This window comes from Pteronotus mesoamericanus, unplaced genomic scaffold (genome assembly GCF_021234165.1).
Source record: "Pteronotus mesoamericanus isolate MK-2021 breed Mesoamerican mustached bat unplaced genomic scaffold, CSHL_Meso_final scaffold_167, whole genome shotgun sequence".
In the NCBI taxonomy this organism is placed as follows: Eukaryota; Metazoa; Chordata; class Mammalia; order Chiroptera; family Mormoopidae; genus Pteronotus; species Pteronotus mesoamericanus.
The window spans coordinates 35890591-36159964 of record NW_026555308.1 but is presented as its reverse complement, the minus strand read 5'-3'; the positions used below and the strand labels follow the sequence as shown (position 1 = coordinate 36159964).

At 37.7% G+C, this 269374-nt stretch overlaps 3 protein-coding genes and 2 pseudogenes across 4 annotated transcripts; 2 read left to right on the top strand and 3 right to left on the bottom strand.

The window, feature by feature from the left end:
- Positions 1-84846: 84846 nt before the first annotated feature.
- LOC129083493 (ras-related protein Rab-9A-like) lies at positions 84847-85451 on the top strand (annotated as a pseudogene).
- A 41264-nt stretch (positions 85452-126715) lies between these two features.
- CDO1 (cysteine dioxygenase type 1) lies at positions 126716-138717 on the bottom strand. The gene is made up of 5 exons (XM_054589940.1): positions 138183-138717; positions 135090-135167; positions 133344-133498; positions 128020-128189; positions 126716-127165 (listed from the first exon to the last, which is right to left on the bottom strand). Exons 1-5 carry the CDS (start codon positions 138350-138352, stop codon positions 127136-127138), a joined length of 603 nt encoding a protein of 200 aa, XP_054445915.1. The 5' UTR covers positions 138353-138717; the 3' UTR covers positions 126716-127135.
- Positions 138718-140536: 1819 nt separating this feature from the next.
- ATG12 (autophagy related 12) lies at positions 140537-168793 on the bottom strand. Its single transcript, XM_054589939.1, has 4 exons — positions 168355-168793; positions 163886-164022; positions 144854-144916; positions 140537-144153 (listed from the first exon to the last, which is right to left on the bottom strand). Exons 1-4 carry the CDS (start codon positions 168515-168517, stop codon positions 144094-144096), a joined length of 423 nt encoding a protein of 140 aa, XP_054445914.1. The 5' UTR covers positions 168518-168793; the 3' UTR covers positions 140537-144093.
- Positions 168794-168888: 95 nt separating this feature from the next.
- AP3S1 (adaptor related protein complex 3 subunit sigma 1) lies at positions 168889-236412 on the top strand. 2 transcript variants are annotated; one of them, XM_054589938.1, is made up of 7 exons: positions 168889-169084; positions 189744-189835; positions 193375-193486; positions 212013-212084; positions 226458-226565; positions 229799-229839; positions 235718-235834. In XM_054589938.1, the coding sequence occupies exons 1-6, from the start codon at positions 169016-169018 to the stop codon at positions 229832-229834; spliced, it is 489 nt and encodes a 162-aa protein (XP_054445913.1). In that variant the 5' UTR covers positions 168889-169015; the 3' UTR covers positions 229835-229839; positions 235718-235834. The 2 variants fall into 2 exon arrangements, with proteins under 2 accessions (XP_054445913.1, XP_054445912.1); XM_054589937.1 differs by lacking the exon at positions 229799-229839 and having other exon boundaries at positions 235718-236412.
- Positions 196297-196608, bottom strand: LOC129083890 (cytochrome c-like; annotated as a pseudogene).
- Positions 236413-269374: the final 32962 nt, after the last annotated feature.

The following is a 269374-nucleotide window of genomic DNA, read 5'->3' as shown; positions in this document are numbered from 1 at the left end:
ACATGAAAAACAGAGACAGAATCGTGGATATAAAGTGTTTTGATGGTTGCCAGATGTGAGAGGGGTGTGGTGGAATGGATGAAGAGGTTATGGGGTTAAGGAGTACAAATAGGTAGTTACAGAATAGCCATGAGGATGTAAAATACATTATAGGAAATGGAGTATCCAAAGAATTTATATGCACGACATGAACAATGGTGTGGGGACTGCCTGAGGGAGTGGGCATTGCTGGGTGGAGGGGGGCAGAAAGGGGAAAATTGGGACAACTGCAATAGCATAATCAATAAAATGTAATTTAAAAGATATTGTAGGCTTTCAGATGTCTTCTCTCCCCTTCAACTCTCACTCTTCCACGCCACCAACATCATACTGGCCACTAGGGGGTGCTGTTCCCTTTCTAGCATGTCTGCCCTACCACAAGCAATTGGTTCTTTTTTCATCTGGGATTTACAGTAGCAGAGCTGATATATTTAAGCAAAACTTTGCTAAAGGCACCAGGATAACAAAAGGAAGATAATATTTAAAAATGGTTAGTGAATGGGTCACAAATCTCCTGGAAAGTCATATTAATAGATTTGGACTTCTTCCCAGGGCAATGCAGAACCATTAAAAAGTGTTAAGTATGAGAGAACTGAATTAGAGTGGTGTAAAAAGAGCATTCTAGTAGCCATATAAAGACTGCATTAGAGAGGTGAAAATATTTAAACAAGGAGACCAATCGAAAGACTGTTACAGTAACCCAGATAAAAGACCGTGGTAATCAGAACTAAAATGATGTGTCTGTTGATGTCTGACTAGCACCTGTTGTGATGGCTATAGGATGAAATAGGATATGAGTCAGTATAGTAGAAGGTGAAAATATATTGGTAGGGAGTAATGACTAGAAGGGAGAAGGGACAGAAAGAGAGGGAGAGAGATAAAAATGATTAGACTGATTTTCCCTGAGGTTAAGAAGGTTTTTCTAACCGAAGCCAAGTTACTCAGGTATTCAAAGACATCTTGGTGATACAAAAGAAACAAGCAGCCTAGCAGTAGAGAGCAGAGAGCAATAATTTATTGGATAACTGTAAGGTGGCATTCCGTAAACAAGTACTTCTACTTTCTAGGCACTGTGCTAGGTGTTAGAAGTACCAAGAAGTCAAGCATCCTTATTTTTATAATAATTTTCTCCTTTAAAAATCACAGTATAAGACAGAAAACTATCTCTCTTTGCTCCATTATTAGGCACATAATAGGTTGTAAATAAATACTGGCTAAAGTTTGCTAAATGGATGGGTGAATGGAGAATAAGAAGGATATTGTCTGGATGTGGCACACCATTCCGAACCCAGCCCTTTCCTTTTATGTTGTATATAGCAACCTTCTTTTCACCATGTGAAAATACTAGGATTATAGAGCACTTTGAAAATACATTTTCAAACAACTGTATTTACTAGAGTGCCCCTAATCAGATATGATTTTTTTTATAGGGATATTGCAGTTGGAAACTAAATTACATTGACAAATGCAAATGAACAGTTCCAGATGGGTGGTCCGGGCAGAAAGCAATTGTAGATGATATTAGTTCATTTGCATTGAGCTTAACTGGCAAGGCTTACAAAACAGGATGTCCTATATACCATATTATATAATTAGGTAGTGAGAGCTAATAATTAAACAATGTCTTTTAGCTTACAATTGGCACTTGGAAAAAAAAAAATCAGCTGCACTCTTGCTGAATGAGGCAGATAATGCGGCATAATTAGGAAGAGCCTCATTAGATTATCCTTTGAAAAGGTCACCCTGTATGATCCTAAAGACTATATTTTATGCTGGATTATACTGCTATATAAAAACCATAAAAGAATGCCAGTCTGTCTCTGAGCATTAATAGTCTCATTTTATTGTCATATCTATTTCTAGAAATCTAGGAATCATCCTTGATTTTCCTGTATTCCTCAGTATTGCTTTGATTTAGTATTTTGAGCTTCTTAGCATAACTTTTCTTACTCCCAGGGTCAGGAGCCAACCTGGACATGTTGTCGATTGTTGTTGCTATACCCACCAGCTAGTAAGAGGCTGAAAAAATAACTACAGAACGGATCTTGGGCCCAACTGGGGTTAGGGTGATGAAGAGTTAGATTAAAATCCATTTATTACTCGGTCCCTATCTGATTGGTGAATCACTATGATTCACCAGTCCTCAAAATCAGAATTGTTTCTCCAGGTGTATGGACTAGCAGGATGATCATGGAAAGTCCAATGTGAATGTTCTTTGAAGTCTTTGAATCCCTTCCCCAACCTCATACAAAGGAATTTGCTGCCCTTTGATACCATTTAACAGTCATTCAGTGCAGGCGTGTATTTGCTGGTCCAACCAACACACTTTTAGGATCACACTTTAGGATTTTGAGACAGATGATCACCTGTCTCAAAAATACCCAACATCTTATTCCAAACATTCTAGGGCTGGGAACTGACTCAGATCTGGAAATGGATGAAGACTGCGATTCTCTAGTGTGGACATTCAGGTCAGGTTTCTCCTAACCTTCACCTCCTTGGAGTCTGTGACTATATAATTCAAGTAGGACCTTAGTATGTGGCTTATCAGTTTTATTCTTGTGGACTCCATGAATCAACTACAACCAGAAATCTTTGCATATTATACCCTACTCTAGGTCTGATTAGCAAACCTACCCTGAAGCTTATTAAAATTAGTGAAGCCTTATTCTTTAGGGAACTGTTTTTGGGGATCCTGCCAGTACCACTAACCTCAAGGAGCCCATTTTTATTCAGCTTTTCCTACAGCCTTTCCAGCTTACTAAGGACAGCTAGTAAAGCATATTTTAGTGGTGGTGGTGCTCTTCTCACCAATCAATTTATGGCAAGAGTGACGTCTTCAGGGTGCAATGACAGAGAGAAGGGATATGTGTGGCGGTGGGGCCGGTGGAGGATGGACACTTAGAATATTGAGTCCAATGTGAATGTTCTTTGAAGTCTTTGAATCCCTTCCCCAACCTCATACAAAGGAATTTGCTGCCCTTTGATACCATTTAACAGTCATTCAGTGCAGGCGTGTGTTTGCCGGTCCAACCAACACACTTTTAGGATCACAGTTAATATCCTGAGTCAGCCCAAAGCACAGCAACGCCTGCATCAAAGGATAAGCTATCTTAAAATATTTCCTCTTCAACTGAGCACCTTTAAAATCCATTTCCATTAATATTCTCCACTTTTTATGCCATGAATTAGTAAATTCCTGCAATTCCTTATTATGTAACTTCTCTGTAATGTTCCCTACTCTGGCTCTGTACTTTACTCTATTTGAGTTTGAATTCTGGTTATCAGCCAAGCCACAGTTGAGACGTAGGGCATGGTTTGCTAGTTTCCTTCTGCAAAGCAGCTGGGCTTTCCCAGCAAAGGCAAGCAGCGGCCAAGTATTTCAGAAGATGTTAGGGGTTCTGATGTCTCCAAGATCTAATTGTGTTCTGATAGTTGCTCCTCTAAGTGCCAGTTTTTCCTGGTCGTTATCCTAATTTACATAAAAGATGTAGTGAGGTTGTGATTTCAACTAACATTATACAGCAGTGGACAAAAGTAGGTATACAGTTGTATTATTGTTTATTATTTCTTGTATTATTTTCTACTTCAACAACTGTAAAACTACTTTTGCCTACCCCTGTAATAAGACAGCCTGAGAATCTCTAGGTGTGTGTTTCAGTGACATCAGGCTCCATTAATCACGGGAAAGGTTTTAAGTTTTGAGTTTTGTATTGTGCTTTAAGGAAAAAAATTTTAAAATTTGAAATGTGTCATTCTTTCACTTTATCATCCCACCTGCAAGAACTACTCTTCTGCCTAGTACCCCAGAGATTAGCCCCTGTGAACACAGATGGAGATTTAGCTATCTCACCACTGCATACCAAGGGCTGTTGACCTCACAGCCTGAAATCTAAACATTTGTCACTGCCTCAGTTTGATATTTTAGGGAACATGTATAAAATATACTATAATAATCATTTGCATTGGCAGAAGGCTTGTGATTAAAAACAGATAAATAAAATTCTATGTTATTGGGCGTTTTAATATTTATGCTGATTATATGTGAGCTTTTGGACTTGTCTCCAACGGTCCTGGCAAAATGATGATGGGCCATTTGTTCTGAGAATTTAGGTCATCAGATGTTGTGATAACATATGCTCAGAAGTTTATATGATAATCGCCCTTCTTTGATTCATTTTAGAATATGACACACATAAGTTAAAAAAAACTCTGGTAATTAATGACTCATACTTTTGTTACCTTTAGCTTTACACTGATAATTTCTGTGACTTCCATGGTGCAAAATCTATCCTCATTATCCTCATTTTAAAAAAAGCACAGAAGGGTTATGTACTGTATGTCAGATAATCACCTTCAGAATATAAATATGATTAGACAACTGCACACTGTCCTTCCTGAAGAGATTAAAAAATTGTTTGTTGGTCATGCCCAGATGGCGCATTAGCTATTTGTCCACATATAAATTTTTCACCATGGTGCTGACTAAATAGGAAGAAGAATATCCACCAGTAATTTGACAAATGTTATATACAATAGTGAGTGTTCATATTTCATATTTTATGTATTTACTTAATTCAGATGGAGAATAGGTTAAACTTTTATTTTGAGGCTATATTATTTGTGATGAGAATTAACCCATTCCTGAAGGTTACATGTGATGAAGTAGTTAATCTTGAGAGTGGGTGAATTAACTGAGGTCTCCTAATGTTAAACCAAAATAAGTTTTTAAGTGGCTTTTAAAATAGGGTGAGGATACAGATTGTGAGTTAGACTTTACCATACATATGTATATTTCTAGTTTGAAACTTCACTTCAGAAATAAGACAAGGGGGGAAAAAAGAAAAAGGACAAAATAGCAAGTCAAAGGTGAAGATGATAATGAAAAGGCAAGGGTCCAGATAGTAATCTTACATGAGCTTTCTTACTATACAGGAATAAAAAAATATATTATTTTTATATAACTCTGGTCTAGTTAATGGTAATTTTGTCTATATATGGTACTGTGCTATATACTATATACTAAATACTGTGTTTTCCCTCAGCCCATACATAGTGATACTTTATACATACTTATAAAAATAAAACATGTATAGCAAGCAGACTAGCTTAGAGGACAGAAATCAAACCAGGAAGTTCTTTCTGAGGAACCGTGATCACAATGAGAGGTCCAGCCACAAAATGTGGCCAGAGCTGCAAAGAGGACGGTGAACTGAAAGTATTTGGGGAACATGGCATGGAGAATTAAGTTTGAGTAAGAGAGGCAAACCAAAGGATACGTACAAGGGGCAACCATGAAGGGTTATGCCAGATTTAACTCACATGCCAAATAGAAGTGTGTTCCTCTTCACCCTCAAAGCTGTTATAGCCTAAGGAACCAATGCTCCAGGCTGCAAAAGATTCTCTTCAGTTCCTCCTTTGTTATTGCCGATAGCATGGAAATATTTTAGATTTGAGAGGGAGATAATTTTAAGAAATAACCAAATATCTTTGGAATGTGAATAATTTAGCTGGGTATTGCTATTTTTTTAGAGGAAGAAGGGGAAAGAGAAAGGTGATTATAAAATAATGAAGCTTATTTTCTTTCATATCTTGGTAAAGTTATTTTAAAATAATTACATTATACAGCACATATATGTATGTTCCTATGTATAATGCTCACCTACTAAAAATTTATATTTATATAACATAATCAAGTTGTTCTTAAAACAGGAAATGTAACTACTTTCAATTTGGATTACAGGTTTTACATGATTGATTTATATAAAATATGTTCTTAGTGTCCATGTCAACCCTAGGATGGATAAGAATGATAGTGAAACAAAACACAAGAATACAGTATAAATTGGTGTCAACATCCATAAGAAATAATAGCTTTAATAGCATCAAACTAGTAGACATGTAGAAAGGAGCTGGCACAAATCAGCTCTCAATGCACAATACATAAGATCCACCCGTGGATAGAGCTGCCACTGTGTACTAGACATTATCAACTGCTTTATACAAGTTGTATTGCTTCTTTTGCAAGACAGCCCTTTTATGTGGTAATTACCATTACCACTTTTAATCAAGGGACATTTAGAGAGGTTAATTTAACTAAGGTCACAAAGCTTATTGTGGCAAAGCCAGTTTTGGAAACCATGTTAGTCCAGCCTCAGGTTCTGCACTTTTGATTCCTTAAATCTTTGTTTAATGATTTCATAACAAGTAAATAAGGAGGTGAAATGCATTTGCTTTGCTTATATTGAAACCATTACAATGAAAGTCTGTTTCTTGGCCAAAGGGTATGCACATGCACGACCTTTTCTGTCTTAATACACACATACTGCCTCATGCAGCTAAGTGAATCCCTTCCCTCTTGCATTTTATTTTATTTTTTATCATTTGTGTTTCTTTATATTCCGTCTTCAATATTGCCCTCCCATCACATTCTGCCTCAGCTCAGCTCTTCCCATCCCTTTCACCAGAATCACACCTTCACTTCTTTCCTCTCCTAAAGGCAAAGACTTGGGTGGTGGGGGGCAAGAGGAAGAGAACCTCCACTTCCTGGTGTCCTCCTCCCCGGCCCCAGGCCACACATCCATTTGTCCGGGTCTAAGCCTTCTGGTTTCCCCAGCAGCCTTCTTGCCTCATCCCTAAGCCCTCGCCGGCTCATATACAGAGATGCCCAGAGTAATATCAGTCTAGTGTTTCTCTGAATTGTAGTTTACCCTCTTCCTTTGGATCCTCTGAAGCCTAACTTCTCCATCTGTTTTCTTAACAAGGTTAGGAGGAGGAAACACAAGGACAGCAAGCAGGAGGAAACCTTTGCTACATTTAGATGGTTTCTGTGTTATTCCCAGATCAAGATAAGCCTTGTTAAAAGAATATTCAGTAAGTGGGGCTGCTCATCTGATCCAGGACACTCTGGGCACCCAAGTCTTGACCAGGTTAGGCAGGTGAGGTCAGTGACTATGTCCACACTCCCAGTGCCCTGGGGAAAGGGAGTCGGGGGTGGGGTTATTTAACTCCAGATTTCAGTAAAATACAAACAGGATTTCTGAGAAACAACTAAATCCATAGTATGGCATAAGAACTAACTTAACCATAATTATATATAATAAACAAATGGTATACAATGTTCCTAACATTAATTTCCAATTCCTGATTTTTTTTTATTGATAAATAAAAATTGCTTTAAATATGCCCTTGGCTAACAATGGTTAAGAGAATAGCCTCTGTTCCACTCTAGTTTAAATGTCTCTTCTCTAATATGTTGTCCTAATTCTGCTTATTTCTTCTGTCTTTCCTTTTCTTTCTTTCTTCCTTTTTTTTTTTTCCTTTTTCTTTCTTTTTTTTCTTTTTTTTAATACTGGCTTGTTCCTGTTCCATGCTGGGATGTCATGCCTGTCTATGCCAGGAACCTTCTTTACTAATCAGTTCCCTACCTCTATCTGCACTTGCTTAAAGTTCAGATTTTAAACCATATACTCATTACTATATAACTGTAATGTTTCTTTTCAATATGCTCATGAAGATGCTAAGCACTAAGTGTTTTTTATTCCAGGAACAGTGTCAGGCAACTAATAGGAGCCTGTTGGAAATAACTGGTGGGGGTGGGGGTGGTGCGGGGGTGGGGAGAGGCAATTTAATAGAAAGATACAGGGTTAGTTTACGGTCCCTAAGGACGGGAAATATAACTTGGCTTCTTCAGAAGTCAAACTATGAACTGGAAAGTTATGAACCAAAGTTACTCTGTTTACATTTACACGATCTCATGTTTCTGCTTCTCTCTGTGCAAATGTTCCATTTTCTCTCTTCCAGGCTGGCTCTTTCTGCTTCTCCTGGCACATGGGGGAATACAGCCACTTTTCCAGCCCAGGTTGTCCATGTTTCCAATTCATGATTTTACTGAAGATTTTGAGTCTCTATAGTCCAAATCCATATTTGTGGGGAATCAGGTTTCCACTCTGGGTCCAATGAACTCAGGGCATAGGCCAACGTGGGAGCCAGATTTCTGAGAAGGAGGTGAGGGAAGGTTCTTTCAAGAGAGGCCTTGGGATTGGGGTAACCATGGCTACTCTCTGAGACAAATGGCTGCTTTCTGATGGTATGGTGGTAATGGGGTTCCTGCTGCCACTACTACTTCTTTCTGACTCCTCTCTCCTTTGTGCTTCTGTAAACTTTGTTGGGACAAAGAATTTTCTGACCAAGCCATTGGGCTTGATGACTGGAGGACATGTCTCAACAAGGTAGTTGTTTAACCATGGTTTTCTCTTGCTTCAGAGAGAGAAGAATAGAAGCAAAGAGGGAATACCAAAATCTCTTTCTTCATGAGCCACGAATGAAGGAAATAGCAGTTAGAAGAAAGTTGTTGTGTCTCACCCCCCATTCTCAGTTGTAATCTCTTATCAGGATTTAAATCATATCCCAACAGAGGTCTCTCTTCCTGGTAGTTGAGGTTAGGAATTGGTCAATTAATTAAAAAAGTCAATTAAATTGGAAATTATTTTGAAAATACACACATACTTCAAATATCCATTTTAATTTAAAATATGCATATTCATCTGCAAATGTTTTGATGTAGGTCCAAGGCCTTTTCTTTGAATATATAGAATCATTGCTTGGTGTTCTGTTTCATGTTTTTTGCCTAAACCATATTCATTTTCTATGATCTTTAAATTTGGTTTAAAGTGGAATGAATATTTAAAGACTCTTATGAAACAGACTTAGTGCAAAATGCTAGATCTTTCCTATTTTTTTCTCTCTTTAGAGAATACTTTTTTTAGTAACTTGCCTTCATCAAGTCTTTCTAAAAGATTCAATTTAGTTTTCATAAAAATAACAATTCTTTTCACTTTACCCTCATATTTCATTGGTAAATATAATAATTAAAACATGTAAATAGAGTGACAAGTGCCTGGTATAAGCAGGTGTGGACACAAATCCAGCAATCTCTTGGTTTGGCTACAACAACTCAGCTGGTGAGGGTGAAGCTTTGCAAACTTCAGAGTATGTCAGTCTTCTGGAAGGCTCGTTAAAACACAGGTTACAAAATTTAAGCTGACCTGACCTGATCTTGCATTTCTCACAAGCTATTAAGATATTCTGATGTTTCTTGTCTGAAGAGGGGGTAGGGATATTTTGCAAACCACAGTTCTAGAGAGTGACGTAGTAGTCATCAGGGGCAACAGTTTGGATGTTTTCAGAGTGATTGGAGATTGCCAGATAATCCAGTAGGCTGATTAAATGAAGTCTGACTATGAGCTGATCCTGTTACTTCTCTATCAGCCTATCAAGATGCTTATCCAGGTATTCTGTGCATAGTTGTAAAGGCTCAATCACCCTGGGCAATGGTCCTGTCATTGTGAGTAAATGATTGTGTGATCTGGGATGGTCATGTAACTTCAACAGTCCCCCAGATCACAACAAATCAAATGACTTATTTTCTATAGTTGTAGGAAGATGTTGCTAAGGTCTAAGCCTAGGGTTAGACCGTTTATGACCTATAGTTAGACCTATAATGGTTGCAGCACCAATCACATGCTCAAACCCATGAGGTCTGTTATATTATAAAAGGAGCGCTTATGGGGAAATGAGTGGGATTCTGACCACTGAGCAGAAAGGCAGAGACAAACTTTACAGCAAAGAATATATGACAATGAGTTTACACAACTGTAATTCACTGGGTCCAATTTCTAAGAGTCAAGTGAATCACTAGAAGAGTGCAATAGCCTACTGAAGACACAATTTTGGCACTGGCTCAAACAGAGTACCGTCAAGGTTAGGGTGCTATCCTACAGAATAGGACATATGTTTTAAATAAGCAGCCAATCCATGGTGCAGTTTTCTCCACAGTTAGAATGCATGGGTCTGGGAACCAAGCAACACTATATTTGAAAAATTCCTTATATACTAGGCCACAAAGCAGGGTTTCGTAAGTTCCTAAGAATTCATGCTATACTATTGTTCTCCAAAAATAATGCAGCAAAATTAGAAACTAATGATTAAGAAAGCAGAAACTCTCATATGTTCTGAAAATTTTAAAAGCGCATTACAAAAAATTCAGGGGTGCAATAGGCAAGAAGAAAAAATACTGGATTGGCCAAAAAGCTGGTTTAGGTTTTTTTGCCATAAAATAAAAGACACATTTTTCATTTTCAGCAATAACTTTATTGATTTGGGTATTTTGAGTATGTCAGCCCTCTCCCATGTGGTAGAACATTGACTGTTCTCAATTAATATCTTTATTTGATCACTATCAACTTCAACTGGTCTACCCAACTGTGGAGCATCATCCAGTGAGAAATCTCCAGCTTGAAACTTCGCAAACTTTTAACACATTTGATCAGTCACAGCACCTTCTCCATACACTGCACAAACCTTTCTTTTTGTATTTTAGTTGCATTTTTACCTTTCTTGAAATTATAAATCCTAATGTGCCAAAAATGTTGCATATTTTCTTCCATCTCAGTGTAAAATGTGTATACCAAAATTCACCACTTTTGATGTTTTTTTAAAAAATTCATGCTGGTATGATAACTGTCACAATACAATCTAAAAAATTTGTTTAGAATGAAGTTAAAGACAACTAAGTGCTACTAGGGAAGGGGCATAAGGGTACTCTTTGACATACTGGAAATAATCTACATCTTGATCTAGGCAGTGACCATACAGGTGTATACCTGTAAAATTCATTGGGTTGGTCACTTAAGAATGTGCACTTTATGTATAGTATGTCTCTGTGCACTTTATGTATAGTATGTCTCTGTAACAAATTTTTTCAGTCATGAGATAAAAAATAATGAGAATTATAAAATATTTAGAGATGAAGGATGCAGAAAGCACTGCTTGTTAAAATTTGTGGGATACAGCTAATGCAGAACTTAGAGGGTAATTTATAGCCTTGATTGTGTGTATTAGAAAATAAGAAAGATGAAAAATAATGAGCTATTCAACAAAAAAATTGCTAGAAAAAGAACCATAGAGAAATTCTAAAGAAAGTTGAAGGAAATAAGTTGAAAGCAGAAATTAATATAATAGAAAACAAAAATGGTAGAACTGAAAAGAAGAAATGTGCATAGAGAAAGTGATAAACAGAAGCCATGAGGCAATTGAACTCATTAGAGAGAAGAAAATGAACAGGAGAAATGAGTTAAAAGCTATAGAAGCAGAAGAAACAGAAGCACAAAAGTAGTCCAGTCTTATAAGAGGGTGCATACCACTATCTATTTTATGACTCCATGATGTGGCAATTTCTAGGGTGGCTGTTTAGCTCCAGAGTTTCATTTAGACTACTGGAGCTACAGCTTTATTGGGATCTGTGCTTTATTTCTCCATGAAGACTTGATTGAGACTGTTTCATGCTCATCCTTATTCCCACATGAATTCTTGCAATACAATCTTACCACTAGAGGTAACTTAAACTTGTCTCTAGTTCTTTCAGCCTATTGTGTTTACTGAACCAATACTGTTTCGCCCTTATTTTGCTAAAAATATACCATTTAGCCTTCTGGAAACCATTACTCACACATTCTTATTACATATGGTTTTGTAGCCTGAGATGGTGATGCAATCCTACAGTTCTACATTCAGCCCATGACCTAGGCATGGTTAAGTAAAGTACAACCTTACAGGTGTTTGGTATAGGGATGGGCACCCGCCCAGCCAGGCTAATCAATGTGATTTCCATGAATTTTCCTGAAGTCATTGGGAAGGAGGCAAACTGTTTCCTTGAGGTTACCAGTCTGGTTGAATTAAGCCTGGAACTGCTGATGACCATCTTTCCAACTCAGTGGGAAGAATACCTTGCCTGAGAATGAAGCCAACATAGAGGAAAGTATAGCAGGAGGTGGAGAATGAAAGAAGGTGTAAGAGAGATTGCTAACAGTATTTTAGGAGGTCCTGAATCCAGCAGTGGCTGAATTAATAATTGGCTTTTTTGTTTAAAATAATCTGTTCTACATTTCTGGACTTGAAACCCAGCTGACTTAACAGCAACAGTTGACCAAAACAAAAACCTGTCTTAAATACTTAAAAAAATAAAATAAAAAGATCACAGCGTTCAGTATCCCACAGGATCTCCACATCAGTTTTTCCTTACTATCACACTTATTTTTTTCTTTCAAATTAGTGCTTACAATAGGTTTGTACATCACATGCATCAACATATACAAATTTGTTGCTGATTGTATGAATTTTTAGTGGAAACTTTAGAAGATTCGGCCAATGACTTAAATTTAAATTTGGGAGATAAGTAAAATAATTTGGCAGAATCCACATACATTCAGTATCTGTAATAAAAAGATAGCTTCCCTGAAAAATTCTTCTCTCTCCCTTGGAGTCTCCTAGACATAGGCTGCTAAAATGAGATTTACAGTTACTAGCACAATTAAAATGCTCAGAAAGATTAGGGCTCTTAGAAACTGGGCTGAGTGCTATGATTTTTCAAATTACTTGGAATACAGCCCTTCTGAGTGTTATCCTCAATTTCCCCACAGAATCCATGAGTAAAGGAAACAAAAACTGAGCAATACCAACAGAGCCAGCAAAAAAAGTGCTGAGTTAACCTCCATTTCACTGTGCGATCTGCTCCCAGGCCCAGGCCTTGCCTAACATTCTCACTGTGTGTCCTCTCTCATAAACGTTGTCTCGTCCAGAGAAAAGCCCACACTTTTATACCATAAAAGCTTAAAGTATTCTCTGGTGCTTTCAAAGGATATAACATGGCACTAAGAAGGCTTGCAGTTTTCACTGTTACAGTTTTCAATTCCTGTTTTAATAGGATGAATTTTGACAGCAGATATTTCTTCTTAGTTAATGCTAATCTAGTTATTCGGACAGAATTTTGGAAACTACAGATGGCTGGATTAGTCTTCCTTCTAAATTAGAGTCTTCACTAATGAAATGTACACCTTCCTGAGGGAGACTATTCAAACACTAATCCCACAGTCGCCAGCACACAAATTCTCTAACAATGGCTTTGATGGGTCTTGTTTTCAGATTCCCTCCCCCGACCAATGGACTAAGCAAGGTACAATCCCATTTTAAGAGATGCTGAAAACACACCACTTTTCAGCAAATAAGCAATAGGAGTATTTCTGTTGGCTTGCTGCCTTGCTTGTTTTCTTTCTAAATACTGAGAGTATGACATCAATGTAAGGCAATACGGCGAATCAGAATTACAAATATGTAAGTATTGGAATAAATTCCGTTCAGACTACGTCTAAAGTTATCCAAAGAACTGAAAAACAAGAAAAATATCTGTCTTTTATCAGGAGTATCTAGGACTTAATACTTTCAATTAACTTTTGCTAAAAACACATTTTTTCTTTTTACTAATGCTTATCATATGTCTAGTGTCTAGTATAAATTTATCTTGAATATGTAAATAAATGAATGAATGAATTCTAGTTCACCATGAAAATTTTATTTTTTTAAAATCATATTCTGGCATTTAAAACAAACTTTTCTTTATTTGTAAAATTTTAACAATTTTGGTGTCAAAAGGTTTGCAATCATACCTTTGGTGCTTGAGGTCAAAAATAGGAAACTTTGGTTAATCACTTGTTCAGATGTCTTCCTTTTAAGGAATTTTTCCTTTCTTAGATTTTTTTCTCAAAAACCTAGAGTAGCAACTGAAAAGGAAAATACAATATTCATCCTCTTTCTTAGGACTGGCCAGTAATTGCATAGCCTGAGAGAATTTCCCTGTTCACTGATTGGTGGAACTCTAGTAGATGGGTAAACAGTTCTTTGTAAGATGCTGGTCTGCAAAATCAAATCAGACACAGAGTGGCAAATTAGAGGCAAAATTCCATTTTCTCCAAGGGGCAATGTATTCTGAAGAAAGAGAGCAAACATTTTCAGAGCTCTTTATATTCTCTACACATCATGCCCAATATGCTTCCCATTGGGAATTTTTAATACGGAAACGAAACTTTTTTTCAAGCACTTTTAAATTATTTGTTCAGCCATCTGTCTCTTTTGCATAGTGATACCCTTTTTGAGTGAGGATTATGCTTAAGGTGTGTGAATGTGTATATGTGGGTGTGCGGTTTTCAGTGAAGGCATTTGTTTGCTTGGTTTCAGATCAGCATTTCTGGCTTTAGCCATTTCAGTAATTTCCAGCATCTATAACCACCAGGTTTTCTTTTCTTTTTTTTAAGATTTATTTAATTATGTTTACAGGGAAGAGAGGGAGAAAGAGAGGCAGAGAAACACCAATTTGTGGTTGCTTCTTGCATGCCCCCTATGGGGGACCTGGTCCTCAACCCAGGGATGTGCTCTGGGAGTGGAACCGGCGACACCTTGATTTGCAGGTGGGCACTGAATCCACTGAGCCACACCAGCTAAGACACCACCAGGTTTTCCAAGAGCTCAACTTTTGCCACCGGGCACTGGTCCCACTGCCTCTTTTACCTTTATTAAAAAACAAAACAAAACAAAACAAAAAACCCTCCTGGACACACCACCCTGTCAGGCTTTAGTGTTATGTTTTGATCTTTTTGAAGCATCAGAGCCAAATACTTGTGGTAGCAATCAACTTGTCTCTCTGCCCAATGATTTTGCTCACCCATCCTTCCTAGAGGATCAATTCTGATTCTTATACTAAATGAGTGATTTATGGTATTCATTTCATGTAAATTATGACTTCATTTTTAAAATAAAGTTACTTTTATGAAACATTAAAGTGTTTTCTCTTCTACCACAACTTTTTTACTGCTATATTTCGGCTTCCTGGTCACTCTCCCATGAGGTCCATGCACTTGGCTCAGTCTTCTTCTTCCCTAGCTGGCCCATCCTGAAACATCCGACTGCCTGTCACCAATCAAATACTCCAGTTTCTGAGTTCCTCGATCTTCTCAATGCCAATGGTTTTCATCCACATTCCACAAAAACAATTCTCACAGGTAACACTCTAGACCATGTTATAATTTAAAGCTAGTATTTCCCGGATATTCTGAGCATTAATAGTATACCCAATCCATTACTCTTCTAGCTTTCTCTTTTGCTTGCAATGTAGCTAAACTTATCCATGTTCAGTTATTTGAGCCACTTAATTTTCTTCCAATTTAGTGCCTCTTCTTGGGTAACATTTTTGGTGCATCACTGTATTTGCTGTTTTACTGGACTCACAAAACCACAGCCAGGATCAATGCCATTGTACTTTTCTCACCTGCTCCTATCCATAGGTGGGGGCATATGGTGGATAAGATTGTTCAACACTATAAATTAGAAACAGTGGTAACTAATGGCCTCCAGCCACAATGCTAAGCCCTCTCTTCTATCCGGCCTCAGTCAGCATTATGACGTTGTTCCTGACTTTACTGAAAAAAATGCAAGTCATCCCTCAATCATGACCACTTGCCAACTACAAATGCATTTAACCTGTACCCCCATCTCCTTCCTTTCATGCTATTTCAGTAAAAGAGATATCTTTGCTCGTGAAAAAAGGGGTAATCTGTCCACTTTAATTGTTATCCTGTCCCATCCCCCATTTCTTTCCCTTAGCTTTCCTACTCCACTAGGAAATTCTTCCTCAACAAATATATACTGAACACTTAGTTCTCACTTTACACCACATTCCTACCACCTTCTGGGTAAATCACCACCTTTCTTGAGAAATGCTTCTGCCCACCTCATGCCCCCCATCTCACCAGGTAGCTCAACATCACTTGCCATGTTTTCTACATGCCAGTCACAGCTGACTCTCAAGGAAAATTTCCTAGATCAGCACTGGGAATAAGTTGATGAGACCCCAAAGACCTGAGTATTCGTTCGCAGGTGCCGTGTCTTCAGAGAAGTGTCAGACTCTTCTCTCTGAGAGAAAGGGATGAATGAGGTTGTTTGAAACAAAGGAGAGAAGAAAACTATAAACAGAATAGGAGAATCGAGAGGCGCAAACAAGATGGAGACCGGCTGGGACTAGGTGAGGCGTGCAGGTGACACTCCAAAGTTGAGGGAGATGGACAGAGAAGGGAGTGGAGGGAGAAGGAGGTGAAGAGTAGTTTAAGAACGGGAAACCTATTCCTTTATTTGACAGTGTTTGTGTTACTGTCATTTCACTCCCCCTCCATCTTCCCACATGTCTTTAAAAAAACATCTTTCTGAAGGGATTTTGTTTTCAATGTTGGGATCTAAAGAGGAAACTGAGTTTCTTATCTGCAGTACTATGAGGCAGTACACAGACCACTCACATGGAAGAGAGAATCAAAATATCCTGAGACTGTAAAATGTGCCCATTCTGAAACTTAAATTATGAGAAGAGCTTTGGAAACTTATAGGCATTATGAGAGGAGCTTTGGATTTCGTGTGATTGGGTTTCAGGTCAACTTTACCATTTTTTCTGTAAGGACAGGAAGAAGGTCATACTGACACTGGGTTATACAGTATATACCCAAGTAGATAAATGGCAATACATGTGGGGGTGTAAAGCAGTGATTCTCAAAATAAGGTTTGCAAAACACTGATGGGATTCGGGACTCCTCTTTGTGCAAGTCCTTTTTTATTATTGGTGATTAGTGCACAATTATATAGACATTTCATTCAGTGAATACTAAAATTAGCTAGTTAGCAGAGTTTACTAAAGAATAATATAAGACAACTGGCTGCCACTGAATGCTGTAAAATTCTATGTCAAAAAGAGCAGAATTTCCATAATTCTCAGACTGAACTGTGTTATCTGCATCATCAGCCCTGCAAGAGTGGGCCACAGTTTTATTTGCCGCTGTTCCTGAAATAAGAGTTTACTATGGTAGATCATTTTGTTTTCATGTAATTGTAATTTTTTGTGTGTAATTGCTGTAATGTTACCATTTTGACTTTAATTTAGGTCCTTTCTAAGTTTTCATTATCACCAAGTTCCTTTTTCCAGTGGGAGATGGGAACAGCTTGGGTAGGTAGGCCACAGTGCCTTCTGTTCCAACGGCATTGGCAGAGGTCCGAGCAACTTTAAAACTGCTAAGCTTAGGGGCTTTCTTCATTCTGTGCTTCAAGGAGAGCGGTGCTGGAGGGTGGGAAAGTTGTGCTCACTCGCACTTTGGAAATGTTGGCAGCCCCATTCTGACGCATCCTTTTATATTTCTCTGGGGTCAGTGGTGCTGTCTACTCTTTTATTTCTAATTTTAGTAATTTTAGTTTTCTCTATTCTTGACCAATCTAGTTGAAGATTTACCAATTTTTATTAAACTTTTCAAAGAACCAACTTTTGCTTTTGTTGATTTTCTCTGATTTTCTATTCTTTTTCATTAATTTCCACTCTAATCTTTATTAATTCCTTCCTTCTGCTTGCTTCTAGTTTAGTTTGCTCTTAAGTATCTTACGGTGGGAGGTTAGGCTATTGATGTGGAAGCTTATTTATTTTTTATATGGCATTTATACCTACAATTTTTTTAATTTTTAAAAGTTGTGTTTATTAACAGCACAAAAGCAATTTTCTCACAAATTTTAGAGACTTGTCAGTGGGCTCGATGCTTTATTATTAAACATCTTACTTTTAAAAACATTGTAAGTAAACTTTTTATTCATTTATTTAGTGTATAACATACATGGAGAAAAGAGGACAGATTTTAAGTGTCCAGCTAGAATTTTCACAAAGTGAACACAGCAGTGAATTTAAAATAGGACACCTATAAATTCTAACTACTACTTTAGCAGCATCCCATAAGTATTTTAATGTTGTGCCTATACTTTTGTTCATTTCATAGTATTTTTAAGTTTCCCTTATGACTTTTTTGATCCCTGGGCTATTTAGGCCTATGTTGCTTAATTTCCATATATTTGTGAATTTGCCCATTTTTTGTTACTGACTTCTAATTTCATTCTGCTATGTTTGGAAAGCATATTTTGTATGATTAAATGCTCTAAAATTTATTGAAGCGGGTTTTATAGCTTAGCATGATTTATACTAAGGAATGTTCTATTGTCACTTGAGGAGAATATATATTCTGCTGCTGTTGGGTGGAGTGTTCATTGAGTATTACTTTCTTACTCCAATACAGCTTACTCCTGCCTGTGCCCTTTGTGCTGTTATTGTAAAATATACTGCATTTCCATAAGTTATACTCCCAACAATACAATTATATTCATAGTTTTATAAGAGTGCTTTTTAAAAAGACTTTTTTTTTAGAGCAGTTGTAGGTTCACAGCAAAATTAAGAAGAAACTACAGAGATTTCCCATATATCACCTATACTCACACATGTATACCTTCCCCCATTATCAACATCCCTTCACCATAGTGGTACATTTGCTGCAAATGATGACTCTATACTGACATATCATTCATTATCACCAAACCCATAGTTTATATTCAAGTTCACTCTTGGAGTTGTACACTCTAAGGGTTTGGACAAATGTGTAATGACATGTATCTATCAGTATGGTATCATACAGTATATTTTCACTGCCCTAAAAATTCTCTGTGCCCCATTTATTCATCATTTCCTATCCTCTCACAACCCTTGACCACCACTTTTTACTGTTTTTATAGTTTTACCTTCTCCAAAAGATCATGTAGTTAGAATCAGTGCGTGGCTTTTTCAGATTGGCTTCTTTCACTTAGTAATATGCATTTAAGATTCTTCCATATCTTTTCATGGAATGAGTTTTCAAACTGATTTCTTTTTAGTGATGAATAATATTCCATTTTGTGGGAGTACCAAAGTTTATATTTCCACTCACCTACTAAAGGATATGTCTTGATTGCTCCCAAGTTTGGACAATTATAAATAAAGCTCCTATAAACATCCGTGTGTGGGCTCCAGCATGAACATCAGCTGCTTCGGGTAAACACCAAGGAACATTTTTGCAGGATTGTGTGGTAAGAGTATATTTAGTTTTATAAGAAACTGCCAAACCGTTCTACAAAATGGCCTTATTATTTTGTATTTATATCAGCAATGAATGGGAGTTCCTGTTGCTATAAATCCTTGTCAGCATTTGGTGTCAGTGTTCTGGATTTTGGCCGTTCTAACAAGTATGTAGTGGTATCTAACTATTGTTTTAATTTGAATTTCCCTAATGATATGTTAAATGAAGAATCTTTTTATATGCGTGGTTGCCATGTGTATATCTTCTTCGGCAGGATGTCTGTTGAGGTCTTCCACCCATTTTTTAATTTAGTTTTCTTACTTTTGAGTTTTTAGAGTTTTGTATATTTTAGATAACAGTCCTTTATAAAATGTGTCTTTTGTAAATATTTTCTCCCAATCTGTGGCTTATCTTCTTATTCTCTTGACATCATTTTTTTATGGAACATAATTTTTTAATTTTAATAAAATTTATCTTGTCTTTCAGGGATCATGTCTTTGATGCTGTAGCTAAAAGTCATTGCCATACCCAAGACATTTCCTTCTAGGAGTTTTATTGTTTTGTGTTTTAACATTTAGGTTTATGACCCATTTTAAGTTAATTTTTGAAGGGTATGAGGTCTGTGTCTAGTTTCATTTTTCTTTTCTGGCATGTGGATGTCCAGTTATTCTAGCACCATTTCCTGAAAAGACTATATTTGCTCCATTGTATTAAGATCTCCAGGGTAAGATATAGAGCATACAGTTAATTTGTCCTGACAATACACTCAGAAACCTCATATTTTCTATTTGATTTTACAAATAATTTAAGGGGAATTTGTTTTGGGCTTGAAGTATCCAGAGCATGTTTCTATGGAGGGAATATCCTTCCAGAAGTAGTTGATAGTGGATGTTTAAGAGTCAAATTTGACTCTACAATTTTCTAGTTGCGTGGTCTTAAATAAGTGATGAACAGTTTTGAATTTCAGTTTCCTCATCTTTAAAGGGGGGTCAATATTTTTCTTATAGGGTTACTGTAATGATTAAATAAGGTGCTTTTTGTAAAGTGCTTTCCATGTTAATAAATATGCAGCAAATGAGAACCATTGCTATTATTTATCCTAGGGGAATGTTTCTTTAGCAAAGGAAAATCACACAATATTTAAGTGTTGTTTTCTTCCCTAGAAAGTATAATAATTAAAAATTCCAGCCAATCTATTATTATATTTGAGCCTTAATCCATAGAAACCACAGATGTTCAAAAAAACTCTGGCTGGGGAACAAAATCCTTTTGAAAAACATGAAATATTGTATAAAAGTTAAAAGTGGTGTATGTACACAAAATCTTTTGGTGACACTCTTCATACAGAATGAAAGTAGGAGATAAGTATGACGAAAGTTTATTTCTGGTGTACATGCTGTATTTTGCTATTAATTATGTGTACATATTTGCCCACATTTTTTAGTGATAATGATTACATACCAAGAGTATAATAACGCACATAATAATCCCATGTATAATGCGCACAAAACTTTGGGTGTGCATTATACATGGCAAAATATGGTATTATTTTTTGTATTTTGCCTCCAACTCCCCTACCTCAGTCCTCCCTCTTCTGACTGCTTTTTTACTCTGGCACTGCTACATGAGGGTTTTCTACAAAGAAGCAGTAACTGTTGCAGAAATATTCCACTTTCCACTCTTGGTTAGGTTAGAATATGGATCAACTATGAAATTTATTCATACATGGAAAAGTTGGAATCTATTTAAAGTAGTATCTGTCTGTAAGGAACTTAAATAGTGTAATGGAGCTGGGTTGTTGTAGGCATTGGAGAAAAATTGATGAATACGATGGACAAATAAATAGTTCACAAAACTTCTATGAATTAATGCTATAAAATTACTAAAGTTGTTACAAATAGTTTTTTGAAATGAAAATTGTGAAGCAGGGAGTGATAAGAATATTCCTATCACTTGATTCAAAAATAATTAGTTACTATTATTATTAATATTTTATTTATTTATTTTTAGAGAGAGGGGAAGGGAGGAAGAAAGAGAGGGAGAGAAACATCAATGTGAGAGAGAAACATCTATCAGTTGCCTCTGGTATGTGCCCTGACCAGAGACCAAACCTGCAATCCAGGCATGTGCCTTGGCTGGGAATTAAACCCATGACCTTTCACTCTGCCATACCAGTCAGGGCTTGATTAAATAATTATTAACACATGCCCAAACTTGTTTATCTGTAATTCCTTACTTAAAGACTTTTTGAAATGCACAGTAAAGATATTTTATAGATTAAAATATTTAATAGACTTTTTTATAGATTAAAATCAATACTTTGATTTTAGGTCATATGACCATCTTTCTGATTTAGGATTTAAAAAATAGGGCACATCTCTTAATCTTCAAACCTTAACATCATGAGAATAGCTTTTTATTTTTTTCCAGCAGGCCAGCCTCTCATGAGAAGCCCAGGAGTACCCAGGACTAAGTCATCCAATCCTGCACTCAGAGCCACTAGAAAATTGGATTGGCCTTATCTTCTGCTGTCTTACCCCTGCCACATGATGAATCTGAAGAATGAAATTAAATTTGGTAACCCAAGAACTTGATAACCTAGGTCTTAGAACATGTCTCTCTCCATACAGTTAATTCTAGACATGGGACTAATGCTCTTAAATCCATAATAGGTCTTCTGGTCAAGATGTCAGCATAGACAGACATGGCTCACCACCTCCCACAACCACATCAAAATTATAACTAAAATATAGAACAACCATCACTCAGAACTGTCAGAAATCATATTGAATGGAAGCCTGACAACTACGAAATTAAAGAAACCATCTCCATCCAGACTGGTAGAAGGGATATAGGTGTGGAACATGGCTGGTCCCCACATCCACATATGGTGGATAAAAATTTGGGAGGGATATTTGGGAGCGAGGAGTTCCAAGTCCACACCAAGTACGCCAGCCCAGAGTTCCAGTGCCAGGAAGATAAGTCCCTACAACTTGTGGCTGCAAAAACCCGTGGTGATTGAGTTGGTGGAAGAAACTTCTGGAGCCCCAAGCAGTTCCTCTTAAAGAACCCTCACATGGACTTACCTACTTAGATTCACTCTCTCTGAGCTCCAGCACCAGGGTAGCAGCTTGAAAGGCTGCTAGCATAGAGGGAGAAACTCAAGTTTTTGGCACCAAGGGAGGCAGACGCCATTGACCCTTTACCGAACCCTCTCCCCACAGAATCGCAGAGCCAGCAAGCTGGTGCCATATCTGAGACTCCATCAACCTGGCTAACACTGTTTGCCCAAACCTGGAGATCCCCTGAGACTCCACCCCACCCCAAGCTGCTTTTCCATATGATTGGCTGGTCTTAGTTCATGCTTCACAACTTCCTAAACCCTAACAAAAAATCAACAACTGGCCTCGTATGGCCCTATGTATGGCACTAGTATCAGCCAGACTAGATTCACAGCTTGGCTTCACCAGGGAATCTCCAAGCCCAGCACTAGTAGCAGCCTTCTTAGTTTGCTTTATAGATCACGCAGAGTGGCCCTGGGCAAAATGCAGGTGGAGGATGACCTTGCCCTGCACCACCCAGGAAACCCCAGAGCCTAGGCACCCAGTGGGCAGCTATAGACCGCATAAGAGCACCATTGCCCTGTTGCTGTATAGCTGACCCTCCACAAAGGGCAGAGGTTTGTGGTCTTTGGTCACAGCTGGTCCTTGCAGCTGAATGGCCTGGGAAAATCCCTCCCATTCACCTGCTAATAGCAATTAAGGTTTAAATACAAGAGGAACGTGTGCTCTGCCCCACAAAGGGCATACCTCGAGTACCCAGCTTAGGTGACAGTGGAGGCTGTGCCACTGGACTCTACAGGACACCTACTACATTAGGGCATGCTAAAAGACAGGGAGTCATAGTACCTCTGTTTAATACATGGAAACAAACACAGGGAGGCTGCCAAAACAAGGAGACAAAGAAACATGGCCCAAATGAAAGAACAGATCAAAACCCAGAAAAAGAGATAAATGAAAAGAAGATAAGCAATCTGTCAGCTGCAGAGTTCAAAACACTGGTTATAAGGCTGCTCAAGGAACTTAGTGATAAAAAGGATAAAAAAAATCCAGTGAGTAACAAAGGATACGCTAACTGAAATAAAGAAAAATTTGAATTAAGATGGTGGAGGACTGAGTGGAAGTCCCACTGACCTCCTCCCAGGACCAACCTGGAATTACAACTAAATTGTGGAGAAATCACCTGGAACAAACAACTAAACAATAGTGAGACAGGAGCCTTGTAACCTCAGACAGACAGAAGAATCAGCTTTAGCACGACCTAACAGGTAAGGAGTGCAGTAGAGACACAAGAAGGCAGGCGGGGCACACACAGGCGGCAGCACTGGAAGGATATTAAGATAGCCAGTTGGCTGACCCTGAGATGAGCGAGATCTAAACCATAAGCGGGGATTTCTAGCCTGCAGCACCAGAGCCCAAAAAGTACAAAGATAACAGCCAGCTGCGAAAAGTGGCAAGGTAGCTCTCTGCCAGAGAGGGGCAGTGGGAAATGCAAAGAGGCTTTTAAAGGGCAACACATACATTTTTGTTTTCAGCCACTTACCCTGGGCTCTGGCAAAGGCGGGGGCAGAGTGGGCTGGAGACGCCTGAGGAGAGACTGGGGAAGGAGGCTTTAGGGAGAGAACTGAGAGAGCAGCTGGTGGGATCCTGCGGCTGACTCATCCCCCATGTAGCTGCAACCATCTTGTTCAATAGACCATTCCCCTGAGTGGCAACAAAGTGAGAGGACCCAACAGCCCCGCCTCCAGGACTCAGCCAAGGCCCAGTAGTGCTAAAAGCTGATGGCTGAGTACAGAGTGGCAGCCACAGATAGTAGGACCCTGGCTAAAGGGGGCACAGAGTGGTCTAGAGACACTTGAAGAGAGACTAGAGACAGAGGCTTTGGAGAAAGAACAGAGAGAGTAGCTGGCGGGATCCTGGTGCTGACTCCTCCCCCATATGGCAGCTGCCATCTTGCTCAGGTAGACCACTCACCTGAATGGCAGCAGATGAGAGGACTCAATAACCCTACCCCCAGGAGGGACTCGGCATCACCCTGTGCTATCTAAGCTGGCCTGCTGAGTGCCGAGTGACTAGATTAACAGCTGAAGGAGACAGTGACAGACAGTAGATTCCTGAAAGTCTTAAACACAACATTTGACATCATCAGAGGCAGATCCAGAAAGAAAGAAAACCAGCAGTCTCCTACCATAGAAATTAACACCACAAAGTCAGGAAATGAAGACAGATCACCTTAAGAAGCAGAAGCAAAACAAAGAGACTCATAAATAATGGGAAGACAAAGAAACACCCCCCAGTCGAAGGGAAAGAAGGAATCTCCAGGAAGAGAAATAAATGAAATAGAGGCAAGTCAACTGTCAGATATTGAGTTCAAAACAACCGTTCTAAGGAAGCTCAATGAAATCAGTGAGAATTACAAAAAACTCCAGGGAAACTACGAGGAACTTACTATAAATTATTATCAGCATGAAAAAGGATATAGAAACTATCAATAAGAGACAAGAGGAAATGAAGAATACAGTTTCTGAATTGCAGAACACAGTAGAAGGAATCAAAAGCAGGTTAGATGAAGGAGAGGATCAAATCAGTAAGCTGGAGGATAAGGTAGGAAAAAGCTCCCAGAAAGAGCAAGAAAATGAAAAAAGACTCAAAAAGAATGAAGAGGTGTTTAGGGAAATGCAGGGCCACCTGAAATGTAATAATATCTGTATAATAGGGATACCAGAAGGAGAAGAGGAGAAGGAAGGGATAGAGACTTGTTTGAAAAAAGTAATGATTGAAAACTTCCCTAATTTGAGGAGAGAAAAAGTCACACAAGTCCAGGAAGTACAGAAGGTCCCATTCAAGAAGAACCCAATGAGGCCCACTCCAAGACACATCATAATTAAAATGCCGAAGGTTAAAGATAAAGAGAGAATCTTAAAAACAGCAAGAGAAAAACAGAAAATTACCTACAAAGGAGTTCTCATAAGACTGTCAGTGGATTTCTCAAAAGAAACTTTACAGGCTAAAAGGGATTGGCAAGAAATATTCAAAGCCACAAAAAGCAGGGACCTACAACCAAGATTGCTCTACCCAGCAAAGCTATCATTTAGAATCAAAGAGCAGATAAAGTTTCCCAGACAAGAAAAAACTAAGGGAGTTCATTGTCACCAAACCATTATTATTTGAACTGTTAAAGGGACTTATTTAAGAAAAAGATCAAAATTATGAACAATAAGATGGTAATAAATACAATCTATCAACAATTGAATCTGAAAAACAAAGTAAGCAAACAAGAACAGAGACAGAATCATGGATATGGGGAGCATTTTGATGGTTGCCAGATGGGAGGGTGGAGGGGGAGAATGGATGAAGAGGTGAGGCAATTAAGAAGCACAAATAGGTAGTCACAGCATAGCCATGGGGATGCAAAGTATGGTATAGGAAATGTAGTAACCAAAGAACTATACTCATGACCCGTGGACATGAACAACGGTGTGAGGATTGCCTGAGGTAGTGGTGGGTGCTGCGTGGAGCGGGGCAAAGGGGAGAAATCAGGACAGCTTCAATAGTATAAACAACAAAATATAATTTAAAAATAAAAAGTAAATGCATGTATGTATAAAAATAAACCCGATTAATAAATGAATAAATATATAAATAAATAAATGTCATGCACTCCATCCACCACATGAACATGGCTATAGATTTCACTCCCTATGGGTCTTGACTCTGTTTTCTTCTCCAGCAAGTCTGCATTTTACCATTTCACTTGCTCTCAGTCATTTCCCTGAACACAAGCCTACTATCTCAATGGCTGCACTGGCTTAGGTCCTGACATGTCCTGCTTCATGCAGTACAGCTACCCTTTGACCACCATGCCTCTCTGCACGTCTGAGGGGAAGGTAAAACGGTCCCTGTAATGCCCAGGCCCATACTCATTTCCTTTCTCTAAGTGAGTGACACTTCTTTTAAGGGTAAAATTACTCATTAGATGAAATAGATCGAAGAGGAAAATATTATGCAAAAATGGCACACTTTGATGTCAGTTTAAGATTAAAGCCAAATAGGAAATACATCAGTAAACTAACAAGGTTTGTCCAAAGATGTTAAGATTTGGGATATTTCTTATTCTTTATTGTTATGTCATTTTGCACATTTTCTAACATTAACATACATTATTTCAACAGCTTCTTCCTGTTGAAAAAGGCAAACCACTAAAAATCTCTCCAAAGTGAAAGCATTAAAAGTTGTAAAAAAAAAAAGGTGTGACTGTCGTGGCTGAAGTGGCTGGGCATTGTCCCACAGAGTGAAAATCTGCCGCCTCACTTCCAGGGTTGGGCCTCTATGTGAGGTAAACAATTGATGTTTCTCTCTCACATTGAGTTTCTCTTTCTCTCTCCCTTTCTCTCTATCGCAAAATAAATAAATAAACTCTTTAAAAAATTGTAAACAAAATTAAAATGATATTAATTCATTTTATAAGACTTACTGGCTGGAGGCTTTTTAAAAAATCTGTTATAATCAACAACTCACTATGAAATGGCATAGTTCTAAAAACCTGGACATAAAGTACTTTTGGAATTTGTGCTTGTTTTTGTTTTTCCTGATTTTAGAGATAATATATGCCCATTTTAGAAAATTTGGAAAATACAGTAAAGCACTAGAAAAGACTAAACATCACCCCTAGTAAATATATTGCAGCTACCAAGAAGCTGGTGCAAGAAGTGGTGTGAGCTGACAGCCTCCAGCTCGAAGCTTTCAGGATTCTCTGCCTCAGCCAGCAGAGGCCATGCCCCTATCCCCTTCCCAACCAATGGTGGGGGAGCTGTTAGAAACAGGCCATTTCTGCCTGACTCAAGACTCCCCTGACAAGAATCTTTATTTACATTTATGCTCCCAAGCTCTGTTAACCATTCTGCCTTCCATTGTGATATAGTCTAATGTGATCTGGACTTCCAGGACAGCGTGTAGAACATTACACTGATCCATTACCTCAGTGACATCATGCTGAATGGTCAGGTAGAGGCACCTAGTATGCTCGGGGCCTTGGTGAGACAAATGCCCTTCATAGAGTAGAGGACAAGCCCTAGGAAACTCAGAAACCCACCACCTGAGTACATTTTTTAGAGGTGCAGCAGTCAGGGCTTTGCCAAGACACCCATTCTGAAGTAAAAGATGAATTCTAAATTTTGCATTTCCTACTTCAGAGATGGACATATAATGCTTGGCGAGCCATTTTGGATTCTGAAGGCAACATATTACCCATCTAGGAATACTTCTCTTGATCTAGTGATGCAGAAGGCTAACTTTGAGTAGAGCCCAGGGTAAGGTAAGAAAAGTCACCATCAAGGTAGGAAACTGACCCTGACCAGCAGAAGTATGAATTAGGATGGGTCATCTCTTGCTTATATGTGAGAGCAGGGCCACCCACATAATCTACCTAGGTTCTTCTTGGTATCCTTTTCCCAGCTGAAATAGTGAATGAACATGTGCAGCAACTCTACCTTGAAATGGGTGCAATTACCAAGGGCTCAGAATCTGCAGAAATGAGGGTTTGGGTCACAGTACCAGATAACCCATCAAGATTTTACCCCTGGAAGGGAGACCTACAGTTCCTGGAATATATGGAGCAAAGGATGTGTGCAGCACAAGGTATGGACTGGGGCAGTCATGAGGTTGCATACACAGAACTCCCTTCGAGAGAATCTGCTGCAATGAGAGTAGTTAACTGTCCAAGCTGGGTCCATGTTCTTCCCAGGCTGCACCCAGCCAGTGACACAGCATTTTTGGGGTACTAGAGGTGGTCCATTTCTGCCTGATGGAGGACTCATCTAATGGGTAACTTCTGCTCTAGGGTTGACTGACTTTCTTAGAGCTGTAATGTAGTCTGAGTCTCTTCTACCTCATCCTCCTTCCTGCTCTCCTTTCACAGGTGTCAGGCCTGATTGCAATCTGAAGTCTCTCCCTGTGTACTCCAACTTCCTCCTGCTTTTAGCCCTCATAGGCATTTCCCTCAATAAATCTCTTGAACTGCTTCTCAGAGGACATGAACTGACATAGTAATGTACAACAGTAAACATTATCAGCACTGTGAGGTATTTGCTTTCAGTCATAAAGTACTTATTTGGAACTATATTGTATCTACTGAATTAATGTCCATAGATATATAAAAGCAGATCCACAAGTTGTTCAGGCTAGGGCACATAAAACCACCCTGATCCCAGTGATACTTATTTTGTGGTTGAGGTATCAATTCCTGTATTTGCCTTAGCTTTCTTTCCTGTGCCACATATATCATATTTCAAGGTAGATCTTTTCATACTTCTAATATTTGGGTCTCTATTATCACATTATCTGAATTACTGGGCCGGAGTCTACATCTACCATGGTAAATTTCTGAAAAGTTCATTTTGCATCAAGTAATGCAGAACTGGGAATAGCAAGCAGCTGTAGTCATGGGTGTGTGATATTTTATATTCAGTCCTGGTTCATGATGGTCAAAAGACAAGATTCTTATTTCACCTCTTAAAAGTTATCAAGTTACTAACTTGGGGGTCACGTCTGGGATGCAGCTTAGAAACAGAGGGGGACTCTGGGAAGGAGCAAGGGTGGGCAAGAATTAGAGATGCGGGTGGGGGCCAGGTGTGGATGCAGGAATTGGCTGTAGGATGAGGCTACCCATTGCACACATTATTTGGCAATTTAAAATAACAGGTTGTGTGTTTTTTAATTGCAAAGCTTTTCACACACAGAGTTGGGATTGCCACGATTTTTAGATGAGACACCTTTTACTGTGCATCAATGTCAGCTTGAATAGGACAAAGATTTCAATTAACATATAAGGTTATGTTAATAATATATGTGTATAATTACTGATTTTACATGTTGATCATTTCAGATTTTTTCAATTACTTTAATAAGACTATGTTAATTATAATGTTGGCCCTCTCCTAATTCTTTGTAATCCCCAAATTCTTTTCCCAGCGAGAGGTTGACTTAGGTAGACAATTGGATCTCTTAACTGAACAGAGCTTAATAAAGTCAAAAAAGTTTGAAAATAATGATCCATAAGACTTTCAAATACACTTTGAGGACAGAGACACTGTTGTCTTCTCTCAGTCATTAAGGATACTTCTTTCAGGTGAAAACCCTACCCAATTAGATGATACAATTACTAATAAATTTGAAAATGAGGTACAAAGTTACATTTACAATTTAATTTGAGCTAGATTTTTTAAAAAAGAGTGTAGAGAAAAAGTTCTAGAAGAAAACATACCAAAATATAAACAAATGTACCTCTTGGTGATAGGATTGTGGGTAGTACTTTTACTGCCTCTTAGTAGCATTATGCACTTTCCAAATTTCCCACAATGGCCATATATCTAATCAACAGGAAAAAATGGTGTGAAATGCTAGTAAACAATGCAAAATATAGTGTTACAAATCATTGTACACCAGATAAAGTTGCAGTGGCAGAGGATGCACATTTTCCAGGATAAAGACCCTTGTGGCTAGGTGTGGTCACGTGACTAATATGAGGGGAAGAATGAAATGAAGGAGTTGATCATCTTAGTTCCTCCTCTTACTATTCCTAGGCCATCACCATGTTAGCCCTGTCAGGGTCTTCCTGCTCCACTATCTGCCACCTCTGGCATTGGGGGGTCTCAGGGACCCCTGAACCTTTTGCAGCAGTGCTATTTTGCATAGATTTGGGGCCGTGGTGCCTTCTGCCTTTTATTTTTGAGGAATTTTTTAGTCTCTGGTCTACTAAGAATACTCCTCTTGTTTCAGCCTGAGTACAGATTTTTCAAAAAAATCTTTTCCCTTGTCATGTCTAGGTATTTAGGGAACTATTGACATATTTATGTGAATAGATACTCCTCTTGATTACCTAAATTTTTATTCTAATCCACCAGTACTGTCTCTGGATTGGCTTGGGTGAGTTAGGTGGTCTGTGGACTCCCTGAAATTATAGAGCAAACTATTCTATGTTTGTAAACACATGTGCATTCCTAGAGCATGGACCAATAATTTTTACTTTCAAAGAGAGCCATGAACTAAAAAAAGTTTAATGACTGTGCAAAAACAAAAGATAGTAAAATAATGATTTCAGAATTTTAGACCTGGTCTGAAAGTTTAGATTTCCTTTTAATTTTTATTTTAAGATATGAGCAAATAAGAGGGGGGAAAAAAAGCAGGGATCTTCTATAGCTTCAACAGATTTTTATATAGATTTGGAGCTCCTTTATAAGAAAAACAATCTGTGGCATCACTTGTATACAAGTCGAAACTAGAGAGAAGCAAGATAAAGTTCAGAATTGAGTCAGTGAAGGTGAGAGAGCCAGCAGCAGCATTGCTGGATTCCCACAACACACACTCAGCCCAGCCAGGACAGTAGCAAGCAGCTGGGGACGAGCTCTGTGCCTTTTCAATCTTTTGTTTCCTTTAACAATAATTTCTTAGGTCACTTTGCAGGAGTGATTGCAATTGCAAATAAAGAAAGCAGATGAGAGAATATAATTTATTTTCTTCTCTTCTCCATATAAGGCACACAGGTTAAATTTATAAGAGGACAAAATAAAATATCAGCATATAGATGAACCATATCTATTTTAATAATTGCACTTGGGATCATGTAAACACAAAGCATATGGGGTCAAGTAGCATGCTGCTTTTTGGAACTGTTTAATGGATCCTTATCAGCAACCTAGAAGGAGAATCTTAATGGTGATGACTGTGAGTAATGGGACACAGCTGGATTTGGGGAGAAGCTAACTTTGCCAATCTCTAGAACAATCAAGAAAATGTCTGGAATTCATAAATAAGAGTGGGAGGAAAGCATGAATGGACAGAAAGCTGTTGTTCCTCTGTTTAGCTCTTAGCAGGGTCTGAGGAATTTGCTTGGGTTATTTGAGAAATTCTTGTGGTACTTATGATATAATCAGGCAGAGTGTTTCATAGCTCCGTTTGCTTTCCAAATGCTCATGATTACTGGATGAGAGTTGTATAGTTGAAGGAGCTTTCCTTCACACCATCTCTGGGGTGTTTGGTAATATGAGCATCCTGATGCTGCCAGGGACACCAAACCCCCAAACTCTTTTCTCCTCTGGAGGCACCAGGCCCCATTTACCTCCCTGACATCTCCCAGAACCTTAAAGAGGTTCTAGAGTGTTTGGTGGCATGGCCACAGGCTCTCAGTTGGAAACTAAGTAGGCCTAAGTAGTCTTTGTCGCCCCAAGGATTTTGCCTCTCCACCTTCCCTGTTCCTCAAGGGTTGTGCCCACAAGTTGCTCAGTCTCTTAGTAGCCTCAAAAGCAGCCATCAGAGAAAACTGGCAGAGCTTCAGCCATATATGCAAAAACTCAGCCAAATATACAGCCTGGAGAATGTTAAGTAAGCATTCTTTCGTGGATTCCAGAACTCACCCGCCCGGCCGGCCACTGAGCATGCCTTCTTCTCGAGGTTCTACACGTGGCATCGGCTTTGATTGTGAGGGGAAGTGAGCCCCTGAGAATATATCCTTCTGACCCCGGAAGTGAGATGGTGAGTGCGACAGTGAGAAAAGGGTACCTAGGCGGGTGTTTGATACGTCATCGTAGTCGAACCACTCGGACCAGTGGGTCTCCGCCCTGGCTGCACGTTACAACCACCTGGAAAGCTTCAACTCCAACAAAAAGCTATGCCTTGATCTGACCCTGAGACTCAGATCTAATCATTCTGGGATGGGGTGCCAGCACCGGCAGGTTATTAAAATTACCTGGCAGCACAGATGATTCTGATCTGCACTCAGGCCTGACAGCCTCTGACTGAGACCTAGATCACCCCCAGGTTTTACTGTTACTGAAACTGTTCATTGAGATAATTCAGTCTCTGCCCTCTTGTTTGTGCCTGCGCAAAGAACAAGGCAACCGTATGTGGAAGATAGTGTCTGCTGGGGAGGTGGAAAGGACACCCCATCCTCTAGAAGCAGTAAGGGTCCCCCAGGACTCCGGGTAGGAGTTGGCTAATGTGTTCAAATGCTTCCGCATGTTAGTTTTCTTTTTAATTGAAAGTTTTACTTAGATAATTGTGGGCCATGTGCAGTTCAAAGAAAACAATACACATTCCATGTATCCTTTACCCAGTTTTTCTCCATGATAACATCTTGCAAAACTATAGTGCAGTACCTCAGCCAGGATATGACATGGCTACTCTGCTGCTCTTATTCAGATTTTCCCAGTTTCACTTGTACTGTATATTTTGTTATATACAGTTTTATCACATGTAAATTCATGTGTCCACAACCAGTCAAGATACAAAACATTTCCATCACCACGAAGATCCCTGTGTTACTGTTTTATAACCTCCCTCACCCCTCCCCATTCCTGACCCAGGCAACCACTAATCTGTTCTTCATTTCTAAAGCTTTGTTATTTCAAAAATGTTTTATAGATGGAATCACAGAGCATATAGCCTTTTGGGATTGGGTTTTTTCACTCTATGGAATGTGTGCATCACAATTTAACTATTCACTTATTGAAGGATCTCTGGGCTTTTTCCAGTTTTTAGCTATCATTGTGACAGGATAGTAAGAAGCTAGGAAAAGTCGCTGGCAATTGGAATAGGGAAACTGAGACAAGAAAATTAAACAAGGCCAAACAATTTGAACAAATTACAGTTGTCTAGTGAATCACAAGACCTTCTCTTCCCTAACCAAAAATGCTTGAGAGCAAATGATTTATATCTTTCCTCCCTAACCAGAGAATGCATAGCTTAAATCATCCTGGTTTGAGAAATAAAGAATGGAGACCCAATTAATGCCATTTGTGCCAGCTAAACCCAAGGACAGATAAAGTCAAAGGAACAAATATCAAAAACCCTATTAGAGCCAGACAGACCTAAGGTAAAAGTAAAACAGTAAAGCAGACCAAAGAATAATCCCAAACTTCCCTGTATGCTCATTTTGATGTATCAGCATATTAAAAGTACCTGGAAAGCTGCTGAAACCCTCCCCTAAGATTCTCACCCACATAAGTCAGATAAAAACCCTCAAGACAAAGACCAGGCGTGAGCTCACTCCTGCCTGTTCCCGGACATGAGCTTTTTACTTCCTCCTAAACTCTAAGAGTCCCCATGTAATGTGCAGCCCGCAGGGTAGCAGACAGAGGCAGCTCATTCCAGGCTCACCCCCATCCTGTCTCCAAGGCCCCCTTTTCTCTGACTTCCCAGTGAGTTAACAGCGGCCCTGCCTTGGCTCACTTGTTTCCTACATTTCAAGAAAACCGAAGCAGAGCACCCCCTTGGCTCTCTCCTATTGCTTCTCCTACCCTAAGTCCTTCCTTTGTTTCACTGCCCCCAGCTTTAATAAACACTCTCAAAATCACCTGGACTCGTGTTGTGGGATCTTTCCTACACGAAGTCAAGAGCCCACACACTATCGGCTTGTCATAGGCAGACCCACCCTGGGCTAGTCCGTCTGGTAACATAAATAAAGCCTCTCTGAACCGTTGTTTTTGTGTGAACATAAATTTTCATTTCTTTGGAATAAATAACCAAGAGTATAATTGCTGGATCATAAGGCTTAGTTTTATAAGAAATTGCCAAAATACTTTCCAGCATAGCTATACCAGCATTAGGGCCTACCGCTTTCACGCTATTGTCAGAATTTGGTATTTTCACTGTATTTTAGCCATTCTGATAGGTGTGTAGTTGACATTTAATTTTGGTTTTAATTTTTATTTTTCTTATGTCTAATGACATAAAACATCTTTTTAAGTGCTATTTGTCATCTTGATATCCTTCCCAGTGAAATGTCTGTCGTATTTTTTGCCCATTTTCTAATTGGATTGTTTTTTGTTTTTACTATTGTTTTGAAAGGTTTTTTTTTATTGTATTGTAGACACTAGTTCTTTGTTGAATTCATGTAGCTTTTAACATGTTACTGATTAAATACACAATTACATTTTTACTGTAAAATGATACAGTAGAATAGCATTTAGCATAAAATTTGTATTTACAAAGTTCAGATCCTTCTTTGCTCATAAATGGCTTGATCTCTATACATTTCCAGCAACTTAGTTTTTTGTTTGCTTGTTTATTTGTTTACTTAACATCTTGACATGTTGGGAAAAACATAACGTTACTTTTCCAATCATTCAGCTTTTCAACTATTCTATAATCTGGAAGGAAAAACAGTAACACCAACACTTCCTGTGTCCAGGTATCTGAAAGTTTAGAACATTGTTTTCAGGAGTGTTTAAAACCTTAAGTTGAAACAGAAAAAGGAGAACAGGTAGATGAGGACTGCCATCCCAGGTGAGGGAAGAGAGAGCCTTGCCCAGCCTTGCCCTTCCTCGCCCCAGCTGTGTATGACCAGGAGACTCAATTCTCTCTCCTGGTGCTGCCAGGGCTACTGGACACAAAGCTTCCCCAGTGTCCTGCCAGCTCAAACATACTGTCATTCAATTCTCCATAGAGGTGGAGCAGATACTAGGGTCTAGCACAGAATGTTGAGGCCTATACAGAGAAGGGTGGAATCCATCAGTTCTTCTTTTATTCTTTCTGCAGATTTCCCAGGGAAAAGAGGAGAGCTACGCTGTCTGTAATATAGGTGAGCCTTGGAGAAAAAGGAGTTCTGGTTCTCTGAGCTGCTCTGCTACACCTTATTTATTTATTTATTTATTTATTTATAAATTTGTTTATTTTTAGAGAGGGGTGAAAGGAAGGAGAAGGAGAGGGAGAGAAATATCATTGTGTGGTTGCCTCTAGCGCGCCCCCTACTGGGGACCTGGCCTGCAACCAAGGCATGCGCTCTATCTGGGAATCAAACCAGCGACCCTTTGCTTCTCAGGCTGGCACTCAGTCCATTGAGCCACACCAGCCAGGATTCTGCTACACCTTATTTGATATATTTATTTACTTAACAAATATTACTGGATGTCTGTGATGGGCTAGGAAACTGTCAGACAATTATATACCATGGTGACCATATATATTGCGTCCTAAAATCTTCAGCATCAGGAAACGGTCCAAACACTGGACTCTCTTGCTCACATGGCTTATTAAGGCCTTCTGGAAACATCCATCAACAAACACAATCTTCAGGACAAGGTGAACTCATAATAAAAATCAGAGTACGTACAAATGAGCACTCTACCAAAAGGGCTCAGTGCTTCAAAGCTGCTCTCCTGGGCTTGCAAAGTGTTCAGTGAAGGAGAGCACATGGGGAAGGGTGCTAAGCCAGTATGCTAGGGGCAGAAGTGTCCAGAAGCCCAAGACTCAGAGCTGGACACTCTGGATCACATCCCAGCTCTGTCCCTCTTATATGTAACATTTTTGTCATGTGGCAAATTCATGACCACAGTTTCTTTATGAGTTGATCTAACCTTAACTGAGAACATATGGTTTCAGTGATGGAATAAGGACAGCCTGCAAATGTCCACTACTTTCACAAATGATTTTAAGATAGGTTGAGGCAAGAGTTGCTAATGTCCTATGAAAATGTAAAAAGCTCTACTTTTTTATGCTGTTTGGTTATTAACAAGGTGTGAAATACTAGAACTGTATTTGAACAGTTTTATACAATGACAATACATTGTGTTGAGATAGTTTGGTATTTTCTATGGGAATCCTGGCACATTCACCTCTCAGGGAGAGACAAACATCCCATCTATTTTTAGCTAAAAGAAACTGCTACAGAACTAAAACCACATGCTAAGCTGCATACTGACTATGTTCAAGCAATATACCACTGCTTGTAATACTGAAGCCCTCAGTATATACTTGTACTTCCTGTCTTCTCTCTGCGTAGAGGCCTGAGTTGATCTGTATTAGATTTTTTTCATAGATAATTTCCATTACAAACTTTTCAGAAGTCATGAGCTATTGAGTATCCAGCTATTGTGAGAAGCCAATAGAGAAAAAGTGTTGCTCGGGGCAGTGATAGGGTTTTTTCAGGGAAGAAACTAGGTCAGAGAATTTTTTTTTTGAAAGGGGTTTGGAATATGGGTGCGTGGACATGGTATGCTTTTAAAAGGGATGGAAGAAAGATCTTTAAAATATCTGTGAACTTTTTTAAAAATTGAGATACAAGCTCATTTGGGAAATTCCTGATACAGAAAAAGTACTCACTTTCATGCCACCAGTTATTTCCATTTCCAGAGTGTGGAATAATTTTGTACTTTTAATTCAATGTCAGGAAAATGCTTGAGTGTCTTTCCTTCTTGTTTTCCAGGGCTTCCTGATTTCAAATCCTCCTCTTAAATTAGCTAGCTCTACATTCAGCGCTTCTACCAAGGCATCTGGCATAAGAATACTTGTAGCTTTCTTTTTAATTTTTTGAGGAACCTGCATACTGTTTTCTATAGCGGCTGCACCAGTTTACAGCCCCATCAACAGTGCACAGGGGTCCCTTTTCTCCACAACTTTGCCAGCGCCTGCTATATCTTGTCTTTTTGGTAATAGCCATTCTACTAGATGTGAGGTGATACCTCATTGTTTTTATTTGCATTTCTCTGATGATTAATGATGCTGAACATCTTTTCATGTACTTACTTGTTGGCCATCTGTATGTTTTCTTTGGAAAAATGTCTATTCAGATCTTCTGCCGGTTTTTAAATCAGATTTGGTTTTTTTTTGTTTTTGTTTTTGTTTTTTGTTATTGAGTTGTATGAGTTCTTTATATATTTTAGATCTTAGCCCTTTATCAGATATATGATTTGCAATTATTTTCTCCCATTTACTAGGCTGCTTTTCATTTTGTTGATGGCTTCCCTTGCTGTGCAGAAGCTTTTTAATCCTACTTGTTTATTTTTGCTTTTGTTGTCTTTGCTTTTGGTGTCAGATTTTTAAAAATCACCGCTAAGGCTTATGTCAAGGAAGTTTATTGCCTGCCATTTTCTTCTAGGGGGTTTATGGTTCCAGTCTTAGATTCAAGTTTTTAATCTCTTTTGAGTTAATTTTTGTGTGTGATAAAAGATAATGGTCCAGTTTTGTTATTTTGCATATTGCTGTTTAATTTTTCCAACACCAACTATTGAAGAGACTGTCCTTTCCCCATCATATATTTTTTGTTCATTTGTCATAAATTAATTGATCATATATGCAAGAGTTTTACTGCTAATTACTGTAGCTTTGTGATATAGTTTGAAATCAGGGAGCTTTTATGACTCCATTTGTTAGGCTTACCTGGTGTTTCATTTTCAGAAATGAATCCTTGATGCTATGAGGGATTCCTTTGGAGAGAGGTATCAGTAATATGCATAGGTGGTAAGCATCCACTTAGCTTATTGTAAAGGAGGAGAATTTCTACACAAAACCCTAGAAAAAAGTTTTTCTTCATCAGCTTAGTTTTAGCATATATTAGAGAGTTCAGGGAATATAAAAAGTAGAGTAGAATTCCAAAGCATTAAACTTGGCTAGATGTTGGTGTGACATTAAATGAGAAGTGTTTTTTTTTTTTTTAATTAGAAATCTAAGAATGGTAGGAATTCCTCAATTGTAATGTGCAATGTTCTGCCCCAGTAGGGGCTCCTAGAGAGATCAGGAAAGAATAATTTCCTCTGCCAGGCAGTATTTATAACATATGCATGCATAACAGTCATGTGAAATCCTTTTGAGTATGTTCATATTTACTGTTGGGACTATTTCTTGAGGTTTATTGGCTTCACATATTAACCATAGGTTTTGTCCCAAATGTATTGAGCTTACATTTAAAGAATGAACTCTTACTTTAGCAAAATAAACACTCAAGAAAATGTGGTATAGTGAAAAGAGCATTAACTTTGAAGTCAGAGCAACCTGAATTGAAATTCCAGCCTCACCACCTCCCTGCCATGTAATCCTGGGCGTGCTACCTGAGATGTTGGTACCTTCACAGTGACGAAACTCCTAGCTTCATTTGTTTGTTTTTGTTTTGACTGAGATAATAGATGTAAAATTTGGGTCATAAGTAAAGAGGCCTCCTCACTTTAAAATTTTAACCCCCAGACATGGTCTATCCTTCTATGATTCTTTATGGTTTTTCTCAATTACATTTATTATTTACTTATTTGATTGTCCATCTCTTTTACTAGATTGAATGCAAAATGATGCAGACACTTTGGAAACAGTTTGACACTTCCACAAATAGTTAAGCATAGTTACCTTATGACACAGAAATTCTACTCCCAAGTATATACCCAAGAAAAATCAAAACATATACATGAATGCTTGTTGCAGCATTATTCATAACAGCCCCAAAGTGGAAACAACCAAAATGTCCATCAATTGATGAATGACTAAACAAAATATTACATATCCACACAAGGAATATTATTCAGCAATGAAAAAGAATAAAACACAGACACATGCTACAATATGGATGAATCTTGAAAACATTGTGTTACACTTATTAGAAGACTAAATTCTGAAACACTGACAAATCAACTGCTAGGGAGAATGTGGAGCAACAGGACCTCTCATTGCTGGTGGGAATGCAAAATGTCACAGCCACTTTGGAAAATAGTTTGGCAGTTTCCTGTAACACTAAACATACTCATACCATACCATCCAGCAGTCTCACCCCTTGGTATTTACCCAAGGAAGCTGAGAACTTATGTCCACACAAAAACTTGCACATGAATATAGCAGTTTTATTTATAATTGCCAGAACTCAGAAGCAACAAAATTGTCCTACAGAAGGTGAATGGATAAACTTTGGTACATTTGGTTAATGGAAAATTATTTAGTGCTTAAAGGAAATGAGCATATTAAAGTACTCATAGTCATAATGAGCATGTTAATACTTAGCTTTCTTCTTAATAACACTTATTAATATTTTCAGGAAAAATTTCCTACAGATCCCATAGCTAATGAGTAGTGAGATCCTTTATATCCTTTCAGCTTAAATAGTAATTCAGTTAGTGACCTTTGTTAAGTGTCATAGCATATGACATTTTATGCTATAAGTAAACAGCATATGATATTTTGCTATCCAAGATATAATTACATCACAAGAAATATGATGTGTCTCTGCTTGTTTACACTCTACTACACTAATGATGTATTGATATTATATTTTAAATATTGTAAATTTATTAATTTCATTTACCTTCTAAAATACGTCTAAAAATATTGAGCACTGTTATTAGGAAGGTATGATGCTTTTTCCAACAGGGGTGGCTATTTTAGCATTTATCCAGGAACTATGATAGTTAATTTTACACATGTCAACTTGGCTATGCTATAGTACCTTATTAGTCAAACAGTAATCTGAGTGTTGCTGTGAAGATAATTTGTGTATGTGGTTAATATCTGTAATCATTTGACTTTAAGTAGATTATGCTTGCTAATATCATGAGCCTTATTCTACCAGTTGAAGGTCCTAAGAGCAAAATCTGAGGTTACCCAGAAGGAAGAATTCCTGTCTCAAGACTGCAGCATCAGCTCCTGCCTTAGTTTCAAGCAAGGCTGGCTGCCCTACAGATTTTGGACTTGCTGGTTCCCCACTCCCCCAACCATGTGAGTCAATTTCTTAAAATAAATTTGTGTATCTATCTATCTATCTATCTATCTACCTACCTACCTACTTACCTTCCTACCTACATATCTCCTACCTACCCACCCACCTACCTACCTATCCTATCCTATCCTATGCTATTGGTTTTATTTCTCTGGAAAACCTGAATATAAGGATTGATTTGCATTGAAGTTGGCTAAGGTTAGGGGTCCCTTCTGTGCCTGGAGAAAAGAGGTACTCTATGGAAAGCTGGCTGAAGCCATTTAAAAACCAAATCCATTAACTTGATTTCATGTGGCCATCCTATTTTACAATAAGAACCCAAAATGATGAGCCCAAACATGTTTTTAAAAAAAAATAAAGTCTTTTGTTTTTTAATTGAAATATATTTGTTTCCAATCAGAACATAAAAACTCAGAATGCCATGACTTATAACAGTGGAGCTCTCTTTGCCCCATTTATTCAGTTTAATGCTGACCAGACAACTTTTCCGGTGACAGATCAGGCTGTTTTATGTGTGCTGCTGTAAGAAGTGGACCTTATTTTCTATATCAGACCTCTCCCCAAATACTGAATGCTCCAGAGAAGTAAGCATTCTAAAATCAGCAAAACAGAATTGGAAAAATGCTTTTTAAAAAATTATAATCATACATGACCACAGTACAGTTTTGTTTTCTTTTGGAGGCCACATCTATTTCTGTTCCAACCACCAAGATCAGTTAAGATGCTACTTCTCTGTTCTCACTACAAGAAGTGATTTCAATTTTACATTCATGTGTATCCAAAGTCTTCAGATAAAAGTAACTTTAGAAACTTTTCTCATAATACTATTGTATAATTAGTTAATTCCACAAAACATATAAGGGAGCAAGGGGGCTTTGAATGACTTCTAGGACAGTTTCAAAGATTAACAAAGGGATTATTCTCCTTCAAATAATTCCTCCAGTACCCAGTAAAGCAAGGCTTCATTTCTAGCCTGTCGTTAGCTTGTTTCTGCCATTATCTGAATTTAAAATACTAGATTGAATCCTGGAAAAACAATACACACACACACACACACACAGACAAAATTTGTGTATAAAAGGTGAAATACGATTAAATTCTGTAGTTTAATAGTATTGTACTTATATTAATTTCTTAGTGTTGATTAAGTGTACTATCATTACATAAATGTTTGAAACCAGACAAAGGGTAAAGGGAAATCCTCTGCAAATCTTACATAAATGTAAACTTATTTAAAAATAATGACTCTTATAAAAGTGGAAAAAGGAGGAGCTTATAAAAAATACACATTCCTATATCACAGCTTATACATATAGAACAAGAATAAGCATGGGTATCTGTATATTAATTACGTACCCAGGTGATTCTGCTGCATGTCAGAGTTTAAGAACCAGTATTCCATGTACTTTGAAAAATGTTTTAAAACTAAGAACCATGTTTGAAAAAATTAACAAGAATGTATTAATGCATTATTTGTGTAACTAAAAAGTACATGAGAACGTCAATCTTTTGGACTCCTGGTAAAGATGGCAGAATAGATAAATGCTGTGCTTACTTCCTCCCACAACCACATCAAAATTACAACTAAATTATGCAACAACCACACTTGAGAACTACCTGCAGAGAGGTTGAACAGAACTCCTGTAACTAAGGATATAAAGAAGAAGCCACGTTGAGACTGGTAGGAGGGGCAGAGACACATCCATATATGGTGGTTAAAGATTAAGAAGAATGGGGGCTGTGGAATCCCCCATTTAAAAGTGAGGGGCCCCAGTCACACACCAGGATGCCCAGCTTGGGGCACCAGTGCTGGGAAGAAGACTCCCCACTACAGCTGGCTGTGAACATTAGTGGGGATTGCATCCAGTGAGATGGAGGGCTACCGTAGATGAAGATGTCCTCTGAAAGGGCCCTAGCACAGACTCACTGGCCTTGTTGTGGTCTTTATTTCTTGCTAAGTGGCTCCAAGCCCAGCACTAGTGGCAGCCAGCTTCAGTTGACAGCATAGCTTCTGTCAGGCACCTCCAAGCCCAGGACAGAGAGTTATCAACCGCAAATCACCTTGTAGCTCCTAGCATGTTGCCCTGGGCCACACACAGGCAAAGGCTGACCCCTTAGCCTGCAGTGGAGCCCCTCCTGAGAGGCCCCAAGACTAACACACCTGGTGGTCAGCTTCAGATCACACAAGAGCACCACCCAATTTGTGCCAAAAATGATACACCCACAGGTGGACTCAGCAGGAACAAGAGCACTGCTAAAGCAATCCTGCTCTATGGTGTCAGCCCCGACACAACAGCTTGTCTGCTGTAGTCACAGCCAATTCTCACAGTGAGTCAGCCCAAGAGTCAGTTCAACTCACTGACATGCCAACCGCAATCGAGGCTCAATTGTAACAGAAGAGCATACACGACTCACACAAGGGACAACCCTAAAGCACCTGACTCAGGTAACCAGGGAGGCTGTGTCACTGAGCCCCACATTTCACCTACTACGTAAGGTCACTTTGCCAAGACAAAGCTGATCCACCTGATAGACAGAAACAAACACAGAGAGGCTGCTAAACTGGGGAGACAAAGAAACATGTTCCAAATGAAACAACAGAACAAACTCCAGAAAAGAACACAAAACAAAATGGAGGCAAGCAGCCTCCAGGTACAGAGTTCAAAACCCTGGTTATAAAGATGCTCAATGATCCCTGGCTGGTATGGCTCAGTGGATTGAGCACCAGCCTGCAGACCAAAGGGTCACCAGTTTGATTTCCAGTCAGGTCACATGCCTGGGTTATGGGCCAGGTTCCCAGTTGGGGGCACGCTAGAGGCAACCACACATTGATGTTTCTCTTCATTTCTTTCTCCTTCCCTTCCCCTCTCTCTAAAAAATAAAAATAAATTTTAAAATGCTCAGTGAACTTAAAGGAAAAATAGATTTTCATAGGTTATCTCAGTGGAACTTCAACAAGATATAGCAAACATAAAAAAAAAGATAGAAAACATAAAAAAGAACCAGTCAGAAATGAGTAATATGATACTTGTAGCAAAGAATACATTAGAAGAAATCAACAACAGTTTTGATAAAGCAGAGGACTGAAGCACTAACTTGGAAAACAAGGTGGTGGGAAACACCCAATCAAAACAACAAAAAGTAAAAAGAGAGAATGAGAATAGTGTAAGGGACCTCTGGGATACCATGTATATTTGCATGATAGGGGTACCAGAACGAGAAGAGAGAGAACAAGGGTTTGAGAACCTATATTTTAAAAATGACTGAAAACTTCCCTAATTTAGTGAAAAAAAATATCTGTATAAGTCCAGGAAACACAGAGTCCCAAACAAGATAAATCCAAAGATGTCCACACCAAGGCATAATTAAAATATCAAAAATTAAAGACAAAGAAAGAATCATAAAGCAGCAAAAGAAAAAAAAAACCCAGTTAGTTGTCTACAAGGGACCTCCCATAAGACTGTCAGCTAATTTTGCAAGAGAAATTTTGCAGGCCAGAAGTGATTGGCATGAAAGTGATGAAAAGTTAGGACCTACAACCAATATTACTCTATCCAGCAAGGCTATTATTTAGAATTGAAGGACAGTAAAGAGCTTCCCAGACAAGAATAAACTAAAGGAGATCATCACCACCAAACCAGTATTACAAGAAATGTTAAAGGGGCTTCTTTAAAAAGAAGAAAAATCAAAAATATAAATAATAAAATATTGCAAAGGAACAAAAACTCTCTGACAAAGGCAAATACATTATAAAAACAGTAGGTCAAAACTAGGCCTTGCACCCACCTCATACCATGTATAGTTATTACAGTAATATTGACTATATTACCTCTGCTGTACTTTACATCCCTGTGACTATTATGGTAACCACAGAACAAAGCTAGTCTAAAGGTTAAAAAGCAAAAGCAGGAAGATCATGTGTAATTACAACAATAAATTAAGGGATACACAGAAATACACACACAAAAGAAATAAAAAACAATGACAAAAATATGCCCTGGCTGGTGTGGCTCAGTAGACTGATCATGGGTCTGTGAACCACAGGGTTGCTGGTCTGATTCCCAGTCAGGGCACATGCCTGGGTTGCAGGCCAGGTCCCCAGTTGGGGGCATGCTAGAGGCAACCACACATTGATGTTTCTCTCCCTTCTCCTCCCTCTAGAAATAAATAAATAAAATCTTTTTAAAAAATGACAAAACACAAATGTAGAAGAGGCAAGCAAAAATGGGAGCTATTTTAGAATGTGTTTAAATGTAAGCAACCATCAATTTAAAATAGACTGCTATAAATATAGCTTGATATATCTTTATACCAAGCACATGGTAACCACAGAACAAAAATCTCTAAGGGTATATAAGAAATAAAGAGAAAGGAATTCAAACACAACACTACACACTACAGAAAGTCATCAACATACAAGAGAAGAAACAATAAGAAAGAAACAGAGAAGAAAACAATAAGAAAATAAGTAATAAAATGGCAATAGCTTATATACCTATCAATAATTATTTTAAGTATAAATGGATTAAATCCTCCAATTAAAAGATGAATGGTAAAGAAGTGGTACATATATACAATGGATGATGACTCAGCCATAAAAAAAGAATGAAATATTACTATTTGCTATAACATGGATGGACCTAGAGGGTATTAAGATAAGTTAAATAAGTCAAACAGAGAAAGACAAAATATGATATGATTTCACTTATATGTCAAATCTATAAAACAAACAAATAAAACAAAGACAAACTTACAGATATCTGTACAGAGAACAAACTGATGGTTGCAAGATGGGAGAGGATTTGGGGGGCTGGGTGAAAAAGGTGAAGGGTTTAATAAGTGCAAATGGATAATTACAAAATAGTCACAGGGATGTAAAGTACAGCAGAGGTAATATAGTCAATATTACTGTAATAACTATACATGGTATGAGGTGGGTGCAAGGCCTAGTGGGGGGATAAATGTCTAACCATATGCTGTACAACTGAAACTAATGTAATATTGAATGTCAACTGTGAAATATAAACAAAAAAAAAGAATATGAGAACAACATAAATCAGTGCTTCTCAACTTTTGTTGGACATTAGAATCACAAGGGGGAATTTTAAAACACTCCAATGACCAGGGCACATCCCAAATCAGTTGCATCAGAAACTCTGGCCATGGGACCCAGGCATGAGTAGTTTTAAAACCTACCCAGGTAATTCTAATATGTAGTCAAGTGTGATTACCACTGACTTAAATGTTCAAACACAGAGAGTCAAAGGAAAAAGATGGAGAAAATATAGCCCACAGTGTTGGCAGAGATTGTCCTAAAGAGATGTGAGATAGTTTATTGTTTTATTGCACTTTAAAATATATCCCAAAATGTTAGTCTCGTGTGCAGTACTTTTTATTCAGAAAAAGTAACGTAAGTAATTTTAAACCAGAATGAGCTATTGGTCCTATTTCATAACAGCGAAAAAGGGAAGCCTAGTTCTCTCATTTTTTAATTGAGTCCTCATTCTGTTTCAGGCTCTCAGCCTTCTAAATGTCACTTGGCAGAGGTATCTGCTCAGTTCTTTTTGAAGAACAAAATTGTTCAATCCATATATATGGATTGCAACAGAAGCACCCATGTATTATCTTGATCCAACCCTACACCCATTCCAGCCAGGAGATCGGACCAAGAGTTGGCATTTGATCCAAGTTGTGTCTGAGAGAGCTTTCCTGGGATTTATTATTATTATTATTTTATTTTTTTGTTTTTTATTATTTATTTATTTTTGGTGTGTGAGGCAAAACATAGGTAACCATTCTTTGGGGCTTGAACTATAAGATATTAAACTTAATAAAATAAATTGAGTACTTTCTCTTTCCCCAGTTGCTGTTAAGTACAATAATACATCCATGTTCCCACTGGCATATGAAAATCAGAGAATTATAAAGTATACATCACACATAAATGCATTGTCAACAGTGATTCTCTTCTTGGTAAGAGAGTGGAAGTAGGGAGGCAGAACATACTTTTTTCAATCTTATTTAGAAAATTTTCAAAGACAATAGATCAGAATGTTACCTGAATAATCAAAATTCCACAAGGGTTAGCGAATTTTACCATTAGTTTCTGGAATTCCATCAGAAGCCTAGAAGTGTTCCCTTTGAAAGGACAATAGCACCTTTGTTAAAGGCTGGCTGATTCATAGAAATCCTTTCCTTGACTCAATTAAAATTTAGTATTCAAGAAAAGAGGCTCAGAGGGAGGGGAGACATTAAAGTCAGAGGTGCTTCAGGCAGATTTTCTCAATTTGTGGCCCACCAACCCCCCAGGGATGCCTATGAATAGAGTTCATGGATTCCAAAGGCCTGCATGGGAATAATTGCATCTCTATTTTTACTAACCTCTATTTGAATACTAGTTTCCTTTGATTAAGAATATAGACAATAAACCATAGGTATAGACAACTGTGTCTTCATCTCCTGTGGAAATGAGATATATTCATCATCATTATAGTTGATGCAGATATCTCAAAATACTGTTCCTGCTCACTACTTCAAAATTGTAGTAGCTAGTGGAATGGCTTCTAGACTATATTTAATGCATTAATAAAGAAGCATGTGTATTACTATATCACAAATTTGACTTGTTATTTGGGTAACTGTATTTATAATTATTTGTTTTTATTTGTCGCCCTATACATGGTGTTTTTAATGTATTTAGAACATTATTTTAAGAAGGGGTCCGTAGGTGTCACCAGATTTCCAGAGAGTTTCATGGCACAAAATAAATTAAGAATCCTTGCTTTAAAGCAAAACAAAACTAAATAATAACTTAACAAATAAAAGCAATAATGGTCTTTTACTCTGATTAAAGGAAAAGGAGTTACAGGCATGTGAAAGTCCATATGTCATACAAGCCTCTTCATCATGCAGAGACCCACCATAAAGGAGACAACATTCCTGCAGTCATCTGAAGACAAACCATTTTCCTTCATCTCTAGAAAGATCCTTTGTTTAGGAAAAAATGCCTAAGCAAAAATCAGTTTCTACAATAAAGATGATGTTTTTATTTTTAAGAAATAAGAAGTATTTGATTTATGATACTTCTGCTCTTTCAAATGATGGAGAGGATGCTTTGGAATTTCAACTGGATTTATCCAAACAATAGACTAAATCTCATTTTATTTTTCTGAATTTTTTTTTATTTTGACAAAGAGAGATAAATATAGATTTGATGTTCCACTTATTTACGTACTCATTGGTTGATTCTTGTAAGTGCCCTGGCCAAGAATGAAACCCTCAGCCTTGGTGTATCAGGACAACTCTCCAACCAACTGAACTTCCCCGCCTGGGCCATCTTTCTGAATCTTAAAAAGAGGAGCCAGGATCCATGCAACCAATCAAAGTAATATGCCATGTATAAGTACTCAATTTAGGAGTTCAAGATTACTGCTTGTAATCACTGTATTGAGGTTTATGGCCATTTCATTGCTCAAATCAAACATCTTTAGAAGGACAATGCCAAAGGACCAAGCAGTAAGCCATTAACATTTGTCTGTGTCAGTACATTCCAGTGTTCCCTTTGGCATTAAAAAATTCATGGAAGAGAGGCAGCGAGGGAAATAAAGGATAACAACTTCATGAGGGGGTATTAACAGAGGTTGGGGATGGGGAGAGTCTGCAATATCATGTGAGGCCCTCATTATACAGTATCAGCAGAGCACATAGTGTAATCACCTTGCTTGCCCAACACATAGTCTGTCCTCTTGCTAAGTTGCATAAGTAGAGATTTCAATTTTTTTTTTACCTTATCAGTGATGATGATGTTTATGACAGTAAGGGCATCAGGCCCCTTTTTCTGATTTATGGGCTAGGAAAACACTGCTCACTCTGCCCTCGCCTCCCTCATTTCTCAGTGGTCTGTGTTGGTGGCAAGTTGCAGGGCATCTCAGGTTACCATAGGAGGGCAGTCCCATCTGAGAACAAATATGAGAGACACCAAGTATCAGGGCTCAAATATCAGGGATGGAAAAGTGTGGCACCCACTGGTAGATACGCTACATGTTTTTGAGGTTTGTTTACTTATGACCACCTTGGCTCCATCAGACATATTTATCAACATATAAGGAGTGAGTCACGAAAGACACTCAAAGTGTGGCCCGTGGACAGGAAGCGTCCTCTGGGAGCTTGTTAGAAGTCTGGGTTCTAGGGCCCCAAACCAGACCTGTAGAATCAGAACCTCTGGAGGTGGAGCCCAGAAATCTGTGTTTTAATTAGCCTTCCAGCTGATTTTTTTAGGCACGCTAAGGTTTGAGAAACCCTGGACTAGGCAGTCCTCCATAGGCTGCTCTTCTGAGGCAGGAGGATGTCACAGTGTCATTGGGTAGCAGCAGTGTGATGTGGGTGTTTATTAAGTGCCAAAGCTCCACAATGAAGTGCACAAAAGCCATGATCTTATTGGACATAGACCAAGAGGGAAAATTCATTAGTTTTTCTTTAACTTTCCCAAGTTACATCCCTGCCAATGAGTTTGCAAAACATGACACACCCCCACTGTGACTAATTGTTTTGAAACTGTGGGCAAGAGGTGAGGTTGAGAAATTCAGAGAATTCGGCATGACAACTTGTTTGGCGAGTCAGAAACCTTTTCCTGTTTCTTCCACTGACTTTCTATAAATATGATGAGAACTGGGACTGGATCTTTCTTACTTTTATTACCAGCAATAATAAATTGCTTCAGTGTCTGGTTCACTATAGCTGCCCACTGGATATTTGAAAAATAAATAAAAGACCGAATACATGAATAAATGAAATTAAATGAAGCTTTTCTCTATACCCCTGTGTATTACTTTTATATTGCTACCAAAACAAATTAACACTCATCTAGGGGCTTAAACAATAAAAAATTATAGACTCTTACAATCCTCCATGTCAGAGGTCCAGCATGCCTCTCACTTGGCTAAAATCAAAATGTCAGCAGGGAGCATTTCTATCTGAAAGCTCTAGGGAACAAATCATTTCCTTAATCATATGGGATGAAGGCAGAATTCAGTTTCTTACAGCTGTAGAACTGAAGTCCCTGTTTCTTCGTGGCTGTCAGTTGAGGGCCTTACCAAGGTTCTGGAGGCAACCTACGTTCCTTGGCTCATGGCCTTCTTCCTCTTCTCCAAAGCAAGCAGTAGCGTATTGAATATTTCTCAGGCACTGAATCTTTCCTCTTTCTTATTTGGCCACATCTCTCTGACCCTTTTGCCTTCCTCTTCCACTTTTAAGGTGAAGATGGGTCTTACTCAGATGAACCAGGATAATTTCCCTGTTTCAAGGTTCATAATATTTATTACATCTGCAAAGTCCCTTTTGCCATGCAAGATGACATACTTACAAACTACAAATCAGGACGTGTGCAAGTTTGGTGGGTCATTATTCTGCCTACCATACTCTACTGGAAAAAAAAAATGTATTAAAAGCATCCAAATCCTGGGAATTTGGTGGGCAACAGGTATGTTGTTCTCGAAGAATGCATTGCATGAGTTATCAACACCTAGAATTGGTCCAAGACAAGAGAAATTTTTAGCTTTCACTATCATCACTTTTAAAACTCTTACTCCTGCACCTCCTCCATCTTCCATACAGTGCTAGATGGCACCCAAGCCCTTTGCCCATCCTCTTTCTTTTTGCTGCCTCTCAATTAAAACATAGTAAAAATAGTTCATTAGTATTGATTTCTTTACTATACATTGACTATTTTCACACAAACCATTTCATTAAATTTTTATACGGTCTCAAGTAATTGTATTCACATTTTAGAGAAAGAAGAGGCTTAGAAAGTTTAAATAGTCTATTCAAGATACTAAAAAGTAGAGCTCAGATTCTATCACAAGACCTGCTTTTTAATCATTACAAACATCACCTCCTGTGATGCCCCATTTTCACATTTCCTTTACTCCAAGAAATAAATAGCAACCCTAACATGTTCATTAGCTGATATGAAAAGAAGTATGCATTAATCAGGATTCTCCAGAGAAACAGAATCAATAGGAACATATATATGAAAGAGGAATTAGCCTGTGTGATTTTGGAGGTGGGAAAATATGCAGTCTGCAAACTGGAGAACCAGGAAAGCCAGTGGTATAATTCAGTTCCAGTCTAAAAGCCTGACACTCAGGGGACCAATGATATAAATGCCAGTAAGAGTCTGAAGGCCAACACTCTGGGAGAACCAGGAACTCAGATGTCAAAGGATAAGATGGATATCTCAGCTCAGGTAAAAAGAGCAACTTTGCCCTTCCTACACTATTTTGTTCTGTTCAGGCCCTGATGGATTAGATGATGCCTACTCACACTGGTGAGGGGCCCTTCTTTACTCAGTCTACCAATTCAAATGCTTATTTTGTCCATAAACACCCTTACAAACATACTCAGAAATAATATTTTACCAGCTTTCTGGGCATCTCTTAACCCAGTCAAGTTGTCACATAAAATAAACTGACAGGGGGTCTTTAATAATAAGATCTCAAGCTATAAAGAATAATCTTGATAGTGAAAATCAAGACAGAGAAAAAAATCAAAACATTTGGTTTCACTTGGTACACAAACCTTTATAAAGCCCAGCAGAGTGGGAGTTTAACAGAAGAGCACTGGGGAATTCTTTTGTTCTTTTTATGCCAGAAAAACAAAGCACTAGTTGTATGAATAGTTAGGAAGAAAGTCTAGGGGAGGTCTCAAGAAACTGTTTATTGCTATAGACACATTATTTGAACAAAGTCCCTCATGTCTAGAGTGAAATTCTATTCCTACCAGAATTGAATCCAAATGGTCAAAGTGTTTCCTCAATGTGGAGACAACTATTGAGTAACAGAGTTATTTTGCCCCTCTTTTGAATATTTCTTGTCTAGTTTTATTAATCAGCATTCAGTGACTCATTATTTGTAAAAACAAATAAAATATTTTGCTATTTGCAGGTACCATGCTAGGTACAGAGGTTAAAAAGAAGGAATACAAAGTTAACCACAGATTGAGATATACTCACCAACGATCAAGTATAATATGACATGATCACATAAAAGTATAATCTCATTTTTGGCCTTGTCTTGGACAATACCTTACTCAAAAAACCCCAAGGAAATACAGATTTAATTCTTCATGGCTTGTTGGCTTGGAGGCCAAGGCCTGCTCCTAAGAGATTCATTCCTAACAACTGTCTCATACAGGGCAGGATAGTCCACTGCCCCTTTGCTCCATCATGTTTTTTTCACAAAAATGACTGTGTCCCTGGAGGACAGGAAGGAGTCTGTTCCTCAGCACTCTGTTCCTGCCCACCCCAAAGGTTATTTCACCTTTAGATTTTCCACAAGCTTTACTGAAAGAAGAGCAATCAAATATAACTTTCCTGTGACTTACATTTTTATTGAAGCCATAAGTTAAGTATTTACCCTGTAGTATATGCATATAATTTGTCATGAATAACCCTGTGGCTATGATGAGCATTTGTGGTTTAGTATTTTTGCTTTAGCAGGGTTGACTCTATAAAAATGATAATGTAGGTGAAATATGTCTTTACCCATCTCTTCACTCTCAACACCGACTGACTCCTACCATGAAGACATAGGAGGCTATTGGATCCATCTTGTATAACTCCCACCTCCAGACTTCACCTGCCTAGAATGTGCTTCTCTAGCATGCATTATGTGTGGTTCTGAAATTCGTATTGCTAATTTCAAGCCCCTACTCCTTAAAATTCCTTGCCTTATTCAACTCTCTGTTAAGATCTTAACTCTATAGCAGAACCAGCTACAGGGCAGAGTCTATGACATACATTTCTGTATTCCCAATGTCTTAGGTCACTGCTGGCTATAGTGAGAACACTACAAATAATAATAGTAATATAGCATACATTTTTATAGTATTTACAATGTGTTAAGCAATTATTTATACTATATATATATATTAACTCATTTCCTTTCATAACAACTGTAGGAGACAGGTAATATTATTATACTCATTTTACAGAAGAGGAAATTAAATCTGTTTGTTGAGCTAATGCATGAAATAATGGAAGGCTAACACATGTAATTAAATGGACCATCTTGAGACAATTCCCCCAGTACAGGGGATTTGGGTTCTGGAAAGATGCCTGTGAGTGAGGGAGGCTGGGGCAGGGAGAGGACAAGTCTTTCGAATCCCTTCAGTGACACGGTGTCCAACTCAGTCCTTCAGGGATCTCTCCTTGTCTATGGTCTTGCTTCAGACAATTCTGCTCTATCACTTTTCTGATTTTAAGGAGTTCCAGGAGTTAGGGAGGTTGTAAACATTTGCTGAAGTCAGGGAAGTTCTGTGGAGAAGTCACAGCTTCGCAATCCAAGGATCCTAAGGAATGTGTTGGAGATGAATAGAGGAAGCCAGCCTAACCAGCTACAGGAGCCTGTGGGACGGTGCTGGGCCAGGACACCTCTCTTGTCCATGGGATCTCCATATTAGTATTCTACGTTACTTTAAATTATCACAATCTCAGCAGCTTAAAACACCACCCATGTATTATCTCATAGTTTCTATGGGTGAAGAGTCTAGGAATGACTTATTTGGGACTCACTCAGCTGCAGCCAGAATGTCAGCCAGCCAGCCAGTGTTCTCATCCAGAGACTTGCCTGGGGAAGACTCCATCTCCAGGCTTACTCAGACTGATGGCAGAATTCAGTTCCTTGCAGCTGTAGGCCTGAGAACCCTGACTGCTGGCTAGTTATTTCTCAGCTCCTTGCCACATGAGCCTCCTAACATAACTCCTTCTTCAAAGTCAGCAAGGGAGTTTCTACAGTAAGTATGTAAGAAAGGTGAAATCACACATACCCTACTGTAATCACTGAAGTGACATTTCCTCACCTTCACCACATTATATTGCCAGAAGTGACAGGTCAGTCTGTAATAAGCAGAGGACATGAGTAACAGAAGGTGGAATTGTTAGGGGGCATCAAAGAGTCTATCTGCCATAGCCTCTCAGGACTGTCTTGAAGGTTCGGCAGAAGTATTCTGTCTGCTGCATTCACCTGGCATGTGAACAGGTGAGACCAGGGACTATGTCAAACTTGTTCACAGAGGTATTGCAAGTCTGAAACAGTGCCTCATCCTCAACAAACATCTGTCTGTGAGTGAATGAGTGAATGACTTCTAGTACCATGCCAGTGGTAAAGAGAGGGAATCCACATGGTAGGCAGGAATGAGGCTAGAAATCGTGCTTTCCATTAATCTGATGTATAAAAGATGGCTCTTTCCTACTATTTACTCCTAGTGAACTAGTTTGTTTGCTACCACAAGAGACCATAAACAAAGAAATTGTTTAGAAAATTGGGTCAAGAGATAAGAGAGGAGAAAAAACTCCCTCTGGGAGGCACCTTCTCTGGGGAGTAGGAATGCAGTCTGCTCTCAGCAGGGCTTGGTGCCCAGACTCCTGGGATCTTCTGGTTGGCTCTGAGCTTTGTAGAGAAACTTTCAAACAGTGATACAAATGTTAAAAGGGGTGCTATGCCTTTCTTTTTTATAGAACTTGTAAACTGCAAACTCTCGGGCATAATTTTGAGTCTCAATCTGCAGGTAACAACACTGGACACAAAAGGAAAACAAATGAAAAGACAGACAGACTGAAATGATAAAAGTTTAGCATTAAGAAGGCCTCCAAGATTGAGCCAAAGATCAAGCAAGATATTGCTTGGAGCTATTGAGTACTTCACTGTCACTGTTGTGCTAAATTTGATCCAGGTAGTGAGGCTATGGGCTTGGAAACTTATGGAAACAGGACACAAGGACAAGAGCAGAGCAGATATTCAAGATGTGAGCTTTGTCATTAATTTAAAACATGTAGAAACAGAATAGAGCTTGGCTGGAAAATGGCCACAGGCAAGACAAGTTTGATATTTTAAAACACTGGTTGTTGTCATGTCCATGTGCCAATGCATGGGTACAGGAGTTACAGAGGGAATGCTCAGCCTCACTTCCTATTATTCATGTAGTTCTGAAGGAGAGGAATACGGGACTCTAAGAGAAAGAGAAAGCATTGGACAATCCAACTGCGCAGAACTTTCAAACAGAATAAAGAATCTATTCACAGGCTGAGTATTCACAGAAATTTATGAATCAGAAATATTGTATAACCAAGAAGTAAGCCCTTAAACCAGGCCAAAAAAGACTCCAAGAGGGAGGGATTGATTCCCAAGGAGAAACAGTGGCCACAGAAAACAAAAATCCAAAAATCAGCAAGTAATCATCATCTTTCCACCCATGACTCTGAGCTGCTCTTTATACCAGTGGTTTCTAATAGGCAAATCTTGTCTTCTGTGTCACTGGGAGATCATATGGACTTACCAGAAGCTCTAGGGATGTGAGTGACCCACTATTTATCTGGAGGCTGCAGGCATTCTTAGACTTACTCTTTTTCCTCCTGTATCTGCCTCATGGTTGATGATGAGACATGTTGCTTATCTCTAACACTCACCCATTACTCATGAATGAACTGGTTTAATAAAAGACCTCAAATGTTTCTTTTCTTTCCATAAAACACCCAAACATCTTCTTGTCTCAACTCAGTGGTTAGCCAAGAGGCACTTAATATCCTTAAGTGCTGGCCTCTCTGGCCAAAGTTTGTGATTGTTGATGATATTCAAAGAAATCATATTTGAACTTTGAACTCACAGGGCTAGGAGAGCTCTCCTCAAGAGACAGAATGTACAATGGCAAATACATTAGACATTAATTAGGGACAGTCAGAATTCTTGGAGCAAGATACACACAGCCACAAAGAGAATGTCCACTTAGCCCTAGGTAGGAAAGCCTTTAGATTCCTGTTGTGCTGCATGCTTTGGGTACACCATGAGCAGAAAGAATGGATAATGAACTTAATGGACCCGAACACTAACTGACACTTCAGTAGAGTGCCACACGTGTCAAGGATGGCTGGAAATGCATGAGAATGGTGGGGAAAATTATGGTCAGAGCTTTAGGTTAGTGCCTTTAGTTGACACAATGATGATAAAAAGGAGGGAGAGAAAAAAGTGAGAAAGGAGAAAGGACACAAAGATGGTAAACAGATGTCACCTCAGAACTTATGGATGAGACAGAGCTTTAACAAAGTTGAAATGCTATTTTTAAGGAATACAAGTGAGGAGGAAAAGATCAAAAGAGGAAAAATAAGGTTATCTGGCACTTGAGCAGGCTAAGAAACAATTCTATTTTGACATTTAAGATAATCTTACTCATCAAGATTACATAAAACTTCACTAAAATTTGTCCTTTAAACTGAAAAAAATAACCGTCTTTTCTAGACCTTTATTTTGTCCACTGCAGAATGTAAATAGCCAGACTGAGAGAACGGCAAATGAGAAAACATATGTATAAAATCAGACAACCCTGGCTCTCTCAAATACACCAGTCTGTGTGTGACATTGAGTGTCACTGCTGGTGAGTGATGAAATATTTAGTCCTATTCCCTTCATTCAGATGGAAGTATTGACTACATAGTTTGCTAGGGCTGCTAAAACAAAATACTGCAGAATGGGTGGCTTAAACAATATAAATTGTCTCACAATTCTGGAAGCTGGAAGTACAAGATTAAGTAAGTTGTTGGCAGTATTGGTTTCTTCTGAGGTCTCTTGGCTTGTAGACAACCATGTTCTTCTCCCTGTGCATTCACATGGTGTTCCCTCTGTGTGTATCTATGTCTCCATCTCTTCTTATAAATGACAAGTCATATTGGATTAGGATCCACCCTAATGACCTAATTTTGACTTAATTATCTCTTTGAAGGCCCTATCTCCAAGTACAGTCACATTCTGAAGTACTGGGGTTATTCAGCCCATAACAGACTCTAAGGAGGTAGAGACCAGGGTGGGGGTTTTCAAAAGGACCTTCCTCTCCTGTCTCTCCCATCACTTGTGGAACACCAGTCCCAGCTGAGAATTCCGTAGATGGCGAGTGTTCCCACCCTCCTCTGAGGCCAGGAGTGATTTCTTAATCTGAGATCCTATTGTTCAGTCTGGGATTTCACCTCAGAGTTCTTTGTGGATACTCAAGCAATAGTCAGAGGGAGCCTATAGCAGTTCATCCTCTCCTTTCTGCTATGACGAAACTGCACTTTCTAAGTGGATATTTTGCCTGTACAAGATCTGATACAGTGGTATCTTTGAGGTGTATCTGCCATTTCACTAAGGAACTCAAAATCTTCACAAATATTATCTCAGTTTTCTAATATGTGACACACTTGCAATCAGCAATACCTGAGACAATATTATGTGGCACATAAACAAGGCATTAACTTACATCAGATCAAATTGTGAAAAAGTTATTCCCTTTTGATTATTTTTTCAGTTATGTTGATTAAGTAAAAAGGAAATTGTCAGGCTGGGGCTAATATAGCTTTAATACCTAACAGTAATCTTTCTTTTTAACAAAGAGAGCAGATCTGAGGTCAGAGACTTTAGCAGGCAAAAATACCCCAGCTTGAATTTAGTAACATTGTTTAGTCCCCATTATATTTATTTGTATACTTAAATTTTATCATTGGGGAGGTGATAACAGTGTGCATTTACCACTAAAATTAGTATGTATTAAAAATTGAGTTAATTTAGAGAAAACATTAAGGTGTTTTCTTTAAATTGCAGTGATAGAAGATGTTTGACAAAAAAAATTAAAGGAATAATAACACAGGTGTATTAAATATGAAAAAAATTGTCCAGGCAAATTGTAAATGATTGAAATTTGGGGAAATCTGTTTTACTTCATTTAATTCTTCCAGCAACTTATAAGGTAGATATTATTTGGCACATTTTAATAAAGAAGAAACTGAGACTCAAAAAGTTTGTTGTTGGCCCTGGCCAGGTAGCTCAGCTGGTTAGAGCATTGTCCTGGTACACCAAGGCTGTGGGTTTGATCCCCAGTCACATACTTGCACATACTTGCACATACAAGAAGCAATCAATGAATGTATAAATAGATGGAACAACAAATCAATGTGTATCTCCCTTCCTCTCTCTTTCTAAAATCAGTAAATAAAAAAGTAAAAAGTTTGTTGTTCGGAATCACCTGTCTAGTTAGTTACAGAGCCAGAGTGCATGTGCAAGTGTGTTTGACTGCAAAGCTTATGCTCTTAACTACTAAACGCCACTTGTTCATCAGGCCCACAACAGCTTTTTGAGTAAAAGAGGGCTAGTGCTTAAAAGAAAACACCTCAGGTATGGAAAATGTGATGAAGGAGGGCTTGGGGTTTGACCAGTTTGTGAATAACCATTTCCCCAGTCAGTCAATAAACTTGTATGGTGTCTTGAATCCGCCAGCCAGTAAACTTGGCACTGAATTATGATTTTTCTGGGAGTAACCAAAGATATTAGTTCCCAGACAAGAAAAACAAAAAGCAAACCGCAAAACAAAACACAAAATAGGGTGATTTATTTTTCCACAGGGGTCACTAAGTGGCTTAAGAATGATAAAATAACCAAAAGATCACCAAGACTGTCTGTGGCAAAGTGTACTGGCCTTCTGTTGTGGACCAGAAAGTAAATGTTAGTGATCTCTTTTCTAAAAGAACATTGCGCCATAATTGTTTTAAGGCATGGGACTTTAAAGAAACAGGTAGGAGGTTCTCTCATATCCAATCTCTGCTACTGTGAGTTCCTTAGTGTTGGCAATAGTCTCTAGTAATTTTGCCAGGAAAGTCATTGCAGCCTTTTAAAGACTTTACTTGTGAGGGCTGCCAAGACAGAAAATTAAAACTGTGACAGGAACCAAATCCAGCCCACTCATGTTCTGCTTCTCCCCACACACATACTGCCATCCATTATCAAAAGATGCGTTCTAAGTAAGAACTTATACCTGCTTGTTAGCAACTGACCATATGAAGAAAAATTTCATAATTTCTATGGGGCCAGAACAGCAGCAGGGACAAGGAAATCAAATGCTTCTTCGCAGCCTCATCAGTAGCCACACCCACAAGCACACAGAAGTCCAGCAGCAGCAGCCCCAGGCTGGGCCCCTCTGATCTTGCAAATCTTGGAGACCTTCTCCCCGTTCAGTGAGATCAGAGAAACAGCAGTAACATTGGCTCCCGAACAGAAGCCCTTTCTCTTGGGTCAATTTAGGAATTTCCCTCTATGTCTTTCTTCTTCATGTAGGGTTCCCAACCGTTATGGGAGCACCTGGAGACTTCTGATTAAATACTCCTTGGGCATCATCTTCACACTGCATCGTTTTGGTGCTGACTGCTATTCTTCAGGGGCATAATTTCCTGAATGCCTAAGGAGACACGATAATTTGAGTTTCCATCAGACTATACTACCACTCCATCAGTAGATCCAGGCAATTTGACCATAAGAAGCTATTTCTAATATCCTCCAGAAAGTGTTGGGGACCACCACATGATCACATTTATTTCCTTAATATTGGTTGAGATGATATGTATTTAAAAAAATATGAAATAAGGAGTCCTTCTAAATGATTTTGGCATTTATTAATCCCAAAGCAGCTATGTATGTTTTAAAAATAAAGCATATATATTTGAGGCAGAGTATTTATTCAGTCTGATGAACAAATAGATTTTCAGAGAAAGGTTTTCCAAGGTCTTCAGTCTATAGGTGGAAAAACATTACATGTTGTTATGAGCTCCTTGAAGAAAAGGCTATGTTTTGTTGCCTTTATGTCCCTGTTGGCTAACCCAGTGCCTAGTGCATAACAGGTGCTTAAATAGATATCTGGGAGGAGTTTTGCTTCAGCTAACACTGTAACATTCATGGAGCACTTACATGTGTCAGCCACTGTTCTAAGTGCTGTACATGGAATAACTTCATTAAACATCAAGGGGGTAGATGTTATCACCATCCGTATTTTACAGATAACAAAGCTGAGGTTCAGAGACCTTCAGTAACTTAATCAAGGTCACATTGGAAAGACTTTTGAAAGCTAGGATACAAATCAAGATTTTATTGTTTCTGTCACATGTTTAAACATAGCTTCATGGAGTCCACAGCTATGTGTGAGCAGTGGGGCCTTGGGCACTGCTGACAGACCGTATGAATGGAATGCTACGTGGGCAACTCCCCCACATAGGAGGAGGAATGAGTGCCCTTCATGGAGAGGCATTAATTTCCTTGTCTCTAGGCTAATAAGAAACAGTTTCACAAACATGTATCACAGTCTGTCTATTCTGCCAGCCCGGACCTGATGTATTTTCTATAGTAAGCTCTCACCTGGTTTTTAAGGAGAATGAGAGATCGTGGGAATGGGTGTCCAACTGGCGGCCCACAGGCCACATGCAGCCCAAAATGGCTGGGAATGCAGCCTGACCTCAAATAATAAGTTTACCTGAAACATTATGAGATTTTTTTTTGTTTTTGTTAGTATTTGTGTATTTAATATGTGGCCCAAGACAACTCTTCTTCCAGTGTGGTTCAGAGATGCCAAGAGTTTGGACACCCTTGGATTCAATGAATAAATGTCCAATATTAGAAGAGCCCTTTAAATGACACCAATTACTTTTCTCGCTGTGAGGTTTGTGGCTACGTTGTAAGTCTTTGCATAAAAGAAAAATCATGTCAAGGCTTTATTTCCAGTGGTCGAAGAATGAGAACCTGTTAGTAAAGAGACAAAGACATGAGGCAGAGAGAGGCAGGAGGCAGAGGTGGGCCCAACATGGTCAGCCTGACTCTACTGTGTCCCCTTTGTCCTGCGTACACTAGACAGCAGATATTTTGGGAGGTACAAAGAGAAATAGGATGGCATCTTGCTCTTGAAGAGCTCATGATGGATTAGAGAAGGTGAAACGTCTACATTAATACACACAATACAAGGCAAAATGTGACCTGTGTTTAGAGGGAAAAAGACAGACAAATATTTGAACCAAGTGTTCTGGGAGCACAGAGAGGGGCCAGAGGACTTCCAATGAGGGAAAGCAGGAAATGCCAACCTCTGAACAAGCTGTATTTTGATTAATAGAGATTAGAGAGGACAGACTTTTTATAAAAGTGAAACTTCGGAGACATGGTGGAGGAGGGCGAGAAGGCAATTGGCAGTTCATTCTAGTTGATTAAACAATGGCTGCACACTGGCCAGCTGTGGACTCTCTTTACTTAGCTATAGATTGTTGTTGTTCTTGCTGGGGTTTTTGTGGGGGAGGAGGGTAAAATACAAAAGTTGTATTTGAATGCCCTGAGGGAAGACATGGGTTTTGTGTCCATCATCATTCTCCACTGTCTGATTGACCTGCCTATCCACGCAGTCATACTACCTGCTGTCTCTGCTGGGTGTAGGAGGGGTGACCCCCTGCACCGAGTGAGAGGGTGTGGTGGGGCTTGTTAGGGGCCAAGGGAATAGGCAGGAGCGCTCCACCAGGGACTGAGGCAGGCAAGGAGTGTGTATGTGGATGGAAGTTGGGTTCGATGGGGGGAAAATGCACCTTTATTTTTACTAACCTCTAACTGAAATTTAGCATTTCATTTCAAATGTGGGCAAAAAAATCATAATAGTTAAGCAGGATATGTCACTATCACCGATACAATTTACAGACCATTTCATTCCACATTATGGTTGTTGCAGATATCTTAAACTGCTGTTTCTACCCATGATACTTTGAAAATATGGTAGTTATGAAACTTACGCTAACTCTTGTTATTTAATGAGTTAATAAAAAAGTACATATACTACAATATCACACATTTTATAATATTTTCATATAATTTCTATACAATTGGTTTCCTTTGTACTCTTATGTGTTTTATTATCTGCATTTAAATGCATTACTCTGAGAAGGAGTCAGTAGTTTTCACCAGACCACCAAAAGGGCCCATGATACAAAATAGGTTACAAATCCTTGTCAGCTTGGAGCCATGTAGCAGAGAGCTTTAACTATCCTCTTTAGTAGTGTGAATTTAATCTTACAGGCAAAGGGGGGCCACTAAAGGGTTTTTTCTTTGGGGAGTAGTTTTAGATGTTCATTATTACTTTTCAATAATCTGATTGAAGCATAATTACTTTGAATCATTTCATTGTGGTATAATTAAATTGAAGTATAATATAATTATAATAAAGTACACACTTTCAAGTGTAAAGTTTAGTAAGCTTTCACAAATGTACATATACAATGTGGAACTACCACTACAATCAAGACACAATTTAGATAGAAAGTAAAATTCCAAAATGGTACATCCTGTTCTCCCATCCTTACAGGATCCCCACTCCGAGCTCACAATGCAGCATTATTTCACTGAGGAGGAAGAGCTGTCACCAAAGCTGTACAGACAGATGTGATACGGACATGAGCAATCTAACGGCAGTCTTCAAATATCTACCTATGTAATGATTTATGTAACCATGATCAAGATGAGAACTTTTTCCTCTTTAAGAAAGGGTGTAAATTTGATCATCCATTCTTATCTGTTGATAGCATATGATGCTGCCAATCATATTAGCACATGCATTAATAATACCTGTTTTTATATGAGCTACAACTTAAACTATATCTTGTTGAGACTTCTGAACACTACAGACATGCATTCAAAAAAAGTCATCATCACCCTTTGTGACTTTGGGAAATTAGCCCAGTTTTGTTTGTCAGGTTCTACATATATTTTTATTAAGACGACATAAGACTAAAAAAAAGTCCAAAGCTGTTTGCATTAGTTGTTTGTTTAGCTGCATGAAGGTGGATCTTCACCACCCTAACATAAATTAGCCTTTTCCCTTTTAAAGACAAAGAAGCTAAGAAAAATTATTTACTAAATTATTTAGCAAAAAATTATTACGAATCTTCTTAAGTAATTTTGAAGTTATTATTGAACTCTCCAAACATATTTTTAGGGTATAAAATAAAATTGAAAAGAGGTAATTTTCCAGAAGGGTATGTGTAGAAGTCTTTCCTTGAGTATTAAACAAGTCTTCTGTCATGTGCTCCCTTGTCTTATCATGTTACACAAACAGACTACACTAAACAAATTTGTTGCAACATAAATTTTTTTGCAAAATGTTTATAAGCCTGTTCTTGCATAAAATGATGGCAGCAGAGATAAGAAATATAATAACACAAGTAATTTTTTCCAATGTAGATTGTGAGTCTTCAGCATTTACTTTAACAGTAATGACTCGTGTTTATTGATTGTTGGCTATGGTCCAATGTTTATAAGACACTTTATTTATATATATGTTCTCATTTAATCCACCCCAAAATCCTAAAAGTGGTATTGATATGCATATTTATTTTTTTACAGATGAAGAAACTGAGATGCACTAAGCTATAAATGGCAGATCTGACTCTGTCTTCCAAGACTGGACTCCTTTCACTTCCTTGAAGTCAATTCATTGCCTTATTCAACAATGTATTATGAGTTATTCACTTATTAGAATTTGTCAATTGTGTTTCAATACCTCATTTTACAACATCTTGATTAAAATGTATAAACTAAGAGTGATGGGTTATATTTTTCAAGAGAGAAACTCATCTTTTGTAACTGGTGAGGGGCAAATTCTCAGAAAGGGGATAGACCCCACCATCAGGCTCCCCAGGACTAGTTGGTTCCATTCTTCCTCTCAAGACCTTTACTCTGAGCTCTTTCACTTCTTACTTTAGACTGCATGTTTGCGCCACCCCCAACCTCATGTGTTGAAACCCTAATCCCCAATGTAATAGTATTTGGAGATTGGTCTTTTGGGAGGTAACTAGGTCATGAGGATAGAACCTATGATGGAGTTAGTGCCATTTTAAGAAGAGACTGGCGAGGACTTGTTTCTTCTGTTCTTCATGCCAACCAGAAAGAATGCCCTCAGCAGACATCAGATCTGCACCGTCTTGATCTGGGACTTCCCAGTCTCCAGAACTGCAAGAAATAAATGTCTGAACTACCAAAGAGCCTGAACTAAGAAACTTTTTTTAACTCCCAGTGGTTACACAGCCATACAAGTACATCTGTCACTATACCTGATCATTTTTTCTTTTCACTCTTATTAAACTATTCTTATTCATCATTCTTCATAAGAGCAAGTTTTCTAGATAATTTAATAATAATCGCAGGGGCTGGTCATATGATTAACACAGGGTCTGCTTTAGCTCCCAGTAATTAGTACATTGAATAAGGACATTCCTGAGATGTGATCAAAAGGAAACTTGAGCTTTGCCTCTGACTGTCTCTTTAAAATGTGTTTAGTTTCCAAACCTATCAGTACAGACATCATATTGATAGTTGCCCAACAGGAGGGGAGGATAGGAAGATGGGTGAAAAATGTGAAAGGGATTAAGAAGCACAATTTTCAGTTATAAAAATAGTCACAGGGATGTAAAGTACAGCACAGGGAATATAGTCAATAATATTGTAATAACTGTGCGTGGTGTCAGATGGGTACAGAATCATCAGGATGACCACTTCATAAATCTAATCACTGTGTTGTACACCTGGAACTAATATAATACTGTACATCAACTGTAATTAAAAATAAATTTAAAAGATTAATTAAAATAAAAATCGTTTAGTTTCCCCTTCTCCTGAATGAAATCCAGCATGTTCCATGACTTTTCTGCTTTCTTTTAGGAAATAGACAATCCTATGTCACTTTATGTCACAAAACAGTCTCCATTCAATATGAGAATGCCCAATGCCACGTGCTTTGAAGAACGCTCTCTCTTTTTTTTTTTAATTTAGTTTAGTGTTCCTAGCCAGGACAGTCTCCAAGAAAGAGTGATGGTACCTTTCCTCTCCCTCTCAACCTGCTAAAAAAGGCTCTTAGGCCCCTGTGGTTGGAGGAAAGTGGGAAAAGATTACAGGAAGTTATTCCTTGACTAGTGTCATTCTGAGGGACTTTGTACTATCCGGCATGGAAGCTACTTAAAGCTGATTTTCCCACAAACACTACCATGGCTTCTTTAGAAGTTTCCTTGATGGGTCCTTTCCGTTGTAACTCTGGCCTAAGAAACCAGTTGTCCAACAGTCTACAATTTGCATTTTGATCTACCCTCAATACCCTCTTTGGTACTTGATAGCTGTCATATATCAGAAACTCAGACAGATTTCCTACTTAAAATCTTCACCATTTGCCATCACATTAACCCTCTATATCATGGCTCATTGTCCCTTTGGTAGGTATGAGTGTAGAATGACATTCCTTTCAAGTGAGCAAATCTCTATGTGAGAAATGTTGGTTGGTCTTCATTACAGTACCCCCAAATTTTACTTATTATTTGTTATTCAAAGTTTTGTTTTGATATAAATGTGAAAATGGGTTATAATACCTCATCCACAAACATTAATTCTTTTTTCAGTTTTCTTTTCACATTTTGGTGGCTTTCAACAAATGGCAGTCTCAACTCTGGCCTTCCTGTGCCTAGGCTTGAAATCAATTCTATCTCTCCTTGCTGATGGAAAACTTTTATATGAGTTCATTGTATTTTGTGTTTGTTTATGTAAAAGTGCAGAAGAAAGCATAACCTCAAATTCCCAATTCCCAGAAGATTTGCTTTCTAACTCAAGGTCTCTGTACCACTCTTGGTCAACTTCATCTGTGCTATTGATGAGCCCATTAGAGAGTCATTGGAGCTATAGATGTTTAAAGAAATAGTAGCATGTTAATTTCTTTATTTAATTGATTATGTTTGGTTAACATTGGTTAAAAAAATTACATAGGTTCAGGTGTACAATTCTATAATACATCATTGTATATTGTACTCTGTGTTCCCCACCCCAAGTCACGTCTCCTTCCGTCACCACTTATCCCCCCTTTACCCTCTTCTACCAGCCCCCACCCCGTTTCCCTTCTGGGAATCACCATGCTGCTGTCTGTGAGCAGCATGTTGATTTCTAAACATGCTAATCCCTTTCCCTTTCTCCCACACCACCCCAAGAATTATGTCAGAGACCATTACTGCAACTGCATCAGCATGGCAGTGACTAGTGCAAGGAGAGTATGTTGTCTAGGACACAAAACTTAAGGAGGCGCTCACTCCTGGGTCATGAAAGCTTGGTGCCTCACTTCCCTTACCCTAGTCCTATCTCTGGGTATCAGACTTTCATTTATTCACTAAAATTCTTGAGTACCTTCTGTGTGTCCAACCCCGTTCTTGATGCTGAATGTCCAGAAGAGGAGCAATCAAATAAAAGTTCCTGTCCTCAGTATTGGGTAGCAATAAGTGCTATGGAGAAAAATAAAGCAGAGAAAAGGATAAGTGCCAGAGTAAGAAAGAAGGTGTCATTTAAAAGAGAGTGGTCAGGGAAATCCTCACTGAAAAGATAACATTTGAACAAAGAATTGAAGTGGGTGAAATGTTTTTGAATCCTTGACAAAGTGTTTAAAATACTTTATAAATCTGTTGCCAATATTTATAATGAATAGAATATATATATATAAAATCTTGCTTCTCTTGACAAATCCAATCCACAATCCTGTATGACAACTATTGATAGGTGGTGTTGAGAGGGGCTGGCCACTTTAAACCAAGTCAGGGCCTTTTTGCTGGGCAAAAGTTCTCTGGTTCTCCAATTTTCCACCTGTCTGCCTTGTTCAATTACATCACCTGTCTGTACCCTCTAAACACTTGATTTTGCAAGCTTTGGCTAGAAGCCTTAAGAGAGACCTCAAATGCTACCACCCTCCCTCCAAGAGGTAACTCAGAGGTTCAGCGGCTATTGCAATGCCATAGCCTGCTTGCCAGGCCACAGGGAAGTCACTCCACTAGTGAAGGCAAGGAAGGCCTGGGCTCTGGACTCCAGAGATGAGTGGTATTTACTTAGTCACTTGAAGCTAAGAAAGACAAATATGACTGGGCTGTTCTCCTGCACAGTGACTGACATTACCAGAACTTTGTTAAAACCCTGTTTGCCATCTTAGTCTACACATCTTGTAACTTTCAACCAGACATTGCTTGGAGCAAAACAAAAATAAATAAATTCTGGGGTGCGCAAGACACGATTTTCCATCTCAGCAGAATTTCAATACAACAAGCAGTCACAGGCCTTTGAAACCCCACCTACCTGCTGGCACATTTCAAGGATAGGAATTTTCCACTTGAGTGAGATGCCCACGCTGTTCATGGAAACTACCACGGGGAAGAGACCTGTGGTGGCAGACCGCACAGGCGGAGACTCCTGTGTGACAGTCATTCCCTACGCAGCCTTCAGAAGGAAGGTGCGCGGCCATTGCAACTGTCATTCATACTTCCCATGCTCAGATAGATTTTTAGTTCTGCAACTATCAGCCTAAGTTATAAGATTTTAAACCAAAACTTGAAGCCAAGTAGGTGATAATGAGTTAAGATTTCTTACTGTCAACTTCTGGTAAACTCTCACCTGTGAAATTGCGTGAATGCAGCTGTGTTGTAAAGTAGAAAATAGCTGGGAGTACTGTGACTTTGACACAGACATAGCATTGCGTGTTTGACAAACAGTGAAAGAGTCTGGATATATTTCAATCAACTCACTATATTTGTACAGAATTTTAAAAAAAACAAACACCCTCAAACTCTGCCTAGTGTGCAGAGTACATTGTGTCTACTTTATTTCACAATAACTTAAAAAAGAGAAAGGGAAAGGGGCATATTTTCAAACATAACTCCAAGTGGCGTGTTAGGAAATTTAACTTTCATGTTAGTAAAAATAAAACCCATGGATAAAAAAATTAGAACTATTTTGAAAACAGGTTTGCAGATAACTACTGGGCCATTCACATATGTGAATACTAAATTCACATGAACAGAAGGAAAGATTTTAGGGTGACCCTCAGAAAATTTGTAAAACAGAGGAAATGTCTTTTGGGTGTGCAAAATCTCTCTTTTTTGTACTTTTCCTTCACTTTTAGCAGGTTCACCTCCCTGTGTTCAACACACAGTTCCCAAAATCCTAATCTCTCCCACATTTTTGCCTGCCTGCTTGTATCAAAATATGGGCCAAAGGAAAGATAAAAGAAGCTTGTTGTAAACATTTTTAAAAAAGCTTTAATTTAAAAGATTGCTTCTGATTTTAAGGACATGAGCGAAAGAAGGTCAAGAGAAGAAAGACTTTGTCCCCTTCTCAAGTTCTTATAAGATATGTTTCTTCTCTCGAATAAATTTTTCAAAAGATGCCATTTTTACAATGAAAGGTTTTTGTGTTTTTATTTGGAGATCAAACATTAAGCAGCAGCATGTGTCCTGCAGGTTGTTCTATTAACTCTCACACCTTCTTGTTACAGTCATTGCATCAGCAGAGGTGCTTTGCAAATACTTTGTTGTGGTGTCCTGAATAAATATACACTTTAATTATGCAGTAGACCTGGACCTAACAAAACGAAAAACCAAAGAAAACTTATTTCTCCATTAAAAATTCTTCAGAGTTTTTTTAAAGCTTATATCCCTTTTCATCCTTTTTGGTTTTACCTGTAAAATAAGTTTGCAAATAATAACTGGCCCATGCACACATATTGAATAGTAAATTCATATTATTCACAGGAAAACTTAAGTTTAGTGTGACCTTCCACTTTAAGGAAACCACATGTGACAGAGATGTTATTTTAAAATATTACTTATGGTGGAGGTGGAAGAGGGTATGGGGGGGATACATCGTGATAGAAAAAAAATACCCTGTAAAAATATTACTTACGATGCAATAAAAGCCAGTTAACAAGAAAAAAGTTTTAAAAGGTGGGGAAATAACTTTGGGTAAGAGTCTCTTTCCAGTGCCCCAGAAATCACAGCCACGGCAATTGGATAATTCTGCTTTTGCTATGGTTCACCTTGCTCATCTCTTGTCCTTCCATGAAGCATTACTAAGCTGCAGCAATGTCTTAGGATGGTCCAAAAATAGATGAGCCAAGCGAGCCACTGTCCTCAAGGCTATTCATCTCGTAAAAAAGACAGCCACCATTCCTCTACCTTCTGGGACCGCATCTCCCTCTCCACTCCCTACACTCTCTCTTCTCCCTGCAGAAGGAGAAGTTTGTCTCTTGTGACTCCTGGTTGCATCCACTTCTTCATCAACTCTCTTATCCTTTTATACATCTTCCCCTCTCCTGCCCCTTTCTTTCTGACTAAAAACCTGTGCACAGCTCTCCAGTTCTGCAAAATCCTTCTCTACACTCTGCTCTCACCTCAAGATAGTACCGTCAACTCTCTTTCCCCACCAACCACCCTGAACAGGTACTCTACGGCTCCCAAACATTACTGGATATGCGACTCACCTGGGGGACTGTGTCAGCATGCTGCTTCGCTAAGGGCCAGAGAATCTGCCTTTCTGATGAGGGCCCAGGTGACACCCATGTAGAGGACCCTGGAGTCAGTACCTTCACACTTGATTGTTCACGCATCCCTCACCAGCTGATGCCCATTTCTTCCACTTCACTGAAAGGGTCCCTAATGTCAGCATTGATTCTCATCCTCAAATCCCATGGCTCTTCCCTTGTCCTCATCGTCTTCAATCTGTCCACAGTACCATTTATCACCATTGGACACCTGCATTACCCTTTTTATGAAATTTTCTTCTCTTGGGTTTACTGACACCACACTTTTTTCCCCCTTCATTTCTGTTTTTTTAATTTTTCAATTACAGTTTACATTAAACATTATTCGGTTTCAGGTATACAGTATAGTGGTTAGACAGCCATGCACTTTACAGAGCATTCCCCCCAGTATTTCAAGTACCTACCTGGCCCCATACATAGTTATTAGCATATTATTGCCTATATTCCCTATGCTGCTATGTACATCCCTGGGACTCTCCTGACACCACTCTCCTTTGGCTCTTCTTCCACAGGCAGTGCCAGTTTCCTTTGATTGCAGCTCTTCCTCCTCTTGCCACTCAAAGGAACCTAATTCTCACCCAAGTTCAGTGTTTCCTCTCTGGTTTATCCCTGTCTCTGTCCCTTTCCCTCAGGAATTATCCAATTTTATGGCTTCAGTGGGCATTATTCAAATGCGTGTTTCTAAAGGGACCTTTCCTCCAATTTACATTCCAACTTCCATTTAGCAATTAGTTATTCTACCTGGACAAGCTTCTCGCCCCTTAAGTTAAGTTTTAAACCAAACTTGAGACCTAACTAATTTCTATGCCTAACTTTTTGTTTCTGTGAAAGTTGTTTTCATTCCTGTAGTCACACAAGCTCTCATCCTCTGAGTCATCCGTGCTTTCTCCTGGCCTTTCATGTTCCGTCACTAAACTCTAAACCAGAACAGGAAGGAGGCTTTTAGGACCCAGCAATGACTAAGGTGAGATACTGTCAGAATCGCTAACCATATTCTCAGCTACAACTTAGTGACACTTTTATGTTCTGATGATTTTCAAATCTACCTCCACTAACCTATTAACTTAAACTCCTGCCTTTCTTCATCTCCTTTCTCTTCTTTGTCTTATTATTTTCATTTTTGTATCTGCATCCCCTATTTCCTTTTCCTTCATTTCTTATCTCCTTTCTTTGTTTTTCTCTTTCTCTTTCATTGGTAACCAATTATACTTTTTAAAAAAATCACATTCCCTTTGCCTCTCCCTATGAGCACTCATTTACTGCACAATAGCTATCCAACCTCTCTCATCTTTTTCGTCTCTCAACTACCTCTGTGTCACATTGTATTTCATCACCAAAGTCAGTCTTGTTGTTCTTCTTAATCTTAAAACAGTTGCTGTATATAATCAGACAAGTAAAACAATCTTTAGCAAGACCTATAATCTCTCAGACAATGGGTTGCTAAAATATGTATAAGAATGATCATATCCAGTAATAGCGAACATATAGGAAAACAAGCTGTCCTACAGGATTAGTGAGAGAACACTTGCTACCATTATTGTGAAGAACCCTTTGTTAAGTTGTACCACAAAACCTTCAAAATGTATATACTCTATGACCCAGCAATCCTACTTCTAAGAATTTATCCTAGAAAATTATTAGAAAAATATAAACCAATATATGTACAAAACATTTATTATGACATTTTTTATAATAGTGAAAAACTGAAATAATCTAAGTGTTCAATCATGGAAAAATTAAATATATTATGACCTAATCATGTAGTAGAAAATATGCTGCCATTAAAAAATCAGGATTTGGATATGTTTTTGTTGACACAGAAAAGCATTTGAAATATGCTATTAAGTGAAAAAATTACATTATATAACAACTTGCATAATTTCTTTTTTAAAAACAAATTACAATGCATATAATTTCTTCTAAAATTATATAGCTATATATGTATATGTGTATTTATATATACATATAAATATGTGATACTATATATTAATATTGGGGTTGATCTGGCTTTGAGTAAGATTAACACCAACTCTAAGGCCTTTGAAAGTTCAACACCCTCCCATGACATTTACTCCTTCATGTGTCCACCTGCCTCTGTACTTCTATACCCTTGTGGACTGGTCTTGTTTCACCTCATAAAACTCAGATGTGAAATTTAGTCCTTTCACAATAAATCCATTTCCTTGTAAGCCTTTTGTGAGATGACTGTGGTGGTGATTACTTAGATTTCTATCTTGATAGCTCTTCAGAGTTTATTCTTCCTGAATCTGGGAAGCTTTGGTGCCAGGCAACATCTGGCCCCAAGAGAATGGTAATAGAATACAATTTTATCTTTATCATTAGATATGTGCATATATGTAGATACAATAGAAGTTTATGTGCATGTACATGAATATGTATGTAACTATAATAATATGTGTGTGTGTTTAAAATATCCCTGGCTCCCTGGATATTTAAAAATCTAGGAAGCTATTATTCCAAAATTAACAGTAACTATCTGTGCATAGCAGAGGCTCAGATGACTTTTATATTCTTCTTCAAACTTTTCTGAATTTTCTGAAATTTTTACAAGCATGTACTACTATTATAATAAGAAAAATACAGTTATTTTCATTTTAAAGATAGAGGCATAGTACTGATGACAAAGCAGTATTTCTCTGGATCTGTTTGTACCAGCTCTGCAAAAGCCCAGTACTTTCACATTCACCCCAAATTGTTTAAGAAGCTGCAGGGGGTGTTCCACAGGCACCCTGTAACCAGCTGTCTTGGCTACCACATTAGCTTCCCATTTGCTGCCTCCTCCACAGTGACATTCTCTGCCAGTATGCCTAAGGGCATCTCTCCTCACATGGTCCTCAAAGATCCCTGTACTCCTACTGGTGGATGCCTGCCAGCATCTCAGCCACAGGACTGGAGGTCTCCTAAGTCCACTCTCTCCTATCTGCCCAACTTGTTTTTCTATTGACTTTCCCTTTTTCAACTAACACAGAGTACTCTGCTACTTCCTAGAGCAGTAGTGACCTCTTTTCCCCTTTCTCCACCTTAAAAGAAAGATACAAAATAAACAAGGCTTAATGTCCAACCAGTCCTGCAGTCTTCCCTGCATCTCAGGTCAACAAGAACAAAGGATCCCTGTATTCCTGCCTTCCTGGAAGTATCTCTGCAAGGTCCTGCCACAAGGCTGCCTGGAGCAGCAAAAAGGCTGGCTGGACCACCCACACAGAAATGACAAAATTCTGTCTGACTCCCGGTCTGCTTGTTTGATAGAGTGCTGGGGAAGGCCAAGCAAACACCCCAAGTAGACTTATGACAACAGTACTGCCGGTTCCAGTCCATTAGGAAGATGGGCCAATACACCCTCCCACCACCTCTAGAACCCAATCTTTCTATGGAAGGGTCAACCCCTTACAGTCGACCCCTGCAGAGGCTCTGGGGCAGAGGAACACTACCCAGGCCATAAATGATCGATGGCCTCTTATCACAACTTCCACAATCTCAGGATGGTGAATACATAAAATCTGACATCAAATTTCAAAGGGCCAGTCTAGCCAAAGAACCACACTGTTTCCAAAGAGAAAAACACAGAATCTCAGGATCTGTGAAAAACTGCCTGGCCATAGGCTGAATCTGGCTTGCAAGTATGTTTTGTTTTGGACTACTTTCCTGAAGAGGTGAGAGAGTAAATCCATATATATATATGGTGGGGCAGACGTAGGTTTACAGTTGATCATATGGAAAAAAATACAATAGTTAATTAATAATAATACAAGAATAAACCCTGTGTTCCCTGTACTCAGAACTATAAACCTACTTTTGCCTCTACCTGTATATATCTCCAAGGGAATATAGCATTCTAGCCAGAAGTAACAGCCCAGGAGAAGACTCAAGGGAGGTTGCCAAATGTCTTCAATCAAAACAATAAGTGTTCCCACTAAGACAAGGAATAAGACAGGGATATCCACTTTTACCTCCTTTATTCAACATAGTGCTGGAAGTCCTAGCCATAGCAATCATACAAGAAAAAGAATTAAAAGCCATACAAATTATAAAGGAAGAAGTAAAACTGTCTTTATATGCAGACAATGAGATTCTGCATGTAGAGAACACTAAAGATACCACCAAGAAACCACTGAAACTGATAAATGAACTCAGTAAAATAGCAAGATACATAATTAATATCCAGAAATCAGCTGCATTTTTATATGTCAATAATGAACTAACAGAAACAGAAATTAAGAAAACAGTCTCATTCACAATTGCTACAAAAAGAACAAAATAACTAGTAATAAATCTAAGCAAGGATGTAAAGAACTGTACTCAGAAAGTTACAAGATATTGAAGAAAGAAATTGAAGAAGATACAAATAAGTGGAAGCACATACCATGTTCATGGACAGGAAGAATTAATATCATTAAAATGTCCATACTACTGAAAGTAATCTACAGATTCAATACAATTTCTATCAAGATACCAATGACATATTTCACAGAACTAGAACAAATATTTCAAAAATTTATATGGAACTAAAAAAGGCCCTGAATAGCAATGGTGATCTGGAGAAAGAAAAAAAAAGTTGAAAGAATCATGCTAATATCAAACTATACTATAAGACCATAGGAATCAAAACAGCATGGTACTGGCATAAAAACAGACACATAGATCAATGGAACAAATAGAGAACCCAGAAATAAACCCACACATTTATAGTCAATTAATATTTCCAGAGTAAGCAAGGACATACAATGGGCTAAAGATAGTTTATTCAATAAATGGTGTTGGGAAAACTGGACAGATACATGTAGAAAAATGAAACTAGACCACCTTCTTATGCTACACACAAGAGTAAATTCAAAATGGATTAAAGACTTAAATGTTAGACTTGAAACAATAAAAATCCTAGAAGAAAAGGTAGGTAGACATTACTCATACCAATTTTTATCTGATGAATTTCCTCAGGCAAGGGAAACAAAAGAAAAAATAAACAAATGTGACCACATTAAACTAAAAAGTTTTTTGCACAGCAAAGGAAACTATCAACAAAATAAAAAGACAACCCACGGAATGGGAGAACATATTTGCCAATGAATTTGATAAGGGATCAATATCCAAAATTTATAAAGAACTTATAAAACTCAATACCAAAACAAACAAACAAACAATTAAAACAAGCAATTAAAAAATGAGCAAAGGGCCTGAAATAGCTTTCTGAAGAGGATGTACAGATGGCCAATAAACATATGAAAAGATGCTCAACATTGTTAACTATCAGAGAAATGCAAATGAAAACCACATTGAGATATCTCACACTTGTCACAATGGCTATCACCAATAAATCAACAAACAAGTGCTGGTAAGGATGCAGAGAAATGGTAACCATTTTGCACTGTTGGTGGGAATGCAGACTGGTGCAGCCACTGTGGAAAGCAGTATGGAGACATCTCAAAAAATGCAATTGCCTTATGACCCAGTGATTCCACTCCTGGGAATTTATCCAAAGGAACCCAAAACACTAATTCAAAAGAACACAAGTATCTGTATGTTTCTTGCAGTGTTATTTACAATTGCCAAGATAATGGATGTAGTCCAAGTGTCTATCAGTAGATGAGCAGATAAAACAACTATGGGACACTTACACAATGGAACACTACTTGACCGTAAAAAAGAAGAAAATTTTATCTTTTGTGATAACATGAGTGGTCCTGGAGAACATTATGCTAAATGAAATAAGCCAGTGAGAGAGACAAATACCATATGATTTCACTCATATGTGGAATCTAATGAACAAACTGAACTAACAAGCAAAACAGAGAGAGATTTATAGATAGAGAGCAGGTTGACAGCTGGTGGGGGTGAGGTTAGGAGGTGGAGAGATTAAGCAAAAAGAAAAAAGGACTCATAGACATGTGATTGTGTCTGTGACTGATCACAAACAGTGTGGTGATTGTGGGGTGGGAGTATAAGGGGGACAAATGGTGATGGAAAAAATATAATACAAAAAAGAGTTTACTGCCCTGGCTGGTGTGGTTCAGTGGATTGAGTGCCAGCCTGAGAACCAAAGGGTCACTGGTTCAATTCCCAGTCAGGGTACATGCCAGCATTGTGGGCCAGGTCCCCATTAGGGGGAGCTTGAGAGGCAATCACACATTGAAGTTTCTCTCCCTCTCTTTCTCCTTCCTTTCCCCTCTCTAAAAATAAAATAATGAAATCTTAAAAAAAAAGTTTACTTTAAAAAATAACTTACCCTGGTTTAGAGCAGAATACATAAGATAAAAGATCAGAGAGACTATATGGTAGAGATGGTGTGTCCTATAGATTATTGAAAGGAGTTTGTCATTTACTGGGAGAGACGGGAAGCCATTAGAAAATTTTGTTAATTGTAATCATGCTAGAGTTATTGATTTTATCATAGTAAATCTAAGAAGAAAAGTAAATATTTTTTTATAACCATGTCATCACCCTGGTTCCTGTAGAAATCAGAGTTTGCAGTCATAGCTCATCAGAATATTATAATACAGGAAAAAATATCTGGTTTTCTCCACCCTGATAGACAAACTCAGTCATGACTATCTTTCAGAAATATGACACTTTTGGTTGCCTCCTTTCCTTAGCTTTTGGGGCTTTGACCACAGAAGTCTTCTATTTCACGCCTTATAGCACAAATTTCCCTCTGTTTTTGTTTGTTTGTTTGTTCATTATCTGCTAGTACCCTTATCACCTGGGGTGTTCTCCTATCTCCTTTGCCAAAGTCATCATTCTGGAAACCTTATCAAGGCACATATTCTAGGTCTTCAACCTGGGGCTGCCTCACTTCAAGACTTACATCATTGGTAGCAAGATTTATGATCTCTGGAGAAGGAACTTGCAACACCCTGAAATTTACTCAGCAACCACACCTCACAGGTAAACTATGAATGGAACCCATATTTGAAATGAGATTTAAGATTTGATTAATCAGTTTAGCTTCTAAACCCAAAGCAAACATTTCTGAAATTATTTTACCAATTAGAAAAAAAGTTAATATTCACTCAGGAAGTTGAAGACTACGGATCTAGTTTGAAGAATTACATGTGTTTTGGGAAGAGAAAGAAATTAGGCCAAAAGTAATCTGGCAGAATGCAATTAATAAAAGCAAATTAGACCAAAGTAAATCAAATCAGTCAATGTATATTTGCTCCTTAATATCCCCAGTCACAAAGAACAACTCAAGTATATGTGAATAGTTGATGGAAGCAGCTGACACAGGAATCCCCACATCTACCTTGGTTATAGAACTTTCTGGAGTTCAGTTATTTCAAAATATTTGGACACTGATGGTACCTTAAAAGAGTTAAAAAAATTATGACTAGAAGATAGACGCATTTCTCCCTATTCCTTCCTCTTGGTATAGCCAAATCCCTGTATACTGTATATAAAACAAACATTAAAATACACTGAAAGGTTGAGAGAAGACAGACCAGCTAGGGACCTTGGAACCTTAGAAACAACATGGCAGTGAATTCTCTGGATTTTGTTTGGTCTTGTATGTTCTAGAGTCAGTGTCAGAGGAGCCTGAAAGCCAGAAATACCAATAGGCAAAGACCAAAAAAAGCCCCAAGGAAAACCTGTTCTCTCTAGACAAAAGACCAAGAAATGGTCAGCTCAGCAAGACCATTTTTTTGGAAAATTTTTTGACATAGCCCTCCTCAACTCCAGCCAAACACCATGGGAAAAACCCACCGCCACTCCTGTGAACAAAGGCTGAGAGGGGAGCCTAGACTCCTACCCTTACCCCGCTGTACTAAGGCGCCCCTCCTGGGGATGTCAGAGAAGGCTGGGTGGCGCGGGGGTCGGGGGGAGCCAGACCTCTAACCCCACCTGACAGTATCAGAGCAGCATGCATCTTCCCCTGATGGTGTGATGTCACAGGAGGTCTGCGGAAACAGTATTTATGATCTTATGATCCAGAGTCTTATAAAATGTACCCAAAATGTCCAGATACAATTTTTAAAAAATCACTCTTTATAACAAAAACCAAAAGAATCTCAACTCGAATGAGAAAGGGCAATAAACAGATGCCAAAACTGAGATGACAATTGTTAGAATTATTTGACAAGAAGTTTAAAACGGCTCTCATACAATTGCTTGAATGAGATCTGCAAACATGCTTGAAACAAATGGAGAAAAACAAAAAAAGAGGAAGAGAAAATGAAGAATAAGCCAAAGGAAATTTTAAAACTGAAAAACAGTCATACCACGGTACTTGTCAGCTTCAGAACTCGTCAAATTCTGCACTCCGTTGCATTTTGACGAGAAAAAAATGTTTCAGCGCTTGGTGCTTTCTCGGGACTCATGATACTTACTTTGGACTTGTCGCACTTGCTAGAACTTGTATGAGTCACAGTGCCACCCATAAGAGAAAACGTGTCATCAAGTGTCGCTTGCTCACCACGTGGTACTCCTCCCTCACGATGCAACAGAGTTTGACGCATCAGTCTCACATGGTAGCTTGCGAGCAGTGCAGAATCCTCACAAATTCGTTGTTACTGTCTTGTATTTTTGTTCATTTTAAGTGCTAATCATGGGTCACAAAAAGGTTAACAGTGATACCACTAAAAGGCTGTTGATAAGAACCACAATTGAAAAGAAAAAAGAGATCATAACTATGTGAGTAAAGTAGGTGGGACTGATATCGCTCTTGTTCAAGATGCCGAGAATGACGATCTCGACAACAGTGAGAAATAAGGACGCGATTAAAACAGCAAGAGTGGCTAAAGGTGTAAAGTCTGTGAGTAAGCAATGTTCACAGGCATTGGAAGAATTTGGAAAATTGCTTTATGTCTGGATTAATGAAAAACAGCAGATGACAGCATTTCTTAGGCAATAATTTGCGAGAAAGCTAGGCAATTGCATGCTGATCTGTTAAAACACAAGCGTGGAGCAAGTGGTGAGATCACTGAAGTGTTTAAAGCCAGTCATGGATGGCGTTTATAGTGTGGTGAAGCAAGGATAGGCAGCCAGTGCCAAAAAAGAAGCTGCTGAACGCTACCTCAGCAAGTTTAGAGAGCATGTAGAGGCTGAGGGTTTTGTCCCCCAACAAGTGTTTAACTGCAACGAGACTGGTATGTTCTGGAAGAAAATGTCTACCCGAACCTGCATCACTTGAGAGGAGAAGGCACTGCCAGGGCACAATGCCTTCCAAAGAAGGACAGTCTAACTCTTTTGTTGTGTGGGAATGCTAGTGGGGATTTAAAACTTAAGCCTCTACTGGTGTATCACAGTGAAAACAGGCGAGTTTTCAAGAGAGATAATGTGATAAAAAAGCAAGTTAAGTGTGATGTGGAGGGCCAATACTAAAGTTTGAGTAATGAGGCAGCTCTTTATAGAGTGGACAAACAAAGCTTTTGGCCCCAGTGTGGAAAAATATTTGCAGGAAAACAAACTGCCTGTGAGGGCTTTGTTAACTATGGACAATGTTCCTGCTCACCCTGCAGGCTTGGAGGACAACTTACTGGAGGAGTTCAGTTTCATAACTGTGAAGTCCTTGTCCCCTAACATCACTCCTCTGCTCCAGCCCATGGACAAGCAGGTAATATCCAGCTTCAAAAAAATCTACAGAGGTCCTTTTTCAGAAGTGTTTTGAAGTTACCTCAGATACACAGTTGATGCTCAGAGAGTTCTGGAAGGACCATTTTAATATCCTCCACTATGTTTATTTTCATTGATGAGGCCTGGCATGAAGTCTCTTTTAAGACCATGAATTCTGCCTGGAAGAAATTGTGGCAAGAAGCTGTAACTCCAAGGAAGTTTGAAGACTTTGAGGATGATCCTGGTAGCCCAATGATGGAGCATACTGTGTCTCTGGGGAAGTCCATGGGCCTGGAGGTCAATGATGAAGATGTCAAAGAATTAGTGGAGGAGCACAGAGCAGAGCTCAGCATTGAGGAGCTGCAGGAACTTCAAAAGGAGCAGCAACAGATAGTGGCTGAGGAGATTTCTTCAGGTGAGGAGGAGGGAAGAGAGAAAGCATCTACTGCAATGATAAAAGAAATGTATGGTAAATGGGTTGAAGTTCAAAATTTTGTGAAAAAGTATCACCCACCCAGCAAGCAGAACCATGGACCTGTTTAATGAACAATGTCACACTTTAGAAACGTTTTGAAACATAGACAGAAACAAGTTTCTGTTGATGGGTTTTTGGTGAAACTCCCTAAATCTGAGTCTCTAACAGTGTTTAATGAAGCCAAGAGACATAAAACAGCAGAAACCCCTGAGGAATCACTGAAATTTTCTTGGAAGAGGACTCTTCTTCCAACAATTAACCTCTCTCCTCTGCCTCATCCACCTCACCACCATCCCATTATGCCAGGAATTCCTCTCAGTACAGGTAAGGTGAGGTAAAATTTTATTTTATTTTTATGTAATTAATTGCTTTTTTATCCATGTCTGTTTTGTTTTAAGGTTCTGTATTATAACAAAACAACCTCATCACTTAATATTAGTCCAATGAAATGTGAAAGTTCTGGGGAACTTTTGTGAATTATTTCTAATTACATTATTTCTTATGGGAAAAATTCATTTGGTATTCATTGGTTTTGGCACTTATCACAAATTCTGGAATGAATTAACAAGTACTGAGGTATCACTGTATACAATAACAAAAAAAAAAAAAAACAACAAAACCTCAATTGATGGGCTCAACAACATAATGAAGAAAAAAGAGGAAAGAATCAGTAAACTTGAAGATAGAACAATAAAAACTTTACATAATATGATCTATTGAGAGAAAATAGACTGAATATAAAAACATGGACAGAGCCCAGGAATCTATGGGACCACAACGAAATTTCTAACATTTTTAACATAGAGATAAGAAAAAGGATGAAACAACAACAACAAAAAGCATTTGAAGAAATAATGGCTGAAAAATTCCCCAAATTTAGCAAGAGACATAAACCTACACAATCGAGAAGCCACATGAACTCCCAAAAGGATGAATCTAAAGAAATTCCCATCAGGACATCATAATCAAACTTCTAACAGCTAACGACGAGGGAAAATCTTGAAAACAGCCAGAGAGAAACAACACCTCACCAATAAGAAAAAACAATTTGACCAGCATCAGATTTCTCATCAGAAGCTATGGAGGCCAAAATGAAGTAGCTAACATTTTTCGAGTGCTAAAAGAACTGTCAATCCAGAATCCTATACTTAGTAAAAATAACCTTCAGAAATGAACAATAAAGCAAGACATTCTCAGATAAAGAAAGCAGAGAATTTTTTACCAGCAGAACTATTCCTAAAAATTGCTATAGGAAGTTCTTGAAACAAAAAAAGGCAATAAAGACAATAATAGAAAAAGGAAACCTGGAACATCAGGAAGGAAAAAAGGACAACAGAAACAATAAAAATATGGGTAAATACAATGGACCCTCCTCTTGAGTTCCTAAATTACATTTGACCACTGAAACAAAAACTGTAACATTGTTTAATATGATTTTTATGTTTATAGAGGAAATAGTTAAGACAATTATCAATGAAGGAGAGTTGAGACTTAAAGAGCAACAAGTTTTCTATGCTTCACTTGAGCTGGTAAAATGTTGACACCAGTTGACTGTGATAATTTATGCATGTATAATGTAATAACTAGAACAACTGTGAAATAAATTATATATACTCAAAAATGATAGATAAATCAAAATGGAATACCATGAAACGTTCAAGTAACCTACAGAAAAGCAGGAAAAAAAGATAATAGAAAAAGACACAGGGATAAAATAATATAAAAATACCAAAATGGCTTACTTAAGCCCTAACATATCAATAGATTTTTTTAAATGGACTAGGTGCTATCTCATATTCCCAGAATTCTATTGTTTTGTTGCTCTAAACCTTCATTTGTTAAAATGAAGGCTAGAATTCTGGTACAACCAGAATGGTTCAAGTCACATTTTTCCCTATGGTTTTCTCTTCCTTTGATGCATTACATGCTTGAAAATATATGTTCTTCAAAGCCACAAACTTTAGAAACTAGAGAATTAATTAGGTATGGTTTACAATTACCTAAAGCTATGATATAGTATTCAGCACTTCCTCCAAACCAAGGCTTTGTAAATATTTCAGAATTAAATTAAGTTTTTTTCCTTATTGTACCTCTGCCCCTTAACCAATATGAAGACAATTTTATAATGTTAGCATGAAGAGGTACTCCACACTTTATAATATGTGGTTGGAAATGGGGTGAAAGGGTATGACATAAGACCATCTGTGGCATAAGCTTTTCTTTCCTTATGTCATCCCAGAGGTTTGCTTATTCTTGGAGAATTTTTTACATAAAAGGAAATCATATCTTGTTGGGAAATGTCCTGCCTGGTTTCAGGGACTGTAGCTCTACTGACAGACAAGAGGACCCCAAGGCTAGAATTAATCAAAGAAGCCTTGGGAAAACAGGCCACTGAGGAGATGAAACCTGTCCCCTTCACATCACCCTGCTTGGCCCTGTAATGGTCGGTTGTGGATGACGGGTAAATTCTCTTACGAGGAGAGATGACCTAAGACAGACCAACTGATATGGGCAGCAGGACAAGGCCTTGAGGGACACAGAGAAAGGGCAAAAAGGCCCTACCCCCTCGGCTCAGCTTGGAAAGGGCCAGAGTCCTTATTCTATCTGAAAGAAGTCTCTTTGTCTCTTAGTGGCTCTGCCCTGCCTGCCTGGTTCAGGCTTGAAACAATATTAAAGGTAGGCAGAGCCCTAAACTGGATTGGGTGGTTCCCAGGGACAATCAGGCCTAGAAGTAAGTTCCTGGAAGCATGCTTTGTTCTTCCCTGAAAAGCGATGATAACTAGCTCATAGTGGGAAGGAGATTTACATTATTCATAGACCCTGACCTGAGGCAGATCTCTTGTGTTCCTCCAATTGTTATCTGTGATCTCTGTCTATTTTCTGTAAACATAGCCTTTCGACATTGATTGATGAGCTTTGCTCTATACCCCTGTGCATATGGTTCTCAATAAAAGCCTTTGGACATGGGGTTTCCAGGGCTTCTCTCCCCTAGAGGGAAGAGCCATGCCCCCTTACCTGGCAAAGAGAGAAGTGTTTGTAACGACTCGTGTTTATTCCCCCTCATCCATGACAACCCTGGGCCTGGCTCTGTGGGATTCAGAGCCCCACTCCCTCCTCAGATCCAGGAGCGCTCACGCCCCAAGTTCCCCTGTGATGCATCACCCCCCCCCCCCCCATAACAATATTTATCTTGATATATCTTGGATTTAAAAAGTTTGATAAATGTGAATATGCCTAACATAGAAAAAAGTAAACAATATGCACTTAACATTAATTTTCCTCCTTTCATTTCAGTTGTGTGTTGGACAGACAAATCTAGAAATATTTAGAATAGCCCTCTACTATATACATATTTTTATATTATCTCAAGAAATTTGTGAACCTGAATATAATCCTCATATGTAGATCATGTGGAGAAGAAATTACTACCATGTTTAATCATACTAACACTCATCTTTAGGGTGACCATTTAATCTATTATCCTATCTGGAGCACTTTTGAGAATAAAAGAGGACACTATTAATATTTTTTCTCCAGTACATCAGGACTGTCTTGGAAAAATCAGGATATAAAGTCACAGATCAGAGACTCATCTGAGTAACCCAAGAACTGAATCACAAAGGCATCAGAGCAGCTAAAATAAAGATCTCAAAATAAAGACTCCCCAAATCCACTCGGGTAATGCATTGTATTTCTGGGAAATCTCCAGTAGTTCTCAGCAGAGGCCATTTACTCTTATTTTAACCTAGTTACCAAGATTTTTTTTCTAGTTTCTAATTCATAAAAGATACCAACTAAAGACATGATAGAAAGGTGGCAAGGGACATACTACAGCTATGAATAGAAGACATAGGATACCCAAAGTATAGCAGTTTAGGAGGAGATGCAAACAGTTACACACCTCAACAGGCAGGAAATAGCTGTATTATATAACAATGCCCACAATCATGTTCATAATGTTGACACAAAGTCGTCAAGGAAAATTTGACTTAGGTTTAGATTATATTGTTTAAGGCATTAGTGAAGACTGAACTGCATTTCTATCCAAATGTTTTTTGAAATTTTGTTTTCCAGTGAATAAGTGTTTAACTATTTGAAACTCAGCCAATTAGTAAATGCAGTGGGGACCTTTGCCTGAACCCCACCTGGATCTAACCTAGGACTCAGAGCTATGTGATCATAACAAGGAGGCCCATGGGAAGGACTACAGGGCTCCTTGAGAAGAACGCACCTAAGGAAAAGACAGCACTTTGAAGAGAAGATATCATTTCTTAGGAATGAGAGAGGGGCCTTTCTCAGAAACTGTTGTTCATTCTTACCACTCTCTGGTCCACTTCCTCCATCCAGCTCCTCTTGTCCTCCTCTCCACTGCTGCCCCATCCTCAGGTCTGTGAAGAACCCTAGAGAATGAAGTACTAATAAACATCCATTAAGTGGTAGCTGAAAGCACTGTGTGTGAACTACGCATGAGACACCCCAGGGATTTGGAAAGGACTAGAAAGCTAGCAATAGTGGGTAGAACCCAGAGCCAGTGAAATCATGTGCTTCCTTCAGGGTGGCACAGACTGATGGGGCCTGAGACACATGTATCTCAGACTCATTTGGAGATCTGAATAGCTGAGATTTTTACTGTGCGTTGTTAAATGGATCTTCTCCTATACTACTCTTTTTCACATGAGCAACACAAAAATTTTACACATAAACTTTTTTTTGATGATAAAAGAAATATATGTACAACTATCTGATATAAAGGTAAAATCAGTATTAATTGTGAAGAAAAGAGATGAACATATATTATATATGTATGTGTATATAGTACATACATGTATATATGTATATGCTTGCATATATGTATATATATGTACACACATATATATAAAGTATATTCTTTAAGTAATGTAGGGAAATGTAGCATGATAAAGGTAGAACAAATAACTGAAAGAAACAAAAATCACAGAGATAATAGGGCCTGAAAATCAGATTACAGCGTTCTGCATCTATAACTGAATTTTTTAATACATTCATTTGCATGATTGTATGTACATGTTCAGTATTTTGCACCTCACTATAAGGAAAGTTATTTGGTAAATAGTTTATTTAGAAACTGAGACTCTAACAAAATTGTCATAATGTAGATGAATTTTGTTTTAATCACCATCCTGGGATCTTAGACAATCTACAGAGTTGTGATCTTTCTTCTTCTTAGGTAAATTAGCTTTCATTCACGTATTCAAACCGACTGTGTGGTATATGTGTGTTTGTATGTATGAACACACACTTGTTCTGGGATTAATTTTAGATATGAGACTGATTTAGAATGTGACTGATTATTTTAAATAATTAAGAGGGAACTTTAAATAAAATATATTTACCATTAACAGTAGTAATGTATACTATTGGGATTTGATGAAAATCCAAAAATGACACCCATCTCCTCTTTGGGTTTTAAAACGAGATTTAAAAAGACATGCAATGTGAGATCCAAATATCAGCTTTATTACTGATGAAACTCATACTGGAGAAGGAGGTTTGTATCTGTGGACAAGCAAGCTTCCTAATATTGGAACCAGAATTAGACAGTCCCTCTCCCCACAGCGTCGGACAGGGCCGTCCTCTGCCTGTGGAGGAGGCAGGCGTGTGTTCTCTTTTGGGCAGCTCACTCTCAAAAGGAAAGGAAAATGAAGAGTCTGTTCTCACCGTGCCCATTTTCTCCTCCCTTCCTTATCTAACGCATGGGTCTGATAAGGAAGGGAGTGGAAAAAAGTGTTATCTAATGAAAGTCCTTCACATGGAAGAAAACATCAGGAGTGTTTCCCAAATACAGTCTTTAGTTTTGTGTTCTGTTAACCATTAATCCTCGGGTTCAGCCACCCTCTTGGGGGTAAATATTAGCAGTCATGTGATTCTCCCATCCTGAATTCTTCCTAATACACTGTCTTCCTCGTGAGTAGGATTCTGGAACCACTGGTGAGCAGTTTTGATTTTGCCTCTAGAAGGCTCATAAATGTACCAGAATGATACATTACATAAATTAAAGCCAAGGCCACTTTCTACCTAATTATAAAAGTTGACTATTCTTTTCCCATCACAAACCCTGAGCAGCCTCACTGTCCAACATAGTTTGTTAGAAGTTCAAAATGACAGCAGCAAAAAGATTAAGGTAGTCCAATAGAAAATGGTCAACATAGAAATACGAATATAAATTCTCTTCCATTAACAGTTCCTAAAGAGCAACTGAGGTCCACAAAATAACCTCTGCTTACAAAGTGAATCTAAAGCCATTGTGGCCCAAAGAAATGAAAAGTCCAGAATCAATTTCCCTTACCTTTCAGTATCAAACTACAAAAACATTAATGTTCAAAATTTACCCTTTCCAATTTCTTACCTTGTTCAGTTTTTGCATAGGGATTTTTCATCTTGGGTAAAGTTGTGATTCAACAGCTGTAGCTTAGGCTGCCTCAGAACATAATTAACAGAGTTCACAAGAAATGGTATTACTTAATGCTAACTCTTTCACAAACCACCCTTAAAAATGTCCAGAGTTAGTAGTAGAACATATAAGATTATCATAGCACTGGTCCCACAGCTACCAAATTTAGAAAAAGACTCAATCCTCAATCCCTAGGTCAGTTAGCCCAGGACAAAATTATATTCCCAGAATTCAGTACTTAGTCTAAACCAAAAAGAGTTGGCAAAGGCCAGTGCAGAGACTCAGCAGCATTGTGGAAAGGAGGCTACCTCCTTGGCTTGAGTTGTATCGGTACGCCAGAGTTTCTGCCCCTTGTCCAGGGGCCATGACCTAGAAGCTTGGGATCATTTGGAAATAGCTCTTGGAAAGAGATTATTTTTGGAAACTATGAATTTTCTAGATTGGGAGAGAAATCCACCTATGCGTACTATTTCCTCTCAGAGCAGGGAATTTAAGATACTGCTGCTTGATGTTGCTTCCTGGGTGCTGGACAGAGGCAACTGGAGTTTGGACCTGAGCAGCACTGCCGCCTTGTCCAGCCTGCGGGGTCCCCAACCCTCTCGCTTTCCTCTTTGCACCCAGACAGGCCAGCTGAGAACTCCCAGATGTCCTCTGTGTGGCCCAGAGAAATTTCCTGCACTCCTACAATGAGCGTGACACAATGGTAAACTGCTTCCCCTCCCCCCCATCCCCATTCCTGAGTAAATCTTCCCAAGAGCCCTAGAGATAATGAGGATGCTTGAACTGAACAAATAAGAGTTCTGAAGTCAAAGATCTTGAGGTTAATAATGGCAGGAAAATCATTGCTATTTAAAGTAATTCTTTTCAGAGATGGTGGAGTTGGGAAAGATTCTCTAATGGACACATATGTGACTAATAAGTTTGATACTCAGACGGGCCATAAAACAGGTGTGGAACTTTTAAATAAAGATTTGGAGTTAGATGGACATCCTGTTACCATGCAGATTTGGGACACAGCCAGTCAAGAGAGATTCAGAAGCCCGAGGGCCCCATTTTCCAGAGGTTCTGACGGCTGCCAGCTCACTTTTAGTGTCAATGATTCTCAAAGCTTCCAGGACTTGAGTAGCTGGAAGAAAGAATTCTTATATTATGCGACTGTAAAAGAGCCTGAAAGCTTTCCTTTTGTGATTTTGGGCTACAAAATCAACATGAGTGGTCTGCAAGTGTCTGCAGAAGAACCCCAAGCCTGGTGCAGTGATAATGGTGGCTACCTTTACTTTGAAACAAGTGCCAAAGATACCACAAATGTCACAGTGGCCTTTGAGGAAGCCGTTGGAACAGTGCTTGCTACTGAGGATAGGTCAGACCACCCGATTCACACAGAGACACTCATCTGCACTGAAAGCCCAAGCCCAGGTCATCTTGCTGTTGATCGTTAAACAGGCTGCCTGAGCCTTTTCATCAACTCACGCACACATACAACATGGAGATGAGAATTAGTGTTTGCAGCAATGGATCATCTACTCATAAAATTGCACTTAGCTATGCTGCTGCTTCATTATTGGGTGGGAGAAGGGACACATCCACTCATGGAAGAGTCTATTTACTCAAAAATGACACCTTACTAAAATTTATAAATTATAAGTTTTCTAATGATATTTAATTTAAATATGCAAGCCACAGAGCTAATAAATGAGATGACCAAGACTTTAATTATAATGAAAAAACAAAACACTTAATATTCAAGTAGTTATTTTTCCCCCCTGGGAAAACGAAGAACTACTTTTTATGCATGTCTATTTTTATGCAATTAGCTTTCTATTTCTTGTTCAGGGAAAAAAATTCTAAATCAATAATGTTAACTATTAAAGATTAACATCTAATGCATTTTCAAAACAAACAAATAAAAAAGTTATTGCTGTTTGAATAAAGTCTAGAAATTTGACCTGGTAGCCTCCCAGTCTTATTTGAGGTGCCTTTTTTTCCCATCCAGTATATTGAAAACCTTCTAAATTTCCATTTTGCTTTTGAACTCCACATTCCTAGTGTTAAAAAAAATTTTCAAAAGTAGCAAAATCATGACTCACATGTATATAAAATAAACATGTATTACAGATTTTATTTAAATAATTGATTAAATGGAAGAACCAGGTAACTGGTTCAAAGGAGAAGTCGAATAAGCACTAATTTTTATGGAGTAAGGAATGTTGAAATGAATGTGTAAATAATACAAAACTGGGTCTTGCACAGGATAGCGGTGTAACGGTTGTCCCTCCACAGAAGGATTCATTTCCATGTCTATAAACAAGAATTATTTAGCATTGCTATCAGTTATGTTTAATTTACTGAGGTACAAAATAGCTCCCACAGAATCAGAATGAGATAACAATGAAGGGTATGTGCTAATCTAGAAGTGACATAGTTACATGGTTTTCCATAGGAGCAAATATTTTCCCTCACTAGCACCCCAATATTGAATTGCATGTAGACCCCAGTTAGTTACGTAGCATTCACAGTGTTATGTGAGCAGGCCTTTACTGTCTTTGCCCATTGTCAAGAGCGTATGTTCATCAGACAGTCTTTCCTTTAAGTCGGCCTTTGGTCCCCGCTTGGATGTCTGACCTGGGCCTTCAGAACCGAAAGTGCTAAGCCGCCCGTATGACCACCAGTCCAATGGGTGACATTGGCACCGAGAAATAACAGGGAGCCAACACAGGTGACTATGCTATTCACATGGATTTTATTAATGCAGGTTCACTCAGCTTTTATTAATGCAGATTTAATCCAAATCTATACTAACCTAATAACAATACTAATTATTCAGAAACAATCAGTAATAACAGCACATGAGAGAATTAGGGGATAATGAACCCGAGTCCCAGAGTCTCAGCCTGCAGGTCCAGGAGACAACATGGTGAGCAAAGGAGTTGTCAGCATTTTGCAAGGAAGGACCTCTGGAACCAGGTGGGCAGCGGGGCAGATGAAGCTGTCAGTCCAGCAGAGCAGAGCCTCCAGCGGCCAATGCCAAGAGAGATCAGTGTGGCATGGAGCAGCACTCTGGTGTGTAGAGCTCAGCTGTCTCAGCTGTGGTCTGGAGACTGCACCAGTTATACCCTTGAGAGTGGTGTATTCTACCCTTCTAGGTCTCTTAATAAGTGCCTTGGTGCCCCAGATGGCAAGTGGGGAATTTGCCCAGGCCCCAGTGTGGGTGGTCCCACTCTGCAGACACGGCTCTTCCAGTCATGTGTGCAGATATCTTAGGTGTGTCTCCTTGCTAGATGTATCTAGCATGACTTACGTAGTTTCCCTCTTAAACCAAAGTGTTATGGCTGATTGGCAGCCATTTTGGTTGACATGAGTGACTCCACTTTTTTTATACTTTACCCTATCCTGACCAGACCAATGCCGTTTTATTGGTCCTGCTATCCACATCCATAGAGGCTGTTTTTACTCCCTCTTGCTGCAGGTTCACTAGTCCTAAGAACCCTGCCTTTTAGTCTGAGCCACATTAAGATCACGTGGTTGGGAGTACTTCTTGACTCCATGCACAAGCCCTGTGAATCCAAGGTTAGATTCTTCTATGTACACTCTTCCATTGTTCATGCAGATCAGCTAATGCTCCCTTCCAAGGTCTGGCACTCATAACTGAAACCCTCTGTCACACACACATGCACGCGCGCACACACACACACACACACACACACACACACACACACACACACACACACACACCGCCCCAGCTGCACTGCATTATAAAAGCAGAAGAAGAACACTGCTTTAAAAGTATGTCCAAAATAATCTCTTTTCTCAGTGGGAGGATGGTGGGTAGAAGTGAAAGAGGGTGTGATAAATGGTAATGGAAAAAATACAATAAAAGATAAACATTAACAAAATCTCTTTTCTATAAAACTGGATGACTGCCTCAGCTCCTCCAGCTATTAATCCCTCTGAGACCCACTGGTTTTGCAAGAACCCAGGAGGCCAGAGCATGCTTGCCTGTGTAATCCAAGGACAAGCTGCAGACTGCACAGAAAAGCCACCACTTGGGGACAATACCTTTGCTGAAGACAGCAATGCCAATGTGTCTGCTTGCTGACCAGCCTTCATGGTTGTCTGCTGAGAACAACCAGGGACCCCATACATTTGCTGGATGCTACTTGATAAAAAAAACAGCCACTGGCCTGTGAATAGAAAGCCTCATACGCAGCAGTAACCAGCAAGCTCCAAATACCACATGGCTTGAGGAAAAGAGACTTGGGCCTAGACCGCAGCAGGTAAAAGTTCATTGTACGGTGGTTCGGACTGACTGTGCAAATCACCATGGTCAAAAATCTGGGTGACCTGGCCCCATCTATAAAGCTCCATCCAAGACTGCTATTTTGGTACCCAAATTAACTCTACTCCTTATCTATTTCTCTAGGCTGGCTGCGAACGCCCCAATGCCGGGAGCTCCCCTAGCTCCAACTCACCCCCGCCATGCTGCAGTCCCAAGAGGACCAGGCAAGGAAGGGGTGAGCCTCTGCAGCCCAGCTCCTGCCACATTCTTTTGGGGAGGCACCTCTCTAAGTGGGAGGGTAAGAAAGCGGTGGAGAGGCCAGCAGCATTCGGGCTAAATGCTCTCGCTTCACACCCTCCACAGGAAATATAAGAGTGGGAAATAACTGCTCACCCAACACAAAGCGATGCCTTTAGCTTAAGATGTATTTCTGTTTCATGTATTACCAAGATAGAAAGACGGGCTCTCCCTTAAGCTGTGTCTACCATCTAATGTAAGATAGATCCCAATCAGAAAGAAGTTCAAAATGAGAGAGAGAGGGAAAAAAAAAATGAGCCTTAGAATTAACAGTAATAACAGCTAAAATTTGGGGATAGTTACTATGTGCCAGGCACTGTAAGCTCTTTACTTGAAGGGTGTCATTTAATCCTCACAGGAGCCTCAGAAAGGCGGATACTATTAATATTATTCTCCCGATTTTACAAAGGGAAATGAAAGCAGAGTGAGATTAGTACTTATCCAAGGCCATGTAGGCATTAAATAGTGGAGCCAGTCGGTCTGAGTCTAAATTCCTGCACTTGCATCATTGTAGCTCATGTGGAAATTATAGAAATATGAAGCAGGAAAAAGTTACTTGTTGTCCTACCACTGAAAGGCATCAACAATTTTTACTGAGATTTATAATGATCAGTATTTTTGCAACAATAGTTTTCATAGGAACCAAATGGAACTATTAATAAGTAACACCCTGAAATTTCTGTCCAACATTTTGGAATAGTCCTACTATGAGTCTTTTGATTTACAAAGTTTTTGTCGGGAATCCCAGCCAATCCTCTTCTTGCTTCGCCCTATCATGGGTTAATCCAAGCCTTCTCAGGGTTTGGCCCATTTCCATAATGGTACTTAAGGTCACACAGTAATGTGTTTCTCATGTCAGTGCCAAGGGCCACTCTTAGACCCTGGATACTATAACATGATTCTGCCGAACCTTTACAGAAAATGATCCCAGGCCCCCTGAGATACCATATGGCAAGCAACCAGATGTCATCCCAAAAGCATGACTCAGATCTTTGGGAAGCCAGCAGCCTCAGGGGACAAAGCTCTTCTAAGACCTTGGAGCTCTTGCAACACCAGCAACTGGTTGCCATGGGCAGCATCTCTAGGTCAGAGAACCCAGCCCAGAAGGTGTCTGGCACTTGAGAATGCAAGGGGCCTTAAAAGCTTGTGAAAAACAAAGCTGACCACCTTACCTGCGGCTATGACATCAGCCATTCACACACCCAGCTAACCCAGACCAATGGAATGTAGATTAACTGTATTTTACAGGAAAAAGATGAAAGCTCGGATTTTTCCCCCTCTTAAACCCAGACCAAAGGAAATAGGGTGGTGCCTTACATTGTCAGGGCCTCAAAAGGCTCCACATGTGATTGGGAATTGTTTTTTATAGAAATAAAATTGTGGCTGGTATAGGTTTTCTTGATCTTGGCAGCGGGTGAGAGAAGTTTGCTATATTCTTAGAGGCTTTGAAGTTTTGTGAGGAATTTTAAGTGTTGAGTTTCCATTTTATGTTTTTTTAAGATTTTATTTATTCTTTTTTAGAGAGAGGGGAAGTGAGGGAGATAGAGAGGGAGGGAAACATCAATGTATGAGAGAAACATCGATCAGTTGCTTCTTGCATGTTCCCAGTCAGGAACCAGCCTGCAACCTGGGCATGTGCCCTGACTAGGAATCGAACCAGCAACCTTTTGGTTTGTGGGATGCTGCTCAACCCACCTGAGCTACACGAGTCAGGGCAAGTTTTCATTTTAAAGATGGTATAAAAATTATCTTACTTGTTAAAAAGAGATAACTCCTTTGCAGTGATAATTTACATCTGAAACGGTTTTTTTGTAAAATAAGACTTATTTCTTAAAGCAGTGTTTTTCCCACTGAAGTTAATGGGCTTACTCTTGAAACTTTAACAGAATTTTTCTTTTCTTGAAAAGGTTAACATAGCTCTCAAATATTTCTCAAAAGTGAGAAATATTGGTTTGGTACATTTAAAAAAATTAAAGCTATAACATCTACTATGGTGTCAGAGGGATACTAGACTCATTGGAGTGATCACTTTGTAAGTTACATAAATGTCTAATCACGATATGGTAGATCTGAAACTAATATATGTCAACTGTAATTGAAAAAGAACTATATCGCCTAACTATAATTTGGGATTAGTCCCTCTTTATCTCAGTTTCTCTGCTGCATGACTTCTTCCCACTCATTTCCTTAAATGAGATGTCAAATCAGGTGGAATGAATATGCTACTGCACTCTCAAGTGGAAGGATGCAGACTTAATGGAGGGCATTAAGTATTTTAGGCATAAATATAGCTCTTGAGTGCAAAGCACTACACAGACAAGAAAAGAAGCCATTCTTACCCAGAAGCGTTGTGGGGCCAAGGGTATGACAACAGAGCACGCGCTCAGAGATAGCTGGTCCATTCCTTAAGCTTCTCCAGAGGGTAGACCATCCTGGTCATGATCAGCATGTGAGCTCTTCAGAAAGAGCAGCAGTGGGGCTTCTAATCTGGCAGGATGAGCAAAGTAAATCTCTATGGAGAGGACTGTTGCAAGGCATGGGTGAAAATGCACGTAAAAGTATCTAGCACTGTGCTTGGCATAAAGCCAATACTCCATACCTGTATCTTTATTCTGAACCATTCATTTCAATAATTTGAGTTGACAGACTGTTGTTTTAATTTATATTCTCAATAAGTTTTTATATTACGCTTACCTTGGACAAAGACTAAATGAACACACTCACATTTGACAAGCCTATAGTGGGTAGGTGTTGTGGGGAAAACTCAGTTCTTTTGTTGATGCAGTAAAGAATTACAGCTCAGCAAGTCTATTAGTGCAAACCAAGTTTATTAGTGATAAGTTCTCATGGAAAAGAATGGACCTAACCAAGGTGGGGTGGGGAAAGGGTATTAGTAAAGAGCAAGACAAGGGAAGGGCGGCAAACGCAAGGGCAGCAAAACATCAGGGCCTTTGTCCTGAGGGCTTATGTAGTTGCAGAATGGGGTAAGGGAGGTATATATTGATTGGTGGGTAAAGGTGGTGGCAGCTTCCCCCGCAGGAACATGACTACCCAAACATAGGAATGTGTGGAGGTCTGTTTCCCTGAATTCTTATCTTGCTCTAGACCACATTTGGTCATCTTTTTGTAAAACAGATACATTACAGAAGGAAGTTAAAGTTGAGGCAATTATTACTCAAAGTTACATATGGGCTCTTTCTATAAGTGCTAGGAACCGTGACCAGAGGCAGGCAATTAACCAAAGTTGTTTCACAGGCTTTTTCTTGGGGCACTGTGGGCCCCCGCCCCTTCCCTGTTCTAGACCTTGGGAGGAACACACCGTTTCAAAGGCTTCCTTTCCCAGACGGTGGAAACAATATAGAATTTCACAGGCTCCCCTCCTGCTGTGTTATTGTGTTTTTTAAGATGTTTGGAACACCCAGCAATCCTATCAGACCAGGCTCAGGACTGCTGGGTTGGTGGGTGAGGCATGCCTCCCTCCTCCTCCCTGCCTTGGTTCACTGTCTATCCTACCTAACATGCCTGCCATATTCCAGACACATGTGCTAGGTGATTCTACAGATGCAACCCCAGTCCCTCCAAAATCCCCCAATGTCTTGGGGTCAAACTGTTCATTAACAGCCAAATAAAAAACTATACTCCCATCACATACTGTTCTGGAAGCCCCAAACCCAAAGTTTCTAGAAAGAAACTCCCATTTTCTTACTAGTTTTCTGTCCAGCTCTCTTTATGCCACAATGTGGATACAGCCTCTTCTCCTTTGTTCCCCAAAGCACATTCTCCAGGGCTGATGTGCCCTTAAAACGAGTTCTGCTGCTTCTCTAGAAAACTGCCTCTGCATTGGGACTCTTATCCCAAACTCCAAAAGTGTCTTTCCATTCCTTAGTCTACCTTTAATTTCTGACTGCAGAGAAATCACCCTGCCTGGAAGGAGGGGAGCCCCCTCACGCCAGCCTGCTTACTATTGACTCTGTATCTAGATTCAAAATGCTGGATATACAGATTTGTTCTGGTGCTTATAAATGTCTAAATAGAAGTTAAGGAGTATCAGAAATGAGAAAGTTGTTTGACATTTGAGATTTTACAAAGTATTTCTATTATAAAGCTCTATCTTAGTTATTTAATTTTTGAAAACAAAGTACTTTTGGGAGTAAGCACTCTATCTATACTAATTTTGGAATTAGTCACCTGATGGACTTAGTTAAAAACAAAGGAGAAAAATAACGTAGATTTAATCATTATTCCTGGGTATATGGCCACACAGTTGTGAACAAACATTATTGTAAACAAGGTTTTAAAAATTACTTTTAAAGCAATACAGTAAGTGTTTAGATCTTGACAACCAGGGAAATACACACCTACAGAAACAATGAAAATCAATGTTGTTATGTAAATGTGTATTTGTGGTTTGCTTTGGGATTATGTTCAGCTGTGTGTAATAGACGCCTGACCACAATGGCTTAGTCAGAAAAGATTGAATTCTTCTCACACAGCACGAACTTTGGATATGTACAGTCTAAGCTTGGTATGGCAGTTCAACAATCCCATTAAGAATACCAGCTTATATTTACTTTTCCTTCACCATCCTCGTTGTGTGGTTTTAGTCCTTCTGATTATAAGGCAGCTCCACTTCTCAGCTTCTTGTCCACATTCCAGGAAGAAGTAAAGAAGTTAGGACCCAGAGGAAAAAGTCAAAAAAGTGAATTCGAGCCAAGTTCCCCTTTCAGGAAGAATTTTTCCTAGAGCCCCCACCCAGCAATTTCCACTTATAATACTCCTCATTGGTCAGAAGCTGAACTGTGTTATGTGGTCTAGCTGCAAGGCAGTCTGAGAAGCTTAGTATTTTTAACTTGGGCACATTGTTCCACTCAAACAAAACTGGAGTTCCATAGTTAAAGTAAAGAATAATTGTTACTGAAAGGAAATGAGCAGTGTCTGTCATAGCATCATACAGAGGCTCAAAGGATGCTTTGTTGTGTGGGAGTTCAGAACCATTCACCCCAAAATGTTCCTCTGTGGTATGCATATTGTTTTGGGCTCAACAGAAACTTCTTCCCCTCCCTTGACTACCTGGAAGAACTTGAATTAGAAGCCTTGCCCACTCTTGGCCTTGCACCATCTTAGAAACCTCCATGCCAAGAGGGCCAAGTGGAGGAAGAAGCGAATGTGCAGGCTGAAGCAAAAGAGAAGAAAGATGAGACAATGTCCAAGTAAACCACTAGCTTGTGTCCCCATGGAAACCATGGGAGCAGAAATAAGGGAAGCCAGAGGCCAGCAACACAGGTACAAAGTCTTGGACTGCATGCCTGCTACCTAGAACTTCTTGATGGATCTAGAACCTACGTGCCATCTGATTGCCACAACCACCTTTTGAGAGACCCACTCTGCTCTTACAAACAGTCCCTTTTGGTCATTTGTCCTGGATCTGTGACATTCTGGACTGGTTCTGTTCTCATTTGTGGCTGAATGTAATATGTACAATAAATGATCTCTTCTAAGCTGAAGAAAAAAAAAAAGAAAATGAAGCCTTGCCCATAAAGATAATCAGAAATAATCTCTTTCACCTGTATGTAAGGCAGGACAAGTTCCTTTTTACTAAATGTCTGCTCTTCATATCATTCTGCAATGACCTTTGACATCCCCAAGGCACCTTACCCCATCTCTAGCTCGGAGTGTCCATGTTCCCTTTCTGTCTGTGAACCTGTTGTGCATGAGGGGTCCCTGACTCTCTTATGTATGAGGAGTTCCCATACATATGTATGTATTGAATTTGGTTATTTTATCTTGCTAATCTGCCTCATGTATATAAGATAAGGCAGCCATAAAAGCCTTGAGGGTGGAATAAAATTTCTTCCTCCCCAGCAACTGAAAGCAGCTTACATGGAAATAAAATTTATATTGTTGACATAATAAACGTCCAAAACTGTAGAGAATTTTTATGAATTTATTTGAGCCAAACTGATAACAATTGCTGGGAAGCAAAATCACAAAGGATTGAGAAAATGCTCCAGGAAATAGTAGTTACACCACTTATTTTATATATCAGAGTCAAGGAGAAGATATAAGGGAGTTAGGTTACATGAAATCAATTGGTGATAGATTAGGGAGATGGGAGAATAGGTGAGGAAATCTCTGAGATTGGATTAAAAAAATGAATAGACACATACTTCATTTATATAGTTGGATACAGAATAGTTAACAGTTAACAATGAACACATAACAATAACTATGAGGGGGCTCTGTGGTCTCATTCTCTAGTGCACTTAATTTGCCCAGGGGAGACTGGAAAAAGGAAATTACCCTGACATTCCATAGGTATGTTACAGATGGAAAAAGGCAATAGGCAGGCTCAATTAAGGTAAAGGTTGAACTTTGTCAAGAAAGATACCAGCCCAAGAAATGACTATCCCCCTTAACTCACTTTTATTGGGTTGGTCAAAAAGTCCATGTGGTTTTATCCATAAAATAAAAGACACGATTTTCATCTTCACCAATAACTTGATTGATTTGGATATTTTGAGTATGTTGGCTATCTCCCTTGTGGTATAATGTTGATGGTTCTCAATTAATGCTATCAACTTAAACTGGTCTACCCAACTGTAGAGGATCATCCAGCAAGGAATTTCCAGCACAAAACTTTGTAAACCGCATTTGACACATTTAATCAGTCACAGTACCTTCTCCATACGCTACATAAACCTTTTTTGGCATTTCAGTTGCATTTTTACCTTATTGGAATGATAAAACAGAAAAATCAAGATGGCAGAGGAGTGAATGGAAATCACACTGACCTCCTCCCAGGACTAATCTGGAATTACAACTAAATTGTGGAGAAATCACCTGGAACAAACAACTGAACAATAGTGAGAGAGGAGCCTTATAACCTCGGAGAGACAGAAGAATCAGCAGAAGAATCAGCTTTAGCACAACCTAACTTGTAAGGAGTGCGGTAAAGACTTGAGAAGGTAGGCAGGGCACCCATGGGTGGCATAACCAGAAGGATATTGAAACAGCCACTTGGATCCTCCTGAGAAGAGCAGGGTCTAAACAATAAGTGGGGATCTCCAGCTTACAGCACCAGAACCCAAAAAGTACACAGATAACAGCCAGCTGGCAAAAAGTGGCAGGGTTGCTCTCTGCCAGAGACAGGCAGCTAGAGACGCAAAGAGTCTTTTAAAGGGCCAAAACATAAATTTTTATTTGAAGCCACTTAACCTGGTCTCTGGCAAAGGCAGGGTCAGAGTGGGCTGGAGGCACCTGAGGAGAGACTGGGGAATGAGGCTTTGGAGAGAGAACTGAGGGAGTAGCCGGCGGGATCCCGGTGCTGACTCATTCCCCATAAGGTAGCAGCCACCTGGCTCAGGCAGACCACTCCCCTGAGTGACAGCAGCACGAGAGGACTTGATAGCCCCACCCCCAGGAGGGACTCTGCACTGCCCTGTTGTGTCTAAGTCTGACTGCTGAGTGCAGAGTGACTAGATTAACAAATGAAGGAGACAGCCACAGACAGTAGATTCTTGGAAGTCTCGAACAGACTACCCAAGGTCAGAATGGGTCAACAACTGACATCATCAGAGGCAGATCCAGAAAGAAAAAAAAGCCTTCTTCTACCACAGAAGTTCATAATACAAAGTCAGGAAATCAAGACAGGTCAATTTAAGAGGCAGAAGCAAAAAAGAGAAGCCTCACAAATAATGGGAAGACAAAGAAACACCCGCCCCCCCGCCCCCCCACCAAATTGAAGGGAAAGAAGGAATCTCCAGAAAGTGAACTAAATGAAATAGAGGCAAGTAAACTATCAGATATTAGGTTCAAAACAATGGCGCTAAGGAAGCTCAATGAGCTCAGTGAGCTCACAGAGAATTACAAAAAACTACAGGGAAACCATGAGGAACTTACTACAAACTATATCAGCATGAAAAAGGACATAGAAGCTATCAATAAGAGACAAGAGGAAATGAAGAATACAATTTCTGAATTGAAGAACATAGTAGAAGGAATAAGAAGCAGGCTAAATGATGTAGAGGGATGAATCGGTGAGCTGGAGGATAAGGTAGATAAAAGCTCCCAGAAAGAACAATAAAATGAAAAAGACTCAAAAGGAACGAAGAGGCAATTAGGGAAATGCAGGTCAAACTGAAACATAATAATATCCATATAATAGGGACACCAGAAGGCAAAGAGGAGGAGGAAGGGATAGAGAACCTGTTTGAAAAAGTAATGATGGCAAACTTCCTTAATTGGAGAAGAGAGAAAGTCACACAAGTCCAGGAAGCACAGAGGATCCCATTCAAGAGGAACCCAGTGAGGCCCACTCCAAGACACATCATCATTAAAAGGGCAAATATCAAAGACAAACAGAGAACCCTAAAGGCAGCAAGGGAGAAAGAGGTAGTAACATATAAGGGAGCACCAATATGGCCAGCAGCTGCCTTCTCAACAGAAACACTACAAGCCAGAAGGAAATGGCAAGAAATATTCCAAGTCAGGAAAAGCAAAGGCCTGCAACCAAGACTGCTCCACCCAGCAAGGCTCTCAATTAAAATGGAAGGTGAAATAAAGAATTTCCCAGACAAAAGACGGCTAAAAGAAAATACCTCCACCAAACCAGCATTGCAAAATATGCTAAAAGGACTGCTTTAAGATGAAAAGAAAGAGTCTATGAATACCCAGTTCCTTTCACAGTCACCAATACTTGATATTACCAATATTTTTAATACTTATCAATCCGATTGTGGCAATGATGTGTTGTTATTTTAATTGTTCCTTTAATATTTGTTGAAACTAAACTGGTTTTTGTATATTTCTTGCCTATTTCTATTATATTTAAAAAGCTTTAAATGACTTTTTGGTATTCTTTATCCATTTTTTGATTAAATGTTTGTAGAAATCCCCCCCCCCAAAAAAAAACAACTCTTAACCCTTTTTTAGATGTGTTGCAAATACTTTCCTATTCTATTACTTATCCCTTCACTTTTTTTATATGTATATTATTGTATAGTCTTAAATGTTTAATATAGTCATATTGCCAATATTTTACTTTATAGCTTCTGGGTTTGAATATATTACTTCAGGGTAAGAAAAATATTAGTTTGTATTTTCTCCTAAAACTCCTTAGATTTTACATATTGATTTTCAACTCACCTGAATATTTTTTGTATAATGTGTGAAATAGGGCTCTATATTTGTTTTATTTCAAGTAATAGTGGTTCATGCACCTTATTTGTTGAATAAACCTTATTTTCTCCATTGATTTGAAATATCAATTTAATCATATATTACATCGTTAGATATATATGTTTGTTTCTAGAATGCTCACTTTATTTCATTGATCTACTTGATTATTTCTGTGCTGGTGTCATGTGGTTTTAATTGCAGAGACTTTATAATGGATTTATTATATTTTATATATTATAAATGTTTTATAATGGATTTTGACATTTAAAACATAAATAAAAAATCAATCTGCATTTATAAAAAAAAGAAAGAAGGAACTCCGACCTTTTGAGACAACATGGATGGAACTGGAGAATATTATGCTAAATGAAATAAGCTAGTCGGTGAAAGGCGAATACCATATGATCTCACCTATAAGTGGAATCTATTGAACAAAATAAACTAACAAACAAAATAAACCACAGGCATGGAAACATGGAGCAGACTGAGTGACCAGAGGGGATGGGGAAGGAGAACAATGGTGGAAAGAAAGAGAAAGGACTAAACAAAAACATGTATGAATGACCTATGAACATGGACAACAGAGTGGGAATTGACTGTGGGAATGGGGGGCTGGGTGGGAGGGGTGGAGGAGGGCGAAGGCGGAAAAATTGAGATAATTGTAATAGAATAAACATGATTTTTAAAAAATTATAAAGCATAATATCCCAAAAATGTTGCATATTTTCTTCCATCTTCAATATTAAAATGGCTACACAAAGTTCACCAATTTTGATTTTTTTTAATGCACGCTGATATGACAGCTGTCATAATACAGTCTAACAAAACTGTTTTGAATGAAGTTAAAGACAAGTAAGCGCTAGTGGAGCCATCATACAGAAAAAAACAATTAAACTTTTTGACCAATCCAATAGTTAAAAAGTTTTCATTTCAGACCATACTATGCGGTGACTGTAGGTTTCTGGGTTTGTAAGGCCGCCATGCAGGCCTCCCCTGAGCTTGTCAGGTTTAGTATGGGGCCCCTTTTCCACAATGTATTCTGGAAAACAGCCTCTGTGATTACAAGACACTTTCGTAGACCAGTACATCTCAAAATTTAATGTGCATACCACTCACCTGGGGATCTTGTTAAGCTACTCTGCCACTTAGTTTAGGAAAGTTCCATAACCCCTGTGAGCACCAATGCTCTAATCTATAAAACAAGAATTAATAATAGTCTCATGAAGTTATTTGAAGATGACATAATATATGTTAAGTGCTATGGGAGAAAAACAGATAAATGTAGTTGGTATTGTCAAGAGAGCAATAAAAAATAGAGCTTAGAGGCTTGTGGGAAGCCAAGATAACCCACCCACCCTCCATATGAAACTGAACTTTTGAAATGGGCCAAACCAAATGGCTACATCCTGATACAGTTTCTGGAATGGGGTCTGCATCACTGAGCTCTCTATCAAAAAATAAATTTTTACCTAGCAAAAGACATAAGCAATTAGTCACATACAATATAGCGTAAGTCTGCTTGCTAGCACCAAACACAATTTTTTCAAAGCAGCTTATGTAATTCCTCTGGAAACCCCCCTTTTATGTCTTTATAAACTTGGTCCCTTCCCCCCCTTGGAATACAGCTGGCTTTCTACCAAAATCTGTGTCTCCCAAATTTGCAATTCCTAAAAAGACCCCCAAATAAAGCTTTTGTTTGTCTTTCAGTTCCCAGTCAAAATTGATACATGGTGCTTTTCACTTAGTAAAAACTCGGTATACATTAACCATAATCATAATAATACTAACATCAACATTGTTGGACGATACCTGTGATATTGGGATATATAATAAGACATATAAATTTGGTCTTCCTCCCCCATACACAGCTCCTAAAAACATTGTAATGTCCTAAGTAATGAGAAAAATGGGAGCATCTTTTGGCCTAGCTCCCGAACTAGCTCCAGAAGTAAAAGGAGTATCTTTTGTTATTTATAAAGACCCTTTCAACCACAACTCAGTTTTTGTTAATAAGGTGAATTTTGGAAAGCCCCTAATGGGGGCTGAACGTCAGGGAAACCAAACTGAGATTAGAGGGTTTGAACTCTCAGCTCTCTCCTCCAGCCTCCTGGGAGGGGACTGGGGCTGGAGGTTGAATCACCAAAGGCCAATGAATTAATCAATCGTGCATTTGAATTGAAGCCTCCATAAAAATCCCTGGAGTGTGGAGCTTGGAGTTCACTGAACTTCTGGAAGTTCACTGATCGACATGTGGAGGTGCAGGAAGGACAGTGACCCTGGAGAAGGCATGGAAACTCTGTGCCCCTTTCCACTTACCTTGCCTTGTGCATCTTTTCTATTTGGCTGTTTCTGAGTTCTTTTCATAATAAACTGCTAACCTAACAAATACACCATTTTCCCGAGTCCTTTGAGTCAGTCTAGGAAATGATCAAAACTGAGGAGGGGGCCATAGGAACCTTCAGTTAATAGCCAATCAGTCAGAGACTCAGGTAATGAACTCGACTTGCAATTGATATGTGAAATGAAGGGGCAGTCTTGTAGGACTGATCCCTTTTACCTCGGGGATCTGAGGCTAACTCTAGGTAGAGAGTGTCAGAATTGAGTTAAACTGTAGGACACCAGCTAGTGCTGGAGAATTGGTGAGTGAGAGGAAAAAACCCACACATTTTGTGGCCAGAAATAAGGAGTTGAGAGTATAGCATGTATGTAGAAAAGGAAAATAATAGATTTTTCCCCCGTCAATAGCTAAAAACATTCCTGCTGTATATCAGTACAGTTCACAGAGAAGTCTACATTGCTTCGGTAGTAAAGTGGGAGGGTAGCATTGTGGGGAAAGAAGAAACTTTCTTTTATCCCCTAGGATCTTTCTGCTGGTCTAATAATCATATAGACAGACTAACAAGAGAAAATAACTAAGTTTAATGCATACATATGTATGGGAAATCCATATCCATGAGAGAGTCAGAGACCACCACATGCACAACAATTTCAAAGTCAGAAAGGGAACATGAATATATAAGACATTCTGAGCTAGGGATGAGGTAAAGTACCTTGGGAACTTCAAAGGGTGATGACAGTATGATAAAGAAGAGCAGATGTTTAGTAAAAAGAAGTTTCTTGCCCTGCAGACAGGTCAAAGAGGTTATTTCTGATAATCTCCCATTATGGACAATTCGAATTCTTCCAGATAGTCAAGGAAGGGGCAGAAGTTTCTTCTGAGTTCACAGGTAGTTGCCCTTAGCTGAAAACAATTTCCATACCACAGAAACACATCTGTTCTGACCCCTCAAAGCACAAAGTTACTCATTCCTTCATATATTCACAGACTGCTAGAGCTGCCCATCTCTTACACCCCTGCCCTGCCCTATAGATCAACATTTTCGCTCTCTGTATTCAACAGTATCATTCCACACTTTTAAATCTTTGTACATGCTCTTCGCTCTGCCTGGAACATTCTTTCTGCCTCTTCAGTACTTCACCTAACTTCAGCTCATCTGTCTTTTCTCAAATACATTTGTTTTCCTATGCAATATCTTTCTCTCTTTCTCTCTTTCTTTCCTCCATATATATGTTTACCACCCCCACCCCTTTTATTCATTCATTCAACCATTCATAGTTACTGAATGTCAGTCATGTGCCAGGGAAAACATTAGCCAATAATACAAAGCCCCTGTCCTCCTGAAACTTATAGTTTAATGAGGAGGGTAGATGTAAGTTCTCACCCCCCAAAATAAATACCTAAAAATGTAATGTATCATGTGATGATAACTTATATTAAGAAAACTTAGTAGGCAAAGAAGTAAAAAGTTGTCATATGGGGAGATATTTTAGTCAGAATAACAAGTAATTTAAATATATTTATCTTCTTTATAGACTGCAAATACCTCAGAGTCAGACGTTAGATCATTTACATCTATCTATAGCTTCAGTACTTAATGTGTCTGAAGCCAAGGAGATGCTTAATATTTGTTGAATTAAAGAAAGAATGAGTAAATGAATGAATGAATAAATGTTAGATTTCAGTATAAACCCCAGATGAGAGAACCGAGACCCAGAGAAGTTTGATTTGCCCAAGTTTAAATAGAGAGCAAGAAACAGAAATCTTAGCTCTAAGAATGTTTGCTTCAAGGACAAATGTTTTCACTGTGTCGTATTATGCATGCCTAAAATATCTTTATTTTAATAACGTCCCATCTGTTCTTCTTTCTCTGTTGACTAAACTTGGCTACTTGAATAAAATTCTAAGAGCTTGTTTTTCTAGTTTTTTACTTAGTCTTCATGGAAACTACCACTGTTTACACTTGAGTAGAAAAAGGGCTTCACCAAAGTCCCAGCAGTATGTTTGTTCACCTGGTCAAGCAGTTGGTTGGTCATAAATCACAAGGATTCAGAATGCACAGTGGATCAAAGACAAGGAAAGGGTTTTCATTGCAATCCTCTAGGATTCTTTTATAGAGGAAAAACAAATTTGGGACAACAGTTCTCAAACTTTTTGACTCAGGACAATTTTACTGTCTTGAGTCGATTTTACTGTGTTCAAATTATTGAACACCCCTAACAGCTTTTGTTTATGTGAATTATATTTATTGATATAGGAAATTAAAACTAAGTAATTTTAAAAATATGTTAATCATTAATTTGTTTTAAAATAACAATGAAAGATGCATTACGTGTTAATATAAATATCATTTTTTATGAAAAAAGAACTGTATCTTTCAAAACAGAATATATATAATGAGAAGAGTGGCATCATTTTATATTTTTGATAATCCTTTTAATGTCTAGCTTAATAGAAGAGAGCTAGATCCTTCTATCTGTTTCTGCATTCAGTTTGGTGTGATACCACTCCTCATTAAGCCTCTGGAGGACTCCACTGCATATTCATGAGAGGAGTCTAAAAACAGTCACAAAGCCTGTGTGCTAGATTCTGGAAATATCACTATATCTACCTCATTGGCTCTCCCATTTCTGTCACTGGCACCATCATCTACCTAGCTGTTCAGGGTAGAAATCTGTGAGTCACTTCATTTCTTCGTTTCCTTTATACTTTTTCATTTCTCAACCATGTTAACAGTTTCAGCCAAATTGCCCTAAACAAAACAAAACAAAAACACAAAGCCTGAATCAATTTCAACTCTCACCAAATGGATAAGAGAACACTCTATGTTCTTGCCATCATAGCCCGAATTATCTGTTCCTTGAATGTCTCGGGTAATTTGCCCACAGAATAACGTGGCTTGGTGACACTTTTGTGGAAAAATGTTTGGCTATTTTCTATTTTCTGTGGGGCAACCCTGTACATTTTGATCCCCAGGGTCCACTGTGGCCGTCAGGGGAGCTGCTGTCACTGCTTCATGTGATAAGAAAAGGGGGAGGGGCTGACCTGCCCAGGATTTGCTAATGAATAACTGTGGCCTCCCTCAGCTCCACTGCGTCTGTTCCGTGGTTCCTGGAAATACGGTTAGGTGTCACAAAGTTACTTTGAATATATTTCCTATAAACAGTAATTTTTTCTAGAGAATTTACGTAGAGAATAAAATAAAACATTTATATCAGTATTGTGTTTATGATTTGATACCTACTAAGTCTAAGAGATCTATGAAAGATTTCTGGAAATCCCTTTAAAATGCTTTTTCTTTGTGATTTGTGTAAATCATTTTAAAAGACTTGTAGAGAAATATGAAATTCTCGACTTCCTGTTAAAAAAGGCAACATCGGCCATTAATGACTCTTCTGGGGATATTTATTGATCTTACAGAGAGAACGTGGAATCATAGCTTTGAATAAAGCAAAGATGTAAGCAAAAGTAAAGGGATTAATGCAAACTCAGACCTATTTAAAGAACTTTTTAGTGGGAAATTATTCTCATCATCAACAAAAGAAAAACTAAGCATGTCCTTTAACAGAAAAAAATCGTAACTGTCTTTGTATTGTTTGGGGAGATGAAAAGAGAGAGGACAAATGTCATGCGCTCAATTTAATTTGATGTTTTTAAAGAAAGCCGTTATTCAAGTGATCTTTAAAAGTACTTTAAAATTTTAGAAAGCAAATCATTTTACTGTTAAGTGAAATGTTTAATGTTTGTTATAGCCAGAATATTGTATTTAGGTAGGGTCAACAGGAATCCTTTATATACAGGCCACACCCTGTATTCAATTATGTTGTCTTGTGTTTTGTTTTTACTTTGTCAGGGCACCTTAAAATGCCCTGTATTTAGTTTTTTTCAGGAAATTTCAAAAACTCATTAGTTAGAGCTGTTTTTCCTGTCACAGTGATTGGTGTTTAAATTATTTAAAATAACAATAGCAGCTGAAAACCATACCTCCACAAACACCTGAACAATCTTTCATTGTCTCTCTTGCAGATGGCTGAGAGAAGACCAAAAAGGGTAACTGAGAATTGAAAGTATTTATTTTTCATATTCAAGAAAGGAAAAGACTATTGTTTGGCCAAATTCTTAAACAAGTAAGCATTGTTAATCCAAGATTAACTTTGTATCAGTACACATACTCTGAAAATCAGAGCAAAGGCTATAGCCTCACTCCTGGGGCCCTGCCTCTAGAAACCAGCCAATCAACAGTCTCACTCCAAGCTTCTAAAAGTTAGTAAATAATAGCCCCAGGCTTTTGAAAGCCCATGAGTAATAAACCTCTAGTCCTGAGAGTCAGAGATCTGTGACAGCGCTTGCTTGTAGACAACTACCAGTCAACAAGTGCCTCACTCTGGGAGCCATGCTCTGTGAGGTCAAGGTCAGCGGATCAGCAGCAGCCTTCCTCCACCAACTACACTGACACAGCGGAAAGTCCCTCGATCTTCCCGACTCTTGCTCCTGAAAGCCCACCAGTCCCTGGTTATCAGGCTTCTCAAAACCTTGTGTATAATCAACTATGTTTTTCCTCATGGAAACTGTCTTACAAGTATTGACCTCTCTTGCAAGCAAACAGAAAGTTTACTGTGCTTTGCATCAGGTACTGAGTTCAATTTATTGTTAGTTGGCAACCTTGCAACTCTTCTACCCGTTTACAGTTTGCTAGGAGTTCAGATTTGTGAGCCACCAGTGGCACTGATATGACCATGAAGTTATCAAATTCAGTCATCTTTTCCTATTTTCCATGATTTACAATATCAGATAAATAATTTCTTATTTGTGTGTATTTGAAACCCCAAAAGTCAAAACACAAGAGTAGGTCTTGTGATGAAAATTTCTCAATAGTGGGCACTTATTAAATGACGGAAAAGTCCTTTTGAAGCTCTTTGTGTAACATGCAGTTGTTCCTTCAAAATAAAAATTGTCAGATATAAACTATTATAGTAACACCTAAGCATAAAAGATATACGATTTCCTCAAATAGTACCAAAGGAATTGATATAATAACACTTTTTTTGATTAAGAGAAATTCAGATGAAGATTAGAATCATCACAGCAGATGTTGTAATGGCCTTCCACATATGTATCAGCATCAACCTTTCAGCTCGATCTTTCAGCTTGAATGGCTGTTTAAATGTACTGCTAACCGAGGCATCAATATTTTATGATTTCAAAACTGCAAGCAAACATTCAAGTACCAGGACAAATCTACAGCAATAATACAAAGTGTAATAGCTGCATTTCCTACTACAGTTTATCAAAGACCTAAAGGCCTCCTCACTGTTTTGCAGCTCAGACACACAGATGCAGATATACACAATCAGAAAAATTTTCCCTTGTGCTTGTATAATTTTTTTGTATGTAAAAGGCTTGCTTATAAGACCATTGTTAGTAAAGCTCCTTTGAGATGAGAGTTTAAAAACATTAGCAAATTTTAGCAAGGAATCTCTTTGAGCTAGGAGTTAATGAGAAAAATTGTGTTGCTTTTGATGTTGACCATGCAGATGTTTATGTAAAGGTGCAGAAACATTTATTCAAAGTTGAAACAAAGCACGATCGATTATATAGAGTGTTGGCTGTCCTGCCCATTTTCTGTATAATGCTGCCCAAATGGCATACGACATTTTTTCTATTGACATTGTCATGACATTGTTTTGAATTGCTCTCTTACTCCAGCATTTATACTCACTAACAGCCCTGACTGGTGTGGCTTTGTCCTGAAAACCAAAAAATCGCTGGTTAGATTCCTGTTCAGGGCACATGCTTGGGTTGCCGGCCAGCTCCCCGACTGGGGATGTGCTAGAGGCAACCCATCAGTGTTTCTCTCACCCATCAATGATTCTCTCCCTCTCTTTTCTCCCTCCTTTCCCCTCTCTCTAAAAATAAATAAGTATTCTCACTAACAGTTATACTGTTTACATTGATCTATTAACATTTTTTGTGAGTTCGTTGGCATTACTCAGTTCTCTCAAAAATCTACTGGCTCTCGCCCTAACCAGTGTGGCTCAGTTGGCTGGGCATCATCCTGCAAAGAAAATGTTTCTGGTTTGATTCCCAGTCAGGGCACATGCCTAGGTTGCAGGCGGACTGGGGCACATATGGGAGACAGCTGATCGATGTCTCTCTCCTTCTCCGTCCCTTCCCCTCTCTATAAAAATAAATAAATAAAATCTTAAAAAGTCTACTGGCTCTCTTTAATGAATACATTTGAAAGAATCCTCAGTTTATCATACTTTAATTATGAAGAAAAAGGACCCCAAAATTCTTGTTGAGTTTTAATAATCTGTTAAGTGAAGGCTACTTATTTCTTGTTCATAGTTTTCAATCATCTTAACAAAGGATTACACAAATTGAAAGAAGAACAAATAATGTTTGAAGTATTTCATTGTTTATAGGAACTTGAATTCATTAAAGAAAAAAATTGATGAAGAATTTATCCCTTTCATTATTAATGCTGTTCTTAAAGGGGGAAATAGTACTTTTGAATAAGAAAGAAATTCTTACTTGAAGTAGATAATTCTTACAACACTTGTTAAAACTATGTTTTGAAATTAATGTTATCCTTTGAAGAATTTGATTCTTTTACTGGATTTATAAATATTCTTCCAGCATGAGAAAACTGGAGTCGTGTGTCTTGATAAAGAAGAAAATAAAAATGGACAACAATTCTCTTTTATGTCAGTGGACAACATTTTTTTATAGTTATTGATCAAATTAAAAATAGAAATACCATGTGACACAGCAATCCCACTTCTGGGTATTTAGCTGAAGAAATCCAAACACTGATTTAAAAAGATATATGCATCTTTATGTTAATTGCAGCATTATTTACAATAGCGAAGATATGAAAGCAACCTAACTGCTCATTGATAGATGACTGGGTAAAGAAGAGGCAGTCATATATTTTGTGGAATATAATAAGCCATAAAAAAGAATGAAACCTTACCATCTGTGACAACATAGTTGGACCTGGAGGATATTATGCTAAGTGAAATAAAAGTCAGACACAGAAAGACAAATACCAGATAATTTGACTTAAATGTGGAATCTAAAAACTAAATAAACAAAACAGAAGTAAAGTCATGGATACAAAGAACAAAATGAAATTTGTCAGATGGGAGGGATGTTGGGGGACTGGGTGTAAAACGTGAAGGGATGAAGAAATACAAATTAGTAGTTACAAAATAGTCATGGGAATGTAAAGTACCACATAAGAAATGAAGTCAATAATATTGTAATAACTATGTATGGTGTCAGGTGGGTATTAGGCTTGTTGAGGGACATCACTTTGTAAGCTACTTAAATGTTTAATCACTATGCTGTACAATTAAAACTAATACAATTATGAATTTCAACTGTAATTGAAAAATAAAAAAATTAAAGAGGTTACTGATAAAGAGAGACAACATAATCTTCAGAATAGAAAAGCAAATTATGCAATGAAACATGGTATGTGCTTTAACAAATGAAATTTGAAGAACAATGATCAGAATTTGAGCTTAATACCAATATACATTTTGTATACTGGTTTTTTCTTTTCTACTTATTTTTTAATTATATTTTATTGATTATGCTATTACAGTGGTCCCAATTTTCCCCCTTTTGCCCCCTTCCACACAGAACCCCCCAATGCCTCAGGTAAACCCCACACCATTATCCATGACCCTGTTCATGCATATGTGTTCTGTGGCAACTCTATTTCTTATTCTGTACTTTATATCCCCATGACTATTCTATAACTAACAATTTGTACTTCTTAATCCTTTTACATTTTTCACCCATTCCCCTGAATCCCCATCATTTATCTGGCAACTATCAAAATGTTCTCATACTTATGATTCTGTTTCTATTTACTTGTTTATTTTGTTTTTTATATTAAATTGTTGATAGATATGTATTTGTTGCCATTTTATTATTCATATTTTTGATCTTCATGAAGAAGACCCTTTAACATTTTGTGTAATGCTGGTTTGGTGGTGGTATACTCCTTTAGTTTTTTCTTGTCTTAGAAGCTTATTATCTGTCCTTTGATTCTAAATGATAGTTATGCTCCATGAAGCAATCTTGGTTTTAGGTCCTTGCTTTTCATTACATTGAAAAATGTATTTCATTGCATTTTCATTGCATTACATTGAATATTTCTTGCCAATCCCTTCTAGCCTGCAAAATTTCCTTTGAAAAATCAGCCGATAGTCTTATGGGGCCTCCATTGTAGGTAACTAACTGCTTTTCTCTTACTGCTTTTAAGATTCTCTCTTTATCTTTAACCTTTGGCATTTCAATTATGATGTGCCTTGGGGCGGGCCTCTTTGGGTTCATCTTGTTTGGGATTCTCTGTACTTCCTGGACTTGGATGTCTATTTCCTTCACCAAATTAGGGAAATTTTCTATTTTTTTAAATAGGTTCCAATTTCTTACTCCCTCTTCCCCTTTGGCATCCCCATGATGCAAATGTTGGAAACTTGAAGTTTTCCCAAAGGCTCTTTACACTATCCTCATTTTTAAAAATTATTTTTCCTTCTTCCTATTTTGATTGGGTGTTTTTTGCTTTTTTATATTCTGTATCATGGGTTTGATTCTCAGCTTCATCCATTCTGTTGATTCCCTGTAAATTGTTCTTTATTTTAATTAGTGTATTCTTCATTTCTGACTGGTTCTTTTTTATGGATCCCACACCCTTTTTTATGTTGTTTAAGTTCTAAGTTCAGTGAGCATCCTTTTAACCAGTATTTTGGAATCTGCACCTAGTAGCTTGCTTATCTCCATTTTGTTTAGTTATTTCTCTGGAGTTTTGTTCTGTTCTTTATTTGGGCCATGTTTCTGTGTCTCCTCATTTAGCAGCCTCCCTGAGTTTGTTTCTGTGTGTTAAGTATAGCTGCTACATCTTCCAGAATTGGTAGATTGGCCTAATGTAGTAGGTGCCTGGTAGCATCTAGTGGCACAGTGTCCCCTATACCCAAGCTGGATACTCAAGGTGCACCAACTGTGTGGGCTGTGTACATCTCCCCTTATAGTTAAACCTTGATTTCTGTTGGCACATCCAAGGTCAGCCACTGCCTGTATTCTGTCCGAGGTCACACAGCATAAGCCACAAAGCAATCTGCAAATGGCTACTACTTGTGCTGGGCTTGGAGGTACCAAGGTGAGGCCAAGCTGTGAACCAAAGCTGGCTGCTGGTAGTGCTGAGCCTGGGGCAACTTAGTAAGAAGTACAGGGCTTGCTGATGCCATATTCTGTTTATCTGAGATAATTTAGGACAATCTAAAGCATGGGCCAAGACAAGCCATTTGAATGGAAAAGCCACTGGAAATAGCCTGGGCAGTCCCAAAAGTTGATGGCTATGTGGGTTGTTTCTACTTAGGTTGTCACTTAGGAGTGAAATTGCTGGGTAAAATGGAAACTGTAAATTTAATTGTTTGAGGAAGTACCAGACTGCTTTCCAAAGTGGCTGCCCCATTTTACATTCCTACCAGTAGTTTATAAGGATTCTAATTTCCCCATATCTTCATTGGTGCTTATTATCTGACATTTTTATTTGTCTTTTTTATTTGATCCATCCCAGTGATTGTGAAGTATCTCATTGTGGTTTTAATTTGCATTTCTCTGATGAATAATGATGTCCAGCATCTTTTTAGGTTTATCAGTCACTAATATGTCTTCTTTGGAGAAATGTCTATTCAGATCATTTACTCATTTTTAAAAATCCTGTTATTGGTTTTTTTTTATTATTGAGTTGTAAGAGTGCTTTACATAGGGTTGGGAAAAAGTATATTTACAGTGGTAATACAAGTAAATAATACAATAATCAACAAATAATAACACAAGAATAAGTTGTATGTTTCACACATAACTGTAAACTTACTTTTGTCCATGCCTATATATCCCAAATTTAAGACCCTTATAAAATTCATGATTTGCAAATATTTTATCCTGTACTGTTTTTTGTCTTTTCATTTTCTTGATAGTGTTTCTAAAAGCGTAAAAGTTTTAAATTTTGGTTAAATCTAATTTTTGTATTTTTTTCATTTGCTACATGTGCTTTTGGTGTCATATCTAATAATCCATTGCAAAATCCAAGGAACTACAGATTCACTGCTATATTTTTCTTCTAAAAAATTTTTATAGTTTCAATTCTTACATTTAGGTCTTTGATCCATTTAGAGTTAATTTTTACATACTGTGTAGTGTAAGCATTCAATATCATTCTTTTGCATGTGTCTATCCAGTTGCCTAGCACCATTTGTTGAAAAGGCTATTCTTTCCCTATTGAAAATTAGACCAAATTCTGAGAAATATGGGAGAGAAATCCTGGGGTGAGGATTGGATCTTGAGGAAAGCTTGCCCAGATGAGATCTGTGCACCCCTGAGAAAACAACTAGTCCAATCTGCTTCCGTGTGGCCCAGGGAAAACTGCTGGACACCTGAGAGCACCGAGCTGAAAAGGGACACATCTTCCTGTCTTTCCCTGAAGAAAACAGCCTTTGCAGATGAGAAGGATGGGAGCAGGAAGCCCCTCTCTGGTCCTTGACCAATGAAGGGGTCACAGTTTGTCTGCTTGTCGATCACAGGCCCACCGCAGCAGGGACCACTGAATCTGCAGCATCACTCACAGTGTCACTTTGCTTAATGTACCTCCAAAGTGTGACTAAAACCTCAGGGGTAGACAAAGGCAAGAGTGGACAAAGAAATGGCCTTAGGCAACCCAGCAGCCAAAAAAGAATAAACAGCAATCAGAGCACTCAGAATTGGATTAGCTTGTACTGTTAACTGCTAGAGGAGAGAGAAGACAAATTTAATAAACAAATATCAATAAATAAGCACTCGCTCAAGTAGAGTATACTGCAGCATAAAGAGGACTTTCTAGGCCAAAAATAATTATTTTGAGTCTCAGTAATTCAGTCAAAAATTGGAAAGAGAGGAAAGATGAAATTGAGAATCTAATTAACAGTGTGAGGGTCAAGTGGAAGAAGTATCTCAAATCAAAGGACAAAAGTTCTGGTTTAAATAAAGACGGAAGTCATCACTTTGAAAAGGTACACTGAATTCCAGGCTAGATTAGAAAAGTAAGTAATATGTCTATCCCTAGATATAACCTGGAAAATTTTCTGAATTGAGAAGATAAAGAGAAAACTTCTATGCTTCCAGACAAAAGGCACATGTAAAATTAGTATTGGAGTACTACTAAACTGCAACATAGAAGCCAGCAGACAGTGGATTAACACTTATAGTGCATTGAAAGAAAGGAATACAACCTAAAAGCCTACTCTCAGCCAAGATACTATTAGCCTCCCAGAGTAAAAAGAAACCGATTGATGAATATGTGATGATTCAGGTTGTGTATCTCACATGTATCTTCACTGAGGAAAATAGAAAGAACATTTCAATCTAGAAAGCTTAAGAAACAAAAATTAATATAATATTAAATGTCAACTGTAATTGAAACAATTTATTTTTTTTAAATAAATGAAGTTTAAGAGAAGAAACAGTGATGAGCAATAAATCTTGAAGCACATATTTTAATTTTTTTAAATTATATATTTTTTGATTATGCTATTAGAGTTGTCCCAATTTTCCCCCCTTTGTTCCCCTTCACCCAGCACCCCTACTTCCTCCAGCAATCCCCCCCTCAGTTCATTTCCCTGGGTCATGCATATAAGTTCTTTGGCAAGTCCATTTCCTGTGCTGTTTTTAACATCTCCGTCTATTCTGTAAGTGCCAACTTGTACTTCTTAATCCCTTCACCTTTTCCTCCATTCCCCCAAAGCCCCACCCTAACTGGCAACCCTCCAAGTGTTCTCCACATCTGTGATTCTGTTTCTGTTCTGCTTGTTTGCTTAGTTTGTTTTTTAGATTCAATTGTTGATAGTTATGTATTTATTGCCATTTTAATGTTAATAGTTTTGATCTTCTTCTTTTTCTTACATAAGTCCCTTTAACATTTCCAATAATAATTGCTTGGTGATGATGAACTCCTTTAGCTTTACCTTGTCTGCCCTTAGATTCTAAATGATAGATTTTCTGGGTAGAGTAATCTTGGTTGTAGGTCCATGCTTTTCATCAATTTAATATTTCTTGACAGTCCCTTCTTGCCTGAAAAGTTTCTTTTGAAAAATCAGCGGACAGTCTTATGGGAACTCCTTTGTAGCTAATTATTTCCTTTTCTCTTGCTGCTTTTAAGATTCTTTCTTTATCTTTAACCTTTGGCATTTTAATTATTATGTGTCTTGGTGTGGTTCTCTTTCCATCCATCTTGTTTGGGACTAACTGTGCTTCCTGAACTTGTATGTCTGTTTCCTTCACCAAACTAGGGAAGTTTTCTTTCATTATTTCTCAAATAGGTTTCCTATTTCTTGCTCTTTCTCTTCTCCTTCTGGAATCCTTATGATATGAAAGTTCGTACGTTTGAAGGTATCCCAAAGGTTCCTTACTCTATGCTAATTTTTTTGGATTTTTTTTTCTTGCTATCCTGATTGGATGTCTTTTGTTTCTTTATGTTCCAAATCATTGATTTGATTCTCGGCTTCATCCACTCCTCTGTTGACTCCCTGTAAATTGTTCCTTATTTCAATTACTGTAGCCCTCACTTCTGATTGGATCATTTTTATGCAGTTGAAGTACCCACTGAGTTTCTTGAGCACCCCTTATAGTCAATGTTTTGAATTTGGCATTTGATAGATTGCTTATCTCCATTTTGCTCACATCTTTTTCTGTTCTTTCATTTGGCCATATTTTTTGTCTCCTCATTTTGGAGCCTCCCTGTTCATTTCTATGTATTAGGTAGAGAGGCTTTGACTCCATGTCTTGGTAGTATGACCTAATGTAGTAGGTGTCCTGTAGGGTCCAGTGGCACAGCCTCCCCTCTCACCCAAGCTGGGTGCTCTAGGTGCACTCTCCTTGTGGGCTGAATATTCCCTCCAATTGCAGTTGAGTCTTGATTGCTGTTGGCATGTCAATGGGAGGGATTTACCCAGGCCAGTCGGTTGGTAGAACTGGCTATGACCCCTGGCCACCAACCACCTCCCTCCATGGCTTGTGGAGGTGGTTGGGTGGTGGAGAAGCACACATATTTAAATCTAAATAAATAATGGTAGGAAGATTTGGAAGTGTCAAATAAGAAGTCTCAAAAATTGAAGTACTTGAAGACATATATGGCAAGAAAAAAATTTAACAACAGTTTAGAGCTAAGAGTACCAAAATATCTCAACAAATAGGAATTGGGAGAAGGTTGGAGGTAAGAAAAGTAATTGCATTCTAAGGCTCTCATTTAGAGAGAAAGAGTGCAAAAACATCATGAGGGCAGAGAAGGATATAGAAGAGCATAGTAGCCCTTATTATCTTGTTTTTAAATAATAATGCAAAAATATCTATTTTTTATAAGTAGGAGAAATTAGAAAATAACCTCCAGTGAAATCGAACAGTAAGAACTTCAAAAATAAGGGCCATTTGCCAGGGGAATTTGGAGCCTCAGTGTTATGCCTGAGGGTTCAGGTTGCTGGCTCTCAGCATCTGAACAGCTCAGCCTGAAGCCAGGATACTTATCTGATCTCCAGATCAAGTGTGAGAAAAACCTGCTGGCAAGGCAGAGCAACAGTGTGCATGGACCACAAACTTTGGAATCAGACAGAATTTGATCCCAGTCAGAAGTCTGCCACTTTGCAACTTGCTCTAAGCCTTCAATATCTTTATTTGTAAAATGAGGATAAAACACACCCTCACAAGATTGTTGTGAAATGGGGTGAAATGATATGTAAATATGCAGTGCAGTGCCTGGCAAGTAGCTGTGCTACAGGAGCAATTTTTACCTTTAATATTGTGTTTATTATTTCATGGGATTCCCCCAGCCTGTGCAGGAGCTCTGGAGCCCAGGGGCCAGCTAGGATCAGCTGGTTAACCAGGGGCTTCAGTTTCCAAGCGCTGACCCCTGACCCCTGACCTCTGACCCCCCGTATGGCTTTGCTCTGCAAATTCCAAAACCACCCTCTTATGTTGAAACTTTCCTGGGATTTCACCTTGTGCTGGGAGGTAGATTGGACGGGTTTCTCGGACCTCTGTTCACTTGAATCTTTCAAATATTCTTAGATAAATTTTTTCATCAGTTTCTTTTCATTTTGTAAAGTGAAGAGATGGTAAATAAAGCAAAAAAAAGAAAGATAATTTTAAGACTTCTGAAAAAATATGTGAAAACTATTAAGTAAAAGAGTTCTAACTTCTGCCTTCCAACCATTTTGGAATTTTACGTTTAAAAAAATGAAGTTGTGTTTGACCTTCCTAGACTAAAAATGAAACCTTTAAATTAAAAGCAAATTATTTTCTCCCAGTTGGGATCACTGCATATTCCTGCCAATACCTGATATGGGTAAAGAAAATATGCATTAGACTCAAAAGTAGATTAATAGCATTGATCTTAAAATACCACAAATGGGAAACAAAATATTTTTGCAGACAAAGGCTGAATTAACATATGCTGACAAGTTTATATCTTGGAGAAAAATAAAGCATAGCAGAATAAGTAGAATTAGATTGTCATGCAGCTTAAAACCACCTTAAGATTTCCATGGGGAATTTTTCTAAAAAAAAAAAATAGAATCATTCAGAATCATGCCCACAATGCTGGAATTGTTGGAAGAATCGGGAGACTCCATTTTAATGACACCTGATTTCTAGTTCTTGCTTCACAAATCTTCTATCATTCTACCTAATGATATATGCTCTTGCAATAAATAATAAAATATAACATTTAATTTTTAATTTAATGTTATTTTTCATGTCACAAGTTTGCCTTTGTGCAACATTGAGTTATACATGTGCTTGAGTTGAGGCTTACTCCATTTGGTGGGATGACCTGTGCCAATTCCTTATACCAAGATTTCCCCAAGTGTGATATATATCCACTAATATATATTATAGGAAATTATTTTGAATAGTACACAATTTTTAATAGTTGAGTACTTATAATATATAGTGGAAATATATATAATTAGCAAATCAAACCCCTGATTTCATGGAAATTTTGGCTTTTGACATGCTAAAGTAGAAAAAATTAAAGAAACATAATAAATAATACTAATATGATGAAAAGTATGACATATCATGTTTCTGTGTAAAGTTGCTCAGCTTCACTAATACTTTTGGTGTCTTTCCCCACCCCCTTTCTACGGGGAGGAAGAGGGAGTGATCTGACTAGTAAGTTGGGAAAAGGAACTGGGCGTGTTCACTTAGCCCCTTCCTCAGCGTTAGACACTGTTCTCCAGCTTGTAGCAAGGGTCTTGCTCCTGGGGAAATGCGTGTGATGCAAAGAGGGTTGAGGAGTCCTGAAGTCATCCACCTGGGCGAGTGCCTACGTGAGTGACTATGTGTAACTGAGGAGTGAGATATTAGCAAACCCACTTGGATATGTGATAGAGAATATGATGGTACTTAGTCACGGAAACAGGTTGGAGCATAGAAAACAGAATTCAGAGGAGATATCAGTGAAATTGCTCTACTATTGGAGTGAAGTTACAGGATATAGGTCTGTGTATTAAATAATTTTGTATTGTCTATGTTTTTTAATAATGCACTTTTGCCAGTATTTTATTATGAAAAATTACAAACATATAGCCTAAAACAATTCAGCCTGTATATGATTAGTTAAAATTCAATATTTGCTTATAGTATGAGTAACTTTTTTTGGTATTGAGATAACTATGCTCAAGAGGTTTAAGGAGAGTAGCCTTATCCTTGCTTAGGCCAAAATGTTGAAGCAGCAGCAGCAGCTCCTGGGGCCAGGCTGGGTGATGGCCTCAGGAAGTGGAGCTGGAAGAGTTCCACGGGAAAGGTGGGCCTTGGGGCACAGAAGGAGAGCTGCTTGGCCTGATGGCCTGCCATCTCACCTGTAGGTGCTACCCATATAATAAGTGCAAATAACTTCTCACTGGACTGTAACTGTAATCTTAGAACATCATATTTCTATTAAATATCCCCATGATGAAGCTTCCAGACCCTACTAGTGTGATTGTGGACCTGAGTCCTTACAAAGAAATGCCTAGGTATTTTTGGGAACGTGCTGGTTGCTGTCTCGTGGGTGTGCAACAAATCCCCTTTGTTTGCTGCCTAGTTTAATGCTGCCGCCAGTGATCCTTGGAGATTACTTGTCCTTGGCCCCATCACTGCATCCCCAACTCTGGCCTCAGGGAGAGGACTCCAGAGTCCCTTTGCAGGGCCAACCCAAACCTTCCTTTGATCTCTCACAGCCCTGCAAAGACTATGCTGAAATGAGCAAAACATCACTGAGGGTTTGGGCACAGAGAAGTGGACTATTTATAGAACAGAGCCTCCTACTACTGCTACATGTTGTGGCTGCTCTTATACCCCAAACTCAGACCTGCTCTGAGCTCTCTTAAAGGGTTGCCTCCTGCCTCCACCCGGAGGAAGTAGCCCTACTCCCCAACAAAAGTGCTAAGACTCACTCCACATTTCAGACCCTTCTGCTGGAGAAGAGGAAGGAATTTTTCACCACCATCCCCCGGCTTCTAGTCTGCGGTCCATCCCCCAGCTCCAGCTCCTGATGTGAGCTAGCCCTCTGCATCCAGCTGGACCCTCACAGCACTCACAACAGAAAACAGTCCAACAGCATGACCAGAAGTTTGGCATACTCTGTCTTGAACACCACCAAGAGAGGAATGCCTACAGGGTCATTTCAAGCCAGGCCAATTACTTTCAACACTTTCTCCTGCAGAGTGAGGTGACTATGAGCTGCAACTAGTCTCCTATGGGCCTCAGCTTGACCATGTACACTGTCTATAGAGAAAAGATCCATTTATCACAAAATAACCACCCAGTCTGCAGAGACGTAAATTCAATTTACATGATCACCAGAGCATTGAGCTTATTTATCCCTATAGACAATGTAGAGAGATAAATGATAGCATCCCAGTTTTCCCAAAAGCAAAGGGATGATGGGGGGCAAGGGGGGGTGTCCTTTGATTGTTACTTATGTTATTAAAAGACTGTCTGAAGGTATTTTCCAGAAAACAAAGAGTTAGGTTTTTGCAAAAATAAATTCACGAAGTGCCTGCACTTTTTAAATCATATTATTTTCCCAATTTTTTAAATGTCATCAAGGTTTCTAAAAATACCAAGTCATCCCATATCACTTATTCATCTCCTACTTGACAAAGATTTGAAGACTTCTCTGTTCCACACATGTTAATATGAGGTATTTAACTACTGCATTTGTTGATGATGTAAACTTTGAGCCTCTGGTAAGTGTCTGTTGCCTGCCAGGGACCAAGAATGACTATTTTATAAGCTGCCACAATGCAAAAGTGCACATTTTCAGAAGGAGGCAAGGTAAAGTGCGTCTTGCAGCTCCATAGCCTTCAGGGGCTCAACTGATTCCTGGATGACCTCATCCTCTGTTCTTGTACTATTTGTCAGTGCTCTTGCTCATGATTTGAACCTATTTTTGAGTTAGAAACCCAGGTGCTCCCAACAGATTCTTGCACTATGGTTCAGTGGAGTGAAAGTCTGTGACCTGGAACTAAGCTTGAAAGAAAATCCCTTTTAAATCAACATCCAGTTCATAATAGGCAAGTATCTTATCTGAGTTTGGAAGCTGTATTGTTTTTATTTCTCTGTGAATCAGATTAATTCCAACTCTTGGCCAATATCCTACCAGGCTGGTGGGAAATTCAATTTTAGTTTTTCTTGGGGGAATTCCTTGCCCCTCTCTGGATTACAAGAATCTGAGAAGCTTATGCAATACTTAGAAAGTAAATACTTCGAGGCTTCGGTTCACCTTGTAGTCACTGATAAGCTTATTGTTTAAATCTGCATGGTCCTTGGAAAGATTCTGCTTTGTCCCACCAGAAGTTCACTCTTTTCAAAATACTTCCAGGGAACAGGGCCCAGGTCCTATGAAAAGAAACCACATCCTTTTCCATTCAGCAACTACCATCCACAAAGGCTTCTAGGAGCCTGACTCCCCACCCTGACCAATCTCTGAACACCCACTACAAACTCTTCAGTTTAAGCTTTTGAAAAAAGCAAGGAGGGAGTGGGGTAGGAGAGACTGCCTTGAAGCCACTTCTTTAACCCCTTAAGTCAGAGAGGGTAATGTACTCAGGAAAAAAAAAACCCAAAAAACTCTCAATGGCTTATTCTTTCTGGTTTCTCTAAAGTAATGCAGGGGGGAAAAAAAAGACACAAATTAGTAATCTTTTTTAAAAAATTGCCTTGCTACAACTCAATATAACATAAATTAGCCATGGTCCACTGAATAGGCACTGTCTGAGGGGCTGTTCAGCACCTGAGGCGTCCATTATACGCTGGTAGATCAAACACAATTTTCTGTAACCTATAGCAGAATGTGGTAAGTGCTACAAGAAAGTTAAATTCTATGGAAGCCCAAAGATTGGGGAAACTTCTGAAAGAACTGATATTTGAGCTGGGGCTGGGAGAGGAGTTGCTTTTATCCTCAGAAGGCAGAGTACTGGGGTGGAGTATATTTTAGGAGGAGACAGGAGAACAAAGCCAGTGAAGTAGGAAAGTGTTACTTGGCCAAAGCACAGGAGGTCTAACATCCGAATGGAAAATCTGGCTCAGCTGGAGAGGGATGGGGGGGAGTGGAGTAGGGGGTTGGGGGTGGGCAGGAGACAGAGAAGGTGTGGTCATAGCAGGAGCTGGAATGTGGTTCTAACAGGCTTAATGCAGTTATATGGATTTAGGAATGAACAGAAGGAGAGGAATTTGAGTAACTCAGAATGGCAGTGAACACTCCAGCCTCTCAGCCTTATCTTATACGGGCTGGGGGGCAGGGGGTGATGGGATAGCATTGCTGCTATGACAACACGTCTACCAGCTCCTAATAAACCCTGAAGAGAAATTCTTATTCCAGCCTTTTAGTGACTTTGTCTGTTCTCTTTAGAATATAAGAGTATTTGGCACCTTTTATTTTCAATCTTATGATTTAGCTAGATGCTGGAACAGTGGGAAAAGCCCATCTGCCTATTGCACAGAACTGTAATTCTGTGGAAGGATTTTGACATGGGTTGTAACTGGTGGAGGATATTTGACATAGGTTAAAACTGATGGCAGTTTTCTTGGGGCACAGCCATGAGTGTATCAGTAAAGTCCTCTGTTTTTGGAGTGACAAGGTGATTTATAAGTTTCATCAGTAAGAGAAAGAAAAACAACTACCCTTGACTTGTTTGAATTAGTGTTATCAGGGGTAAGAAGATGATGATGATTTAGTTGCTATGACCTTTGATTCATTTCTTCATTCATTAATTTAACAAATATCTGTTGAGCTCTTCAGTTCCTATGTAGTAGATATTGATTTTGTCTGCCTCGCATCTAACCTGCCCCTCCCCCTTTCTTCTCATAAGAGAATTCCTATTTTCCTCAGTGATCCGACCCCCCACACCAATCCTTTTGATTTGGTGGAACTGGTTCCACTCCTGACTCCAGAGGTAAATGCATGCTGCAGGCCCGGGCAGAGACCCTGCCCGGCTGACCACAGTGAGTGCATCGGGAATGGGCCTGGGATGCAATCAGAGCCCCTATCGCCAAATTCCTTAACTGCTATGAAAAGACTGTGAAGAGATAGCCCTTTATTGTGCCAAAATTGGAACTGAAGCTGTAATCCTGGAGATACTGGGAATCATTTTAACACCACAAATGTAGACCTTAAAGTCAAGAAAGGTGGAAAGCAAGACAGAGTCCTCAAAAGATGTTTGAACCCCTCAATTCACCATTGCCTGAGTATATATCCCCTGTACTTTTTAGTTACATGAACTTGTTTTTTGTTCAAGTCATTTTGGGTCACATTTTGTCACTTGCAATTGAGTGAGTCCTAATCAAAACATACTGGTCTGGTGCCATGCAGTATAACTACAAACAGAGTCCTTAGGTTTATAACCTGTGCCTTGTCAAATAAGTAGGAATAAGAGTACAACCCAGTCCCAAGTCCTGTTATCACATAATAAGTAATTGCATTCACTCAGGAAAAATAAGGCTCTTCACTGTCTCATTCAGCCTGAGTACCCCATGAGTCTGTTTTTTTTAAACTATGAAGTCAGGAACGAAATGACCGATTTCAGACAGAAAACAGAGTCACCATTGCATCACGTCGGTCACATTGTTGGCTCTCTGTCCCTTCTTAATAGTTTTTCTCTTTTGCCAAAGGTACAATGTGTCTTGGGCAGAACCAACATCAATTTTGGTTTTCCCATTACGTACTTGCATGCCCTTGGGTAAAATATTTCATCTACATGTGCCTGAATGCTCTCATCTCTGAAGTGAAGCTCAGAGAAATAGTATCCCTATCTTACCTTAAAGGGTTTCTCTGAAGTGACAATAACATATATCTATATGTGCAAAAGTGACTTAAAATGTAGAAATCCAATAAAAATTAAAAGATAAAAATGTATATTTAAATAGTGAGGCAAATCTTATCTTTAGTTTGAATTGTTTTGATAACCTTAGATAAAATGGTATGCTGGCAAGTGCTTAACAACAGTCTCCCTGGGGGAAGAGAATTACCCTGATTTGTAGCATTGACAAATTTCCACAGTGTAAGTACTCCCACTACAGCCAATTTTAATCTACCAATCAGCTTTCAAAATTCCTGAATATCTGCTCCCAAAGGGCTATATGAACAACCTGCACTAGCACAGTATTGCTCAGATATGTTGGTTACCTTAACCTCACCTGCCTCAGTTTCTTCATTTATCAAAAGGCTTATTTGGCTAAATATTCACTCAAGTACATTTTTTCTTCATGATTGCATAGTACGATTACTTTGTATTTATCAGCTAGATGAATCTTGCATAAACTCATGATAATCATACAGATTATGCTGAAAGGTGCATTTGCAGTGATCTGTTGTTGTAATGACAATTCTTGCTGTCATTACAGCAAGAGGAGGGCTCTGGGCATTGAAGGCTGATGACTCTTCAGTTGCATTAGATTACTTTCCAGTTATATAATATTTCTACCCCCTCATGTGCAAGGATTTTTTCTGGTTGTGCTTTTAGGTAAACTCTGTATTTATTACTATAGTATATAGATATAAATATATTAAGCAGATGAGCATTTCCTTGAGCTTGTATAGGGAAGTCTTTCCGACTGACACGGGTTTAAATCAGTGCTCAGAACCATATTCAGCAGGCCTCACTGTTTCACAGATTCTTTATGTCTCTCTGTGAGTTACTCAAAAAATAAACAAGATGCCCCCCAGTAAGCAATCTTCTGAGACATGTTTTCAAATAGCACAAGAAGCTATACATTACATCTTCTTCAACCACTCCAAAAGCTCAATGATGAAAACAAAAACAAATGACAGGAATGCATCAACTTTCCTATTGAGCACAGGCAGAATTGGAAATTGACCATGACTAGATCATCAGTTTTCTCACAAACACATGGGATTTCCCTGGGCTTTCCTGCTAGTGACAAGTAATCTCTGTGAGCACTAAGCTTCTAACAGCATTGGAGGGTTCACAAGAGCAGAGTGAAAGTGGCTGAATTGAATAGCGGTGGCATCAGGTGGTAAGTTCTGCACAGAAGGGGTACTCTCCAGCCAAGGCAGCTTGCCATGACCTTCTCCTGTTACCTTATTTTCTGGGCTTAGTTATCTTGGTTGTTTCATAATAAAGAAATAATCAACTGATACTTGTGACATCTTGTACATGGTTATTCATTGCAGAATTGTTTGCCATTGTAAAAGGTTGGAAATCACATCAAAGTCCATCAGTAGAGGACTGGTGAACTAAACTATGGTACGTTCATACAGCAGAGTATCACGCAGCCAGCTGGACAAAGAGTGCAGGAGCTGTTTGCATTCTGATATGGAAAGGTCCTTTATAAAGTGCACAACATGGATGTTACAATGCTACCCTGTGCATAAACAATGGGAAAGATAAATGAGGTAACACAAGCAACTGGTAATATAGGTTACCTGTAGAGAGGGAAACTGAGAGCTTGAGGAGAGGAAGAGAAAGGAAACTTTTCACCAAATGCCTTTCATATCGTTTGTATGACAGTAGGTCTTAGCTATACCAACACACATACAACACCCTCCTGCCCCCACAGACATTTTCTCCCACAGGCATTTTTTTTTAAATTTTAGAAATAACTTTTCTTTTTATGGTGGGGAAATATACATAATATAATATTTATCATTTTAATCATTTATAAATGTACAATTCATTCACAATGCTATGGACCCATTACCACTATCTGTACCCAAATTATTTTTATCATCTCCAAAAGAAACTCTGTACCTATTAAACGATAACTCCCCTTTCCCCGTCCCCTCCTCCCTTGGTAACCTCTAGTCTACTTTCTGTCCCTATGAATTGGCCTATTCTATGTACCTTGTATAAGTGGGATCATATGATATTTGACCTCTGCGTCTGGCTTATTTCACTATCCCATATACACTTTTTAAAGAGAACATCTACTAACTGGATAGATAACATTATGAAACATGTTTTTCTGAAATATATGGAATGTTTTTAGGAAGAAAGAAAACAGATCTTGAGAAATGTATGGATGTGCCTTGGACAAAGTAGCACTGGTCTCTGATGTTTCTTAGAAATCCTGCTGTAACTTTTAAAAGGTTAACTAGTCACCCAGCTTGTTAAATGCCCTCCTGTCTCAGGAAACGAAGTGCAAGAGCCACACACTACTTCCCATACACCTTGACTCACATATGACAGGGTTCTTTAACTGGAGCCCCGAGGGGACTTCACGGGGTCTAAAAATATTTTCTGAGATTGTACACATATTTGTTGTGTGCTGGCCTTTCTGGAGAAAGTTCTTTAGCATTCAGAGATTATCATAGTTGTTTGCAAAAAAAAAAAAAAAAAAAAGGAAGAAAGAAAGGCTAAGCATCAGTGCTAAACGGGGTAAGTAGTGCTGTCCCTTTCCTTGTAATACACATAAAAGCCCTTTAGTCATCAACTAGTTTGTCTGAGTACATGATTAATGAACCCACACCAGAAGATAAGCCTCTGACATGTGCCACAGGAGAAAGCAAGCTGTGGCTTAAAAAAAACAGTCCTTAGAATTCCTATACTTAATAAAAATAACATGACACACAATTTGTTGGTGTGTAGAAGAGACCATAGCATTAAGAGTTTGCGAATATAATTCTTAAGTAAGGAGATTGAGGGTTTTTCCATTCATTTTATAAATATTTATTGAGTACCTCCTTTGTGTCAGATATGGCCTAAGTGCTCAGGATACAGCAGTAAATGAAACACTGTCTATCTCATGGGGCTTGCATCCTCTTAGTAGGATGTAGATGATAAAAAAGAGAAAAAAAGGAATGACAGTTTTCAGGTAATCATAAGTGTGTCAGTAAAATTGGATGGAGAGTGCCTGGAGATTTTACGTTCAGATAAGGTGTCTGGGGAATCCCTTTTGGGAGGCGGCATTTGAGCTGATGTCTGAAGAGCAAGAAGAGCCAGCCATAGAGAGAGTTCAAGAAGGGCATACCAGGCAGAGGGAACAGCATGTTCTGAAACTTGAGCTGTAGGTTAGGTGGGAGGTGCTGAGTGCTAAGGTGGTTTGTGGGCTCACCACCAGCCCTTTACTGTCTCCTCACACACTGTGCTCATTCCTCCTCCTCTAGACTCAGGCCTTTATCCTCTTCTTTTACACCCCATTCACCTTTAGCAGCCAGCGTGATTCCAACCCTCAATGTTCCTTCTTCCTCCTACATAATCCCTTTGAGCCCTTGATGGCTTAGCTGCCTTGCTGGGCACGTGTGTGTGCATCTCATCAACCCAAGTGTGTGCTGAGCTCCTCGAGAAGCATGTCTGCTTCTCTGTGAACATTGTCATGAGCAGTAGAGAACAGGGCCAATCACAGAGGTCAGGGTGGGCAGGATGGCCAGGACAGCCAGGACCTGCAGAGCAGCCATTTAGGTTGAGCCCTACATGCACAAAGACCCTCAAATTCAGATATGGCCATTACTTGTCACACATAAGGTATACTGTTACTGGAGACAGTCAGTGGAGTGCCACAGAGTCCCCCCATTGGCCAAAGTGGCAGAAGGGGGAGGGTCTAACACTGAGGGTGCCAAAAGCTAGAAACATAAATGGTTAGGACTTCAAGAATGCCAAAAGCTAGAAAGATAATTGGATTTAAAAATCCCTCCCCTGTCTATCCCTTTAAGAACCTCAGCTCGAGGAGGACGGGGAGAGGGTCTTTGAAGCGGCAGCCCACCGTTCTCCTGGGTTGTGTGGCTCCTGAGTAACACTGCTTCCCTTTTGCACCAGCCCTTGCACCACGAGTTCAACTTTTTGTGGCAGGCAGCCTAACCCCCATTTTGTTTGCTGGCGTTGCCACATTTGTTCACGTTAAAAGTGCAACATATTAAACATTTAAATATACTACACCTATAAAACATATAAAGATACCATAATTTTGTTGTTTAAAAATAGGAAACAAAAATTAGAAGTGGCCTAGGTTTCTCTTACCCTGAAAGGCTCGAGTATAAAGAGAATGAGTTTTAAAGGAAGGTTACTTGGATTCAAATCCTCTGTAATCTCTTGGCTGCATAACTTTCGGCAAGTTTCTAAACTGTGTATAACAGGTCTGAAATATGGGGAAGAACTGTGTCCCAGAATGGATCATAACAAGGCCTTACCCATAATGAATTTAAATGATGAGATATAATTTAAATAAGATTTTTGGAATTTCAGTTGACATTGCGAGGGGATGAGACTTTGGGGATCTTAGGATGAGGTGAGCCTACTTTGCATGTGGGATAGGCGTGGCTCACTGGGAGGAGGAAGAGGGCAAACTGTGATAGGCAGAGTGACCTCACCGGGGTCCAAGTCCTAATTCCCAGAACCCGTGAACGTTATCTTACGTGGCAAAAGAGACTTTACAGATATGATTAAAAGGTACAACCTAGAGATGGAGATGTTACCTAATCACTTGAGTCCTTAAAGTACAAGAGGAGAGAATAGGTCAGGAGTACTAAGATACAGAACTTAAGTCTGCCATTGCTGGCTTTGAAAGTGGAGGAAGAGGATACAAAGGTCCCTAGAGAGGGCAGTCTCTGGAAGAAAAACCCAGTAAAACAGATCCTACCCAGAACTTAGAAAGATTGGTCCCTGGTCGGGGCATGTATACGAGAGGTAACTGGCCAATGTTTTTCTCCCTCTCTTTCTCCCTCCCTTCTCCTCTCTTTAAAAATAAAATCTTGGGGGAAAAAAAAGCAGCCCTGCTGACATCTTGATTTTAGTGCTGTAAAACTGTTCAACCTCTGACCAATGGAGCTGTAGGAAAATGAAATTTATGTTGTTTTAAGCCACCAAGTTTGTGATAATGTGTTACAGCAGCACTAGAAAACCAATACAGTTCCTAATTCATAAGGAGTTTCATGGTATAAACAAAATTAAGTTTGCTAGTACATTTAAACAACTTGTAACAATAGCTAGTATGTAGTAAGCACTCAATAAATAAAACATCCTTCTCAAAAATGAGAGGAAGCAAAGATGTAAAGATGTAAATAATTCTATGAGATGATACCATTGCAATCAATGACCTATGTAGAACTATCTTCAAAGGACATTGCTTTCTAATTGTTTCTAGAGATAATACATTCTAAGATGTTTCTAAGAAAATTGCTTGAACTAGGGGTAACAAACTCAAATGCATATGTGGGCTTTTCTGGTAACACACATAAGGGAAATAGGCAACTTTGGGGCTGCCACAATTTGGAGGGGCGGCCTCATCTAAGGGACAGACTCTAGCCTAGCTGATTGATGTCAATGAAAATGCAGTGCAGGTCCAGTGTTGCTAGATACTTCCAATTTTCAAGAAGCATAAATCCACATTTTCTATGAAATCTCTAGTTTTTTAAGTGTTGAAAAATAATTCACATTTAAGCACAGACAGGCATACATTGCAGATACTGCAGGTTTGGTTCCAGACTACTGCTATAAAGCGAGTTGTAATCTTTTAGCTGGTTGAGGGTCTTGCCTTCAATTTGTCAAAAACAAAACATATGTAAAGCGCAATAAAGCAAAGTACAATAAAGCGAGGTATGCCTGTACAGACCTACACATGAGTATTAGGCAAAATTAGTTGCCTACATGTATCCCCTCAGGTTAGTATCTCCAGCCAATTAGTGAATCCATGTAAAGGCCAGAAAGGGAAGCTATTTTTGAATGCACTTTTTGGTCCTCTCATGTTCTTACATCATAAAAATCATACTTTGCACTGCTTTTGGTAGTCTAACCAAATCCAGGAAACTATGAATTTTATGAAATCCTTATGAAGTGTAAGAGAAAGACGACTTCAAATTGTGTTCAAATCCAGTTTTATTAAAATTATTTGGGAATTTGAGAGCAGTACAAAGTCTTTGACTATGACCACTGGGCACACCAGACACGACTGTGTTTTTGGTTTGTTCTGGGTTTGGGTACATGTACTTTTCTAAATCCTTTGTCCTTCATTTCATTACCAAATGTCGAAGTACCTTAAATTTCTCTATCTACAACACCCTATTATTTATAGAACAGGAATTGGTAAAATATGGTTGAAAAAATAAAATCCACAGATTCAAAAAATTCTCTTCAAATATTAAGAACATACAAAGTATACTAAAGACATCTACATTTAGTTATCCAAGTCACAAGACAGGCATTTGATGTCTGTGGTTTCTTGTTGCTAATTACAGTTCCGAGACAATGTGTTTCCAAAAGCTATAAAAACCTTCACTGATATTCCCTGTATGGTTCCAAAGGATTTAGAGAATAAAACCAGGGGAATACTTTATTTGGCCTTTAAAATCACAAGCCTTCTTTTTTTTAGTGGGATTTTTCTTCTGTTGTAGCTCAGGGCACTATTTGCTTATTTAATGCCTTATTATTAGCATCTGCCTTACAGGAGATCTAAGTATTGGTTTTGTAAAGTGTATTACTGAACAGGAAATGGTGGGAGGCCTTCCTGTCTAAGGCAAAAGTTCAGCAGACCTTAGAGGGTTGGGGGCTCCTTAATTGTTCTCCAGTGATCCTGAAGTTGTCTGCAAGAAAGAAGAAAAAAAGCTGTGTAACAATCTTCATACCAGACACTTCAGTTTGTTCTAAGTAGTCCTTTCTTATCAGTGTATGAAAACTCACCGGTGGCCATGGAGCCCTGTTGTATTGTTCCTGCCATAAGAGTAGCTCTTGGGGGATCAAAATGCAGAAAACAAAGCAGGGCAATCACTTGAGAAAATTCTGCCCTAGCTTCTCTCAAGGGCCATACTTTTTGTAAGACTCAGGAGAATTGTTTTCAGTCTTTCCATTCCCTTAAATGGCCAAATTATTTCACCAGAGGTAGAAGATTGCCATATCATATTACTATTGGTTGCCTTATTATTTTTAGGTGGAAACACTTGTTCCTCAAGGGGGACCATGTTGTTATAGTCTTCTCTCATTTATTTGTGGTCTGAACAGCATCACTACTCCAACAAAAAACAATCTGGCAATCAAAACAGGCAAGTTTCTTCAGTTGTATGATCAGAATAGGGTCACAAACTTTGCAAAGGTCAACTCTGCAGGTTATTTGTGTTGTCCTAGCAAATTAGACTTACGAATATTAAGTCATAGCTGAGGCTGTATCAAACAGGTTTCGCTCTTATTTCTCTAATAAATTAAAACATTTCAGAAATAAGCATACATTTTAAATTTTCTCAATAATTTGTATATCTACTTTAAGTTTATTTATAAATGGAAAATATAGTCTCCAAAGTTAAAGAAAATAATTAGGATATAAGAGGCCTTCCCCCTAAGTTAAGGTTCATCTAAACTTCAAGAATACTTAAAATATTCAAATAATATCTAGACCAAAAAAGCAATGCATACAGTATAATGTTGCTAACCCACAATTACTTACAAATGGAGTCCTGGTTCCAAATTTGCTATAGAATGTCATGGTGACTTTGTTCTTATGTCCTGTTCTTTGGTCAAAGGCATGGCATGAATCGAAAGGTGGACTGTACAAGTGAAGGCTTACCGCAGGCTCTGTATGGCTAATATTTTCTACTCGATGTAAGCCAATGGAATCTAAACAACAACCCAGAAGAATAGATGGATTTTAGATGATAAAATAGGTAAAAACTCTGTCAATCACCTAAGATCATGAATCAATTGGGTACATATGGGATGAACAAAATTAGAATTTAACTTCTTGCTAAAGACAGTAAGCCACATGCACTCTGTTCTTTCCTGAAACTCCCCCTAAAACTTCAGTAAAAGAGTAAAAAGGCATCAACACACAAAATGGAAAAGAGAAAACATTAATAAAAAATTAAAGGCTTAAACATACAGTTGACTCTTGAACGATGTGGACAATAGGAGCACCAACTCCCACTCCCTACAGTTAAAAATCTACATATAACTTTTGGTTCCTCCAAAGCTTAAGCTGTCCCTCAGTATCCATGGGGAATTGGTTCCAGGCCCCCCGCCCGCCCCCCCCCCCGCCCCCGTGGATACAGAAAATCCAAGGAAATGAGTCCCCTGTATAAAATAGGATTAATCAATGCATACAGTCAGCATGCTGCATCCACAGACTTCCAACCTCAGATATAAAACATTGTAAGTATTTGTTGAAAAAATCCTGTGCATATGTGGATCCATCCAGATCAAACCCATGTTGTTCAGAATTAACTATAGACAAAGAGCTTTGCAGAAGAGAGAAAGCTAAACACTCATCTACTGATTTATACTGTGAACCTCCCAAACAGCTCAGAAATTGGCAGCATGGGTCTTTCTGAAAAAGGGGATGAAGACAGGGCTAAAAATACAGGAACTGGTTAAAAGCCTATTTCAGTAGAGTCTTCCCTCCCTTTCACTACTTCTCCCACTCCTTCCCCCTGGTAGAAGTCTGAGATCTATTCTTTAGAAATAATATAATAGATGAACTCAGGACAGGTGAAAAACAGGTTACTGAAGGGAAAATTTACATATCAAATGGGAAGAGCCCCACTGTCTTTACCACCTAGTTGCCAGAATGCTGCCAGACAGGAATTTTTTCTCCAGGCTGGAGACAAAAAGCAGTTTCTCAGAGAATCTGATTGGCTCAAGAACAAAAGCCCTAAGGATACTGCCATTGGTTGTTCCTCAAAAAAAAAAAAAAAAAAAAAAAAAAAAAGGGAAAGAAAGCAAGAAAGATCTGCTAGGTTATCCTAAAGTCCAGTGTTCAGAGCTACTAACTGAGTTTTTCTGTGCCTAGTTTTTAAATATTAGCACACAGCCAAAGTCACCAGATATTTGAGCAAGTTCTCACGTACGAAACACAGAGGACAGAGCAATGTGAAAAAAAGCAGCTAGAAACAGACACAATTCAGGAGAAGACTTTAAAAACAAACAAACTTATCATTAATATCCTCAGAGAGATAAGAGAAAATTCTATAAAAGGACCAGAGAATAAAAAGAGCTTTTAGAATAAAAACCTGAATAGAAAGGCTGGAAGAAAAACTTAGGAAGCTGAGGAAGACTCAAAGAACAAAGATAGAAAATAGGAAAGAAAGAATAAATCAGAGAAGGCTTAGTATCTAAGTAGTAGGAGTTTTAGAAACAGAGCAAAAAGAAAAAGTCAAAGAAATAACTTGACAATATTTTCTTGAATGGAAGGACATGAATTTCCAGGCTAAAAGAACCAACTGAGTACCCAGCACAGCACAATGAATGAGAGGTATGAAACACAGTATATACCTGTACAATACTGTGAACAGAGAAAATACAATACTGGGGACAGAGGAAATACAACGAAAAAGATCTCAAAAGTTTCTAGAAAGAAAAAATAGGCTTCACATAAAGATTCAAGTATGACACTAGGCTTTCAACAACAAGACTGAAAACTAAAAGTCAATTATCTTTATAATTCTTTATAATTCTGAGAGAATATGATTCTTGATCATAATTCCATATTCAGCTATATTATCAAACAAATTGCAAGGGGCTGAACGTAGAAATTTTTAGATAGATGAAGTCTCAAAAAATTTCTTTCCATGAACCCATCCTCACAGAGCCATTGGAGGATATGCTCTACTAAAACAAGGTCCTGGACCAAGGATGAAGCAGACAGGCAACCAGAAAACAAGGGGATTTATTAGCAAAAGGAGACGACAAAGGGAAAGCCTGGATGATGCGAGACCTCAGGATGACAGCTGAGACCTGGACTAGAGGTCAACCGATCCCACTGAGGCTCATCAAAAGGTCCTGGAGGGAATGTCTCAAAGGTTAAAATAAAGAAATAATGATGAAACACATGATTTAAAAAAAATATGCTGAGGAGAAATTTATACTTAGGAGAAAGTTTGATGAGTAATCAAGAAGAGAACGCAGTGTAAATAGTGTAGTTCATGTAGACAGCACCCAGTTTGACCTTAGGCTTTATGATCTGGCTCCACGAGCATGCACGACAGAGCAAAGCCTAGAAGCAGAGGACTTAGTCCCAGCTAGGCTATATTTAAACATATCAAAACTCCTGGAATCCTCAGTTTTCCTCACTTACATGGGGTCTAATTCTCAGGTCTGTAAACTCTTTCATTCTACAGCTTACCGCTTTAAGAATACTCTGGCTTAACCACAATTCTGAACTGAAGTTCAAAATTCTTAAGAACTGACTGTCCTTATACAAATTAATTATGTGTTTCTCCAACTTGGAAAAACTAGTTATCTACCCTTTAGAGAAGCTCTTGAAGCTCATGTCTGGTCCCAATTGTTAATAATCCCAACATTATTATCATTATTTTTGGATTTTGCCTCTTTTCCTTTATCCCCGTGTTGTGCCCTCTCTCACAATAATTCTGAATTTGGTGATACTTACTGGTGCCAGTCTGAGCCTGGTCATGTCCACCTTTTGCTTATTACAATGAGTAACTTGGTCTCCTTGCCCCAGCTCTCCCTTTCCTCCACTCTATGTTGTAGGCTGCTACCCAAAGGATCAAGATATTCCCACATAAAATTCTGCTGACCAAAGCAAGCTCTTAATTCAAGCTGGTCTTGGAGGCCCACAACCTGATCTCAATTTACTCTCCCACTACTCCTGTCCAAGCCCATTTTTCCTTCTTCCTTCCAGGTGTATCCTTCCTGGCTAGATTTTAGGTTAACAATCGACTGTGCTTTGACTCATGCTCCTCCCTGTAATTAAAACACCATCCCCACTGATTAGTATCTCTCTGCACTCCTACTCCTGCATCCATAAAAATCAAAGGTTGTGTACAGAAATAAATAGCTTATCCCACCCAATATTTCACCAACTGTCAAAATTTCTCATAAAAATCAGAATTTCCCACTTCTATGGAAAAAGACATCCAGATGCTTCCGCGGGAGCCGGGTGCCCACTGGTGCCTCCGAGCTTGTACCCACCACTTTCCACAGCCTCATTCCCGGCCTGCAGCCAGTGCCCATTCGCCTTATCTGCTTGACTCCTGTACCCTTTGCTTTGTAGATTCTTCAAGATTAATCTAGTTTCACAAAGACTTTATGACTAGCTGAAAGTAGTTTTTGATTTATTGTGCATTATATGGGCAACAAACTTGTTCTTGAAAATCTGGTGTGCCTCATATACATAGCAACCCTCAAATAAGAGTTTCCTGCCACATAAGAAATTAACATCGTATGTTATGTGAATGGGGAGAAAAAACTTCCCATAAATAGTCCCCCTTTATCTGCAGTTTACTTTCTGCAGTTTCAGTTACCTGTGGTCAACCATCATCTGAATATATTAAATGGAAAATTCCAAAAATAAACAAGTCATAAGTTTTAAATTGTGTGCTGTTCTGAGTAGTGTGATAAAATCTCCCATTCCATCCGACCCAGTGATGAATCATCCCTTCGTCCAACCTGCTGCATAGGTGCCCTGCCCTTCAGACACTTAGTAGCCATCTCAGTTATCAGATATTTTGAGACCACATTTACATAACTTTTATTACAGTATATTGTTATAACGGTTCTATTTTATCATTAATCATTGCTTTTACTCTTACTGTGCCTTATTTATAAATTAAACTTGATCACAGGTATGTATGTATAGGAAAAAAACATAGTATATAGAGGATTCAGTACAAACCAGTTTCAGGTATCTACTGGGAGTCTTTGAACATATCCCCTGAAGAGAATGGGGGACTACTGTATAATCTTACCTTTCTAAGTGCATTCTGAAACTAATGAACAAATTTAAGCCAAGTATCAAGGCCAATATTTGTCTTTAAAAAAGAGCCTCCTTTGCTAGAAAAATCTCTAAAATTTTATTGTATATAAGTGGGATTCATCCAGTAGGAGCACAGACTTTGAAATCAAATTACTTAGGTTCAAATCCTGGCTGCTGCTTAAAAGCTGAGTGACTTGGACAAGTTATTTAATTTTCCTATGTGTTGGAATCTCATCTGCTAGTGGGAATAAATTACCTCCTATAAGCTTAACAAGCTTTCTGGAAAGTTCCTATCCCCTTTAAGAATATAGATGTTAATCACTACCTCTCCTAAAAAGCATTTGGCTTTCCTATATCACATTTAGGGGAAAGAATGAATCCTTGGTGAGAGATCCATAAATCAGTGCTAAATGATATGCTTTGTAAAGTTTCCCCTGACACTATTCTTTTAAGCATGTTATATGCAGTTTGGAAAAACAGGGGCTAGCTAGCACTAACTACTTCCAGAACATTTCTTTTTACATTTTCTTTCTTTAAAAAAAATTTTTTTTTAAATTTATTGATCAGAGAGAGAGAGAGAGAAACACCAATTTGTTGTTCCACTTATTTATGCATTCACTGGTTAAGTCTTGTACGTGCCCTGACCGAGGACAGAATCCCCAACCTTGGCGCATCAGGACAATGCCTTATCCCACTGAGCTACCCGGCCAGGGCTATTTCTTTACATTTTCTAACGCAAAAACTAATATTTCAACCGTGGCCTCATTCCTTTATTAAAAGACTCTACACATGTAAATTTTTTTGATTCTAACTATCCTAAGACTTGACAGGTAAATGACTTTCCAGTTGGCACAAATCTATACACATGTTTCTAGTAAGTGATTCTAATCCCAACACAAAACTTTAAAAAACAAAACCCACTGCTTTCAGGCCCTTTCCCAAGTATCTGAAATCATGACTCCATGATCCAAGTTCTACTGCACATGTGTAAGTAACCAATATTACAGATGGGAATTAAAAGTTTTTCCCACTTGCCCTTAGAAGAAGATATTGGATGTTACCATTGATGTAGGCACACTGGTTTTCCCTCAAGATTCTTTCCGACTTCTTGTTCATCTCATTGGACTTTTTGTCAGGCCAGGCAAACAATGTCTCCTTTAGATTTCCCTGCAGCATCTTCAGAAAGCAGTGGGAGTTGGTGTGGTCATGGATACTGCTATATATACACAAAATGACACATGAACTCAGTAAGTGGTCCAGCACCCAGACCTGTAGTAACAGTCGGCCCAGAATCGACAGCTGCGTACTGCCAATAGGACACCTCCCAGGATAAAATCCATTTCAGCTAGATCTTTAAATGTCGCTAATTTATGATTCAACATTGTTCAAGGTAAACAAAATGTCTTCTATATCAATGCATATAAGGGGTATAATTTTCATGCATATCCCCTACTAAAGAACACTTAATTTTTTTTAAGGCCTTGTTGTAATACTACTTTCATATAAGAAATGCAAAACCAGCAACCTTTATCTTCTCGAACATATAGCTTTGAATAACTCAGTTAAGCTGGGCTAAAAATTGATTATAAGACTACAATGGAGAAATTTTAGAAAGAACAAAGATAATCACCTACAATCATTGCATAACACTGAAAACACCAGTTAATATTTAATGATTTTTCTCAGGCTTTTTCTCTTTTTTCCTTCCTTTGGGGCACAAACGGTATGTGTATCTATTACCACCACCCTAAAATTACACTGTAACATATATATGTATACATATGAATATGGATATGTTTTTATACATACATATATATATATATATATATATAGTGTTAACATTCTATAGATTTCGAGTATCCTACCTGTGATTACATCTCAATATTCATGGGAAAAAGAAAATAAATTTGATTTGGGGAAAGAAATTATTCATATAATTTTAGAGTAAATAGTATTTAAGTTTATTAAGTAGAATTAGCTCTAGGATTGATTAAAATATATGAATCTACATACATTTTTGGCATTTATTTCTATTAGCCCTCATATATATCATAGGAAGAACTTGTCTCCTGAATCCAGAGCCTAGTCCTACTCTTGATATATAGTCTGCTTTGAAAAAATACTGAATGAGTGAAAGCTATGCCACTCCGTGAGTACATAAACATACTCTATAGACCTAATTTTCCAAAGTCTTGTAAATTTGTATTTCCTTTCTCCCATCAAAAATAGGTCTAGCTTATTGTTTTCACCATTCTCAAAAGACTGAGAAGGACCTGTTTAAAGAGATAACACTCAATTAATACTAATGTTGGCAAATGTTTAAGGAAAAACAAGGAACCAAGTTCCAAAGACTTGGTATTAGACTAAGTTGCCTTGCCCTCTATATTAAGAAAATAAACAATAAATTTGAAGTAGAAAGAAGTGTTCTGAATTTGTGAATTGCTTTTCTAGCTCCAAATCTGGACACTAGAGTCTTTGGTCCCATAATTGTTTACACACTTCAAAATACATGACAAAAATCAAGTTTTAGCACAATCCCATAAAAATGTGGAGAGAAAATAAGTTAAACTGGTTACTACCTATTTCACTTATTATTCATTTTGGGGGACTGGTTTTGATATGCATTGTATATGCCTAAACCCCTGATACTAATTCCCATGAGATTTTTTTGTTGGGATTAGGGGACAATTAATTATAAAATGAGATTTGTTAGTGCTCGTCAAGACTTGTGGCCAGCTTGGCACTGCGTATTTCATATGCTGGAATATATGCTCTAATAAATATCTGGGAATGAATAGTTGTATTACCTGCCATGTCCTTCACCCCAACATAGAATCATTAGATTAAATTTTCCATTTCCTTCATCCACAAGATTTCGGGTGTACCTGAAAAGAATATATTCAGAAGATTGAATTTGGTTGAAACAAGCCCTGGGAAAAATAAGTGTGTCACAAAATATCACTGATTTACAGATATTACTATTTCTACTGCTAAGCAACTCTGAACATAATTTTCTAATTAGAAATCCAGCACAAATGAAAAATATTTTTCCCAGTTCATTTTGGGCATTTTTATATTTTGAATCACTTTTATAGCTGTTGTTTTAATTAATGGCATGGGAAAGTTAACAGGAATAAAAGCAAATTCCTTTTTTCCTCCACGTGACTGCCTCAAACTGATAAAAAGAATAAAACTTCCTCACAGACGGTATTTGCAAAGTGCATTAGTGCTCTAGGAAAGAATGTTGCTATTGTTTTGTCTTGTCTTTTCACTCAGGTAGCTACACCTGAACTTGAGAAACAAGGTTTTATTAAATAGCTGTTCTAGAATTCTCCTTAGATTTACTTATAGCCAAGACCCAAACCACATTCAGAAATGTTCCTAATGAAAAGTCCTCCATAAATACAGTGGGGGTTGACCTAAGTCAGAACATAAGAGACTACATTAGGAAAGTAACTAATACTCTAAACCTTTTACAATGATGAGAACACAGCAACAAGCCCAAAGATAAAAGTAAAAAAAAATCCTGAACCAGAACCACAACCACACCATGGGGGGGGGGGGTGGGGGGGCGCGGGGGGGGGGGTGGGGGGTGGGGCGGGGGAATCAACCACACCATGGGGGGTGGGGGTGGGAATCTGCTTTAAAGTTTCTGTTGGTTCAAGAGGTACTAATGATGTTATATAATTAGCAAAGTCTGATAATTACGACATTTATTTAGACTGTCACTTTTAAGGAAAGTAATCTTTACCGCATTTTTGGGTGAGTGTTTGTTCATAGATCATCTGTTCACTAATGTCCTATGTGCCCCTTCCTCCCCCTCCTCCCTCTTCTCCCCCCAGTTAAAAGCCAGATGCAGAAGAGCAGTATCACTGAGGGAGGTGATGAGCAAAAGCTCTTTAGATGTCAGTCGTCCTGACTTTGTAGCCCTTTGTGACCTGGCAAGGGTCTGTGCAGATAGCTTTTAATTCACAGTAAATTTGGTTCCTGTACTACTTCGCTCTCTACCAGTCTTAGGGTGACCCCTCTTGCTTCTCTGGGGCTTCTTCCAGAGAATTCAGTCAGACTCCCATTGGAACATATTCTTAGTTCTGCACTGCCTTCCCAAGGTCAAAGATCTTGCAGTGCGTGGGCACTTATTACATGCAGAAAATACTGTCAAACTGATTTCTGCTCTCCCTTCTCCGTCCCTCTCTCCTCCCCTAAACGCCCACCCAGGACTGCACTCATTATCTTAATGAGCTGTATCTCAGATACCTGTGTAATAGATCAATTCAAGTGGATGCATTTCAAATGATTTAGAGTTTGTCAATCAAGACAAATTTAAGGCTCATGGAAATGTCCTGTTCTAAATATTATGAGCACTTACAACCTACCTGGTTAATTAATTTCACTTAATCAATAATATCTTTAGGCAGAAGAAGAACACCACTATTATGCTCCACGTGTCTGCAAAAAGTTTAATAGTGATTTAGAGTGTGGGTTCTGGAACAATAATGCTAATTTGAATTCTGGCACCACTTGAAGGAAATATGACTTTGTGCAGATAATCCAGACTTTTTATTGCCTACCATTTCTCACCTGTAAAATAGGGATAAGAAGGGAACCAATCTCATAGGCTTGTTGAGGTAAATGAATTAATACGACTGTCAAGTGACTGGAAGAGCACCTGGCCCATAAAAAGCCCTCAATTACTTGGCATTAATGGCAAAATTAAAAACTAGACTCTGGTAAATTTACTGGCAGCCACAGAAGGACCTTACACTGAACTGGGTTCATAGGAATCAAAGGAATTTCCTAGAGCCACTTGAAAGTGGGAAATAGGATCCTATATAGGCTTCACCTATTTCAAATCCTAAAATAGAGTTGAAACAGCCCTTGCCGACACAACTTTACCAAACGCCCTATGTTTAGTGAAATGACTAACAGAAACTGCTACCAAGGAAAGCATAATCTTTCCTTATTCTTCTATTTCAACTACTCCCCCTTGATCCACCTAACCACAAAGACTGAAGCTCTAGCTACCCTTCAGAAAAGAACCTCTCATTCCTCGGGGTTATTAAGTTTTACTTCTGGCCCTAGGGGATAGGTAGAGGTTCATTTTTACTTCATCACCAATTCAGTGTTGCAAAGGACCAGGCCTCCCAGGGATCTCAATCCAGCAGAGCTGGGAAGCAGCGGTCTTCAATTTACATTCCAGATCCTCAGAACTAAGCCTAAGAGAAAGCACATTGCTTGGGGGCGAGAGACAGTCGTTTATTTCGCGAACTCGATGGTGGGTTTACATAAAAGCGCAGTCCGCGAAGTTAAACTGGTTTGGGAGAAGGGGCACCACATACTGAAAAATAGCAGTTGACAACTCCAAGACGCAAAAAAAAAAAATGCCTGTTGGCAGGTGCCCGGTTGCAGGCGACCGAGACTGAAGTGATGGAGAACTAGCGTAAGGAATTGTGTCCTCCACCGTACCCTTTTCTCCGAATGGCTGATACGGTTGTCTCCTGGAAACACCACCCTCCATTAGCCCAGGGCACTGCTCCCGAGGCCAGGGGCAAAGGGAGAAGTGGTGGTTTTAAAGCCGAGAGGTTCACATGAGAAAAGAGCAAGCTGTAGATGCCCGGTGGCCTCCCCTCCGATGGGCGACCTCTGCAGTATCTACCTTCCGCCCTAAGTTACGCGGAGAGCGAGACAGGGGCGCCCACGGAGTAGGAGGCGCAGCGCTGCGGTCCAGCGAAGGCCCTGGGGCGCTAGAAGCTTGGGGGCGAAGAGGCCCGCACTCTCACCGTGCAAGACTCCGACCCTTCCCCCCAAGCCTGCTTCTCCGCGGCCTCCGAGAGTAGGCGGTGCTGGGCTTTGAGGCCCGCGCTCGAGGTCTCCAGCGGGCCGGGCTCTAACGCACTCACCTGTACTGGTCGTACTTGGCGTACACTGCCCACTCGGCGGGGTCGCTCTCATAGGCTTCCATGACGGCCTGCACCTCCTCCACATTGACCTCCTCACCGGCAAAAAGCTCGTGCAGGATGCGGATCAGATCGGCTAGCGTCCGTGGCTTTAGCACCTCGGTCTGCTCCATCCTTTGCAAAAGTGGCAGCGCGCCTTTTTCACTGCTGAGCTTCAGCGAAGAAGCTGAGCGAGCCTAGGAACTGGGGACGAGGGACCTTAGCTGTCAGCCAGACAGCTATAAGCGCAAAACCCCCAGACACTTGACGGCCACAGCTTTAAAATCCCTGGCCAAGATATCAAGAGACACCCCTCCCCAACCAGCACGGCTCAGAGTATCTAGGATCGCGCAGCTGGCACTGCAAACACAAATCAGAACCAAAGCTGCTGGGTTTAGCCTCCCGGGCCCTTTTTTAAGCTCTCGGAGTCAGCGGGAATGTACCAATGGCCCTCCGAGGGTGGGGAGGCGGGGTGCAACTTGAGGATGGTGGTGAAAGCGACGGGAGCGTGCGGGCAAGGCCCTCCTAGCAATTTAACCCTACCGGAAGCCCTTCCCTCCCAAAACCCGGCGCTCGCACCAGGCATGGCGCAATTTCTTCCCTGACCTTAACTGGGCGCACTTTGGCCGCCCATCCCCACCCACCCCTCTCTCCGCACCCTCCCCCCGGCCGCCGTTCCCTGAGGCTCCTTTCGGCCGCAGGGGTTCGCGACCTAGGACGCAGACCTCGGGGGTTCTGAAATAAGACTGCAGGGGGTGAACGCTGAGGAAGGAAGGGGACCCATCCTTTCAAAGAGAACTGAGGAATTGCGAAGAGCTTGCGAAGGTTGAGGATGGATTCCACTCCCAAGATGGAGATCTGTTTCTGTGGATTGAAACTGTAGATAATATGCTTCAAGCTAGGTGAAATGTGTGCCTTCCTTTAAATTCTTAAAAACTCTTAAATTGAATTTATTGGAGTGACATTGGTTAATAAAACTACATAGGTTTCAGGTATACAATTCTATAATCCATTATCTTTATGTTGTATTGTGTACTGTTCTGAAAGCACATTTGACAAAGGAGACTCGACTGTGGAGCCAGACTAGAAAAACGGTAAAAGGCCAGTTATCCCTCTTTGATATTAAAATCAAACATAACATAAAAAATATTCAGTGCAAAGACCCGATGTTTCATTTTATGGTGAAAAGAAGCTCTGTGTTTTTTTCCCAGCGTAGTAATTTAAAGTGTTCTAATTAGACTATTTAAATCTTTCATTTCTAGGAATGTGCTTGAAGGAGCCCACTGTTAATACCTATACGGAAACACATTTCTATGTTGTGCACAGCACTTACATGCTCGGAGAACAAGACAAAAACAAAAACAAAAACAAAAAAAAAGAAAAATGTGAGGGAAAGAAAAAATTCAAGTATAGATTCCTTCTTTCTCATTAATAGACTCAGAGAATAATTTGGATTCAAGGTTATAAAAGGTCTAGACTTCTGGAAGAGTAATCCGTTTTTTTCCCCTAGACTTCACTTCAATGTATATACAGGGGTGGGCAACAGGTTTACAGTTGTGAGTACACGAAAGTTTATTCATTATTGTACTATTTATGTTGTCTTATATCATTATTTATGATTTATCTTTTAGGTAATGATGGCTGGTAACGAAACCTGCTTTTGCCCACCCCTTTATGTATGTATATATAACACAAATTTACTTGTGCTAACGGCATTCTTAGGAAGTGCAAATGACAGCTCAATCACCATTGTTCAGAAACGGCTTGGGAAGGAAAGCACGCCAGAAGCCACCCTTTTGTGATGTGTGTAGCAAGGAGAGGCTCTAGTAACTTAAGTGGAATACCTAGTTCCAGAGAGGTAGTAGCCTACTGCACTCTGCATTGCCCAGGGCAATTGATTTACACATTTTTAAGTCATTGACATCGGTAGATATCTAGAGAAGGGAACCAGAATTATCAGAAGTCTGGAAATACACATCCAACTATTCATTCAATACACTTACAAAGTCATGCACTACATGCCAGGCACCGCTCACAAAACCAAGTCTCTGCCCTCAGAGAGCTTGTATTCTAATGGAGGGGAGGCGCAGGCACCAAGGAATACCATATACAGTATACATGATGAACTGGACAAATACTGTATACATTTTACAATGGAGGAAAACTAAAGCAGGGGGAGGAGAGTTGAGGGTGGTGTTATTTTAGAGGGACTTCAGGGGAACACTCTTGATGATGTGATATTTGAGCAGGGACTGAAGGATGTTTGTGAAACTTCCAAGTGGAGGAAACAGTAAATACAAAAGCCCTAGGATGGGAGAAAACTTAGTTTTTTAATAACAACAAAGATGAACAGATATGCGAAAGTGGGGACTGCAGATCACCTTGTAAGGTCTTCAGGTTTTGTTGTTACGGGAAGCCATCTCATCATGCAGGCACTGTTATCCTCTCACATCATCACAAGGAAGGGAAGAGTGTATTTTGAGAGACACCATTCACATCACTTTTATTACATCATAGTTAAAAAACGTACCATCTGTAGGGTTCAGTACTACCCAGGGTTTTAGGAATCCACTGGAGGTCATGGGTGAGTGGGGACTACTGCACACAAATTTTCTTTACTGTTGTTTTTCCAAATTAAACCATTCTTTGAAAGCCACACTTTATTTCATTCACTCAATTTATAATGAATTACTGATTAGGTATGCATAAGTATTATGTATATGGGTACCAAATAGAAAATTTTAAAAATCCTATTTTTAGGGACATATGTGGATACAATCATGAAAGGGTGTTGAACACAATGCTTACAATGTAGTATGGAGCAGTGCTGCAGGAGTGGTCGTTTACTGTAACTGTTTTTATGAGGGAGAGAGTATGTCCCTTTGACTGATTCAGACAAGCTTTAAGAAGTTAAAACGTGAATTAGGTAGACGCAGGAATTGAAGGGGTAATGGTAAGTGCACTTTCATAACTGAAAAATAGGAGATGTAAGAAACAGAAAAAAGAAGGCAGGTTCAGGGAATAGTGTGGTTTGAATGTTTCAGGGGAATTACTTGTAAGACTAAACCTGCTGCACTGCTTTCCGAGTACTTTCCCTCCCATTAGGTAGTGTGCAGCTGACCTCCCTGGTGCCAGAAGCCTACCCAGTATATTATAATCCTTGGAAAATGAGATAGAAAATGCATGAAAGGCAATTTTCATACCCCTTGAACACTGCACTTTCCCACTTTGGGTTACATACAACTAGTTGACTAATGCTATATGATGGAGGGCATAGTCTGCACTTCTTTCAGTTTTGTAATGTGATTTGAGTAGATGATATTTAAGATGCCTTCAGGGTTAAAAAGTCTAGAAAATTAGATTCCAGGAAGTATCTAATATTATTTAGCTTACCTTATACCCTAAGTATGAGAAACTCATTATGAAGTCCTAGGTATAGTCCAATAGTCTAATAATTACACATGCAACTGTATGTTGTAGGTCATCTTTGTACAGTAAGATAAAGCATGACATACTGACATTGATTTTCTCATAAACGGGGAAAACAAAATATGACCTGAGGGTTCAGTCCCCCCTCCAAGTTCAATTACAGTTAACAATTTAAACCAGATATCTGCAAAAGTATTTGTGAATTGTATATAAGGTTCCAGTCACCCAATAACGTATGAGACCCAGGCTTACAAGTAGATGTTGCAAAGTTAGTGTAAAATGATTCACTCTTTGGGTAAGGATTAAGAGATAATAGTGTAAATATGGTTTGTAATAGTGTAAAGCCCTATGCTATGTTCTTCAAGGTTATTAGGGAAAAAAACCAAGCACGGGATATACATATTTAGCTAACCTTAGATTTAATCAATTACTAAATTCTTTAGATTAAAAATTAACAACTGATGTCACAAATTCAAACTCAAGACGTTTTGCTTATTGAGGTAGTAAATAGTCCATCACCTGAAACCTTAGTAATAAATATAAGTGAAACACATTTTTGTTAACTATATATGCATATAAATATTTTCACATCCTTCAATAAACTATAAATGAAGTTGAGTTCTTTTCTATATCCAACATATGTGACTTGAAAATACTTTCCAGTTTTCAATATGTATACAAATTTCTTACTTAGTCTTACAAGATAAATTTGCACAGTTTAACTTGTATTATTCCACTGCTAACTACTAGGTGTATTAAGTTATTACACAGGAACATCGGTATAAGGGGACTTAAGAGTCCATTCTTGGACAGAAAATGAGAACTGAAAAGTGATTTTATCACCATAAATTCAATTGTTCCTTAGTATCCTTTAATGCTAATGTATGGCAGATCATTAACCATAAAGTACATTCTAGGATTTAACGGACATTAAGTATAGTACAAAGTCCCCTGACAAAACCATACCATGCCCATTACCTTTGAAAATAAATACTTAGAATTCTTGTCACACTTTAGACCGTTTTGATATTCCATTCAATTTACTGAAATGCCTTTTTTTTTTTGGATTCGTGTCTAATTTTTATTCTGGAATGTAAAGCTCTTTTTAACTATAATTGACATACAATATTATATTAGTTTCATCTGTATAGCATGTTGAGTTTTCATATTTATACACCCTACAAAAATGATCACCACAAAGTCAACTATCCATGTGTCACCGTACAAAGTTACTGTGATATTGTTGACTGTATTCCCTGTGCTGTACTTTCCATCTCTGTGACTTATAGTTTTGTACCTCTTAACCCCCTTCACCATTTTTTGCCCATACCCTACCACCCAACCCTCTGGCAACAATCACTTATTCTGGATCTATGACTCTGTTTGCTTGTTCATTTGTTTAGTTTTTCAGATTCCACACATCAGTGAAATGACACTTTTTAAATACTATATTACAAATATAGTACAGAATAGAGAAAAAATGTTAAATCTCACTTCAAGCAAATACCACTCTAATAGCATTAGAAAAAAGGTACTTTTAGTCACGGCATGAAATATGCATTAAAAACTAGGCTTTTTCCAGTAATTCTTTCAGCATTTTCAGGTTGAAAAAATTCATTATAAAAAACTCAAAGATGTTGTCACCTTTACTTGAGTGCTTTTGACACTGTAAAAATAAGAGAATGTCACCACAACTATAACCACTGGGGCTCAAGACTCATCAAATGATTGGACTGAAATTTGTCCAAAATTTGTAAAATTCCTTTTGTTTTCCAATAAAAGTTAAATCTAAACCATGCATATTCTCTAAAACAGTCTTCCAGTGTGTTAATATACATGTTGTCTTGGCTAGATGTTTGCTAGAAATGAGCAGGACACTTTTTTCTTCCATTATCATCTGGCAAAGATGTAAAACCAAATGTCTCTTTCTGCCAGCTGGGCTGCCCTCTACTGGACTATGTATGGTAAAAAACCAGCAGGACAATGAGATTTTGTTTTGTAATACTGTAGGTATAAATATAAATGTCCATACCTTGAACAAATTGAACTTCCCAGAATAAGCACAAAAAGAATACTTTAGTAAACTAAACTGACTTTTACAGTGGAAAAACAGTAAGCAGAGTGTTAATTCTACAAGTAAATAATTTTAAGAACTGGTAACAGAGGCTTTTACAATCTTAGTCTCCTTTTTAACATCTTGGAGGCATATAAGGAGAAATAGCTGTAGTACTGGGTATACTCTAATGTCAATCTTTTATCATGATTTCTGCAATGCAAATCACATTTTTGTGACTCTATGAATTTTCAAAATGTATAAACATGGGTCATAGCAGATTAACATGCTGAGTAGATCATATTCACAAGTCTCTTTCCAAAAGTGTCAAAACTTTTCAGAGCTGTTTCCTTTGAGAAGGTTCATTTTAGGTATCAAGATCTTTTCTGTAGTTTATCCCCATGCCTGAGATTTGCAGTAATGTAGGACCAGTTTACCATCACTGCCAAAACACTACAAAAAGAAAAAAAGGCAGTAAGTTAAGCTTAGTTTCATCTAAGAATGACAAAAACTAAGGAAAAACAATGTTACATGTATCATAAATATCCTCATACAATGTACATGTAAGTTATCTATAAAGCCATTACTTTCAAGAGATACAAAGTGCTACCAGACACATATTAGTAATCACAATGTTTAATAAAACCTCTCCTTTAAACTTCACAGGCATGGAGGAGCTTACATATTTTAATCCTGTCCCTTCTTTACATCTCTAACTGTAATGTATATACTGTTTTAAACTACTGGTGTTACTATGTATATATATCATAATAATTATTGCCATGAAACTGTAAGAATGTTAAATGAAGTCATGAAGTATCCTTTTAAATTTCTTAGAGGCAAATCTGGATTACTGATTATACAAACAATGTAGAAAAAACAAATTAGGTAAAAAAGAACTTATTTTCTGGGTATACGTCAAAGTCATCTTCTGTTTGTATTATTCATTCCTTAATTCTTTAATCACTGTATAATTTACTGAGATCCAGCTACGTTTAAGGTGTTAGAGATATAACAGAAAACAAGAAAGTAACTTCTCCCCCTGCTCCGAGAAGCAATTAAGAACAGCATCTCTTAAAATAATGATGGTATTAATAATAATGCTATTCACAGATATGCACCTTGCCTTAAGAAAATAAAGCAGTTGTTTTACCTCATAGAGGGTTCCAACTTCCTGGTCAGGAGAAGGGGCAAAGGACTGATTCACATAAATAAACTGCAAGAAAAAAAAGGTGGTGATTCATTTTTAACAGTATCCTGATTAATTTGTACTTTTCTGTGGTCCAATCAGCCAGCTATTTCAAATTCTCTGTCTTCGGAATTGAAGAAAGTGTCCCTAAACTCCTTTTTCTGATAAATTCTCATAAATTAGTTAACTAATGAGATCTTTACGACGATCACATCCTTCCTGCAGGAATAAAAACAGAATTTTTGCTCCTGGAACAGTGGTTCCCACTTATTATAACTAAAAACTTTTAAATATTGTTTTTACAAATAGCTTTTGAAGGTTTATTCAAAAAATTATTGAAACTATTAATTTTCCCCATCAGTCATTAATTAATGACAGAATTTTTCCTAAAATTTCACACACATAGCCTAAAATCAGATCTAATATTTGAGAGAGTCTGTGCATTTTTCTTGGGTAAATGGCATATCCAGTTGGATTTTGTTTTACTTTTACAATCATTGAAAACTCTTAAAGGCACTGAAATCCAGGCTGGGTGCACTACTGTAAAATCACTTGTAGCCAAAGAGGATTGGAACACAATTGAAACCTCATGTCCTTATAACCTTATTCTTTAAGGGATTCATTGTTCAATGTTTCAGTTTAGTCTTGTTTTTACTAAAACGTTCTAGTAAAGGTATCCTCTGCTTTTCGAAAGTTCATGTTATGAAAGACCTGTATTAGTACCAGTTTTCTCTACCTGAAGAAATCTGAAGAGGATTTTCGCTTTTATGAAGAAAGCAAAAATAGCATTCAGCATATGTTTTGCAGTGAGCCATTACAGAAAAAGTGAGATTGGCTCGACCCAGATCTTTCATGGGGAACTACATGCAGTATCTCAGCATCAAGTCACCAAAGCTTTGGGCTGTGTCTGTGAGCATCTGTCCTTTATCTTGATTTTGTGCATCCATTAACAAGATGTCTCCTAAGATATCAGAAAGCCTAAGGAAGCTCATAAGAGTGTTATACTTGGTATAAAATTGGATATAATTAAGTATATTTAATATGATTTGGAAGGTTATTTTGGGGGGTCTGGGTATGCTCAAAATTTTTCCATATAAATTAATGGTAATTGCTTATTTGCTTCATGCCATTTTGGCTTAGGAAAAGTTTTATAGGAATGCTCTTCTTTCAGATAGTGGGGGAAACCTGTCCTTAAAAAATTCCTTAAGATACTGAAACAAAAGGCCACAGTGTCAAAGTAGCTTTTGATAATTTCTTTTTAGAAACAAATTACTTGTAGGTAACATAATCAACTTTCCTTTGTCTACAGTCAAATTCTAAGACTACAATTTCCTGGGCTCAACATAATCTTTAAAATACAACAGTATTAGAAAGTTGGTTGACAGACACTATTTGGGTCACCAACAAAAACAAATATTGTTTCCACTTCTCCCTTAGATGATACAGTGTGGTTGTTAGGAGTAGAGGCTCTACTGAGGCAGATCTAGGTTTGAATTCTGGCTCTAAATACGAATAACTTTTCTCAGGCTGTTTCCCTATTTATAAACATGGAAAATAACAGTACCTATTGGGGATGCTGGGAAAGATAAAATGAGATGGTATCAGGGCCTGGTACATGTATTCCACAATTTTAATTATTAAATTATTTAAAAATAGTTAATGTATAAATATAAATTTTTGGATAAGGCTGAGTAATGTCTTAACAAAAACTTCAGAAACTTAACAGAGATCAGTGCACATTTAAATGTGAATTTCTGTAATACAGATTTAAGAATTTGCCTTTAGCTCCTGGCAGTTCAACTATGGGTGAACACAGATTTTACTCTTCTGGTACAGTTTACATGAGAAAGGCTCCCAGTGACAGCTCTTATTTCAGTAAACATTCACTGAGTGTCTGTTATGCCAGAGGAATTGCCCAAGGTGTGGAACTATGAAGATTTTGTCCCGTTAATGAGTTTCCATTCTACTGGAGAGGCAGGCACATGCAGGTGCCTGAATATAGATGAGAAAAGAATATAGATGAGAAAAGTGCATCTGACCCTTAGGTGTGTAGTACACAGAATTGTGATATTAGTTTAGCCTAACCAAAACATCATGAAAAACCTCCTTGAGATGATAAGATTTCACAAGGTGGAAAGGATAATTAGGACTTTATAGGCAAAAGTAAGATGGTTTTAGTGTTACGGGGAAAGTAGAACAATAGGAACTCGATGTGATTTGTAACAGGAGTCAGAAACCGAGAGCCCACCGCTGCCAGAAGCCTGCAAGAGTCACCAGGAGCCACTGGGAGCCAGGATCTGGGGACTGTGGTATTGACTGGGGAAGGGGCTGTCGGATCTCTGACTCCAGGTGCCTCTGGAACTGCGAACTGGACAGTCTCAGTGAGGAGGCTGTGGTTCGGCTCACGAGCCACGAGCTCTCGGGGTAGAGAGAGACAGCCAGGGTGGCGCTGGCCACAGAAACAGTGTGGCAGGAGCTGGCCTGCCCGAGGCTGACAATCACTGGTGGGAGCGCTGAGAGCACCCTGCCACTGCCCCATGTTATAGTTTATCACTGTGGGACTCTTCCCAGCACCATCCAGGAGCACCCACAGAGAAACTTCATCTCATACTGCCTGAGGCTCTGGCATGCGGTGGCCAGCCCTGACTGAGAGAGGCTTTGTGCTTTTTATGGAGAAGGAGCACACGGAGAACAGGCCCCTCAGATTTTGGTGCTGCAGTGAGGGGGTCACACAGAAACTCCTCTTGAAAGAGGAGTTGAGGCAAGACTCAAGACTCGGCAGGGACCCTGTGCTCACCTGGGCCTGCCAGGAGCTGAACACCTGAGATTCACTGCAACCAGGCAGGTCACCTCACAGGCAGGTGTGCCCAACCCCCAACTGCTGGATTACAGGCTCTACTGTCACTGAGGCCAGGTTCAGGAGTCCCCTGCTGGGCGCCTATCAGCAGGGGAAAGACCAAAGTTCTGAAAGTTTCTACCAGACACTACAGCTACACTCCTCCTGGGGCCATGATCCACTGAAATCATCAGCTCAGAGACAGAGACAGGTGCAACAAGGGAGGTTCAGGGCCCCACTCAGTCTCTGTGCCTTCACAGAGCTGCGGTGTGCACCAAGCAGAAAGAGCTGCATCTTTTACTCAGTTTGGCCCCTCACAGGAAACAGATAGTTCACCAGAAACATATATTATTGGAAAGAATTGGACAGACCAAGTCGTGTTGTGAGGGGCCGGGGAAACACTCTCATCATCTTCCCTGAAAACTGAAGAGCACCCCCTGGGGGTGACCCAAGGTTCCCATTCTCCCTACGGCACTAGAAGCCCCCTCTGGAGAAGGGTGGCAATGGCACTGGCAGTCCTCTTGGGTCATTAAATGAACCACTTCTGGGACCTGGGCTGATAGAAAGCAGGCAGGGCAGAACAGTGGGGACCAGCCAAATCTGAAGGCAACAGCCACAGACTGTGGATCGCTTGTAGTCTCAAACAGGCTGCCTAGCACCAAGACTAAGACACCATCTGACATTACCAGGGACGGAACCAGAAAGAGAAGACGGGTAAACCCTGGACTCTACAAAGACAAACTGTACCATGTTCTTCTTCATTATTTGCGTTATTTCTTCTCCTGAATAGCTTTTTAACATTCATTTCTTTTCCTTCAAGTTTCTGCCTATTATTTCACTAGTTTTTTTATTTTAGCTTATTTTAAATTTCACATTTTGCTCTTCCCTTTTCTTACTCCATTTTATCTTCTTCCTCTTATTTTTTTCTTTTAAGTTTATTTTTTCCTCCAGCTACTTGTTTCTATTCTATTCTTACTATTTCTCCCCTCTACAGCCTCTCAAAACCATTTTTCTTGTCATTAGTCATCTCTAGACAATGACTAGACATTCTTTTTCCTATCCTTTAAATACCCTATTTTCTCTCCACCTTTATGAATCTTCACTTGTTGGTTGTTGACGTGGTGGCTATTATTGCATTTCTTCAATTTTATTCCTAGATCTTCACTATTTTTGTATTTCAAATTCCAAATTTTACTCTTCCCCTCTCCTACTCCAATTTGCTTTCCTCCTGGCCTTTCTTTTTTTTTGTTTCAAATTTTACTTTTGCCAGCCAAGATAGAAGCGTACGTAGATACACTTTGCTGACTCACACAGCCAAAAGGACAACAAATTTAAAAACAAGAACAACCAAAAGAGCCACAAAATTGAACTGCATGGAAGTCTGGTAACAAGTTAAAGGAGAAACATTCATCCAGACTGGTAGGAGGGGTGGAGGTGAGCAGCCTGGGCAGAGAGGATGAGCAGTAAGGCAGCAGCTGGAGGACCCAGCAAGGTGGTGGCTGGAGAACCAGGTGGTCTTATGTTTGCATGCAGATAAACCAGGAGGAACAACAGGGGAGCAAGACAAACCATGCAACCCAGGGTTCCAGCATGGGAAAAGAAAGCCTCAAAACCTCTGGTTGTAAAAACCTGTGGGGGTTGCAGAGGCAGGAGAAACTCCCAGCCTCACAGGAGAGTTTGTTGGAGAGACCCACAGGGTCCTAAAACATACACAAACCCACCCACCTGGGGATCAGAACCACAGTGGCCCAATTTGTATGTGGGTGGTAAGGGAGATACCATAATTACATTACCCATGATTAAAGATAAGCCAGCCAAGAGCCAAGCAAGTGGCATTGTTCCCTCTCTGACCCTTCCCCCACATAAAACACCACAACACATCAAAGTGGGTTGCCCCGCCCTGGTGAATGCCTAAGGCTCTGCCCCTTACAAGTAACAGGAATGCTGAGACAAAGAAATATGGCCCAAATGAAACAACAGATTAAAACTCCAGAAAAAATACAACTAAGTGATGAAGAGATAGCCAACCTATCAGATGCACAATTCAAAACACTGGTAATCAGGATGCTCACAGAAATGGTTGAGTATGGTTGCAAAATAAAGAAAAAAGTGAAGGCTATGCAAAATGAGGTAAAGAAAGATATACAGGGAACCGACAGTGAAGGGAAGGAAACTGGGACTCAAATCAGTAATTTGGGCCAAAAGGAAGAAATAAACAATCAACCAGAAGAGAATGAAGAAACAAGAATTCAAAAGAAATGAGGAAAGGCTTAGCAGAGGCTGGGACAACTTTAAACGTTCCAACATCTGAATTATAGGGGTGCCAGACGAAGAGGAAGAGCAAAAAATTGAAAACTTATTTCAAAAAATAATGAAAGAGAACTCTCCCAATCTGGTGAAGGAAACATACTTCCAGGAAGTCCAGAAAGCTCAGAGTTCCAAACAAGTTCAATCCAAGGAAGCATACACCAAGGCACATCATAATTACATTACCCAAGATTAAAGATAAGGAGAGAATCTTAAAAGTAGCAACAGAAAAGGAGATAGTTACCTACAAAGGAGTTCCCAGTTCCCATAAGACTATCAGCTTATTTCTCTTCTCAAAAGAAACCTTACAGGCAAGAAGGAGATGGAAAGAATGATTCAAAGTCATGAAAGGCAAGGACCTACATCGAAGGTTACTCTATCCAGCAAAGTTATTGTTTAGAACTGAAGGGCAGATAAAGTGCTTCCCAGACAAGACAAAATTAAAGGAGTTCATCATCACGAAGCCCTTATTATATGAAATGCTAAAGGGACTTATCTAAGAAAAAGATCAAAACTATGAACGGTAAAATGACAACAAACTCATAACTATCAATAACTGAACTTAAAAAAAACAAAAACAAAATAAGTAAACAACTAGAACAGGGACAGAATCACAGAAATAGAGATGACATGGAGGGTTATCAGTGGGGGTAGGGGAAAATGGAAAAAAAGATACAGGGAATAAGAAGCATAAATAGTAGGTATAAAATAGACAGGGGGAGGTTAAGAATGGTATAGGAAATGGAGAAGCCAGAGAACTTAAATGTATGACCCATGGACATGAACTAAGAGGGGGAAATGCTGGAAGGAATGGGGGTACTGGGTGGAGGGGGATAAAGGGGAGGAAAAAAATGGGACAATTATAATAGATCAATAGAATATACTTTTAAAAAAATTTAACCTTTTCCCTGTCTTAGCCTGGTTTTCATTCCTCACTCTTAGTATTTCTTCTCCCTCTATCCTCTCAAAATCACTTTTCTTTCCTCTAGACATCTCATAATCTTTTTTTCTTCCTTATTTCCATTCCACTAGTATTAATCTTTGCTCATTTGTTGTTGATATTGCTGTGGTGGATCTTTTTCTCCAATTTGGTTCTGAACTTTTTCACTATTGTTTAAAAAGTATTTTCTCTTAAATCTCATACTTGACTCTTTACTTTTCTTACTCCGTATTGCCTTATTCTCTCCACTTTTAACTGCGATATAAATTCCATTCTTTCTTTTACCTTGTTTCTATTCTCTATTCTTATTATTTCTCCTCCCTCTACCCTCTGAGAATTATTTTTGTTAGTCAGCTCATATTCATTTTTCCTTTAACAGTCAATTTCCTTACACCTTTGTTGTTATTTGCTCATTTGTTGCTGATAGTGTGTTTGTGGTTGGGGATTATTACTATGAGTGTGGGTTTTGTTTCCTGAGTTGTTTTGTTTTGTTCTGGCAGCACCTACACAACAGAACACAAAACGTGGTGGGAGGTGTGACTCTAATTCAGCTAGAGGGAAGAACCCATCAAAGAATGATCCAACAACCAAAACCCAGTGCAAGAAGAAAGCCCACATAAAGGGCATCCCAACAGCATCCAGCTCAGGAAATTAAGGGGGCTGCACCACTGACTCCCACAGGTCTTCTACCACAGTAGGTCACACCACAAAGACAGGGAGTCACAGAAGATCAATCTAATATGCAGAAAGAAACAAGAAACAATTAAAATGGGGAGACTAAGAAACACCCCCAATCCAAAGGAAAGGAGGACTCTCCAAAGGAAAGGAGGACTTTCCTGAAAGAGTGCTAAATGAAATTGAAGCAAAGAATCTATCAGACACTGAGTTTAAAAAAAAAATGGTTATAAGAATCCTCAAGAAGCTAAGTGAGAACTACAAGGAACTGTATAGAAGCTACCTGAAATTTACTGGAATTACATCAGCATGAAAAAGGAAAGAGAAACTATCAATAAGAGCCAGGATGAACTGAAGACTACATCTGAAATGAAGAATGCACTAGAAGGAATTAAAATCAGGCTCGATGTAGCAGACAATCAAATCAGCAATTTGGAAGACATGGTTTTCTTTCTTCGGAAGAAAACTCTTAGACAAAGCAAAAAAAAATGAAAAAGACTTGAAAAGAAAGAAGAGGATGTAAGGGAGCTGCAGGACAACATGAAATGTAACAATATCCATATCATAGGGATAACAGGAGAGAAGGAGCAAGGGATAGAAAACCTATTTGAAAAAGTAGTAACAGAAAACCTCCCTAACTTGGTGAGGGAATAAGTCAAGTCCAGGAATCACAGAGGGTCTTAATCAAGATGAACCTAAGAGAGCCACTCCAAGACGTATCATAATTAAAATGGTAAACTTTAAAGAAAAGAGAGACTCTTAAAGGCAGCAAGGGAGAAACAGCTAGTAACATACAAGGTAGCCCTGATAAGGCTATCAGCTGATTTCTCAACAGAAACACTACAAGCCAGAAGGGAATAGCAAGAAGTATTGCAAATAATAAAAAGCAAAAGCCTGCAACTACTCTTCCCAGCAAGGATCTCAATTAAAATGGAAGGTGAAACACAGAGTTGGGCTAAAAGAATACATCTTCACCAAAGCAGCACTGCAAGAAATGCTAAAGGGACTGCTTTAAGAAGATAAATGAGAGTGAGGGAGAAAGAGAGAAACACAGGTACAAAGGGAAAAAAAAAAAAGCAATGAATAAGTACCTATCAATAATAACTTTAAATGTAAATAGGTTAAATGCTCCAATCAAAAGACATAGGGTAGCTGAATGGATAAGAAATCAGGATCTGCATATATGCTGTCTACAAGAGACCTACCTCAGGACAAAAGACCTACACAGACTGAAAATGAAGTGATGGAAAAAAAAATATTCCAAGCAAATGGACAAGGAAAAAAAAAAGCTGGGGTAGCAATACTCATATCAGACTAAATAGATTTCAAAACAAAGTCTGTAAAAAGAGACAAAGAGAGACACTACATAAAACTTAAGGGGATAATTCATCAAGATATAACCATTGTAAACATATATGCACCCAACATAGGATCACCCAAATATATAAGGAAAATCTTGGAGGACCTTCAAGAAAGATATAGACAGCAACATACTCATCGTAGGGGATATTAACACCCCACTGTCAAAAACTGACATTTTCCTAGCAGAGAGTCAGCAAGAATACTGTGGCATTAAACAATGTGCTAGATCAAATGGACTTATTTGATATATACAGAACCTCCCACCCCAAAGAAGCAAAATATAGTCTTTTCAAGTTCACATGGAACATTTTCAAAGATAGACTAAATGGTAGGACACAAAACAAGCCTCAACAAGTTCAAGAAAATGGAAATCATATCATCTTCTCAGGTCACAATGACTTAAAACTAGAAACCAATCTCAAGGAAAAAACTCAAAAACATTCAAATTTATGGGGACTGAATAACATGCTATTAAATAATGAATGGGTTAACAATGAGACCAAGGAAGAAATCAATGAGTATCAAATGAAATGAACACACAACAGCCAAAAACCTAGGGACACAGCAAAGGCAGTCCTCAGAGGGAAACTCATAGCAATACAGGCCTACCTAAGAGAGAGGAAAGTCTCAAATAAAAAACCTAATTTTCATCTACAAGAACTAGAGGAACAACAACAAGCAAAGCCCAGAGAGTGTAGAAGGAAGGAAATAATGAAGATCAGAGCAGAATTAAATGACAAAGAGACTACAAGAACAATTCAAAGGATCAATAGATCCAGGAGCTGGTTCTTTGAAAAGATAAAATTGAGAAGTCTTTAACCAGACTCATCAAGAAGAAAAGAGGACCCAAATAAATAAAATCCAAAATGAAAGAGAAGTTACAACAGATACTACAGAAATACAAAGGCTTGTAAGGAACTACTATGAATAACTATATGCCAAGAAACTGGACAATCTAGGTGAAATGGAAAAATTGCTAGAAACATAATCAGAAAGCCTTAATAGACCAATAACAACTAATGAAATTGAGGCAGTAATCACAGAACTCCCTGCACGTAAGAACCCTGGATCAGATGGCTTCACAGGAGAATTTTACCAAACATTTAAAGAAGAACTAAATCCTATTCTCAAACTATTCCAAAATATTCAAGAAGAAGGGAGACTCCTGAACTCTTTTTATGAGTCAAATATTATCATAATTCCAAAACCAGGTAATGAAACAACAAAGAAAGAAAACTACAGGTCAACATAGCTCATGAACATAAATGCTAAAATCCTTGACTAAATATTGGCAAACCGGATCCAGCAAAACATTCAAAAGATCATACACCATGATCAAGTCAGATTCATCCCAGGGATGCAAGGGATGTACATCCCTGTACATCCCAGGGATGTACAGTATCTGCAAATTAAAAAACATAATACGCCACATAAACAAAAATTTAAAAACTCACACGATCATATCAATAGATGCTGAAAAACCATTTGATAAAGTACAGCACCCATTTATGACAAAAACACTCAGCAAAGTGGGACTAGAAGGAGCATACCTCAACATAATACAAGCTGTATATGAGAAACCTACAGCCAACATCATACTGAACAGGCCAAAACTAAAAGCTTTCCCCTTAAGATGAGGAGGAAGAGTAGGGTGTCTGCTTTCACCACTTTTATTCAACATATAAGAAAAAGAAATAAAAGGCATCCAAATCGGAAAGGAGGAAGTAAAATCGTCACTTTTTGCAGAAGACATGATAGTGTACACAGAAAACCCTATAGTCTCCACCAAAAAACTACTAGGCCTAATAAGTGAATTTGGCACAACAGCAGGATACAAAGTCAGTATTCAGAAATCGAAGGCATTTTTGTACACCAACAATGAAATATCAGACATAGAAACTAGGGCGGGGGGGAGTCCCATTTACTATAGCAACATGAAAAATAAAGTACCAAGCAATAAACTTAACGAAGGAGGTGAAAAGACCTGTGCTTGGATAACTACTAGAATATTGAAGAAGGAAATTAAGGAAGATACAAATAAATGGAAGCATATACCATGTTCATGAATTGGAAGCACTGACATCATTAAAATGTGCATACTACCCAAAGCAATCTATAGATTCAACACAATCCCTATTAAAATAGCAACGGCATGTTTCACAGATCTAGAACAAGTATTTCAAAAATTTATATGGGACCAAAAATGACCCCGAACAGCCTCAGCAATCTTGAGAAAGAAGAACAAAGGAAGGATCACAACACCTGATAGCAAAATATGTTACAAGGCCACTGTAATCAAAATAGTCTGGTACTGGCATTAGAAAAGACACATAGATCAATGGAACAGAATAGAGAGCCAGAAATAAACCCATGTCTCTATGGTCAATAAATATCTGACAAAGGGGGCAGGAGAATAGAATGGAGTAAATATAGCCTCTTCAATAAATGGTGGTGGGAGATCTGGACAAGTACATGCAAGAAAATAAAACTAGACCACCAACTTACACCTTACACCACATACCAGAATAAACTCAAAATGGATAAAAGACTTAAACATAAGCCATGACACCATAAAAGTCCTAGAGGAGAACATAGGCAGAAAAATTTCATATATCTCACGCAGCAATTTTTTTGCCGCTGCATCTCCTAGGGCAAGTGAAATAAAGTAAAAAATAAACAAAAGGGACTACATCAAATTAAAGTTTCTGCATGGCTAAAGAAAACATCAACAAAATGGAAAAGGAACTAATTGTAATGGAAAACATACTTGCCAGTAATACCTTGGACAAGGGTTTGATCTCCAAAATATATCAAGAACTCATTTGACTCAACACCAGGGAGACAAACAATCCAAGTAAAACAAGGGCAAAAGGACCTGAACAGACACCTCTCCAAGGAAGACATACAGAGGGCCCACAGGCACATGAAAGGATGCTTGGTGTCACTAGCCATCAGAGATGCAAATTAAAACCACAATGAGATACCACCTCACACAGGTGAGAATGGCCATAATAAACATATCAACAAACAAGTGCTGATGGTGATGTGGAGAAAAGGGAACCCTACTGCACTGTTTTGGGAATGCAGACTGGTGCAGCCACTGTTGAAAACAGTATGGAATGTCCTCGAAAAACTAAAAATGGATCTGCCTTTTGACCAGCAATTCTCCTGCTGGGATTATACTCTAAAAATCCTGAAACACCAATTCAGAACCTATGCACCTCTATGTTCATAGTAGCACTATTTACAATAGCCAAGTGCTGGACACAGCCTGGGTGCCCATCAGTAAATGAGTGGATCAAAAAACTGGTACATTTACACAATGGAATACTACACAGCAGAATTAAAGAAGGAACTCCTACTTTTTGCGACAGCATGGATGGAACTGTAGAGTATTATGCTAAGTGAAATAAGACAGGCAGTGAAAGACAAATACCGTATGATCTCACCTATATGTGGAACCTAATCAGCAAAACGAGCAAGCAAGCAAAACAGAAAAAGAGGCATGGAAACAAGGACCAAACTGACAGGGACCAGAGAGAGAAGGCAGGCAATAGGGGTGGAAAGAATAGGGACTAGTTTCAGAACATGTATGAATGACTCATGGACTAGGACAACATTGTGAGGATTGACTGTGGGAGCGGTGGGTGGGCTGGACAGAGGAGAGCAAAGGGGGAAAAATTGGGACAACTATAATAAAACAACAATATATTTAATAACAGAAACTGAAAGTGACTTCAATTTTTTTTAAAAGCCATTTAGCTGGCTTTAAATTCCATGGAATATTTAAAAATGCAATCTTTTGCTAAATGTTAAAACTTGGGGAGATGATATTTTAAAGAATAATGATTTTGTTTTTAAGCCACCAGTCTTTATGTTGATGTCCCTCCAACTATTTTAGTTGTTATAAAGCTCTTTCTCTAGTAGATTCTTCAGGAAGGGTTTTTGGGAATAGTATTCCCTGAGTTTTACACATTCCTAATGTGTTCCCTCTTTGACAGTTTTGTTGTATATAAAATCCGTATTTCACACTTTCCTTCCTTGAATCTTCACTGTCAAAGTTTAATGATAATCTAATTTTAAGTCATTTCCTCTTTTTTTCCCTAGATGTCCAAAAGCTTTTTAAAAAATTTCAAGTCCAGTAATTTTACCAGACTGTGTCTTAATGCTCATTATTCTGGCCTGACATTCTTATTCTTAAGCACTTGGTATATTTTTTAATATGTACAATAGTTTCAACATTTTTAAAAGAAATTTCCTTTGAATTATACTTTTAAGTATTTGTCTTATCCTTTGCTTTGGTTTTCTTTTTCAGGGGCACCTGTTATCCATATCCTCTCTCCATACCCATTATTTGTCACTTTTTCTCAAGTCTTTTTTATTTTTCATTTTTTGGATTAAAAAAATTTGCCTTCCATTTTTTAAGGCATTATTTGTTGTTTTGTTTCCTCCTGTTCCTACTAGTTTGTCCAATTCTGAAATAACTAGTTGAGGGGTATTCATAATTCTTTTCCTGAGCTGTAACTTCGAGTTTTACTAATGCTGATTTATTTTCTTTCATGTCTTGTATAATTTTTTTAATGTCTTTAGTTTGCTTTGAAATAATGTTACCGACCTGTATTGTAAGGCACATTTTTCTGGCATGCTTTGTCTTTAGTGATGTTACTACTTTTCTTTTTTTCCCGTAACATCTTATGGGATCTGACCTTGACACATTCCTGTTTTTCGATTTTATATGAATTTCATCTTCAACTTTTACAATGAGGTTTGGGTGGTTTTTCTAACTCTACAGCATGCCCTCTTGTTTCTTTTCTTTCTGGTATAGTGTCCAACAGTATGGAAGCCTGCTGTCTGAGACTCCAGGTTGTTCCCCTCCACTTTGATTTGGTCCTTCTCTTTCCTTCCTTTCTCATATTCCTACTCTGCTCAATTTTGATTCATTTCTAGAAGCTCCTCTTCAGTGTGGTGTCTTGTTCTGGAAGGGAAGCAGCTTTACTGAATCTGTTTTGAGAGCCCTCGCAGGCTAGACTGCTCCGGCCCCTTCAGTTCACCTTAGTGAATATATATGGTAATAACTTACTTTTGGAGAGAATAAAACCCTATCATTTTCAGCTACTATTCTTAAAATTGCCCACTGCACTTTTCAGGAAACACCTGTTAACTATTTCCAGGTTTCCCCCTTTCTCAGTGTTGCTATATGCCAATCCTGTTGCTTGCCTGCTCCTTTCAGCACATTGCTGACACCATGCAGGTGTGGTTGTTGTTGGTTTATCTCCACAGACTTGCCTTTTAAGGTTCATGAGGATATCTGTCATCTAGTTTTTAAATTTTTTTTTAACAATCTATTTATTTATTTTTAGAGAGGGAAAAAGGGAAGGAAACATCAATGTGTGGTTGCCTCTCACGCACCTTCTACTGGGGCCCTGGCCCACAACCCAGGCATGTGCTCTGACTGGCAATTGAACCAGTGACCCTTTGGTTCTCAGGCCAGCGCTCAACCCACTGAGCCACACCAGCCAGAGCTTGTCACCTAGTTTTATTTTAAATACCAAACATGGGTATTTGGTTTTGTCATGTAGTTTACATTTTTGTGGGAACTTGGAGATTCAACTACATCGTCATCGTCGTTTTCTTTTTTTAAATCATCACCCAAAGACACTTCCATTTGTTTTTTTGAGAGAGAAACACAAATGTGAGAGAAGGATTGATCAGTTGCCTTCGGACACACCCAGACCAGGGATCTGCATAGGGACCACGAATCGCATGCACCTGCCCCTGGACCGGTATGAACACTCAACTTAGGTATGTGCCCTGACAAGGAATTGAGCCCAAAACCTTTCAGTTACCTGGTGGCGCTCTAACCACTGAACCACACTGGCCAGGGCTCAACTATGTGTTCTGACACCACTGCAAACCTCCCTAAGTGCCTATTATTGTTATTTTTTAACATTCATTTTGCTAAAATAATGCAGGTGGGTGAAAGCCAGAAGGTATAAGCTCCAGTTTAATCTAAAAAAGTGACAAAACATTACTTATATGTTTTTTATTGCTTAAATGGAAAGGGATAATCAGATTCACTATTGAGGTTTAAGGTTGAACCATAAGTTTCTATTCTGCCCCTGCCACACTCCCCGTGCCTTTACATCCAAGGTCCTGGAGTAGGCGTTTCGGGCCATTCATACTCCAGTCTGTAGGCCCTCGGTTGTTGTTTTTTGTGCACCCTCGGACTGAGAACATGATAGCTCTGTTAGGAGAAGCTCATGAGATTTTTAATTAAACTGAGTCACTAAACTGTAACAATCAAATTAAAGAATGGAACACAGGTCCATGGAACAACCACAGGTGTCAGCATGAATACTCATCTTAAAGCTGTGAAAATGACCCTGAAGAACCAAGAAACTGTACAGCTGGAAACCCTGAGTATTCAAAGAAATAACATTCGACATTTTATTCTGCCAGTCAGCTTACCTCTGGATACACTACTTGTGGATGTTGAACTGAAGGTGAAATCTAAGGGGAGCTGCTGCAAGAAGAGGCCAGGGCCAAGGAGGAGGAAGACGACACAACTGAGGCAGAAGAATAAACGGTCCTAGGCAATAATGTCTCTCAAGATTACTGCTTCAAAGTCATGTGTGCATTGAGATATTATTTGTAAAGGTTGTGTTTATGTCAGTTTTTAATAAACATAAATGTAGACCAGTTATTTGACAATATCAAGTTTAAATAATTCATATATATTCATGACATTAACACAGTAATAGCTGAGTATTATTACATGGCTGTCCCAGAATAATTTTGTATGTTTTACTTTGACTTCACTCTATGAAACCTAACAGGTGAAATGGGTTTTTTTTGTTTGTTACTTCAGAAACTTAAATTCTATGGAATGGGGTCTAAAACTGATTCTCCTTTCCTGAGTTTTACTTCATGGAGACTTGGGTACTTAGTAAAAGGTGAGTCATCTTTATTGGTTTTGTTGTGATGAATATTTCTGGTTTTTATTTTTTTCAATAGTTTCTCAATAGAATATAGTTTTACATTTTCCTGAGTTGAAACTTCAGAAAACATTCACTAGGTTGAAATGTGTTAATGTGGAATGTACCTGTCAGGGGCTCCTTTATAAAGTACTCTTACAAGAAGTCCTTTAAGAGCAAAAAGAAAAAGACCTATTTTCTGTGATGGCAAAACTGGTTTCTTTCTAGCAGTTAATAAGGATTTTTTAAAAATTGTTTTAATTAGTTAAGCTTAGAGAAAAATATTTCCCAGTTTATATAGTTCCTTGTAAAGCTTACTGCCATTTGTTTATATGCTAAAGGAAAAAAACCTAATTTTGAGGACTGGGAGGAATTAAGTCTGTATTTTCACTTAATGATGCTTGTGGAGTTTTGTTTTTTAAATGAGGAAATTTCCTACAATGACTAAAAAGGTTTTAGGCCCTGCAAATTGAGAGATAGCAGGAGCATTTATGTGTAGATGTGGATGTGCATTTCAATCTTTTCCACCCACTGATCTGTTAGTGTTCCTATTATTTGAATTTAAGCAGAAGACAAGGGAGCCCTATGAAGCAGCAAGGCTGAGAGAAGATTTAAAGGGAACAAACAGAAAAGACCTGTCACAGGTGAACAAACCTAAGTTGACTCCTGCCCTCATGGACCTTGTAGGCTAAAAGGGAAGCAAAATTAAATAAACATTGATACATAACTGGAAATTGCGGAAACTCTGGTAGGGTACTTCATATTGTCTGTTTTAAAAGCAGTGTGTATTGGCTTCTCATTTTAAATCATATTCCAACATTTATTTTTTGAGTTTTAATGTCTAGACTTTTACAGCCTGAAGCCAGTCTAGTAACATACTTTAAGTGTTAAGATTAAACCATAGTGGTTACTAGATTGAGTTTATTCCACTAGAGGTTATTATTTCATTTTTATGTGGAAAGAAATTATATGAAAATTTGTTTGAATTGATTCCATTAGCTATAAAGGAAGCTAAGCAGAAAACATACCAGGCTTTCATATGCTTCTCTTGCCTCATTTCCCCCTGAAAAGTATAAGGATCTCAGTCCTGCTGCATTTTGTACACATCTGATATCTTTTAAAGCTTAAGATTTTGTGAAATTTAGTTTTGTTAAAGGAATTTATTATGCATTTGGGTAGAAAACCCTAAGTGAAATAATAGAAACTCAGATTTCTATTATAACTACGTTCTTGTATAATGAACAAGAAATGTACTTAGAACTTTGAAGTGTATTAATATAGTCAGCAAACAAAATTTACCCGATTATACTGCTGGGATGACATTTGATCAAATATAGCACTTATTTCTGAAAACCTAAATTGGAAGATACTTCCTTAAACATGATGAAGAAAATCCATCTTAAACCAATAGCTGACATTTTTCTGGAGATATACAATTAAAACAACAACAAAGTATGTCTGATATTGGTCTTTATTATTTAATGTGAAAATTCTTGTGGTTCCAAAAAACTAAGGGATATACTTTTGAAAAGGAAGGGAAATTTACTATATGTACTATTACTGAGTAGGAACACAGTAGTGTTACATTTATCTGAACCAGCTTTTTCTCTCAGTAAAGCATTAAAGTGTATATTTTATATTTTGGGTAAGGTTAGTATTTATGTGAGATTCAATTTAATAAAGAATAATAGCAAAGGCTCTAGATGTCAAATGCATAGATTCTTATTATTCACAGTAGTTATGTTATATAAAGTTGTTGCAAACCCTAAGTTAGTAAATACTGAACTGGTGTTCCTAGGGAAAACACAGGGTTAGATTCCTGTGAGTCTCTCGTCACATTTTCATCGACTGATCAGTACGTAGCCTTGTTTTATATGTTTGTTTGAAGATCTTATTTAACATATATTGTTTTCATTTACATTGAATTCATGACCAACAGCACTGTAACTCAGGCCTGAATAAAGCTTTTCTAACACATGTATTTTTTCCAAAAGGCACATGACAGTCTTGTGCATGCTTAAGCACTATGCTTATGAGCCATTTTAAACAAAATCACAAATAAAAACCATCAGAAAAATATTTAAAATATGGCACTAAATAGACCATTAAAAGAACATTTGTTTACAATATGGGGGCTGCAGGAGGCAGAATGTCTTCAGTATCAGCTGGGAACATGCATGCCAGGTGGTAAGACTTTGCTGTCCCATGTATGCATGTCCACGCATGACCATGAAGGCACCATAAGTATTGATTTTGGAGTTACAAATTTTTGCAAGTGGGTGACTTCCCAACTAAGACTCCCTGAATAATGAGGACTGACCATACATAACATATTTTGGTGATTATACCAAAGTATTTTATATATTTTGTTAACTACACTGTAAAGGTATTAAGGTGGATTTCTTAAATATGTTTTAATATCTCTGAAATTAAGAATATCCAAAGTTAGACTGGATATCAAAAAAAAAAAAGGCTGAACCATAAAAAATTGCTGTATTTATAGTTTAAAATGATTAATGATAATTTTATATGGTTCAGTCTTATACATGTGGATATTAATCAAATCCTTTCAGATTACTGGATATAGGCAATACAAAAGGTCAAGATTCTAATATTAACATAGAACATAGCATAGTTTCATCTTTTCTTCTAACTGCAAGTTTCTAAAAGCAGTGTCTTAATTACTTGGTGATCCTCTGGTTTCCAACCTCTCCCACTCTTCATGCAGAGATATAGCTTCTGCTCATTTTTCTCAAGTGCATGTCTTCATTTCCTTGACTTTTCCATTTAGACTTGGACTCTAGGGAAAGTCCTCTGCTCCTGAAGATTTAGCTACCATATGCATGTGGATGACAATAATCTTCTTGCCTATCTTGACATTTAATTAAATTCTATATGGCATTCTTATAAAACAGATCCTTTTCTCACTGTGACTGTTGTCATAGAGTAAAATGGTCAGCTATAAAACTCAAATATTCCTAATACTTTTCCTAAACAAGTCCCTTTGGAGGAATCCCTGGCTCTATACTGTTTTTACCTCTAATTACTTCTAGTGATTGATCTATCTTGTGCTTGTTCTTGTACCTACGTTCATTTTATGAGCCACGTACAACCAAACTCAGGTCGATATTAATATTGGCCAAGATGTGATCTGCAGATAAAGGTGTCATGCAACATTCCAAATACATGTAGACATTTGAATTTCTGTAGTTGAATACCAAGTTACAAACCAGTGGCCAGGTGGCTCGGTTGGTTGGAGCACTGTCCTGTACACTAAAAGTTTGTGGGTTTGATCCCCAGATGGGGCATGTATGGGAGGCAACTGGTGGATGTTTCTCTCTTTCTCTCTCTCTAAAAAAATAAATAAAGCACAACCTCAGGTGAAGAAAAAAAAACAAAAACAAAAAACAAACAGTGGCATTTAAAATATTAATCTTTACAACTGCTACCATAAAGTGCTTAACATATACTGTAATATGAAATAAGAGTATCTTTTAACTCCTTCTGTAACATATGGCAAAGATATACTGCTTACCTCAAGAAGAATGGGAAGAAAGCAACACCGATATCAAAACAAACTTTAAAACCTAAACATTTCTGTATCAATGTTCTATTATAGATCTTTCTACATGGGCATTTAATGACTTTTTGAAAAAAGAAACAACCAATACAGTAGGTTTAAAAAAAAAACCAAAATGCCACTGCTTAGTCTAAAATTCATTTCATTTCAGGGTTCCCCAGAGAATCCTTCAATAAGGTACAGATATTCCACCAACAAAAGAAATAACATAATGAAGTAACACATGTGGCTTCATATGTATTTCTATATACAACAGTTATTGATTGTTGCCTAGTAACTACTGTGAATTACTGTAGAAAAATATTAACCACTGGTTTCATACCAACTGTTCTGAAGCCACAAGTTTAAGGAACTTTTTGATGAAGTCAATGAGTCCTTGGATGGTTCGGGTTCGCTCTACAGCCCACTTCTTTGTTTTCATTATAGGGGTGTCTCCCACAGCCTTTAGCAGGATGTCAACTGCAAAAAAAAAAAAAAAAAAAAAAAAAAGAACAATTACACTGAGCCATTTAAGTGACCTTAAACCTTTAATCTACACATACTTTACATATTGGGTTGGCCAAAAGGTTCGTTGGGCTTTTCCCCCTGGAATGTTTCTGGTAGTGTTAGTTTTCTTTAACTTCATTTGGAAAAATTTTATTAGATTGTACTGTGACAGCTGTCATATCAGCATGCATTAAAAAAAAACCACTTATCAAAATTGGTGAATTTTTGTGCAGCCATTTTAATATTGAAGATGGAAAAAGATATGCAACATTTTCGGTGTATTATGGTTTATTACTTCAAGAAAAGTAAAAGCACAACTGAATCACAGAAAAAGGTTTGTGCGGTGTATGGAGAAGGTGCTGTGACTTGACAGAACGTGTCAAAAGTGGTTAGTGAAGTTTCTTGGTGCTATTGACATTTTGGCCAAGTAATTCTTTTCTGGAGGACTGCCTTACGCATTGTAAGATGTTTAGCAGCATCCCGGCCTGTACTCACTAGAAGGCAATAGTGGGAGACAGCCAACATACTCAAAATATCCAAATTAATAGTTACTGGTGAAAATGAAAATTTGTCTTTTATTTTAGGGGAAAAAAACTAAGTGGACTTTTTTGCCAACCCAACATTTATGATACTGAAAGTACGTCTAAGATGTACAAATATTAGGTAAGATTCTTTTTCATCGTGTTTTTTGCTTTCCCCCTCCTTGATTCTACAATCCTGCAAAGGTCTCCATGTCCAAATATTCTTTAAGATTCATTTTAACAATTCCGGCGGCGGGGGGGGGGTCAATAAAGATATAAAATATATAAACTGCCATGGCCCTTTTCACCTACCAAATTAGTAAAGATTAGAATAATACTGTACATAATACTACTGTTGGGAATACAAAATGGTAACAGTATAGTAATACATTACCAAATATTTAAGAAATATACTTTGACTCAATACTACTACTACTAATAATTCTAGGAATCTAGACTAATAAAATAAGAGATGTAAAAAAATTCACTTAGAAGGATTTCATCTTCATTGAAACATTTTTATAAGAAAAAAACTGGTAAACCTAAATATCCAATAAGGAGAGAGAGAGAGAGAGAGACACACAGACACACACACACACACACACACACACACGGGCTAAACCTAAATATCCAATAAGGGGAGAGAGAGAGAGAGACACGCACGCACGCACGCGCTGTGAATGTGAGAGAGAGAGAGAGAGAGAGGGGTGTTTTTAGAGGGAAGGAGGAAGGGAGAGAGAGGGAGAAACATCAATTTATTGTTCCACTTATCTATGCATTCATTGGTTGATTCTTGTATGAGCCCCGACAGAGGACTGAACCCACAGCCTTGGTCTATGGAGCAATGCTCTAATCAACTGAGCTATCCAGCCAGGGTTTGCCAACAAGGGTACTTAGAGGGAATCAGTTAAATAAAGGATATTGATTGAATAAAGGATATTATGATAGAATTTATATAATTCAGTAAAGAACACACACTCTAAAATCCCTGGGTTCAAAATCCTCGCTCTGCCACTTGCTTGGTACATCTATCTGGATAAGCTCTTTAATCTCTCTATGCCATAGTTCCTCCATTTGTAAAATGAAGATAATAGCACCTATCTCATGAGGTTGTTTTGAGGATTAAATGAGTTAATATATGTAAAGTGTTTAGAACAGTATCAGTTCACAACTCATACTTATTGAACTTTAAGATTATAAGGTTCCATTAAAGAACACATATTAAAAAAGCATACTTAACAATATGGAAAAGTTATCAAAAGGTACTAAATATGAAACAGTATGTATAAGACATCAATTTCATCAAAACCATCACAAGCAAAAATTCAGGTAAATGTGGAATACACACCAAAATGCTGTTTTTCAGTAATGACATTATAGGTAATTATTATTTGGTTTTATTTGTGCCTGTTGCAAACACTAAGTTTTCTACAAAAACCTTTTTAATAAAGGAACACAATAATTATTAGAAAGAAAATATAACTGGGGGCCAAAAAGTTTCAGTTAGGGAAACTAAAGGTTTCAATTAATTCAAAATACAAACCCAAACTATCAATCTGTCTCCTGAAGTCACTATGCTTTAAAAAAAAGAGGGGAGGTGGTGAACACACAATATGATCAATAATATAGATGATGTATTATAGAATCGTACACCTGAAACCTAGTTTTATTAAACAATGTCACCCCAATAAATTCAATAAAAAGGAAGTGTATCTACAATCAAAACCAACACTGAAAGCAAAATAGTGTATTGTTGCCCCCTAAAGTTACTTCTGTTCTAGTACATCCCTCTTGTCCCATTCTTTGGTATTAAAAAATTGGGACCCAAGCGAGTCAGAGATCAATTTATTCAAGTTTATCCTTATAATGAAGGCACCTAGGACACAAAATGCACACAGACTTTTTCCTAAATTTCACCTTCTTTTCTCCACTTAATATCTCTAGCTTCAGTTGTTTACTGAGAACCAGAATAAATTGGAAGAAAAATGAAGAATTTTCACCTTCCATGCTCCCTCAATCCCCTGAGGCTGTCAATAATTCAACTGAAATTGGGCATTTCAAGAAAGTGAAGCAGAAAATACTAACGAGTTGTACTACTGAACGAAAAAAAGTTGGCAGGGCAAGGAGCTAGAGAAGGACACTCTTATTTTAACCTTTTTTTAAATTCTAAAGGTGATTTACTTGTAGTTCTCAACTCTAGCTAAGCATTAAAATCAAATGGGGTAATACTTAATTTACAAGAATACAGGTGTCCACATGAATTAAATCACAATATTTTTAAAGCAGGGTGTTGGCATATATAGGTTCAAAAGCTCTCGCAGGTGTTCCTAATATGAAGCCAAAACCAAGAACCTTGGTTTGCTTTATTCTTTGTTCTTCTGTAGATTAAACCAGATCTGGAGCATATGAAATTGCTAAGTTCCTTTCATCAGAAAATGTCCTTAAGAAAGGATGACAATTTCAGGGTAGAAATTCAATAGCTAGAAACTAAATTTTACATCAGAGAGGCAAACGCAAAGCTCATAGAATCCAGAAAAAGAACCAATTTTTAAATGATGGTTAAACTATATATACGCGCACACACAGACACACATACATACACTGTGTGGACCAAAGAAAACATGCCATATAATCTCAGGCCATATCCCAGTTGCAGGTCATTATTTTTTAGCTACTGTTTTACAAAGTTATCTTTGAGGTCAAGCAGTACGCTTCTGACTAAGGCTATTGGAGCTTTAAACAAGCCCTTTGAAAGTATGTTAGTGCTTATAGTAAAATGGAAAAAAAAAGGGAACAAAAAAATCTGTAAAACTCATGGAATTCTTCTAAAGAAAGATTCTAGTGGTTATAAAAATAATCAAAGGGCTGTTTCTTTACTAATGCATCATGTGGAAATGACAGATTCCCCCCCAAATGTAGAGGCAGTGCAGCTTTAAAGGGAGACAGTGGTGGGATAGCCGATTATATCCATCATGGCAGAAGAAACTGAAGTTTGAGGAGAGGCTTTGAGATCACTAAGCAGAAAACAGAGCTACAATAAGATTCTGGACTGAGAAAACTTGTCTGAGGTCCAACCTCTGAATTGTAGGAGGCTGATTTTCTCATACGCAACTGTCCATAAAGCACTCCAGAACAAGTAAATTTAGGAATTTCTGTATTTTACAATGGCAAACTAATTCTCAGGTAATACAGGGTTGATGACAGCTAGTTCAAGCCATGAAATGATTCACAAAGGTTCCAAAAACGGTTTCGTTGTTTTTTAAAAAGGTGATGCCTATGACATTAGTTTTCCCTTACCATTCTTCATTCTGGGTAAAATTTCAGGTTTTTGACTCAAGAAGTGAGTTCACATGCTATTGGTATAAAAAAAATCCTGCAAACTAGTAAGAAGGCGTGGACTCTAATCCAAACTTGCCACCCACCATCCCTATCATCTTAAATCATTATTCTAATAATTAGGTGTTGTGTAAAGTACCTGCAGCTACCGAGCTCCCACTCAGTTCGACATCTGGCCAACTGCAACGAAGAGTGCAGTGTCATAAGTAGTGTGGCAACCAAGTACCGGGCACCACACTGCCAATGTGCGTCCAGCAACGGCTTTCTTAAGAGGGACTCAATTCAAAGGTCTTCAAAGCCGAAAAGTACATTTCCTCTCTCCTGACTGGTCAAAAGCCTTGTCTGGGACGAGCTCTCTAAATTTTGCTTCTCCATCGGCCGCCATCCCTGGTGTGAAGCCATCTAAACCTCCCGCCTCTGCCCAGAAATAAACCACTTCCAAAATTACTTTTTTTCTTGGTGTCGCCGGTAGGTTCCTCTGTTCCTGGGGAGACTGCAGCGGAAGAAGGGGGCTCCGGAGTGGCTGTTCCTGGGGAGACGTCCGCAGGTCCTTCGCTGTCAGCCGCGCCTGAGGGAGGGAGTTGCACCACAGACTCTTGCTCCTCAGCCATTTTGTTCGGTGGAAGGTGAAAGCGGAAGTGGAGGTCTCCGCGTGTACAGTGGGCGGGCTTTGAGCCGGTGAGAGTCGATAAGCAAGCACCGGAGTAAGGGGACCCAACCCAACAGTGAGAGTTGGAGTAGCCGCTCCGTCCTCTGTGTCGAACGTATCGCAGATCCCTAACCTTTAACACCGCGACTACTGTTTTCCCACCGCAGCACACCTCGGAAAAGCGACAGTGGGTTGCGTGGCAGCAGACCACCCAGTACCCAGGCGCCCCTCGGTCGAGTGGGTAATGGAGTCGGGCGTTTCCGCTTCCCTCCACGCCAGCCCCCTCTGGCCCCGCCTACTCACCCCTCCCCGCCCTGGCCCCGCCCCACAACTCGGGAGCGCGCGCGCGCGTGCAAGAGGGGGCGGGTGGGGAAGGATCAGCGGCGAAATCCCGAGGTAAGGATCGCGCGCCCTCCCCCGCCCTGGCCCCCAGAGCCCACCCGGTCAGCCCGGCTCAGCCATGATTAAGGCGATCCTCATCTTCAACAACCACGGGAAGCCGCGGCTGTCCAAGTTCTACCAGCCTTACGTGAGTATCCCGCCGCTGCCGAAATGGGCGAGCGGGAGTCGTTGGCATCTGGCAGCGCCCTCAGTGCGACTCCCTGAGGCGCGCCGCGGCCCTTCTCGCGCCCCGGCAGCCGTGCGCTCCAGGGCTGTCAGCCTCCGGGTGGGTGTGAGCCAGGTGCCAACGTTCCGCTGCACTCCCGTCCTCCGACGTGGCTCTGCCTAGGCGGCTCCTCCGCCAGTCTGTTGCCTGGGTGGTTTCCCGACTGCGCGGGCGAGGCCCTGGAGACTTCCCGGTGTGGGGCCCTCGCGGGTCGGCCAGCCTTAAGCCCACCTGCGCCCGCGAGCCCACTGGCGCCCTTGCCTCCTGACACCAGAGACTTCTCTTAGCCTCTAAGGCAGACAGAGCGGAGCTAGTCTTGCAGCCCCACCTTCCTGACTCCCAGCCTTTCCTGGTGGACTTCTTTTCTCCTATGGACAGATGGGCTACTGTTGTTCACTGTAATCCTCTCATTGAGCAGGAACTTCAGCTTCCTGCGTTTTGATAACCGCAAGCTTTGTACAGTCTCTCTTGTATGTTGCCATACGTGATCGACTGTCCAGTTTGACTTTCACGTGCCTCCTTGTTAAAGAAAGAGATAAGTGAGGAACTAACATTTTTATCGGACTTATCCCTTAGTGGCTGTAAATTATTTCCTCTTGCAATAACTGGCGACGTTTGTAGTTGACCGGCTGTAACTGACTCTATACCTGAAAGTTATGATTTGGCATTTTTCTACGTAAGGGTATTTGCCCTATTTTATAGTATTTTTTCTACTTAAGAATAGCAATATTTGTAAAATTATTTTAGGAGTGTAAATATTGTTTCAAAATGTAGGAGATTCTAAGGTAGCAAAGATAAGTAATTTAGTAATGGTTGAATGAGAATTATGTGCTCATCTCAGGGCAAAATTCTCCATTAAGTAAAACGCGTAAAGTTGGGCTATCATCTGTACGGTTAATGTAGAGATGTAACAATTGCGTAGTAATCGGAACATTTGCTTATAGCCAGAAATGAACTTTCAATTAAATATTTAAATTGTGCCGAGGGTAACGCTTCTATGCAAATTAATCCCAGATAGAAATCATTCCTGCCATTAAAAATTAAATGTGATAATGTCACTTTGCCTAAAATGATAATTCAGTCTGTGAAGGTGATAGTTGAAGTGAAGAATACTGAGCTTATTCCTCATTTCCTTAAGTAGTTTTGCTTTTGCTACCAATAAAAAATATTTTCTCCTACTCTTTGGCTTGAGTATAATGTAAGTTAAATGCTAATCCTTTATTTAAGAGTTCTACATCATTCATTAATCCAGGACGGAATTCTAGTTGATCCTACTGGGAGGGAGGGGAAAAAGCCTTTAACTTTACACTGTTACCCATTTACGTAAAATATATAGTACTAGCCTTTATTGAAGGAACTTTATATTAACCATTTTGCTTGTGTCATCCATTTGCAGTATAGAAAAGTATGATCCAACAATGAAACAATTCAAAAATTTGCTTTTCCATGTCTACACTTAATAATTAAGCAATATTAATAATAGATTTCTTGCCTAATCCATAATATCAGTGTAACCATTCCTGCAGTTTAGAATTTAACCATCTACTGAAAAGTGAATGCAATCTGGAAATCTAGGAATATCTTTCTGTTGCCTAACAATAGAACCGAATATGTTTTACCTTTACTCAGTAGGTAGAAGTGAAGGTTAATGTGGGAAGAGGCAATTCTGGCAGCAGGGGCAGCTCTGGTGTCATTTTTGGCCATTGCATAAATGACAGTGTTACTGGGGGTAGAGAGCTAAGAGGTGTATAAAGAAGGATCTAGTGGTCACTGGTCCTGTAGAAGTAGGGATGCTAGAAGCTGTTTTTATGTAATTAGTATTTTATAAATTGGGTTTTGCCAGTTGTATTTTTGTCATTCAAGAATAATATAAGGTTATTTGTTTATATATTTGCTTCCTTCACTAGACCATAACCTATTTGAGAGCAGAAATCTTTTTCATTCATTTATTTCAGTCAGTTTGTCAACAAGTATTTATTTCATGCCTACAAGGTGCAGGCAGGGCTTTAAAATCTGAAGATGAGCCCTGGCTGGTGTGGCTCAGTGGATTGAGTGCTAGCTTGCAAACTGAAAGGTAACCAGTTCGATTCCCAATCAGGACACATGCCTGGGTTGCAGGCCAGGTCCCCATTTGGGGGCATGTGAGAGGCAACCAATCAATGTATCACACATTGATGTTTCTGTCCCTCTCTGTCTCCCTCCCTTCCCATCTTTCTAAAAACAAATAAATGAAATCTTTTTAAAAAGTAAAAAAATAAAAAAATCTGAAGGTGAACAACATAATTTCTGTTCTTTTGGTGGGGGGAGGACACAAAGCTAATAAGTATAATAGAATATATAGTGTGTCTGGTACTTATAAGTGCTGTGGGAAAAAAGCAGGGAAGGGTGACAGGGAGTACAGGGATGATAATTTAAAATAAGATAGGCAGGTAAGTTCTCACTGAGAAGGTGACATTTGAGCAAACACTTGAAGGAGGTAGGAAGGCCTGCCTTGCAGATTTCTGAGGGAAGATCAATCCAAGGAGAGGGAGCAGGAGATGCAATGGCCCTGAGGTGGCAATGCCCGTTTGAAGAACCTGCCCTAAATGTTAAGGAACACCAAGAAAACTGGCATGGCAAGAGCCGAATATGTAAGGGAAGAGCAGTTAGAAATGGGGTGTGTTAGTATAAGGCATCTGAGTTTATTCTATTTTCATTCCTTGAAATGTCCTTTCCATTGCCAAATGTCTCAATTGGACCCCTGTTTCAGGCTTCACTCAGACATCATTTAACCGTTCCTTGAGGCCTTCTCATCTTGCTGAAAGACTCCTCTTGGTTCTTAGGATTTTACTTTTATCTTTATTACAGTATAATATTCTGTTTTACAGCCTGTAACTCCGTTGGGGCATACTATAGATTCCTTGAGGTAAGGTTTAGATTTATTTGTGTCCCCACCAGCAATCAATATCGAGTCTGGAATATAGAGAACTCCCAGTAAATCTTTGCTAGTGTATTTATTAGAGACTCCTAGCTTAGGATAAAGTTTGAATTAGAAGTCACCTCCTAAATTTCCTTCCAGTTCTTAAAATTTAGTCCTTCATTGATGGGAGGTTTTCAGAATCCGTGCCTTTAGGATAAACATAATGATGGAATAGCTGTTACTTCAACTGTTTGTTTTAAATTGAAAGAAATCTCTGAGAAGATATATCCAGTAAGATTGCCAGTTTTGAGTTTAATTTTTTAAGCAATACTTATGGGTGTGGTTGGGTTAACAGTTTCATATCTTGATAGAAAGCTGAGGTTTGAGTCCAGTAATGATGGTTTAACATTAAGCAGTTTGAAAAGTGCTTAACCATTTGCCAACCAGTTTTCCCTAGTGCATTGGATTTTCATTCCTCATTTTATCTTTACCCTTTAATAGTGCAGATTTCCATTTCCCACTGTAATTAATTTTTAGATTTGATTGTACCTCCAAGCTGCTATTATGTGTGAGGCACATGAAGTCACACACATAATTGGCTAAACTGAAGTTTTGATTCATTCTGCTAGAGTTTGACATTAAGAATTCAAGGGTAGAACCAGAATGCATTCTCTTTTGGTTTTGCCTTCTGTATCCTTGAACTATGACTGCACAAGTTCAGTTGTTTTTCTTGGTTTGTCTCTTTAAATTAATGGTTAGCCACAGAGACTTGACAGCAATAAACTTTGGTCTTTTAATATTTGCCTGGCAATAGTGTGTTACTGTAAATAACTAATAAGACTAATATTTCTTAAACGAGATATATTTTTATATAATCATCAAACAAGAAAAAAACCCTTGGATTATGATTCCTGTATTATTAATGAACAATGGTATATCCTTTGGTGAATCACTTTAATAAAGTAAAAAATGTTTTTCTTTAATATGAATTATCCTAATTGTTTCCACTAAGATTTAAAAGATGGTATACGTATACTTGTGGGAGAGTTTACACACACATGCATGCACGCACCCACACAAGTACAAACAGGATAGTTTTCAAACTGTTACATGCATGAGTTGCCTCAATTTTCTTATACTTGTAAACTGTTCTGATTATTTGTCAATGAAATGCAAGTCCTAGAAGGAACTCTAAGATTGTTCTTTTCTTTTTTGAGTTTGTTTACATAATATATAAAATATTGAAAGTATGTATAACTTTGTTTTCCTTTTTAAAAAATCCTTAAGAAAGATGTATCCATGTTTATTGATATCTTTTTTAGTGACAGTTAAGACAATGTGGCAGGTAAGATAGTTAAACTTATTTTTATGATCAAGATAGAAGTGTCAGCAGTTCTAAGTATTAATTAAGGTCTTAACACATACTATATTAACACATAGTATTTGGGCTGTTTTATTAAGAAGATAATTCCAAGTGATTTGGTTTTTTTTCACCTTAGTTAGGATGCTATTGGATACATAAATTGGGTTTTATGTAGCCTGACTTAAATTTCACTTAAAAAGAACTGTTAGTACACATTATAGGAAGTGCAAGAGTAGTAGACAGATTCCAAAATCATTTGTTTCAGCAAATCAGTGACTTCATCGTAGATCCAGTTTCTTTCTTTACCTTGCTTTTCACAAAGTTGATAATCCAAAGGCTGATTTCCTCCTTGAAATTAGTGGTAATCATTTCAATCCATAAGAGTGATCTCTTTCTCCAATCCTAGAATATATCTTTCCCTTCAGTCTGGTTAGTCCTACCCAGGACCACTAATAGATTACACCAATCAGGATCTACCTATGGAGCTGAGGATAAGGGTTGAAACATGAATAAAATTGGTATTGTGGAAGAGAGGAGTGGATGTTGGGTAGGAAGTGTCCACTATTTGCTCTGTATTAGCTCATCTTATTTCTTTTTCATAAATATTAATTTCTTCTTCTCTGTAATTTAAGATTGTTTCTGAGGTTGTTAATAGCAGAAATGGTTCTTGAAAACATGCAATTCTGAACTGTCACAGAAAAGATATTAGTTTGAAGTATTTCTTATATTGAAGGATCATTGAAAATTTGCATTATAGTATGATCACAGTTTTTGTACGTGGTATGCCTGAAGACGTGCTTTAAAAAAAAATTAAGATTAAACCTGTTGATAATTAAAGGAGGAAATAAAATATTCAACATTACAGTGATTCTTGGCTTTAGGGGAAGGGTTATAAATTGGGCCATGTTACAGGTTCTCTCTCTGCCTTTTAAACAGAGGAAGGCCTTGTTTTGGGTGGCTGTATTTGTTTCCTAGCAAAGTTGTTGATTGTTAAATTATTTATTGTTTTAATTTTTAAATGTTTCTTTTTTGTGATTATGTGGAAAAATATTTAAGTATTTAGACCCCTAAGATCATCCTTGATTTCATTATCCACACGTAACTATTACCGTTTAGTTGTATTTCCTTCAGTCTTTATATATCCTTTAAGAATGCCCCAATGAAGAGTAAACACTTTTTAGACATTAATAACACAAAATGAATGCATCAAAGCTGTTGATGAATTTATTGAACATTTGTGGCTTTAAGATAACTAAATATGTTAATGTCTGGCTTCTCTATTGTTAGACTGTTTAAAAATACATTAATATATAAATAACCTTTTAATAATTTGCATTTTTTTCCCCTCTGTGTAGATCTTTCTTTTTTACAAAATGGTACTCATATACATAAACTGAGTGTATCAGAGCTCTTCCCTTTTCTGATTCTGAAGGGAAATATTTGCTAAGTTTTGTTGGAAAGTCAGAATTTATTCTTGTCTTTAGCACTTGGAGTTGGCTTTGTACTTGTGGGTTATGAATCTCTTTACTGCTGCTGATAAGCCAAGGTGATTCTGAGATGTAGATCAGCTGGAGGAGCCAGACACTTTCAAGAATATTGTTATATAAAACTATCACATTCCTTGCCCATTCTGCCCTTTCAGTCTTCCCCTTCCCAAATCTTTTGTGCTACAGTGTAGATGAACAACCTTCCTTGCTGAAGGATCAGGCAGCTCTCAGAAAGGATGTTGCAGTGTAGGAAGAATAAAGACCGTCATTTAGCTAACAGGTGTTTAGTTATTAAGACTCCCAGGGGAGGCACTTGTAGACAGTCTCTTGATACATAGCCTCTTTTTAGATTACCTGACCTGAGCATTACACTCTCTTTTCTCTGCCTATGTTTTTTCAACAAATATTTATTTTTGTATGGTCCTGTTTTAAGCACTGTTGTGTAATATTGTGCTGAGCAATGTGAGTTTACATTCTAGTGATAGGAGACAGACAATAAATTATTTAAGACTGTGATTAGTCTATGAAAAATGAAATAGTATAAAGGGAGATAGCATGATTGGGGGGAGAGGCTATATTAGATAAGATAATCAGGGGAAACCTTTTTGTGGACCTAACATTTGAAAAGAGAATTGAATGAAGGGAGTGTGTGAAAACACCTGAGGAAGGAATTCATCTAGCAGAAAGAGGTGCAGGATCCCTCAAATGGAACCAAATATTGTGTATTGAGGAATAGCAAGAAGGGACGCTGAGTGATCACAGGCAAGAATGGCAAGAGATGAGGCTGGCCAGAAAGACAGGGCCAGATCGTGCCTTAATGCAAATCATGCAGCCCCTTCTTCAAACCTTTCAGTCTGATTACATTATTCCCAGCATGTTCTCTACAAAAGGTAGTTCTCCTTGAATCTCACTTGTATTTTGTGCAATTGAACAATGCGTCTGAAGTCTGCAGGAGAGGTAGCGATGCCCTCTTTTGCTCAGTTATTTTCTTTTCCATCCAGTTATCTTAGGCTGTGGAAAGGTTGGAGCGCTTAACCAATGAGTAAAAGTGCTCCAGTTCCCTGCAGCCTCTCTACTAATGAGACCAATGATAAAGCTGGTTCCATTTCCTAAGATGCCTGTGAAGTAATACAACTCAAGAAAAATAAGCATTTCTTTTTCTCAGATGTCTCACAGCCTTAATTACAGGGGTGCAAAGAGGTTCAAAGTTTATGTGAAGCCCACTAGACTACCTTTATTATTGTGCTGAGAAATATTTAAACCTTTCCTCCCTTGGTTGCAGTCTGGTGTAATTACAAGAATCACTAGCTGTCAGTCATTGTTCCTTTTGTTGTGGAGGAGTAGAGGGCTCTCTGTCAGTGTGCAGATCCATTGATTATCTTGATTCTTGTGTGCCAAGTGGAAAAGGTTGCTAGTTCATCCCAGTACATATATTTCTTATTATTTCTTGTCATTAATATATCTTAACATGATTGTTTCAACTAATTTTTTATAGTAGTAAAATATACATAACAAAATTTACAATTTTAAGTGTACGGTCCTGTGGCAATAAGTACATTCATACTGTGTGCAACATTGCCATCATTCATCTCCAGAACTTTTCTATCTTTACCCAAATGAAAATTTTGGAAGATTATGTAGCTAAGGGAACTGTAGAACATTCCAGAGATTGTTCTCAGCTACCCTTTGTATTTCCTAAGAATGAATTGCTTCTTTTATTTTTATTCTCAAAGACTCCAGTGTTTAAATTATGTGGGCCTTTTTTGGAAATAAACTTCCTTATTATTACAAAATACAATATCCTTCAGTATTCTTTCTCAGAATATATCTGTAAGGAGACATTTTAAGGAAAGAGTGTTGCTATAAAACTTGCCTCACCTTTTTGAAAGAGATTATCTAACCATAAAAAGTCTTTATTAAAATAAAATTCACATACTATAAAATTGTCTCACTGAAAGTGTGTAATTCAGTAGTCTTTATTGTATTCACCATTGTGCAGTCATTACCATAATCTAAATTTAGAAAACTTTCATCAAACTAAGTGAAACCTAGTACCCATTAACAGTTAATCCCCAATCCTCAATCCCTCCCAGCTTCTGACAACCACTAATCTGATTTGGGTCTATAGATTTGCTTATACTAGACATTTCAGATAAATGGAATCATGAAATATGTAGTCTTTTGCGACTGGCTTCTTTCACTTAACATGATGCTTTCAGGATTCACCCATGTTGTAGCATGCACCAATACTGCATTTCTCTTTATGGCCAAATAATATTTCATTATGTAGATATACCACATTTTGTTTATCCCTCTTATCAGTTGATGGATGTTTGAGTTGTTCTACTTTTTGGCTACTGTGAATAATTCAAATATAACATTCATGTGAATTCATATGAAATTTTTGTGTGAACATTTGTTTTCATTTTTCTTGGGGGTCTATCTAGAATTGGAATTGCTAGGTTGTATGATAACTCTGTGCTTGCTTGTTTGAAGGTCAGACTATTTTCCTAAGTGACTCTACCATTTTACATTGCCATCTGCTGTGTATGAGGGTTTCAGTTTCTCCATATTCTCATTAACTCTTGTTATTGTCTGTCTTTTTTATTCTAGCAATCCTGGTGGATGTCAAGTAACATGCCATTATGAATTTGATTTCTATTTTCTTAATGACAAATAATGTTGAGCATCTTTTCAAGTGATTATTGGCTATTTACATATCTTCTTTAAAGAAAAATTTATTTAAATCTTTGCCCATTTTAAGGTGTGTTTTTTGTCTTTTCATTATTGAGTTATAGGAGCTTTTTATATATTATGGATGCAAATCTCACATCAGATGCATGATTTCCAAATACTTTCTCCCCTTCTGTAGGTTGTTTTCACTTTCCTGATGAAATCATTTACAGCACAAAGGTTTTAAATTTTGATGTCATCCAATTTGTCAATTTTTTATTTGCTTGTGCCTTTGGTGGTGTTGTATCTAAGAAAGCTTTGTCTAATCCAAGGTCATAAATATTAAAAACTGTTATTTTTAGTTTTTATGTTTAGGTCTATGATCCACTTTGAGTTAGTTTATGAGTTATGTATGGTAGGAGATAGGGATCTAACTTCATTCTTTTGTACATGGATATCCAGTTTTCCCTGCACCACTTGTTGAAAAGACTATTCTTTTCCCATTGAATTGTCTTGAAACTTTACTCCAGCTTTTTTACCTAAATTTTACCTTGTTTTTGAGTTCTCAGACCTTTTCATTTGCTACCATGGCTCAGTGTCTCTCTTTAAGTATTCAAATAAAATATATCACCCTCTCAGCTATTTTTAATTTAAATAAAATAATAGGGTCTTTGCGTCTGATACTGGGAAACATCTTAGTATTATAGATGGTAGTTTTAGGATATTAATAGCTGCCATTTATTGGTTGCCTTCTTTGTTGTGCTAAGCATTTCAAATACATTTATACATACTCTGAGGGAAAATAGCAGAGCATTCTTTAAAGAAATTTAATGAAGTATCTGGCCAAGTGCTAATACAGTTCCTGTTGTAGATGCCTTCTTCCCTCCTTGTTTGGGATATAAGGGTAGCCCCATTCCGATTGCTTGTTCTTTATGCACTCAGGCTGAAGTGAGGCCTAGCCACGTACACCAAGTTTCTAGCCATGCTTCCTACTTGGGAGAGGCCTGCCCCTCTTCCTGCACCAATCACACTTGTGGAATTTTTTTGGCTGGGTCATTCTATTTTTTTCTGATTCCTAATTGTTAAGAGTGCTTTATAGCTTAGTCCTCAGACCTCCTTCATTTTAATACACAAAGAACTAGTAATTGCCCATATGCTCTTTGTTTTCCTGATTTCTTTTTTTTTGCTCAATTTTTTTTCTGCCTCAAATGTGCAACTTTACCCTGCCTATTCTCTGCATTTTAAAATTTTTTTTTAATCCTCACCTGAGGATTTGTTCATTGATTCTAGAGAGAGAGGGAATGGGGTGAGGGAGAAAGGGAGGGAGAGAGAGAGGGAAAGAGAGGGACATCTGTGTGGGAGAGAAACATCAATTGGTTGCCTCCGGTATGCGCCCTGACTGGGAATTGAACCCACAGCCTAGGTATGTGCCCTGACTGGAATCAAACCTGAAACCTTTGGTGCTCGGGATGATGCTCCAACCAACCGAGCCATCTGGCCAGAGATCTTCCTGTTCTTTATGGACCTTCCTAAATGTCTGTCACTTTTCTTTGAAGATGATAATCTCGCTGCTGAAAGTCATTGTTCCTCTTTAATTCTTATACTATTATATATTATTTGTACTATTCTTATATCAAGTATTACCCTGTAATTTTGATTATAAAAATATTTATTTCTTTTTTGGAATATTGAAAAGACGAGATGTAGAACACTAAATAAAGGTTTAAAGTAGTTACATTCATATTTTATTTCTTATATTAAGCTCTGAGAAGAGATCTGTTTCTTTTTCATCTTGGTTATCCTCAATAATCTAACATCTAGTGGAGTGAATGAATTCATTTTAAGAAAAAAATTCTCCTTTGAGTGTATGTGGGAGGGATAAGGATAATGATGTATTTACAGTTGGATTAAGAGGGAAGTTGGTCTTGAAGATACCTTTTTTGACAAGCATAAGGACAGAAAGGAATGTAGGAAAAGAGAAAGTTTTACTAGTGGGTTATTGAATTTTTAGAATTTATTTTTCATTAATGCATGAAGAAATATTTATAATGCCTTTTGTAACTCTAGTTGTCTTTAGACTAATGTAATCTAGGAGTTATGACTAATGAAATATATCTCTTGACTTCAGTGTTGAAACTATAGTGTTAAGAATCTGATCAGCCTGCATTTTGATCCTTAGTTTTGAAGGCATTGCTTTATACCTTTCAGTTTCCAGCATTGGTTGTCAAAAGCCTAGAACAATTCTGATTATTCTTTGTGTATGATCTGTTTTACTGCCCAGAAAGTATGTGGACTCTTGTTTGTAGTTTCTAAAGTTTCACAGACCCTTGCTATGAGTCAGTTTTCATTAATTGTGCTGGGTACTTGATGAGTCTTTTATTGTGAAAACTCCTGTCCTCTCTGGTTGAAAAATTTCTCAGTTTCTGTATTCTCTTTTTGAATCTTTTATTCAGCATTTCTCTGGACTGTTCTACTTTTCTTATACTTTCTCTTCTGTTTTCTATCTTTTTCCCATTTGACTCTTTTCAGGATGATTTTCTCAACTTTATATTTCAGTTTTTCTCATATGACTCTTAAAATTTATCCCTATATTTTTAATTCCTCTGATTTCCTTTTTAATCTCTGAATGTTACTGTTCCCTAGTATTCCTTTCTTGTTTCATAGTTGCATTATCTTTCTCACCTCTCTGATATTAATGGTATGTATTTTAAAATTTTCTTCTCCCTACTTAGTTTGTTTCTTCTGAGTTGCTTTCCCCCTGCTTGTCTTTAGATTTTATGTTAACCATCTAGAGTCCTTGGTTGACTGCTCCTGTCTGAGGCTAAGATACCAAAAACTAATTGGAAGTTCTGAATCATGATTTGAGGTTGTCTGTATGAGCTTTACTTGAGATGAACAGGCAATTTAGCTAGTTTAAGAAATGCCTTTAAAAAAAAAGAAAGAAAGAAAATCAACCCTTTATCATCATTTTTAGCTAGGTGGAAAGGCAACAAAGGTAGATGTATGTTTAATCTACCATCTTAATTAGAACAGGGCTTATACTTTTAACTACTACACCATATTGTCTTTACTTCATTGCATCTTTTTACATATGTGTGGAAAATAACCAAGATATTTGATAAGATAAAGGGATGTAGATTCCATCTTTTAGACTAAACATTTATTTATTCAGTACCCTTTTATTGGCCACTCTATGGCAGCCACTTGTTTAGAATTTCAGATTCAAAGAATATCTGGGGGAGCTCAGAGTCTGGTAGAATTCAGATGTCTACAAAGGAAATTTGAGCATTTTGTTATAAATGTATAACAGGAATAGAAACAATGCCAAGGAATTACTGAAGAAGAAGGAACTAATTTTTCCTGGGAAAGTGAAAAAAAGACTTCATAAAAGTTATCATGTTTGATCTTAGTCTTAAAAGGATGTTTCTAGAGAGTGGAGTGAGGAAGTAGGAAAATATGAAGGGAGCAAATGGTGAGAAATTCAGTGTGGTTGGAGCAAATTGTATAGGAAAGAAATAGATGATGAAATTTGAGGCTAGGTCGGAGTTAAATTTTGGAGGGTGTTTTATGCCAGGGTAGGGAATTTGGATTCTATTTTAGATAAGATGGAAGCCGTTTGAAGGATTTATGAAGGGAAATAACAAATACTGTTTTTTAAGCGAGTCATTCTGGTGATGTGTGGGATTGAGTAGAGAGACAGGTGGCAGAGTAAAATTTGGGTGGTCCTTAAATACTCTGAACAAGCATAAGAATCTGAGTTGAGATAATAATGTCTTTGAATCCAGCTTTACTGTTGCTGAAATAAAATTAACAGGATTCTGTGACTGAGTGGACATAGGAAGTGAAAGAAAAAGAACCATCAAGATTTTTGGCTTACAAGTCTGTGGTATGGTGATATTAATAATTAAGATTAGACTATAGTAAGAAAAATAGATTTTAGGAAAAAGTATACTGTTTTTAATCTTCAACATTTAAGTTTTAATGTAAATTTATGGGCTACAAGTGGAGATACTACTGTTCAGAAAGTATCCAGCCGTGCAACATGAAAAATAGAGACATTTATTGAAGAAGATACAAGAAACATTGTATGTAGGACAATGACACCTCAGTCTCCTTCAAAGTAGGCACCTTGAGACCTCACACAGTTCTCCCAGTCGCCATCAGCTGCCCCAATGTATTTTCCTGAATCTCATTAACGGTCTGAAACCTCTTCCCTTTCAAAGATGATTTTAGTTTTGGAGAAAGCCAGATTTGGGCTGTAGCGGGGCTGAGTCACCTTGGTGTTTTGATGTTTCACCAAAAAACTCTGCAGGATGCATGAGCAGGTGCGTTGTGATGAAGCTACCAATCACCAGTTGCCCATAGCTGTGGCCTTCTGAATCATCTGCATACTTTCTGTGGAGAAATGTTCAAGTCTAATGCAAAAGTTAATGCATATTCATTGCTCTATTCGCTCAGTAATTTTGAATGCGACAGCCACACAGTACACATACTCATCTTACTGCCCCCACTGATAATTGCCATGAAATCGTCATTGTTCATGCATGTGCATTCCAGTCCTTTCTCCTTGGTTGCCAGGTTATGCTGATGTACTGTATACCATTCTTGTTATATTAACAATGGTTGGACTTTTTGGGGGCAGACCTCATATATATTCAGAAGCTGGAAATATCTATCCCAACTCAGAAAAGAAGGCAACCTTCTTTTAGGCACTAGATATATGGGAGATTTGAAAATTAGGGAGCCATATGGTTGAAGCCACAAGAACAGGTAAGGTCATCCAAGGGACACTATCTCTAGATGAAGGCTAGAAGGAAGTGATAGAAACAATAAAGCAAATATGAGGAAGGAAAAGGGCAACTGTCTTATACAGTGCTTTTCCCCCCTTCCTCCTTCTTTCTTTTCAATTTTTAAATGAAATATCAAATAGGTACAAAAGAATACTTATATATTAAACATTTATAAGCTATAATAAATAATACCCTAACTACTATGAGTTCACTACCTCTTTTTAAGAAAAATCACTATCTTTGAAGTCTTTCTGTATCTCTCCTATTTCCATACTGTTTCCTCTCTATAAACACCATTTTGAATTTATGTATGTATGTATGTATGTATGTATGTACTTATTTATTTTTAGAGAGGGGAAGGGAGGCGGAAATAGAAGGAGAGGCCCTATTAACTGGATCCTGCCTCCATAAAAGGAACAGAAGTGTCCAGAAGACAAAACTAGGAAGCCACCTTCTCCACAATTCCCAGGCTAAGCCCTATGGTGGTGGCCCCAATCCTGGGACAAGGAGTCCTCTCCAGCCTCTCATGTTGTCCACATTGGCGGGGAGGACTTTCCCCAGGGCAATCCCTGGGGAAAAGTCCTCCCCGCCAATCCTTTCTCCAAGTAAAGGATTGTAATTTTGTTAAAAATCACGTAATTTTAAATTTGTGTTTAAATTTGTATGGAATAAAAGTCACCATATGTGATGTACAGTTCCATGTGTTTTGACAAATATTTGGAGATGTACAGTAAGTATATCTACCACCACAGTCATGGTACAGAACAGTTCACTTTACCACTGTGCACCCAGCCCCCCCCCCCCCCCCCCCCCCCCCCCGCCCCACCCCGCCAGTATTCCCTACTGCTGCCTTCTGTAGTCAACCCCTCCCTCTGTTTGTAACCATTGTTATCTACTCACCTATGCCTCATCCCTGAAGTTTGGTCTTCTCCAAAATGTCATATAAATGGAATCATATAATAAGCAACGTTTTGGGTCTAGTCTACTTCACTTAGCAAAAGTGCATTTGAGATTCTTCCATCTTATTGCATAAAATCACTGAATTTTTAAGACATTTAAGTAATTTATTTATTTATTTAGAGAGAGGGGAAGGGAGGGAGAAAAAGGGAGAGAAGCATTAATGTGTAGTTGCCTCTCAGAGGCCCCATACTGGGGACCTGGTCCACAAGCCAGGCATGTGTCCGAGACTGGGACTCAAACTGGCGACCCTTTGGTTTACAGGCTGGCACTCAACCCACAGCAGCCAGGGCTACCATTTTGAATCATGTTTTATTTTTGTGTTGCCACATATTTTCTTATACAATTTATTGTTTAGTTTTACATGTTTTTGAACATAAAAAATAGAGTCATAGTATTTACAATCTTCTGTGACTTACTTTTTAAATTTAATTTTCAATGTTTTATTATTTATCATTGTCCCAATTTTTCCCCATTCGTTCCCCTCTGCCCAGCCCACCTCCCACTTCCAGAGTCAATCTCCACACTGTTGTCCACTTCCATGGGTCTTTCATTTATGTTCTTTGACTCATCCCTTTACCTTCTTTCAAATAGCCCTACCTCTTTTCTCTTCTCTTAGAGCTATAAGTCTGTTCCATGATTCTATGCCTCTTCTTCTGTTTTGCTCATTGCTTTATTTTGTTCATTAGATTCCTCTTATAAGTGAGACCACATGGTGTTTGTCTTTCACTGATTGGATGATTTCACTTAGCGTAATAGTCTCCAGTTCCATCCATGCTGTCACAAAAGGTAGATATTTCTTCTTTCTGCTGTATAGTATTCTGTTTATAAGTGTACCAATTTTTTAATCCACTCATCTACTGATGGGCACTTAGGCTGTTTCAAAATCTTGGCTATTGTAAATAGCACTGCTATGAACATAGGGGTGCATCAATTCTTTTCAGCTGGTGTTTCAGGATTCTTAGGGTATATTCCCAGCATTCTGTGATTTAGTTCTTTAAAAACTCATCATTTCTAAGATCATAATTGACATTATTATCTTTTGTAGTCATTAATTTTCATTGCTGTGTAATACTCCATGCATGAATAAACCACAGTTTATTTATGTATTCTAAGATTAACGGATGTTTACATTGTAATTTTTTTGCTGTTATAAACAATGCCTACTATAAGCAGTCTTGCAAACATCTTTTTAGATTTCTATAGGGCATAATAGTTAAATAGCGTTGTCAGCTATTTTACTAGCATGTCCAATTTTACTAGATAATGCTGGTTCTGTTTTCAGAAGTGGTTGTACCAATTTACAGTTTTAGTATTGTGTAAGTGCTTTGTTGTTCCACACTCTTGACAATACTTGATGTTATTAGACATATTTATATGTCTTCATCAATAGTACGGGTACTTAATGTTGTGATTGTAGTTTTAATTAGGGGATTTCCCCCCCTTTTTTCTTCCTGTGAGAACATAAACATCTTTCATAGTTTATTCACCATTCTGGTTCCCATTTTCTGATCACATGCAAAGGTAAGATGGATGGACTCTTATCTCAATTTGCATTTAGTTAAACTTACTTAATTGGAAGCTCTAGACTTTCGTCCATGTAGATTAGCTACATGAATTAATTCTACCTTTACTGTGAATTAATTCTACCATTACTTCTCTGTTTCTTTACTTACTTATTTGTAAAACAATGGGCTTTGACTAGTTAATTTCTAGTGTCCCTTTTACTAGTGTCTATAATTCATCTGTCTAATGTTTTTCTTGTTGGTCTTGAAACGTAGAAATAAGTTAGTTACATTGTGGTGGTACACTATAAAGCATAGATTTTTGTTTTTTGTTTTTCATAAGAAAATGCTGGATTTTGTTTCTGTAAGATGTGATATATTAGTTCTCCAAGGAGCTCTCAGATGAATTTTCCAGGCAGGTATCACTTTTCTATTTTTAAAATTATTTTTAATAATAATTTTTATTTTTCAGAGTTGACATACAATATATTAGTTTCAGGTATACAACATAGTGATTAGATATTTAGGTAACTTACAAAGTGGTCACGTGATAAATCTAGTACCCATCTGATGTCACACTCAGTTATTACAGTATTATTGACTGTCTTCCCTATGCTATACTTTATATTTGCATGACTATTTTATACTATGAATTTGTACTTTTGAATCCCTTCCCCTTTTTCACCCAGCCTCTAACTCCCCTCCCACCTGGCAACCATCAAAATATTCTCTTTGTCTATGGGTTTATTTCTGTTTTGTTTGTTCATTTTGTTTTTTAAATTTCACAAGTGAAATCATATGGTATTTGTCTTTCTGTGCCTGGCTTATTTCACTTGCATAATACCTTCTAGGTCCAACCATGTTTTTGCAGATGGCAAGATTTCATTCTTTTTTATGGCTAATGTTCCATTGTATGTACATACCACTTTTTTATCCATTCATATGTTGATGGACACTTAAGCTGCTTCCATGTGTTGGTTTTTGTAAATAATGCTGCAGTGAACATACAGATTTATATGACTATTTGAATAATGTTTTGGGTTTCTTCAAGTAAATACCCAGAAGTGAAATTGCTGGGTCTTTCTTTGTCTTATGTTATAGCCTTTGCTTTAAAGTTTATTTTGTTTAATACGAGTATTGCTACCCCAGCTTTTCCTTTAATTTCCATTTTCAGGAAATATCTTCCTCCATCTCTTTACTTATAGTCTGTGTCTATCCGTTTGAAGTGTGTCTCTTGTATGCAGCATATGTAAGGGTCTTAGTTTCTTACCCATTCAACCACTGTTTGTCTTTTGATTGGAACATTTCATCCATTTACACTTAAAGTAATTGTTGATAGACATGTAGTTGTTGTCATCTTATTTTCATCATTTTGATTTTTTCTTTCTTCTTAAAGAGGTCTCTTTAACGTTTCTTGCAGTACTGGTTTAGTAGTGATAAATTCCTTCAGCTTTTTGTTGTCTGGGAAGCTCTTTATTTCTCCTTCAATTTAAATGATAACATTGCTGGGTAGAGTAGCCTTGGTTGTAGGTCCTTGCTTTTTCTTCACCTTTAATATTTCAAGCTAATCCCTTCTGGCCTGAAATGTTTCTTTTGAGAAATCAGCTGACAGTTTTATGTGAGCTCCCTTGTAGGTAACTAACTGTTTTTTTCTTGTGGCTTTTAGGATTCTCTCTTTGTCTTTAAGTTTTGCCATTTTAATTATGATGTGTCTTGGTGTAGGCCTCTTTGGGTCCATCTTGTTTGAGACTCTCTGCATTTACTGGACTTCTGTGTCTTTCTCCTTCCCAGATTAGGGAAGTTTTCAGTCATTATTTCTTCAAGTAGATTCTTGATCCCTTGCTCACTCTCTTCTCCTTCTGGTAGTACCATGATGTGGATGTTGTTTCCTTTCATGTTGTCCCAAAGGTTTCTTACCCGCTCCTCATTTTTCAAAATTCTTTTTTCTTTTTGCTGTTCTACTTCGGTGTTTTCTTCTACCTTGTCTTCTGCATCACTGATTCGATCCTCTGCTTCATCTAACCCACTGTTTATTCCTTCCAGTGTAGTATTTATTTTAGATGTTGCATTCTATATTTCTGACTGGTCCTTTTATGGTTTCTATAGTCTTTTTTCATGCTTTTTGGTATCCTTATAATCATTACTTTAAATTCTGTTATTTGAAAAATACTTTTCTCCATTTCATTTAGTTCTTTTGGAGAATTCTCTTGTTTTTACATTGGGACCTGATTCTTTGGCTTTCCATTTTGGCTGCTTCTTTGTATTTGTTTCTGTATATTAAGTAGTTCTGCAAAGACTCTGGGGCAGATTTATGTCAGATGCTTTCCATGACTAGCCTTGGTCAACCTGTTTGGAGCTATCAGCAATCCACAGCTTGTGGCTTCCTCTGCTGGGTCGCGATGTGTCCAGAAAGAACCAGGCTCTGCACAAAGGCTGGCTTTTACCAGTAGAATTCCCCGGGAAGGTTCAGTTAAAGTCTCAGAGCTCCCAGAGATCTGCCTTTGCTATTAGGCTTAATCACTGATATAGCCTCCATCTGTACTCAGCAGCCTGGCTTATCCTTCTCAGGGTGGGGTAAGAGGGACTCCTGCAGGTGGGACTATTGCTTCTCTTCAGGCTGATGCCACATGAAGGGGAGGATTCTGCCCAAGAAAGATGGCTTCTGCAGTATGGGGAATGATTCAGTATAAGGATCGTGGTGGCTGATTTCTCAGCTCTCTCCCCATAGCCACCAACCCCAGACTCTTCTCACAAGTCCCTAGTCCACTCCTTCCTCCTTCTGCTGGAACCCAGGGTTAAGTGGCTGCAAATGAAATTTTGTGTCTTGGCCCTTTAAGAGGCTCTCTGTCTCTTGCTGTCTTTCCCTGGCAGACAGAAACCCCCCCTGCTTTTACAGCTGGATGTTATTTGGGTTCTTTTCCTGGTTCTAATGCTCCAGACTGGGGAGTCTAACTTGGGGTCTAGACCCCACACTTCTGAGGGGGAACCCCCCTGACCACTTAATGTCCATCTGGAACTTCAGTTGCTACCTATGGGGCCCAGCCCTCTTGCGGTTCTGCACTACCTACCAGTCTTGTTGTGGTGAAGTGGTTTCTTCCGTATGTCCTTGGTTATGAGGCTTCTCTCCAACTAGTGTTCAGTTAGTTATTCAGGATGCTTTTTCTTTAATTTAATTGAAACTACAGTTTGGTCCTAGGAGGTTACTGTAGCTTCCTCTTACTTCTCCACCATCTTGGGTCTCCTTTGCTACTGTTTAGAGTCTCTCTTTGTCTTTAACCTTGGGCATTTTAATTATGATATGTCCTGTTGTGGACCTTCAAGTTCATCTTGTTTAAGACTGTGTGCTTTCTGGGCTTTTAAGTGTATTTCCTTTGCCAGGTTAGAGAAGTTTTTAGTTCTTCAAATAGGTTTTTATTTCATTGTTCTCTCTCTTTTCCTTTGTTTTCTATCTTCATTCTTATGTTTCCTGTCTCTTTGTTGAGTTCTTACTGAGATAATTGAGCATCCTTATAACCAGAGGTTTGAATTCTGCATCTGAGAGATTGCTTATCTCCATTTCATTTAGCTCTTTTTCTGGAGCTTTTTTGTTCTTTCATTTGGGCCATGTTTCTTTGTTTCCTTATTTTGGCTGCCTCCTTGTGTTTGTTTCTATATCTTAGGTAGAGTTGCTGTGTCTCCTGGTCTTGGTAGAGTGGCCTTATGGAATAGATGTCATGGGGGACCCAGTGGTGCAGTCTCCCTGGTAACCTGAGCCATATGTTCCAGGGATGTTCCTTGTGTCGGTTGTGCATGCCTTCCCGTTGTAGTTGAACCTTGATTGATGTTGGCATTGTCATTAGGATGGATTGACCCTTAGGATGATTGGTCATGAGAACTGGCTGTGACTATAGCAGAGGAGCTGTTTCTGCAGGGGTCGACCCTACAGAGCAGGACTTGTGCCTGCCAAGTTTTCCCTTGGAGTGTGTCATTTGTGGAAGTGTTTGGGAGGGACTTTAGTGCAGGCCAACGTCAGCTGCTGCATGGATCATGTTCGGGGCTACTTAGTACAAGCTACAAAGTGATCTACAGATGGTTGCCACTTATGCAGGACTTGAAGGTGCCTGGGAGAAGCTAAGGGGAATTGAGGATGGCCGCTCCTAATGCCAAGCTGGCGACCCCTTAGTAAGAGATATGGGGCACAATGAGGCCAGATGCTGCTTATTTTTGGTTTTTGAACCTTCAAAAGATTTTAGGAAAGTCTGAATCATGAGGCAAGACAGGCCATTTTTATGGAAAAGCCACTGGAATTAGCTTGGATGGGCCTTCAAGCTGGGTGAGGTGAGATCTGGGAGAATGACCAGGATTAGGCAAACTGTGTTAGCAAGGTTGATGGAGGCCCAGACATGGTGCCCACCTGCCAGTGCAGGCTGGGTCGGGGAAAGGAACAACAAAGGAACAATGGCCTCTGCTAGGACTTCTGTCTGGGAGAAGGATGCCCCTCCAGCCCTCAGCCAGAAGCCAAACAATTCCATTTCTCCCTGGCACCCTTCGAGCTGCCTCCCCAGAGTGAGTGAATCTGTCAGCAAGTAAGTCTGCACACTACAGGCCCTTTAAGAGGAATGCCTAGGACCCCAAAAGCCCTCCATTTCACTCAGCCACAATCCCTTCTGGTTTTTACCCCTCCTACATGCCTCCACCTGGCTTCTTTGGTATATTCTTAGTTATAGGACTTCTGTTCGCCTAGTGTTCAGGAGGTTCTCAGTGAGGGTTGTTCTGTAGTTTATTTGTAATTTTGTTGTGGTCATGGGAGGAAGAGAGTGTAGTGTTTACCTACTCCACCTTCTTGACCAGAAACCTATTTTTAAAATTTTAAAATGCTGTTAAACCTATAAATTTGATCCTAACATATATGAATTATTCTTTCTCAGAGTGAAGATACACAACAGCAAATCATCAGGGAGACATTCCATTTGGTATCTAAGAGAGATGAAAATGTTTGTAATTTCCTAGAAGGAGGATTGTAAGTAAAGCATTTCATAGACAATTCTGATCTTTGACTATGATTAAAATATATACTGTTAAACCTGTTTATGGTAGAAGTTTCCTAATTTTCATTAATTGGATCAAGTGAGTTAACTCCCACCTGTGTTAGCTATAAATATAGTTTAAAGAAATTTTTAAAGACAAGCAATTTTTTAAAAAATTTGTAAAAGTATTTTATACAAAGGTAACATGCTCATATGGTGAAAATTCACATTATACAAGAGAGTATAAAATATAAATCAAGTCTTCCAATTTTAGACCCTCTTCCCAGTTTCTTGTGTATCCTTCTAGAAAATTAATTTTGCTTTGACTAGAATGTAAAAGTATGATCTTAAATGTTTTACCTATGAGATCAAACTGTGTATGCTAATTGCATGTTGCTTGTTTTCACTTGGTGTTTTGAAAAGCTTTGCATATAACATATCTAGAGCAACCTCATTCTTTGTAATGACTACAGGTTATTCCTTAGTGAATAGATCTGTTCATTAAATGTTAAATTACATTCTTTATTTTGTTATCACAAACAAGACTGAAGTCTGCTTTTCAAATATGTCTGTGTGTGTGTACATGAATATGTATAGGTACACCTGTATATAGATAAATTAGAATTCAGCTAATTTTCTATTTTAAATGATTAAGAATTACCTATAATTTATATAGTATTATATATCAGATATTTTTCAATAAAATTTAAAGGTAAAATTACTTAAAATTAGCTTGCTAACTACTCTTAAATACTCTTAAATTAATGGGTTTCATGAAAATAATTTGCACTCAGTTTTATAAATGTTCCCCCATGTTTATATAATTAATTTCTTTTTTTAAAAATGATTTCTTTATTTTTTCTTTGTTTTTAAAGATCTTATTTATTTATTTTTAGAGAGGGGAAGGGTGGGAGAGAGGGAAACATCAATGTGTGGTCACTCTTGCGCGCCCCCTACTGCGATACAGGCATGTGCCCTAGACTGGGAATCGAACCAGCAACACTCTGATTCACAGGCCAGCACTCAATCCACTGAGCCACACCAGCCAAGGCCATATAATTAATTTCTTAACAAGATATCTCCTCATTGACAATTCAAAGACTAAACTTTAACTGAGCCCCATTATGAATAATCACAGGTTAGAGAAAACTACACTTTAGTATTTTAAGGTATATGGTACACATTGTGAAAAATAGGATAATAGCGAAGTCATTCTTATTTGAACATAAATTACTTTTTATTATGTAGAAAGTTAACTTTCATTTTATAAAAGTTTGTATCATGCTGCCATTAAGTTGATAAAATATTTGTAAATTTTGCCATTAACTCAAGCCTTCCAATTTAATAGTTGAGACAGGTGCACCTGCTTTCTCTTTTTATATTTTAATTGTATTTTTCTTATTTCTTGTAAACTTACAGTTTAGTTGTCTTTGCCATTACCATTACCTCCCTTCCCATCAGCCTCTTAATCTCTTATCTCATAAGAAACTTATCATCCAGCATAGTGCCCTGCATGTGGTAGATGTAGAAGAACTCAATTGATCTAACCAGGGCACTGTTTGAACTAGAAATTATGGGTTGACTTTGTGATGATTATTTTCCAACCTTATAAAAAGTAGAAAGCAAATATTGCATCAGAGATGAAGTTACATGTTTAGTGGTTTAGTCCTAGTTTTGTCACTAGCATGCTGGTTTTCCTGAACAGGTAACTTAAATTTTTGTATTAATACCTCAGTTTTTAACCTGTGTAAAATGAGGTCTTTGAACTAAGAAGATTCCTAGAAGTCTGTGGTTTTATATGTTGTATTGCATTTCATACAAGAATTTGTATGAGTATTTATCAGTATTGTACTGTAGTTTAAGGATGAAATTATTTCTTAAAGGCAAAATATATATTTGCCATATTAATATCTTGGTTTTCTTTTAATAACATTAATATCCATTTTAAAACTTCCAAAAGTTTGGTCTTCTTTTAAAACAGCCAAACAAAAGTTTAAGACAAACACTAAATTGCTGATTCCAGAGGAAGTAAAGCCTGACCTCATTGCTTACTAATCTTTCTTTGTGTGCAGGCTGTCTCTTTCTTCCCTGAACATCCATATTTTGTTCTTGATAAAATGGCCTTTTTATTGGTTGATACCTCTGCCTGAAATGCTCTCCTCTAAATTTTTTCATGGCCACCTTTTTTTGTCTCTTTCAAGGAGCAATTGTAATCATAACCTATAAAAATAATTTCAGAGAATTTTTAAAGTGCATAATCTTTAAATTGAATCTTTTCTGATTCAATTAAGATTGAAATATTCAATCTTTTCAAGTGAATATTTTTAATTGAATCTTTTCTAGAAACATATCTAGCATAGTAAAAAAATTGTCAAAGATTATTTCTCCTTTTGCTGTTAGAAAATATAAATACAGTGTATACTTAGAGAAGTTGTTTTTACAGAATTAGAATTCAGTGTTACTTTTACTGAGTAAATAATAGATGCAATTTTCCCATCTTGTTCATGTTCAACTAGCTTCAATTACATTTAGTCTTGATGTGTGTGTGTGTGTGTGTGTGTGCGCGCGCGCGCGCTAGTGATAGAGGGTCTTTTGAGAAGGTGCATGAACTGATTGTTGTAAATTTAACTATGAAATATCTAAACTATTTAGGAAAATATAAGATGCTTGGAAAGATTTTTTTTTCAATGCTATAGTACTAATCAATATAAATAAAAACATTTGATGAAGTAATTGAGTATCTCTTAGTGCAGGGTTGGGGGTTTTTTTGCATTTATATTTCAAAACAAAATGTATTTTTGGAGCTCTTGTTGGGAAATCTGTCCAAATTTAAGAAGAAATGGCTTTTTTTTTTTTTTTCTGGTTGCTAATCAGTCTTAAGCTATTAACTTGCTGTTGCCTATGGAATTAAATTTAGTGAACACTTATACATGCCCTATGACCTGATTTTTTTCCCCTTTTCTGACCTCATTGCTTGCTAATCTTTCATTGTGTACAGGCTGTCTTTTTCTTCCCTGAACATCTGTGTTTTGTTCCTGATGAAATGGTCTTTTTATTAGTTGTTATCTCTGCCTGAAATGATCTCTAAATTTTGTCATGGCTGTCTCATCATTAGATCTTGGCCTAAATGTTACTCTTAACATCTAATCTGAAGAAACAAATCCATCAATATGGTATTATCCTATTTTGATTTTCTTTGTAGTGCTTTCCACTCTGATAATTTTTCCTTATTTATTTGTTTATTTATTGCTCCTTACCCACTATCAGTGCCTGACACTCAGTAGGTACTTAGTTGATAGTTAAATGAAAAAATGAATTAAAATTAAGCACTAGCATCTCTTAACATTTTTTAAGAAAAAACCATCTTAATTTACTTAGTCTCTGATACAAGTTCACTTGAATGCAATGCCATTAAATGTTACCTTTCATTTCATAAAAAGATTTTTAAGCCAATTGTCAGTTTGCTGTAGCCAATAAAAATGTCTTTCATTTTGTTCTTACAGTGTTTCAATTGTTTTGTTTTTTCATTTAGATTAATTGGAGGATCTGACAACAAACTGATTTATAGACATTATGCAACATTATATTTTGTCTTCTGTGTGGATTCTTCAGAAAGTGAACTTGGCATTTTAGATCTAATTCAAGTAAGTTAACATTTGCCTCTATCTTAAATAACAATTTTGACATTTGAAAAAACTTGCATGTTGTAAATTTTCTAAAATGATGTTTTGTTTGGTTAGAAATGAAGTGTTCCATAGTAGATATTGGATGGGTAAAAGAGGGAAGAGGGATGGAAAAACACATAGACTCACTCCGATTAAGACTAATCACAGCTAATTTCATTATGTTCCTTTTTTCTTGTTCATGTAAGTCACCGCCACAAGCCCAAGACTTACAGATTTCTTACCAGGTATATTCAGGTTTGACCTCAAAAAGCACCCCTTTCTGTTTTCTGAAAATCTTCCCTAATGTCCCTGGAGATCAAGGTCACTCATCAGCAAATTCCTCTTATTCTTCACTCTCTTAATATTAACTTCACCTTTTTCCTCTAGGTTAAATCTGGTTTCCCTGATGACATTACATGCAACCCTCGCCGGTCTTAACCATTTTCTGTCATGCTTTCTTTATACCATTGAACCTGGAGGTGTTCTGCTTTTTTCAGACCATTATCTTTTTAAAAACATCTCTAAGCTTTATCTCATGTTATCAAACTACACCACCTTCTACCAATCCTGTTTCAGTAACCTTTTATTCCTACCTTCCATTCATTGGAGATACTGTGAACAACTTTTAAGGGTCTGAGATTTTACCCTACCTGCAAGCTAATAAGTTAATTACCACAATTTCATGGATCCTGGCAGAAGACAAGAGATTTCTGAGCCAGAAACAAAGGACTTCCTTACTAACAGCAAAAGCGTAGCCAAAGAACAGCGTTTGCTTATACTGGGTCCTCAAGTCCCAATCTCCAAAGTGTGACTTGAAAAGGGCCATGTGATACCTGCATAGACAATAGATTGAGTAATAGCAGATGAACCCAAAGCTTGGGGAACTGGAATCTTTTATAGTGGACACTGAGCATGTCTTCTGCCCCTGAAGCGGAGAAAGAGAGTATTTTCAAAGGGTAAAGCTACCCTTTGCTTTGGAGGAAGACACTATTTTCCAAGGCTGTTTACTAGACGAGCTTGTTGGAGAAGATAGTTCACAATAAAGGCAATCAGTAACTTTGCTTACATTACGTACAGAAACGGGAGACTCATTGAGACTCATTCACTGCATTCACTTCATTACTGCTTGTGATTTCGATGTTCATGTGGACTGGTGTCTTCAAATGTAAAATTCCTCTTATCCAATGAATTTTGCCCTCTACCTCACCTCACTACTCATTTCTAGATCTTGTCTTTTTCCAGACTTCAGTTTTTCTATCATTTCAATTTCACAGTTTGTACTTTCTGCCACTTATCTTTCATATCACAATTTCTGTTACTCCAACAATTCTTTGAGCCTATTGTGATCTTAAGTCTTTTAAATCTTTTTTTTTTCACTGTCCCTGATGTTCCTGATGTCTTACTTTCCTTACTCAGCTTAAATTTTGTGGTCAGTCATGATAATCATAGCCTTGTATATATTCAATTCCTTCCCTTTACCTATACATCTGAACATACTTAGTGGGGAAAAAAAAAAGAAAATGACTGTAACTGTACTTACTGGCTTTACTCTAAATTTATGATCCCTAACCTCAGTGAGTCCTTAATGCTACCCAGTAATGAAACTATAATTCCCTGGTTCATTCACTGTTCCATACTCTAGACAACTACTGATACATTCTCCTCTCTCCTTAAATCTCTAGCATTTCTGGCATCTTGCTTCTTAGTTCACTGAGAAAATTTAAGCAATCAGAGAACTCCCACAGACTCTGCATCTGTGTCCATGTACTCTACTCTCTCTTCTATGAGAGATGAACTCACTATACTCCTAGCTAAGGCCAATTTGCCCACTTATATCATAGTTTTCTCCACATTTCCTTAGCAATTCTCCCTCTTTCCCCTATGTTATTTTTATTGTTTTATTTGTTGATTGACCTGTGAATGCATTTTTAATTATCTTAAGCCTTATGAACACATTAATTTATAATTTTGTGTTGATGATCTATTCTCTACTTTAATCCTTTTAGTGAGTTGGTAAAAGTACCATTACCATATATATACAGTAATTCTACAGTTTTTCAAATGCTGTCCAAGACAGTCCTGAATTATAACTTAGTCTGACTTAAAGAATTCACAAGCAAAATTTGCTACTATATCTTGTCATGCTGAATTTTAAAAGCATCTGACCCTATAGGTTATATATAAAATGTGAGAAGTGTTAAATATTCTTAATTTGATTTTATACACAAATTACACTAAAATGCCTTTCATTACATAAAAGGCAACAGTTTAGATACAGGGAATTTTAATTAAATTGGCATCACTGGGTACAAAAAAGATAAAACAGACACTTTCAGCTTATCTTTAGCCCTGTCTTTTTAATAGGCTAATGAACACAACTTGAACCACGAGTGGTGCTGTTCTAAGAGATAGTGAATGTATTTCCTCAGTATTTAAACATATTAATATAACTAGTTCTATAAGTCTAAGTATAAAACCAATCTCCTGTTGGTTTTGAGATGGCATTCACCATCCCTGAAAAGTCAAACATTACTAATCAAGTCCAATCATATTTTTGGAGGGGGAAAACAGTGATAGCACTTTCTTAACAGAAATTACCATCAAAGTTCAAAAAGCTGATCATATTCATTTAACCACAAGCTAATCTTATTTAAATCAGGACTACCCAAAAGAAATGTTCTATTAGCTATTCATGATCTGAATTATGGTGTATGAGATGAATTTAAATGTGATATACATTAAAAAAGTCATGAGACATTTGTTGTAATAAGTAAGTCAGTTGCCAACTATTACTGGTAAGTAGCTTTTTTGAAATAAGCTATCAAGTCTGCCCTTTCTGTACTCTTCTTAATGCAGCAAAGATCATTTTTGTTCCAGGGATGTATTTCTTGGGATTCTCCAATACTCCATTGTGTAGACTCTAGGTGATACCTTTGTTATTGTAGGCATCCATGTAAGAAAATCCAGGGGCCCAGCCTGTCTTTCTCCCAAATAAACCAGGGAGATTTAGCCCAGTCTTGTGATTGCCTCCCTTTTCCACATTATGGCACCGGGCACACTTCTGAAAAAAAAATCTTCTTGCCTTTCTCAACATCACCCATTTTTAAATCACTCCTGTGGCATGTGACACAGAGGTTCCCACTCAAAAGCCAGACACCCTGCTATAAGTCCAAGGACACACTGATTCTGTGCCTACATACTGGTGTTGGTGCAACCGAACACACTCCCATTTTTCCTCTCTGTTAGATCATTTCCACTAACCTATAATATTTTCTCCTATCTTAAAAAAAGTCCTGTCTCTATTTCCTTCTCTAGTCACTGCCTCATTTCTTTCCGTCCCTTTACAGCAAAAACACTTTTAAGATACATGTATACAATGTCTCAGTTTTTTCTTTTCCCATTTTATCTTGAACACACTCCCATCAGGTTTTCAGCTCTGCAATTACTGATCCAAAGGTTTTCTTCAGTCCTCCTTTATTTGATTAAGAATGTTTATCACTCTCTTCTTTACAAAATATTTTCTTCACTTGGCTTCTATAACACCTTACTTGCCTACTTCTGTAGTTGATTTATTTCAGTTTTCTGACCTCTCCTACGTCTTTTTCTTTGGCAAATCCTGTTGTATATACAGAATACGACCACCTACTACTCTCTGAATTGCCACTATGTTGATCCAAGCCAACACCAGCTCTTGCCTAGATTATTACTGTAGTTTTCTGACTGATGTTTCTGCTTCATCGTTGTCTTTTCCCTTTGGTCTTATCTCAGTAAAACAGCCAAAGTGATACTATTGAAATATGTCACATCTTAAACTATTCCATTCTGAATGTTTCAATGGCTTTTCTTCTTACTCAGAGTAAAGGCTAAATTCCTTGCAAATGACCTATTAAGTCCCACAGAATTTGACTCCCCTCCCCATATCCTACTATTTATCTTACTTTGTCTTCTACTTCTTTTCCTTTTGTTCTACCCACACTGGCCCTCCTTGCTGTTCCTCAAACATATTAGGCATGCTTCTACCTCAGAGCCTTTGTACTTGCTAATCTTTCTACCAAGGTGGTTCTTCCATTTCATATTTCCATGGCTAGCTCCATTATTTATTCAGGTCTTGGCCCAGATGTCAACTTTCTCAATATGGTATTTCCTGGCCCTTCTCTTTGATATTTTCTAATTCTTTCCTGCTTTATTATTCTTTTCCTTAGTAACTGTCACCATTTAGTATTTGATTGACTTTATCTTGTTTATTGTCCTTTAGCCTTACAAGAATGTAAGCTGTATGTGGGTCAGGACTTTTGTTTATTTTGTTCACTTATTTATCTCTACTGTATACAAAGGTGCAGGCAACATAATAGGTCCTCAGCAGACAATTGTTGAATGAATGAATGTATTTAATGCCTAACATTTAGCGTTCTTTGTAAAATAAGTGACATCAAAACCCTAAAGCTTAATTAGAAAGAGAAGAGTTAGCTAGAAAAATAAAACATACTGGTTGCTATGCAATAGCAATTTTTAAAAATCTTAGTGCTGGTTGCATTGATGTGTTTAATTTGTGAAAATCGTTAAGCTCTGTATACACTTAATATTTTGTACTTTCTGTTTATTATATTCCACTAAAATTAAAAAATAACTGACAATAAAAAATGTGCTTGCATTAATTGCGTTGCATTAAGATTATCATGAGGTAATTCTCATGCATGAGTCAGTCACTTTAAAAACACTGAATGAACAAATATGGAAAGAAGTAGCTCATTGTTTCTGCTTCTTTCATGAAACAGCTATTCAGAGCTTATTTAGAACTGATTTTCTTGCATTGTTCAGGCTCTATTTTTGAGATAGGCAAGTGTAATGTAAAAAGTAAATGTGGAAAATTATAAACCAAGAGAGTTTGGATCAAAATCTCTTGTTTTTAAATATTCTTTAGAGAATGGATCGAGAAAACTTAACAAATATCAACATATAATTACTAAATATATGCTGTGGTATTTTGAATATTAAAAATGACCATTCAGATGATCACAGAAGCATATTTTTATGCAAAGATTTCATGTTTCTAAGACATGCATATTGTCCTAGATTTGACTTTGTATCTTGTATAAAATCTGAGATAAACCATTGTTAGTAAATTCCTTACTGCACCAAATTGATTAATCAGCTTCTGTTTTCTTTTATTCCTTTTTAAAATTTTTATAAGTTGGGAAAAAAGGTAATTCTATTTTGTTTCCTATGTGCACTATTTTAGTGTGATATTGACTGCCATGTAAGCAAATTTCAAAGTTGACCAAAGCTTTTTTTAGAGTTTTTTCTGTTATGGCATATCTTCATTGAGACTGTTAAAATATTTACAGAATGAGAATAGAAGTTCATTAAATATTAATGTTAGTTGTTGGAGTTATTTATAAGCAGTCATATTGTCTTCATTTAATTTATGTCAAGCTCATAATGGAGACTTAAAAGTTCACTAGATAATTCCCAATTCTGTCATTGTTTTCTGTACTACATATAGCAATTACATCACCCTCAGTTGTAGTTTAGAAATAATTGAGAACTAACAGATAAACTTTTCTTTAGATATAGAAAGATATGCTTTGGCCATGTTGTTAGAATACACATAAAAACAAGAGCTCCATGTATAGCATTTGTGATTACTATGTTAGTGTTAGATTAGCTTTTATGAAATTATTTTACTTGTATCTGTTAATGCTAATTTATTATGTGGTTGAGCATATCACTTAATTTTTATAGACTTGGAATTTTTTCACTTGTAAAGTACACCTTTTTTAATATGCTGTCTACAGACCCCATGAGTCTTTGAAAGATCAATGAATAAAAGCAAGCTAGTTCTGCTTTGTACTGGCTGTATAACTTTAGGCAAGTTTAACCTCTTTGACCCTAATATTTTCATCTGCAAAATGGGGATCATAATAATACCAATTTGTAGAATAATGGGGGCAGGCATTAAAAAAGATATTGTAAATGAAGTCGTTTCATTAATGGTTAGATGACTGACATAAGAGTAATTAGTGGTTTTAGCTAACATAATCATTAAAGCATATATTTATAAGGAAGGCATATAAAGTATTATTAGTATACAAACTGAATTGGATAATGAGCTCTTTTAACTTTCTCACTTTTATAAGAATTTGTGAATCTTTATTCTATATGTGTGTGATAACTTAGGATGAATTCTACATGGTGATCAAGTTCTGTGATAATAGACTTAAGTGGGGATATTTGTAAGTCAAGAAAGTTAGGTGAAGAAATATTCCCTAATCTTCCTAGTATTGTATAGGAAATTATGTTGAAGTAGTGCTACCTAACAGAATTGTGTGCCAAGTGAGGCCTCACCCCATCCCACCCCACATCATTGTTCTCTTATTAAAAGGGTAAGCTTGAGAGCACCTTTGTCAGGGGAGTGACACATACGCTATTTAAGCTTTAGGCTCTATAGGTTTATGTACCACCTGTTTTTAAGAATTATCTGGGCAACTCAGCTGACTAGCATTTGGAGACTGTGGGAGGTTGCCACTGTCTTACTGGGAGGTTGTGGGAGGGGATAAACCCCTGATCCCATGGGAAGATGAGTTCAGGTGCAGTTCCTCCTGCTAGAGAAAGAGGGAGCCCTGGCCCAGCTGGCTTATTTTCCAGGCAATCCAGAGTACTTAGCATCACAGGAAAAATTCTGCTTGCTACACTATACTATATTATCAGAGTATTAAAAATTTTCCTTTTCAGTAAGAGCTGTTTCTCTGTGAACAATTGAGTTAGACACTGCTAGACTGATTCAGCATTCCTAAGTTTTTTTTTCCCTTATTTTCTTGAGAAGTCTAATTTCCAATAAGAAATATAAAATTTAGTTTTGTTATTTTACATTGCTACTTCTTCATGATAAATCCTGGTATTAAATTTGGCGATACTTATTATTCTAATTTACATGTTTTGTTAACATCTCAACAGTCCTCTTGGGAGGCATCACAGTGTCAAATTGGTGTTTGGAGTCAGATAGATAAATGTTAGCTCTGTCATCTAATAGTTACATAACTTTAAGCAAATTACTTAGCCTTATCCATCCCCAGTTTTCTTGTTTGTAAGTGCTGATATTCATACCTACCTTGTCAGCATTGTGGTAAGAATTAGAACTAATATATGTAAAGCAGTCAGCATAGGGCCTAGAATGTAGTGGACATTATTATTTATTTTATAGTGATGAAGGAAGTATTTTGGAACTCAGGTACTCAAAGTTAGAATTTTGGGGTTGGAAGCAACTTAAAATTTAATTTTCAAACCCCTTAAAAGTAGGTTTGAGAGAGAGGAAACAACTCAGCTTGCGGGGTTTCTATTTATGGTGAGTTCTTTATTTCCCAGTGTAGAATGGGAGGTTTGCAGGAAGGAATTAGATGTAGAAGAGGAGAGTGCCATTTGAGCTTGCTTAATTCAATTTGTTTATTAAAATTTTTTAAAAACTTTTCATGTTGAAATTATTTCAGACTAACAAAAGAATGGCAAATATAATACAAAGAATTCTTCCCTATTTTATATTCGCCCAGATTCCACAAATTTAAAATCTTCCATATAATCACAATACAATGATTAAAATCAGGAAATTAACATTGATATAGTACTATTGTCTGATCTACGGATTTTGTACAAAATTTGCCAGTTGTCCCATTAATGCCTTTTTTTTTCATTCAGAATTCAATTCAGTTTACTTCTTGAATTACTTTTCATGTTTCCCAAGTCTTTTTCACTCTGCAATAGTTCTTTATTTTTGTCTTGTATTCATGTCTTTTATACCTTGATTCTTTGAAGAGTAATGGCCAGTTATTGTATAAAATATCCCTCAGTTTGCATTTGTTTGGTGTTTCTTAATAATTAATCAGGTCATGCACTTTTGGCAAAAAATACCAAGAAAGCAATGTTACTTCCTTTTTAATGGGTCATATCATGAGGTACATGTCATTTTGTCCCATTACTTGTGATATTTATTCTGATTCCTTGGTTAAGATGTTGCCTGTCAGGTTTATTGTAAACTTCCATTTTCCTTTTGTGCTTAAAGTATTTTATGAGGAATAAATTTGAGACTATATAAATATCGTTTTTCTAATCATAGGGGTTTTTTTTGTGCCATTAATTTTAACATCTATTGATAATTTTTGCCTGAAAGAATTATTATTGTGGTAGTTGCCAAATGGTGATTTTTTTTTCTTCTAAGCCTTCTGTATTTATTAGCAGAAACTCTGTAAGGGAAAACTTTCTAAGATTCTTATTCATTTTATTTTGTTTTAAATGAATGCTCAAAACATCAAGTGTACCATGTTTAATTAAAGATAAAGTGCCTTTCAAGGCCAAATACCATTTTTTAAATCAACTTTTGCTTGGAGATTTAAATATAATTCTAACAATTTATGTCAGTATGTTTTTTAAAATGTTCTCATGGTTAGCTTTTGTGCATAGAAAGAAATAATTAGAGGCTACTTTCATTTTTTAAATTAATATTTGATGTATTAGCCTTACACACTCAAAACCCTGTTCTTCTTAGACTTCTAAATCCAACATGCAAATCATATTAAATCACTTTAATGGATGGGTTACAATGTAATTAAATTTCCTATAGTATGAGCAGTTTTTGTTTTGCACAATACTATGTTAATGCGGATGGTAGAAGTATTAAAAGTTAAAAATTTGCTCTATACTTTTTCTGTATTTTCCAAATTTTCTAAATAATAACTTTTTACTACATTAAAAATGAAGTACTATTTTTTATTCTTCTTGGAAGGATTATCCCTAGTAGATAAGAATGTGGGTTCTGCAATAACCCTTTCTGCAATTTAATAAAAGCCCTACTACATAACTGTGTTAGTGTTAACTTTTTGCTTTAGATTACTCTTCTGCAAATGGTTGCTATTAAAAGTACCTGCCTTTTGGTACTTTTACCATACTGTGAAAGGTTAAATAATTTATTTAAAGCAGTTAGAATGATAACAATGTCATAATAGTATATACTCGAAACATGGTAGCTATTGTCATCATTAACCTTTTTTTAAGAGAAATAAATCATACAAAAAGATTCATTGATGTGATCTCTTTCAGAATAATTATGATATAAATATGGAAGACAGGTAGTCCTTTCATCAATCTTCATTTCTTCATATTGAAATTTGAAGTTTAATATCTGTAAATACACAGTAAACGTCTCTGTTTTTACTAAGATTGTCATCATTGATACATTACTGTCCACATCAGGTTTAGTGCAAATCTAGTCCAGAATCCAATCATATATTGAGATGAGTGCTATATACACACCTCAAACACCATACGTTAAAGGTTCTGAATATTACATTCAGTGGTATATATTGGAGAGTGTACCTAGGCTACATTAATAGTTTTTCTTCCAATGTGATCGATCTGATTTTAAGTGCAGTCTGTCTTCCCTAGCTTTATTGGCACATTTTTAGTGGTGTTTTTGGATTAATGGTTTGAGCTAAACCAGTGATCGCTTTAGAATGTCTTGCTGCTGACTAAGAAAATATTTTTTTAGATCACTTAGCATATAGTTAGTATTGTTAAATTTATGCCTACTATTTTTGGGCTTAAGACTTTTTATTTCTTTTTTATTTTAATTTATAAATCATGTTTATTCTATTACAGTTGTTTCAATTTTTCCCCCTTTGCCTCCCTCCACCCATCCCACCCCCACCCCCTCTCCCACAGTCAGTTCCCACTCTGTTGTCCGTGTCCATGGGTCATTCATACATGTTCTTTGTCTAGTCCCTTCCCCTTTTTTCCACCATTGTCCTCTTTCCCCATCCCTTTTGGTCACTTTCAGTCTGCTCCATGTTTACATGCTTGTGGTTTATTTTGTTTGTTAGTTTATTTTGTTGACTAGATTCCCCTTATAGGTGAGATCATATGGTATTTGTCTTTCACTGACTGACATTTCACTTAGCATAATATTCTCCAGTTCCATCCATGTTGTTGCAAAAGGTAGGAGTTCTTTCTCTTTCTCTTTCTTTCTGTTTTTTAAATGCAGATTGATTTTATTTATTTATTTTTTTAAATGTCAAAATCCATGATAAAATATTAAAAAGTTTAATCCATTATAAAGTCTCAGCAATTAAAACCACATGACACCAGCACAGCCATAATCAAGTAGATCAATGAAATAAAATGAGCATTCTAGAGACAAACATATATATCTAACGATGTAATATATGATTAAATTGATATTTCAAATCAATGGGGAAAATAAGGCTTATTTAACAAAGAAGTTGCATGGACCACTATTCCTTGAAATAAAACAAATATAGAGCCCTATTTCACACATCATACAAGAAATATTCAGATGAATTAAAAAACAATATGTAAAATCTAAGGAGTTTTAGGAGAAAATACAAACTAATATTTTTCTTACCCTGAAGTAAAATATTCACACCCAGAAGCTATTAAGTAAAATATTGACAATATGACTATATTAAACATTTAAGACTATATAGTAATATACATATAAAAAGTTAAAGGACAAGTAATAGAGTGGGAAAGTATTTGCCATACATCTAAAAAAGGGTTAATAATTTTTTTTCCTAGGGGAAAAATTCAACAAACATTTAATCAAAAAATGGATAAAGAAGACCAAAAAGTAATTTAAAGCTTTTTAAAAATAGTGGAAATAGGCAGGAAATATACAAAAACAGGTTTAGTTTCAACGAATATTAAAGGAACAATTAAAATAACACATCATTACCACAATCAGATTAATAAGTATTAAAAATATTGGTTATATCAAGTATTGGTGACTGTGAAAGGAACTGGATGTTCATAGACTCTTTTCATTTTCTTAAAGCAGTCCCTTTAGCATATTTTGCAATGCTGGTTTGGTAGAGGTGTATTCTTTTAGCCTTCTTTTGTGTGGGAAACTCCTTATTGCACCTTCCATTTTAATTGAGAGCCTTGCTGGGTAAGGCTGTTTGGTTGTATGCCTTTGCTTTCAGTTATTTGGAATATTTCTTGCCATTCCCATTTAGCTTGTAGTATTTCTGTTGAAAAGTCAGCTGCTAGCCATATTGGTGCTCCCTTATATGTTACTACATCTTTCTTCCTCACTGCCTTTAGGATTGATTCTCTGTTTGTCTTTGATATTTGCATTTTAGTTATGATGTGTCTTGGAGAGGGCCTCATTTGGCTCCTCTTAAATGGGACCCTCTGTGCTTCCTGGACTTGTGTGACTTTCTCCTCCAATTAGGGAAGTTTTCCATCATGATTTTTCAAACAGGTTCTCTATCCCTTCCTCCTCCTCTTCTCCTTCTGGTATCCCTATTGTACGGATATTATTACGTTTCAGGTTTTCTTGCATTTCCCTAAATGCCTCTTCATTCTTTTTGCGTCCTTCTTCATTTCTTTGCTCTTTCTGGGAGCTTTTTTCTATTTTCTCCTCCAGCTCGCTGACTCGATCCTTGGCTTCATCTAGCCTGCTTTTGATTCCTTCTACTGTGTTCTTCTATTCAGAAATAGTATTCTTCATTTCCTCTTGTCTCTTATTGATAGTTTCTGTGTCCTTTTACATGCTGATATAGTTTGCAGTAAGTTCCTCGTAGTTTCCCTGTAGTTTTCTGTAATTCTGTCTGAGCTCACTGAGCTCATTGAGCTTCCGTAGAACCGTTGTTTTAATCTCAGTATCTGATAAGTTTATTTGCCTCTATTTCATTTAGTTCTCTTTCTCGGTATTCCTCCTTTCCCTTCGACTGAGAGGTGTTTCTTTGCCTTCCCATTATTTGTGAGACTCTTCTTTTTTGCTTCTGCTTCTCAAGGTGATCTGTCTTGATTTCCTGACTTTGTGGTGTGAACTATGGTAGGAGACTGTTGTTTTTTCTTTCTGTATCTGCCTCTGATGATGTCAGATGTTGCCTGTCTGACCTTAGACAGTCTATTCGAGACTTCTAGGAATCTACTGTCTGTGGTTGTCTCTTTCAGCTGTTAATCTAGTCACTCTGCACTCAGTAGACCAGCTTAGAGACACCACAGGGTGGGGCTAAGTTCCTTCTGGGTGCGGGGCTATTGGGTCCTCTGACACTGTTGCTGCTCGGGGGAGCAGTCTACCGAGCAAGATGGCTGCTGCTGTATGGGGAATGAGTCAGCACTGGGATCCTGCCAGCTATTCTCTCTATTCTCTCCCCAAAGTCTCCTTCCCCAGTTTCTCCTCAGGCATCTTTAGCCCACTCTGCCCCCACCTTTGCTGGAGCCCAGGGTAAATGGCTGCAAATAAAAATTTCTGCGTTGGCCCTTTAAACAGCTCTTTGACCCTCCAGCCACCTGTCTCTGGCAGAGAGCAACCCTGCTGTTTTTCGCAGCTGGTTGTTATCTGCATGCTTTTTGGGCTCTGGTGCTGAAGACTGGAGATCCCAGCTTATGGACCCTGCTCTTCTCAGGGGGATCCATCTGGCTGTTTCAATATCCTTCTGGTGCTGCCACCCCTGAGCGCCCCACCTGCCTTCTCAGGTCTCTACCGTGCTCCTTACCAGTTAGGTTGTGCTGAAATTGATTCTTCTGTCTATCCAAAGTAATAAGGCTCCTCTCTCACTATTGTTCAGTTGTTTGTTCCAGGTGGTTTCTCCATAATTTAGTTGTAATTCCAGGTTGGTCATGCGAGGAGATGAGTGTGACTTCCACCACTCCGCCATCTTGATTCTCCAAGACTTTTTCTTATGTCAGTTTAACATTTATGTACTTCATTTAATATTATAGGTTAGAAACAGTAGGATTAATTCCTCCTGAAAACAATTACATATTGTTTTATGTAGAATCTCTTAAGTGATATTACTTAAGAATATTTTATGGTATTTTTTTTTTCCTAATGCACATTTTTATTTCTTTATAAGTGCATAGTATTATATTACTAGCTAACATGTATGGAGTACTTTTTTTTTTTTTTTTTTTGTGAATCACTGTTCTTAGCCCTTTATATTCATTTAATCACTAAAAAAACTCTATTATATAGGTGCCATAGTTATGCCCAAATGAAGGAACTGAGACTCAGAGTTAAATAGCTATATATTTTTGGGTAACCATGTATTATTAAAATGAAGGAAAATTTAAAATATAATTTTCTTAGTAAATAAAAAATAGTTTTTTCCCCACCAACCTTTGAATTCCTTGGGGCCAAAGAATAATGAGTAGCTATTTAATAGATAACTATCATATTGAAATTAACTTTAAACTTTATATTTTGAAAATAAAACACAAGAGGGTGCTATTTACTATTAACTACTAATTTTTTTTGCTTTTTAAAATGTCTTGTGAAATATAGTGCAACAGCAATTTTTATTTTGTTGTTGTTCTGACGAGGCCCCCAAGGACTATTAATTTGTTTTTTCTTAATTTTTTTTTTTTACTTCAGTTTGTAGATTATTAGTTTTGTATTGGTCTTGTCCATGTACCAGATGGGCAGTGTGTATATATCTTCTGGGTGCTAGATTTCTAATTATGTTGAATAATTTTGCTAAAGGTAAAGAAAAGTAATGGAAATATTTTTGAAGAGGGTCTTTTTTAAAATAAAACAAATTTAACACTTGAATGCATTAAATCTTTGGAATTCTTTTCCTAAATTAATAATATGTACCTCATTAATTATGATATTTTGCTACAGGGTACTTTTTTTTTAAGTGTTCACATTTTTCATAGGTGGTATTATTTAGATATTGACAACATTTTTTTCATTCTAAATTAACAAGCAAATCACAAAGCCTTGACAGCCTCAACATGTAGTTATCTTGCTCTTATATTAGTATTTATCAGCAGAATTAGAATTCTCTATTTTTATTTTCAATTTATAACTACATGTTTTGAACATCCAAATAAGTAATACTGGCTTCCATTTATTAGATGCGTTATAGGCATCTGTTCCTATGCTGAGCACTTTATCTAAATCATTTAACTAAATCTTTAAGATAAAAGTAAATGAAGGGAAACTATTTAGACAGCATTTTCACCATGATAGTCATGTTAAGAAAGGATGCTTACAATATATGTGTTGCCAGTGGAAATAGGGTTCTTCCACAAGTCAGGAGAAAAGCATTTGAGAGACCCATGCATAGGAAGATCAGGTATAGCTGTAAGATTTATTGGAACAAAAATAAAAGACTGTTTTTAGTTGTCTGGTGTCTCATCCACCGCCACATGGTTCAGCTCCGTCCCACTGTGAGACAAGTCCAGTTTCTGGAACCTCAGGCCTGCACTTACCATCAGCAAGACAAGAAAGACCAGAGCACTTCAGCAAGCCAAGAAAGGCCAGACCCCACAGATGCAGAACTTCTGGGTCTCCTTTCCCCATCTGCATCACTGCCTGGGCTGTGCTTCGGCTATAACCAGTGCTGAGCTTGGACTTGCACAGCTGCTGCAGCGGCAACTCTCAAACAAATGAGTGAACGCATGTTCACACTACCAAGCCAGGCCTTTGTTAAGCTTTGATTATATTACCTGGGGCTTGGGAGAGCCCCATATTAACCAGTTTCTTTCCTAATTCTTCAGAGGGCTTGTGCCAGGCCCTCCCGCTAACCCAACTGGTCTTTTTCCCAGGTTTCTCAGGCTAGACTCCACCCCTTTATGTCGCTATTTGGACTCCTACTGCACATGCCTCAAAGTTTTGTTGCATCATCTGGTGCCTATTGAGCATGCACTTACCTCCCCCTGTGTCATCTTAGCTTCTACAACACAATGCGTCTAGCTAAAAAATTTATTCCGTTATTTTTATTCCTTCCTCAGTAATCCCGGCTAATGACTGGTAGCCTGGTCTTCCTATATGCTTCAGGGGTTAAGTTGCATGTTAGAGGATGTGACTGTCCCTGGGGGACCCTGTGAATGCTGTGGCTTTCTAGTGAACCAAGGTTAATATCCAGTTCATCTGCCTAGTGAATCAGGCTTAATGTCCAATTACATTTGCTCCCTTCCTTAACTAACCAACTATTTATGCTAACATGGGTAGTAAAATCACTCAAAAGTGAAAAAACCGAGCATGAAAAAATAAAAGATACACTGGAAACTTTATTCTGATTAATAACTCTTAATAGTGATTTTAAATTTAGGAGGACTGCTTCACACCATACACAAAAGATTCCAGATAGATCAGTCCAAACATGAAAAATAAAACTTAAAGCTTTTGTTTTCTTCTGTAGAGTATCATCTTTTTGACTTTGCTATAGACAAAGATTGCTTAAATTGGACATAACAAAGATTAATTGTAGCCTTGGCTGGGTCACTCAGCTGGGTGTACTGGTTGGAGCATCATCCAGGACACCAAAAGGCTGCGGAATCAATCCCAGTTAGGGAGGCAGCCAGTTGATGTTTCTTTGTCACATTCACATTTCTTTCTCCCCCAACCCTACTCTCTCTCTCTAATTAATGGATGTATCCTCAGGTGAGTATTAAAAGAAAGTAGAAAAAATGAGTAGAAGTCTTGAATAGACATCTAAAAAAAGGATATCTAAATGGCCAATAAATAGGAAATCGTGCTCAGTCTCATTAGCCATCAGGGAAGTACAAATTAATATCACAATGGCATACCACCACACACCCGTAAGAATGGCTAAAATTAAAAGATTGACAACATAAAGTGTTAGAAAGGGTATGGAACTGTGGGAACTATCATATATTGCTATTTGGGGTGTAAATTTTTATAATTGCTTTGAAAATCTATATGGCACTGTCTACGAAGCCGAAGGTATGCTACTCTGTGACCCAGCAATTCTGTAGGTATACATTGAGTAGATACGTATACATAAATTTACTAAAAGACACATAAAAGGATGTTCTTAGCAGTACTGATTCTAATAACCCAATTCTGGAAACCCAAATTTCTGACAATCATGGAATAGATAAGTACATTGTGGTATATCAGTGCAATAGTATACTGCACAACAAGGATGAATGAGCTATTGTATTAAAATAATGATAAAGAATCCAATCACAGAAGATTACATACTGTATAATCCAGTTTAAATATAATTCAGAAACAGGCAGAACATTATCTATAGTGTTAGAAAGCAGGGTAATGGTGCCTTTGATGGTGGTAACAACTGATGGAATATAAGGGGGTTTCTGCAGTGCTGGTAATATTATAACACTTGATTTTGGTGTTGGTTACACAAATATGTTTACTTTGTGAAAATTCATCAGGTTGTACATTATTACAATTTGTGGGTTTTTCTGTTTGTATGTCATAACTCCAGTGAAATCTTACTGTTAAATGGCTTTATTCCCCATAACTTATTTAACTATGATTTTACAAATCGGTATTCAGACCATTTCCAAGTTAAAGACACTGTTTCCACAGTAAATATTTTCCTCTTTCTCAATGGGAGAAGTTTTCTCTTTTTCACTCCCATTCTTACTTTACCTAAGAAGTTAACATGTGTGAAGTGCTTTATTCTGTGTTCAAGCAGCATTATCTCATTTAGTCCTTATAACAAGAATCTGTTATAACAAGAAGGAAAATGAATCTGAATTAGTTGAAAATAGAATGAATAAAGTCATTTCAGGGTCCATGTTACCAAATCTTTGAGGAAAAATTAATAAAGTTGGGAGTTTGACTAAATACTCAATGATACTTATTTTCTACCTACTGTAAAAAATGGAAATAAACTAGAAACTTAATTGAGCATGACCTGTGTATGTTCCACATTTGGTCATCTTAATACCTGTCTTCTTTTCATAAATGAAATTATGAGTAAAGCATATATTCTTGATTACTGCAGACCTCTTATTTCTCTTGGTGACTCTGGTCTGAATCAGAGGTCAACAAATACAGCCTGCATATCAAATCCATCCTGCCACCTGGTTTTGTAAATAAAGTTTTATTGGAACAGAGTCATGCTTATTTGTTTAGGTATTATCTATGGCTGCTTTTTGCTACACTGTATGCCCCCAAAAAAGCCTAAAATATTTACTTTCCGGCTCTTTGCAGAGAAGTTTATTTATCCTTGGTTTAAGACAATGTTGATTATAGCCATCTGGTTACATATTTACATAGTTTCACCTGTCTTACTTACCTTCATTGATGCCAGAAAGGAACCTTGGATTGTAGATCTGTGTAAATTGACCTGAGGTCAGAGCAGTTACAGCAGGAAACCTGCTTTTAGAATTTATTGTTTGTCCCATTGGATCACTTATGAATAGGATGACTGTACATTTCAGTTTGCTTGGAACTGTCCTGGTTTACATCCATTGTTCCAGGCTATTATGTTATTATAACATTGCATCTAATATTATAATAATAATTAACAGCTGCTCTCTTTTACTCTTAATACACCCTCCCCCCAAGTTTGGATGATAGAATGATTACTCTGTGAAAGCTAAAAGGGTAGTGGGAATAGAAATATGAACAGAATAGATTTCCAACTATGCAAGGTAGAATTTTAGAGGTTAATTTTTGATTGTTTGTGTCAGAGGTCTCCAAGACCATCTGAATGATTTGCTAGCATTCACAGGACTCAAAAGTTGCAATGCTCATGACCAGGGTTTACTGTGAAAGGATACAGAGTAATATCGTCAGTGCACATGAGGGGAAGTCTGGAGGAAATCATATGCAAGTGTCCAGATGTCCCCTCCCCTGGAGTCACACAAGATGTGCTTAATCCCCCCAGAAATGATATATGATGACATGTGAAAAGTGTTCCCAACCAGGGGTCATCCTAGCCTGGGTGTCTAGGGTTTTCATTGGATGTCAATCACAAAGGTATGTAGCCTTTGTGTGTCTCCCTTGCTACTTAAATTCCAGAACCTCAGAGAAAAAGAGTTTTTGCAATACATCACCTTGATAGCATAAAGTGTTTACTCATACTGGTACAGTGTGGCCCAAGGTTTCAGGCATATAAACACTTTTTTCAGACAGAACTTTTTAAGGGCTCAGTTTCCAGGAGCTAGCCCAAGTCTAGACTGAAAACAGGCCTTTTCGGGGAATGTGTAGGATTTGAGCAACCAAGGTCTGCTGAGTTAATCCTTTCCCATACAAGGTCATACAAGGTATTCAAGCCAGGGCTGGAACCCAGTAAGTCTGGCTCCAAAGTCTGTGTTCTTTCCATAAGTAATTTTTAGTCATGTTTTATACTGATTTGCTAATTAGAAATTACTGGCTACATTAGATATGATAGAGACTTGGACTATGCCCATCCATCCCGATAAATATTTCTAATAAGCTTTCTTTTTTCCTCACATGAAGATAGGGAGTTTGATTTCAGTATTTTTTAGTGCTTTTTTAAGTAATGATGCTAAGAATTTCTAGTTCTTAGTGATTTTCAGCAAAATATGTTTTATATATTAATGTATTGAAAAGTAGTTTACATGAAAAATAGTTTATAATTACTCCTTTTGCACTTAATACAGTTAATTTTAAAAAGAGATATGTGATGAGAGATTTACAAAAGTTTTAGTTCACAATTAAGAATTGTCTGCCTTGTAGATAATAGATTTGAATGGACTTACTCAGTTCTCAAAAGCTTTTAATCTTTTTTCTTTTTTTTAGGTATTTGTGGAAACATTAGACAAGTGTTTTGAAAATGTCTGTGAACTGGATTTAATTTTCCATGTAGACAAGGTACTACTTCTATACTATCAAATCTTTTAAGCCTTTTATCTAAGAAAAATGTTAATTTTCATTTGCCAAAAAATGGATTTAGTGAATAATACTGTTTTATTTCTTTATGTCTTTATATTCAATTTTGAATTTTTACTATCAGCCAGACACTGCACTTAGTGAAGAAGGTTCATACCCTGTCCTAGAGGAATTCACATCTAAAGGAAGAAACAATGGCATTAACAAGTAACAATATGTTCAGAGTGCTGAGGGTAACACACCTGAACCACCTACCTCTTCCTAGGATTGTGTGACTAGAAGACATTATAGTTAACCTGGATTTTTAAGGAGTAGTAGATATATTCACAGACAGAAAAGGAGAGATGGCTCTATAGGCAAAGATATAAAATACAGACCTCTTACGAGGGGGAATTATTTTGATCAAGAGGCCTAATTTTCAAGTGCCTTTAGTGCCATGGATTTTAGACTTTAGTCTGAAGCAATTTAATCTTTTTAAAAACATGCTTCTTTTGGCATCATTTTTGCTTTGTTAGTACATTTTGAGGGCAAGATTACTTTTTCTACTTTATGGAAGTTGGATTGGGAGATTAAAGACAGGGAAATCAATTTAGAAATTTGTTGCAGTAATCCAGACAGAAATGAATTAAGGCAGTATAGTAGGGATGAAGGAAAGAATTGACAGGACCTGACAGCTTATTGAAAGCTGGAGGTAAGGGAAGGAAAGATTAGCTGAGTGTTCTAATCAGTATTACTGGGTATTAGTGATACAGAATTTAGAAGGAAGAGATTCCACTTTTAACTATACACAGGTGTTTTTTTTCCTTTATCACGTTCATGTAATGTAATAGATTGTTTTGAATGATTAAGCCATTGAATAAAATAGTCTGAAAATAAGCTGCCAAAAATTTTAGCAAAAAAATAAATGTAATTTTTAAAAATCAGCTTTATGGAGGTATAATTTACATGTATACAGTTAATTAAGTTTTGGTAAATGTATATAGTTATGTAACCACTACCACAGTCAAGCTGTAGTACAAGGAATGCATTTTAATATTCGTGAACATCAAAAGCATACATTTATCATTAACCAATTTTCTAGATCATTTTTCTCATTAAGTGATTTGATTTCATGTATTAACTCATTTTGGACAGAGAACTTAAACTTGATATTTTTAAAAGTCTATTTTTAGTTTTCTGCTGCTTTTCTCTAATTAATACATCATATGTTTTTTCATACTTACAAAGACTTCTGTCATTTTTAGGCATTAGGGTTCATAATATTCAAAATTATATTTTGGTACATGATTAAAATGCTATAAAAAGCTCTGTCTTTAAAATGACTGCTCAAAGATCATTAGCTTGTTGATACATCTAGCAATTTTTTTTAAGAAAATTGACAATTCTGTTATAAAATATTGCTGTGAGTAAAGTTCTCACATTTTTACTAGAGGATAAAAGTTTCCCTCAATGGGAAAATAAAGCTCTACTCATACACAACTTCCATTCATGACATAGAGTGTTTTTTAAACTTCTATTTTATAACTGTACATTCATTTTAGAAAAATTAGAAAGTACCAAGAAGAAAATAAATATAAGGCATCTCAGTTTCAGAGACTTCCTAGTGTTAAAAGATAAACTGAGGCATATTAAAAATTTAAGTCCTGGCTGGGTGGCTCAGTTGGTTGGCACATCATCCCATGCACCAAAAGGTTGCTCGTTTGATTCCCAGTCAGGGTACATTCTAGGTTATAGGTTCAATCCCCGGTGGGAGTGCATACAGGAGGCAACCAATTGATGCTTCTCTCTCACATCAATATTTTTTTCTCTCTCCCCCATCCCTTCTCTCTCTCTAAATCAATAAACAAATCCTTGGATGAGGATTTTAAAAAATAAAAAAAAAATTTTAAGAGTTAACTGGAGCAAAAATTGATTGACATTGGGCAGCCCCAAACCAGAAGTGGTTCGGAGCACTCTGCTGACAGGAGCCAGGCAAAAGACTTTTATAGAGAAGGAACAGAAGTAAGCAAGGAATTTATCTGATTGACTGTAACTTAAGCAGTTGTATTATTTAGGAAGCCTGAGTTGGCTCTTTATGATTGGTTGTCCTTAAGTTTCAATTTCTTAACCTTAGGCATTTACAGGCTTAGGTTTTGGTTTGTTTGCATAGACTGCTGAGCTATTAGAACCATCTCATTCTAATGGCCTCCTTAACTTAACACTGACATTAACACTTAGAGTGTGTATATATCTAGTTTTTTTGTACAAATAAGTACAGAAATATGTCTTTAAAAATAGGATTATACAATTTGCAGCATGTATAACTATACTGTTCATTTCACACAACAGTGTGTTACATTTAGTACTTGTCAAAGTTAGCTATATCTCTTTCTGAGCTAAACTTTTGTTTTAATTTTTTCAATGCAATGAGACAAAAGAGCCAAGATACCAGGAGTTGGAGATCAGACATTTCCTGTCCCCTATATTCTTGGTCTAAAACAATGCTAGCCTTGTTTTTAGCCCTTCTATGAAAGTTTCCATGTGGCCTCATGTCCAGTCCCTAAGCTGGTGCCTTTTCCAGTTTCTTATTACAAATCTTTAAGCACTGATTTCTGTATCTGTCACATAGGCTAACACTGTAGTCACCCTCAAGCAGTGGGATAGCCTACCCTACCCAAAACTAGTTTGAATGCAGAGACTGAAGATGCCGCATATACACCAGGAGGATCTGATCTGAAAAGGTTTATCACTCACACAGTAAGATTTTCTGGGTAGAGCAAGGAACAGCAGTTGACTTAGGGTCTCATGTGGTTATGGGATGGGGCTAGGATGGGTTTTCACACTCAAGCCAGATCTTAAATAGTTTGAATTTCCCATCAGCGCAAAGGAAGAAGCAAGTGGACTTTCTTACCAGCTTGCCTGGGTGTGGGACAGAAAAGAAAGGGAGAGTTGCAGGAATTGAAAACTGTCAACAACCAAACATCAAAAATGGAGCCCAACTCTTTATTACAGCTGAGTTATGCTGTGGTAATAACCCATAAAATACAAGTAACTTGGTTTATTTCTTACTTATACTACATGTCCATTTTGGGTTTGCTGGAGAGATCTGCTTATTTGCTCCACTGGATTACCTGCCCATTTCCCAAACACTGTAGTTTTAATTGGGCAGCCTCAGGTTGCCTCTACTGCAACACAGTATCAAATCCCAGGGAAAAGATGAGAAAGCTAAAGATGAATGATGAGCTCTGTGAAACAAGCTGGGAAATAGATGTATACATTCACACAAACACACACACAACCCCCTATTTCTGTATCTTGGATTTTGGTATATATTAAAAATCACTGAGTTCTTTTTAATACCTCAGAGTATAGTATAACACTACAGAAGTTATTCTAGCCTTCTCCTTTTTCATATTTGCAAATTGCTTTTCTGACAATAAATTATTTTGATTATTTCCATTCTTATTATTCTCATTGATCTAGATGTTCAGTCCTTCCTTTTTATAACCAAACTTCCAGCTCAGGCATTCAAAAGCTAATCCCCAGACATGCCAGCCACCACCCTCTGCTGCCAGCACTTGTCAAAAGCTTGGCCCCAGATACATCCGCCCTCACCCCATCTACTTGGCAACTACTAAGTCAATTTTGATAAAAATTTCAGCGAGTAAAGTATTTTTAAAAACCTATATGGTTTTATAAAGAACTTAATGGAATTTCTAGAAGAGAAAAAATGTCAATATTTTTGCTGGTTGGGTTTAAAAGTAGATTGGACAAAGATTGAAAATATTTAAGATAGTTGACAGGTTGGGGAGGATAGAGTGAGAAAGGTCTAATGAACATTTACTGTTGGTCTCAGAAGAGGAGAGAAAAAATGAGGCATATTCGATATCTGAGTATCTAATGGCTGAGAATTTTCCAGAATTAATGTAAGATACAAATCCACAGATAAAAGAATCAAAGCAGAATAAATAAAAAGAAATCCACATCTGAGCTCTTAATATATTCCAGAAATAAAAGACATATTACCTTCACGGGAGCAGTGGAGATTGAAAATTTATTTCTCAACAGCAACCATGGAAGTTTGAAAACAATGTGTTGAAAAAAAATAATTTTTTTTGAGTAAATAATTTTGAGTAATAATTAGTAAATAATTATTATGTCTGAGATTTTACTGCCTATATTTTCTAAGATTTTAATGGTTTTGCGACTTATATTTAAGTATTTCATCCATTTTGAGTTTATTCTTGTGTATGGCAAGAGTTGGTGGTCTAGTTTCATTTTTTAACATGCCTGTCCAATTTTCCTAACACCATTTATTGAAGAGATTGTCTTTACCCCATTGTATGCTCTTGCCTCCTTTGTCAAATATTAATTGACCATAAAGGTGTGGGTTTATTTCTGGGCTCTTTGTTCTATTCCATTGATCTAGCTGCCTGTACTTATGCCAGTACCAGACTGTTTTGATTACAATGGCCTTGTATTATAGTTTCATATCAGATAGTGTGATGCTTCCAACTTTGTTTTCTTTCTCAAGATTGCTGTGGCTATTCAGGATCTCTTTTGGTTTCATATAAATTTTCTGAATATTTGCTCTATATCTGTGAAATATATTATTGGTATTTTAATACAATAGTGTTGAATCTATAGATTGCTTTGGATAGCATGGACATTTTAATTATGTTCATTCTTCCAGTCCATGAACACGGTATATACTTCCACTTATTTGTGTTTTTCTCAGTTTTTTTTTCTTCAGTATCATATAATTTTCCAAGTACAGGTCTTTTACCTTCTTGGTTAAATATTCCTAGGTACCTTATTTTGTTGTTGTTGTTGTTGTTGTTGCAATAGTAAATGGGATTGTTTTTCTTAATTTCTCTTTCTGGTATTTCATTATGGATGCATAAAAATACCACAGATTTCTGAATATTAATTTTGTTTCCTGCTACTTTACTGAATTCATTTATTAGATCCAGAAGTTTTTTTCTGGAGTCTTTATGAGTTTTCTATACTCAATATGGTGTCATCTGCAAATAATGATAGTTTTACTTCCCCCAGTTTGGATGCCTTTTACTCTTCTCATCTGATTGCTGTGGCTAGTACTTTCAGTACTATGTTGAATAAGAGTGGTGAAAGTGAATATCCCTGTCTTGTTCCTGATATTAAGGGAAATGCTTTCAGTTTTTGCTCATTGAGTATGATGTTGACTGTGGGTTGAATTTGTCATATATAGCCTTTATTATGTTGCGGTCTGATCCCTCTATTCCCACTATGCTGAAAGTTTTGTTGTTGTTTTTTAATCATAAATGGGTACTGGGTTCTGTCAAATGCTTTTTCTGCATCTATTGATATTATTATGTGGTTTTTATTCCTTTTATTTTATTTATGCAATGTATCACATTTATGAATTTGCAAATATTGTACCAACTTTGCATCCCTGGAATAAATCCCACTTGATCATGGTATATGCTAATGCTTTATTTTTATTTATTGATTTGAGGTGGAGGGAGAGACAGACAGGCATTGATTTGTTGTCCCACTTATTTTTGCATTCATTGGGTGTTTCTTGTATGTGCCTTGACCAGGGATCAAACTTGCAACCTTGGATGATGCTCTAACACAGGGGTCTCCAGCCCCCGGGCCACGGACTTGTATCAGTCTGTGGCCTATTGGGAACCAGGCCGTTCAACAGGAGGTGAGCAGTGGACAAGTGTGTGAAGCTTCATCTGTATTTACACCCTCTCCCCATCGCTTGCATTACTGCCTGAGCTCCACCACCTGTCAAATCACTGGTGGCATTAGATTCTCATAGGAGTATGAATCCTACTGTGAACTGCTTGTGTGAGGAATCTAGGTTGCATACTCTTTATGAGAATCTTATGCCTGATGATCTGAGGTGGAGCTGAGGTGGTAATGCTAGCACTGGGGAGTGGCTGCAAATGCAGATTATCATCAGCAGAGAGGTTTGCCTGCCCAGAGACCATAATAAATCCGTTGTTTGCAGACTCATATCAAAACCCTGTAAGTGGGCGGCAAGTGACAATTAAGCTGCATCTGGTGGCAAGCTTCATAGTGGCAAGTGAATCGATGTACCTCAATTATACAGCTGCATCTGGTGGCGGGCTTTCAGTCAGAATCCAGCACTTGTTTTAGTCTATGCATGGCCTGCCCATTTTATTTACTACTTCTATTCACACCTCTTTCCCACGCTGTGCATTTATCTCAGTCACAGTTTTGGTAAGCCTGCATGTTAACCCTAGCCAAAATGAGTAAAAAACAAATGTCGCTTGAGAGCTTCTTTGAAAAGGGGGAAAAGACCCAGTGATGAGGCAGCAGAAGACTCCAAGACTGCCAGCAAGAGGAAAGCTGCCGTTAAAAGAAAATACCAAGGGTCCTACTTAAATTACAGGTTCATTGCAACAGGTGATTCACATTCTCCAAACCTGCTTTGTATAATATGTGGTGACCAGCTATCAAGCAAAGCCATGAAACTTCAAAGCTGCTTCACCTCGTGGAGACCAAGAACCCTGCATTAGAAGACAAGCCTCCAGAGTTTTTCAAAAGAAAAAAATGTGTACACAAAGAACAGAAGCAATTCTTGAAGGCCATCACTTCATTAAATGTGTCTGCACTGAGAGCATCATTCTTAGTGGCTAACTGCATTGCTAAAACTCAGAAGCCCTTACTAATGGTGAAGAGTTGATCCTGCCTGCTGCTAAGGACATTTGTCGTGAATTTTTAGGAGAGGCTGCAGTTCGAAAGATGGTACATGTTCCTCTTTCGACTAGAAAGACGAACATGACAAACATAACTCAACAAATTGATGGAATAGCAGAGGACATTGAGGCACAACTGTTAGAGAGGATTAGTAAGTCACTGTGTATGCAGTCTAGGTTGATGAGTCTACCAATGTTGACAACAAGGCAACAATGCTTGTTTTCATGTGACACATTTTTCAGGAGGATGTGCATGAGGATTTTTTATGTGTACTTTTGTTGCCAACCAACACCACAGCTGCAGAAAGATTCAAGTCTTTGAATGATTACATATCAGGAAAACTGAATTGGTCATTTTGTGTTGGTGTATACACGGATGGGGAGGCTGCCATGACTGGACGGCATTCTGGTTTCCCTACTCAGGTCGAAGAGGTCACTTCTGAATGTGAGTCTATGCACTGCGCCATCCATAGTGAAATGCTGGCTGGCCGAAAAATGTCACCAGAACTTAACGACATTTTGTAGGATGTGATTGAGATTACCAGCCACATTAAAGTACATGCCCTTAACTCACCTCTGTTTGCACAGCTCTGTGAGGAGATGGACACAGAGCACACAGGTCTTCTGTTATACACAGAAGTGAGATGGCTTTCTAAATGTAGAACACTGGCCAGAGTTTTTGAGTTATGAGCCATTCCAGAGATTGCTTTTAGAAAAAGAATCACCTCTGGCAGCACATTTCAGTGACACAGAATGAGTCGCAAAACTTGCCTACTCGTGTGACATATTCAGCCTACTCAACCAACTCAGCCTGTCACTTCAGGGAAGAATAACAACTGTGTTCACGTCGGCAGATAAAATGGCTGCATTCAAAGCTAAGCTGGATTATGGGGGTGACAAGTGAACATTAGGATTTTTGACATGTTTCAAACATTAGCAGAGATTTTGAAAGAGACTGAGCCAGGGCCTTCTTTCTCCCAGCTGGTTCATGATCACCTATCTCAGCTTACAAAAGAGTTTGAACATTACTTCCCAACCACAAAAGAACCCCGAACTGGTAAGGAATGGATCTGCGACCCATTTGTGAATAAGCCAGGTAAATCGACTTTGTCCGTGCTAGAAAAGGATCAGCTGCTTGAGATCACAAATGATGGTGGCTAAAAGTGTGTCTGAAACAACTTCAAATCTCTATACGTTCTGAATTAAAGTCAAGGCAGAATATCCTGAGATTGCCACAAAAGACTGAAAAGGCCTGTTTCCATTTCCAACATTCTATCTTTGTGAAATAGGGTTTTCTGCAGTGCCAACAACCAAAAGGAGATTATGGGGTAGACTGGACAAAAGCAATGCACTTTGGGTGTCACTGTCTCCCATCACCCCCAGATGGGACCGTCTGGTTGCAGGAAAACAAGCTCAGGGCTCCCACTGATTCTGCATTATAGTGAGTTGTATAATTATTTCATTATATATTATAAGGTAATAATGATAGAAATAAAATGCACAATAAATGTAATGTGTTTGAATCATCCCAAAACCATCACCCCACACCCAGTAGGTGGAAAATTGTCTTCCAGAAACCGGTCCCTGGTGCCAAAAATGTTGGATACCGCTGCTCTAAGAAACTGAGCTGCTCAGTCAGGCTGGTGTATGATCTTTTTAATGTATTGATGGATCTGGTTTGCTAATATGTTGTTGAGGATTTTAGCATCTATGTTATTCAGGGATATTGGCCTATAATTTTCTTTTTCTGTAGCATCTTTACCTGGTTTTGTAATTAGGGTAATGCTGTCGTCCTAAAAAGAGTTTGGAAGTTCCTGCCTCTTGATATTTTGGGAATAGTTTGAGAAGGGTAAGTGTTAGTTTTCCCTTGAATGTCTGGTAACATTTGCCTGTGATATATATGGTCCAAAACTTTTGTTTGCTGGGAAATTTTTTATTACTGCTTTAATTTCATTAGTTGTGATTGGTCTCTTCAGGTGTTCTGATTCTTTCTGATTCACTTTTGGAAGATTTTATGTTTCTAGGAATTTATCCATTTTTCCCAGGTCATCTAATTTGTTGGCATATAGTTGTTCATAATATTTTCTTACAATCCTATGTATTTCTTTGGTGTCAGTTGTTATTTCTCTCATTTCTGATTTTCTTCATTTGAATCCTTTCTCTTTTTTTCCTTGACGAGTCTGGTTAAGTGTTTTGTCAATCTTGTTCATATTTTCTAAGAACTAGCTCTTGGTTTTATTGACCTTTTATATATTTTTTCCCCATCTCTGTGTCATTTATTTCCACTCTGATCTTTATTATTTTCTTCCTTCTACTCACTCTGGGATTTGTTTATTGTCTTTTTCCTAGTTCTTTTTGGTTTAAGGTTAGAGCATTTATTTGAGATTTTTCTTGCTTCTTGAGCTAGGCCTGTATTGCTATCAACTTCCTTCCCTCTCAGGACTGCTTTCTCTGTGTCACATAGATTTTGATTGTAGTGTGTTCATTTTTATTTGTTTTCAGGTGACTTCTGATTTCTTTCTTGATCTCATTGTTAACCCATTTATTGTTTAATAACATGTTTATTGTTTAACCTCTGTGTGTGTGAATGTTTTTCAGTTTTTATTGTAGCTGATTTCTAGTTTCATACCATTGTGGTCAGAGAAGATTATATGATTTCAATCTTTGAATTTGTTAAGATGTATTTTGTGTCCTAACATGTGGACTGTCTTTGAGAATGTTCCATGTGAACTTGAGTAGAATGTATATTTTTGCTGCTTTGTGATGAAATATTCTGTAAATATCAATTAAAACCCTTGATCCTATGTGTCATTTAAGGTCCCTTTTGACTTGTTGATGTTTTTTTTCCTGGAAGACTTATCCTTTAATGTCAGCGAGATGTTAAAATCCCCTACTGTGACTGTATTGCTGTCATTCTCTCCCTTAATGTCCAGTAAGATTTTCTTCATATATTTGAGTGCTGCTATGTGGGGTGCATATATGTTTACAAGAGTTATATCTTCTTGTTAGATTGATCTTGTTATAGCCATTGTTTTGAAGTCTATTTTGTGAAATATAAGTATATCTACCCCAGCTTTTGTTTGTTTGTTTCAATTTGCATGGACTATTTCTCCATCCCTTCACTTTCATTTTGTATCTGTTTTTTGTTCAGAGGTGGGTCCCTTGTAGACAGAATATATATGGGTCATGTTTTTTTATCCATTCAGCTACTCTTTATCTTTTTGATTGGAGCATTTAATCCATTTACATTTAAGGTTATTATTGATAGCTACTTACTTATTGCCACTTTATCCTTTATATATTATATTCTCTCGCTATTTCTTTTCTTCTTCTTAAAGCAGGCTCTGTAACATTTCTTGCAATACTGGTTTGGTGGTAATGACATCCTTCAGGGGCTTTTTTTGTTTTTTTGTTTTTTTCTTTTTGTGGATTTCTGGGTTTTTTGTTTGTTTGTTTTTGTTTTTTGTCTGGTAACCTCTTTATTTTGCTTTCAATTTTAAATGATAGCCTTGCTGGATAAAGTAGTCTTGGTTGTAGGTTTTGGCTTTTGGTCACTTTGAACATTTCATGCCACACCCTCCTGGCCAGAAGCGTTTCTTTGGAGAAATCAGCTGACAGTCTTATGGGAGCTCATTTGTAGGTGACTCGGTGCTTTTCTCTTATTGCTTATAAGAGTCTCTCTTTGTCTTTAATCTTTGGCATTTTAATTACTATGTGTCTTGGTGTGAGCCTTTTTGGGTTCATCTTGATTGAGACTTTCTGTTCTTCCTGAACTTGTGTGGCTTTTTCCTCCTTCACCAGGTTAAGGAAATTTTCAGCCATTATTGTTTTCAAACAGGCTTTCTATCCCATGCTCACACTCTTCTCCTTTGGGTCTCACTATCATGCACATGTTGTTATGTTTTATGTTGTCCCAAAGTTCCCTTAGATTTCCCTCATTTTTTTAAATTCTCTTTTCTTTTTAATGCTTGTGCTTACTGTTATTTTGCCCTCTAAATCACTGATTCCATCCTCTGCTTCATTTAACTAGCTGTTGATTTCTTCTAGTATATTCTTCACTTTAGGTATTATATTCTTCATTTCCGTGTCTCTCTTTTTTTAAATGTTTTCTATGTCCTTTTTACTGCTTACTATCTGTTTAAGTTCTCACTGAAATCATCCATTCTTCCCCTAAGGTCCTTGAGCATCCTTCTATTGTTTTAAACTCTGCATCTGTTATTTTGGTTGCTTCCATTTCATTTCATTCTTTTTGTGGGATTTCTCTTGTTCTTTCATTTGGGGTATATTTCTTTGTTTCCCCATTTTGTCTTTGTGTATTGTTCTATCTTGCTCAGTTTTTCATTTAATAATCTGTCTATATTTCTAAGTGATCTATACATTTTTCTCATTTTTAGATGTGTAGATGTGTGATAATAGTGTGGGTTCATCATTTTGTAGTTTTGTATTTTTCTGTCTTTGGTTTTAACTAACAGTGTCATTGATTATCCTTGTACATTTAACTGACACCAGTAATTTTTATTATTTTTTAAATTCACATCCTCATTCTCTGATGCCTCAAATTTTTAATACATTTTTTAATTTTCCTGCAGAATTGTGTAATATGTATATAGTGTGACTTCATTGTATAAATTAGATATACACTATGTACACACAATAAGTATGTGCATAACAATTTTTCTGTAAGGGTACATAAAATACAATAAGCTGTAATTATCTTTGGATAGAAGGACCTAACAACAGAAGCAGAAAGCAGTGAACACTTACTGCTTGTACATAAGTTTCTGTATGGCTAGAACTTTTAATTATTTGCCTATATTGTGAATTTTTAAAAAGTTATGGCTTCTGTCCGGAAGTAGCTATGTGATTTTTTCTTTTAATGCAAACGTGCATTGTTAATGTGGCATTTCCTACTTTTTAAAACACTTAAATATCTATAAAAAATTTAAAAAGGTAAAAACTCATTGAACTGCTATTTTAGGTGAACATCAAAGAATTTAGTAGATGAGTTGTATTACAAGTATATTGGCATTGTTATTTCAATAAAAATCTGTTTTAAATAAAATTTATAAAACATAATAATGGAATATGTTAACCATATGAGTTAGGGTTATGTTAAAAGAAGAACTTTTGTCATCCTCTTTCTCATATTGTCTGTCACAAATTCTTCCCAATTCTTGGAACATGAATTTTTGTCACTGGACATGCTATGTTCAGCTTATGAATGTCCCCTTCTCATGTGACATACCTTGCTTTGGACACCATAAGCTTGATAATATTGGGGTAACCTTCCAATTAATAATTCTTATTCCCATACTGTTTCTCTCCTTGAATTTCTACATAATGTATAGTACTTCCTCACCAAGAATATAGTTTTTAGGTGTATATTATCTTTATAATAAATGAGATTATGTATTTTCAAGGATTTAGCTCACAGACTCCTCATACATATTTTCTGTCTCTCTTTTGGATTTCTGGATTTGCTTTCAGAGGAATTATTTTTACTTGGAAGGAAAATGTACATCCTATTTCTTATCTAGTAAATTAACATACATCCTTAGAATTTCTTGGATATGGCCCATATTTGCTGGCTGCTCATATTTTGATACCTCTAAACTGGAAGATGTTTCTATAATACTGAAATTTATGGTTTCCACTACTCCAGTGCTTGTGGTCTGAGATGCTCCTGGAAAGGCAGTAGTACAGTGTATATAAGGATGAACCCACAGGAAGGCCTGATCAAAGTGGGGGTGCGGTGGGGGGGAGTTGATGCAATGTTTACCAATTTTACAGATTGTGCCTTTCATGAGAATTTGTTCTAAAAAGGAGGGGAGTGTTACTGCTAAAGCAGAAGTTTTAATAAATCTCTGTTGGTTGACTGAGGCCTTTCTATCTGAACACTTTTCCTGCATGTAGTACCTATTAGCTATTATAAGATAATTTTATTTCATCACCTAATCACCTTCTTGACCTTTAATTGAATGTTCATAGATTATGACTAAAAATTAATTAACTGTTCATTTCATTTATTGTTAACAGAAGAAAGCAAGGGATTAGATTTGGATCACTCAGATTTAGATTTGAATTGTTAACTTGCCACATATTAGTTTATGTGTCTTGAGTAAGCTGGTTTATTCCCTCAGCTTTAACAAAGGTTAAATATGAGAAATAAATCAGATATCATAAGTACAGTATCAAAATATAGTTTAATAAATGGTATCTAATAACAGAAAGGATAGTAGTAATATAACTGATGATTTTTAGCACTGGTTTTTAAGAACAATTGTGGCTTCTGGTTTTGTGTTGTTTGCTAGGAAAAGTAATTTCTGTAATTCTGTATTCAAAATTTATACATGAGGTACCCATCTTGCCATAATGAAAAATTAGTAAATAATTACAGGATATTTTTTTAAATCATGAATACATTTGCATGAACTGTATTAAAGGAATAAAAATCAAGTAATACATATTTAACCGAAGAAAGTTTTATTTTTGTTTTTTCTTTATATATATTTTTTATTTATTTATAGAAAGACGGAAAGGGAGGGAGAATGAGAGAGAGAGAAACATTGATGTGCGAGAGAAACAAGTCAATCAGTTGCCTCTCACATGCCCCAACTGGGGACCTGGCATATGTCCTGATCAGGAATTGAACCTGCAATCTTTTGGTTTGCAGGACTACACTTAACCTACTGAGCTGCACTAGTTAGGACTAATAAAAAAAAGGTTTGTTTAAAAAAAAAAATGGAATCACTCTGTAATACCTGTACATACTCTGCTAAGCACTTTATATAAATTATTATTATGATACTCTTATGAAATGCCTATCCTATTTCTATCTGTGATTCACAGGTAAGGTAACAGAGAGGTCTCGTAACTGCAGAAGGGCATATGACTAGTAAGTGGTAGAGTCAGTATTTGTATCTATCTAATTTCAGAGTCTCCATTCTTAACGCCTCATTATTTTGTAAAAATTATGCAGAATATAATTATTCAGTGAAACTTAATTCAGCTTTGAGTTGGTGATTTTTGATCTAATACCTTATGAAAAACACCTGGGTTCAATTTGTTCTTCCCAATGGAAGATACTATTTTTAGTCATAAGATGTATTTGATAAAAAATTTCAGTGTTTCATATAGAGAGGACTGTGGAGTAAAAGCATATTAAAAAGTACCTACAATAAAAAGAAAATTTTATTTTATTTTTCAATCTAGAGCATGTAATAATGCCACATAGCTTTAGTAAATACCTTGAGCATAAAACAACTTAATAATTATTGGCTAAGAATATGTCAAAGGCCCTTGTGGATCACTTTTTTAGCATTAAAGTTAATATGATAAAAATGGTAGCTAATGTTTAGTGATCATTTACTTTGGGGCAGTTTCCATGAATTATCTCATTTAAACTTTTCAACAATCTATGGAGGAGGTACTATTATTATCTCTGCTTTACAGCTCATTAAATTAAGAATTAAAGAGGTTATATAAATGCCTAAGACTTCACAGTAGTGACAGAAGTGGATTTATGAGCCTTTACTCCAAATTATTTTATTTTACAGCTCATACTTATAAAGTAGACACAGAAGTATTTAAACCAAAAACTACTGGAATTACAAAATGTTTTGTAGTGAGTTTTCTTTATGGGTGTGTATTATTTTTTCTTTAGGTTCACAATATTCTTGCAGAAATGGTGATGGGGGGAATGGTATTGGAGACCAACATGAACGAGATTGTTACACAAATTGATGCACAAAATAAGCTGGAGAAATCTGAGGTAAGAATGGAAACTGCTCTAGTTAATGAAGGCAGTAAGCATGGTAATAAACTATGTATGATTTGCAGCTTTCAGTGTTTGTCCTTCAGTATCACCCTTTAGGTACAGCTGGTATGCTTACTCAGTTTTAAAAAGAGAGTATACAAATTTTAGTAGCGAAATGTTCTGGGACAGCTGTCCACCAAATAGTTTTGTGCATCCTACTTTTAGCCACAGTCAACTGCCTTGGGTAATTAGCACAATTCCAAATTCTTATTGCTTAAAAAAGAAAGTATTTATTTGAAAATGGAATTAGTATTTGCATTATAAAACAGTAGGCAGTAATTATCAAGGAAATCTTAGAACTTATATTTTAAAAGATATATAAATTTAGCATCACAAAATCATTTCTGGAAGAGGAAAGAGAAGGCAATGGAATTCTCATGAGGAAGTAATACATTATAATAAGAGATTAGGAAGCCTGAGTACATATTGAAAAAGAAAATTCAGTATCTTAATCTTCTCAAAGGTCACTGACCAGTTTGCTAACTTATACGTTCATTGATGCATGTATTCATGGCTTTTGTTGCATTTTATAAGAGAAACCTTTGTGCTGTTAGAATGAGGTCCAACCAGCATGTTAGCATTTTACAAAACCCTACTTTAGAATTTTAGTGACTCTTCTCTCATGTACTAGGCTGAATATTAGTAACAGGGGTTGTAGCAGAGCCACTCAAGTTCACACTATTTTGGTTGTTTCAGTTTAGAGAGGTAACAGCCTTTATCTCATTCAGTGTTATGCTCATTTGAGGATACTCTTACTTTTGGTATTTATAGTCATAACTTAGATTTAGGAAAATATATTTTATTTATAATTATTAGTACAAATTCATGTGTTTGGTTGATATAAAGTAAATATTGTAAAAACAGCAAGGTATTAAAAATATGCTAGCATTAATTTATAGCAGGTGAGTTCTGAAGAATTATTATCTGTTGATACTTGAGGGGTTGTCCAACCTGTGCCCAGTGGACCACATGCAGCCCAGGATGGCTATGAATGTGGCCAACACAAAATTGTAAATTTACTTAAAACTTTTTTTTTGCTTAGTTTTTGTTAGTGTTTGTGTATTTAATGTGTGGCCCAAGACAAGTCTTCTTCCAGTGTGGCCCAGAGACACCAAAAGGTTGGACACCCCTGCAAGGATCAGGTTAATACAATACTATGCTCACTGGAATTGAATAAAACACAGGATGATGGATAAGTCTGAAATCTGAGGGTTAGAAGTAGTTGACCTTTGTATAAAAACATTTTCCAATGTTTTATTTAAAATTAAAATGATCCTGCATTTCTTACCTCAATTTCCCATCCCTATTGGTTTTCCAAAAAAGAGGCTTGTAATAGTGAAGAGCTTAAAATTATGACTGTTTTAAGTAACTGTACATGTTCTGTGTGTTCTATAACCAATTTTTAAAATACTGGTTTTTGAAAGGGAAAAACATAAACTAGATTAGGCTAGGAAAAGGAAACAACTCATAATATTATTTAATGTGGTTAGTTTGCAGTATATTATAAGGTATAATAAAAGACTTACTATAAACTGTAAACTGTAGTTTTTAAAGCCTTAAAATGATTATTTGAAATTTATATAATCTGTTACACTTTGTGTTACAAAACTGTATGGATATAGATTTTAAATGCCAAGAGACAGACAGTGACACAATCCATTAATCACTCTAAAATGAATGGATGCAGTAATTTGTAAATTCTGTGGAATCATCTATAAAAATATATTGACTTCTTGTCTGGAATTTTTACATTTCCAGGTATTTAACTTCTTTCCATTGGGGGTGTCCTTTTTTTTTCTTTCTCCTTAGTGTGATGTATATAATATTGACAAAAGTCATAAAGGACCTATAATAACTGCATAATGGATATTTGCTTTTTGATTGTCTAGTAAAATTTTGTTAATGAGCAATTTTTTAATCTATAAAGAGCAGTAAAATACAGAATTTACATTTTCAGTGGAAATGGTTATAAGAATGCTATAACTTAAAAATTCTTTTACAGAAGCAATGCTATTTAAAATAGTTTTGAATGTTAGTGAATACTGCCATTTTTCTGCCACTGATCATCTTGACGTACAGGCAGTTGTTATCTGCTACCAGACTAGTTTTTCTTTTTCTCCTCTACAAGAAAGTATGTTTTAAATCTGATTGGGTATAAACCACAACATATATTTATCAGGAGTTTCTCTACATGTGATGTCTGCTAATACTTAGTTATAAAATAGGATTTTGAGTCAAAGTGAGGCCCATTAGTCCTGATTATATTTTAAGAAATTGTGTTGAAAAGTAATGTTTACTCAGTAATTTTTCAGTAATTTTCATATATTTTAAGTATGTTTGGAAGGCTGCCAGCTTTATTCCAGATGCTGGAATGTCAAAAATTTTCATGTGGGTTCCATTTCCATGTTACTTAAATTGGTTATATCTACCAAACATATGACTGCAGAATAATCCAAGAGCACATGAAAGCAAACTATAAACTTTAATTAATCTGCCTCTTATTAAATTTTAGTTAAAATTTATTATGTAAGCAAAAACTTACCAGGAAAGACTTAATTAAAATCCAGAGTATCATGTTTAATGACAAGAGCAAGTTATCATATTTTAAAATTAATTTAAGTAATATTTAGAATAGCATTATCTTTTTAAAATCAGCCTGGGTTTAATTAAGATACAGCTTTTAAAGCATAATATGGCTCTATCTAAGTGCCTTTACTTTGTCACATATCGAAGATTTTATTATTTTGGGTTAATGATAGTATATTTTCAATGACAGTCAAAAGTGAACCAGTTTAATTCCCAATGCCTAGACAGGTAGGAGCAAAGATCACCCAGATCTTTAAACAAAGAAGGAAAGATATGCTCTAAATGTATTTTCATCTGTCCTGTTCTGATAGAAAAATGGTTTGCTATGTCATTGGGATATTGGGAAAGGAGGGCTTAAGCTGGGAAGTGGTGGGATTTGGGGAAAGTCTGAGAGGCACCCAGGAATCTGCATAGGAATGAAAGGACTCCCTGGGGTGGAGGTAGATGGGTGGGGTGGGAAGACTTGTTAGTTTTTATGTATTTCATGTTATTTATAAGATGAATAAATGGCTCTGAATTTAGTCACTACTTTTTTACAGTCAGTCCTCTTTTTTTTGGAACATCGTGATCTTTCTAGCTCTTTCCATTCTTCTCTCTTACAGACCTTTATCTTTCAATCTCCCAGACAGGACAGGTAGACAAGGTATTGCTGACTTTGGGAAAAATGTACTTTAACAAAAGGGAAAGCAAAATGATGTCAAAGGCAATTAATTATTTAGGCCAGACTCAAAAATTCTTTGTGTTAATGAACCCATATAGTCCCTGTAGCCTATTTTTCATTCTAGTTTCTCCTTGTAATTTCTTCATCTTTTATTGGACTTAGTGTATTTTACTAGTATATCATTAATGTCATGTTTGTTCTGTTTTGTCTGCCTGCATTGTAAAAGGAAAGTTTGAATTTTTTGTTCTTTTTTAAAACATTGTCATTTTATCCTGACAAATTACATTTTGTAGAAATGACAATTTATTTTGTATATTAAATTTAGAGTTTATGTTGAGCATCAAATGGCAGAACCAATCTTACTTTAACTTTCACAGATTTTTTCCCCATCTTTCTAAATTAGGATTCTAACATAAAATTGCCTGCTAGGTTTTAGAAGCTGTGAATTTAAAAACCAAAAGCTTAAACTTCAGAGTTTTGCAAAGTGGAAATCAGTGAAGGCTTAGAATAGTGACTGCTAAATGGTACCCCACATAGCCCTGTAATGGTTTTCATTTCCAAAGTCTTAACAGAATTGCTTTTACTAATTTTGATTAACAGGTATATATTAAAAGGGGCCAATGAAAAAGCAAGATCGGAAATCTTTTAAATTTGAAATTAGTGCTATAAAAAAATAGAATTAATTATATTTACCAAAATAAAATGGATTTCCACTGTACCAACCTTCTCACATCCTAATATGTCATAGTAAGACTCAATAAAATATTATAAACCTTGAATATTTTTGCAAAACATATTGATAAATATCAGATATGTTTTCAATAGACTCCTAGCTTTAAAAAACTAAATTTTCTCTGGTATTTTCTGTACAGTTTTTCACACTATAAGTTAACTGTGTGAAGTATTTTTTAAACATTTTTCATGTACATGATGAACAACTTTTTTATACAAAGCCATTTCAGGAAAAGTGAAAATGTTAATAGAACCCCATTTAAAAATTTCAAAATAAAAATACTTTATTGAGTCTTATGGAGGAAAAACACCTATAAATTTAACAAGTTAGATTACCTTCCTTACTAATTAGGAAAATGTCACTGAGAATATGGTATAGTTTTTAGCCACTAAATCATTACTTTCTGGATGTGTTTGAGAAGCAGCAACAGACAGGTGGCTTTATAATTTCTTATCCCAAGATCATGGGCTGTATCATGAAGCTGGGAGTACCATGTTTTGTCCCTGTATCCATATTACTTTATCCCTGCAATAGAAAATAAATAATGGTGTCATTCACTCTGTTGAGCCAAATCACTGTCAATTTCTATGTTCCAGTCTTTAATTTATGTTAAATTGCTGTTTTCTAGCAAGGAACCATCAACACCTGAGTCTCTTAACTTCCATACCTAGAAGTAGTAGTTAGCTTTTTCTCTTTTCTAAATCAAGTGTCTATTTTTAAAGAGTATAGAATAAGAAAAGTGGGCCTAAGTGACAGATGTTGGAAAGTCAACTTGTGAGTTGGTTCTGCCCCTCTATGCTGACACACACAGTTATTCTGCTCTTCTACAAAAAGTATGGTGAGGACCCCTGAGGTCGCTTGTAATGGTCAAAACTGTTACGTTAAATCCATGAATGGCTTTTGTCTGCTATATTTATTTCACACAGACAAATCCTGTGCTATAAATTAAAACTATAAATGAGGATTATATAAAATTATAAGTAACTTGAAAGGTTTTAAAAATTTTAAATATTCCAATATTGATAAATTTTTTATAAAATTCTATGTTTTTGCTCACTAGAAGATTGTCATCCGTATTTCTAATATCTTTATTTATAATTGCTATATTAAAGCACTGTCTTTAATGCAAAGAGCAAGCCTATTATTAGTTCCCAGATTAAAAGTTATTCCACCTTACATTCAGAAATTTAAATATTGACATTTTCTATTTTATTTAAAACATTTTCCAAAATCTGCCATTATTTTGTTAATGATTTTGAGTCTGAAACCATTTAATACTGTGTTTATTAATGTTGATGTTCTTTCACTTCGCTGTTAGGTCAAAATTTTGAATGTGCATATACCAAATTCCATCAGGAAGGGTGTGCAAAGGTTTTAGTATATACAAATTATTCCAGCTACCATCTTCTTATGCTATGTTTCAAGCTTGAAAAAATATTTTAAGATGGTAGGTTGGTATTTAATGTCTTAGATGAAATAAATTTTAGAGTCCTTTTCCCTTTGAGAAAGTTAATTGATATTGCATGAGGAAAAGGGAGCTTCAGATTTTTTGAAATATATTTTAGTAATGCTGCTTTTTCAGTTTTGCTTGCATATATTTTGTTTATTTTTGGGTCTGGCAATTTAAAAACAAAATAAAAAAATCATATCCATCCATTACTATCTTTGTGATTTTAGTGCTTGAAATTTCTGAGAGTATGTCTGTATAAGTCTTCTATCTGTTTGGCCTCATTTTGGTATACTTGCAGACTTCATTTTGTTTTCTTTCTCTTAATTCTGTTAATTTAATCTCATGGGAGAGAAAACATGACCATTCTTTTATATACTGTACTTCATTCTTTCATCTAATTCATACTCTTAACAGCTTTGGATTCATATATTTGTTTTTGTTAGTGGAGTTGCTGCAGTTTACCTGCCATTGGTGGTGCTCGAGTAAAATAACATAGATGGAAGCAAGTTATTTCTCCAGTAGGGTTTCATTCTTTTTATTTCTGCTCGTGTCAACTGTGTAATCTTAAATCTTTAAGAACTATGTTGTACTGTCAGAAATATCTTATTTTTACACTTTAAATTGTATAAACTACTAACAAGTCAGGTAAACTTAATTTCTATAAGTTTGAATGTTAGTAAAAGTTATCTTGCTTTGAATATATCTTACTGAAAAAAAAACTTAAATAAGATCAGAATTACACCTCTGTGTTAGCAAATTGATTTTCTAGTGGCACATTACTTCTGCATTTTATTTTTTAATAAAACTTTCAGGCTTCACTTTCATGAAAGTCTGAAAATGAAATTGATTTTATAGCAGCTTGGGTGTTGACTACCTGGTAAAGAAGTTTTTTTTTTAAGCCCTAGGTTTTTATGTATAAACATTGATAGCTCATTTAAACATCTACTTAATCAACAATCCTTGTATTTTTCCTTACATTTTATATTCTGTAGAATCTGATTTCTTAAAATGTTTAATTAAAACATAATTGACATACACATTACAATTTTAAGATTGTGTGACATTCTACACAAAAGTATTGAACATGCTTGAGAAATAATTTGATTCTTTTAATTCATTTGTGTGTTCTGAATAGTTACCATCCTTTGCATGTCTATAGCTTGCTGCTTATGTTTAGAAGAACTGTAATTTGTTGTACTTAAAAACTTCTTTTGTTTTTACATAGTAAGAACTTGGCACATATATGCTATTGACTTTATATGTTCTTATTAGTAGCCAACAGTCAACACCATCTTTGGTCACAAAGAAATGAGTTAATCTAATGAAATTTAAACAGGATGCATTTTTATTCTCATTTTCTTCGCTTTAGTGTAGCCCTTCATGGTATAAGGTATTATGGAAAAGAAGGCTTCTTGACAATTATATTTAGTTTAATACTGAAAACAATTATTTTAACTATAAATATAAATCATAACATCCAGTAAAACACACACATATCTACTTTTTCTCTCTTTCATAAAATCCTCTAATAATTTATGCCTTTTTAAATATTTATATTCATGTATCTTATCAATACTTTTCTGTAGCCTACTCATTATGTGTACCCTTTATAGAAATTTCAAGTAAAAATAGTGGCAAATTAGTTTGCTATTTAGAAAAATTATAAAATTCTTCTTCCTGGAAAAATGATACTAGTTCCAGGATGTTTAATTTTGTAAAGTAAGTCCCTCTCTGCCCTTGGGAGACAATATACTACCTGGTTAAAGGAAGAGAGCCTATAAATGGTAAAGTTATTTGAACTGAATTCTTCTTTGATCTTTCACAATTCTAAATTTTGGTAGCTAGACATTGAACTTGAACTGATCAACTTAAAGATATTTTTCAATATAATTTATGCTACCCTAGGTAATATTCATATGTATCTTTGTCTTTGGGTGCTGTAGGAAGGAAGTGGGGTATAACTAAAACTGCTTTACTTCAGGAAGGTATAAATGTAGAGGTCAGTCAAATTTTTAGTTATACATCAAAAACAACTAATCCCTATTAAATTATAAAAATTGAAGTCCCAGCCCTAATAAGTCTTTAATTGGGTATGGAGTGTTTCATTGATGTCACTCTTATCATTGCCTGTGTGGACCATATCTATTATTAATACTATTTTACAGATTTTTCTATTATTTCCAATTCTGACTTGATAATCCATGGCTTTTACTTCATTGCTTAACAATGTTTGTATCCTTTATTCAGCAAATAGTTTACACTGGCCTATTTTGTATCAGTCAAGATTTTTCTCAGGTAACAGCTTTATTATTATTTTTTTTTAATTAACAAGAAAGGTAGGATTACTTGAGAGAGAAAAAAACCTAAAATTACAAAAAGGGACTTTAAAACTAGTGTCTCTAATTACATAAACATTGCTTCTTATACAGGGTGGGGTGAAAATAGGTTTATAGTTGTAAGTGAAACGGTTTATTTTTCTGTTATGTTTTAATTATTGTATTATTTTCCATACAAACAACTGTAAACCTAATTTTGCCCACCCCTGTATATATGTAATCTAATCAAAGTAGATATTTTTTTGTTAAGTGTCTGCTTTTGTGCAAGACGATGTATTCCACAAATCGAATGTATTTGTTGGCTCTGTTATATAGCTTGAATAAAAATTGATGAAATCTAATTGATATATAAATTAAACCTTAAAAATGTGAAGACTGTTGATTTCTGGCTATTTCAGAAAAAATGATGTATATTCATTTTTCTTTTATTTTTAAGCATATTTTCTTTCAAAATTACTTCACAAAATTATAAATTTTCCTACTAAGATAAAAGTGAAATATTATATACTAGTGCTACTAGAAATTTTAATTTTTATTTATATTTATATATATATACACACTATCTTTTGCATTTGTGCTGTTTTTTAAATTTGTGTTATAAACTAAACATATGTTGTTGAACTTACTTGATATGATAGATTCTTTTCAATCGTTATGTCTTTACTAATGTATCAAAGATTGGAATGATCCTCTTGTTGCAGTTTCATTTTTAGGTAGAACTGTTCTCTTTGGATTGAGGCTTTAAAAGCCTGATTTTTTTTTAATATTCTAGAACTTTCTTTAAAGTTTAGAATAACCTTCACAATTTAAAAAAATTAAAAATATTGTTTTTAAATGTTTTAAGGCATTCACCCTAAGAAACTGAACAAGCATGATCTATTACTTTGTTTTTATTTCACAGTATATATTGATAATAAATGCCATTTTAAAGCAAAAAAAAAACCCCAAAATATATTATGATTATTGTAAGAGATGTCTAATAATGTAAAATAATGTAAAATATGCTTCATGCTTACATGTCAGTTATATCAAGATATAGATGAAGATCTAGCTTTTTAATTTGAGTATTGTGTGTACTATCTAAATAGTACAGTTTAATTTGTATTTAAATCTTTACATTGTTATCATTGCATGTGTTTACTGTATTTTTTAATGTCAGTTGTTTTCTCTTTATAGATTAGTATTTCAAAGTAATCATCCCATGTCAATTCAAACTTACCATGTGGTCTCTAAGCTTGTTATATAAAAGGTTTTTATTATTGTCCTCCATTTTTAGTGTTTTTTGATGAGCTACACCTGAGTTGTACATTTTCTTTTTCTTTTATTTGCTTCTGTATACAGGCTGGCTTAGCGGGAGCTCCAGCCCGTGCTGTATCAGCTGTAAAGAATATGAATCTTCCTGAGATCCCAAGAAATATTAACATTGGTGACATCAGTATAAAAGTGCCAAACCTGCCCTCTTTTAAATAAAAAAATTTTAAAGGCCACTCCCAGGTAAAATCCAGGGGGAAAAGTCATCTAAGTTTACCATGCAGTTGTTTACCAAAAAATGGAGGAGAGTCTTAACTTTTGCTCTTGGATTTAAGTCAAGGTACTGTATAGAAGTTGTGTAAAATCAATATGGCGGTTCAATGTTGTTTTTCTTCTTGCTCAGTGATTTTGAAGAAATTGAGTAGTTCCAGTATGATTTTTTTTTTTTCCTTTTCTAAACTGCATTCCTGTGCCCACCTAAGGCATGCCTCTATGTATTGACTACAACAGTATTTCAAAAAGTGTTTGGAACATTTCTTTAAATTATGTACAACCCAAAATGTTGGTGTTTTGTATAAATCACAAGTGCAACATTCCTTAATTCTTTCTGTTATTTGTCACAATTGTTATTTAAAGAACCAAGTATGTATTGCATGAAAACATTATGACCTTTCCTATTAGTTTAAATAAACTCCAAGGTAACTGGACTTCTAAAGCACCTTTCTGTTTGTCTGATATCTACTTTAGCAATAATTTTTTTTATGACCCTCTGACTCAACAAAGTAAATAAAAGTATATTTTGTCACTGTTAAGCAGCTGTTAATGATGACTTATTTAATTTATACTTCTGTTTTTAATATTCAGAAACTCACTAAATTTTTCTAAAGATCCATTATTTCACAGTCAAGAGTAGTGTATCTTATAACACACTGTATAGGATGAGTTCTGGAGTGGGAGATAACAAATCTCCTTCTAAAAATTGCAGAATTTATTTTATATATATAGATTTAAACCTTGAATCTGTTCCCTTCTTGCTCAGATATTGAAAAATAATTTCAGCAAATACTTAGTTGCTTTTGAATACAAAATTCTTCGAGGCTCCACCGACTTTTCCATCCCAAAGTCAAAGCTATACCATTGTTTTAAGTCCTAACACTTTTATTCTAATTTCTCATAATTGGCCACATTTTCTTATTTGGCCTTACCTCGGGAACCATGAGTAGGATTTCTCTTCTAGTTAGACCAAAGGTTTTCCTTACAGTTCTAGTTATCTGTCCTAAGATATTCTCTTTGAAACCAAGATTTGGGCATGTGAAGGAAGGACTCTCCTCCAGGTGGGTATGCAAATGAAATATGGCCACACAACTCAGTCTCTCCCAGATTCTGCATGGACCTCCTGGAGAGCCCAAGTTTGTCAGAGAGGTGCTGCAAGGGAGTCCAAAGGGTGGGGCCTAGTGCATCTTCTGTGATGAGTAGGCACCAGTCAGGCTCACATGAAGGTGGAAGGGTTGACCTTGGCCCCAGAGCCACACATACTCTTGTCTGTCCTGGTATCTGCTGGACCTCCTAGAGTTCCTGAGCTCTGGTAGGCAGGCTGCTAGAAGTCAGGAGGGTAGAACTACCAAGAGTCCACAGGGTGGGGCTAGTGGATCATAGTGAGGGGAATGTGCTGGGGGAGGTGTCAGTCAGGCTCAGGGGAAGATGGGGGTGAATAGCTCCCACCCCAGAGCCACAGAACTCAGTTATTGATACCCACTGAGTCTGCCAGACCTCTAAACTCTGGATCCAGGCAGCTGACTCCTCTGCAGGGCTCAAGCTCTGCATTTTGTGGCAACAGGGAGTCTAGAGGGTGGGGCTGTTGCCTTCCCCCAGGCTGCTGCCATATGGACAGGAACACTCCACCCAAGAACAATAGGATCTACAGTTTGGGAGAGGGGCTCAGCAGAGGGACTCTGGAAGTTGTACCTTTAGCTTTATCCTCTTCCTAGAGCCACAAACCCCATTCTGCTGTCACGAGACTCTAGTCTGCTCTCTCCCCTCTTTCTCAGAGCCAAGGGTGAGTGGCTACAAACAAGATTTTGTGTGTTGACCCTTGAAGAGGGCATCTGGATCTCTTGCAGACTCTTGTCTCTCCCTGGTGGACAGAATCCTCACTGATTTCCATAGACAGATACTATGTGGGTTCTTCTTTATAGCTTTGGTGCTCTTGGCCTGGGGACCCAGCATGGGGTTGAAACCCCTTGCTCCTCAGGGGGAACCTTTGCAGCTGAGGTATCCCTGCAGAATCTCAGCCACTGCCAATAGGAACAGGGCTAGCCCTTTTCATACCTCTGCCCTTCCTTCCAGTTTCAATGTGACCTCCTCTGTAAATCCTTGGTTATAAGACTTCTGTTCAGCTGGTCTTTGATTGGTTATTCAGGTCGATGGTTCTGTATTTTAGTTGTAATTCCAGTTTGATCCTGGGAGGAGGTACGTGTTACTTACACCTACTCTGCTGCCATCTTGGATCCCAACTACCTAGGAATATATCTAACCTAGCAGAGGTCATGACTGATCTGAGATACAAACAAACTCTTTTCTTAAATATTGTTACATATATCAGGTACATATGCATTTGTGTGACTCACATTAAGTCATAACGTTCAAGCCAGTCCTACGCACCCAATATATGTAACAATACCTAAGAAAAGAGTTTGGGGATCCAAGATGGCAGAGGACTAAGTGGAAGCTACATTAACCTCCTCCCAGGACCAATATGGAATTACAACTAAATTGTGGAGAAATTATCCAGGATAACCAACTGAACACTAGGTGGAGAGGCCTTATAACCAAGAAAAGACAGAAGAAACCACTTTACCACCACAGAACTGGTAGGCAGTGTGGAGGAGGTGCGAGAGGGTTGGCTGGGCTTGCATGGACAGCAGCTGAAGTTCCAGGGGGATATTTCAGTGGATATGGGGTTCCCCCTGAGAAGCATAGGGTCTAAGCCCCAAGTTGGACTCCCCAGCTGATAGCACCAGAGCCAGAAAGGAACCCAGATCGCATCCGGCTGTGAAAAGCAGCAGGGTTTCTGTCTGCCAGGGAGAAATGGCTGGAGATACAGAGAGCCTCTTAAAGGACCAATGCACAAAATTTCATTTGCAGCCACTTACCCTGGACTCTGGCAGAGGGAAGGAAGAATATACTAGAGACACTTGAGGAGAGTTTGGGGTTGGTGGCTCTGGGGAGAGAACTGAAGGAACAGATACCAGGATCCCTGTACTGAATCATTTCTCATGCTGCAGAAGCCATCTTTCTCAGTCAGAGCACTCCTCTCCAAATGGCATCAGCCTGAGGGGAAGCAATAGCCCCACCCACAGGAATTACTCTGCCCCACCCTGTGGCGCTGAAGCTGAAATGCTGATCAGAGCTTGATTAGTTTAACAACTAAGGTGGAAAATAGAAGCAACCAAAATCGGAAGACAAAGAAACAGACCCCAAATGAAACAAGAGAATTCTCCAGAAGAACTAGATGAAATGGATGCAAACAATTTATCAGATATAGTTTAGAGCAATGATTATAAAGATACTCAACAGCATGAAAAAAGACATAGAAACCATAAAAAAGAAATAAGAGAATGCAACATCTGAAATAAATAATACACTGGATGGAATAAACAGTAGGTTAGATGAAGCAGATGACTGAATCAGTGTTTCAGAAGACAGAAAAAAAACACCCAGGCAGAGCAGCAAAAAGAAAGAAAAAATTTTAAATGAGAAGAGCTTAAGAAATATTTTGGACAATGTGGAATATAACAATATCCACCTCATGGGAATAAGAGAAGAGAGTGAGCAAGGGATTGAGAAGCTAATTGAAGAAATAATGACCAAAAACTTCCCTAATACGGTGAAGGAAAGTCACTCAAGTCCAGGAAGCTCAAGGGTCCTAAACAAGTTGGTCCAAAAGAGGCCTACACCAAGACACATCAGAATTAAAATGACAAGGCTTAAAGACAAGGAGAGAATCCTAAAAGCTGCAAGATAAAACAGGTAGTTACCTACAAGGGAGCACCAATTAGGTTGATATCTGATTACTCAACAGAAACATTTCAGGCCAGAAGGGAGTGTCATGTCTTGAAATATTCAAGGTGATGGAAAGCCAAGACCTACTACCAAGACTACTTTACCCAGCAAGGCTATCATTTAAAATCGAAGGAGAAATAAGGAGCTTCCCAGACGAGAAAAAGTGAAGGGAGTTTGTTAACACCAAACCAGTACTGCAACAAATGCTAAAGGTCTTGCTTTAAGAAGAAGGAAAAAAAGCAGAGGAAAACAGTCTAACAATAAAATAGCACTATGTATGTATCTATCAATAATCACCTTAAATGTAAATGCCGTAAATGCTCCAACCAAAAGACATAGGGTGACTGAATGGATAAGAACACAAGACCCATACATATACTGCCCCCAAAAGACCAATCTCAGGATGAAAGATACACACAAGTTAAAAGTAAGGGGATGGGAAAGATATTTTATGCAAATTGGAAAGAAAAAAAAGTTGGGGCAGCAGTACTTATAAATAAGCAGTACTTATTTATTTTTTTAATTATATATTATTGATTATGCTATTACAGTTGTCCTGATTTTTCCCCCTGTCCACCCATCCACCCAGCACCCCCCAGTGTTCAGGTAATCCCCCCACCTTTGTTCATGTCCGTGGGGCAGGCATATAAGTTCTGTGGCTACTCTATTTCCTATATGGTACTTTACATTCTATAACTACCAGTTTCTACTTCTTAATCCCCTCACCTCTTCACCCATTCCCACACACGCCCCTTCCCGCTGGCAACCATCAGAATGCTCTCCATATCCATGATTCTGTCTCTGTTCTTGTTTGCTTCGTTTGTTTTTTTGATTCAATGGTCAATAGATAAGTATTTTTGCCATTTTATTGTTCATAGTTTTGATCTTCTTAAATAAGTCCCTTTAACACTTCATTTAATAATGGTTTGGTGATGTTGAACTCCCTTAGTTTTTTCTTGTCTGGGAAGCTATCTGCCCTTTCAATTCTAAATGATAGCTTTGCTGGGTAGAGCAATGTTGGCTGTAGGTCTCTGCTATTCATGATTTTGAATATGTCTTGGCAATCCCTTCTAGGCTGCAAACTTTCTTTTGAGAACTCAGCTGACAGTCTTATAGGAACTCTTCTGTAGGTAACTAACTTCTCTTCTCTGACTACCTTTAAGATTCTCTCTTTATCTTTTTTTTTACCTTTGGCATTTTAATTATGATGTGTTCTGGTGTGGCCCTCTTTGCACCCATCTTGTTTGGGACTAACTGTGCTTTCTGGACTTGCGTATGTATTTCCTTCACCAAATTAGAGAAGTGTTCTTTCATTATTTCCAATTTCTTGCTCTTTCCAATTTCTTGCTCTTTCTCTCCTCCTTCTGGCACCCCACTGATACAAATGTTAGATCTCTTGAAGTTGTCCCAGAGACTGCTTACACTATCTTCATTTTTTAAATTTCTTTTTTCTTGTTCTGATTGGTTGCTTTTTGCTTCCTCATGTTCCAAATCATTGATTTGATTCTCAGCTTCATCTACTCTACTGTTGTTTCCCTGTAAATTATTCTTTATTTCAAGTACTGTATTCTTCATTTCTGACTGGATCTGTTTTATGCTGCTGGGGTCCTCACTCAGTTCCTTGAGCATCCTTAATAACCAGTGTTTTGAATTGTACATGTGGTAGATTGCTTATCTCCATGTAACTTTTTTTCTGTAGTTCTGATTTGTTCTTTCATTTGGGCTATGTTTCTTTGTCTCCTTGTTTTGGCAGCCTCCCTGTGTTTGTTTCTATGTATTAGGCAAAGCTACTTTGACTCCTTTTCTTGGTAATGTGGCCTAATGTAGTAGGTATCCTGTAGGGTCCAGTGGCACAGCCTCTGCTATCACCCAGGCTGGGTAGTCAAGGTACACCTTTTGTGTGGGCTGAGTACACCCTTCTCTTGTAGTTGAGACTTTGTTGCTGTTGGCAGATCAATGGGAGAGATTTACCCAGGCCAGTCAGTTGCAGTGATTGACTGTGAACACTTAGCACCAACCTCTGCCCCCTGTGGCGGATCAGCTGTGAAGGGGCAGGGTGGTGGTGCTCTGACATGGTCTGTAGCTGTCCACTGGGTGCTCTGGCCCTGGATTTTCCCAGGTAGTGCAGGTCAAGGTCAGCTCCCACCTATGTTTTGCCCAGGGTGACCCTGCCTGAGCTCTAAAGCAATCTGAGATAGCTGTTACTTGTGCTGGGCTTGGAGATTCCCAGGCAAAGTCAAGCTGTGTATCTAGGCTGGCTGCTTCTAGTGGCACGCCTGGGGTTCAGTGATGCCAGTTATTGCTTGTCTGAGAGGATTTAGGAAGTTGTGCAGCATGAACCAAGAGCAGTCATTCATATGGAAAAGCAGTTTGGGCAAGCCCATAAATTGGGTGGAGCAGAGTCTCTGGGGATCTCCAAGGCATGTCAAACAGTGTGAGCCAGGTTGATGGAGTCTGAGATATGACACCAGCTTACCAGCTCTGTGGCTCTATGGAGGAGGGTTTAGAAAAGGGACAGTGGCCTCTGTTCACCTTCATGCCAGGCACTTCAGTTTCTCCCAGTATGTCATTGGTGCCTTTCAAGCTGCAACCCCGGTGCTGGAGCTCAGAGGCAGTGAGTTTGAGACAATGATTCCATGTGTGTGTTCTTTAAGAGGAACTGCTTGGGACTCCAGAAGTTTTCTTCCACCACCTCTATCCCCACTGGTTTTTGCAGCCAGAATTTGTGGGAACTTATTTTTCTGGCAATGGAACCCTGGGCTGGGAAGCCAAGTATGGGGCTGGAACTCCTTGCTCCCAAGATATCCCTCCTGAATTTTTATCCACCACATGTGGGTGTTGGACCAGCCCATTCTGCATCTGTGCCCCTCCTACCACTTTGGATGGATGTGGTTTCTTTAATTCCATAGTTGTCAGACTTCCATTTAACTTGATTTCTGATGGTTCTGAGTGATGGTCGTTCTATATTTCAGTTGTAAATTTGATGCGGTTGTGCAAAGAGGCAAGCCATGTCTGCCTACACTTCCATCTTCCAAAATATATAAAACCAAGGCTTTAGTAAGAGACAAAGATGGATACTACATAATGATAAGGGAACAATCCAACAAGAGGATATAACCTTCGTGAACATTTGCACACCCAACATTGAAGCATCAAAAGATATGAAGCAGCTCTGGCTGGTGTGGCTCAGTAGATTGAGTGCCAGCCTGTGAACGAAAGCATCGCTGGTTCGATTCCCAGTCAGGACACATGCCTGGGTTGTGGGCCAGGTCTCCAGTAGGGGGCACATGAGAGGCAACCACACATTGATGTTTCTCTCAATCTTTTATAAAAGTTAAAAAAAGATGTGAAACAAATCTTGATGGTCATAAAGGGAGAGATTGACAGAAATACAGTCATAGTAGGGGATTTTAACAGCCCATTGACTTCAATGGATAGATCTTCCAGGCAGAAAACCAGCAAGGAGACAGCGGCCTTAAATGATACACTAGATCAAATGGATTTAATTGGTACCTTCAGAATATTTCACCCGGAAGCAGCAAAATATACATACTTTTCAAGTGCACATGAAATGTTTTCTAGGATAGACTACATGTTAGGACACAAAAAATGTCTCAATAAACTCAAGAACATTGAAATCATATCAAGTATCTTCTCTGACCACAATGCTATGAATCTATAAGTCAGTCACAAGAACACTGAGAAACATTCAAAGATACGGAAGGTAAATAACATTTAAACAACAAATGAGTCAACATGAGATCAAGAAAGAAATCAAAAGATACCTTGAAACAAATGAAAATGAGGACCCAACAATCCAAAATCTGTGGGAGGCTGGGAAAGCAGTCCTAAGAGGGAAATCCATAGCATTACAGGCCAATCTCAAAAAAAGAAAGAAAAAAAGAAAAAGCTCAATTAAACAATCTAACTTCACACTTAAAGGATCTTGAAAAAGAACAAAAAAGCCCAAATTGAGTAGAAGGAAGGAAATAATAAATGTCAGAGTAGAAATAAATGAAATATTGAATCTTAAAAAACAATGCAAAAGATTGATGATTCAAAGAGCTTGTTCTTTGAAAAGATAAACAAAACTGACAAACTTTTAACCAGACTCATCCAGAAAAAAAGGGAAAGGACACAAATAAATAAAATCAGAAATGAAAAAGGAGGAATAACTATTGACACTGAAGAAATACAAAGGATTGTAAGAAAATAATATGAACAAATATGCCAATGACCTGGACAACCTAGATGAAATGGATAAATTCCTAGAAACATACAATCTTCTAAAACTAAATCAGGAAGAATCAAAGTAACTGAATATACAGATTACACTTAATGAAATTGAAGCAGTAATCAAAAAACTCCCAGTCAACAAAAGCCCTGGACCAGATGGTTTAACAGGTGAATTTTACCACACATTCCAAGAAGAACGAACACATCTCCTTCTCAAACTATTTCATAAAATTTGAGAGGAGGGAAGGCTCTCAAACTCATTTTACGAGACCAGCATTATCCTAATTCCAAAACCACATAAAGAAACTACAAAGAAAATTATATGCCAATACCCCTGATGAACACAATCTCAACAAAATCTCAACAAAATCTCAACAAAATCTAAAATCTCAACAAAATATTAGCAAACAGAATACAGCAATGTATCAAAATGATCATACACCATGATCAAATGAGATTTATTCTGGAATGCAAGGTTGGTACAGCATTTGCAAATCAATAAATGTGATTGACCACATAAACAAAATGAAGCATAAAACCAAGTGATTGTATCAATAGATGTATAAAAGCATTTTATAAAATCCAGCACCCATTTATGATCAAAACTCTCAGCAAAGTGGGAATAGAAGGAATATACTTAAAAATAATAAAGGCCGTATATGACAGACCCACTGCCAGAATCATAGTCAATGGGCAAAAAATACAAGCGTTTCCCTTAAGATCAGGAACAAGACAGGTATATCCACTTTCATCTCTCTTACTCAACATAGTACTAGAGGTGCTAGCCACAGCAATCAGACAATAAATAAAAGGTATCCAAATTCAAAAGGAAGACATAAAGCTGTCTTTACTTGCAGATGACATGATACTGTACATAGAGAACCCCAAAGGTTCCAACTAGAACTGATAAATGAATTCAACAAAGTAGCAGGATACAAAATTAATACCCAAAAATCACTTGCACTTTTATGGGCCGATAGTGAGCTAACAGAAAGGGAAATTAAGAAAACAATCCCATTGAAAATTGCTTCAAAACGAATAAAATACCTAGAAATAAACCTAACCAAGGATGTAAAAGGCGTGTACATGGACTTTTGTCTATGCTGGTCAATTATATGACACTGAAGAAAAAAGTTGAGGAAGACATAAATAAGTAGAAGCACATACCATGTTCAGGGATAGTAAGAATTAACATCATTAAAATGTCCATGCTACTGAAAGCAATCTATAGATTCAATACAATTCCTATAAAGATTCCAATTACATATTTCACAGAACTAGAACAAATATTTCAAAAATTTATATGGAACCACAAAAGGCCCCATCAACAATATCTCCTGAGAAAGAAGAACAAAGGTGGAGGAATCACGCTACCTAATATCAAACTATACTACAGGGCTGTAGTAATGAAAACAGCCTGTACTGGCATAGAAACAGACACATAGATCAATGGAACAGAGTAGAGAACTCAGAAATAAACCCACAACTTTATAGTCAATTAATATTCAACAGAGGAAGTAAGCACATACAGTGGGATAAAGATAATTTATTCAATAAATGATGTTGGGAAAATTGGACAGATACATGTACAAAAATGAAACGACCATCTTCTAACACCACACATAAGAATAAATTCAAAATCGATCAAAGACTTAAATGTTTGACCCAAAACCATAAAAATCATAGAAGAAACCATAGACAGCATTTGACCCAGCCATTCCACTGCTGAGAATATAACCTGAGAACCCTGAAATACCAATTCAAAAGAATATATGCAACACTATGTTCATAGCAGCGTTATTTACAATAACCAAGTGCTGGAAACAGCTTAAGGGCCCATCAGTAAATGAGTGGATCAAGAAAACTGGTACATTTACACAGCGGAATACTATCCAGCAGAAAGAAAGAAGGAACTCCTTCCTTTCATGACAGCATGGATGGAACTGGAAAATATTATGCTAAGCTAAATAAGCTAGGCGGTGAAAGACAAATACCATATGATCTCACCTATAAAAGGAACCTAATGAACAAAATAAACTAATGAGCAAAGTAGAACCAAAGGCATGGAAACAAGGAACAGACTGAGAGCATCCAGAAGGGAGAGGGAAGGGGGATAAGGGTGGAAGGATGGGGAAGGGACTAGCCTAGGAACTTGTGTGAATGACCCATGGACATGGACAACAGAGTGGGGAATGACTGTGGGAGTGGGTGGTGGGCTGGGCAGAGGAGGGCAAAGGAGGAAAAATTGGAACACCGTAACAGAACAACAATAAAATTTTTTTTTTAAAGAAAACAAGCAGCAAAATCTTAGACATTGCTCATAGCAATTTTATATCTGATGTATCTCCCCAGGCAAGAGAAACTAAAGAAAAAATAAGCAAATAGGACTACATCAAACGAAAAAGATTTTGCACAGCAAAGGAAATCATCAAGAAAATTAAATACAACACATGGAATGGGAGAACATACTGGCTAATACATCTGATAACAAGTTAATATCCAAAATTTGTAAAGTACTTTCAAAACAACAGCAAAAAATCAAACAACCCAATTAAAAATGGGTAAAGGACCTGAACAGACACTTCTCCAAAGAGGACATACAGATGGCCAATGAACATATGAAAAGATGCTCAACATCACTATCAGAGAAATGCAAATTAAAACCACAGTGAGATACCATCTCATACCTGTCAGAATGGCTATCATCAATAAATCAACAAACAAGTGCTGGTGAGGATGTGGAGAAAGGGGAACCCCTTTTGCACTGTTGGTGGGAATGCAGGTTGGTGCAACCACTGTGGAAAGCAGTATGGAGATACCTCACAAAATTAAAAATGGATGTCTCTGACCCAGTGATCCCAATTCTGGGAATATAGCCAAAGAAACCCAAAACAATAATTCGAAAGAACATAAGCTCTCCTATGTTCATTGCAGGATTATTTACAATCACCAAGACATGGAAGCAGCCCAAGTATCCATCAGTAGATGAGTGGATAAGACAATTATGGGACATTTACACAAGGGAATACTTTCTGGCTGTAAAAAAGATGAAAATTTTACCCTTTGAATGGACCTGCAGAACATTATGCTAAGTGAAATAAGCCAGTCAGAGAAAGACAAATACCATATGACTTCACTCGTATGTGAAATCTAATGAACAAACTGAACTAACAAGCAAAACAGAGACAGACTCCTAAGTGGAGATCAGATGACAGATAGTGGGAGAGGTTAGGAGGTGGAGGGATTGAGCAAAAAGGAAAGGACTCATGGACATGGACAACAGTGTGGTGATTGCTGGGGTGGTATAAGGGGACTAAATGGTAAAGAAAAAAAGCAATAAAGATTCCCGTTTTTTTTTTTCAGTGTTTGTATCTCTCAGATCAGCCATGACCTCCTCAGAGAAGTGAAAGAAGTCTCCAGTGAATGAAAACTATTGGGTTGGCCAAAAATTTCATTTAGGTTTTTTTTTTCTGTAAAATGGCTCTAGTAGCACTTGGTTGTCTTTAACTTCATTCAAAACAATTTTGTTAGATTGTATTGTGACAGGTGTCATATCACCATGCATTTAAAAAAGAAATCAAAATTGGTGAATTTTTTGTAGCCATTTTAATATTGAAGATGGAAGAAAATAACACTTTTGGCATATTATGCTTTATTATTTCAAGAGAGGAAAAAACACAAAATGGAAAAAAAAAGATTTGTACAATGTATGGAGAAAGTGCTGTGACGGTTCGAGTGTGTCAAAAGTGGTTTGGGAAGTTTCATGCTGGAGATTTCTTGCTAGACGATACTCCACAGTCAGATAGACCAGTTGAAGTTGATAGTAATCAAATCTAAGACACTACTTAAGAACAATCAACTTACACCACGTGGGAGATAACTGATATTCAAAATATCCTTTTTTTTAAATTTATTTTTATTTTTTAACTTATAAACCATGTTTATTCTATTACAGTTGTCTCAATTTTCCCCCATTACCCTCCACCCACCCCACCCCCACCCCCGCTCCTACAGTCAATTCCCACTCTATTGTCCATGTCCATGCGTTATTCATACATGTTCTTTGTCTAGTCCCTTCCTCTTCTTTCCACCATGGTCCTCTTTCCCCATCCCCTCTGGTCACTTTCAGTCTCCTCCATGTTTCCATGCCTGTGGTTTATTTTGTTAGTTTATTTTGTTGAATAGAATCCACTTATAGGTGAGATCATATGGTATTTGTCTTTCATCAACTGGCTTATTTCACTTAGCTTAATAATTCTCCAGTTCCATCCATATTGTTGCAAAAGGTAGGAGTTCCATCTCTCTCTCTCTCTCTCTCTCTCTCTCTCTTTCTCTCTCTCTCTTTCTTTTCTGTCTCTATTTCTTAAATGCAGATTGCTTTTTTTTATTTTTTTAAATGCCAAAGTTAATTATAAAATATTAAAAAGTTTAAAACCATTATAAAATCTCAGCAATTAAACCAGCATCACAGCAGCACAGAAATAATCAAGTAGATCAATGAAATATGAGCATTCTAGAGACAAACATATGTATCTAACAATGTAACATTTGATTAGGTTGATATTCCAATTCAATGGGTAAAATAAGGCTTATCCAACATATAAGGTGCATGGACCACTGTTACTTGAAATAAAACAAATATAGAGCCCTATTTCACACATTATACAAGAAATATTAAGGTGAGTTAAAAATCAATATGTAGAACCTAAGGAGTTTTAGGAGAAAATAGAAACTAATATTTTTCTTACCCTGCAGTAAAATATTGAAACCCAGAAGCTATAAAGTAAAATATTAAGAGTATGACTATGTTAAACATTTAAGACTGTACAGTAATATACATATGAAAAAAGTTAAAGGGCAAGTAATAGAATAGGAAAGTATTTGCAACACATCTAAAAAGAGGTTAACGGTTTGTTTTGTGTTTTTTTAGGGGAAAATTTTACAAACATTTAATGAAAAAATGGATAAAGAATACCAAAAAGTCATTTAAAGCTTTTTAAAAATAATAGAAATAGGCAAGATATTTACAAAAACAGGTTTAGTTTCACCAAATAATGAGGAACAATTAAAATAACACATCATTGTCACAATCAGATTAATACATATTAAAAAATACTGGTGACATCAAGTATTGGTGACATCAAGTATTGGCAACTGTGAAAAGAACTGGATATTCATAGACTCTTTTTCTTCATCTTAAAGCAGTCCCTTTAGCATATTTTGCAGTGCTGGTTTGGTGGGGATGTATTCTTTTAGTCTTTTGTCTAGGAACCTCCTTATTTCCCCTTCTATTTTAATTGAGAGCCTTGCTGAGTAGAGCAGTCTTGGTTGCAGGTGTTTGCTTTTCATGACTTGGAATATTCCTTGCCATTCCCTTCTGGCTTGTAGTGTTTCTGTTGAGAAGTCAGCTGCTAGCTGTATCGGCGCTCCCTTATATGTTACTACCTCTTTCTCCCTTGCTGACTTTAGGATTCTCTGTTTGTCTTTGATATGTGCCATTTTAATGATGATGTGTCTTGGAGTGGGCCTCATTGGGTTCCCCTTGAGTGGGACCCTCTGTGCTTCCTGGACTTGTGTGACTTTTTCTCTCCTCCAATTAGGGAACTTTTCCATCATGACTTTTTCAAACAGGTTCTCTATCCCTTGCTCCTCTTCTCCTCCTTCTGGTATCCCTATTATATGGATATTGTTACGTTTCAAGTTGCTCTGCATTTCCCTAAATGCCTCTTCATTCTTTTTGAGTCTTTTTTCATTTTCTTGCTCTTTCTGAGAGCTTTCTTCTACCTTGTCCTCCAGCTCGCTGATTCATTCCACTGCTTCATCAAGCCTGGTTTTGATCCTTTCTACTGTGTTCTTCAATTCAGAAATTGTATTCTTCATTTCTCCTTGTCTCTTATTGATAGTTTCTGTGTCCTTTTTCATGCTGATATAGTTTGCAGTAAGTTCTTCATAGTTTCCCTGTAGTTTTTTGTAATTCTGAGCTCACTGAGCTCATTGAGCTTCCTTAGAACCGTTGTTTGGAACTCAATATCTGATAGATGACTTGCCTCTATTTCATGTAGTTCTCTTTGTGGGGATTCCTCCTTTCTCTTCAAGTAGGGGGTGTTTCTTTGTCTTCTCATTATTTGTGAGACTGTTCTTTTTTACTTCTGCTTCTTCAATTGATCTGTCTTGATTTCCTGACTTTGCAGTGTGAACTTCTATGGTAGGAGACCACTGTTTTTACTTTCTGGATCTGCCTCTGATGATGTCACTTGTTGTCCCTGTCCGACCTTACGAAGTCTGTTCAAGGCTTCTAGTAATCTACTATCTGTGGCTGTCTCCTTCAGTTGTTAATCTAGTCACTCTGCACTCAGAAGGCGACCATAGACAGCTCAGCACCAGACGGAGTCTCTCCTGGGGGTGGAATTATTGGGTCCTTTCATGCTGCCACCGCATGGGGGAGGAGTCAGCACTGGGATCCCACCAGCTACTCTCTCTCCCCAAAGCCTCTGTCCCCAGTCTCTCTTCAAGTGTCTCCAGGCCTCTCTGTGCCCCATTTAGCCAGTGATCTACTGTCTGTGGCTGCCACTCTGCACTCAGCAGGTGGCTTAGCACAGGGCGGGGTGGAATCTCACCTGGGGGTGGGGCTATTGGGTCCTCTGTCGCTAGTGCTGCTCAGGGGGAGTTGCCTCTGTCTGAGCAAGATGGCTGCTGCTGCATGGGGGATTAGTCAGCACCAAGATTCCGCCAGCTACTCTCTCAGTTCTCTCCCCAAAACCTCCTTCCCCAGTCTCTCCTCAGGTGTCTCTAGCCCACTCTGCCCCCACCTTTGCCAGAGACCAGGATAAGTGACTGCAAACAAAAATTTATACGTTGGCCCTTTAAATGGTTCCTTGCATCTCTGGCAGAAAGCAACCCTGCTGCTTTTCGCAGCTGGCTGTTTTCTGTGTACTTTTTTGGCTCTGGTGCTGTCAGCTAGAGATCCCTGCTTTGGTTTAGACCCTGCTCCTCTCGGGGATCTAAATTGCCATTTCAATATCCTTCTGGTGCTGCCACCCGTGGGCGCCCTGCCCGCCTCCTCAAGTCTGTACCGCACTTCTTACCAGCCAGACTGTGCTAAAGCTGACTCCCCTGTCTCTGAGGGTACAAGACTTCTCTCTCACCACCGTTCAGTTGCTTGTTCCAGGTGATCTCTCCACAGTTTAGGTGTAATTCCAGGTTGGTCCTGGGAGGAGGTTAGTGCCACTTCCACTCACTCCTCCACCATCGTGATTCCTCCCCCAAAATATCCTAATCAAGTGTTGAAAATTATTTGCACCAGCTTGATTATGTTAATTACTTTGATGTTTGGATTTCATGTAACTTAAGCAAAAATTTTTAAAAACTCTTCTTGACCATATCTCCATATGTAATTCTCTACTTAAACATAGTGAAAGCATTCCATTTTTAAAACAAATTGTGACAGGCAATGAAAAGCGGATACTTTACAATAATGTGGAATGGACAAGATCATGGGGCAAGCGAAATGAACCACCATCAACTATACCAAGGCTGGTCTTCATCCAAAGAAGGTGATTTTGTGTATACAGTGGGATTTGAGGCAAGTCCCTTCTTACAAGCCCCTTCCAGAAAACCAAACGATTCATTCCAACAAGTACTGCTCCAAATTAGACCAACTGAAAGCAGTAGGTCATGAAAAGTGTCTGGAATTAGTCAACAGAAAATGCACAATCTTCCATCAGGATAACGCAAAACCATGTGTTTGATGATCAGGCAGAAAGTGTTACAGCTTGGCTGGGAATTTCTGATTAATCTGCCATATTCACCAGACATTGCATTGTTGGATTTCCATTTATTTTGGTCTTTACAAAATTCTCTTTATGGAAAAGTTTTCAATCCCCTGAAGACTTCAAAAGACACCTGGAACAGTTCTTTGCTCAAAAAGATAAAAAGTTGTGGGAATAAGGAATTACGAAGTTGCCTGAAAGATGGCAGAAAGTAGTAGAACAAAATGGTAAATACATTGTCCAATAAAGTTATTGGTGAAAATGAAAAATGTCTTTTATTTTTCCTTAAAAACCAAACAAACATTTTAGCCATCCCAATGCAAGACTATTAAAAGAAGTCAAGACACAGGTTGAGAGACATCCTGTGTTTACGAATTGTTAAAATGTCCATACCACCCAAAACTATCTATATACTGTTCATCTTTTACCTTTGCTAGAGTATTATGTACTTTCATTTACTTTTATGTCTCTAATTAGCATCTTTTCATGTCAGTTTGAAGAACTCTTCAGGATTTCTTATAAGGTAGGCTTAGTGGTGATGAAAAACCTCAGTTTTTGTTTGGGAAAGCCCTTATTCTTCATATCTGCGGGATAACTTTGCCACATAAAATATTCTTGTCTGGTAATTTTGATCTTTCAACGATCTGAACATGTCATACCACAAACTCTCTTTTGGACTATAGAGTTTCTAGTGAGAAACCTGCTGGTAGCATACTTGGGGTTCTTTTTAGGTTACTTTGTTCTCTGGCTGCCTTGAAATTTTTTTATCAGTGATTTTTGACAGCATTATAACGTGTTTTGGAGAAGGTCTTTTTCCATTGAGATAACAGAGTTCTATGAGCTTTTTGGATTTGTATAGACCCTGAGCAGAGGACTCCACCAAGCCTTCCCTGGACTCCAGACTCATGGAAATTGTGAGGTAATAAACAGGTGTTAAGTTCCTAAGACTGGTAATTTGTTATGCCACAATAGAAAACTAATACAGCCCTGACTGGTGTGGCTCAGTCATTCGGACATTGTCCTACATAGCAAAAGGTCATCAGTTTGATTCCTGGTCAGGGCACATGCCTGAGTTGTACATTTGGTTCCCAGTTGGGGCACATACAAGAGGCAACCAATTGATGTTTCTCTCTCACATCGATGTTTCTCTCCCTCTTTCTCCCTCCCTTCCCCTCTCTCTAAATAAATAATCTTAAAAATTAAGTGATTTTATTCAATAACATGGAAGAATCTCATACACTTTTACTAAGTGAAATATGCTAGACCTAAAAGGCTGCTTATTATATGATTCCATTTATATGACATTTTGGAGAAGACTAAACGTTAGAGATGAGGCATAGGTGAGTGGATAACAATGGTTAGAAATGGAGGAGTTGACTACAGAAGGCAACAGGAGGGAATACTGGCAGGGGGTGGGAGGGGCGGGGTGCGCAGTGATAAAGTGAACTGTTCTGTACCATGACTGTGGTGGCAGATATACTGTACATTTCCATACATAGTTGTCATACATAGTTGTCAAAACACTTGGAACTGTACATCACAGATGGTGACTTTTACACTACAAACAAACATAAAATTAAGTGATTATTAATAAAATTACAATCCTTTACTTGGAGTTGCTTGCCCTGGGGAAAGTCCTCCCCACCAATGTGGACAACATGAGAGGCTGGAAAGGACTCCTTGTCCCAGGATTGGGGCCACCACCATAGGGCTTAGCCTGGGAATTGTGGAGAAGGTGGCTTCCTAGTTTTGTCTTCTGGACACTTCTGTCACTCTTATGGAATCAGGGCCCAGTTAAAATGATCAGCTTCAATATATGACCTGGTGAAGTTACTGGATTTCAAGAGACAAGCAAAATTGTTAGGAAAAGTGAGTTATGTAGAAGAGGAGGAAATCAGGTTAGCTTATACTTCTCCAAGTTGCAATATCTACAAAGTATATGGCAATGCATTATAATTAGAGACATTAGTATGAACTCATGTTTAGCTTAATATAGACAGATGCATATAGAAATATTTATAAATATGTATATATACAGTAGTTAGTATACACACATATATTTCTTTACTCTGTCAGCTGAGAGGGTCTAGAAGAAGAAAAAGGAAAAAAGTGCCATACCCTAGTGGCAATGAGCACACTCAGCACCCAGAACTTAGATTCTAAATACCATTCTTCAATAAAAAGAAAAAGGTCTCATCGGAGAAATGTCTGATTCTAGGATGGAGGCAGGGAATATACAAGATGAGCCTGGAACATCTTATGGTGTCAGAAAGTAAGGAAGACCTCAAAAAAACAAGACAATGGGTGTTTGTCAAAAGGACCCCAGAGCTAACTGAAAGAGCTCTCAATGAGCACAGCTGAAATCATTTGAACAACAAAATAAATAACACAGTATTGGATAATAACCCAAATTATAAAGTCAATATCTTTGAGTCCATACTGACACAAATGGGTAAATAAATAACAGAAAGCTGTACAAAAGAAGTTCAAATAATTTATATAGATACTATATCCTCAAATTGATTGAACATAACTCTCTGTCCCATAATATGGGCTATGCATAGCAACTTCCAGCCAAACAATATTATGTGGAAAGAAGGACAACAGTGGAGGAATGAAAGGTGACAAACACTGCCTCAGCTGTGCAATCAAGCTGAACATTACCAGGAATAGGTCATGTCAATATCATGTGCCCTGGCTATGTTGTGAAAATGGCACTTTGCAGTCTCCCTCCCAAGAACTCTAACCCCAAACATGAGGTAAAAAAATCAGATAAACCCAAAATGAGGACCAGTCTCAGAGTTTCCTGACCTGTACTCCCCAAAAGTACCAGTCATCAGAACAACAACAACAAAAAAATCTGAGAAAGTATCCAAGTCAGGATGAGCCTAAGGAGAAATGATGACAATATATTGTGGTATCTTGGGTGAGATCCTGGGGCAAATAAAAATTAAGGAAATTCAAATAAAGTATGGACTTTAGTTAATAATGTATTCGTTCATTTTTTTTGACAAAAGTAGCATACTAATGTAAGATCAACAGTTGGGACAGATGGACCATGGGTGTAAGGGCTCTGTACTACTCTTGCAATTTTTCTGTAAATATAAAACTAAGATAAAAATATTTAAAAGCACATTTTAAAAATCCAAACGCATGCATAGTATGATTATCTTTCTTTCCTATTTCTCCTTTCCTTCCTCCCTCTCTTCCTTTCCTTTCCTTTTCTTCTTTCCATCTATCCATACATTTATCTATTCTTCCATCAATTCTTTCTACATGTACATGGAGAGATGTCTGTAACGCTGCCCACCACATTTTAAGGACTACTGTATCTGACTAGTGGAATTAATGGTGATTTTCTAAACTGCTTGAGTTATTTTAATCTCATTATTTCTAACAAAGTGTTCAAGTCTATTTTTTTGCATGAAGTTGGGTGAGAAAATTGCTAACCATCAAAAACTTTTATCTTGATAATATTCTAGTTACGATAGGAACCACAGCCTCTTCATTTTGTAAGGATTTGTGGGATAAAATTTGGTCCAAGGAAGAGTTTGCTAAATTACTATATTCCATCAGTATATTTATTTATTTTATTGTTCAGTGTATTTAAATACAATTCATTATATAACCAAAAACAAAAAAATGAAGAGATGTTCTTATTTTTTTTTCCTGTGGAAACTCCTGCAAAAACAAAAAAAAAGATGAGGAGGCTTTGATTTTGCTGTTAAAACACATAACATCTTGTACAGTTAGCCACTGCAGGGAGGAGGAATGTGCAAGTGTTCCCACCTCAATTCAGCAGAGCTCAGTTCATTTGTAGTCAAGCAGTAAAGTATATCTAAAAGCAAACGATGTGTCCAATTCATGGTAGAGCTCTGCAGAGTGTGAGAAGTGGGTCTGACTTAATACAAATAATTGTTATTTCAAGGGAATGTAATTGCAATAAGGGATTAATTGTAAATAAAAGAAGACAAAACAAGAAGAATCAAACTATTCTTATTCTCCCTGTCCCTCAAAGCAGAAAAGGTGGCCAAATCTCTCAATTTCTAAAATTTAATGTTAGTTAGAAGTCGGTTCTAAAACTATAATTTTAACATTTAAAGAAATATCCCAAATCACTGATCCATTCCCCTCATGTTACAGATGAAAAACAGAGGATCTATGTGCTCAGTTTTAAGGAAACCCAGTACACCCAATTCTGCTTACCAAACAAAAAACAGATATATCAGGAGGTGGGTGTTAATTTTACAAAATGACCCAACACAGTATTATTTTAAATGTGCATCCCATATGCTTTAAAAATATGATTCAACTTATAAAAATGGAAGTCACACACAACCTTTAGGAATTCATCTAAATTTAGCAAATACACATTCTTGGGAAGTCTCCTTTGTGCAAGAAGTAATGGACCCCAGCTCTGCTGTGAAGTAACATGTTAATTTAAAGAAAACTTCATTTTTCCTGTAAACTGACATTCCTCTGTAAATGTACAATACAGGTTGTAATAGTTCTTAGAAATCATCAGAGTCCAATGACAAGCAACAAAAACCATTGATCTGAGTTTCACTACCATTTCCTGGTGACTTCATCTTCCTCCCCATTTGTTTTCCCATCATTGCTATTCTGTGTACCAGGCCAAGGGCCCAAAAACATCTGACTAAAACAAGTCAAATGCTCACATATGGAGATTCCCACAAAAACAAGTCAAACAAAACAGAAATGAACTAGAAAGGAGAAAACATTGAAATCCTTCTAAATCCTTTGTGTTTTCAATTGGCCTTCATTTTGGATTTCTATTTTATCATGGGTAGGTCAGAAAATCATATATTTTAATTTTTGTCTTTTTGGAAGGAGTGTGTTAAGAATTTACTGAGAAAGGGAATGTTAAAGCCTAAGTACTGTCAACACAGTCTTCTGAAAGCTCTACCATGAAGAAGGTACCTGGATATAGACAATTACAGGCTGTCAGATTCTTGGAGAATTTGTAAAACCAGTAGACCAACTCTAAGATTTAGAAGTAAAATGAAAAGTAACTTAACTTAATCCTTTATTTATATCAGGAAAGCAGTTATGTGCAAATCAAGGTAATTATTTGTAAAGGGTTGATAATTGGGATAAAGCTGATAAAAGTAAAGTGTTACTTATACCACGCCAGTGTTGCCTCTGAAGCAATATGATAATGGAAGGATTCAGACAGCTCCAAAAGGAGTTTCATGGAAAATAAATTCAAATGTATATAAAGCACCTAGATCTATTTCTAAAGTATTGATGTCTAAATTTTGTTTCCAGTTCTCTTTCTGAAGCCCCTGTCTTCTAGGTTCACAGGATCTGCAGTGGCAGCATTTATCATTTTGAGTGTGTCCAAGTTTGAGGTCTGAAGTAATTATGAAGAAAATCTGACTAGAAGAAAAACAAAACCCAGTAACAAACAACCTATGAAAGGGGAAGAAAAGTGAAGGTGAATTTAGATTTCTCAAGATGCTATGTTTCCAAATACAGGAAATAACACATTTGCCAGTTGGCTTCATGGGATCCCAGGCTGGGCCCAGAGACAGAGGAAACAGATGTTGGAGCTTCTTCCTGGATTGTGTGGCCAGACTTATGTCCCTTAGAGTCCCCAGACGTAATTCTCTGAGAGATCGGAATTTGTCCATGTCCTCTCTCTTTTATGACCATTCTCTCTGAGGTGATAATGCTGAGACTCTACTAATTGGGGCTAAAATTTGATCCTGGCAGGCCCTGTGTCCCAATATGTCCCTTGGCAAATTCCACCACTTCTCAGAAGACCTGTTGCTGCTTATGTTTCAGCCTTGCCCATTCCCTCCCTCTTCCTGTCAGTCAGACCTGCTTTCCTTACCGTGCAGAGAACTCCCCCTTGGCTTTTGCTAGAAAAGGTCAGTGCACAGCTAACATTTATGGGTCTGGCCCACATCCACATGCTCTAAGGAAACTAGAAATCTTGACAGGCTTGAGGGGAAGTTAATGAAACACAAACTAACCACCCTAACATTTCATAACCAGGAAGAGACTCATAGAAACCGAATGTAAAATGAATTAAAATGTCAAAATGGAGACAAAAAAAAATTGTGAGAACATTGACATTATATGTGGAAAGAATAGGGATCTATTCCAACTCTTGAGAAGGGGCCCACAATCTGAGAGAGATGCTCACTTCCAAATGTTCTGAGCAACTTGCACCCTAGAGCAAGGGAGGAAGAGCAGAAGGAGATATAAATTGCCAGCCCGAGCATTTTATAGTCACTCAACTCATAGAAGAGCTTCTGGACTGATAGGAACCTTTGGTTCAAGTTAATCATCTGAGTTGGCTCTTAAAATAACAATAATACTGGTGGCTTATATGAAGAATATTGCACTTAAGTTTCAATTGCTTTATATAAGCTTCTCTTTCAAGTGATGTAATCTTGTCTTTCCAACTAGACTGTAAATTGCAGAAGACCAGAGACTGAGTCTTAGACTCCTGTTTCCTCTGTCAGTGCCAAGGCCACTTAAACAACTAATAGTAGGTGGAAAATACAGTGAGTCATAAAACTAAAATATCCCTAAATAAAAATATTCTCCAATCCCCAACTGAAGTAGGTGCATTCTTTAACTTTCCAGAAAAGATGTTTCCTTCTCCTCTTCTTATACATTCCTGGAAATGAGAGACTGTGAATACCCCAAGATTTTCCAGTCAGGCTGATAATCAGCTTGTATGCAATGGTATGACTGAAGTGATTGATAAAATACTGAAATGCTTTCATATCTGTTGGTATGAAAATAGGCACTTCCCAAGCCTCCAAATATTCTCCTACTGCCACCTGGACTCTACCCCTGAGACTCCCAGACCTCCTCACCATCCATATTAGTTTGCTAGGACTGGTATAACTAAGTACTACAGACTGGGTGGCTCATACAACAAAAGGTTATTGTCTTACAGTTCTGGAAGCTAAAAGTCTGAGATCAAGGTGTTAACAGGGTCATGCTCCCTCTGAAGGTGCTCAGGGAAGGATCTACTCCAGGCCTTTCCCGTACCTCCTGTTAATTTGCTGACAATCTTTCGTGCTCCTTGGCTTATAGACAACATCACCCTGATCTCTGCCTTTATGCTCACATTGTGCTCTCCCTTTGTGACTATCTGTGTCCAAATTTTTCCTTTTTATAAGCATACCAGTCATATTGGATTAGGGGTCCACCTTGTTCCAGTATGATCTCCTCTTAACTAATTATGTCTACAAAGACCCACTTCCAAATAAGGAGACATTCTGAGGTATTGGGAGTTAGGACTTTAATATATGAATTTGAGGGGTGGGGTGGGATGGGCACAATTCAACCTTTAACATCATCTGTCAACTAGAAGTCAACACTAGCACAACAGGAGATCTCTAGAATTCACTCCAGTTCCCCATGCATTCTGATTTGTCTCTCCACGTGATAGAGTACTTAGTAAATATTTTGACTATTTTTACTTTGCTCCCAAGAAGTTTGTTCAGTGCTAATAGACTGACTGATTTCCTAAGAGGTATATATAAAACCTTTTTGTTCCACATTTGGATAATACTAGAAATACTGCAGATAAGTATATTAGAGATTCTGAGCCAGCTACATTCTTACAATTCCATGTTTATATTTTACCAAATAGATCTGCCTAACCCCCTCCCAGTGTCTAAGGAGAAACAGAAGCTAATGACAGCATACTAAAGGTCAGGGACTTTTGACATCTACCCAGGGGAGTCTCTGAATTCCTGATCTGTTGGGAAGAGTCCAGGTAGAATGAAGTTGTCTTTAATGGTAGAAAGAAGACCTGCAAGAGGTGAAATAACTGTCTTGCAGAGCAGAGGAGAACTTGGTAACCCTCTAAACCTTCAGCAAACCAAGGATCTCAACTATAGAGACATATATAAGGTTCCCATTTCCTCCTATGCAAATGCAGGATATATCAACTAGGCCTGTTTATCAAGGATTATTCTCATTGTGGCCACATCTACTGTCACCAGAAGTGATACACATCATTTTTAATCTTTCTTCCTCTTTGCTAGAAAAGAATAACAGTTCTTACATTTGAATATCAGTTTGCAACTTTAAAATTCACCAGGGTTGGATATATGCTGCATGTATCCGGAGGATAAGATATCATCTGTTGGCGGGGAGTGGTTCAGGTCTTAAGAGATGGCATTTTCAGTCAGAGACTTTAGAAATCCTGTAGACCAATAGTTTTCCATTGTTTTCTTTCCAAGTTTAGTAAGAGCTGCTCATTTTTTAAGAAAAAAAAACATCATTTTGACTACTGTTATTCTTCACAGCAAACAAGTTTGAAAAGCTGTGATATAGGCCAACATCCTCATTCCTGGAAATGAGAATTCTGCTCTTCTGAGAGGTTTGGGTCTTGCTGGGGCAGTCAGAGATGTCTTTCCTTGGGAAACAATGGAGTGGCCTCTATCTCAGACCAGTGCTCTTGCTTCCACACCACTCTGTCTCTATTCTTAGCCTTTGAAATTTAATTCAAGTGTATCTGTTCATCCTCTTGTTCTATTTCTTCCATCCATTTGGAAAAGTCCTTTCAAAATAAGGTCCCTGTTCACAGAATATTGAAAGGAGCTGTGGCTACAGAAGAGAGCCTGTGGCGCCTAAAGTAAGGAGACATCTAAGTGCAAACATCTGCATAGCTGCTTCAGTGCAATGACAGTATGAAGCTTTGACAAACTCTCTTGATCTCTTATTATTTCCTCTGAGCCACATGCTGAATTATTTGGTGAAGCATCTGTTTATCTAATGTTGGAGATTGGGAGGAAAGGATAAAGAGGCAAAGAGATTGCAGTTTAAGGCTTCCATAACTTTAGGCTTTCCTGATAAGTCCTGTCCTCTGTCTCTTGTGCCCTAGCTCATCCCTAGAGTATGGACTTCTCACTTTTTGCATAATGGTAGTATCAGGTTCTAATCAATCCCAAGGTGTCCATGTTCCTCCAGGGCTCATGGTATTTGGAGGTGGTCTAGAGTGTTCTGGGAGTGCAGCAACTTTGGACACTAAAAGGCTGATCCTGCTCTCTTTTCCTACAAAGGGACTCTAGCCCTGTTCCAAGGATAGCCACCCCATCACTTCCCCCTTCTGAGAGAATGGCTTTCAGTGTCCTAAAGAGGGAGAAAAATATACACTTAATCTCCAAGAGGTGATTCAGCTACATTATCATACATTTATATGCAAGTCAACTGCTGAACTGTAAGTGACACTTGAAAATAAACCCCATTGCCAACAGGCTCACTTGGTGCATCACATTGGTCTGGGAATAATCTATTTGGAACTGTAAACCATACTGCTTGATATAATGGACTTCCGTTTTCATTTGGTCCAATTCCATCATGGCCCCAAGGAATTCTTCATAAAGGAACATCTGAAAGTGCTCTTGTAGGTGTGTCAGAGGCCGGACGTTTGACTGAACAATGGGAGCAATGTTTCTATATCAAATACCAAATAGCAGAATGAAGTTCAAGATGTAGAAATGTTTTATGCTCTCTATGTTCTTGAGTTTCCCATCTTAAAAGAAGAAACAAAAACACACTTAATAATTCCTGCATTCTGAGTAGGGGGAAAAATGACGTAAGTGTTGCCCTGAATTTTAAATGTTTTGGTCACAGTGAAAGGCAAAGGATTGGGGTAGGTTTGCATGCATTAAAGCGCTGATGACAATGGGAAGTGGGGAAGGGACAAGATAAGAATCTAGATTTTCCCCTTGATGGGTCGGGACGGGTGGGGGGGAGGTGGTTGGTTGGTTGGGAGTTTCTTTCTACATAGCAACAGTGTTCAGGTCCTGGATCACCCACCCATTTGCACATGATTAGCTTGTTTTGCTGAGTGGGAAATTTTGATCCTGAGACATTTTACCCTAACCTAAGAAACAAATTAGCTTAGCCTGGGTTCCTCAAAGAGCAGAGCCTGAGGCAGAAGTTTATGTGCCACAGCTTTGTTAGAGAGTGCAATTCCAGGGAAAGAGTGGGGGAAAGGACTGAGATAGAAAGGTAGGAGAGCCAACCTGATAGTGTACTATCCACTCCACAGCTGGTGTCAAACTCAACTGATTGCTCAGTCTCTCAGGACGGTCTTCTAAGAGAAAGACAAAATTTATATTCTGCCTCCTATTGGTCAAGAGGTTGTCAAATAGGACATTAATGGCCCACATTCTGGATTGTGTAAATGTGAACACTGAGTGGCCCTTTGCCCCATCAACACTGAGGAAGTTGAGGCTCAGGCCAAGAGGGATCAAGATGAAAGAGGCCAGTCATCAAGTTGTTGGGAACTCCATGGAGTTGGTCATAGCAGTGGAGGCTGTAAGGGACTGCTGACTCCAGTGTCTTCCCAGGCCCAAGACTGAGAGTCGGATTTGCCTTCATACTTTAGGTGTTTCCAGCTTCTTCACTCCTTGCTCATTTTCATCTTTTTATCTTTTCATCTCTTTTTCCCCCTTGCTGGCTTGGACTAACACATCAGTGTGATAGACACTGATATGCACCATGGAGATCCCTCTTCAAGGAAAGATTTGCAGACCAGCAATAGGAAGTGCAACCAGTAGACAGACTCCAGCTATCAATTCCTTCAGGATCTTCCTCAGCTGCAGAGAGTCGTCTTGTCTGAAGCCATGCCCGTCTTGGGGTAGTCTGTATCTGGTGACTAAATTGGGCCAGCCATTGATTTCAGGGATATAAAGTCTCAGGCAGTTGTTTTGGAACAACTTCGAAGGACATTATTTACTCCTCAGCTCCCCATCAGGTTGACTTGTGTTGCAGTTTGACTTCTCCTGCTGCCTAACATGCTTCACTCCACCTTTCTGTCACAGGTGTTGATTTTAATAAACATCTTTGTGCCCCAAATGTCATCTCAGCATCTGCTTCTGGAGAAGCCACCCTGCCACAATCAGTTTACAGTAGTGCATGCCCAGAATATGTCAGATCTGTATAACGAATTGAAAAGTTAGGCCATTCAAAAATCTACAACTTGGCCTCTACATCCCACCCCTGGTCCCCACTAGTCTCAAGGGAAATAGTCCCGAATCTCTTCCAGGAGTGGTGGTGTCAGCAGTGCATTTCTGACACCAGTGCATTTCTAGGAAATGCAGAGAAGTACACAGACAGTTGGTGTACTAGGAGTGCATTTCTGATTCATGTTGGTAACACCACATGAAAATATGTGGGACCAGAGAACCCCAGACATTTCTGCTATGAAGTGCACAAAGCAGTGTCTTTGAGGCATTACCATACATGTGACCTCATGTACATTCAAAGATTAGGTATGTCCAAAGGCGAGGACATACAGGTACATTTATGTTCAATAGTTGGTTGTTGTAGAATATGTGTGCCCTTATTTCCTCTTTAGATTGTTTACCACTGGGCTGGCTTCCATATTTATTAGACCAAGTGAGAGGCAGAGAGCTCCGTATCCTTCCTTTCTGCCCCATCTGTGCTGTCAGGGTGGCTGCATTTAGCATTACAGTGGCTTAGGGAATAATGGGAAGCCTTTTGATAGAGATTGAAATGATAAGCAGTAATAAAACATTTGTGCTGATAATTCATAATTCTGTTTGCCTACATTGGACATTGTGGGTTGGCATCATAGGGGGCATACCTTGTGCAGCATCACAGCCTACCTCCTTCCATGAATAAAACCCACACAGAACATGTAGGGCATGCTTATGTGCTCTTGCAACCATACACCCCCACATATCCTCCTTAGGAGGGTCCTTCCTTCCATCAGGTTGTACCTGAAACCTCTTTGTCAGTCTTCTCTCCCAGTAAAAACAACATATCCTTCTTTAAAGAAAAATGGAAAAGATAGTTGAGAACTGAGCATCTGTTGGAACCATCTCAATTTCCACTTTTCTCAATTCAGACTTAGTGTAAATGATGCAGAGACAATGACAGGAAGCTCCCTGTTTGCTCCGTATGATAGCTCAGGCCAGATGTGATGTGTGTATCCCTTCCATGTTCTGCTCTAACTGTTGATTCACTTTCTGGAGTTGGAAATTATTGGGAGATCACCAAGTTTACTCATTGAATTAACAAGAAATGAGACCAAAGAGACCCAAAGGAAGTCAAAGTACAGGCACAGGTTAGGTGCTACGGCAGAAACAGCTGGGGCTCACCAACTGTCTGTGTACTTCTCTGCATTTCCTAGTCTTCTTTGTAGTCAAGTTAGGTCACGTGACTAATTCTGACCAATAGACTATGTGTGGAAGGTATATATGGCTTCTGGGTTGAGTTAGTTTTAAGAGCTGACTGGCCTCCAATCATAATCTCTTTCTTTTACTCCAGTGAACTTGAAGACCACAGCTTCCAAGTGGTGAAGGAACAAAATAGATAAACACCACTCAAGCCACGATAGACATCTTTTGCCTTCCTGTGTTCCTTGGTTCCTACAGCCTCCTTGGACTTTCTTGTCTCCCTACCCTCCTGCTCCCATTCTTTACATTACATCTTTCCTTGTTAAGGAGGCTAGCAGTAGCAGTTGACAGAGAGGTACGCTTATGTGTGAGTGATGTGAGACTCAGGAACATACTAACCAATGTAGAATTTGTCTATGGGACAATAATTTCATGTTCTCCTATGATGCCTGTGTCTCTATGAACCCCAAGCTGTCGCAGAGGAACCCCGTTATGTCTTTTTTATTGTTACTTTCACAGCTAGTCCTCTAACCGTAAATCATGAAATTTTAATTTATCTCCAAGAGAATGCCCGTCTAGTCAGATTTCATACAGTTACTGTCTTTGTCCTCCATTATCTACAATTAATAATAGAAAATATTTATATTTCAAAAAAATAACAATTTATTTGCTCTTGTTTTTTTAAGCTAATCAAATGTTTTTTTTATTTTTCTAATGTTTATTTACAAGTAAGAAAATCCTTAATCCTTTCTAAATCGAGGTAAAAATAAACATATAATAAGGTACTACATAATATAGGTCTCATCAACAGAGTTATTGTTTGATCCAGATTATGAAAAATTAGTTTTCTATACTCTCTTACTTCTACATCCCAGACTGAGATTCTGCCATAGCCTAGCAGAAGTAAAGACCTTTTCATATGACATTTGAATAAGAGTCTCCGGGCCCAGCCACAGATTTTTAGTTTTATATAAAATATGGGTCTAAATCCTGGCTCTGTTTTCAACCATGAATTCCCTCATGGTTCCTGGTGTGTTCTTCTGGCTGCTACTGCCACTGCTAACTTCACAAGAACATCAGGATTCCAAGGACACTGTGTCTCTTTGATTTGTCAAGGGACCCCGCCTGGCCTGGCTTCCTGATGGCATACTCATCGGTCATTGTCTTCTCCTCTCATTCTAACCCTTCCCCTCTTTTCCAGCTGTTCGTATATCACCACTTGCCAAATCCTTGTTATTATTGTTCTTTGGGGTCCTTTTGGAATAAGGAACAGGCAAGTTTACAAGTTAAACCTTATGGGATTGAATTTTTAAGTTGTGAACCTAGACCTTTCAGTGATTACTCTTTTCCAAGGCAGCTTCCTGCCCTCATGAAAAAAAAATACATTGTCTCCAAAGACATTTGGACATCTAGTAGCTATTGCCAAAGAATATATTGTTGGTGATATAAGTGTACAGAAACCCAAAACATATGGATTACATTTCCTTTTATATGAACATGGTCTTCAAAATGAAGGGAATAAATGAATTATTTGGCAATATCCAGTTTAGAGGTGGTCAGTACTAAAGTATTTGAAAAGTAAGGCAGAGAGCCAGGGCTACTTTCAGGATTTTCCACCCCTGAGTAGCAAGGAGCTGCAGTCATGGTTCTGTTGAAGCCACTCCCCAGCTGTGAGACCTGTCATGCAACACAAGTACTAGCATGGGCTAGGAGACCGTCACTGTTCGAACGCATCATGAATGATGGCTCATCACTCAAATGCGTTTACCACTCATAAATATGTAGTTTATAAATGTAGGATATAACAATAATGGAGGTATTGAACATTTGAAGCCATTATAATATATCAGTTACCAGCCCAGTCTTTGTAAACAGAAAGGTCTGGTTTCAAATCCTAGCTGAGTGACCTTGAGCAAATCCCTTTGCTTTTCTGGGCCTGTGTCCTCCTCAGTATGAGCATTAAATAAGACACTGTACCTAAAGTACCAAGTTTAGACCTTTAAGCATTCATTACTCTGCATATTTATTTGACCCTTAATAGAGGGAAAAGTGAGTTTTTGTTACTAAAGCAAAAACAATGATTATAACATTTCTTGAATCAGACCCAATCTGACGTAAGTGTATGCTTCCAAGTCTTACACAATGTGTAGAGGCTGGTTAGTGATCTGATGAAACAAGCATCTTTAGATCATCAGGTTGTTTTTTTCAAGCTAATCAAAATTTATTTTCATTTTTTGATGTTTGGTTATCATCAATTATAGGTTTTCCTTAGATTTTTGTCACACACACAAAAAGATAAACCAGAAACAAGGAGACCAAAAATGCCACAAACACAGGGAATGAAGTCATTCAAAACATGTAATACTATTCCACTAATACAAATATCTCAGAATAAGCAAGAACAATTTCACAGATGATGCAAAATCACAAAAAGGCTGCCGATATGTCTGTGCAGAGTTGTAGGGGGTGGGTGGCGGGAAGTATAGGCTGATGGTATGGGCTGTCTTTGTATTTTAAACATTTGGTAGACTAGTGAAAGTTAAAATCTAAATTTGAAATTATTATAAGAATTATTGATCAGCCCTTCAGTGCAGGACAGTAAACTAGCTAGAGTGGGGAATGCGGACATTGATATGAGCCAGCCAGGACTTGCAATCAACAGACAGAATTCAAGAAAGTCTTGTAATAAAAGCAACTTTATATTATGAAAAATCTGCCATCTAGTCCTATAAGGAAAAGGAAAATTTTCCTTCTACTTCTAAGCTTGTGTGAGTTAGCAGAGTTTTTGACATCTGGTCCTGGTGCATTTGTCTGTCATTCTAAAATAAGCCCAGGTCCCTAGGAAGAGGGACTTTACCCAGCCCCGAAGCATTCTCATATCCTTTGTTTCTTGGTTACTTTACTTACCTATAGTACATGGCTCTTTCACAGTCATTGCAGACTCAACATTCATAACAGGCAATGTAATATTTATTTCTGCTACCCAACCAGGTTCCTTCTGTCTTCCTTCTCTTTGTCATTATTCTACCCTCTCCTTCTGACCCAAGTAGGTTGCCTTAGAACTATCTTGGACTTATTTCTCTACTTCATTTCTCATGACACTAAACTGCCACATCCTGTTGACTTAAAAAAATTTTATTGAGATATAATTCACATATACAATTTGCTTATTTAAGGGGTACAATTTGATGGCTTTTAGGATAGCCACAGAAATGTGCAACCATCACCACAGCCAATTTTAGAACATTTTCATCAATTCAAAAAGAAAAAAATTTCTTTCTAGCAATAACCCCTGTAATATCCCATCCCCCCATCTACCCCACACCATACCCTACCCTGCCGCTCTAAGCAACCACTACTTACTTTGTGTCTCTAATAGAGTTGCTTATTCTAGACTTTTAATATAAATAAAATCATGTAATATGCATGGGCTTGCCTGTTTCAACTAATTTAATGTTCTCAACTCGTGTTGTAACATATGTCAGTATTTCATTCCTTTTTACAGACAAATAGTATACCACATTTTGCTCTGTTCATGAGTTGATGGACGTTTGATTTGTTTCCCCTTCTTGGTGGCTGGGAATAATGCTATTATAAACATTCATGTGCAAGTGTTTGTGTGGACATATACTTTCATTTTTCTTAGTCATATTGCAGGGTCATATCTCCACGTTTAATTCTCTTAGCAACCGCAGGACTGCTTTCCAAAGCAGCTGCACCAGTTTCCACTCCCACCAGCAGTGTATGAGGATTCCATTTTCTCCACATCCTCTCCAACACTTGTTATTGTCTGACATTTGTATTCTAACTATCTTATTTACTTCCAAAATATTCTTTTTCTCTAAAAAAAAAAGTCAATATCCCTCTTACCTAGATCTTTTTATTCTTTCCCAGTGTCCCCACCCTGGTCTATCACTTCATCATCTCATGCAGAATTCTAGTCTAAATTGCTTTTTGTTTTCCCCCTTTTCAAATCACGCTGCCCAGTCCTACTAAACTCTATACATGAAACGTTCATTCATCTCTGTTCAATATTCCCCAGGTTCCTTTAGTGGCTTCTGTTCCTATCTCACCAGCTCTGAACTACTCTTGTTGGCTGTCCAGGTACCTGTGGAAAATCTGGCCCCACCCACCCACCTCACCACAGTCCTCACTCTCCCTGACCAAATTCTCAGGCAGCTCTCACCCTCCTACGAGCAGGGCCGTTGCCTGCTCGGTTTTGCCTCCTCAGCCTTAGGCTTCTCATTGTGAATGTCTCTTTTTCTCTTGACCAAAAAACATCAGAGCTTTGAAGATTGTTTCTCTGACTTTTTACTGGTTCCTTCCTGTGTCCAAGTGGTGTGTGTGGCCAATCGTGTGTCTGAGATGTAGGCCCCTCTTATACTTTCTCCCTGGAATGAACATCTGAGTCAAGTGATATTAGGATTAAAAAATGGTATTCTAAAAGACTCTTCTTTCATTTCTACCATGCAGATCCTTGACTCAGCCTTGAATTAAGCCTGAATTAAGAAAGCCTGTCCCTTTCATGATCTGATGCTTTAACTCTTCTTGAGTCTATAATCTATCCCCTTTAATTACCAATACATCCCTTTTTATTTATTTGCTTATATTAGCCAAATTAGCCTTGACTGATGAAACCTCATTATCCTAAAGATACATCAAGCACAATAATACTGGTATGAAAAGTTTCTTCAGCACTTGCTATCGATCAGGTATTGTGCAAAACTCTTCGCGATCACCCTCTAAAGTAGCATTGTGCCTCCCTTTGATGCATGAAGAAATTGTATCATTGAGGAGGCAAGAAACCTGTCCCAGGTGACACAGCTGCTTAGAAGACAAGTTGATGTTGATACTCAGTTCCCAGGTATGTGCCCTGAGCTACTATGCAATTAGGCTGCCCGTGGCATCTGTCCAGCATCCTGTGAGGGCTCTTTGCCACTGAGTGCCTTAGGCATCCTTTGGTATTGAGGATAGTTCACATTGTTCTGGTGGCACGTAATCATACTCTATCTTGTATTATAATTATTTGTGTACATGTCTTAACTTCCTTAGCTCAAAATCTAGTGTATATAAGAGGTAAACAATAAATATTTCTGAATGAATAAGTAAACATATAGTTGCATCTGTAGAAGACCAAATGAAATTTCCAATTTTAATTGAAGAAGTAAATTGCTTTAGCAGAGCAAGGATAGGGACCACGTTCTGGCAAAGATGATTGCAGCCACCCTTTTCCCATGAACATATTTATAATTTTTTCTTTAAAAAGTTTGTCATATTATTAAAAAATACTGATCTCCTTTCCAGTACTTTACACAAAAACCTTTAACAGTGGATTGTGGTTTTGGTCACCTAGGTTATTTTAATTAAATTCAAGAGTTAGCAAATACTTGTGGCAAAATTTCTCCCAAGTTATATAATTGGCCAGTGGAGCAAACTTTTTTTTTTTAACCAGGGTCTCTATGCTGGGATGTTTTCTTCTTTTCTTAAAAAAAAATTATTTTCTTCCTTTTCACCTTGCTACTCTAGAGCTTAAC

What these genes read in the sequence shown, in the direction of transcription:
- ATG12 (XM_054589939.1), bottom strand. Translation starts at nt 168,517, where the DNA reads ATGGCTGAGGAGCAAGAGTCTGTGGTGCAACTCCCTCCCTCAGGCGCG. An exon ending in CGGCGACACCAAGAAAAAAA is followed by an intron (nt 164,023 to 168,354) that starts GTAATTTTGGAA and finishes TTTTTTTTGCAG; the next exon opens with TTGACATCCTGCTAAAGGCT. An exon ending in AAGTTGGAACCCTCTATGAG is followed by an intron (nt 144,154 to 144,853) that starts GTAAAACAACTG and finishes TTCTTTTTGTAG; the next exon opens with TGTTTTGGCAGTGATGGTAA.
- AP3S1 (XM_054589937.1), top strand. Translation starts at nt 169,016, where the DNA reads ATGATTAAGGCGATCCTCATCTTCAACAACCACGGGAAGCCGCGGCTG. An exon ending in CCAAGTTCTACCAGCCTTAC is followed by an intron (nt 169,085 to 189,743) that starts GTGAGTATCCCG and finishes ATTCTTTCTCAG; the next exon opens with AGTGAAGATACACAACAGCA. An exon ending in GCATTTTAGATCTAATTCAA is followed by an intron (nt 193,487 to 212,012) that starts GTAAGTTAACAT and finishes TCTTTTTTTTAG; the next exon opens with GTATTTGTGGAAACATTAGA.
- CDO1 (XM_054589940.1), bottom strand. Translation starts at nt 138,352, where the DNA reads ATGGAGCAGACCGAGGTGCTAAAGCCACGGACGCTAGCCGATCTGATC. An exon ending in TGGGGTGAAGGACATGGCAG is followed by an intron (nt 133,499 to 135,089) that starts GTAATACAACTA and finishes GTGTATATATAG; the next exon opens with CAGTATCCATGACCACACCA. An exon ending in CCAGTGTGCCTACATCAATG is followed by an intron (nt 128,190 to 133,343) that starts GTAACATCCAAT and finishes GTTGTTGTTTAG; the next exon opens with ATTCCATTGGCTTACATCGA.